At 36.5% G+C, this 288,358-nt stretch overlaps 1 protein-coding gene and 1 non-coding gene across 2 annotated transcripts; one reads left to right on the top strand and one right to left on the bottom strand.

Moving 5' to 3' along the window:
- Positions 1–52,685: 52,685 nt before the first annotated feature.
- On the bottom strand, positions 52,686–52,787 carry LOC133046315 (U6 spliceosomal RNA). The gene has a single exon (XR_009690456.1). It is a non-coding gene; the product is annotated as a U6 spliceosomal RNA (small nuclear RNA).
- Positions 52,788–57,768: 4,981 nt separating this feature from the next.
- On the top strand, positions 57,769–253,722 carry CNTN6 (contactin 6). Its single transcript, XM_061127769.1, is given in 24 exon segments — positions 57,769–57,780; positions 58,506–58,614; positions 83,970–84,096; positions 90,373–90,548; positions 128,830–128,925; positions 145,849–146,052; positions 147,667–147,769; positions 167,517–167,701; positions 173,046–173,182; positions 174,779–174,908; positions 177,082–177,232; positions 206,363–206,490; positions 227,238–227,413; positions 227,775–227,892; positions 228,501–228,659; positions 228,782–228,931; positions 231,849–231,919; positions 238,434–238,668; positions 238,779–238,894; positions 240,709–240,895; positions 251,714–251,826; positions 252,599–252,767; positions 253,615–253,682; positions 253,684–253,722. Coding segments are annotated over 24 exon segments (3,159 nt in total).
- Positions 253,723–288,358: the final 34,636 nt, after the last annotated feature.

Raw genomic sequence — 288,358 nt, 5'->3', positions numbered from 1 at the left:
GTGATGTATGATGTTTCAAATTCAACTTTACTTGGCTTTGATCTTCTTCTCGGTTAGCAGTAAGCTGCAGGCTCCTCTCTTAAGATACTGGGCAGTTACAGTTTCCAGTCGGTGACCCCATCACATAAATAAACAACTGATACAATTACAACCTTTCTGTTTTTCACTTTTAGCACAGTATTCAACATATTACAAGAGACAGTAAACCCTTTATTATTAAAGAGGCTTTGTGATAGATGATTTCACCCAACTGTAGGCTGTGTATGTATTCTGAGCATGTTTCAGGTAGCTTGGTAAAGCTGCGCTGCTCAATAGGCTAAGTGTATTGAATGCATTGTTGACATGATATTTTTCAACTTATGTTGGGGTTATTGGGACATAACCTCTTTGTAAGTCAAGAAAGATCTGTATATTTTTTCAGTTCTGAAATTCATTGAAAGTATGGTCTCTTATCAGTTAGAAAACTAATTTCTTCACACAAATCTCTTTCAGCAAGCCACCACTGCCTCAAGCACCAGGCATATGAAATAGACTGTATTGATGACTAAGTTAAGTTCTACAGCTTGGTTGCTCTAATCAGAAAACACATAGAAGTGTTTCCAACTATTTTCATAACAAACACATTTGCATATATTCCAAGCTGTTAACAACTTAACATGTAATTACGTCTCCTCTAAGAAAAGAAGGAATGTTTCTTCTCCCATTGCATTAATCACATTGTGCTATATCTTTCTACTAATCTATCATCTATTATGATTGCCTATTTTGAGAGTCGGCATAACAATTATCATAAGTGATAGCATTATATTCTGAAAACACAGACTCTGATGGCATGATTTATCTTGCTACTTTGCCTGACTTAATGGGAGTGGGGTTTCCCTAGTCTAAATCAGATTTTTCAGATCATAAATATTTCAATTTTTAATTTATTATTGATTAGTTTGATAGTAAATAACTCCATGAATGCTGAGGTTGGAAATCTGTTTTAAAATTATTAAGCATCTTCCCTTCTATCTGGCCATAGATTGTTATCAATAAAACAGTAGGGCTACCTGAAGAAAATGGATTTGGGATTTTTAATTTATCTAATGTAGTTAATTAACTGGTCAATTAAAAACAAAAGGGCAATTAGTGCTGAGCACATTTGTTTTGATGATGAACACGCCAACTGAAAATGGATCTTAATCTCTGCTACAAAATTCTGTAATGTCAAAGGAATGCTGTTGTAAGTAGAGAAAGAATAAAGTCCATTAAGAGTGATGCACTTGCAACAATGATTTCCTTTCATACTAAAGCAGCACAATTGAGACACACAGAGAAGTTGGCCAATATTTTAAGTAATAGTCCTCCACTGGTCACTCTATTACCCTGTATTTACAGTGATCGGCAAAGCCAATTAGTAGTAGCTTCTTTTTCTTACTACCAAAGTGAGAAAATAATTTCAGTTAGTGCAAAAGGGAGGAGGAGAAGGGGATGACAGAAGATGATATGGTTGAATGGCATCACTGACTCAGTGTGCATGAGTTTGAGTAAGCTCCAGGTGTTGGTGATGGACAGGGAAGCCTGGTGTGCTGCAGTCCATGGGGTCACAAAAGTCAGACAGGACTGAGCAACTGCACTGAACTGAATGCAAAAGGGGTAAGAATTGTACAGGTACAGTATGTAACAGACCTGAAGATTTCTATAAACTGTATGTACTAATGAACATAATTCTTAATCACTCAAACTGGTATCACATAGATATATCCACATATTAAAGAGTATCAACTTTTTTTAGACAAGAATGACTACCCATGTTTTCCTTTTGTCATTCAATGAGATGTATCTTGGGCATTCTCTATAGCTTGTAAGTTTACATCATTGAGTTCCAAGTATAATCCTTCAAAAGCCCCTTTCAAAGGCTTGTTTCAAACCATACATGCACATACACACACCATTTTACTTAACCATATGTCACTAGTTCCTAGTGCAAAGAGAAGTCTTTATCTTTTGTAAAAGATAAAGAGCAGAGATGCATTCCATCTCTCTTTTGGTTACACCCGTTGCTTCCCATGTCTGTTGGGCACACCACAGTTTAACATGGCAACAACCTCCCAGAATTACTCTGTTGCCTAAAGTCTAGCCAATGCCTAAATTCCTAATCAATCCTGGTTAACTAGCATTTGTATCACACTCATAGACAGTTGAATGGTTTCATGGCAAGAAATAGATTGAGGGATCGCTTTTTACTTTTTTTTAAATTGACTTATTCTGAGTGAAACTAAAGAACTGTTTCTGTTGTATGGGTTAAAAACAGTCTTAGGGGAACTTCCCTGGTTGCCCAGTAGTTAAAAATCTGCCTACAAATGCAGGGGATGTGAATTCAATCCCTGATAAGGGAACTAAGATCCCACATGCCAGGGAGCAATTAAGTCCGCAAGCCACAACTACAGAGCCCGTGTGCTCTGAAGCCTGTGCCCCACAACTAGAGAGAAGTCTGAGTGCCACAATGAAAGAAGCTGCATGCCACAACTAAGAACTGATACTACCAAAAACAAATAAGTAAATAAATATTTTTAAAAACAAACAAAAAAAGAACCATCTTTAGGTACAACCTCACAGTCACAACAATCAAAGAAGACATATAGATGGCTAACAAACACATGAAAAGATGCTCATCATCTCTTAATTCTTCTCTCATCTACTTTCTAAGGTCAGATGATGATTGAAACACATGGTAAGAAGAGATCCTACTACGGATCTACTAAGGCAAGATACAGTTCAGAGTTACTTCAAAATCAAGACCTATTTTTTTTTTTCCTGCTCAGTCAGCTTAGTTCAGTTGCTCAGTCATGTCCAACTCTTTGCGACCCCATAAATTGCAGCATGCCAGACCTCCCTGTCCATCACCAACTCCCGGTGTTTACCCAAACTCATGTCCATTGAGTTGGTGACACCATCCAACCATCTCATCCTCTGTCGTCCCCTCCTCCTCCTGCCCTCAATCCCTCCCAGCATCAGGGTCTTTTCCAATGAGTCAATTCTTCACATGAGGTGGCCAAAGTATTGGAGTTTCAGTTTCAGCATCAGTCCTTCCAACGAACACCCAGGACTGATCTCCCTTAGGATGGACTGGTTGGATCTCCTTGCAGTTCAAGGGACTCTCAAGAGTCTTCTCCAACACCACAGTTCAAAGTCATCAATTCTCTGGTGCTTAGCTTTCTTCGCAGTCCAACTCTCACATCCATACATGACCACTGGAAAAACCATAGCCTAAACATGTGTAATTTTTGCTGACCATATACACATGGAGTTAGAGAAATAGAGTTCTACATTTCTGTACCTGAAATCCTTCCAAGCAAATGTTTTTAGAGTTTAGAATGTATTAGATAAGAGATCAGCAACAGAACTTTCAGAAATTTTAAAGTTATAAAAGGTTGGACAGTAAAAATTTTCAGATTTGGAGACCATATGGTTTCTGGCATATTCAATTTGCCTTTGTAGCACAAAAGCAATCATAGACAGTGCATGAATAAATAGGTATATTGTATTCCAGCGAAACTTTATTTACAAAAGCAGACAGAAGGCTGAATTTGGTCAGCTGACTTCAGTTTTCTGACCTCTACTTTAGTCTTTAGAAAGGCAATGTGACGCAAATTTACATGGATTTAGAATACCTACAGTGGGCAACAACTCTATCAATCACCAACATTATGTTTAGCAGCAAAACCTAAGTATTCATACTAATTTGGGAATAGACTAAACAATGTCACATTAATTCAGTACAGGTTTTAACACAAAATTTAGTGTTGCCACTCAACTTACAAGGATATTTTAACTTTCAGAGATAAACTTTTTTTTTTTTTTTTAAATTTTGAGAAACTGATTGTGGACTGATACATACTCTTGTGTTGAAGTGTTTGAAATGATTACTTTTGCCCTAAGGAATTTCAAGAGAGGAAAAAAAGAAACACATATGGTCTGGAGGAGATGAGTCTGTCCAGTAATAATAGAACAACAACCTTAGCAGGTGTGTTATGAACCAAGACACCCACTTCTCCAGGCCAAAATGATATTTAGAAGATTCCATGGTTTATAAACCTCATCTAAAACAAAGTGCTTGTAATGCATTTTTGAAACTTTTTTTTAGAACTTTGGGAAGTTCTTTTAAGTTAAGTTTAAACACTGGCCTCTTTTATTCTGCCTCGAGCAATCTTTAGGATTCTACGAACCTAAAAATAATTCCTGTGGCTATTCTGTGTATCAGTGCCCAGCATAACTTTTCTCTACTGAATATATCTACCCCCATTTTACTGTGAGTAAATAACCAGACCCTTCTTATCTGGATTGTTCTGATTGAGCCAGTGTATTCTCCTTCCTCAGGCAATTTAAACTTTTACAAATGGAACTTTTACAAATGGCAAGTGATGCATAAATATTAGCTATTTAGGCTATCTCTATAAAGCATTGCCAAATAAACTATTTCCTGGGCTTTGCCCTCATTACAGGATGTTGATGAGCAATCAGATGGTAAAGGGCAATATTTGCTACAAAATTATACACCAGGTTAAATCAAACAATCTTAGATTATTAGAGCTAGAAGACATTTAAGGGTGATCTCTAGGTTGAAACCTTCAATTTTCATAAGAGGAAGCTGACAGTCATCATTACTGTACATGAAACACCCAAAATTACTAAGCTAGTTAAGAGAAAGACAACACCATAAGCACTGTTTTTAGATTCCCAGTTTAGTCTTTTTCTTTATAATACTAGACTGTTTAGATGTCAAATACAAACCAAACAAATACTGACTGAATACTCATGAGCTCTATATTACATACCAAACCACATATTATGAGCTAGTATTGTGTCTGGTTTTATCTTCAAGATAAGGTATGAAAATTCTGGTGATATAATGGAGTTTTTGATAAATACAATGCTCAAAGGGTATGTATCACGTCAGTTTGCTCTGGATTCTTTAAGAAAAACATTATATTAATTCAGGATGAAGAATGAATATACTAGTCAGGTTTTTTGTTTGCAAGAGACAAAAATACAGTACAAATGATTAGACAAAACTTTGTCTTATTCATTCACACTGGAGAATTCCAGGTTTTAAACTTGGTGAGACACTTCATCATTTCATGATATCAGGTGTGACTATAGGTTCTTTAGAACACATTAACACTCAGATATATGAAGCAAAACTCTTGTTTCCTACATATTCAGATGAGAGAAGGAATATGCAGGGAAATGTCCCTAGGGACAGCATTAAAGTAAGCTGGGACTTAGGTGTGGACAAGGTAAGAACAGCAAATGAGATAGGGTTAGCTATATTTCAAGGGCTTCCATGGGATTATTTTGAATAACTCCATCAGCCTTAGGAAGAAGGGCCATTCCTGATTGCTAAGTAGCTAGAGACCTCTGGAAATTGGGCTTGTATGCATTATAATCCAGAAGTGTCAGAGCTTGAGAAGGGAAGAAAGTGGGGTGGGGACTCGGTAAATTGTCTGCTAAGGGAAATTGAAAGCTTTTAGCCATGCCTTCAAAACTGGGTGAAGATAAGACTTGCAAAATGTTATTTTACACTGGATCAACAGACTTAAATCTTAGCATCTTAGTCGTTGTAATATCACTGACAAATCATTGGCTTTGTTGTCATTAGTTTGGCTTAAGGAGTATATCAAGGCTGTATATTGTCACCCTGCTTATTTAACTTATATGCAGAGTACATCATGAGAAAAGCTGGGCTGGAAGAAGCATGATCTGGAATCAACATTGCCGGGAGAAATATCAATAACCTCAGATACGCAGATGACACCACCCTTAAGGCAGAAAGTGAAGAGGAACTAAAAAGCCTCTTCATGAAAGTGAAAGAGGACAGTGAAAAAGTTGGCTTAAAGCTCAACATTCAGAAAACTAGGATCATGGCATCTGGTCCCATCACTTCATGGGAAATAGATGGGAAACAGTGTCAGACTTTATTTTTTGGGGCTCCAAAATCATTGCAGATGGTGATTGCAGTCATGAAATAAAAGATGCTTACTCCTTGGAAGGAAAGTTATGACCAACCTAGATAGCATATTAAAAAGCAGAGATGTCCCTTTGCCAACAAAGGTCTGTCTAGTCAAGGCTATGGTTTTTCCAGTGGTCATGTATGGATGTGAGAGTTGGACTGCGAAGAAAGATGAGTGCCGAAGAATTGATGCTTTTGAACTGTGGTGTTGGAGAAGACTCTTGAGAGTCCCTTGGACTGCAAGGAAATCCAACCAGTTCATCCTAAGGGAGATCAGTCCTGGGTGTTCACTGGAAGGACTGATGCTGAAACTGAAACTCCAGTACTTGGACCACCTCATGCGAAGAGTTGACTCATTGGAAAAGACCCTGATGCTGGGAGGGGTTGGGGGCAAGAGGAGGAGGGGACAACAGAGGATGAGATGGCTGGATGGCATCACTGACTCGATGGACATGAGTTTGGGTAAACACCGGGAGTTGGTGATGGACAGAGAGGCCTGGCGTGCTGCAATTCACAGGGTCGCAAAGAGTCGGACACGACTGAGTGACTGAACTGAACTGAACTGATGTGCCCCTTCTTTTACAAAACACTGTAGCCAGGGGAATGGATTCCTCATTGACACAGCTCTGGTCACATCTTCATCCCTGTAGCTAGGAGATGAAGGAAATCTCACTTTCATTATATGGACTAACGATGTATAGGAAGGTGGTTCCTCCAAGAAAAGGAAATAAATAAATAACATACATAAAGACAGAGTTTTTATCAGAAGGGGAAAATGAATTGTTTGATTGGAAAAACTAATGATGTCCATCAAATAAGTTGGTAATTATAAGTTTTTACATTCTACTCCACCCTTTCTATTCTCCATATCAGCCAGAATGATGTTTGTATCATGTAAATGTCCTGCTTCAAATCCTCAATTATGATTTGAAAGTGCAACATCCATATTTGTCAACATGGTCCATAGGCCTTGAATAGTGTAACCTCTCTGTCCTTCTCCAATCTTGTCTCATGCCACTGTTCTTCTGAATAGCACCTGTATCTTTTTTTTTTTTTTTAGTAGGAGGCTAACTACTTTACAATGTTGTAGTGGTTTTTGCCATACATTGACATGAATTAGCCATGGATTTACATGTGTTCCCCATCTCAGTCCTCCCTCCCGCCTCCCTCTCCATCCCATCCCTCTGGGTCTTCCTAGTGCACCAGCCCTGAGCACTTGTCTCATGCATCCAACCTGGGCTGGTGATCTGTTTCACCCTTGATAGTATACTTGTTTCAATGCTATTCTCTCAGAACATTCCACCCTCGCCTTCTCCCACAGAGTCCAAAAGTCTCTTCTGTACATCTGTGTCTCTTTTACTGTTTTGCATATAGGGTTATCGTTACCATCTTTTTAAATTCCATATATATGTGTTAGTATACTGTATTGGTCTATATTGGTCTTTCTGGCTTACTTCACTCTGTATAATGGGCTCCAGTTTCATCCATCTCATTAGAACTGATTCAAATGAATTCTTTTTAATGGCTGAGTAATATTCCATAGTGTGTATGTACCATAGCTTCCTTATCCATTCATCCACTGATGGGCATCTAGGTTGCTTCCATGTCCTACCTATTATAAATAGTGCTGCGATGAACATTGGGGTGCACGTGTCTCTTTCAGATCTGGTTTCCTCAGTGTGTATGCCCAGGAGTGGGATTGCTGGGTCATACAGCAATTCTATTTCCAGTTTTTTAAGGAATCTCCACACTGTTCTCCATAGTGGCTGTACTAGTTTGCATTCCCACCAACAGTGTAAGAGGGTTCCCTTTTCTCCACACCCTCTCCAGCATTTATTGCTTGTAGACTTTTGGATAGCAGCCATCCTAACTGGCATGTAATGGTACCTCATTGTGGTTTTGATTTGCATTTCTCTGATAATGAGTGATGTTGAGCATCTTTCAATGTGTTTGTTAGCCATCTGTATGTCTTCTTTGGAGAAATGTCTGTTTAGTTCTTTGGCCCCTTTTTTGACTGGCTCATTTATTTTTTCTGGAATTGAGCTGCAGGAGCTGCTTGTATATTTTTGAGATTAATCCTTTGTCTGTTTCTTCATTTGCTATTATTTTCTCCCATTCTGAAGGCTATCTTTTAACCTTACATATAGTTTCCTTTGTTGTGCAAAAGCTTTTAAGTTTCATTAGGTCCCATTTGTTTATTTTTGCTTTTATTTCCAATATTCTGGGAGGTGGGTCATAGAGGATCCTGCTGTGATTTATGTCGGAGAGTGTTTTACCTATGTTCTCCTCTAGGAGTTTTATAGTTTCTGGTCTTACATTTAGATCTTTAATCCATTTTGAGTTTATTTTTGTGTATGTTGTTAGAAAGTGTTCTAGTTTCATTCTTTTACAAGTGGTTGAGCAGTTTTTCCAGCACCACTTGTTAAAGAGATTGTCTTTTTTCCATTGTATAGTCTTGCCTCCTTTGTCAAAGATAAGGTGTCCGTAGGTACGTGGATTTATCTCTGGGCTTTCTATGTTGTTCCATTGATCTAAACTTCTGTCTTTGTGCCAGTACCATACTGTCTTGATGACTGTGGCTTTGTAGTAGAGCCTGAAGTCAGGCAAGTTGATTCCTCCAGTTCCATTCTTCTTTCTCAAGATTGCTTTGGCTATTCGAGGTTTTTTGTATTTCCATATAAATTGTGAAATTATTTGTTCTAGTTCTGTGAAAAATACCGTTGGTAGCTTGATAGGGATTGCATTGAATCTATAGATTGCTTTGGGTAGTATAGTCATTTTCACAATGTTGATTCTTCCAATCCATGAACATGGTACATTGCTCCATCTATTTGTGTCCTCTTTGATTTCTTTCATCAGTGTTTTATAGTTTTCTATATATATGTCTTTTGTTTCTTTAGGTAGATATACTCCTAAGTATTTTATTCTTTTTGTTGCAATGGTGAATGGTATTGTTTCCTTAATTTCTCTTTCTGTTTTCTCATTGTTAGGGTATAGGAATGCAAGGGATTTCTGTGTGTTAATTTTATATCCTGCAACATTACTGTATTCATTGATTAGCTCTAGTAATTTTCTGGTAGAGTCTTTAGGGTTTTCTATGTAGAGGAAAATGTCGTCTGCAAACAGTGCGAGTTTTACTTGTTTTCCTATCTGGATTCCTTTTATTTCTTTTTCTGCTCTGATTGCTGTGGCCAACACTTCCAAAACTATGTTGAATAGTAGTGCACCTGAATCTTTTTAAGGTTTTTGAAAATGCACACTCAGTCCTGCTTCAGGAGTTTTCACACTCCTTCCCTTTTGCTTAGACAGCCAGTAGTCTCCTTCCTCATTTTATCTACCTTAATCCCTGCTCTCCTACATGCCCTCCTCATGTGCATGCATGCACTTGCCTGGCTAAGAGCTACTCATTTTTCTAGCATCAGTTCAAACGAACTACTTGAGCATCACCTCATAGATCTCATAGATAGCACTTATTTTCTTCCAAATATTACCATATTTACCACATCTATCAGTGTGTGTGTGTGTGTGTGTGTGTGTGTGTTTGATTTTGCTGTTTTTCTTATAAAATGTAAGATCTCAAGGGTGAAATGAAGAGTTTTAGATTCATTACTAACACCAAGATATCTGATGTCTGGCAGAGAGTAAATATAAATGAATAAATGTTTCTTGAAAAAATAGAAATGAATAAATAGATATGGAGTATAATTTCACTTGAATGTGAGATGTTAAGAGTTTGGAACTTCTGGTGTCAAAGAGAATGGAAAGATGAAGGAAGATATGAGAAAATTTCTGGAAGGTCAACTCAACATACCACATTGACCTGAATACTATTTTTTTTTTTTTTTTTGGCTTTTATTCCTTGATTAAATTTGAAAGCATTTAATTTAGATTTTATAAAGACTTAGAATATAGTCAATGGTTTGTGTTTATGTCAAAGTAACTAGTAGCAGAAAGAAATTAAAGATTTTTAAAATTTAAAAATATTTCAGAAAATGATCAAAACTTTATTATTTACATTTAAAATCCCCATACTTCCAAGAGATATTTGAAGTTTCAAGAAAATATATTTCCACTAGGTTAAAAGTTTCCAAAGGGTCCTATCATTTGATATATAATGATTTTATCAAAATGTGACTTAGATGAGTTCATTCTACACTTTTTTGAGATTATGAGCTTTGTGAGTTGCTTACTAAATGTTGCTTTTTGAATAAAGGCCAACCAAACTATTATTTTGATTTCATTTATCACTGGAAAGCTTAAATGTCAAAATAAATTAAAGAAAATTTTGATGTTATTAAGAAAAGTATATCTCACACTCTATACATAGTATTTCCGGAAATTGAAGCCTACAGAAGTTTTTTAGCAAAACATTAATTTTAATTCTAGTAAAGATAATGCTTCTCAATGAATATATTCTCAATAATACTGATTAAAAAACACTTAATCCATGAAATGTGTAAAGTCACTGTTATATAAAAGATAAAGCAAAATTTTACCTTATTCCTAATGGTATAAAATAAAAAAGACACAAACAGAATTGTGGGACTTGATTTAACATGTTTTTAAAACTCTCTAACATTTTAAAAAGTCAAATTTAAAATTATACTCATGAAGTTTTCATCCATAAGAATACAGTCAATTGAATTGCACTCCAGCCTATTAACTGCTATAGAAAATTTTATAGCAAGTGTAATGTATATCTAAGGTATCAATTTAAATTATGGGACTATTAGCTGAAATTATAAAAACTTTGCAAACTATACATGCATGTAAAAAGTAGACTTTTAGGTTAGCTTATTTATTTATTTAGATTAATAATATTTAAATATGAGCTTGAACCAGTATGCAACAATTTATATATATTTAAGAGTATGTATATTTTTGCATTTGTCATTTCATGACAATTTTCTTTTTCTTTCAGACTCTTGAAATACTGACTGGAAGATAGACATTTTCTTTCCGGCTGATTGTATGGGAGAAATTTTGACCTTAGAAAGTGGAAATGAGGTTGCTATGGAAACTGGTAATTCTGATGTCACTCATAAACATTTCCGCAGGTAAAGTGTTCTATTATTACGAGTTCTGATTGATAATCTATTGGCATTTTATTTTTTCTATAGGTGAAGCAATTTTCAAATACATAATATAGGGTTGGCAAAAAAGTTTTTTCATGTTTTCCCATAACATCTTACAGAAAAACCCAAAAGAACTTTTTGTCCAATCTAATACTTACATTATTTAAATGACTAAATGATAGAATTTTGAAGGTAACCTCTATGGCTAATATAAAGCTTAATCCTTAAAAAAATAAATCAAGTGCCATTTTTAAACAGAACAAAGATGATTTCAGTTATAAATTGTCAACTATGAAATTTTTATAGTAAAAGGATGTGATTAAGTAAATTTTGTCATCAATAAACAATGAAGAATATTTTTGTTTGTTTGTTTCCTTTAGAGTGGTCTTTAAAAATGAATAAGAAATATATATATTTTCCTCAAATGTCAAATTTGGTATGGATTAAAAGCTATATCAGTATAGAAGAAAAGGTACTATAGAATGTCACATCAGAAGCAGAATAAGTTTAGAGTTTTTTTTCTATCCATTTCAATGATACATTCTTTCATTCACCCTAACTATGAAGTCTGTGTATCAGTTAGCTTTTGTCATGCAACAAACCATCACAAATCTGAATGGATGAAAATAACAAATAACCATGTATTTAGTTGAAAAATCTATAGATGGGCAATTTTAAGTGGGCTCAACTGGGCTATTCTTTTGATTTTGCCTGAGTGCTTTACATCTGTGGTTAACCTACTGTGTCATCTGGGGCCTGGCTAGTCTGGTAATAGAGACCACTGGGCTGTCTCTGCCCCAGGCCAAGTGTTCACTTATCCTCTCTAAGTCTGAGGTCCTTCATACATTGTCTGCTCAAAACTCCAAGAGAAACCAGAAGTATGCTAGCTTTTTTCAATGTTAAGACTTGCAACTGACACAATGCCATTACTGCTGCATTCTTTTAACCATTCCCAGTCACACTATCAGTCCAGATTCAAGAAATATAAAAATATACTCCATCTCTTGATAGAAAAACCACAAAATTACACTGCAAAGGGGCATGGAAACAGATAATAGTGACTAACTTTGGATGTAATCAACCATAGTTTTATTAAGAACACAGAATTCTATTCTGAATTTTCAAGCTTACCTATGTCAGTCGCCACACAGCATGGACATTGTCTCAGTCATCTAATTGTCAGAGCAACTCTTCTATAAAAATATACTGTTTCCCAGCAACTGTGGCAGTGGGTACTACTGAAGTTTCCCATATTCATAACAAAGCCCTAATATTTTAGGAGAAACATAGGAACAAAAATAGTAACACACAAGTCAGAAACACGGTAATTGTAAGAGGTGAATATTCAAAAACAATTCTAAGAAGTGGAAACATTTCTGATTTTAAAAAGTATGAAAAGGTTAAAATATGCAAAACACAACCATTAGAATCAGAAAAACATGCAAATAAAGATATTTTTACTACTAGAGAATCCAGTGGCTAGAAGTGCTATCATTGTATTTATTCCAAGTTATTACATTATTTTGATTCATATCACTTCTAATTCTCTGTAACAAAGAATCAGAGTTAAATAATATTTTTTGTAATAGATGAAAACAATACCAGAGTCATCAAGGTGCCCCCAAATTATACATGTGTGAATAAAAATTATATTCTTATCCTCCAGTTTCAGTTTCCTGTCAAAATTTAGCATTAACATTTTACCCTTTAAATATCTATACTGAATCAGCACAGTATATCTAGAAGACCTTTTATGTTAAATTAAAATAAATTATAATTCTCAGAGCATGCATCATCTGAGAGATCTTCCAGTTCTTCTGTTACATTTTATTTTTCCAAGTTGGATGTGATTCAACATGTCCTTTTGCTTTATCCTAAAGGGAAAAATAATCATGTGTTCTTGGTGTACAATTTTCTTGTGAAAGAACAGATTGTATCTTTTTTTAAACCACAGCTATTTAAATAAGATAATCTGAGCCAAACATTGCCACAGAGGTAAGAATGCTGACAATCATATACACAAGAGAGCTTTGCTTTAAATCTGTTTGTTTTGTTTTAACATTTCATGGTGTATCTCCCTACTTGCAGATACTATATACTATGTTAGTTTAGAAAATTCAGTTCTCTAATGATGCAGTGTTATTTTTACAAACACACACACACACACACACACACAATCACACACATATAATAACTTTTTTGTTTTCCAAAAATTGATTTTGATTCATTCTGAAAGACCAGCAAATCTTTCACAATTATGTGCTTTATCCATCCTATTTTTTACTGTTACAATCTTTTCAAAATACTGACTTTTTAATTCTCTCCAAACTCTTAATTAAAATTTAAAATTTTACCCTTATCTCTTCTCCTATTTGTTGTTGTTGTTGTTAATTAACTGTATCTAACCCCATTACTATGGACATTGGCTATGGACATTTAAATTTATATGATGAACCATAATCTACCCAGGCGTACACTATGGTTCTGGAATATTTTTGAAAATATGGGTATTTAAAAGTTCTAGTATTCTATTTTAGTATTCTTTTTAATATTATGAGACAACCATTTAATTCAGAAACATGATTGCTAATTACATGTGAAAGTCACTCAGTCATATCTGACTCATTGTAACTGCGTGGACTATACGGTCCATGGAAGTCTCCAGGCCAGAATATCGGAGTGGGTAGCCGTTCACTTCAGGGAATCTTCTCAACTCAGGGATTGAATTCATGTCCCCCACATTGCAGATGGATTCTTTACCAGCTGAGATATCAGGGTTTTTAATCACTTCATTAATGTGTGTGGCCGACTAAATAATTGTCCTCATGGATATCTAGTACCTGGTATTTGGAACTTGTGACTTTCACATTAAGTAACAAAATGGATTATGCAGATGGGATTAAGTTAAAGATCTTGAGATGGATAGACTATCCTTGAATAACTATGTAGGAAATCACAAATGCTCCTGTAAGATGGTGACAAAGGGAATTTGGCACAGAGCAGAAGTCAATAAGATGAAAGAGGAGAAAGAGACACGAGATCTTTGCTACCAACCTTAAGTATATATAGGAAGGTACCATGAGCCAAGAAATGAAGCTCGAGAAGCTAGAAAGGCAAGGAAACAGGTGATTTCTCTTTGAAGAAAAAATACATTGGTCTCCATCCTATGAAATCCATTTTGGACTTGGGACTTCCAGAAATGTGAGAAAATAAATGTGTGTTGTTCTAAGTTACCAAGTTGTAATTTTAAGAGAACCGATATGAAACTAATGTAATATGTTTCTTCCTCACTAAACTTTAAGCTCCAGAAGAGCTGGGACTGTATGTTCCTGGCATGTGGTAGGGATTCAGTAAATAGTGTTAGATGAACAAATGAATGAATTAGATTCAATGTTACCGGTCCTATTTGGATTATCATCAAGTAGAAAAAATTAAGTCATGAATTTTCCCATGTTTTGATGTCTTGTCATAGAATTTTAGAGATGGAACTCTAGCAACATTTGAAAGTTTCAAACTATGCCCTATTTGAATGTAAACTTCATGAGAGGAAAGATTTCCATAAGTTTCATACTCTGCTGTTTCTCCACCACCTAACAGATGGTTTGCAAATATTTATCAAATTAATTAAATAAAGCAGTTCTACTCCACTCAATTCAACAGATAGTTTTAGTACCTTAGATATGCCAGGCACTGAACTAGATGTTGACTTTCACCGGTAAAAGAGGGCCATGGTCTCTGTCTTCTTCAGCATTTAGCCTAAAAATGGAACTCAGCAAGTCAGTCAATAATTTCAATAGAGAAAGTATAGCTTGCTATTTGAATATCATAGTAGAGAGCATATAACATGGAAATGTTCTAAGAGGACATCTGCTGTTTTTGTCAACCTCCAATCCATTTCTGCTTCCTCTGAAAAAAATATATTAGATTTTCCTTAGCAATCCACTTTTTTCTTTCAGTCTTTGTAGTTGGAATGAGAGGACATAACTTTGTAGTCAGCCAATGGGTATATCCCATCCTTATTCACCATAGTATTTGGTTCAGGAAATATTATATCTGAACAAATTCCTGGGCATTTGCTAAAATGAAATGACATAAAGTCATCACGTTTGTGCTGTTCTAGTTAACTCATTAGAAAAGACCCTGATGCTGGGAAAGGTTGAAGGCAAAAGGAGAAGGGGGTGGTGGAGGCTGAGACAGATAGCATCACGGGCACAAGGAATATGAATTTGAGCAAACTCGGGGCTACAGTAGAAGACAGAGAATAATGGCATGCTACAGTCCATGGGGTCACAGAGTTGGACACAACTTAGCGACTGCACAGCAAAGACAATTAATACAGAGATGTACCAGGGACTGCTCTGACAGAAAAATTGGCATAGAAATGAAATTCACACAGATGCAGAACAAACCAAGGGAATAAAGGAACCATTTCTTAATTTTACCTTTGAAACTTTAAGTACCAGGTGTCTTTTTTCCTATTTTATGCTAAGTTCCATTGAAATTCTGTCCCTTAATGAAAAGAATCTTCTCTGATAAGGTCAAAATTATTTTTAATGTAAATTAGTGATGATAAGTGAAGTTCTATTAGCAATAGAAATTCTTTGGGGATTAATGCCTACTCCCTGCTGGGAATGAGGAGCAAAGCAAATATAAAGATGAAGAAAAGGCACAATTTTTTTCCTGGAGGATAAAAAGAATCAAGAGGCTTTATATGGACTCAAGGCAAATCATTCAATATCATAGTAATCCAAGTATATGCCCCAACCACTAATGTCAAAGAATCTGAAGTTGAACAGTTCTATGAAGACATACAAGATCATCTAGAACTAACACCCCCAACAGATATGATTTTCATCATAGGGGACTGGAATGCAAAAGTAGGAAGTCAACAGATACCTGGAGTTACAGGCAAATTTGGGCTTGGAGTACTGAATGAAGCAGGGCAAAGGTTAACAGAGTTTTGCCAAGAGAGCGCACTAGTCATAACAAAAACCCTCTTCCAAAAACACAAGAAACGACTCTACACAAGCACATCACCAGATGGTCGATACTGAAATCAGATTGATTATATTCTTTGCAGCCAAAGATAGAGAAGCTCTATACAGTCAGCAAAAACAAAACTGGGAGCTAACTGTGGCTCAGATCATGAACTCATGGCCAAATTCAGACTCAAATTGAAGAAAGTAGGGAAAACCACTAGATCATTCAAGTATGACCTAAATCAAATCCCTTAGGATTATACAGTGAAAGTGACAAATAGATTCCAGGGATTAGATCTGATAGACAGAGTGCCTGAAAAACTATGGATGGATGGAAGTTCGTGAAATTGTACAACAGGCAATGGTCAGACCACTCCCAAGAAAAAGAAAGGCAAAAAGGCAAAGTGGTTGTCTGAGGAGGTCTTACAAATAGCTGAGAAAAGGAGAGAAGTTAAAGGCAAAGAAGAAAAGAAAAGCTATACCCATCTAAATGCAGAGTTCCAAAGAACAGCAAGGAGAGATAAGCAAGCCTTCCTCAGTGATCAATGCAAAGAAACAGAGGAAAACAATACAATGGGAAAGACTAGAGATCTCTTCAGTGTTCTTACCTGGAGAATCCCACGGACGGGGGAGCCTGGTGGGCTGCCGTCTATGGGGTTGCACGGAGTCGGACACGACTGAAGCGACTTAGCAGCAGCAGCAGCAGCAGCAGCAGCAGCAGAGATCGCTTCAAGAAAATTAGAGATACCAAGGGAACATTTCATGCAAAGATGGTCTCAATAAAGGACAGAAATGATATGGACCTAACCGAAGCAGAAGATATTAAGAAGAGGTGGCGGGAATACACAGAAGAACTATACAAAAAAAGATCTTCATGACCCAGATATCCACGAGGTGTGATCACTCATCTAGAGCCAGACATCCTGGAATGAGAAGTCAGGCGGGCGTTAGGAAACATCATTATGAACAAAGCTAGTGGAGGTGATGGAATTCCAGTTGAGCTATTTGAAATGATGTTGTGAAAGTGCTACACTCAATACGCCAGCAAATTTGGAAAACTCAGCAGTGGCCACAGGACTGGAAAAGGTCAGTTTTCATCCCAACCCCAAAGAAAGGCAATGCCAAAGAATGTTCAAACTACTGCACAATGGCACTCATCTCACACGCTAGTAAAGTAATGCTTAAAATTTTCCAAGCCAGGCTTCAACAGTATGTGAACCATGAACTTCAAGATATTCAAGCTGGATTTAGACAAGGCAGAGGAGCCAGGGATCAAATTGCCAACATGTGTTGGATCATCAAAATAGCAAGAGGGTTCCAGAAGAACATCTACTTCTTCTTTATTGACTACACCAAATCCTTTGACTGTGTGGATCACCACAAATTGTGGAAAATTCTCAAGGAAATAGGAATACCAGACCACCTGACCTGCCTCCTGAGAAACCTGTATGCAGGTCAAGAAGCAACAGTTAGAACTGGACATGGAACAACAGACTGTTTCCAAATCAGGAAAGGAGTACATCAAGGCTGTATATGGTCACCCTGCTTATTTAACTTATATGCAGAGTACATCATGCAAAATGCTGGGCTGGATGAAGCACAAGCTGGAATCAAGATTGCAGGGAGAAGAATCAATAACCTCATATATGCAATTGACACAGTCCTTATGGCAGAAAGTGAAGAACTAAAGAGCCTCTTGATGAAAGTGAAAGAGGAGAGTGAAAAAGTTGGCTTAAAATTCAACATTCAGAAAGTTAAGATCATGGCATCTGGTCCCATCACTTCATGGCAAATAGATTGGGAAACAATGGAAACAGTGAGAGGCTTTATTTTCTTGAGCTCCAAAATCACTGCAGATTGTGACTGCAGTCATGAAATTAAAACTGTTTATAATAGCCAGGACATGGAAGCAACCTAGATGCCCATCAGCAGATGAATGGATAAGGAAGCTGTGCTACATATACACCATGGAATATTACTCAGCCGTTAAAAAGAATTCATTTGAATCAATTCTAATGAGATGGGTGAAACTGGAGCCCATTATACAGAGTGAAGTAAGCCAGAAAGATAAAGAACATTACAGAATACTAACACATATATATGGAATTTAGAAAGATGGTAACGATAACCCTATATGCAAAACAGAAAAAGAGACACAGAAGTACAGAACAGACTTTTGAACTCTGTGGGAGAAGGTGAGGGTGGGATGTTTCGAAAGAACAGCATTTATATTATCTATGGTGAAACAGATCACCAGCCCAGGTGGGATGCATGAGACAAGTGCTCGGGCCTGGTGACTGGGAAGACCCAGAGGAATCGGGTGGAGAGGGAGGTGGGAGGGGGGATCGGGATGGGGAATACGTGTAACTCTGTGGCTGATTCATATCAATGTATGACAAAAATGTTGTGAAGTAATTAGCCTCCAACTAATAGAAAAAAGAAAAAGAAAAAAAAAAAGAAAAGAAAAAAAATAAAAAAATAAAAGATGCTTGCTCCTTGTCAGGAAATTTATGACCAACCTAGACAGCATATTTAAAAGCAGAGACATTACTTTGTCAACAAAGGTCCATCTAGTCAAGGCTATGGTTTTTTCAGTAGTCATGTATGGATGTGAGAGTTGGACTATAAAGAAAACTGAGCATCGAATTGATGCTTTTGAACTGTGATGTTGAAGACTCTTGAGAGCCCCTTGGACTGCAGAGAGATACAACCAGTCCATCCTAAAGGAAATGAGTTCTGAATTTCATTGGAAGAACTGATGCTGAAGCTGAAACTCCAATACTTTGGCCACCTGATGTGAAGACCTGACTCATTGGAAAAGACCCTGATGCTGGGAAAGATTGAAGGTGGGAGGGGAAGGGAACGACAGAGGATGAGATGGTTAGATGGCATCGCTGGCTTGGTGGACATGAGTTTGAGTAAACTCCAGGAGTTGGTGATGGACAGGGAAGCCTGGCGTGCTGCAGTCCATGGGGTTGCAAACATTGGACCCGACTGAGCGACTAAACTGAACTGAGCTGAACTGAAAGGTTTAAAAGAGGTTAGGGTAGTTAAGTAGGGGCTGCTACCTGAGAATTAACTGGCACGGAAAATAATAGGCTTCTATATATAGAAGCTGAGCTAAGAATATCAACATTCTAAGTATTATGCTTTGATACTATTTGCAAAGGATTTATTCACTATACCAGTCACATTGTACACAGAAAATCCAGGTTCCCTGAGAACCTCAACTTCCATCAAGAGTCACAGGGAAAACCTCATTCCGTGGTTCTGTGATGTGGATATTGTTCTCCCATCAGTTATGATAAATCTGAACTGAACTAGTCAGGATTCAGTCAGGAAAGCAGGCTCACTGTGCATACTACAGTATAGGGGATTTATTTCAGAATGAAGATCTTGTACAGTTGTGAGGGAAACTGGAGTACTAAGGGCCCAAAAGTAATGTCATCAACAAGCCCTCGAGGCACTGGGGCAGGTGGTAAGTCAAACGTTGCAAGTGGATCTGGAAAGGTAGCAGATCCAGCTGCCAGAGAGGACATGAGGAGAACTTCATGTAGACTATCATCTCTGAAACAGAGTGGACTTGGGATCACTATCGGTCAGCAGTGCTAGCAGTTGAGTCAAAAGCTGGATATGTGAAAGGAGACAGGGACCCTCTCTGTTTCTCAAAATTTCTCTCTCACCAGTTACTTCCATGTGGCTTTCAGAGAACCTTGTCATTTCCTCTTTCCAAATATCAGCCAATTTTGAAAAATCAACCCCAATCCAGGACTCTATAGGGAAGGGAAATATGGGAAATTAGTTTTAGCTAAACTAATTTTGTTGTTCTCTCTTATCTCTGGATTACGATTTCTTCTAATTATCATCCATTTTTCTAATGAAAATAATCAGTGGTGTAATCAAGAAGAATCCAACAACTATAGATTGGCTAAGTGTTTACCTTCTTAACACATCAGCTGCTAAATATGTGTTTCAGACTGTCTCTTCACATTAGTAGTTTGTTTGGAATGTCTGAGTGTCTCACTGAGTTAACCAATTGACCACATTGATGGACAGGCAGACTAATCAATGAGCTTTGAAAGCTGGAATTTGGGTATAACAGAACCTTAGCCACAGAATCGTAGCATTCAACAACTTGATGACAGTAGAGCTTAAAAACCATTACCCATCTGTGACTAAACTCCATCAGTGACGGTCTTGAAAAAATTTCAAAATAACAATCAGAAAATGTTTGATAAAAGAACAGCACAGAGAAATTCACTCATAATTACCCAAGGGGATAGCATGAGATGGATAAATCAATTCAAATATGAGTCCCAAGGTGCCTTTTAGCTAAAAGAAGCAGTAATGTCCTCATATGTTATGTGAAAAAAATAGTAAAATTGTGTAACAATTTTCATCTTAAAATCATTGAATATCAGGACTGTAAAGGGTTATGGCTGTCTACTGTTATAGAGATGATAAATACTAATGTTATCAAGGGCCAAAGTGGAAATAGATTGAGACTCTAATCCCCAGGCATAGATTATTGTTCCTGGTCTCATTTTTCTTCAGTATTCCTTTTCTTTTCTTTTTCTACACTTACATTTGGAGTGATTTCAATGTTGTAAAAATATAGGCAATGTACAGGTGCAAGGGGACAGAGAATCCTGGCAGTTAAATAGAAGATGTTTTTTCTGGAACCAGTTCCCTGAACAGCCCATCTGCATCATTAGTTCTCACATGCTTTGGACTCTGGAAATGTGTTCTCAAACACAAAGCATGATCCAGCTTCCACAAATATTTTATCACACAACAGCAAATCATCTGACAATTCTATTTAAGAGACTCTGAGACTGAGTAGGTAAAATAAGTGTGTGGCCATGAACTTAGATATATTAAATTAAATTATACCTTTGGCCTTGGATTCAGTTTGGTGTGCACGCTCAGTCCTTTAGTCAGTCCAACTCTTGGCGACCCCACAGACTGTAGCCTGCCAGGCTTATCTGTCCACGGCAATTCTCCAGGCAAGAATATTGGAAGTGGTTTGCCATTTCCTCCTCTGGGGGATCTTCTCCACCCAGGGAATGAACCTGCCTGTCTAGCATCTCCTGCATTGGCAGGCGGGTTTTTTTTTGTTTGTTTGTTTGTTTTACCATTGAGTCACCTGGGAAGCCATTCAGTTTAGCCATGCTACATAAGGAGTACAAAGTAAAAGGACATTGGCAATTATTAAAAGATGCTGTGATCACCCAGTAGATTTTGATAATTTGTTCCCAGAAAGCACTCTTCCCTCAATTATTGGTGATTCTGTGTGAAAATGAGGGGTTGCACCTCCATCTCCACCTGTATATTGAGGCTGTGTAACTCTCTTATCAAAAATGGAACATTTTTGTGTTCTTTGATATAAGTGCTTTCTATTAATTCCCATGCATATACGCAGAGGTAAAACACAAAAACTAAAATGAACAAATCTTTCTGCTCTTTGTTGAAATACACTGACATTGTTTCCAGGCTCAGGGTTGAAAACTGGTTGTAGAGCTGGTCAGAGCATTTGGGTAGAGTTTGTTGTTTATTCAAATGTTGGTTTAATTCTGTATATACCAGATTTCTTCATTGTGAGTCTGGAAAAGTGAGTAGACAACCTCTGTAAGTTTTGAAAATGCAAGCTTGATTTTTTTTTTTTTTTAATAGCAAAGAGGGAAAGAAACCCTATTCATCTGTTTTTCTGATAACCTATTAGGTACATTTTCAGACTGAATTTTTTTTTTGATGTGGTCAAAATCTGTTATCTTTGTTCCTGAAATTAGCACTAATTCTGTAAACAAAATAAGATCCAAATTAATGCTAAAAGGAACGAAAGCAATTACAATGCCATTTTTGTCTCTGTGTAGAAAGTTGATATTTAATATATTGATACATATGATATATATTTTTCAGGATATATTATGTGTGTGTGTGTGTGTGTGTGTGTGTGTGTGTGTGTGTATACGTAGGCTTCCCTTGTGGCTCAGATGGTAAAGAATCTGCCTGCAATGTGGGAGACCCAGGTTCGATCCCTGAGCCAGGAAGATCCCCTGGAGAAGGGAATGGCAACCCATTCCAGTATTATTGCCTAGAGAATTCCTTGGACAGAGGAACCCTGGTGGGCTACAGCCCATGGGTCACAGAGTTGGACACGACTGATCAACTGCACCTTCACTTTCATGTATATATGTGTGTGTGTGTGTGTGTGTGTGTGTATAAGGTCACCATCATTTGAAGGTCACCATCATTTGGAGGTCACCATCCTGAGGTCACCATCATCTGGATCTCTATTAAATCTATAAACATGATATATTTCCACTAAAAAAAAATGGCTAAGGATTCCTTGGTGGCTCAGTGGTAAAGAATTCACTGGCCAATGCAGGTAACTTGGGTTCAAAACCTGGTCCAGGAAGATCCCACATGCTGCGGAGCAACTAAGCTGATGTGTCACAATTATAGAGACTGTGCTCTAGAGCTTGGAACCAAAACTATGAAGTCTGAGCACCCAGGAACCTCTGCTCCACAGCAAGCCACTGCAATGAGAAGCCCACACAATGCAACGAGAGAACAGCCCCTATTCCTCACAACTAGAGAAAAGCCCACACAGCAACGACGACCCAGCACAGCCAAAAATAAATAAATGAATAAATAATTTGTTGATTTTAAAAATGGCTGATTTTCTTCATGGTTAAATGAAGCAGTGTTCTAGCAGATGTTTAACAACCCCCTCTCTGAAAAAAAGTTTGTGTACACATATATAAACATATCTGTATGCAGGGCCTTCCCTGGTGGCTCAGAGGGTAAAGAGTCTGCCTGCAATGTGGGGGTCCCAGGTTTAATCCCTGGGTCAGGAAGATCCGCTAGAGAAGGAAATGGCAACCCACTCCAGTATTCTTGCCTGGACTATCCCCACAGACAGAGGAGCCTGGTAGGCTACTGTCCATAGGGTCACAGGCCAGGAAGCAAGAGTTAGAACTGGATATGGAACAACAGACTGGTTTCAAATCAGGAAAGGACTACATCAAGGCTGTATATTGTCAGCTTGCTGATTTAACTTATATGCAGAGTACATCATGGGAGATACTGGGCTGATGAAGCACAAGAAGGAATCAAGACTTCCAGGAGAAACATAACATCAATAACAGATGACACCACCATTACGGCACAAAGCGAAGAACTAAAGAGCCTCTTGATGAAAGTGCAAGAGGAGAGTGAAAATGTTGGCTTAAAACTCAGCATTCAGAAAACTAAGATCATGGAATCTGGTCCTATCACTTCATGGCAAATAGATGGGGAAGTAATGGAAAGAGTGACAGGCTTTATTTCCTTGGGCTCCAAAATCACTGCAGGTGGTGACTGCAGTCATGAAATTAAAACACACTTTCTCTTTGGAAGAAAAGTTATGACCAACCTAGACAGCATATTAAAAAGCAGAGACATTACTTTGCCAACAAAGGGCCATCTAGTGAAAGGTATGGTTTTTCCAATAGTCATGTATGGATGTGAGAGTTAGACTATAAAGAAAGCTGATCACAGAAGAATTGATGCTTTTGAACTGTGGTGCTGAAGAAGACTCTTAAGAATCCCTTGAACTGCAAGGAGATCCAACCAGTCCATCCTAAAGGAAATGAGTCCTGAATATTCACTGAAACTATTGATGCTGAAGCTGAAATTCCAATACTTTGGCCACCTGATGTGGGGACCTGACTCATTGGAAAAGACCCTGATGCTGGGAAAGATTGAAGGTGGGAGGAGAAGGGGATGACAGAGGATGAGATGGTTGGATGGCATCACCGACTCAATGGACATGAGTTTGAGTAAACTCCAGGAGTTGGTGATGGACAGGGAGGCCTGGCGTGCTGCAGTCCGTGTGGTCGCAAAGAGTTGGACACGACTGCTTGACTGAATTGACTGATACATATATATGTATTTGTATACATGTATATGTGTTTGTATATCTATATACATGCATCCATGTATGTGTACATATATATGTTTATTATCAATTTTATTAATACAATGTATGTTATCAGAGAATTGAAATACAATTGTAAAATTTATGTATTAAAAAGCGAAGACATTACTTCACCTACAAAGGTCCATATAGTCAAAGCTATGGTTTTTCCAGTACTCATGTACAAATGTGAAAGCTAGACAATAAAAAAGGCTGAGTGTCAAATAATTGATGCTTTGAAAATGTGTTGGTGGAGAAGACTATTGAGAGTCCCTTGCACAGCAAGGAGATCAAACCAGTCAATCCTAAAGGAAATCAAGGCTGAATATTCATTTGAAGAACTGATGCTGAAGTTGAAACTCTAATACTTTGGCTACCAGATTCGAAGACTGACTCATTGGAAAAGACCCCTGATGCTCCGAAAAACTGAAGGCAAGAGAAGGGGATGATGGAGGATGAGATGGTTGGATGGCATCACTGACTCAGTGGACATGAGTTGCAGCAAACTCCAGGAGACGGTATAGGACAGGGAAGCCTGGCACGCTGCAGTCCATTGGGTTGCAAAGAGTTGGATACGACTGAGTGACTGAACAAAAAAAAATTAAAATGTACAGTACTCTTAAATGTAAATTCCATAAAGTCATTTTATTCTCACGGAAGTCTTTTGGGAAACTGTACTGAATGCATATAACTTGAGCCAATCCTTCATTGCAGTTCAACATAACTTGACAGAGTTGGATTCCAATCCACCAACTCTGTTCCAGGTAAATGTACTGTTATTAAGTCTGAAATGTTATATAATCTTAGTTTCTCACCCTCATACAAATTATTTATTTACTGAAAGCTCTTTCAGCATCAGCACTAAATCAAGATCTGATTTGTGATGTTTGCCTGTTTCTGTGTATAAATATTCTTATGGCTGATTTCAAGCTAACATGACATCACCATGAATGTTGATTTGGATAGATACAGTAGTTCTTCATGATACAGGATTAGCATCATAACAGGTACTATATATTTTATGTGTCTTATATATATTAACCATTTCAACACCATAAATAATAGTAAAATGCACTAATCAGAAGTAATGAGTTTTGAACATTTATTAATATAATTATTTTACTTTTAAGATGACATAATTTAACTTTGAATAATATCTGTTCTTAATAACTTGCTTACAAAATTCCTAAGAATATCACTCAGCTCCCAAGAGCTGCCACAAGTTGGTTGCACATACCCCTGGCTAAATACATTATTAATAAATATATATGATATATATTTTTTGTATTGCATATAATTTGCATATAAAATGTAAAATTAATCTATGTAATTAGAAGTCAGATAGAGGTTATTCTTGTCTGTCTCAACTGTGATTGGCAGGTCTTCTTGAAAGACAGCCAGGGTCTGTATCCTGACTTGAGTTCTGGATAGCTTAGGTGGGTTCAATTTGTACAAATTCATTGAACTTATATTCATATTCAATTCCAATAATCTAACTGAGCATGATTAAATCTGAACTGCTGAGGACAGGAATTTGGCACAATATTTTGAAAGGTCCTCATGTGATTACAATGTGACGTTTGAGAACCAGAATTTTCCCATATTGTTTAATTAATCTGTCAAATTATACTAGTTTAAAATATGTTAATGTACTATTTACTAATATAAGCAAAAGGAAATGAAACAAATTATAATATAGTCCAAAAAGATCATATTATTAGGAGGTATTTTGAGCAAAGTCTAGCTCCCTATCATGACTTAGGAAGCCCTGGGTAGTTTAGCCTCTCCCTCGCTGCCCATGCTTCTAGTTTTCTCTAATTCAGTGAAACCAGCAGAGAAAATATGCAGGCAAACTGTAGAATCACAAAAAAACAGTGAGTTGTTTTAAAGCACTAGTTTGGAGGGGTGCGGTTGTTACACAGCTATAGGCAATTGATACATACATAACTACAATTTTGAACAATATCTGTAGGATCACAAAGGTGCTCTTAAGGCTTGCATATATTTTAATGAAACAAGATATGTTAATCTATGTTTTCACAAGTTCACCAACTTTTGCATTATTCATGGTTTTACAAATGTGACTGCATTTCTCTCTCAAATTCCTCTGTTATTTTGGTGAATTGAAAATTTCTGTAAATACAGATGGTTTTCTGTTTCCCTGACAACTCTTCCACTTTGGACAATTTTTTTCTCTTATCTTTAAAGTACATAGTCTTTGAAATGAGGTAGTTTGTACCTAGAGAGTATACAGGATTAACTATTGATATTGAGGGAAGAAAATGTTAGAAATTCTGTACTCTTCTATTTTGTCTAATGCTTTTGTTAATTTTAATTTTATGTGCATTTTATATATTGGTTTATATGTTTATAACTACTATTTTTTTATTTGTCATAAAATTTGGGAAACTCTCTCTCTGTCATAATACACTCTGAGCAGAAGCTAGCCTTTGTACATAATGGACAGCAACTTGAAAAAACCAAGTGCTATGTAAATTTAACTTTATGTCAAGAACGAAAGTCTTGAATAAATACTAAGCAAACATTTCATCTGAGTATTGGATTCTCATCATAAACTCTGACACTGTCTAGTCACATGGTCCTTGACAGGTCCTATACTTCTGATTTCTCCACTGAGAGAATAAAGGTAATAATCTCATTTGCCTAGTTTCAAACTCAGATGAAACACTGCACGTGTTTCATATAAACTAGAAAGCACTAAATATAATGTATAATTAATCAAATATTAAAGGTTAGTCTTTCTTTTCCATTTACAACTAGGCATTCCATGATTATTATCTTATTTTCAGCAAAGGCAAATGTATATTTCTCAGAATAACTATATATTTGAGAAAATGATCTCTTTTAAGTGAAGTGTGTGGAAATGATAAAAGTCCTCTTAAGAGTTAAGGAGAAAGGGGAATTTTGGCTGTTTGGAGGTTTATTCAGAGTGGAGGTCACATTGGAGAAACAGCTGAGAAACATTGGATTTACTTTCATTTAGGAGGAAATCAATCTCAAGAAAGACAATGCAGATGAAAACAATCGGATGAGGAGAGACTTAGGAATTAAAAAAAAAAAATGCAGAGGTCTCACTAGTAGTACAGTCTGACTTAAATGAAGGAGACATGAAGGAGAGTAAAGGAAGACATGGCTCATGACACAGGTGAGATGGAATTAATTGGAGAACTTTCAATATTTGTTAAAGGAAATTGAATTTGAATGCTTGATTAGACAGTTTGAACTTCATAGGAAATGGGATCTGTGAAGGTCTTGACACAGAGTAATGACAAAATCAGCTGTGCCATATGAAGGTTTGTCTGCACAGGAGTTGGTGTCAATAAGCTATGCCTTAGAAAGGATGTAGCGGATGACTTTAAATAGAGAGAAGTCTTAGGAGGCCACTAAAAAAATCGAGCAGAGTTATCGAGGATTTACTTGAACGATGACCCTCAAACTGGAAAAGGAATGAGCAAATATATCCTGAGGTAAAATACAGCATAAAAGATTTTAAATGTTTAGATTATTTATAACACAATGTCACTGGGTATCTGCTACCCAATAATATTAAAATAACACTGGCTGTGTGTTTAATATGCTACTTCTGCAACTTTGCAACCCCATGGACTGCAGCCTCCCAGGCTCCTCTGTCCAAGGGATTTTCCAGGCAAGAGTACTGGACTGGGTTGCCATTACCTTCTCCAACTTCTGCAACTAACAGTACTAAAATTATGCCTGTGTAGATTGTGCGTCTAAGCAAACTGTATTAGTTAGCTTTGCAAATTAGGATTAGATTCATGTGTTCATTTTATATCATGATTTATTTATTTTTTAAATTAAAAAAAATATTTTGGCCATGCTGCATGGCATGTGGGGTCCTAGTTCCCTGACCAGGGAGCACACCCATGCTCCCTTCAGTAAAAATGTCCCCTCTTAACTACTGGATCACCAGGGAAGTTCCATGATTTGTTTTAAAAGTAAAAAGGACCTATCTGAGACCAAATTACATGTTGTAATTAAACCACTTATCCCTAAAAGTAGATTCTAATAATATCCAATAAGATTCTAAAAGTGTTTTTGAATATTGGATTACATTTAAGTGATCTTAGGGGCTTACTTTGAGAGGTCAGCCAACTATTCATTTATTTTCAAATTTTTTTGAGTGCTTACTGTTCATTAGGCAGTGTTCTAGGTAGGAAAGATGCAGTCATACATACAACTGGAAATAGCTTAGTCTACATAGAGGCTCTATTCTACTAAATGTGGAAAGAAAATGGACAAGTAATAAATGTTAATTCAGACAGTAAAAGTGCATTTAAGATAGTTGAAAAAAATAAAAAAGGTTGATGAGAGTAGGGCCACTGATAGGACTAGGTGCTGACACCCTGCATAGGATCCTAAGGAATGGTCTTTACATGGAGGTGAATGATTTGAGGTGGGAGTAATGGAAAAAGCCAGCCATAGAAAGATTTGGAGAAGTGTTCTAGGCACTTGAACAACAAGTGCAGAGGCTCTGAGTGAGGGATAATTTTGGTATTTGTGGGAGTCTAAGAACAAATCATGGCTCTCATGTAATGGACAAATTGAGATGAAAGGGACTGACAAAAGTCAGATTGTATAGTGTTCTGCTGGTCATGGTAATGAGTTTGATTTTAAATCTCAGGAGAGTTTTAGGTAGAAAAAATGATATATTAATCCCATGATCTTTTCAATTTGTGGCATAACTATTGTGGATGTGTACTGAGTTGCTTCAGTTGTGTTCGACTCTTTCCGACCCCATGGAATATAGCCCTTCAGGCTCCTCTGTCCACAGGATTCTCCAGGCAAGAATACTGCAGTGGGTTACCATGCTCTCCACCAGGGGATCTTCCTGGCTCAGGGATTGAAACTGTGTCTCTTGTGTCTCCTGCATTGGCAGTCGGGTTCTTTACCACTAGCACCGCCTAGAAAGTCACTATTAAGGTACCCCCTAAAATGGTGGCTCAGACGGTAAAGAATCCACCTCCAATGCGGAGACCTGGATTCCATCCCTGGGTGGAGAAGATCCCCCTGAAGGAGGGCATGGCAACCCACGTCAGTATTCTTGCCTGAAGAACGGGGTCGCAAAAAGTTGGACACAACTGAGCCACTAATCACACAAAATGAAAATAAAAATACATCATACCCTCATCTTCATAGAAAACTTGAGCCTCTTCTTCAAAGACTTCAAGTTAAAAACACAAATTTCCCACATTCCTTTCTAGTATGGGCCTACATTGCCCAAAGAATATTTTGTCTGCATAAAATCATTTCCTTCCAATGCTGACAAAACAGTGTTTTTCTACACTGCTATCAGTCTTAGAAAACAATTTCACTTAGGGTTTGAAGGTGAGTTACTTTTGAAAAAGATTTGATAATCATACAGCTACCTTTATCAGTAAGCATTGCATAAAAATATGGTTTTCAGCATTTCTAAATTGGACCATCTCTATTAGAATTTGCAAAGATGTCACTTGACTTAAATATATAGACTGGTGTTCCATTCCTAAAGGCGCTTTTATGCTAACTATAAATCTGAACAGGACTGTAGGCAGAGTGTGGGTTGTGATATGCTCAATAATCATCACACTCCGACCCAAAGGAATATCCATTATGTGCTTCTGGGATCCTTGAGCAAAGCAGGTATATTACACCTGCCAATTTTCATGGATTTGCTGTGTGATACATCATCCTCTTTGAGGAAATCTTGGTCAAAGTGCATATTCCATTCTTGTAGTTTTCTTCCTCAGGTAGTTCAATTACTCTGGTTCTCAATTCAACAGAAATTATGTTTTTGAAATAGAGTAAAATTCAAACAATCATACATACTTTTCAATGTCCCCCTTATCACAGACTCCTGACTATTTAGAGGACAGTACATTTTCTCCAGTTCCAGTTTAAGGCTATTCCATTTGTAAAATGGCATGTTATGCCAAAACACTGACAAAACAGTTTTGTTTTGTTTTTTCCTTGATTGAAATAATCTGTAGAAATAGCTTGATTCAAGTTTTAAGAATCAATTACTTTGAAAGAAATTTTGAGAACAATATAACTACATTTGTCAGTAGACATTATGTGAAAATAGTGACAGGAAAAGTTACAGGATAATTTTAGTCTCAGTTTATTTCTCAAGAGTAATTAATACAGTGGGAGAAAGTGGCTCATTAGATCCCAATAATACAATAGTTAAATGCCTACAGGAGGCCTTTAATTTGGCTGTCTGCAAATAAATGTGACTACCTTCATGTTCACTTCCTTAAATTATTCAGTTTCTCTCTGGAAAAGCTGAATCTAATACTGCATGAGCAATACTTCTTTAGGACTAAGCAAATAGACATTCAGTCCATAATTTTATAAGACAAGAAGAGAAGTGTCTGGCCACAGGAAGACAAATACCAATGACACACAGAAAAGCCACATACATTAATGAACCAGATGGACTGTTTAAAAAACTACCATTTAAATGATAACATTTTCTTAAGGTAACAAAGTTAAAATAGAATTTAATAGGCAGGAATTCTTAGGATGATATAAGTAATAAAATCCCTTATAACTAGTGATGTTTGCTATTTCTTATTAGATTTGTGTCTAAAATACCAGCCATTTGACTTTCATTGACACTATTCTTAAGAACTGCAGAGTTGTTTTTTTTTTTTTAATTGGAGGATCATTGCTTTACAATGTTGTGTTGATTTCTGCTGTAGAGCAAAACGAATCAGCCATATGTACACATATATCCCCGCCCTCCTGAGCCTTCCTGCTACCCGCCCCCACTGTCCCAGCCCTCAAGGTCCTCACAGAACACCAGGATGAGCTCCTTGCTTTATATAGCAACTTCCCACGAGCTATATGTGTTACCCATGGTAATATATGTATTTCGATGCTACTCTCTCAATTCATTCCACCCTCTTCTCCCCACAATGTGCCCACAAGTCTATTCTCTGTGTCTGCAACTCTATTCCTGCCCTGCAAATAGGTTCATCAGTACCATTTTTCTAGACTTTGTATGTAAGCATTAACACATAATTTTTGTTTTTCTCTGACTTCACTCCATATAACAGGTTCTAGGCTCATCTACCTCAGTTCAATTGCTTAAATGTACTTATTTTTATGCATGAATAATATTCCACTGTATATATGTGCCAAACTTTTTTATCCATTCATCTGTTGATGGACACCTAGGCTTCTTCCATATCCTGGCTGACTGCAGAATTTTTATGAAAGCTTGAGTTTAAAATTATGCTATTTTTATGCCTGGATAACTCATCATATATATATTATATATATACACACATGCACACACACACACACACACACACACACACATATATATAAAGATTTAGATGATCACTTTCACCTTGCTAATCAGGTACTTAGTAATTTTTTTAATATAAGATTTTTAAAGATTTGACCTTAAATTTTGAAATCTGTCTATAATTTATCAAATTTATAAGAAAATAATAGTGAGATGAAAGATTTAAAATGAATAATAACATCTAGTACATTCTGAGCCTTTCTATTTTCACTGTTGGAAAGATTAACCCTTAACCACATCAGTAAACCTTGGGTTTCTCACACATGTGACATTTTAGCATCAACAAAATCTGATCCAACATGATTTTTCAGTGTTTGCTATACCCTACACATTTCTTCCAGTCACTTCATTGACTATTTACTTAATAATAAAATATTTCTTCATGGAAACTTCTCATACGTTACAAAAAAAAGTTGTAACTTCTTTCTTCATTCATCAATGTGGTTGCCCATTATTTCATTAGTATTTATGTTTCCTCCAACTCTCAGATGTATAGATGGTTCAGTAATTTAAGAGCTAAAAATCAGCCTTCTGAGTCATATTTAGTTCAGTTAAGTCATTCAGTCATGTCTGACTCTGTGAACCCATGGACTGCAGCATACCAGGCTTCTTGTCTATCACCAACTCCTAGAGCTTGCTCAAACTCATGTCCATCAAGTTGGTGATGCCATCCAACCATCTCATTCTGTGTTATCCCCTTCTCCTCCCACCTTCTACCTTGCCCAGCATAAGGGTCTTTTCCAATGAGTCAGTACTTTGCATCAGGTGGCCAACGTATTGGAGTTTCAGCTTTAGCATCAGTCCTTCGAATGAACATTCAGGACTGATTTCCTTTAGGATGGACTGGTTGGATCCCCTTGCAGTCCAGGGGACACTCAAGAGTCTTCTCCAACACCACAGTTCAAAAACATCAATTTCAGAGCTCAGCTTTCTTTATAGTCCAACTCTCACATCCATACAGGACTACTTGAAAAACCATAGCTTTGACTAGACGGATCTTTGTTGGCAAAGTAATTTCTCTCCTTTTTAATATGTTGTTTTGGTTGGTCATAGCTATTTTTCCAAGGAGCAAGCGTCTTTTAATTTCATGGCTGCAGTTACCATCTACAGTGATTTTGGAGCCCAAGGAAATAAAGTCTGTCACTGTTTCCATTGTTTACCCATCTATTTGCCATGAAGTGATGGGACCAGATGCCATGATCTTAGTTTCTTGAATGTTGAGTTTTAAGCCAACTTTTTCACTCTCCTCTTTCACTTTCATCAAGAGGCTCTTTAGTTCTTCACTTTGTGCTGTAAGGGTGGTGTCATCTGGATATCTGAGGTTATTGATGTTTCTCCAGTACTCTTGCCTGGAAAATCCCATGGCTGGAGGAGTCTGGTAGGCTGCGGTCCATGAGGTCGCTACGAGTCGGGCACGATTAAATGACTTCACTTTCACTTTTCACTCTCCTGCACTGGAGAAGGAAATGGCAACCCACTCCAGTGTTCTTGCTTGGAGAATCCCAGGGAAGGGGGAGCCTGGTGGGCTGCTGTCTATGGGGTCGCACAGAGTCGAAGCAACTTAGCAGCAGCAGCAGCCGGCAATCTTGGTTCCAGTTTGTGCCTCATCCATCCTGGCATGTTACATGATGTACTCTGCATATAAGTTAAAAATAAGCAGTGGAGGGAGTGGAGGGAGTCTTGGCTGTCATTCTTACAGTGCCCGTGAAAGAGCACTGATCCTCTCTCCTAGTGGTTTTCGTCTCCAGCCCTTCTTAACTACCCTAACTTCTTTTAAACCTTTCACTATCCCCCAAAGCCAACTTTGGCCCTATTTCCTCAAGTTCCATGCTTTAAAACGAGGGCATGTGGTATTTCACATTTAGGACCTAAGGACTGAGAGTGCTTTAAATCACTGTGCCTCCGAGTTGACTTCTTATTGATTTGACCATGATTTTTAGTGCTTTTACCCAAAGAAAGAAAAGTGCAAATAGGTGTGGAAGGGCATCAATCTATAATAAGGCTACAGAGACGTCAATTTCTAATAGAAACATGTTCAGTGCTATGAAGAAGGTAGGGCATTTTCACACATCTTCTTTGCATGCATGTTCAGTTGCTCTGTCATGTCGAACTCTTTGCGATCCCATAGACTGTAGATGCTAGGCTCCTCTGTCCATGGAATTCTCTAGGTAAGGATGCTGGAGTGGGGTGCCATTCTCATCTTCAGGGGATCTTCCCGGCCCAGGGATCAAACCCAAATCTCCTGCACTGCAGGCCGATTCTTTACCATCTAAGCCACCAGAGAAGCCCCATGCATTGTTACTATTCCCATTTTGTAGATAAGGAAATCAACATTGTAGATCTTAAATGACTTGCTCAAGGAAGCATGGCAGATAAGTAACAAGTTGCATTTTAGCATAGATTGAATTTAGAATTAACACTCTCAGCTTACTGTATTCTGTCCACATCCAACTTTAATCCTAAGTGCTTATGTGATGATCCAGATTTTGACTGGATATTTAGCTCTTCAGGGATGCTGCAGATAATCATGAGAATTATTCATATTTCTTTAGCATAGACCATATTTAAAAGAAGCTAAAAATAATATAAAGGAGTTGTATGGTCAAGTTTCAGAGTTGAGTTTGAAAAGTCATTCTGAGGAGTAGAATTTCAGTGAATTTCATTTCTTCATTGTATTTTCTAAATGTTTAAGTGGGTTTATATTATTTTTTAAATAAATAGATTTTTAGGAGTTTTAAAATAGATTTTAAGAGTTTTACTAAATAGATGACTTGACAAGCTGAGGCATTTTCCCCCTCAAACTAGTCAGAAAATTGACCCCAAACTTTCCACTTTATTTGAAAAACCTTGACCATTCTTAATTTCCAAACATCACCAAAGATTTTGATTTGATAAATTATCAAATGCTTAACTCTTTTGTGTATTTTCTTAGACCTCTCAAGTTATATATATATGGCATAGGTTATAGTCATCTTAAGCTCTATTAGAAAAGGGTAGTTATAATGTTCTTATTCACATATACTATTCAAAGTTCTTTAATTTTACTATCACAATTAATCATTAAAGAATTGTGAAGTAGAAAGGGAAAATGTTATTCATTCCATTATGTAGATAAAAAAGGATAAAGTAGTCTTAACAATAGAAATATCAAAAGTAGTAGAACTGCCTCTAAAACCCAGGATATCTGTTTATATTGCAAACTTAGAGAGTGAGAGTGAAAACTTAGAGAGTGAAAACACTTGATCTCTAGAGTCTTTTGATTTCAAGAATTTGATATATCAGGAAGATACAGATTGAGATCTTAGTGAATATCAAAATAATCAAAATGAAACTTAAAATATTTATATAAAACTAAGAATATTTCCTTTCCATATCACTTGTATTATCCAAGCACAAGGAACACAGAGAATCAAATAGTGTGAAAACTTCCTAGGAATTTTGCAATGCTTTTCTCCTTTCCTTTGTCCTTCCTCAATATACGGCTGTGTTACTAACACCTAAAACATGGGCTTTGGAGAAGGACGTACCTGGATACCAACCCTATCCCTGCCCTTTAGGTAGACAAATTGCTCCTGGTAATTTTCATACCTTTCCAAGCTCCGTCTCTTCACTTTACAATAGGTTTAACATTTAGTTCATCAAATGAGCTTTACATTTCACTATTCATTTTTATAGATATGCAGAAATGCAAAGTGATTAGCACAGTGCTCAATAAATGATAACTAGTGGGATCATAGTAAGAATAGTACTGAGAGTTGGTTTGTTAATTGTTTCTTCATTTAAATTTAGGGTTAACAGTGCTAACAATTGAAGTAGCAGCAATAGTCAACACCACTCACTGCTAGACAGTATCTTTAGGTGTAACTCTAAGGACCAGATCTTAAAACTCAGTTACCTGGGATGTGTACTTTGTCTTTCTTTTATCCTTGAGCTTTGGATGGCTTTTTCCTACTGCTCTGAATCAAATACTCAAAGTGAGAATGAACATGGGGTCTTGCTCTATTTCAATTACAGTAAGTGAATAACTGGGTTATTTTGACCACAGATCAAACTCTAAATTTAAATGAAGGAGCAATTATAGGTGCCAGAAAGACATAGGAGGAACCATACACCAAAATTTTTCTTCAAAATTTTGACTACAAATAACTTAATCTCCCCTGACTTAAAAACCAAAGTTTCTCACCGTAACCTATTGATCCACTAATTAATCAGATTTGGGGCCAGATAATCCCTTGCTGTATGGAACTGTCCTCTGTCTTACAGAATATTTAGTGGTATTCTTGCCCTCTATCCACTAGATGTCAGTTACAACACCCATCCAAGTCAAGACAATCAAAAAATGTCTCCAGATTCAAAGAGCCCACTGGGGAGCAAGTATCTCCAAATGGGAGTAACTTCTGTATACTCCTGAGAACATTCCTAAAGTTAAACAACCATTAGCTATACTCTGCTTTCCAGCAAAGCCTCAGCCTTGATTTCACACCAAACCTACTACAGCTGTTGTGTTTTCTGACCTGGGGACCACCCATCTCCTGCTGGACCATCTCTCCATAGAGACTGACATCTACTTCAGGATTTCTCTCATCAAACTCACTCCCCTCATGCCTTCTGGGAAGAGTAACTATACAACCTTTATACTTCTTTCTCTTTGAACTATGTACCTTCTTTCTCAGGGGTGCCTAAAATAGTATTTTCCACTTTTTTGAACCCAAATTCACTCTTCCATTAATTTCTGAGAGTCTCCCAAAACAGCAGGACTATACTGGCTTCTGCAAATAATACTGGTAACAACAACTAAAAATTGAAAGAGGTTTTTAACTTGAAAACTGTGTTAGGAAGGAGGAAGATAAGAAGGGAACTAACAATAATTAAGCTACTATGTGTCAGCTTCTAGATTACTTAGTATCTCATTTAATCCTTACAGTAAAAGTTTTAGATGAAGCAAATGAAACTTAGGTAAGTTGCTTTCAACACTGCAAACAAATGGCTATTATTGCTGGTTCTGCATAACTCAGTGCTCCGTGCCCACTTCAATGTACCAACAGTGTTCGGGAATTCTTGTGAAGAGAGGAGACAGACTGCAGTACTCATATTTATGTGTGTATGTGTGTGATTTGTATTTCACACCTTAACCCATACTTTTGAAATATTAAGCATCACACTAAAATCTGGAATGAACTATGTCCCAAAGGATCAAAAAGAACAGTCACATTTCTCCATAAGCAACTCTTATACACTTTGGAGAGAAGGCAAGTTTCTATCTACAGACCTGTCAAGAGGCAAGCTGTCTCTTTTTAAAAATGATTTAGAGGCATCTGCCCTCCAGTCTGCTAGTCCGTTAGTGTCTCACTTGGCTATTCATCATCAGAGAAAGGAATCTCTGCCCATTTCACATAAGGTTCATGTCTTCCTACTGGAAGATCTTTCTCCAGAAGCAGATGGGTTCAGGCTAAGGGCTCTGCTTGCAAAATAGAGACAGAATTCAGCACTATTTATATCACACTTGAACTGACTCAGTACCACTGCTCATTTAACCTACTTGTCTTCCTATCTAGAGATGTTGTTTTCCTTCTGGCCTTTCTGCCAGCTGTGACATCTTCCAGGAAAACCTTAAAGAAAGGACATTTTTAAGAAATACTCTTTCATTCTGGAAGAGTTTAGCATCCTCACTATATTTAAAGGCTGTGGTTATGTGTGTGTGTGTGTGTGTGTGCATGTGTGCACACGTGTATGTCTGTATGTACTCAGTCACATCCGACTCTTTGCAACCACATCTATAGCCTGCCAGGATCATCTGTCTCTGGAATTTTCCAGGCAAGAATACTAGAGTGGGTTGCCATTTATATCTATATTATCATCTTACTTCTTCGCAGTAGGATTTAATCAGTCCAGTTCTGTTTATTACTGTCTCATCTCTGGCTTCTTCATTTGGAAATCCATCCCTTATGCTAAATGCTCTTATATTATCTGGCAGTTCATATAGTCTTGAGTGTGAATTCTCCAGTAAAAAATAACTCCTTTTATTGAGCTTTCAAACATATGCCCAATATTGTGCTAAATGCTTTACATAAGTGATTTCGTTTAATTATCAGAAAACTCTAAAAGGAAATAGGTATTATTATTCCCATTGTTAGAGGAAACTAATGAAGAGAAGGTAAACAGCTGTCCAATTTCACACAGCTAGTATGTGACAGAACTGGGATTTGAATCCAGATCTATCCCAAACCCAAAGTTGTTCCATTTTATCACACCATCTTCATGTGAGTTTCTGCTGGGATTATCTTTTTCTGCTCAATTTATAATATTATTTTCACTTTCATTTTAATTTCTTGTTGACAAAATGAATGCATTGGTAGGGTCTGCAAAGACATGGAAATTGGATTACAAGCAAAACCATCTCTGGAAGTGCCAATTTCCTAATATTTCCCTTGTGGAAGGAACCTAGAATAATGGATTAAACCAATATTCTAATCTTAGATATGCCACTATTGGCTCCCTGACACCAGAAAAATTGTGTTATTTCTCTAGACTTCAGTTTCTTTATTTGTAAATTGATGGAATTGACTTATGAATTCTTAATCCCTTTCTAAGATATTCTGTGATTTTCTGATGCATATAATATTTCTGTCTCACAAAAGGCTTCCAAAAATCCACTGGAGAAAACACTAGTAATAGGAAATTCTACATTCACTGCTACTTAACTTTGTGTTCATTCAAATATCTCCATAGTGCCTTTCCCCAGAGATTCCAAACACTTACTTAATTTAATATAGCCCTTTATAAAATGGGTCTTCTCTGAAAAATCTCAGCTTGAGGCATTTCTCTGGTACCCAAACAATACATCCAGCTTTGCAAAGGCTTCATTTTTTTTCCCCTAAGAATTTCCTGTTCATTTAGCTACAGCTAGAGGTAAAGCTAACAAATTTGTACATCTCTTCAGAGGCACCCACTTTACTAAATGTCTTCTAATTGGCATGGGAGCCTGAAGAATGCCCTCTGAGAAGCAATGAGAAGAATTGTTTCTTTAAATACAAAAGTATAGAGGACACATTTTCAGATTGAATCCCATATGCACTAGAATGGACTCTCAGTTCAGTTCAGTCACTCAGTCGTGTCCGACTCCTTGCAACCCTATGTACTGTACCCCAAACTAAATTATTTAGCTGTATCCCATAACTTTCCAGGTTTCCTATCATAGATATAGATATTCTCCTGTCAGGTTTTCTGTCGTAAGTGTGACTCTGTATTTTGAGCAATGGTAATGACAGCCACTAACTCCTTCTCTCACTTTTTTTCTTTCCAGATTATAATTGTGGTAGGAAGTATAATTAGTAACTATTTGTGTGGACTTTGGAGTTTATAAAATTGCAGCCAACCATTTAACAACTATGTTGAATGTTTTCTACCATTCACACCTTCTGTTGCTTATTTCAATATCCCCAAAGCCTAAATCAGTGAGGAACAAGTAAGAGGAAGACAATGAATAAAACTGAGTTAAGACACCAAGCTCTGTGCTATAAGTAAAATACTGAGCAAAACTAACACAGCCCAATCCTTACAAAGCTTGAAGTGCAGTGATGGCTTATTCTTACACACGTGCACACACACACACACACACACACACTCACACACTTGTGATTAGTGCTCTAAAAGACATATGACTTTAAGAAACTATGACAGGAAACCTCACTTGGTTTGGGGAATTCAAAGAAGACTGCCTTCAGGGTTCCCCAAAAACCCTGTGGTGCTGTGGTAGCTCAAATACTTCCAAAGAAGACTACCTTGAGGAACTGACTTTCTAAAATCTGAATAGTAACTGACCATCAGTTAGATAGAGTAGAGAAGAGGCATTTGTGACATGAGCAAAAATATACAACAAAGGAAAGTAGGAGGGAGGAAACATGATAGTTTAAGGTCAACAGCAGAGTAATGCAGACGATAACAAGAGGAAGAGCAGATGAGGCAACAAGGAGAGGCAATCCTAACAGGACTTTGTGGTTCTTTTATAACTCATTAAAGGATTTTCCTTTGTTCCTCAAGAATGTAGTCATTTACATTTTGTAGCTGGAAGGAGGAAGTAGAGTAGGAAAGTGGATCAACCAAGATACGAACAAATTTGTACCCTGATATGATTACATTGACTCCTTCATGGTGAATAGATGGAAAGATTAAAAAAAATGAGAACTAACAGGCGATCATAGTAATCAAGGCTAAAAAAGCACAATAATTTGGTGTAAGGATCTGATTCTCTGTTTTAACACATAAGAAGTGCTCAACTATTTTATGTGCAATTAAGATGTAATCTGTAATACTGTGTAACAGTATTTTGGTAATCTTATTAGTCCCATCCAAATTAGATGAATCAATTTTTTTTCAATCCTATTGATAGTTTGACTTTGTCACCCTAAGATACCACTCCTGTTTATCCTGTTTTTAAAATGGACTCCTACTATATGTTTTATTTACTTTTCTCTTAGCAATGTTTCAAATAAAATAGAAACGGTATTGCATAGATTCATCACTTGTTAAGGGATGAGACAACTGATTGGAAAGGATATTAGATTTGGAATTAGGAAAAATAGACAAGTGCAGGCTGATTAATTTAACAATATTTATGGACATTTTACAGTGTTCTGTTAGTTGTTTTAGAGACTTAGAAGAAAGCAGTAGTCTGCTGCCTACTAGTTCTTTGAACTTGCAGAAATTTATTACTATCTTAAACTTTGCCTCCATATTCTTGAAGTATGGGGAACAATACCTATCTCACTTGTGACGATTAAATTGCCTGGTACATGCTAAAGCATTTTGTGAATCACAAGTAAATTTTGAAAAGCATATAATCATAATTCTCATCTTGTTTATTTTTTCCACTTGTTAGAAGTATTCTTTTGACACTTTCTTCTATGTTTCTGTAACGTCCTTGGCCTTTGTTTCCTACTTTATTTTATTACAACTGCTTACAATGTTATAGCCATTTACAACTTCATGTTAATCAAAATCATGAATTTCAGCAAAGGCAACAATCCTTGACTAGTCTGTGACCTTTTTCCCTTTGATCCTGGCATCTGAAAGCTTTTTAATACATTTTAATTCTCTTCCATTTTAATAGCACTGTGAAGCAGTCCTATTTTCTTTGACTGATAAGATCATTGAAGGTGACCTGATTTTCTCCAGAGATGCTCAATGAATAAAACACATTCCCCACACACTCACTTACCCATATTCAAAGAAGGGGAGAAAAACTTGAAGTTGCAACTCCTATACGGAAGTCATATTAGGAGGAACTAACTTCTCTTATATTGTGATTATAAATGAATCATCAAATCATGTAAGCTGTTTTATTGGTCATTGCAAATCTTTGCTTCTTTGAGGCTTCATCTTGTTTTACAAAAAAAAAAAAGTAATCAATATAAATACAGATTTTTACAGCAAGAAATATCGTTTATTTTTCTTTTGTGTTTTTTTAAGTGCTCTGTTCATATAAACATCTAAACTTTGGGCTACATTTTTTTGAGACAGAAGTTTTGTGTGTGTGCGCGCTCAGTTGCTTCAGTTGTGTCCGACTCTTTGCGACCGTATGGACCCTAGCCCGCCAGGCTCCTCTGTCTGTGGGATTCTCCAGGCAAGGATACTGGAGTGGGTTGCCATCTCCTCCTTCAGGGCATCTTCCCAAACCAGTGATCGAACCCATGTCTCTTGTGTCTCCTGCATTGCAGGCAGGCAGATTTTTACCCATTCAGCAACCTGGGAAGCTTTATATATGTGTGTGTGTGTGTGTGTGTGTGTGTGTGTGTGTGTGTTTATATACACATATACGTGTATATATGTGTGTGTATATATAAATATATATATAGCTTTGAGGTTTGGATATATGTGTGTCTCTGGGCATTATACTTATATACACTTTTGCATTTACAAGGTGATTGACTTTTTGCTAGGTGTGTGCCTTGCACATTGGGTGCTCTATCTTTGTGATCTGTTTGTGTCATGTTAATGGCTCATGACTTAAACAGCTAGGCTACTCATGGGTGTGGAAAATTGATATTTGAGAGCATTTTATTCTGCTCAGTCAGGCTTATTTTTTATAAAGAATCCAAATAGTAATAATGTTTACAAAAGACTACTGAATAGAATGTTTAATGTGTACTTATTCCATGAGTTTGTGTCCTTCTGCACGTTTCAGAGCAATATACCCTTTCTGCCCACTGTGAGCCACAACCCTGACAACCCCACCTACCTCTCACTCCTATCTTTATGGCAATCACTCACAAAGGTTGTTTTCTTCTGCTTTTCAGAACTTTATACTTTTGAGGCACTCAGTATATAATGAATGGTTTCAAGACATTTTGATACTCATCCATTCTACTAATGCCTCATCTACCATTTCTAGCTATTCTTCTAAGACCTTTGTTTAGGAAAGGTAAAAGAATCAATTCATTGTTTTATCCCAATATTCCAGAGAGGCAAAACTAATTTAACATTTCTATGTATCAACTTTTAGTAATTATATTTCTCCTATCACAGTTAGTCTGGCAATGACCATCTTCCTTTTCCAATTCTCAAGGAGGTGCTTCAGTTAATGGACTTTCCCACAGAGTTTGTTTCTAGAGTTCTAGAGAAGTGAATCATGAAAGACAGGTTGTTCTATTTTCCGAAGTCACTATACAACTATAGTTACTAGATAGTTCATTTTGGGCAAGTCTTGTTGAACTTTTTCTAATTTAAAATAGCATATTCAGCCTGTGCAGAATGACAAATATGTGGTTACAGTGAAAGTATTCACTCTTAGTTTAAAACACAGCATTCAGATAAAGGCAAGCCTTTGCTCATCTTCTCTTGCCATTTTCTCTGGCTTTTTTTGTTTTAGACTTCAAAAATGTAACTCATATACAAAGTGTGTGTATATTTATATCATATATCACACATTTCATATGGGTAAAAGAACAGAAAATTGATAAAATATGCCTGGATGCTTGTGGCATAAAATTATATTTCAGTTCTAGCTATAAAAGTGTAATCCAATTGAAAGGTTTATCATGCATCTATGAATATTTTTTGTTGCATATGTAATGGTGTTGCATGGACAATTTAATTTCTTCCTTTAAAAGTAATCTTGGATAAATTCATTCTATAGCTTTTCATAAGATGCAACTAAAGATCAGCTTTGTAGGAGTCCACATCCAATGCATAAGATATATTGTCTCAAATAATTATTTTAATTTTATTTTAATTGTACTGTTGACTTAATGTGCTGAAAAGTATTGGTATAATTTTCACAGGTATGGTGTCTTTTTTTTCCTTCATGTATGAGCTAAAGTTGTGATTTTTTTTTTAAAAGACCAAGACAAAATATTCCTAAAATATGCCTAATACAAATAGGCATAGAATTTAAAAGTCAACATATAATGCTAAATTTATATTGAAACTTATAGTTCTCAGAAAAACATAATCATTGTAATATCAAGATTATCATCAGAAAAAACAATATAGTGAAATAAAAATCAATGTAGAGAAGGTAAAGGTAGCTGTGAGTCTGAAGATAAAAAGTGACAAATTCTTCTACTAGAAGACAATTTCTCTTATCCAAAGATAAATCATAACTTAATACTTATTATTGGTCAATTGGAAGCTTTAAATGTATGAAAAATATATAAGCAAAAATTTAAATGAAAAAAGAAGTGGGTTCCTAAAAAGCTGGTATAACCAGGCTCTTGGTCATGATTATATTTTTTCCTTTAGCAGTAGCTAAGTATGAAATAATTACTGGCCCCATCCCACAGGGCCAGTATTCTTATTATACTGTATACAACTGAATGACATATTTTGTAATCCTCAGTGTCACTTATTTTCTAGGCATTCTAGACTCACTCCCCTATTTTCATAATATTTATTTATTTTTAAATTTGTAATAAGATCAGTACCTCTTAAAATCAAAGCCCTAACTATGTTTCTGGGTTCAAAGAAAACAGTTGTTTGAGTCACTACATTAATTTTCTGATGCTGCATTATAACACTGGTATAATAATACTATGGTATAATAATACCATAAACTTACAGGCTTAAAACAGCAACATCAGTTATGCCACAAATCTATGGTTCAGTAGTCTTGCTACAGCTCATCTGGGTTCTTTGCTTCCAGAACTCATTTGAAAGTGGCAAATAAGGTATCACCCATCACTGAGTTTTTATCTGAAAACCCAACTGGGAAGGAATATGCTTCCAAAGTCATATGACTATTGACAGAACTCAGTTTATTGAACATTGTTAGCTTCAGCCACAGAGGATGCCTTTAGTTCCTTACCACATGGGCATCTCCAAACAGTCACTTCCTTTGTTAGAAATGTGCAAAATGACTATGCAATTGACACACTTTTCTAGAAAAATTGGAGCCTAATCATGGAAATGACATTTCATTCCCTCTGCTGGTTAGAAGCAAGTCATAGGTCAAACCTACACTCAAGAGCAGGGGGAGATACAGTAGTGCCTCCCAGGAGACAGGGTCACTGGGGGTCATGTTTAGTCTTTCCACCACCCTTTTCCTATTCTGTAAATGCAAATAATTTTGCTGAAGGTATATTGGAGAAGTGTGGTAGAAGAGATAGTGTATATCACTGAATGTAGGTCTAACCCAGAAATTTCAAGGAAGATGATGTTTATACAATAGACTAAGAAGTTCTATTATTAATTATTTGCTTTGACTATTACCAAAAAAATTAATGTTTACTTTAGAAGAATATGCTTTGAGATTAGTGTATATCATAAAGGTGCCACCCTTTAACTTAATGGTAGATATCTGTCTACCAACTCTGATGTTTATGTGTAGGACAGTTACATATAGTTTATGTAAAAGAAATACCATATTTGAAGGACACAAAAAGATTCACGTTAAAATAAAAAAACAGAGCTCATATTTGGAACTAGTTGTAATATACCTAGTATACCATAATGTACTGATTTCACTAGAGTATAATGATGCCTCTCTATGTGAACTTCTTAAAGTCATGGCTTTCACAGAGCTCCTAGGAAATGGTTAAACAGCTCACTGCAGCCTGAATGAAACTTACATAGCTTAGGAAGTGTGAACAGCAAGTCTTATGAAATTATATATTTTTTATTAGAATATTTTCATTCCTGGTATTTTTCACTAGACATTCAAATTAGGGAATTACATGGGAATGTAAAAATTAAAACCACTATATAAGAATTTGTTTGTTGTGTTTATAGCATTAGGAACAACTAGTACTTATTTTAGCATTACCTTAATATAACTTTGAAACAGATTAGAGCAAACAGCAGCTTTACTGGGGATGGTAAAAAAAAAAAATGTATATTCACTTAAAGTATCAGCATTCCATTAAGAGAAGTTAGAGAGTAACAAATCATTCTTGAAATTTACGGAATAATCAATCCTTGTTAAATCTTTATCTAATAAGGAATTTCAGATGGTTCAGTAGTTACTAGATCCAGTTCACTGGGATATGGGTACAGCAAAACCCATTCTCCTTAAAATTGTCAGATTTAAGAAGCAGCTTTATGATTTCTTTTTTTTTAAATTTTGTATTTATTTGCTGTAGTTGTTACACTCAGGGATTCTTATATCTTCCATAATGAATATCCTGTGTTTAAAAAAATTTTTATAAAGTAGGTGAAGAGAAAAAGAACAGAAAACCACAGAACATTTTCTTGATATCTCAAGGAGCTCTAACTATGTAAGTGCTCTAAAAAGGAAGTTGGGAACTCCGTGGTTTTCCAATCCACATTTCGATAACCACTGCATAAGAATAAAACCACAGAAGTATGAAATTCTCAACCTCTGTTTACTAAAGTCTAGTGAAAGTGCTAATATATCCCATCCTGGCATACAGCCAGTTTCTATAAATAGAACTCATGATACAAATAAATTAGTACATGTAAAGCACTTACAACTACACAATAAATATTGTCTGTTAGGAAAGCTATATATAGCATAGTAATTAAGAGCCCAGCCTGAAGGCTGCATTGTTTCAAATTCTTGCTCTGCCACTATCAGCTTGAATACATTACTTAATCTATCTCACTGTTCTTAACTGTAATACTGAGATATTAATAATGATATATCATGAAGTTTTATGGCTATATAAATTAATAAAAACAGTGCCTTGCACAGATTATGAACTATGTAATGTTTTCTCTTAATCATTGTTATTTTTTTAGTTCCTAGAGACAGATGTAATCTTATCAATAAATTTTAGGGCTTGCTTACTTTCATTTAATAAATTTTTATTGATTCATGTACCAAGTTCAAGGCACTGAACTAAATAATGAGGACTATAAAAGAGAATAGGATGGACTGTTTTGATGGAAATGTCAATTGTTCAACACAGAAGGTAAGATTTTGCATATATGTAAGAGGTATATTGAAGAAAATGAAAGATAGTACAAGATGGTAAAATCTCAAAACAAAGAAAAGCTACTTCCATGAATTTGTAAAAAAATGTAATTTTGAATTATACCCAGAGAGGTGTCAGCACTGAACCACAGTGATGGTTGATGTTACTAAAGGGTTACCTATCCTTTGAAAAGAGAGTTGTAGAGCCATGTTTATATATGAAGACATCACATACCTGCAGATATTAATGTGAATATAAACCTGATTTCCACGCATGTTTCACAAATTTCAACCACTCTCCAAAAATTACCTAGGAGAAAAAATGACCTGTTTCATGTTGATTGTTTGGGGACATTTTCACAAAAATATCTTTAATTTAGAATGAATTTAGAATGACCAAAATATCAAGTCCTGTGGATTGATAAGCAAAATAAAATCCAAACACAAGTCATTTAGCTACTCTGCTTTTCGCTTAGGTGTTTTTTTCTTTAACATTTCCTGCGAGTTAGGGTTCTTTCATCTTTGATTTACATCATGAAAAGCTACGCGGGCATCTCTTAACTCCTAATTTAGCTGTCTGCTTGGAAAAGACAACCTGCACATGGCTGTGGTGAGGAGTGCCACTCAATTTAGTTGGCTGGAGACCTTTTACAGCCAGAGCCCCTTTTGCAGTGGTAAAGTGCTTGTTACACTCAGCAGAAGTCCCTCAGTTGCACTCATTCTTTTTAATAAACAGGGGGGAAAAAGAGGTATGATAAGCTGCCCTTTTCGATGTGATATCTCCCCATTCTCCCTGCCCAGATACAGATATGAAAGGAATCTTGTCATCTATAAAGGTCCATTTCATGTTGCCTAAGAGGAAACGAGAAGTTGAGGAGTGAAGCCAATTATGGGAAATAGGAGGTAAAGAGGCAAGGCCAGAGTGTCCTGGTAAATGCCCCCAAGGTGAGGGTTTTTACCTATTTTATCCACATAGAATGATTTGTAAAAGCCTTTGTTGTTGTTTTTACAGTTCATAGGCTTCCCACTGACCAACTCCTATGGCCGATTGCCCCCTACAGTGAGAGCCTTCCATTGGGAATGAAGAAAGCTTTAAAAAAAAAAACCAAAAAACTACCTGATGTGTAATAAAGCACTTTTTGTTAACCAACATCGGTTGTATCTATACATAACACTTCCTTTTTTTCTTTCCTACACCTTCACCCCCGCTTTGCATTCCTTTCAGCTGTATAGAAGCCAATAAGGATGAAATAATTAGAATGCCTGTCTGCTGCACAGAAGTCCTTCTCCATGGGCACACTTTTCATTTGATCTTTTATAGAAAGCATAATGTGTTTACATACACACCTATATGCCAGTTCGAGGTACACAGAATTCCCAATCCATTTTCCATTTGGTTTTTCTATAGTGTCTGAGACCTAGATATTTTGTTATTTCAAAAAACCCCCAAAATAAAAATATGACAAATGTCTGCACATTATAATCTGAAAAATGAATTCTGTCAATGATCAAGATAAATAATTTCCCAAAATACAGTGAAAAAAATTCTCAATTTAAATATAGAAAAAGGGAACATTCAATTATCTCTTAAAGAACAATGGACTTCCAAGCCTCCACTGAGAAATCTGAGGGGAAATTGTTGCCACTGTTTCTCTATTTAAAATCTTCAAATTCAGTTTTCCTTTAATGACCTAATTCCCTGGTGCTTAGGCAAGGCTGCTTTTTGTTTGTTTGCTTGTTTGTTTTCTGTACATGTGATTGCTGACCTATCTAGAATAGTCTTAAGTTAAATCATCTATTGTATCATAGATCTGGCAGGACCATCACCTTTCACATGTAGATGTCCACAGGTGAGGAGAAAGAGGCTGAAGACACATTTGCTGAAAAAGACAAGACTCGGCATGGGCTGAATGCCATAGAAACAGGTGTAGCTAGAGTTGATATATTACACCAGAATCTATTACGACCACCAATGATTTCAGAGCAGCCTTGTGCCTCACCTATATGATCTTTGTCATAAGAAACAAACTGTATCTGAATCACAGTTTCCTATGAACTTTTTTGTCCCTCTCCCCTAAGATACACACACACACACACACACACAATCTTGTCTCAACATCCTTCACTAAGGTTATCACTGTCTACCTTGTTTAGTATAAATATATGTATAAGCACCATCTAGCAGCATCATATCTGTTAACCTCTAGGTTCTTTGAAGTCAGGACTTGTCCAGTTAATTTCTGCATCCTTGGAAGTGCCTGCCACGCTTATTTGTACATCCTGGCACTTAGTATTTGCTTGAGGATTGGATATATGATTTCATGTTTCGAGAGCCAGGAAATTCAGATTATCTAAACCTGAAATGTTGGTACATTGCTCTCCTCTATGTTAACTCCAATCATTTAGCTGCAGGTACCTGCTATTAGCAACGACTGCAATAAGTCTTTTGAGTCTATGTCTGAACTCATTGGGAAAGAATTCTGTGATTCAATGATAATGTCTGCAAGCCAACAGAAAACAAAGAAGGCCACTTTGCTATAAATTGACCCTCAGGATATGCTCTATCCATCAATTTCCACGCATGTGCTCAGTCATATCTGCCTCTTTGCAACCCCATGGACTGTAGCCCACCAGGCTCCTCTGTTCATATGACTCTCCTCTCAAGAATACTGGACAGGGTTGCCATTTCCTCCTCCAGGGGATCTTCCAAACTCAGGGATTGAATCACATTTCTTGCATCCCCTGCATTGCAGGTGGGTTGCTTACCACTGCACCACCTGGGAAACACACCCATTACTTTACAGGTAAACAAACAGAGCTTCAGAGTGTTAAAACATTTTATTACATGTCACACAACCAGTGGCAAAAATTATGATACAAACTCAGACTCATCTTTATCACAGTGTCTCTTCTCACACTATCACAGTATCTCTTCTCTTCCTTTGAGACTACCTTGCTTTTCCTATCCTTGTGAAAAGTGGAAGTTGCTAAGTCATGCCTGACTCTTTCTGACCCCATAGACTATACAGTCAATAGAACTCTCTAGGCCAGAATACTGGAGTGGGGGTAGTCTTTCCCTTCTCCAGGGGATCTTCCCAGCCCAGGGATAGAACCCAGGTCTCCCACATTTCAGGCAAATTCTTTAACAGCTGAGCCACAAGGGAAGCCCTATCCTTGGAGGATTGCAAACAGGCTCTAAGGAACATGCACTGGTGAGTTTGTTTGACAGGTGATGAACTAGATCACAACGTGAAAAAAGGCAGAGTGGCTATTTACAAAATAGAAGCATTCCAGAGAAACATTTAAACAAACTTTAGGGACTCAGGACTTCCTGATTATAGCTCTAGTAGAGCAAAATCTAAGCTATAGGAGATAGAAGAATGGCATAGGAAACATTCCTCAGAGGGTACTGCTTGAGGGAGAGATGGCATAAACTGTATATAAAATGGGGAAAATGTGGAAACAGTGTCAGATTTCATTCTCTTTGATTCCAAAATCAAAGGGGACAGTGACTGTAGCCACAAAATTAAAAAATGCTTGTTCCTTGGAAGAAAAGCTATGACAAACCTAGACAGTGTATTAAAAAGCAGAGACATTGATTTGCCTACAAAGGTCCATATAGTAAAAACTATGGTTTTTCCGGTAGTCACGTATAGATGTGAGATTTGGATCATAAGAACGCTGGGCCCCCAAAATGGATGCTTTTGAACTGTGGCACTGGAGAAGACCCTTGAGAGTCTTCTCAAGGAGATCAAACCAGTCAATCCTAAAGGAAATCAGCCCTGAATATTCATTGGATGGACTGATGCTGAAACCGAAGCTCCAATATTTTGGCCACATGATGCAAAGAGCTGACTCATTGGAAAAGATCCTGATGCTGAGAAAAATTGAGGGCAAGAGGAGAAGGGGCCTACAGAGAATGAGATGGTTGGATGGCATCACTCACTCAGGGGGCATGAGTTTCAGCAAGCTCAGAGAGATTGTGAAGGACAGAGAAGCCTGACATGCTGCAGTTCACGGGGTCGCAGATAGTTGGAACTGGCTTAGTGACTGAACAACAACAACCACCACCATATATAATATATGCTCTAGACCAGCCATGTGCCATCTCCAGCCATAAGTTGCCTGTTACCTTTTGTGCTAGATTCAATAGGGACTCCCATTTCCTGCCCAACCACTCAGACTCTGGGGTCAGTCTGCCCAATGCAACTCATGACACATTATACAAGTCCAAAAGTCATTACTCATCACTTTTCTTATCTTCCTTTTATTATTTTTAAAAATATGTATTACCTTCACTTCATCGTTTTCAACCATCTCAGGGCATGGTTTTTCATATTATACACTGTGAGGAAAGGAAGCTAACACTAAATCATGATTTTTGGAAAACCACTGTCTTTCAGAATTCATATTTTAATCACAACAGCAGATAAACAGGGCACCACTTTGACTTCCAGTTTGTTGGAGTTTTCTGTAGTAGTATAAAGTCTGTGTCCCAAATAATTCTTCAATCTACCACCTCTCTTTGATACTTTCAGATCAGGCCTCCTCTACCTTTTTTCAGAAGTCTCATATTTCCATGATGGGCAAACTCATCTGAAAGTTCCTTACAGGATAATAACATCCAAATTCCTCGTATGACCAAAAGACTTTCTCTGATTCTTTCTTTAAAGGTATTACAAATTCTCACTTTGCCGAAGTGTTTATACTTCACAAAGACGCTGTGTTTTTTCACTTTTCTACACCTGTTTTAGTTGCTAGTGCCCCTTCCTAAAATATTCATATTTACCTTGTCTTCCCGGAAAACTACTACTGTCTTTCAAAACCTTAAATAAATATCTTGGTCCAGGAAGCTTTGCTTTGTCCAGCGTGCTGGTTGCAGGAAATTGGATCGTAAAATACAGCATTTGCAATGGTGTAGTCAAATGTTCCTTGTTTGTTGCATACTAGTTTCAGAATATGCTTTACTCTTCCAGAGGTAGAAAGATTTGGCTTAAATCAAAAAACATTCCTTTTTGTCACCGACTCACACATGTTGTTGGGTTTCATGAGCAACACTAACAACATGACCGCAATGACATATGTACATGTGCATATGTACATATATATGCAAATAAACAAATGCACACACCAAAAACACAACTGTAAAGGAAGCTTCAAAGATTCCCTCAAATAATATTTATTTTTCTTTCTCTCTCCTCATTTAGATAGCTTAGAACCACCGTCTCTTCAGTGTGTTCATCATTGCTTCTTCTGCTTACCTTATGCATAATGCAATTAAACGAGCCTAGGTATGCAAACAGCTCAAAAACTGTATCCTTGATAGGTCAAGTACATAAATATCTAGGGTCGAGATCACAGAAAGCTGCTCCTCTCCTTTTTTCTGCAGCTTTGTATTTTTTTTATACATTGTTGTCGCTCAGTCACTAAGTCATGTTTGACTCTTTATGACCCCCACGAACTGCAGCACACCAGGCTTTCCCGTCATTCACTATCTTCCTGAGTTTGTTCAAACTTAGGATGTCCACTGAGTTGGTGATACCATCAAACTATCTCATCCTCTGTTGCCCTCTTCTCCTCTTGCCCTCAATCTTTCCCAACATTGAGGTCATTTCCAATGAGTCGACTCTTCACATCTAGTGGCCAAAGTATTGGAGCTTCAGCGTCAGCCTTTCCAATGAATTTTCAGGGTTGATTTCCTTTAGGATTGACTGGTTTGATCTTGCTGTCCAAGAGACTCTCAAGAGTCTCCAGCACCACAGTTCAAAACCATCAATTCTTCAACACTCAGCCTTCTTTATGGTCCAACTCTCACATCCATACATGACTACTGGAAAAGCCATAACTGACTTCATTCGGACCTCTGTCAACAAAGTGATGTCTCTGCTTTTTAATATGCTGTCTAGGTTGATTATATAGTTTTTCTTCCAAGGAGCAAGTGTCTTTTAATTTTCTGGCTCCAGTTACCATCTGCAATGATTTTGAAGCCTAAGAAGATAAAATTAGTCACTGTTTCCATATTTCCCCCATCTATTTGCCATGAAGTAATATGCACATTAATTTCCCTGAAGTTGCTGTATTGATTTAATGGAATACCATTGCCACCTGCTGGCCATATTGAACCATTAAAACTTTGTCCTTTAACCAAATTAAAAAGATTATTCTGGTTTGGCCATGTTGTTGTTACAACTAATTTTTATATATTAAAAGTAGAGTGGTCAATATGACTCAACTTGCCATTTAATGACTTATCATGCATAATTAAACTAGCCTAACTTAATCAAAACAACAACTGAATGGAAGTAATAAGCCTTGGTTGTCAAGAATACAGACTTTGACATCAGAAATAGAGCCTCAAGATTTAACCATTTTTAGCCTTGTAACCTTGGGTAGGTCGCATAATCTATCAAGATTTATGTTTCTCAACAGGGTAAAAATAGATTTTTAGCAGTGAGTTCCTCATAGGGTTGGTATAACCAATCAATGAAATAACAAATTTGAAATGGCAATATGGTATCTGGTACATGGTAAGCAATCCATGCATGTTCTTGGATACTTTTTCCTTTAGTGCTGCTCTTCTTCCAGTTGCAATATTTGTAAAGTCAGTTTTGTCTCTGGGCCTTCATTTTCTCCTGAATTTTTCAATTAATAAATACGTGATTTTCCAACAGAGTTTCATCTGTTATATAAAGTACAATAAGCTTGAGGTTAGTGCTCTATTTGTTCAACCTTAGTTATATATGAAGCAGTCAACCCTGCAAACCCCAGGTTTAAATCATTATTTGCATTTCTCACAGCACTCATTTTAAAGATTAAAATATATTTAATGTTCAATAAAATACAATGATCTAGTGTTCAGCAGCAGTGAGTTTTAATATTTGTAGTCACCATGAAAACCACAACTCAAAACACGATATAAAACATTTCCATTATCCCAAGTATTTTCTCATATCTTTTTTAAATTAAAAAAGGAAGAAAAAAATGGAATGTCTCAAAAACATCGGTGTTACCCTTATACAGGCTCTATGGTAATCTTCTCTGTATCAGGACCATTTTACTTCATTTTGCCAAAGTGAGTCTGACCCACTGCATTTCTGATTTCCTCCCTTATTCTCTCAGATCCAGGGGAAATTATAAAAAGGAGAAAGAACAATTAATCCAGAAATGCTCTTGAGTCAATTTAAGATCAACAAACTCTCAGTGAATATAGAACCTCCAGGCCACTTCAACATTTAAATCTCTGTAAGATGTCTTTATATCATTACCAATATTTTACAGGGATAGGATATGCAATCTTTTAGAAAAATGGTGGTCCTAAAACACCGTGGCTGCACTAGTTTACATTCCCACCAATAGTGTAGAGGGTTCTTTTTCCTTCACACACTCTCCAGCACTTACAGTTTGTAGATTTTTTGATGATGGCAATTCTGACCAGTGTGAGGTGGTATCTCATTTAATTTTATTTTGCATTCTCTAATAAGTAGCAATGTTGATCATCTTTCATGTGCCTGTTAACCATCTGTGTGCCTTCTTTGGAGAAATGTCTGTTTAGGTCTTCTGCCTATGTTCAGTTGTTTGTTTTTTTTTTTAAATTGCATTATGTGATGAGCTATTTGCACTTTTAGAAATTAAGCCCTTCTTGGTAACATCATTTGCTAATACAGTCTCCCAGTTCATAGGCTGTCTGCTTTGTTTACCATTTTCTTCGCTGTTCAAAAGTTTTTAAGTTTGACTTAGTCCCAGTTGTTTATTTTGCTTGTATCTCTTTTGCCTTGGGAAACAGATCTAAGAAACTATTGTAATCATGTATGTCAGAGAATACTTTGCTTATGTTCTATTCTCAGCTATGTGATCTTATACCTCACGAGTTTGCTTTGAGAAATAAATAACATGTTTGCAAAATTCCCTGGTGGTCAGACAGCAAAGTGTCTGCCTACAATGCAGGAGACCCAGGTTCAGTGCCTGGGTCAGGAAGATCTCCTGTACAAGGAAATGGCAACCCACTCCAGTATTCTTGCCTGGGAAATCCCATGGACAGAGCAACCTGGTAGACTACAGTCCACGGGGTCGCGAAGAGTCGGACACGATTGAGCGACTTCACTTTTTTTCTTTCTCTTTGCGAAATTCAGGAGTTGCCGAGAACACCCTCACTTCTGATACTAACTGCAAATTCAGACTGTCCCAAGATCACCCTCAGGGGAAATCCTCAGCAGTCCAGTGGTTAGAAATCTAACAAAATTTTGCCAAGAGAAGGCACTGCTCTTACAAACACCCCCTTCCAACAACACAAGAGACAACTCTACACATGGACACCACCAGATGGTCAATATTGAAATAAGATTAATTATATTCTTTGCAGCCAAAGATGGAGAAGCTCTATACAGTCAGATGAAACAAGACCGGGAGCTGACCGTGGCTCAGATCACGAACACCTTATTGCAAAATTCAGACTTACATTGAAGAAAGTAGGGAAAATCGGGAGGAGCTAAGATGGCAAAGGAATAGGACGGGGAGACCACTTTCTCCCCTACAAATTCATTGAAAGAACATTTGAACGCTGAGCGAACTCCACAAAACAACTTCTGATCACTAGCAGAGGACATCAGGTACCCAGAAAAGCAGCCCATTGTCTTCGAAAGGAGGTAGGACAAAATATAAAAGATAGAAAGTAGGGAAAACCACTAGGCCCTTCAAGAATGACCTATATCAAATCCCTTATGAATATACAGAGAAGGGAATGGCAAACCACTTCAGTACTCTTGCCTTGAGAATCCCATGACCAGTATGAAAAGACAAAAGGATAGGACACTGAAAGATGAAATCCCCAGGTTGGTAGGTGCCCAATATGCTACTAGAGGTCAGTGGAAAAATAACTCCAGAAAGAATGAAGAGATGGAGCCAAAGCAAAAACAACACCCAGTTGTGGATGTGACTGGTGATGGAAGTAAAGTCCAAGGCTGTAAAGAATAATATTGCACAGGAACCTGGAATGTTAGGTCCATGAATCAAGGCATTTGGAATTGGTCAAACAGGAGATGGCAAGAGTAAACATCAAAATTTTAGGAATCAATGAACTAAAATGGACTGGAATGGGTGAATTTAATTCAGATGACCATTATATCTACTACTGTGGGCAAGAATACCTTAGAAGAAATGGAGTAGCCATCATAGTCAACAAAAGATTCCAAAATACAGTACTTGGATGCAACCTCAAAAATGACAGAATGATCTTTATTCATTTCCAAGGCAAACCATTCAATATCACGGTAATCCAAGTTTATACCCTACCCAGTAATGCTGAAGAAACTGAAGTTGAATGGTTCTATGAAGACTACAAGACCTTCTACAACTAACACCCCCAAAAGATGTCCTTTTCATTATAGGGGACTGGAATGCAAAAGTAGGAAGTCAAGAGATACTTGGAGTAACAGGCAAATTTGGCCTTAGAGTACAAAATGAAGCAGGTCAAAGGCTAACAGAGCTTTGCCAAGAGAACACACAGGTCATAGCAAACACCCTCTTCCAACAACACAAGAGAAGACTCTATACATGGACATCACCAGATGGTCAATACCAAAATCAGATTGATTATATTCTTTGCAGCCGAAGGTGGAGAAACTCTAAACAGTCAGCAAAAACAAGACTGGGAGTCGACTATGGCTCAGATCATGAACTCCTTATTGCCAAATTCAGACTTAAATTGAAGAAAGTAGGGAAAACCACTAGACCATTCAGGTATGACCTAAATTAAATCCCTTATGATTATACAATGAAAGTGACAAATAGATTCAAGAGATTACATCTGATAGACAGAGTGCCTGAAGAACTATGGATGGAGGTTCATGACATTGTACAGGAGACAGGGATCAAGACCATCCCCAAGAACAAGAAATGCAAAAAGGCAAAATGGTTGTCTGAGGAGGCCTTACAAATAGCTGAGAAAAGAAAAGCTGTGAAAGGCAAAGGAGAAAAGAAAAAATATACCCGTTTGAATGTAGAGTTCCAAAGAATAGCAAGGAGAGATAAGAAAGCCTTCCTCAGTGATCAGTGCAAAGAAATAGAAGAAAAAAATAGAATGGGGGAAGACTAGAGATCTCTTCAAGAAAATTAGAGATACCAAGGGAACATTTCATGCAAAGATGGGCACAATAAATGACAGAAATGGTATGGACCTAACAGAAGCAGAAGATATTAAGAAGAGGTGGCAAGAATACACAGAAGAACTGTACAAAAAAGATCTTCACAACTCAGATAATCACGATGGTATGATCACTCACCTAGAGCCAGACATCCTGGAATGAGAAGTCAAGTGGGCCTTAGGAAGCATCACTACAAACAAAGCTAGCGGATGTGATGGCATTTCAGTTGAGCTATTTCAAATCCTGAAAGACGATGCTGTTAAAGTGCTGCACTCAATATGCCAGAAAATTTGGAAAAACTCAGCAGTGGCCATGGGACTGGCCAATCCCAAAGAATGGCAATGCCAAAGAGTGTTCAACTTACCATACAATTGTGCTTATTTCGTATGCTAGCAAGGTTATGCTCAAAATCCTTCAAGCTAGACTTTAGCAGTATGTAAATGAAGAAATTTCAGGTGTACAAGCTGGATTTAGAAAAGGCAAAGGAACCAGAGTTCAAATTGCCAACATCCATTGGATCATAGAAAATGCAAGAGAATTCCAGAAAAATAGCTACTTATGCTTCATTGACTTTGACTGTGTGGATCACAACAAACTGGAAAATTGTTAAAGAGATGAGAATACCAGACCACCTTACCTGCCTCCTGAGAAATCTGTATGCAAGTTGAGAAGCAACAGTTAAACATGGACATGGAACAATGCACCGGTTTAAAATTGGGAAAGGAGTATATCAAGGCTGTATATTGTTAGCCTGCTTATTTAACTTACATGTAGAGTACATCATAAGAAATGCCAGGCTGGATGAAGCACAAGCTGGAATCAAGACTGCTGGGAGAAATATCAATAACCTCAGATATGCAGATGGCACAGCCCTATGACAGAAAGCAAAGCGGAACTAAAGAGCCTCTTGAAGGTGAAAGAGGAGAGTGTAAAAGCTGGCTTAAAACTAAACATTCAAACAGCAAAGATGAAGGCATCCAGTCCCATCATTCCATGGCAAATAAAAGTGGAAACCCCCTGGAGAAGTATTCTTGCCTGGAAACCCCCACTCCAGTATTGCCTGGAAAATTTCATGGACAGAGGAACGTGGCAGGCTACAGTCACTGGGGTGGCAAAGAGTCAGCCACGACTGAGCACATCAGCACAAATGGGGAAATAATGGAAACAGTGACAGGCTTTATTTTCTTGGGCTCCAAAATCACTGTAGATGGTGACTGCAGCCATGAAATTAAATGACTCTTGCTCCTTGGCAGAAAAGCTATGACAATCACAGACTGCATATAAAAAGCTGAGATCACTTTGCTGACAATACTTTGGCCACCTAATGCAAAGAGCTGACTCATTGGAAAAGACCCTAATGCTGGGAAAGTTTGAGGGCAAGAGAAGGGGATGACACAGGATGAGATGGTTGGATAGCATCACAGACTCAATGGACATGAATTTGAGCAAACTATGGGGCTAGTGAAGGACAGGGGAGCCTGGTTTGCTGCAGTCCAGGAGGGTCACGAAGAGTTGGATATGGCTTAGCGACTAAACAACAACACTACACTAGTTGGTATATCCATTAAATGCACGTAACCGTTAATATTTTATTATTTTAGTGTACATACTAGAATCTCTCCTGCCTGGAGTATTCTAAAAACACTTTCAGACTGGAGGGGCAGTCTGAGCATGTGCAGTGCGGCTAGATGGCTGCTGGACGCTGGCCCAGGTGCTGATGCCAACTGCCCGCTAGGCCTCCTCCTAGCATGGTTGGCCCAGGGCAGTAGAGAAAGAGTGGTACCTTCTCCCTGCCGCGCAAGGAGCCAGGTACTTCAGCACGCTCACCCCCACCCCTCCACACCCCCACCACGTCCCCGCCACGTCCCTACCACCCCTGCCGCCCCCGGGCTTCTGAGGCATCCTCCAGGCCCACGATGATGGCGGAGGGGGTGAAATTTAAAAACAAACAAAATAAAACCCTTCCAAATTCTTGGGTTTTTTTGTTTGTTTGTTTTTCTTTTCTCGGTCTTGTATGTTGTTAGGAGGATTTTTACTTATTCATAGTAACATTTACCAGATTAAAACCATAGCTTTGGTTAGACTCAACCTACATTCCTCTTGTTGCTTTACCCCTTGAGTAACCTGGATATTCCCCAATCTTTTCAGGTACATATTTATAGGAAACCCCTGGAGCTATATTGTAAGCTGGCTGATCTCAGTCACTGTATATTGGATCTTACTAATCTCATCTTTAGTGTAATCATAGTTCCATGTTGCTTGGGGATTTATCATTTTAACGTCCTATATTCCGCCCAAGAACCTATACCCACTATTTCAGCAGCCAAAGTTTTTTTTTTTTTTTTTCATGAGCAGCACTAAAAACTCATACAAAACTCAGCAGAAAGTAATTCATTTTTCCTCCCAGGTTGAAAAAGTCCTCTCTTTGTCATAAAACAAAAATATAGAATGAAAGGTTGGGTTCATTCTTATTGCCCCTTCTCATTATTGTTGAAAAATTCCAAATTAATGTGCTTGTGCTTATGGAATTATCACCCTTAACCTTGGTAATTCAATGAGAAAGAATTTTTTTAGAGATAGGCATTGCTTAACAGCATTTGACATTTGCTCAGCCTGAAAATCATCCAGAGAACTTGTATCTTCTTTCTTTGTTTAGTGTAGTGATCACCACAGGAATTTGGTGCTGAAAAGCCTTAGTATAGAGGTTGGTGTAGAGGCTCTTATGAGAAACAGGGGCACTGCAATTAAGTACCTGAGTTTACCCTGTAAGTAGACTACTTCTGACTCCAAGCAAATAGTAATATTGCTTTCTTCTTTTCAAACCCCAGAGAAGAAAGGGTTTTGTTTATTTGTTTTGTTTTCTGCTAGATGCTATGCTTCCAAAAGGGACTGGCCAGAGGATGCACGCAATAAATACTTGTTCTTGAATGAACAAAGGTATTGTTGCAGGAAGGGGACCCCTTCCAAGGCCTGAAAGCGGGCTCTCGTCTAACACTCAGAAATGAACTATCCAAGGAGACACATATGCTGACAAAGCAAGAGAGTCTATTGGGAAGGGGAGCCCGAGTGGAGAACAGGAGGGTAAGGGAACCCAGGAGAACTGCTCTGTCACATGGCTTGAAGTCGGGTTTTATGGTGATGGGATTAGTTTCCAGATTGTCTTTAACCAATCATTCTGACTCAGAGTCCTTCCTGGTGAACAAGTCCATGCCTCATTCAGCCAAGATGGATGCATCAAGAAAGATTCTGGGAGGTGGTTGGACACGTGGTGTCACTTTTTGACCTTTCCTGAACTCACCCTGTTGATAGTGGCTTATTAGTTCCGAGGTGTTTCTTATCAAGACTTCCTGTTGTAAAACAGTTCATGCAAATGGTTACTATGGTGCCTGGCCAGGGTGGGCGGTTTCAGTCAGTGTGCGTCCCCTAACAGTATGATGAGGATAACTCTCATCCTGTATGCAAAGGCCTCGGGCTTCCCGGGTGGCTCAGTGGTAAAGAATCTGCCTGCCTACACAGTGTTCAATTCCTGGATTGGAAAGACCTCCTGGAGAAGGAAATGGCAATCCAGTCCAGTATTCTTGCCTGGGAAATCCCACAGACAAAGGAGATTGGCAGGCTACAGTCCTCGGATGGCAAAAGAGTCAGACATAGATCAGTAACTAAACAGCAACAACATGCAAAGGCCTTAGTCCAGGACCAAGCTCTCAGCACACATTCATTTAAAAAACATGCAGTTAAAACAAAAACAGATTAAATCCTTTATAACTTAATAAAGGGTTCAGCAATGGGTTTATAGGAAATTAATTAATTACAATATTCAATTCCTATTTGTGTTATCCATTTACTTATTTATTCACCAAATAAGTATCTAGCAATAATCATATGTGCTGCTGGAAATTCTGAGGATTCAAAGGTAAATAAAAATAACCAAAATAAAGGACATGCATGAAACATTCTGTCCAACCCAGGACAGTTTCTGTATGTCTATCAGTAACCTATCCCTGATGGAGAAAAAACTCATAGGACAGTGATGAGAAAACAAGAGTATTCAAATTATAAACTTTATTATGAATTTTGTTGGCATTTCTGTATCTGTCAGATTCTCTAAAACTCTTGAGATACAAGAGCATTTTCTCTGAGACAAGAATTTATTCAGACAATCCCCTCTTTACTGCCAATGTTTGCCTGGGAGAATCTCTCAACTAGTTCTTTCAATTTATAGACATAATTGGCTATTTAGGTATTTGGTGCCATTGTTCTTGATATACATCTAAGCATCATCTCTGGACCATCCAAAAGGCAAGGATTCTGTTTCTGATTACTCTGTGGCTGCTCACTGAGGATACTGAAGCAGGTCCTGGTTAATTAGACCACTTTATCTCTCACCTCATCTATTTTCTGGATGTAATAGTAATAGAGGTGCCAGCAGTTCCAAGCACAGCCCTGAAACCTTGCTAATCAGCATCTGTGATTTGCAAGGGGTGCTGTTATTTGAATTGTTAAAGCCAAATTGTTGCAAGAGGTTATGCCTAAGTGGACATTTTTATCTCCAAATCAATCACGTGTATTTAATGTAACTTAAAAGGAGCTTATAAAGTTAAATAAGTAAATAAATAAAAAATAGGACCTACAGCACTTAGTGATGCAAGTCAAATGTATACTGTACTTCCTCCAGCACATACACACAACATAATAACTTGGAGAAATGTGTGCTTATATGGAAAGGAAGAACACAGAGTGACAAAGATTGTGTGCTCCTTATTTTATCAACTGTGTGATCATAGGCAAGTCACAGTCCTCTGAACACCATCCTTCTTATCTGTCAAATGGATGTAATATCAATATCCACAGGATTGTTAAAAGGATTAAAATGCATTAAAAATATTACATGCAGTGCCCTACTCTGCAATGCGTGCTGATTATATGTTTGTTGTTGTTTAGCCGCTAAGTTTTGTCCAACCGTTTGTGACTGCATGGACTGTAGCCTGCCAGGCTCCTCTGTCCATGGGATTTCCCAGGCAAGAATATTGGGGTGGGTTGCCATTTCCTTTTCCAGGTGATCTTCCTGACTCAGGGATCGAATCCACATCTCCTGTATTGGCAGGCAGATTCTTTATCCTTGTCCACCAAGGAAGCCCTGCTGATGATATATTAGTTATCATTATTCTAGGAAATCATCCCATCCTCCCCACTCATGCAAAGAAACAATTAACTCATATTGAAAAGCAATTATTTCACTTCTACAGGGATTGCAGAAAATCAGAGAAAAGGTGAAAACAGGCAACTTTTGCTATTTCCACTAGGCTTATTGAGATATGTAGTCTATATATACTAAAATTTACACCAGAATACAGGAGAAACTGGAAGGTAGAAAAAGGAATGAGCTTTTTTCTATGAAGTATTTGAGTCTTGTCTTCCCCAACATTTCCAAAAAAACTGTCCATGAAAACATTCTTATTTCATGAGATGCTCTTAAAAAAATTGCCTTCAACTAAGCTTGGAAAACATTGAGTATTAGATTGCCTCTTGCTTCTTAAGGAACCATTCTTATTTTAGTGAAGAAGTGTCTGAGAAATTTGGAACAGCTCTAATAAAAGAAACATTGCAAAAATATGCTGAGCAAAGTGCTGTGGGTTGAAGTGTCCTTCACAAAATTTATGTCCACCTACTAAGAATGGGATTATATTTGGCAATAGAGTCTTTGAAAATGTAATTAAGGATATTGAGATAAACTCATAACAGATTTTGATTGGCCCCTAAATCCAATGACTGAAGTCTTCTTAGAAGGTGGTGAGGTGAAGATGGACACAGAAACTGAAGTGATGCCAAGGAATACCAACGATAGCTAACAAACACTTGAAGCTAAGATGTAGCCATAGGATAATTTCTGGAGACCTCAGACTCCCCAGAATGAATGAATCCTAATGACACCTTCATTTTATATTATAAGGCTTTTGGAACTCTGAGAGAATAAATTTGTTGGCTGAACCTCTCAGTTATTGGTAATTTGTTATGAAGGCCCTATGAAACATGTAGATGGTATTCCAAAATGGCCATTTACAAAATGTGGAAAATGCTATTAAATATAGTTTAAAAAAAAACTTTTTATCTCTTCTGCTCATTTGTTTTGGTTCCATTTTTTAGTGATGAGGGGGTGATAAATTGTACAAATGGAATACAGAAAAACACTGCTAAGCATTGCGTGCATGTTCAGTCACTCAGTCATGTCTGACTCTTTGTAACCCCATGGACTGTTACCTGCCAGGCTCCTTTTTCCATTGGATTTCCTAGGCAAGAAAACTGGAGTGGGTTGCCATTTCCTATTCTAGGGGATCTTCTCAACCCAGGGATGGAACCCATGTCACCTGCATCTCCTGCACCAGTAGGTGGATTCTTTACCACTGAGCCACACAGAGCAGCCCCAAGCTTTGTGATTAAGATCTAAATTATGACTCAAAAGTGAGTTCTCTAGTGTGATTGAGTAACTGAATGTTTAATTGTAGTGAATTTAAATAGCCACATTTGGTTAGTGCATATGATATTGAACAGAGGACATCTAGAAGATTGGGGTGTATCTTTGCTTACCAAATTTTCAAAATCCAGATTCTGAGCGTGTGGTCAGACGACAGGAAAATAAATATTTGTTAAATTAAAAAAAAAATGAGTTTTCCATTAGTTTTTTGTTGTCACTTGTGCTCTTGTCAACAAAAGTCCTTCACATTTGTAAATTATCAGTGTTTGTGAAAAGTTTATAGGACAGTCAGCTTCTCCCATGCTACCTCTAGAAGAAACAAATAAAAGAAATGATAAAATAGGTAATAACCATTATGCAATAGCAGCAATAGCAATGTTTGCTAAAAGTCAGTCAATCTCTCTGCTTAGCTTTAGAATCAGCATGGAAAGTTAAGATTTCTATGTTTTATGGATAAACATCTAGAATAGGATTTTGTTTTCGTTTCTTTGTCTAGAAAAAAATAAAACACATCTTTTTAATCCAGCCCTTTGTGGAAGAGCATTCTGCCATTACTATGTGAACTGAGTCTAACAGTATATGCGACCCTTGTTTGGTCACTGGTCAGACAAAATACCACAAAAGCAGCAAGAGAGACGGCTAAAATCATGGCATCAGAAGAAGCCAGACATCTGGACTGATTGAGGTCTGATAGGCAAATAACGAACAATTTGCCCTAAGTCTAGTTCCTTCTTGTAACTGAAATAAATACCTTGCCTACCACATCAGTAAACAAAGGATGCTGTAGCCATCAAGCCACTACAGCCACCCCCATGGTGCACCCTGAGGGAACACTTGTTGGAGGCAAATGGTTGCCCATTGCCAAGCCCTCAGTCACTGCGGCCACCCACAACGGTGCACAGAGGGGACTCAGGATGGGAAAGAACAGGATACTAGCCCTAGATAATCAGGGTGCATATCAAAGGAGTGATTTCAATGAGCCCAGACTCCTGCATGTCCCCATACAGGAAAAACAATGCTAAATTCATTAACTTGAGATTTCTGGTTTTCTTCAATTAACAGTAATGTGTTGATGTTTCGACCACCTGGTCTTTGTTGCAAAAACCCCTGTATATCCTGGCTCTTCCCTTACTTTTTCAGAGTAGTCCTCAGACAATCTGCCAAATAAAACATAACTCAGCTTTTAGGTTGTGCATTTTTTTCCAGTTGACATTTTTATCAGGAGAGCTATTCAAATCTGGACTCTCTGTTAAGCTTCTTAAATACAAGCAAGGCAGCTACTGCTTCCTGGCACATTTGCATGGGGAATTTGGACATGTTTTTCAAACTGAAAATGCGATCACAAACTTAAATTATGTTTATGGCTCCCCAAAGCCCTCAGGATTAATTTCTCATTCTTAAAGTGGCTAAAGGGGCCCTCTTGATGTCACTTTGGATATCTATCTCTCTAGCCTCATTTCTTGTCAACTCTTTCCTTAACAAGAATTATGTGAGTTCTCCAATTCTTGATTTCTCACAACTCAGGTCATTTGCATTTACTCACTCTTTCTTTTTTTTAAATAATCTACCCATCCCTAACTCTCATACTCATGGCTTCTGATGTTAGACTGATTAGTGTCAAAATTCTACCCTGTGTAAAATGGGAGAGAATTTGCATTTTCTTCACAGAGTTGTGTTAAGAAGTAAATAAGATAATAAATGTCAAAGTTAATACATGTAACAGTAAATAAATTTTCAAAAATATCATCATTGTCATCATCCTTCAAATCCTACTTGGGATAAAATTTGTACTGGAAAGCATTCTCTGACTTTGTAAGACTAAATTAGATGAAAACTAACAATAATTATAAGAACAATTCAAACACTAATTCTCTTATATTCATTCATTCAAATTCTAGAAAATTAGGCTAATAATCATAATATGAATAATCATAAATATAGGAAAGGCATTTCTTATTTCAGTTTTTATAGTGGAAGATCAAAATATAGAACAATGTAAGTATTTTCAATTAGATATACCAGTCACATGATGGATTATTATGAAACTTTCAAAAAGTATATTTCCATTAAAAAATTAAATTTACAAGTGCTAATTAACAGCAGGGGAAATGCTTGTGTCACATTTTTAACTGAATAATAGCAGATATTAAAAATTAACAGCATAGTATAGCAAAACGTCCTGGAATTATAGCTACCACTATCCTAATAATAGTTTCCAAAAGCACAATCGGGCATTTGTTCTTTTCATATTTGAGTCTTGCAAATATTCTAAAATGAGCATGCGTGTTCAGTCACTCAGTTGTGTCCGATTCTTTGGGGCCCGATGGACTCTAGCCTGCCACGCTTCTCTGTCCATGAGAGCTCCCAGGCAAGAACACTGGTGCTGTGCTGTCCTGTACTTAGTCACTCAGTCGTGTCTGACTCTTGGTGACCCCACGGACTGTAGCCCTCCAGGCTCCTCTGTCCATGGGATTCTCCAGGCAAGAATACTGGAGTGGGTTGCCATGCCCTCCTCCAGAAGATCTTCCCAACCCAGGGATCAACCTTCCCAATCCAGGTCTCCCTCCTTTACCATCTGAATACTGGAGCAGGTTGCTATTCCCTCCACCAGGGGATCTTCTTGACCCAGGGAGCAACCCGCATCTCTCATGTCTCCTGCACGGGCAGGCAGACTTTTACCACTGAGTCACCTGGGAAGCTCCACTATAATGATCATCTATTATTTACATAATGGCATAAAATTAAAACTTTAAACAATACAGGTTGAGTAAATCAAATTTTTTCCTACATATCCATACCAGTCCCTGTCAATGAGATATCTGATGTATTTCTCTTGGCTCACTTTTCACCTATGTTGAAGAATATGGAAACAAGTTGGTAAATAACATGAAGAAAGGGGAAAACATGAATATAAAAGAGGAGAAGAAAATGCCTGATGCATTCTCATCATTGTGAAATGTTTTCAAAGTCAATATAGCATCATAGGATAAACTGTTTATGTTCAAACACTGGAGGGAAAAAAGAAAAAAAAGAGGTAAAATTCAGAACTTCAGAACTGGTTGCACGCTGAAAGAATAAACAGAAAATGTCAAATGCTTCTCTCACATAGGGAATCAGCCAGTTTCCCCACTCATAAAAGAAAAAAAAAAAATCTTTTGTTGATTATGAGTTTGAAAAAATAAATTGAACTCATGTTTGTCATTTCTATAAACTATCTCTGTCATTTAATCTTTATATTGGGAGGAAGACAATATAGCTTAATGGATCAGGGGATGCTATTTCATTTTCTTATTTCATATTCAAGTTTGCTCTAGTGTAATTATGGTGTTTATGAAGCTTAAACCGATAGAGAATAAGTATTCATCTGCTCTAAGGGGCACTTCATGATAAGAAAGACCACATTGGAAAGTATAGGAAATGCATGAGAGGTTTTTATCAACCAATAATTTTAAATTTATAAGAAACATTCATTGTGATAAATTGGAAAAAATATAGATCTATTTCTAAGTAAATAAATTTTCAACCAAAATGAGAAAAGCTTAACAAAAATGTTTCAGTTACAGGAGAGAGAAGTAAAATGAAAACACAAACACCTCACCCCAATCTGTGAGAAAAGAGCAGAAAAAGAATCAGGAAATTATAAATGAGCAGATCTGCCCTTGGCTGTAGGCAAGGTCTCTAAGACAGTAATAAGGAATGAGGTTACCAAACATCCAGAGAGAGATGAGCTGATAAAACTTAATCAGGCTAGTTTCACAAAGGGCAAATCTTTTCTGACAAATTTGGTGGCATTTTTGCGTGGCACAGAGGCCAGAAAAAGTACGTGACTAGAATTAGAGATAGAATTCGAAGGGAAACAGCAGAAAGGCACAGATGACACATATGGGGATGAGGTACTGTTTTAACTTCCCAAAGGAGGCCACTAGGGTAACACTTAACCCCAAACCCACTGATTTCATTACGATATTCATGCTAAGTACAAGCAGGACTGATAGATTGGCATGCCTTGGTTTGACACTGTTACCACAATTATGTGTTATCAGCAAATTGTATACATGTAGAGTACTATGTCTGCTATCCACAGATTTTTAAAGTGCTTCTCTCAGCTATTTATTTTTCTTTTTTCCAAATATTCTTTTTTTGGTTTGTTATAGTTATATAAATGGAATCAGTGCCATTTAGGCAGACACAATCTTATCTAAGAGAACAACCAAGGAGGCCACTGTAATATCTCCATGATAATAATGGGTTTCAGGGGGTTTTCTAACATCTTCACTCTGGGACATTTTAGGAATGTGCTTTTTGGTTCTTTGTGTACTTGACAGCATGCTGTTAGTTTTCAAAGGTTAATGTTGAAATGCTCTAAATTGGGCAAGTAACAGGGTCAAAGACCCAGAAGTTCAAAAGATAGAATCTAAGTTTGCCTCTCAGTTGGCCCCTCAGCCTACAAATAAACTTGTCCCTTTCATCCTAAAAATATAAATAATCAAAACTGAGGCACACATGTACCAAGAGTTCTAGGCCCTGCTGTTATCTCTGCTCAGCTCTCCCTTTCTCCTTTTGCCATCTGATATCTTTGTAGTATGGTATATACAATGCCACAGTTTTCTCTCAGTTCTGAATTTATTTTAAACTTGTCTTTTAACGTCTCAATCCATCTTGACTTTGAAAATGAAATTTCTCCTAAAGAAGAAACAAGAGACATTCTGATGATCAACACTTTCTTGTCACTCTTATTTTTCATTATGACTCTCTAACATATGACAATCTTAACTATGTTCTCTATTAAAAACTCTCCTTTCTTAGCCTCCTATATGATTGGTGTGATGGATAGATAATGGCTCCAAAAATGTCCATGACCTATTTCCTGGATTGGGTAAATATGTTGGAATACATGGTAAAGGGGAATTAATGTAGAAAATAGAATTAAGATTGCTAATCATCTGATCTTAATAGGGAGATTATCTTGGATTATCTGGACCCACCCAGTGTGATCACAAGCATCCTTAAAAGTAGGAGACAGACATGAGTCAGGAAAATGTGACTAGGGAAGAATAGCTGGAGTGACTTGATAGGAGAAGGATTCAGTGTACTGTTGTTGGCTTTGAAGATGAAGAGAGGGGTCCACAGACCAAGGAATGGACAGTAGCTTGCCAAGCTCCTCTGTCCACCGAATTTTCCAGGCAAGAATACTGGTATTGGTTCCATGCCCTCCTTCAGGGGGATCTTCCCGACCCAGGGACTGAACCCACACCTCTTTTGTCTCCAGCATTAGCAGGCAGGTTTTTTTTACCATTAGTGCCAACTGGAAAGCCCCAAAAATTAACTCATAAATATATGCAAATATGTTTTACATGGCTAAATCTTATGGTGTGTGAATTATAATTCAAGAAAGTTATTCCAAAAAAGGCCAAAACAAAAACCTGTTTTATCCATAAGGAAAAAAAAATATCATTTCACTGGACATGAGTCATTTGCATTTCAATGGTTAGAATCATTTGCATTCTTAATAGTTTTCACTTCCTTACATTGTCATCAAATAGATAAAAGACACCAAAAGGCAACATTAACCCAAAAAAGTTCAGTGAAGAGGACACCCAGTAGTCTTTTCATGTCCATTTTGAAATCTTTCACAAATATTCCTGGTTTGTCCTGTCAAAACACATACCTCTTGCCTATTCACTTGTTCAATTCTCCTGATGATCATTTTACATATTATCATCTCTTCTCGAACCCTCCTATACTTCCTCTCCCATCATCTGTCTTAGCTAATGATTTTCCCTTCTCCTCCCCAAGAAAGTAAGAAAAAACTTCAACAGACTATTTTAACAGATTAAACCCCACTTGCATCGGTACATTTTCTTTCTCTATTTACTCTGTCTTCCTTCCTCTCATTGTGGGAAAAAACCTTTCTAAGATCAATGACCTAGATCCCTCCTCTGTCACCTGCTCAAGGGCGTCACTCAACTGTCAAGGAAGAATGCCTTAAAATTCCAAAACATGAGTCTAAATACATGCAAAATTTCTTGTACAATTTTATTCTCTAAAGCCACTTTGACTGCCTTGTAAAATGATTCTCTGCAGTGAATGGACGCTTCATTTATTTAATCATTCAAACTTCATTCACATCTGCATGATTACAGAAAACATGGAGTATGTAGCTAGTAACTCATAAAAAAAATTGTGTCTAAATGAATGTTTATTCAATAAATGAAAAAAAATGAATTAAACTTGTATCTACATTCTCATCTCCTTTCATCATCACTGCCCTTAGTCTTTCTTCTCCATATCTCTTTAACGGTTGACTCCAACTAACGTATTTTTGCATTCATCCACAATAGCTAGCTCAGAGTAATCTTCAATGTTCTCTTCATCTCTTATATCCAATCAGTTATACCATTCTGCTGGTACTGCCTCTAAACACTTCAAAATAGCTCATTTTATTCTCCTTCTCTTCATTAGTACTGACAAGGCCCAATTTTTCAAGTATTTGATAAATAAACTTCCTGATCTCTGGTTTATCTTTCCCTGTCCTTCCCCCAGTTAGCTATACATCTAAGCATGTCATGCTTCTGCTTATAACTGAAAACACTCCTATGTTTTCTGACTTTTACACATCAGGTTCAAACCTCTGTCATGTTACTGAAGATCTTTCAAAACTCTTCTAAATCTACAATTCCATCCTTATATTTCATTATGCTCCTCCTTTCCAGACCAGTTACATATTTTGAATGACAAATATTTTCATATCTTTATTCAAGTTATACTTACAGAGTTTCCTTACTGTTTATTTCCTTATATTTCAAAGACATTCTCATTCTTCTATATTCAGTTTAAATATTGCATCTTTTGTCACTTGTCCATAATGTCTAGGTAGAAGGAATTCCTTCTCTAGACTTCCTTAAAATTATATTTATACTTTTGGTAAAACACTTATGCTGTACTATTGCAATTAGTTAATTGCTTTTATGTCTCTTCCTGGAGTATATGTCATAGTGACTTAGAGTATGTGTTCTGGAGCCAGATTACATAAATTCAAAATTGAATTCCAACATGCTTTAGCTGCTTGCTATTAAGAAAGTTAATTAAGTTCCTCAAGCCTCTATTTCTATGTTATTATAATGGGAATATTAGAATCTAAGTGACAGAGTTTATATAAGTGAGAAAGGGAATAGTTTCTGCCATATCAGTAAACAAAATTGTCACGGTCATCAGTGATTCCAGCCCTCCAGTGTGAGCCCAAGGGGACTCAAGAAGGAGAAAGATACTCACAATCTAACAACAGTTAGGTTGCAGCCACTCCCTACAGTGAACAGTTCTCTCGGGTTTCCTTGATGCTGTCTCCCAGGCTTGAAGTCCTAAAACATAACTCTCAACTTTTAGGTTGCAACTAGTACTTAAGTCAGCATAAGGATAGAATAATTCCAATAATAGTTCAACTTTGCCTCTGGCTCTTACATATGACAAAACTGCTCTTATTGGATTGTAAACTTTTGGAGTGCAGTGCATTTATTTATGTTTGCACTGTCAGCGTGTAACAAAGATTTAACACATAATCAGAGCTAATGAGTGTGGCTGACTTTACCTATGTTGGATCTTTATCACTGTGTGCTAGTAGTATCAAAACAAAAGATGATATAGAACTTATTTTGGTTTGGATTTAAAATGAAGAGATCAACAGAATGTGAAATATATGGTAAGGCACTCTTATTATGATTTACTTTATTATCTGTGTGCCATTTCCAATATGTCATATACTTTGCAGTCAGGTTTAATGCTTAACTTTCAAATCAGTAGGTCACCACAGATGTCTGAGTGGACTGAAATACTGCAGGTCTCCAATGTTAAGCCATGTATATACCATTAGAGTAATTTAAAAAAGAATAACCAGAATGATTCCATTATGTTCAGAGTAGACTGTCAAGCAAGGGTTGTTTTGTCAAATGTCCGTTGCATGAAACATTAAGCATGGCTACGCTTCAGTCTTCTTAGTCACTCAGTCATGTCTGACTGTGTGACTTCATAGAATGAAGCCCGCCAGCCTCCTCTGTCCATGGAATTCTCCAGGCAAGAATACTGGAGTGGGCTGCCATGCCCTTCTCCAGTTATCTTCCCCATCCAGGGATCAGACACAAGTCTCCTGCACAGCAGGCAGATTCTTTACCTCCTCGTCAGACTCCTCCTCTTCAGAACTTTAATGTTTACTTGAATAAGGAGTCTCTGATTAACCAGGTGTAAAATAAACGCCAAAGTCAAAGTATGGCTTGAATTTAATTACTGTTTGAAGTTAATGTTAATTTGACCATATACTATTTCCCCCCAACTTTACTGAGATATAATTGACATTGCATAAATCAAGATGTAAGTGTTGTGTAAGTTTAAGGTATACAATGTACTGATTTGTTGTATGTATTTATCATGAAATGATCACTCCAAAAAGTTAGTTAATACATTCATTACCTCACATAGTAAAACTCTTTTGTGTACTACTCTTAAGAGCTTGCTTAGTCTCATTCAGTCATGCCCAACTCTGTGTAACCCTACGGACTATAGCCTCTGTCCATGAAATTCTCCAGGCAAGAATACTGGAGTGTGTTGCCATTTTCTCCTCCAGAGGATCTTCCCAACCCTGTGTGTCCTGCATTGCAGGCAGATTCTTTACCTGCAAAGTCACTGGGGAAGTGTCCCCAAAAACACTAGAGTGGGTTGCCATTCCCTTCTTCAGGGGATCTTTGCAACCCAGGGATTGAAACTGGGTCTCCTGCATTGCAGGCAGACTCTTTACAATCAAGGTTCATACATGTTGTTACAAACATCAGCATTTCCTTCTCCTTTATGATTGAAAAATATTTCATATATGTGTATGTGCTCAGTTGCTCAGGTGTGTCCTGTTCTTGCAACCCCATGGGCTATAGCCCACTAGGCTCCTCTGTTCATGGGATTTCTGAGACAAAAATATTAAAGTGGGTAGCCATTCCCTTCTCCAGGGGATCTTCCCAACCTGGAGATTGAACCTGTGCATCCTGCATTGCAGGCAGATTTTTTTACCATATGAGTCACTTGGGAAGCATTCCATATATACATATCCACACACACACAAATATTTTTACCTATTTTTTAATCTATTCATCCACTGATGGATATTTAGGTTGTTTTGATGTCTTGTCTATCATAAACAATGCTGCAATAAACAACCTACATTTTTGAAACAATCTTCAAATATATCTGTAGAATGTATTGAATATTGCCATTCTAAAACCATTACTAGAATAAAATTTCCTTTATACTAGAATTTAAAGATTGGAGAGTCAAAAAAAAAAAAAAAAAAGAAATCAGTTTCTGCACCCCAGCCCTCATTACCGAGCCACATCAGTATGTTAGTTAGTGTTAGTCACTCAGTCGTGGCTGACTCTTTGTGACTGTAGCCCTCCAGGCTCCTCTGTCCATGGGATTTTACAGGCAATAACTGGAGTGGATTGCCATTTCCTTCTCCAAGGGATCTTCCTGACACAAGAATTGAACCCAGGTCTCCTGCATTGAGCAACCAGGGAAGCTTCAACTATTTATTAGACTATATCCAAATATTTATTAGACATCCAAACCTATGACCCCAAGGAGCCATGAAAATCAACATATGCAAATCTGAACTATTTTTTTTTCTTTTTCCCTCTATTTTGAAAAATAATATGTCTCTGAGAAATTTTTAATGATTTCTTTCTTTTTTACCATTCTCCCAAATTCAGTAAGTTGACAAATCACATTTTTTAAAAAATTTTGCTTTCCATTCTTACTCTCACCACCTTAGTTTAAGATGTATCTCTCTTATTGGACTATTGCAATAATCTCATAAGTATATTTTAAACTCTAGCTTTATCCTCTTTATTCTCCAATATAATTGATGATTTTTTTTTCTGTTTGTTTTTTTTTCTACTAAAAATTAACCCTGATATATCTACCTTATATAAGACCTACCACAAGCTAAGCATCAAGAGATAGAGGGGAAGACTTCCCTGGCAGCCCAATGGTTAAGACTTTGCTTTCCAATGCACAGGGTGCAGGTTTGATCTCCGGTCAGGGAGCCAAGATCCCACATGCCTTGAGGCCAAAAAACCAAGACATGAAACAGAAGCAATATTCAATAACAAATTCAATAAGACTTTAAAAATGGTTCAGATGAAAAAAATCTTTTATAAAAAGAGATAATGAAAATTCCAGGGCAGAGATCTATAGTCAGATTTAAGACTCATGTTTGCCTCTGATTCTTAAGGAAAGCACTTGACCTCCCTGGAATTACTTTTCATACCCTGTAAATTAGGTGGAAACTTCTCTGATATACATTTTTTTCTATTATAAAATTTTGTGAATTGCTTAGAAGAAGAAGGAAAATTGGTGAGAGAGAGAAAGAAAAAAAATGTGTGTGTGTGTGTGTGTGTAATAAAGAGAGATTTCCTCTTTACAGACTTTAATTCCAGGGAGGACATAGCCAACCTTTGTCTAGTGTAGTTTCTGCAGGTTAAAGAAATTGGTTTGGAAACTAAGGCAGAGGTTTAGTAAAAGAAAATAAATAAAGCAGAGAGAGTAGAGCTGTTTTACTCCTGGAAATACACAGAACTCCAGTGGATAGACCACAGGGTGTACAACTTTGGATTCGGTGTCAAACCTCAGTTTGAGTACCATCCTGGAATATCACTAGCTGTGTGATCTTGATCAAATCATTTAACTTCTGTAAGCTTTAATCATGGCGTCTCTTTTGATCTGGTATGATGTTTTTTATTTGCTATTTAATGTCACTCTCCCTGGGATATTTATTGGGTAAGGTAGACCCTTAGAGACCCTGAGGGCCTCTCCCCACTATTTGGTGCAAACACGGCCCAGCTGCTGCTACTGGCCACTGATTCTGTTCCTTATCAGTTACTTTACCAACATGTGCCCCCAGATCATTCCCACAACTTGCTGCTCAAGTCTCTGTGCCAGGACACATCAGGTAACCAGAGCAGAAATGGACAAGAGGCTCACCCCATCAAGAAGCCGACCACTGAAAGAATAGTGCTGCCACGTAGGGGCAGGAACAACCACCTCCATGCCTTGCCCCGAGACACAAAAGCATGCTCACAGCAGATCCTGACACTATATGACATGTAGTTGGGCTCCATTCTGGAGCTGGAGGTGTTGCTAGGCAGAGGGGATGAGGGGAGGTCAACAGAGGCCTGAGGCATCAGGAGGTGAGGAGCAAACCGACAAGAATCTGTCCAGAGAGGATAGGCTTTGGAGGTGGTTGGAGGAAGTACCTCTCTTTAGCCAAGGCTCTGAGCATTAGGGACTTATCACAGTCACTGCACTTGTTTTACAAACACAAATTTAGGGGGTGACAGTATTAAGAATATTAAGATGGTAACTGAAGAGCGTTAAACTAGAATCACTAGACCCTTCTAAGAGCCTAACCTCATGTGGGCGTACTGATTATACACATCTGGTTTTCGTTTCTTAATTGGTTTTTAAAAAAGAAAACACAGGCATCTTCTTTTCTTTTACTTTTTTTAAAATTTATTTTTGGCTGTTCTGGGCCTTTGTTGCTGTGTGGGCCTTTGTCTGGTTGTAGAGAGAAGGTGTTATTGTCCAGTTTTGGTACAAGGTCTTCTTATTGGGGTGGCTTCTTTTGTTGTGGGTCCTGGGCTGTAGAGCACAAGCTCAACATTCATGGCACACAGGGTTAGTTGCTCCATAGCAGGTAGGATCTTCCTGGACCAGGGATTGAACCCCTTCCTCCTGCACTGACAGACCTATTCTTGACCACTGAGCCATCAGGAAAGCTCCTTTTTCGCTTTGTTTTGTTCTGTTTCTAATGAATTGGAACATTATTTCAAAAACTGAGCTTTTGTAGTAGAAGACATTTTGGGGGTGTCAGGAGCCTGGGTGGGGAAATCTATTTGTAGGGTTGGGGTTATAGCACAAAGCAAGATCCTAGAAACTTTCTATCTGGACACGACTTTAGAGTGTTCAGGTCTTAATCCTCTGTGAATCCTAAAATTTTCCCAAGTCCTCAAAATGGAATTCAAGCAAATTCAAGGAAAATACACCTTTTAGTTGTGTGATCTTTAAAGACAGGTCTTCTCATATGCTTAAAGTTGCCCCTAATGACTACTCCTGTAAACAAATGGTTGCCTGCCCAGGTTATCTGCACTTTGGAAGTTCTGGAGAGAAGGAAAGCAATAGAACACTGGTTACTATACTGTTTATTTGAATCTGTCTTTCCCAACATTTGTCCATTGCAAAAAACAGAAGCTGTACAGTTTGCTCATAGAACACAGAGGCAGATCCCTCAACAAAGGATCAATAAGCTTGGGGAGTAAAGTAATTCTGTACTCATTTATTTATTTTCTCCATCATTCTACCATCTGCCTGCCCATTTGCCTGCCTGTATCAATCTTTGTCTCTGTATAGACTAGTATTCTTTTAACTCTTAATGAGTTTTATGGAAGATGGAAACTGTAATAATCCTGAACAACCTCCTCTCCATTCATGTAACAATCAGAAACTATGAGTCTCTTCATTTTATTTCCCAATTCCTAAAAGAGAGAAGTACCACGGCCCAGCAGGACATATTCACCTTTGGTCTAGTCATTCATAGCTAGGAGAATGGGGTGAATTAAATGAAGGGCCTATTCCTATCAGTTAAAAGCTGCTTCTCCATGAAGATGGTCATGGACTATTCAGAAATGACAAGATGTGACTGTCCTAGATATAATCAAAAGTTTCTAAATTCAAGGAGGATGACAATGAACTTTAGACTCCAGTAGTTTGATTCAGTTTTGGACTCAGATCATAGGATTAACTTTTTTCTTTTTTTTTTAAACTCCATGGAAGAAAAAAGAAGAATAAAAATGGGGCAGAATCCTACAAGGATTTTCAGTAACATTTTATAATTTACTTTTAGTTGACACTTAAAAGTATTTATTTTTCAGTGTTCATCTATTGCAAAGTTCTTGCTTTATTAACAAGTAGTAAAACATGTGTTATAGTATTATAGGTAATTGTGCAGCAGTAGGTTATTTCATCACTTATCTTTCAAAATACTAACTTTTCCTAACCTCCAGCGTGTTTTTAAGAAAAAGGAGTTTGATACCATATTGTCACGTTTTCATCTCTTCTTGTATAGAAAGCTCACAGTGTCCTTCCTTTCTGAGCATGTAAGCAAAACAACAAAAGTCTGCTATTATTGTATTATTTCAACACAATGTGAAAAAAAATCTAGTGATTTACCAAAAACAACCAACTAGTTAACAAAAGCTAAACTTTTTACTGGTATCAATTCAAGTTCTCAAAAATTCAAATTCTTAAAGAAAAAAAAATAAATAAAAGACTGATGATAATTCACCAAGACCAGGCTTTTGTGTCTTTCAAAATGAACTAAAGTTTGTTAGAAAATGTCAAATAAGATTGTAAATGAATGCCTCATAAAAGGTATCACAGAAATGTAATTTCTTACTTGGAATATGTAAAAGTCCTTGGAAAACTACAAATTACTCTCCAAAATACAAAGTATTATTAAGTCAAGATATCCCCCTAATATAGATTATGTGAAGATTGAACAGAGCTTTTCTCTGAGTGAAGGTAAAGGAAGATAAGTTAACACTTGTTGTCTGCCTGTTTTGTGCATGGCAAAATATGTTTTGTGGGGAAAGGAGAGTGGTTGAAAAATTCTAAATTCTAAAGATCTAGAATAAAACAGGGTTTCCCTGGTAGCTCAGCTGTTAAAAGAATCTGCATGCAATGCAGGAGACCCCAGTTTGATTCCGGGGCCTGGAAGATCCCCTGGAGAAGGGATGGGCTGCCCACTCCAGTATTCTTGGGCTTCCCTGGTGGCTCAGTTGGTAAAGAATCTGCTTACAATGTGGGATACCTCGGTTTGATCCCTGGGTTGGGAAGATCCCATGGAGGAGGGCATGGCAGCCCACTCTAGTATTCTTGTCTGGAGAATCCCTGTGGACAGAGGAACCTGGCAGGCTACCATCCATGGGGTCGCAAAGAGTCGGACAGGACTGAGCGGCTAAGCACACACAGAATAAAACAAAAAGAGTCATACTGTACCATCAAAAATCAGATTACCAATCTCAATATATTCACTTCTAGTATCCTTCTTTCATTAAAAATTTTTTTTTCTTTAAACATAAATACATTCTTATTTTAAACATTCAAATTATAAAATATTAAGGAAAATAAAATCTTTACCCTTAAAAAAAACTTTCCCCAAAATAAAGTATGAAAATTTGTTGAAATTGCAGCTGTTTTTCTAGGCATGTAAATACAGAGAATGTAGATTACTGTGTAGAGAGAGAAATGTGTGGAAACAAAAACCATTTTTATAAAAGGGGACCATGCCATAGGCATTACTTTTGACATAAGGATAGTGGGCTTCCCTTGTGACTCAGATGGTAAGAATATACCCTGAGCAGGAAATGGCTGCCCACTCCAGTATTCTTTCCTGGAAAATTCCATGGACAGAGGAGCCTGGTAGGCTACAGTCCATGGGGTCACAAAGAATGAGACACAACCTGAGCACACAAGTACCCTACCCAATTTTTGTTTAGTTCAATAAAGGTAAAAATAAAGAAAAAATGAGAATTCTGAAAATCCAATAAATGGTTTGAAACAACAAAGATACACTTTTTTCCCCTAAAACTTTCCTGCAAAGATAAAAGGCACACTGAATAATACTGAGATCAAAATGCTTATGTATTTAAAAATTGCGAATATACATATATATATACACATACACACATATGTTCTCTAATTTTGAAATTATGAAAGAAGATAATATTATCACTCACACACTTCAGACCATGTTCCTTTACCCATTCCTCTTTTTCTATTTATACTGTTATTTTTATATTATCCAAGTTTATGGCATTCATATTCTGTTCTATAACTAAAACCAACATGTTTCTTAAGTAGTTTTATATTTGAATGTACTCATGTGCCTACTATTCTGCCTTTATTCTTGATATCTGTATATTGATTTTTTTTAGTTGGATGCAATTCATTATTAAGTAATTTCTTTAAAAATAGTCATTTATGTTATATTCCCTGGGTGTTAGTTTATTTGTTTCTTTTTTGATGGTAAAGTGTGTTGAATGCCATTAGATTTGAAAGATATGTCAGTGGATGATAATAGTCATGTCACTCTTTTATTCAGAATACTGTAGCTTTTCCTTACTGTTTTCTGGCATAGAATGCTAATGCTACTATTATAAAATCTGAGATTAATATGATTTTCTCTTTCACTCTTTTAAGTAATTTTCTTTTTCAAAATGGTGTTCTTGAAAATTTGAAAGTAAGTCACTTAACTAACACAGGCAACTAACACATGCTTTGGTGTAAAGTGTTTTCTCCATAATGTCTCTGGAATGTGGTGTATTTTTTCAATTTGACATTTTCTTGATATCTTTCAAAAGATTTGCTTGATTGTCTCTCTCAGTGACATCAAGATTCTTTATGTTAGATCATCTTTTATCTTTTTTTATACATTACCTTCTCTTCAATTGTTTTATCTGTGTTTTTCATTACAGTTATTTCTAATCTTCTCTTTGTCAGTAATTTGACTTTTAGGAGGTATCTGTTTGTTTGTTTTTTTTCTTTCCTGGCCCATTTAGTTGGTTTATTAGTTCTTTAATAATGCTGTTTGGGTTGGAATTCTTATGTATAAGTTACATTCTGATTTACTTGATTCTATAGTTTCTTTTTTTCATCTTGACATTGAGTTATGTTTTTTTGAATTCATGTTCTTACTCTACAGCATGAAACAATTTTGAGAAATTTCCTAAGGTTACTTGAGTTGTATTTTCTGCTACATTGGATATATTGTCTATCTTTGGCATGTTGTATTTTTGACTTTTATTGTTGCAATGTATTTTCCTACTTACTATTCCATTTATTTTCATATGCCCATACTTGAGGAACTATGTACTGACAATTCATTTATTCCTTACAGAGAGGGATTTTTTAAACCTTTCTTCTCAAAATATTAGGGACCTGTTTGTTTTCTTTCTCTTAGTTCCATTTTGGAGGCCAGATACTCACATATTATGAGTACTCACACTTTGTACCCTGAGGGAATATTGGGGTTGTGGGAAGTTCAGCCTTTATTAAACCGTGTGGGTGCTTCTCTCTATTTTACGATTATCTTTAATGGTTTCTAGCAAGATTATTGGTGGAAGAGTCATAGGTGCACTTTATTGGAGAAATGCATCATTTTTCAGTTGGGCCTCAGAGATTTTACAAAGTGAGTATATAGGCGTGAAGCTATTGGCTTGTGAGATAGAGTCAGCTTTACTATACATGCTTCTCTGCTTCACTTTTTGTCTCTAGGATCCTGGAGTAAAGGGCTGGAGAAAGGAGCCCTTCAAACATAAGAGAAAAAAATTAAATTACCCTATGCATGTACATGGGTTTCCCTGGTAGCTCAGTGGTAGAAAAAAAAATCTACCTCCCAATGCAGTAGATATGAATTCAATCTCAGGATGTAAAAGATCCCTTGGAGAAGGAAATGGCAACCCACTCCAGTATTCTTGCCTGGGAAATCCCATGGACAGAGGAGCCTGGCAGGCTACAGTACATGGGGTCCTACAGAGTCAGACATGACCTAGCGACTAAATAATAACAATGCATGTATGTACAAATCTACTTATCTCCAGAATTTGAGGTTGTCAAGAGAATTTTCAGAATTTTGTTGCTTCACCAGTAAATCTCACAACAGGTGGGGAAAAGATTAAGGAGTCGAAAATCCTTTTGCCTCTCTGAGCCTGGACAAGCCCTTCTTATTCCACAAATTTTTTTTCTATCATTTCTTTATTTTGCTTATTTATAAGTCAATGGCACTGGGATTTGTCCCTTTTCTTGTTCATACTTTAAACAAAACCAAAAAAAAGAAAATTTTATTTGAGTCTAATTTGAGGATTATAATCTGGGAAGACCATCTCAGAAAGCTGTGAAGTCTGCCCCTAGAAGTCAAGGTAGAGTTGTACAAGCTTTTTGAGACTGAAAGCTGCTCATCAAATGCTGCATTATTGACAGCTTAAATAATCCACATCTAAGCATCATTTTGGTGGGTCATGTGGCCCCTTACAAGATCAAGAACAAATGCTACCTTTTAAGCAGTTGTCTTGTTGGTGCTGGGAGAACATTGCTCTTTATAGTTGAGCAGGTATTTCTGCTGATGGAGTAAGTTTGCTCGATGCTAATGCAGATACACGGTGCACAAGCAGAAAAGAGAGGAGGCCAAAGGGTAGAGAGAGAAAAATCATTCTTAATTTGCTTTGTCTTGCCATGAAATGTGAATTTTATTTCACAGTTTCTCCTGTTGATCATCAGTCTTTCGATAGAAAGCATTATGTGATCAAATATTTGGCCCATTGAAGCTAGGGTGGCTGCTTGCCTTTCCCAGTGTGCATCATATCCCTCAATGCTGGGTGCCAATAGCCTGGTTCTCTCTGGTGGCTTACACTAGCAGAATATTAAGCAAGGGTTTATGGCCAATTCTAGGTAATCCAATAAGGGACTTAAGTCAGTTTCCTTGCATGTGCATTGTACATTGCCCATTATTTTATAGGCCACATTAGAGGCGATCTACAGCTTCAAGTTGTTTAGACATCATTATCCTAGTACAAGCAGATGACACCCAGTGTGAAAGGCAACTACCACCTTATAATTCCACAAACTTTAACTTAAATTGGTAGTAGGAACAACAATATCATTAGTAAAGATCTAATCCCCAAATCCTCCTGAATCAAACTGTTTTCCTAGTATTTCCCCTACTGCGGAAAGAGGATGGCTCAGAGCAGAAATCTCACTTTAAGGGTCATAAGATGAGTTAACAAGTATTGTGGCCCAGACCTTGCTAATTTCTGTTTGATATTTACTCATTTTTATAACTCCTTGCTCATTTCATTAAGCACTGGAATAAGAAAAGTCTGTTTTAACTCACTCTTTCCCAATCAACTTTTATAGCAACACAACAATGTAAGACTTAGTATTGCTACTTTATAGTTCAGAGTTAAGTAACTTATCCAGTACTATATAGCTAGTAACTAACTAGCATTTCCCTGGTGGCTCAGTCAGTAAAGAATCCACCTGCAATGTGGGAGACCTGGGTTCAGTCCCTGGGTTGGGAAGATTCCCTGGAGAAGGGAATGGCTACGCACTCCAGTATTCTGGCCTGGAGAATTCCATAAACAGAGGAGCCTGGAAGGCTACAATCCATGGGATTGCAAAGAGTCAGGCACAACTGAGTGACTTTCACAGGACAGGAACTAACTAGGCTGGAATTAAAACCCCCATCTGTCTGCTCTTTTAAGGAAATAATGGAATATAATAAAATTACAAATTTAAGATAAAGTTACAGATTTAATTTATTATACCTTGGTGCAAATATTTTGGAAAAAAGATATGGATCTAAGTGGATGGTGAAAAAAGTGAGGAGAGAATCAAGATGCCTAAGTTTGATTTCTTTCTATCTCTCAAAGCTGATGATGAATTTGGAAAAGATGATTCAACTTCCTGGGTTTTAGTTTTCTTGTGTGCAATAATAATATGGATGATGATGACAATAATGATGGTAATTTTCTTAGTCTGATGACTATTATTCACTTGTACCAGGCACAATGTGATAAGCTTTATAAGTAGCATGTCATCACATCTCAAAATAACTATCTGATATACATATTCTATTTTATCAATGAAGATACTGCAAATTTCGCAAATCCACTAAAGCCCATTTGATTTAAGGGCACATGATATAAACCATTAGTTCTATTATCTTTCCAAACCAAGAAGTCTGACCTGAATGGTCTTTAAAATATCTACCAAATTAGAGATTATCGTGAGCTGCGGTAGGTATCAGAGGAAATGAGTATGCTCCTACATGACTCTCAAGTACAACTAGTAGAGTTCTGGACTGGATGGCCTTAAAGTAAATCTTAATATGATGATATTTTTGCTTTATGTGTTCATTTGCACAGTTAAAAAAACACAGAATTTCTCTTAACCCATGAGTACTGAACTCTTCCTCTCCCTTTCCCACAATACTTTTCTTTCTTAACAATTCAGTGCAAATGTCCTGGAGACAGGTAATGTGAGCATCCACATGAATGTGGAAGATGAGCACAGTAGCAGCCCATATGTTAGATACTGAGAGGAGTGAGGTAGGCAGGCATGCAGGGCAAAGGGGTAGTGTGGGAGTGGCCCTGTGGAGTGGCAGAGCCCAAGTAAGGTGACAAGGGCACACCCTTAGTGGGCTGGTCTAACAATAAATATCAGAGTCTGAGAAGCCTGAAGAGAGTCCCATTGCCAAGAGGGAGTGGTAAAAGTAGAAACCTGCGATCTGGTACTAGAGTCAAGCAAAGGACAGACTGAATCCCCACAACGAAAGGACAGTCCAGTGCGAGGTGTTAGATCCTACACAAGGATGTGAAAGTTATCCACTTTGGAATATGACCACGCGCACAGTATCAGAGGTCAAGTGTAATGAAAGAGAGCATCTACACAGGAAAGAGACCCTGCACAGGGTCAGAACCTGAGTGAGGTAAGGAGGCAAGAGACAGCTCAACAAGGGGTGTCAGAGCAGGGATGGGAGTAAAACTTGTAGCAGGTATCACAATCTGTACAGAGTGAGGAGGAGCTCCATAAAGGGGAGAAGCTGATGACAGTAATGGGCGGTTGTTACATATAGAGAGATTGAACAAATGCATAAATACATTGAGAATAGTGGAAACCAGGGTTCTCACGGCTGGAATAGGAAGTTAAAAATATAGACAAGAAAGAAACAAACAAACCTAGAGCAAACCCACTATGAATCACCACAGACTCTCAATACATACACAGGTGCATCTATCTATCTATCTATCTATATGTATATATGTGCATGTGTATGGGCTTCCCTGGTGGCTCAGTGGTAAAGCATCTACCTGTCAATGCAAGAAATATAGAGTTGATCCCTGGGTCGGGAAGATCCCCTGGTGAAGGACATGGCAAGCCAAACCCACACCATTACTCTTGCCTGGGAAATCCCATGGACAGAGGAGCCTGGCAAGGCTACAGTCCATGAGGCTGCAAAAGAGTCTGACATGACTTAGCAACTAAACAACAATTCATGTATGTAAAAGTACACATATACATACTTACATGCATTCATATACATATAACATATAAAACCTACACACACACACATACACACACCCACACATGCACATAATGAAAGGTCCTTAGAGCAAAAACACCTCAATGAGTACACTTAGTATCCAGATTATGGTTTCCATATACCATTCTCTAATAAAAAGAATGAAATTTTCTTAGGAAAGAAAGGCAACTTTGATGACTGGAACAGGAAAATTATAAGATGATTCTGAAACACTTTCTTGTACCAGAAAGTAAGGAAGAGAACAAAGAATGACAGGCACATGTCAAAGAGATGAAGAAACCAGTTTGAATAGGCTCCTGCTGGCCAAATCAGTGAAACTTTGGGTATGAAAATAGTCATGAATTATAAGTTCCTTTATGCAATAATAAATAACTTTATTTAATACAAAAATTCCTTATTTAATAAAATAAGAACCTGTGGATTCGCAGTGCAAGAGTAGATCACACTGATAGAAATATATAAATAAAAATTAAATTCTCAATAAGGAACAGTACATTTACATTGTCTCAAAGTCCGTAACCACAAAATGCTTACTAATTATAAGGGGAGGGGGAGGTAATTTCATAGTGGGGAGGTCTCACAGGCAGTACCTTAACCAGTGATCAAAGTTAACTTCAGCAGAAATGAGACAAACAGAAGTCCTGCACCATCTGATAGGATTCGATCTGAAGCACTTAACATTCCTGAATCTAATTATAATTAAACAGCAGACACAGTGGAACACCCTTTGCGGGAGGGGAATGGAGGGACAGGAGGACAAGACAATGTGATCAGTATACTCTGGATGGTGGGGAGTGTTTTCTTTTCATGGTGATAATTTTTAAAAATAAGAGCCAGTTTTTACACTGCTTTAATTATCTTTAAGCAAACAAAAAAATCTTTATAGGCCCTTTTTATTACCCATATTTTCAGCATACAGCTTCTATGAGGACCCCTATCCTGTTGTCCCTTAGACAAGCCTAAACTGAGTGAAGCCTAACCAAATCAGTGCCTTGTAATTTTAGAAGTTACCAGGTGAGGAAAATCAAGTGAAAACAGAAGGTGTTCAATTAATACCTTCAAGGAGACTAAAGAGAGAAAACAATAAATGAAATCTATGATTCTCTGCTGGATCTTTTTGCTATAAAGAATTTTATCAAGAAAAACAGAAAGGGGACTGATAGTTAGATAGTAGCATTGAAACAATGTCAATTCCATGATTTTGATCATTTTATTGTGTCCTTTATAAAAAATAGAAACTAATTCATTTAGGATAATGTGGCATGTTTGCAAAGCTACTCTTAAATGGTATAGGAAGAAAATTCTTTGAACCATTCTTGAAACTTTCCATATGTTTGAGATTGTTTCAAGATGAAATATTTTTAAAATTATCTATTTACTTGATGTCTAATACTGTTTGGATTCAAAACAAGGTCAAGCATTTTCCACGTGGTGCAATTTTTCTTTTCTTTTTCCAGGTGATGGTGGCTTGAGCCCTCCTATTTTTACCCAGGAACCAGAAGATGCTATTTTTCCTTTGGATTTGTCAAAATCGGAAATAATTCTGAATTGTGCTGCTAATGGTTACCCGTCACCCCATTATAGGTAAATTTCTACTTCTGAGCACCATGCTGTTTTTTGTTTTTTTCTTTGTCTTTGGGGTAAAGTATACACACAATTTATTGTTGTTGTTGCTTAGTGGCTAAGTTGTGTCCAACTCTTGCGAATCCATGGACTCCTCTATAGTAGTCCACCAGGCTCCCCTGTCCATAGGATTTACCAGGCAAGGATACTGGAGTGGGTTGCCATTTCCTAATCCAGGGGATCTTCCCGACCCAGGGGTTAAACCCATGTCTCTTGCATTGGTAGGTGGATTCTTTACCACTGAGCTGCCAGGGAAGCCCATACACACCATGCTGCTGCCAAGTCGCTTTAGTCGTGTCCGACTCTGTGCGACCCCATAGATGGCAGCCCACCAGGCTGCCCCGTCCCTGGGATTCTCCAGGCAAGAACACTGGAATGGGTTGCCATTTCCTTCTTCAATGCGTGAGAGTGAAAAGTGAAAGTGAAGTCGCTCAGTTGTGTCTGACTTTTAGCGACACTTGGACTGCAGCCTACCAGGCTTCTCCATCCATGGGATTTTCCAGGCAAGAGTACTGGAGTGGGGTGCTGTTGCCTTCTCCATAAACTGACCTAATTTGAAGTGTACAGCTCAATGAATTTTTACATAGGTATACAGCTGTGTTGGAGAAGGGCATGGCAACCCACTCCAGTATTCTTGCCAAGAGAATCTCCATGGACAGAGGAGCCTAGTGGGCTGCAGTCCATGGGGTTGCAAAGAGTCGGACAGGACTGAGCGACTCAGCACAGCACATACAGCTGTGTGCCCGCCACTCAAATGAAGACAGACATTTTTGGTACCCTAAAGTATCACCTCATGCCACCTGCCAAGTGATAATCATCCCATCCTCATCCTCCAGCAACCGCTCTTATAACTTACTGGTTAGATTTGCTTAGAGCAGTCATTCTTGAGATTGGTTCTATGCAGTGCCATGTTACACTGAGAACTGAAAAGGAATGAAAGATAAAGGAAAGCAGGGAAGGGAGGAAAAAAGAATGAAGGAAGGAGGGAGGGAAGGAAGGAATACAGGAAGAGAAAAAAAAATAAGAGAAAGGACAGGAAAAGATTTGTTTCCCCAATTTGAAAGAGATTGTAAAGCACAAGTTCATTTTGTACTCCCTTCCCCACAATATGTGGCTACTGCCTCAGTTGCCCCATATACCACGACTATGAACATGTTTCTCTAAAATGAATTAATCCAGATTGAAACTTTTTTTATCAGACCAATTTCTGTGACTCCACTGACACATCCCATCAGCCAAAAAGAACTGGTTTTAGAAAAATATGTTGAAGACAGCTATGGACCATCTAAGGCAGAAAAGCAATTTTTCTTCTGGGCAACTAGAAAAATATATATTGTTCCTCACATATTACCTCTGAAATAATAAGGAAGAAAGGTCTGCAGTGTTTCTGTTCTTAGAATATTACAGTACAGGCAGAATCTGATTCACATTGTGGGTGGATTTCACAAATACAAAAATATATGCATATATGCATTATACTTGTGTTAATCTTAAAGATATTGTGTTGGTAAGAATTGCATATGCAGTGTGAATATAGAAAAAGTAGAATAATATTAAAATGACTATTGTGGCTTTGGGATTTAAAAGCATTTTTTTAAAGTCTTAATTTTTAGTGCGTACATGCGTGCTAAGTCATTTCAATTGTGTCCAGCTCTTTGTGACCCCATGGACTGTGTAGCCCACCAGGTTCCTCTGTCCATGGGATTCTCCAGGCAAGAATACAGGAGTGGATTGCCATGTCCTCCTCCAGGGGATCTTCCCGATCCAGGGATTGAACCTACAACTCTTACGTCTCCTGTATTGCAAATCATCACACACAAAAAACAACAAATTCAGTCCATTTTGGTAAAAAACAAACAAACAAACAAAAAAACACTGGCTTTTCCTGATTTATATGTTCCATTAAAAATATATTTATATACATAATTATTTTGATCTTGCAATTATCTAGATTAACTAGCTAAATGACTTAAATATACAAGGTTAAAGACAACTTTCTATCTTGTGTCTCTTATCTCTGTCAAAACAACTTCAATATTATTTTTTACAACAAAAGAACTGAAAACTATGTCTTATTATTTAGGTTTTGTTAAGGCTTTTCTATCTTTAGAACACCTCAACCAATGAAGTCCATCTGGCAGATGAAGATTACTTAGTTTATAAATCGGTCCATCTAGTTCATGGTTGTTGGTTTGTTTTCCTTAAGTAAAAAGCTGTGTTCTTTACCTTAAAACTCGGTTAAATATACAAAAATGTGACTAACATATTCTTGGGATCACCTAACACTTCAAGTTGCAACTTTATTTTTGAGAACTAATTTGATTGTTGCTAAAGATTGATAGAGGTTATTAGAGAAGGGTAAAAACATAAGTCCCTATACAATAAGAAACTGTTGTTAAGTAGAGGTAAGACAGATCATCGATTAGCCATGTACTTATACAAAAATTTCTATTGACTTATAACACATGGAAAGATATAATACAGTGGTTCTCACAACAATTTGCTAATATTACCTGTGAAGAAATATACTGAATGAAGAGATTGCAAATTCAAATGTTGTGAAATGGCTTCTGTTGTAACACTTATAAATAAGGAGGCTAAAGACAGGCAATTAACTTCTTATTTCCATTCCCCTTAACCAGGTTTAGCTTATTTCTCCTATCATGGTATAAAATACTCAAGATGCTTTTAAAAGACAATGAGGAAAGAAAAAAAGTTTTTAATGCTTAAATGTCAGACTGAGTCCCAGTTTTCTTGACAATAAAGCAAAGGGCAGAGGTATTTCAGACAATGCACATTAGCAACAAAATGTGAATTTTAGTTTTAATATGGCCCTTTCGAACTTAAAATTAATTTTAAAAAAATCCTCATGACTGTATTCATTTTAGATTGTGTGTCTGAGTGTGTGTGTGTGTGTGTGTGTGTGTGAAATAGATGGACACTCTGACTCAGAGTTTAACATTGATGTTACTTTGGGTATAGTGTGAAGCCATACTAAAAACCCCTTGGCTTAGAACCAAGAGTTATCATTTCTAGTCACAGCTCTATCTTTACATATATAACCCTGGAATAATCATGTCTTTCTCCTATCGTTGTATCCTTCATCCAGAAAGTGAGGATGTGGTTGATTTTAAGGCGTGTTTTATTCCTTTTAGTAAATTCCCTTTAGAAAATGAAGTCTCATAAGAGAAAATAAGCAATATTGAAAGCAGAACTTTGGAAAGAGTTTAAAAGTAACTTGTCTAAAGTCACTTTCAGTTGGAGTCAATACATTGATGGACAGAATATCAGTGAAGACAAGATAAAGATGTTAGGCAAAGTTTTCCAGTGGAAGAGATCACTTTCTATTCTTTTAAAGACTAGGAAACACATGAAAATTAACGTCTAACCATGCAGCTTTGTTATAGGAAGGAAAATGGGTTACCCAAAAATAGTACTTGGGTAGGATTGCTTATACTTAATAAGTTAAGGATATAGTGATGAGCTTAGTTCCAGAGCTCAGAATATATATTTTATTTGGGGAAATGAAGCAACACACACATAAATTATTTTTACATAGGATACACTCTGTCAGAAAAAGTTCTTTGAATGTTATAGAGAATTTCCACCACGTGTCCTCTGAATCTGGTCACTGGAGAAGCTTCCTTTCTGTGATTTAATCTACTCCAGTCACAAAGACATTCTTAAGTTTGGAGAAGCTCTAGGCCTGTGCATAAAAATCACAAAGGGTGTTACTCTTCCCTACTATTCTTTTTATTCATTTCCTCCCTTGATCTACTAACAACTTCCTGTGACAAAGCAGGATATTTTTATTGTGCAAACGTTATAATTGATGGATATGACTTTTGGAGAAATGACCTGGCTAAGCATACACTACAAAGGAATATCAAATCTAGGTCTAGGACTCTTTCTATGAGGTCAATGGAACTAAATTTAGTGCACATTACAATCACCCAGAGAGATGTTAAAAGTTTCGATTTTGGACTTCTTTATAAGTCTAGGAATGGGTCCAGAAACAGCACTCCATGTAGCTCTAAAGCAAGCCTCAGTTTTGAAAAAACACTCTCTCACACACACATACATTATCACAGACTAGCAAACAACTGTAGCCCCAGCCATTATATTCTTGACACAGGGCTTAACTATTTAATAGTAAAGGATGTTCCCCAGAAAAAAGGTCAAGATTTTAGTTCAAATCCATTATGTTTCATGGAATTAATATGGTATTAAGGCAGATGCTTAAAATAATCTTCTATAGCATATTTCCTAGTTTGCATCGTGAGATAATTCTCCTGGGCATGGAATTCTATCAGTAACACTTGTATGACAATCACTTGAATTCATTAATACTATTTCTCAATTTATTTGAACATATTAATTAGAACAAAGCCCACACCATGAGTTGAACCCCTGATCTATATGCACAGTTTAATAATCATTGTACCATAGTGATTAGAATGATTATGGGGAGAGTGTGAAAAATTCATTTGCTGCAGCTAAGCCAACAACTTTGAATTTGTGTTGAAAAACAATTACTGAGCTTAATTAGGAGCATGTAATGATGACAGCAGTTATTTTAGTGATTGATTTCAAAATTAAAGAGAGCTGGCAAACTAAGTGTGGTATATCCTTTGCATTGAAAAAGCAAGGGAACACAAAGGTTCAAAGACCATGCCCTGTAAACAAATTATGAAAGACAGTATTATAGCACTGGCAAGGAGAATATTCTAGGCTTCAGATAGGCATAAAAAAAATAATAGTTTTCTCCATTTTCTTCTTCTAATATTGAGAACTAGAAACCGAATAAATTTCTCATGGAAAAAAAATTGGCAGATAGTTCAGGCAAATGAAATGTACTGTTTTTGACTGTTGTCTTTCAGCTTCCTTTTATTAAAAAGAAGTTGAGGGGCACAAGAATTGGCTAAGTAATTTAAAAGTGACAAGAGTTGGTTCAAGTCCTCTGGATGATTTGATATCCATCATTTCTCATCTTTAACAGGGTGGAAATTTCTCTTCTACTGTTGTAGATATTTGCCAGACTTTTTCTATGGGATGTTTCAGAATTCTAAAAAAAGTCAATGACATTTCAAATAATTCTATAAAATGTCATTCCTTTCTTACAATTAGCTACCCGCACAAAACTATTTTTAATATGACCTTAGCATGAAGGGAAGAACCTGCAGAGCTCGCATAAACCCTAAAAAAACAATATTTACAAACTGTATTTATTTCACAGGAAGAGGCCAGTCACTTGTTTTTCTGACTGATTATCTTAACTCAATATTTTAAAATATATCTCTTTTCTTAAATGGTTTATATTACTATTCAACGCTAGTGCCCTAAAAATGTATATGTTTGAATATGTAATATTCTTATTTCAAAACGTCTATTTTGTTGGAAGTAAGGGATTGCAAGGTGGGGGAAGTGGGTCCATTAAAGATGACAAATGGGTATTCATTCATCTTAAAATGATAAAACGTAATTTCTAAATCATCTAATACTTCTTTGAAAATAAATATAACTGTTAGGATTTTCTGATACTTAATTAATGTTCTAAAAGGTTGTTGACTACTAGGTAAGCCAAGCAATTTTTTACAGCCTAAAATGAAAACTTCTCAATCTGCATTTGTTTTGTTAAAGTATAATTTTAGTTTGGCATTTCTAAGTACTGTTGAAATATTTTCAGCATGATTAATTTTCCAAGTAAGAAACTATCAGAGACAATCATGTTCTAAAGTAGGTTATTTTTGTTTTGTTATCAACCTCAAATTGGCATTGTAAAATCTTTGCTGGCTTTATTTGTGCCATTCTAATATATTCTTCTTGGACTTCATGTCTAAATCATTTTTGACATTCAATTTTGCAGTATCAGTTGTGGGTGTTCAGGTATGGTATATATTATTTCAAAAGTTGTTAAAGGAATAGGATGGCCAGGGTTATTGACTGAATGTCTACTTTTTATTTCTTATGTCAAGAGTTCTGTTGCCTTCTTGTACAGGTTTTGGTGAAAGTTTGTAATTTGTCAAGAGTATTAGTTCTTTCAAATAATCTAGTTATTGATATTATGGAGCTCACGAAGACAATTATCTTCAGTGAAACTGGTAGGATGTGTCCACATGTAACCATGTTTTGTTTTATTTTAACAGTCTCAGAAATTGCAAATGTATGTTGTTTAAACCAATAGTGGTCAACTCTGCTTACTGGAGGCATAATTTGATTTTTTTTTTTCCTTTGAAGGTGGAAGCAAAATGGCGCAGATATTGATTTTACCATGAGCTATCACTACAGGTTGGATGGAGGCAGTTTGGCAATCAGCAGCCCTCGCACAGATCAAGATATTGGCACGTACCAGTGCCTGGCCACCAATTCTCTGGGAACAATTCTGAGTCAGAAGGCAAAGCTCCAATTTGCATGTAAGTTTGTGGGAAAAATCTATAATCTTTGTGTTTCTGAAAATATATTCTTATTATAACCATGGTAGAAAAAAGCCAACTTTGCCAATCACATGCTCTTTGAGAGCAAATATGAATTTATAGAGGTAAAAAGTTTTAACAGTGTGCATTTTGTGAATTCAGACTCCTGGGAATAGTTGAATGTTTCAAAAAAAAAAAAAAGCAGGAAATATCAGTATTATTGTAGTTTGTGAATTATATTTAGAAACGTCTCTGAAAGTTCTAGATATACATATTCAGATAAAGATTTATATCTGATAAATCTTTATATCAGATAAAGATTCAGATATATATATATATAATCTTTTCCTTCTTCTTTTGCATTGAGCATTAATGTGAAGGGCACAAGAAAAAAGCAAGCAAAGATGTTTTTTGGGGGAGGCAAGCATTCCCCCAGGAAAAGTGATCATGCATCTACAGTTTGATGCAGGTGGAAATAAAGTGGTTGCCAAAGGCAGACTTTATATTAACTGTAACAATGTCCAACTGCGTCACATAAATGTCATCCAAATAATTACCTTGGTGACATTTGGGGACATTAGCAGATGAACAATAGACATACTGCTCCTTATAGTGTTTCCAGGGACTGAAATGTTTCATATTGGATCCAGGGAAAGCCTTGTTTGAAAGTAATTACATTTGTTGATGTGGATGAAGCAGAAGCCTTACATCTTTCCCTTTTTACCCCCTCTGCCATGCGACTCCCACTCACGCCCTCCTCAGAGGATGTATCAGGGGCCAAAGAGTGAGAAGCTACTCTTTGGGACCCTGATGAATAGGTCTATGCTTCTGCTATTTTGAAAAAGTAACTATTTTGAAATTTACAGAATAAAATATACATCCAAAGCCCACCTTGTAGAGCTGTTCTATGAAGGAGGACCCCTTCTAGGGCCCGAAACTGGGCTCTTGTCTAACACTCGGAAATGAATTGTCTGAGGAGACACATGTGCTGACAAAGCAAGAGGTTTTATCGGGAAAGGGCACCCGGGTGGAGAGCAGGAGGGTAAGGGAACCCGGGAGAACAGCTCTGCCACATGGCTTGTAGTCTCGGGTTTTATGGTGATGGGATTAGTTTCCAGGTTGTCTTTAGCCAGTCATTCTAACTCAAGAGTCCTTCCTGGTGGTGCACGCCTTGTTCAGCCAAGATGAATGCCAGAGAGAAGGATTCTGGGAGGTGGTCGGACATGTGGTGTCTCATTTTGACCTTTCCCGAACTCTTCCAGTTGGTGGAGGCTTATTAGTTCCGTGTTCCTTACCAGGACCTCTTGTCATAAAACAACTTATGCAAATGGTTACTATGGTGTCTGGCCAGGGTGGGTGGGTTCAATCAGTGAGCTTCCCCTAACAGAACTACTTTAATCATCAGTAGATATATAAATTTGGAGTAGGAAATGGCAACCCATTCCAGTATTCTTTCCTAGGAGAGCCCAGGGACAGAGGAGACTAACAGCCCACACTCCATGGTGTCACAAGAGTCGGACACAACTTAGCAACCAAACTACCACCACTGCCACCAGATATATAAATTAATAGTTAGGTCTGTTTCTCATTGCAAGTCTTGTGTTCCAAGGATACCTTGCTCCACACAAAGCTCCCCTATGTTAACCATTCTGCGAATGGCCTTGTTTCTGAATATGTATATAAATACACTCAGAAATAAACACATATGTATATAAGTATGTGTGTATATATGTGCGTGTGATTATAAATATACACACATGTACATAAATGTATGTGGTCCTCTATATACACACATACACACATGTATACATATACAGAAGCATTGCTAAGTGTATCTGAATGTATTTATATCTTCAGAAAACAAAGGATAATGCAAATTTTTACAGGTCTAAGTGGAATATAAACAAATGCTGGTGGCTGTTCCCAACCTAGGGATCGAACTCAGGTCTCCTGCATTGCAGGTGGATTCTTTACTGTCTGAACCAGTAGGGAAGCCCCATTTGAAACTTAGGGTAAAGATAATCACAATACTTGATTTCTACATTTCAGCTAAGACCATCACTTGGAAAAACAATAGCGAGCAAAATATTAATGAAGACTTATTTTACAGAAGTAAACAATTGCTCCACAGACTTTGAATGACTCTGCCAAAATAATATTTATTTTTCACTTGAATAGAAGATGATCCTCGGAGATATACATGGTCAGATTGCATAAAAATAAATTTAACAAATTTGATTTTCTGTAAAGGAAATCCCATAGAGCACATTTATTTGCTAAACCTGGTGTTTCTCCAGAGTTATGGATTCTATCCTTTCTTGAAAATAACTGAATACCTATGAAGAAAGTTAACACACTGTGCTTTATATGGCCATGTATTTCCTTCTGTTTGTTCCCCTTTTTAAATGAAAAATTTTTATTTTTAATTTCCAAATTATTTTTTTACTTTTTTTCTGCTTTAAAAATGTGTAACTAAAAGTTTTTGTAAGTTAAAACATAAACTCTATTTGCTAAAAAAAGAAAAAGAAAAATATTTAAAATTAAGGGAAAAAATTTATGCTTTCATTTGGATGAATCAGAAAAGTCAGTTCTTCTATCCTTGCTGACTTTCCTGTCTCTTCATAAAGTTTTCTTTTTTGGGAGTTGAAAGTATATGACTGTTGTTCCCTAAAAGCATTTCTATTACTATTTATGCAGAAAGAAGGTCTATATCCATTAGCTGATATTTCTCCTGCAGACTTAAAGAGTCTTAGGTTCCAAGTCTTAAACTTGAAAAAACAAAAAACAAACAAACAAGAATCAGATCATTATGCTTTTTCTGTCCAGTAACTATAACAGTGTCTTGCCTGAAATGTTTCCTGTTGTTTCCATGGAGAGATTTGGTTGAGTTTATCTCTGCTGACTTGAATCAACCTTAAAAATAACCAACACTTTTTAATCACCTATAAAGTATTTCCTTTCCTTTCCTAGATCTTATAAGTACTCTTGCCAGCTTACTTAAGTCAGTTGTTCATTTCAAGTAGTAAAGAATTTATTTTAAAAATGTGAAAAATACCACTTCTAGCTTTGTCACTGCTATTACGCAACTCTGAATGGTCTATTTTGAACAAATGTGCATAAAGATCTTAAAAATGAATCAAAAGGTGTTAATAACTTATAGCCCAGAAGACTCCATTTACAAATTCTTTCTTCTAATCTCATTTGAGGTACACAGGATATTAGTTTTGCAAAATAGATTTTCTGAAATTTCATCCAAAGAGATTACATTTGTATCCACATTGAAATCTGCACATAACCTTAGAAATAAGGTTACTTTTCCAAAAAGAGAGTAGGGGAGAGAGAGAGAGACAGAGAAAATGAAGATACAGAGAAAGGAGTGGCAGAAAGCAGAAGAGAGAACAAAATAGAAGGGAACTATCCAATCAAGAATTTGTTTTTCTATGAAAACATCTTAAACATCACTAATCAGTATGTAAATATAAATCAAAACCAGAAAATACTGCTTCATACTCATTAAGGTGGCTATTACCAAAAAAAAAAAAAAAAGCAAAACAAATAAACAACAACAACAAAAATATCCACAGAGAATAACAAGTGTTGGCAAAGGTGTTAAAAAATTGAAACCCTTCTGCATTACTGATGGGTATGTAAAATCGTATAGCTACTATGGAAGACAGCATGACGGTTCCTTAAAAAATTAAACATAGACTTATCACAACACAGTAATTCCACCTCTAGCCATACCTTCAACTTAATCTGAGTTGTCATGACCATCTTCATAAATTTTCAACATTGCCTATTTTACTAGAAAGGCTTTTGTACCTTTCTTAACATCCTAACAATGGTGGTCACATGCTAAAATTTTTGATACAAACAGACCTGAGTTCAAATTCTATCTCTGTAAAATATCCTGCAGCAGAAAATTAGGCCATCTTTTAACAGTATCAGTGGAAACAGTGTCACACTTTATTTTTTTGGGCTCCAAAATCACTGCAAATGGTGATTGCAGCCATGAAATTAAAAGACGCTTACTCCTTGGAAGGAAAGTTATGACCAACCTAGATAACATATTAAAAAGCAGAGACATTACTTTGCCAACAAAGGTCTGTCTAGTCAAGTCTATGGTTTTTCCAGTGGTCATTTATGGATGTGAGAGTTGAACTGTGAAGAAAGCTGAGCACCGAAAAACTGATGCTTTTGAACTGTGGTGTTGGAGAAGACTCTTGAGAGTCCCTTGGACTGCAAGGAGATCCAACCAGTCCATCCTAAAGGAGATCAGTCCTGGGTGTTCACTGGAAGGACTGATGCTAAAGCTGAAACTCCAGTACTTTGGCCACCTCATGCGAAGAGTTGACTCATTGGAAAAGACCCTGATGCTGGGAGGGATTGGGGGCAGGAGGAGAAGGAAACGACAGAGGATGAGATGGCTGGATGGCATCACCAACTCGATGGACATGAGTTTGAGTAAACTCTGGGAGTTGGTGATGGACAGGGAGGCCTAGTGTGCTGCAACTCATGGGGTCTCAAAGAGTCAGACATGACTGAGCGACTGAAATGAACTGAACTGAACTGAAGCCTATTTGTGAAATGTATACAGTGAGAATTGCAGCAGTATCCAAAGGACAGTGACAGGGATTAACTGAGTAATGATGTGAAACCCCTGGTCCCTTATAGGCACTCAGGAAATGGTAACTCTAATTCTTCTTTTGATATTTTCATTTCCTCTCCCAAATAGGCCAGACATCCATATATTTCAGACTGCTACAGTTACTCATAGAAAAATCTAGTTTACATTTCAAAACTTCCTCCAGACCAGTTGTTCTCTTGTTTTCAAAGCTTTTAAGTGTTTGACATATATTACTTTTCTTGAACTGTGGAATAACCATAAGAGGATGATTCTATCATTCCCATTTTATAGATTAGAAGCCTGAGGCTCACTGAGATTGGGACTTTTTAGGAAGTATATTGTTAGAGAATCAGTTGTAACTTTAGTAAAAAAAGTTCAGATTCTACAGCAGAAACCAATACAACATTGTAAAACAATTATATTCCATTAAAAAAATAAACAAAAATTCAAATTCTAAAACTCATGTCTTTTGTATTAAGGTATTCAGTCCTATTCAAACAGTGCTCACACAGATCAAGTGGGTTTTCTTTCTTTACTTAATAGACCTCTGACATAATCACTGTCGAAATAATAAGCCATTTCTGAAGGACAGTAACCTTCACATAGGCTGGTGGTAGATCCCATTGGTGCTGGTTCAAATCCCCTTTACTGGACAAAGAACCCAGCTGTTAATGCCCACAGCTACCCCTTTTCTTCAACCCATCCCCTAGAGCTCCCTATGGGATCAGGCTGGAGCTAAACAACAGCTGAGACCCCTTTTGGCTTAGCCCCTTCCTATGCCCTATCCAGTTCCCATCCCTCCATTTCTCCTTCAAGTGTTTCCTCAATAAATCAATGTAGTTGAACCTCTGTGTTAGGCTTTGCTTCTAAGGAAACCACAGTAAGACAGACACTAAACATATAAGATATTTGATCTTATTGACAGCCAAATTGGGTCCAGAATCTCTAATCATAAGAATTTCCATAGGTAAGAGCAAAACTATACATCAGAATAAAATTGTGTCAACAACTCTGCTGGCAGTCAATTGTATAGCGCCACTTTGACCTTCAGAACAAATGAACTATAAACCACCTTTCAGAACCTAACTCATCCATGGGAGAGGCTCTGTAGGTAAATGTGTCTAGATAATTGATGGCTTGTGTTTGCAACTTCCCTCCTGATGTTCAGCAATTCAAAAATCTCCCTTGGAGTTTATTTTAGACTCCGGCCTATTAGAGTTGCCTTAACTTGAATCATCCCACCACAAAACCATCCAGGAATACAGCCCAAATATTTAAAAACAAAAAATTCTGTTATAAAATATCCTCCTAAATCTAATCTGCCTTTAAACTGTTGTTACTCAGGCAACTGTTGTTACTCATCTCTGTAGACTTATTAAAGGTGTGTTTTGAATTATTTAATCACAAAAGTTTCCTTCAATTCTTCCACATAAGATTCTGTCATTCCAAATTATCAGGTAGATTCCTATTTAAGCTCTTTTCTTTTTTCCTCCAAGCAACCTCAAACTTAAAGCAAATGCAGTGAGTATCTAGTCACCAAAAGCTTCTGTTATCACCCTGGCATTCTTGAATGATAAAACCAGTTTGACTTTATACAAGCTACACATGCAGCTACTTTTAATTTCTTTTATTTCTCAAGGACTTTGGTGGTAAAGGTTGAATGTAGACTTCTTCCTTTCATATGTATGTTAATGAATTACTCTGTATTTGTGTGAAAGAACATTGCATCTGTCATTGCTGTTTAAAATGTCATCCTTGAGTAAAGAAAAGGCAGAGGATTTTGAAAGAAACCTCTGATTTCACTGAACTGTATTATTATTATTACTTGTAGACTCATAGTATATACCTCTACCAATGCATAGAGATACACTAGGATAAAAGTTACTTATGAATAGACTTTTTGGTCCTCCTCTATTTAATATTTAATCACAGATATCGTTTCAAATAAGTTTGTTTTATTATTGCTGAAATCTCCTAGTTTTGTAAGACTGACGCTAGACTGGTTGAATAAATGAATGGTCATTTGTTTATTCATTAGCCAAGCAACCAGAAAACACCTTATTCATATGCATCAAGTACTGTGCTAGGGACTAAAGATCAAACAGTAGATAAGAAATAGCTATTCCCTGTCTTCACAGAGCGGACAGGTGAAAACTTGAGAGCAAGAAAAAAAGGAAAGAAAGAAATTGCTAGCATTTGCATAATACATATTATATAGCAGGCATTGTTCCAAACTCTTTATGTAAATTAACTTCAATGAGCCTCACAATAACACTATGAAGTTACTATAATCCCTTTTTCGGATGACCAGATGGAGGCTGCAGAAGAATTAACCAACTTGCCTCAAATCACACACATAATAAGCGACAGAGTCAGTATTCAAACCCGGGCAGTTGGAACCTGGAGTCCACGTTCTTAATGCCCACATGTGCGTGCGTGCATACTAAGTTGTTTCAGTCGTGTCTGATTCTTTGCGACCCTATAGATTGTAGCCCGCCAGACTCCTCTGTACATGGAAATCTCCAGGCAAGAATACTGGAGTGGGTTGCCAAGTCCTCTTCCAGGGAATCTTTCCAATGCAGGGATGAAACCCATGTGTCCTGCGGCCCCACTGCAGGCAGATTCTTTACCACACAGCACCTCCTCAAAAAAACCATCAGGTGATGTGAGGGGGTTAGATGTAATCTCCAAGAGAGACCAGAAGAGAAAGTAGTCAAGTTTGTCTGGATTGGACAAAGGGCAAGGGAAGCCTTCCAAAGACAATGGGGCTTGAAATGGGCCTTGAAATATTAGATTGTGTTCCAGATACAGAAAATAGGGGAGGAGAATGTTCAGGTTCACAGGAGAACAAGAGGAATGCAAATGCAAACAAGCCTAAAGTACTAGAGGAAATGAGGGGGAATGGGAAAAACCAGGCAGGAACAAGACAAGCCATGATTCAGAAATAATTGGTTTTCTAGGACAAGGCTGAACCATAAACTGGAGCCAGGTATATCCAAATTTCAGAGACCCTTTATTTCCAAACTTAATCTATGAATAATGGAATGATTGGGTGATATTGTGAGATGCCAGAAAAACCAGCAAAATTCTATCATATCATAAAGCTTTTAGGCAGAGGCACCAGGGATGAACTGTCTATGTTTCAAAAATATTCTCACTCAGTGTGACGATGTGCACAGGTGTGAATTCCTGTGTAAAACAGGGTGCCAACAGTACCCACTTCCTGCGCATGTGTGTGCTGACTCGCTTCAGTTTTGTCCAATTCTTTGTGACTCTATGGACTGTAGCCCACCAGGCTCCAGTCTATGGGGTCCTCCAGGCAAAAATACTGAAGTGGGGTGCTGTTCCCTTCTCCAGGGGATCTTGGTGACCCAGGGATGGAACCCATGTCTCTTATGTCTCCTGCAATGGCAGGCGGGTTCGGTACCACTAGTGTCGCCTGGGAAGCCCACTCTCTTTACATAGGTTTATTATAAGGACCAGATATGCACTGTTATATGTAAAGCACTGGTAAGGGCGCCTGGGATTTTGTTGCGAGTCGTTGATGGAGAGCCTGGGAGAGGTCTGGCCATGTAACTATGAAGAGACCAAGTTTGGTACTTCAGTACTTATCCTAAGAACAACGGAAATGCTTTGAATGATGTTGCAGATTTTGAAGTTGTTTATAAACTGCTGTTTGAAAATACTAATACTTTTTCCTTAAAAATATATATCTGATATATTTATATTTAAATATATTTAAAAATATATATCTGATATATTTATATATCAGATATATATATCTGATCTTAATTTTATTATTAAAACCACCATATACATATTTAGGGCTTCTGGGGTAAAGAACCCGCCTGTCAATGCATGAGACTTGAAACATGGGTTCATTCCCTGGCTTGGGAATATCCCCAGGAGGAGGGCATGGCAACCCACTCCAGCATTCTTGCCTGGAGAATCCCATGGGCAGAGGAACCTGGTGAGCTACAGTCCATGGGGTCACAGAGCCGGACACAACTGAAGCAACTTCTCACGCAGGCACATATTTAGGGATGCTCCAAACCTCTTTTCTCACACTTGTAGGATGAAGTTAAAGAATTCTTGCTTCATGTCACAGGGTTTAATTTTAGATGGCTCAAGGTTAAAATGTGATAATATTTCATTTTAAAGGGCTATAAAGATGTGAGCATTTACAATCATTGTAAATTATTTCTTTCCCAGAGAAATGCCAAGGGTTTTATATCTGCAATGCTGTTCATCTTTATTCTCTACCTGTAACCTGTCCCAAATCATGTTTTGCAGGTTGAGAAATTAAAGAAATTCAAAATGGGGCAAACACATCACCTGGTCATTAACCTGCCACAGACCTAGACTTTTTCACATCTCAATCTCAAAATAACTTCTAAATATATATATATTTGTAGGCAGAGGAAGTAAAACAGAATCCACATGAATCCAAAAACCGTAATCAGAACAACAGAAAAGATCTCCAGGTAAAAGTAACAATATAAAGGTCTTTGACTCTTTAGAGAAGGAACTCCAAAGGTACCTGCATATTATTTGAAAAAGTGAAAATGAGAGTCACTCAGTCGTGTCTGATTCTTCGCGACCCCATGAACTATACAGTCAATGGAATTCTCCAAGCCAGAAGGCTGGAGTGGGTTGCCATGCTCTTCTCCAGGGGATCTTCCCAACCCAGGGTTCGAACTTAAGTCTCACACATTGCAGGCGGATTCTTTATCAACTGAACCACAAGGGAAGAGGATGTGTATTTTTATTTCTGTCTCTTGCCCAGTATCTGTACAAGCACAAAAAACAAACAAAAGAAACCCCTCACATTTAGAAATAAATTTTAAAAGCTTCCTTGGGTACTGATGAATTCAAAATGTCTTTAAATTTTTTTCACATGTAAGAAATATAAAAACAGTTATACATGATCCTGATGATATGGTGGCAAAGTGCATTTATATCTGAAAAATAAATTAAGACCCGGGAGAAGGAGTTTTAAAGATAACACTTGAAAATGCATTTGGAAATTGTAAAGGCTCTGATAATTTTGAAGTATGTGTCAAGTGGGTAATGCATATCTAATTATAAATGAAAATGCTAGATGGCTTTTAACCTTTTTTTTTTTACATCAGGAAAATAACTAAACAAAGTAAGTTGACATATTTTTCTTTAACTTATTAAATAAAATAAATCAGATAAATTAGTATTGGTTTTTCATGATCATTTTGGAAATATCACTAAAAAATGTTCCAATTAAGTTAATATTCTCAATTTATCTTAATGGAAAACCATCAATAGGTATTGTAAAAAGGAGAAGAGTTTGTGTTTGCTTTTAAAAATAACTTAAGCCTTAAACAATTGGACTCGGAGTAGTTGCATAACTGAATTACAGCAAGCTACTATTATTTTTATTTTCTTTACTAAATCAATAGCAAAATGGATTATTCAATGTGTTAGCCTCATTTTTTTCTTCTTCATCACTGTTGGACATCTATGTATGTATCTTATCAGAAATGGTGCCTTTTCAAAAGGCAGGATTTCTCTTACCTCCCATATTCGGCAAGACCTAGTCTTTTTAGGTCCACTTGAATAAAAGTGCACATTCAAGCTGCACAGGTGAAGAGCTGGGGTTTGAGAAGAAAATGTTACAAAGTAAGGTATTCATCTAACAAAACTGAGAGTTCCTGGTTTGTAAAATAGAGAAAGAAACTCAAAGCCAAAGGGCTTATTTATTACTCTTATGCTACTTGACAAACGATTTTGAGGAACTTTTGAACATAACCCATAGAGATTTTGCTTTTGAAAGGTATAGATTTCGTCACGACTCACAGCCACATTCTTATTTGTACTAAAGAATCAAATGAATTATCTTCTAGGAGTTTTAATATGTAACTGAAATAGCAGACTCAAATCAAGTGTTTAAAAAGTAAATTCTAATGATAAAGAGGATTTAGTGTCAACCTCTGGAAACATTCATCTTGTTTTAACATTAATTTACATGCAATCCTTTCCAAGAAGCAAACACATACAGAAAATTACAAAACATATAAGAACAGTGAAACGTTACTAAGCCAGATCCAGAGACAGAAAATTGGCAACCTCTTTCCCTACAAGACCTTTCCAGTTTCTACTTCCTCTCCTCTTCACTATCTTGACTTGTAAATATATAGTTAAATATTGTCTTTTTCAATTTGATTTGAATAAAATCACACTATATATATTCCTTTGAGTCTGGCTTTGCAGTTGACAGTATTTATGAGACTTATTCATGTTGTTGTGGACAATTGTAGATCATTCATTTCCCCTGCTATATAATATTTTATTATACAAGTACACTATGATTACTGAATGACTTCTCATCTTAATGGAAATGTGGATTGTTTCTAGAGGGAAAGATGAATAATTCTTTATGAATAATCATGTTTATATCTTTGGTACATTTGTGTACACTTTTCTCTGTGTATATACCATAGTGTAGAATTATAGGGCATTTGGGTATGTGTATTTACAACTTTAAAAGATAATGTCAACTGTTGTCTCTAGTGGTTTTATTAATTTATCCTCTTACCAGGAATGCTTTTTGACCACAGTTGACACTATCTTTTGTCAACTATCTTGTCAGTCTTTTTTAAATTTTAGCATTTGAAGAGGCTCTAAGTTATCTCATTTGGGTTTGATTTACACTTCCTGGTAACTAATGAACTTGAGCACCTTTCATATGCTTATTGGCTTTATGCAAATCCTCTCCCCTTTAGAAGAAAACATTTAACTCATTTTTCTATTAAGCCCTCTTTCTTTTTCCTAGTGATTGGTTCTAGCTATGAGCCCATTGTTCCTTTTATGTGGAGAAATAGCTTTTCCTACTCTGTGGCTTGCCTTTAACTCACTGAAACATATCTTGATAAATAGAAATTTTCAAATTTAATACAGTCCAATTTATCAATTGTGCCCTATATGTAATGATGCTTTTTGTAAAAAGTTTAAGAAATGCTTTCCTACCTTGATTAAATGAAGATACTCACCTATATTGTTATTTTATTGGCTTGACCTTCATATTTAAAATTGCAGTGCATCTGGAAGTTATTTATTTATTTGTTGGTATGGGGTAAGGTAGGTTCAATACATATGTATATTTTACACAGATCCTATTGAGCCAATCAGTATATGAAAAATGCAGCCCTTGCATCAGTATTCTATACTGCCATTGCTGAAGATAATCAAGTATGCCTGGGACTCCTTTAGGCTTTCTGTCTTCTCTTCCATTGGTGTATTTTCTATCCTTGTGCAAATGCCAAACTCTTAATTATGGTAGTCTTACAATAAGTTCTAATATCTGGGAGTGACTAAGTTGATGATACATATTAAATATGAGCTAACCTCAAGGAGAATAAAATCCTAAATAAAATAAAAAAGAAATAAAAACTCATATCATAAAGTTCTATCCAGTCACTAAACTTGAGCTTTCCAGTGGTGAAGGCAAAAAAAGTGTTCATATCTTTCAGGGGATAAAAACATGTCAATTGTTTCTGTAAGCATAATTCCTTTGATTCTAGAACCTGAGAGAAGTTTCTCTTGTGAATCCTCGAGAGCAAAGTGGTTGACTCTGTGAACAACATTCCCCTCACAAACCTGTTCAAATGCTTACAACATTGGTTTTCTTATGGTGGTTTCTTACATCATATCTCAAAAATAATAGCTCATATTTGGTAGATGCTCAAGTCTCTTTCATAACATTAGTTAAGAGGCTTCTGAAACTGTATGCCTAGTTTACTACTACTGGAGCCGAGTCACTGTCTGTTTGCAATTCTCACCAACCTCTGGCTATAGCTGTTACAATACCATCAACAGGTCCTCTGCACAGGCAATAGATTGTGTGGCCTTTCTTGGTGGAAGGGTCACAAAGCATAACTCATTCCAGAGGTCCTGCCTACCTCTATCAGAAAACTAGGTTAGAATATTTTCCCTAGACGTTCCTCTGTTTGCTTTCATTTTCTCAGACTTCCTAGATCGATGGTATAGGAAGAAAATTGTTCTGGTTTCAGAACTGGTGGTGTTACATTTATGTCACCCCCTTCTCTGTTCTTGTAGAAATGAGGGGATAGTGGAGATTTATAATAATAAGGCATGTAAGCATTTCTAGTTTTGTGATGTTGAATACATCTGCTATGACGGATGCTAACATATATGCTCCTAAAAGGACTCACCAAGCTTTTCAACAGTTCTTTCTAGCTAAAGAGTATAATTTAGTTTAATCCTTCAAACTACCATGTAACATAGAAGCTACTATTACAATCCCTATTTTAGATGAGAAATGCAGCTTAGGGTAATTAGAAAATAGTGTAGATGAGATGTAATACAAGAGATTCTGATGTTTAAACCCACTTCCCTAATCATTCAACCTGTGCTTTGGTTCAGTTCAGTTCAGTTACTCAGTCGTGTCTGACTCTTCGTAACCCCATGAACCGCAGCACACCAGGCCTCCCTGTCCATCACCAACTCCTGGAGTCCACCCAAACCCATGTCCTTTGAGTCGGTGATGCCATCTAACCACCTCATCCTCTGTCGTCCCCTTCTCCTCCTGTCCTCAACCTTTCCCAGCATCAGGGTCTTTTCAACTAGTGCTTATAAAATGCTAATATGCATAAAAATCATTTGGGAATCTTACTAAATGTAAATTCCGATTCAAGAAATCTAAATAGAGGCCCAGTAGTTTAAGTTCTAGCTAACTTGTAGGTGACACATTTGTTGTTGGCCTCAAAACCATACTGAGTAGGAAACACACTCTCAGAATAAGACTTATGTTAGTGTCTAAAACAATCTAATAGCAGCATATAGAGGTCTACCCAAGGAGATGCAAGAAGGCAGCTCTGTTATGGTTTACATAGATTCAGAGGAAAAGCAGCTGTTCATCTGCATTTCCAGACTCTAAGATGGCCATTCAACATATTTATTTATACATTCAAGTAATGCATATTTATTGAGCACCTACAATGTGCCAAACACAGGTAGAAGCAGTGAGCAAAGTGAACTCTTTTATCTGTGTTTGGGCATCTGCTCCAATATAACTATAAATTTACTTTAAAAAAAAACAATATATCAATGTCATTGGAATAATAGAACAAGAAAAATAACTGTGTTTGACCATTAACCGAAGCAATAAGTTTTTGAACTATAATCTCCTATCAGAAATTTCTACTCATTACATCAGAAGATTCAAATGAGGAACAGTATAGATTTACAGGCATGACTTAACAAGTCAACTGCAGAGTGATTACCCTCCCCTTCCTTTTTGAGAATCCTTAAGTTGAGAGATCTACTTCCACATAGATATTATTAATGAGTTGTTTTGCATAAGTCAATTTTATTTTATGAATGGAGATCACATAACCCTCATTTAATTCTTCCAGAAATCCCATCTATAAGAGCTACTAGAATTTATCTTACTATCCTTTAAGTACAAAGGATTTATTTTAATTATTTCATCAGTTTTAAGCAAGAGCAATCAAACGTAAACAATGGTGCTAGGGGCTGTGCCCCATGCCAGTTGCCTCTCAGCTTTCTGGTTTTTTTTTTTTTTTTGTCTTTGTACTGGTCTCAGTATTTATTTAAAATGTATTAATAAACCTAGTGTTTTCATTTTAAAAGGTATGAAATCTGGCTGAGTCAAACATCAAATTTTATGATATTTCTTCTTGACAAGTCTAGCAGGTTGAGGGTCCTATTGTTATTAATATAAACATTAATACTAATAAGAGTTAATATGTATCCAATAAGCCAAGCACTGAGAAAAGCAGTTCCTGGGCTTGCTTAAATTCCCGTCATGGGTGTGTGGGAGGGCCGAGAACTTAAGCCTGGCTCTGATTGACAACAGAACTCGGGCTCTGAGCACAAACATCCTCGCTGGCAGGTGTCCTAAAGAAGCATCTTACTGTTTATGGTCCAAGTTATCTCATCTCTACCTTCCACCTCTCTCCTCTACCCTCCATCTCTCTGTCTGCAGACACTCTGGATAAAACTATCCCTTCCCTTTAACTTTACATTCTCACAGCAGACGCAGAGAGGGTGTTTTGACAAGACCCTTCACAAACACATACCCAAACACACATCCTTACCCCCACTTTGCCTTGACATTACCATCCCTGATGTGTTGGACCTTCACTATTGTGGATACAGGACACTGTAATAAGCCTTGAGTTCTAAGGTCACCAGTCACTGCCCAGACCCTTATCTACACACGACTCTGTTCTCATATCTGACCCCATTTCCCAACCTCCTCAGCTGCTAAAATTAATCCCTGGACCATGTGAAACCAAGTCAGTAGTCAGTTGAATCCTTATACTTTGCTCTAACTTATTCCTCCCTACATTGCGTCAGTTGAAACTGGCTTTCATCTAAGGATGCTGCTTCTCTGTATTCCTCCAAACTGGTGACTGTTTTTGCCCATGCTCTCTTTAAAAAAAAAAATTAATTTTACACTGGAGTATAGTTGATTAACAATGTTGTTAGTTTCAGGTGGACAGCAGGATGTACATGGACCTGTATCTATTCTTTTACAAATTCTCTCCCATTTAGGTTATTATGAGTATTGAGCAGAGTTCCCTGTGCTATGCAGTAGGTCATTGTTAGTTGTCTATTTTTAATACAGCAGTGTGTCCCATGCCCTCTTACTACCCATTTTGTGAATGAAGAGAGTTCCACTTTTCCCTCAATGCTACTTCTAGACAATTTCCTCTCACATATACAATGCCTCAGTTGCTTTAATCATGGTGATTAGATTATGCTACCTATGTCATCTTCATGTTATCATTCCAGTTCATCCCATCATTCCTTTAAGACTTTACCTCCTGGCTGTTAATCTCACCAAAATATTTCTGTCATCTTTCCCTATATTCAACATTCAGTATTCAATAATCTGATGTATCAGTTCCTTGATTTCTTATCTTCTACTAATTTTGTTCATCACTCTACCTTAGCCAGATGCCATCTTGTCAAGCTGACTCCAAAGCCTTGTTTACCTGTCTAAAATGTAAAGCTTCACTCATATCTAATTTTCAACCTCCCCAACTCTGGAACACCATTTTTTAACTATCTAGCTCACTGCCCCTATGTCCAGGGACTCCAACAATACTTTGGTGCACTGGAACCTATAATATATTAATCCTAACAAATACCTTCTGTCCCTATCTGACCTCATGCCATTTCCTTTTTAATCAGACTAAATCCCCTGATTTAACATTCGAACTATTTTTTTCCAGTCACCTTGACTCAACTGCTCATTTCTTCCTTCATTTTATTCATCTGCTGAAAACCTAACCATACTGAATCCCAACTAAAAATTTCACTTAAAGAAAAGTCCAACCATGATAGCTGGTCTCACTTTTAATTTGTAACCACTAACATCAAATGGGACCTTACTGCTGCTTGACATAAAGATGGGGGGGAGTAATCATGACATTCAAAGATACTGCTGCGTTGGGTTTCTCGTGCCTCTCAAAGTCTTGACTCTCAAAGTCTTGACTCTGTTTTTATCTCATAACCTAGTCCTACTTTTTAGACATCACCCAGCTTGCCTTTCTTTTTAAATACCTGTCACCATCCACTTTCTGTACTGAAATTCACTTTTCCTGAGTCTAACTATAGTGTTGTCCTCTAAGGACAAGCATACAGGTGTGTGTTTTCCTTTTTGTGTACCTTTTCCCTCCTTAGTAGTAATCAATAATAGACTTGCCAAAATGCTTTCTTTATCTAAAAATGACTGGATTTCAGAATTCTCAAAGTTAGACAGTCATAATCTTTCTTTTAAAAGTCAAGTCTCCTGACTAAGACGTCATTTTACTTCTGGAGAAGAATATTTTGGAACTGCCAAACTACAGGTGAAAAGTGCACGCAAAGAGGGTTCCTTCTTGTCAGCATGACTTGAGGAGACTCACAGTAGTAAACTATGTCTCTGAGAAGCTCCAAGTAGGGTCATTCTAAATCTGGTTGGTGTTTGGCATAAACTGGGCCTAAGGAATCTTTTCAGGGCAATTCATCAACAGAGACTCCCGGTTGGAAGTAGGTATTGCATGGATAAATTTGAAAAGTCAGAATGCTTAACTTCTGCATTTCCCCCCACTGAACCACTGAGATTTTATTTAGAGACACATATAGAAATGGATTTAAAAAAAAAAAAGAAATGGATTCAATGCAGATGTTCTACTCTAACAAATCTGTTTCAAGCATTCTCTTTTGTCAGCTGGAAAAACCTCTTCAGCATCAGTCCTCATATCACCTCTCCCTAATCCAGCCCAACATTGTGCCACCATATCATTTACTCTTATATTTTTGAAAGCAAGAAAAGGAATATTTATATTTTTATTATTATTTATTCTCTTAACTCAGGAGTACTGGCCTGTGCAAAATTGAGACCTTAAGAAACTGTTTTGGATTTTGAATAGTATTCCAAGAAGAATAGGACCTCAATTTTAAGAAATAGATTTCATTATCTAATTTCATCTATTATATGATTTAGTAGATTATAAAATTTAATTTTTAATTAAATTTCTTTGGCTAATATGTGTGATAATGTATTAAAGACTGTAATTGTGCAAGTGGTGAAACAGTCTGGGAGGCTATTCAGTCCTTCAGATGTTAAATGATAAAAACATGAGTGAGAGGGTAGCAATGGAAAATGAGAAAAGGGGAGATACTATTGAGGAATGTGGGTTGTTAATAACATTTGCTGCTAGATGGGATACAGATTTTGAGGGAGAAGATGATATCAAAGATGAAAAAAGGACAGCTGTGTTTTTATGAGGAAGACTTGAAGAAACACTTTGAGGAAGGAATTAAAAGTTTCATTTAGGAGATGTCATATATTTAGATACAAAGGTCTGTGTTGCATATAAGTATTGTGTGTGTATGTGCACGCGTGCATGTTCAGTTGCTTAGCTGTGTCTGACTCTGTGACCCCATGGACTGAAGCCTGCCAGACTCCTCTATCCATGGAATTCTCCAGCTGAGAATACTGGAGAGGGCTGTCATTTCCTATCCAGGGGATTTTCCCAATCCAGGGATTGAAGCCACATCTCCTGCATCTTCTGCATTGGCAGGAAGATTCTTTACTACTGCACCACCTGGCAAATTCAATATAAATATTACTTGAAGCCGTAAAAGTGGTCAAAGTCACCAAGAATGAAATTTTCAAATGAAAGAAGGTGGCCCCAAAATAAATTCAAAATAATTCCAATTATTAGGCATCAAAGAATACAAACAGATATATGCACACTTGAAATAGCTACATAGTAGCTGATTATATGAACTTTATCATATTATTTTAAATAATTAACTGTTAATGGGCTTAGTTAAACTTCATTAGACAGAGATATAATGACTATTATATATTCCTTTATTCATTTGACCAATTATATCCTTACAGTAGATATTAGAAAGTGGAATTGCTGAGGAAAATAAGTTTTACATTTTAGATGTGAATACATCTTGATTAACAACCCTTGAAAAACAGTTATACAAGATTATACTTGCAGCATCACTGAGTATGCAGTTTCCTCTTTCTCTGTCAATATTCTATATTGCTAAACTTTGCATTTAGCATCTGATAAGTGACAATTTTTGTTGTTTTAATTTGGATGTCATGGTTTATTAATACATTGAACTTTTTATACACTTAGAAATTCAGAATTCTTTTGCATGATCTTTGCTTAGTTTTGTACAAGGGGGTTCAGATTTTTCTTACTAATTTCCAGAAATTGTTTATTCTAAGCATGTTAATATTTTTTCTATAACAAACTTTTTAAAATTTTCAACTTTTATTTTAACTTTGTCATATTTTTATATAACAGAAATTGTAGCAGTAAAATTGATTTTCTTTGTAATTTAATGTATTGCTGATTTCCTTTAAATTTGGTTTGTTTTGTGACACCTGCAAAAACATTTTCTCAAGCCTAGAATTATAAAACTATTCCCCTTAAATACCCTTATAGTTTCATTTATTATATCTAGATCTATGATTCATCTAGAATTTATTTTTGTAAAGAGGTTAACACCTAGCTTTGCTTTCTCACCTCTATCCTGCCACGTTTTCTCATTTTCATTTATTAAATAATCCACAGTTGACAGACCTCATCTTCCATTTACAGTGCAAGTGGTTATTTGCTTTGGAGGCAGTACAATGCAGTAATTAAGAGTAGAGACTCCAATTACCCTACATAATTCTCCTCTACCCTCATCCTGGTAGGATGTATCAGTGGCTGGTGACACAGTTAAACTATTATACAAAGCCCAAAGCTGTACCACAGGGTGAAATTTCTCCACTAGAGAAAGCTTGTTTATCACCTAAAGGCAAACTTAAAATGGCAGCACTGCCTAGGTGTTAGTAGTTTTTGGTGCTTTATTCTACCTATGAATAGGTCAGATACAAAGGTTTCAAAGGCAGCTATTAACACCAAATACTGCATCAAAACTGGAGAAAGTGAGTGAGGCGTTGCCTTTGAGTCCATTCCATCAATTTCATTTTAACCTGATTTATTTGGCTGTATGTCTGTCCCCCTCTGCATTTCCTATATCAGCTTTATCACAAATCAGTCCCCTGCAAGTTGTATTGGAAAAGCAATATGTGTGATTGAGATACTGTTAACAACAAAGTGTGTTCTGGTCCCAGAGCTGTTAGATTCTGATTGATAAAATTTAATATTTCGAAGGGAGCAAAAAAAAAAAGAAAAACAGAAAAGACTATTATTCCAAATCCTTTATTTGTAGTGTGGGTGAAGTCCTTTTTATCTCCCCTACTTTCATTGTAGCAGTGTGACTGAGATTCCAATAAATTATTGAATGCAATATCCAGATGTCCAGATGATTTTTTGGTACTGCTGCTGCTTCTTATGGGCGAGAGAAAAGATAGTTGAGGTTCTGGAAAACGTGTCAAACCCTAGTAATAAAATAAGGATTTCACTGAACAGAAAGTAATGAAATCACCCAATTTATTTCTCTTTCACTGTTGTAAAGCAGGTAAATCTTGCTTCATACGCGTCACAAAGCTTGAACGCACAGTGGCCTGGTACGGGTGCTGCATGGTTTATGTGTGAAGGACTGGAAGAGTACTCATAAATACTTTTAATAAAAAACTGTGGGTTGAAGCAGCTTAGTTTTTCAAATAAAAGAAGTTTCATTTATGTTTGGGGATCATGGCTTTTAAAAGTCAACCCTCTCAACTTTTCCCCCTAGTGCTGCTGCTGCTAAGTCGCGTCAGTCGTGTCCGACTCTGTGCGACCCCATAGGTGGCAGCCCAGCAGGCTCCTCCATCCCTGGGATTCTCCAGGCAAGAACACTGGAGTGGGTTGCCATTTCCTTCTCCATCTCCCCCTAGTACCAGTCTTCTAATACTGCTGGATGCCGGAGGATTGATATCTCCAGTTCATCTTGAAACTCTTAGGTTTGGCTTTTTTTTTTTTTTTTAGGTTTGGCTTTTTTCTGTTCCATGGAGCAGTTACCTTTGTTTGAGGGTACTTTCAATTTCCTTTCTCAGATCCTGTTGTTAGCTGTGGCAATGCAGATCAGCCAGGCTTGATCAAGATACTAGTCTGAATGAGTGTTGGTGAAGAATTAAGACCAAGGGTTAGCACAACTTTTCCATGTGTAAAGAACCATGCAGTAAATACCTTTGGTTTATAAGCCAAGGTCTTTGCTGTTTCAGGGTGAAAGCAGCCATACGTAAACAAACGAATGTTGCCATGTTTCAATAACACTTTATAAAAACAGGCAGAAGGCTGGATTTAGCTCATGGGTCATCACAGTTTCCTGAGTCCTTGAAGAGACTTAGAATCTTTTTTTTTTAGATGCATTCTGCCAACTCAGAGATAAAAGGACTTTATTCTGCTAACTACTCAAAATCTCAGATCATTTAGCAAAACTAAGGGGCAGGGACAATTATAAACCCATTTTACAGATAAGTAAGCAGAAGCTGACAAAGATCATGTAATTTTCTAAGACATGGTATGGGAACACTTGAAGTCAGGCTCATCCTGGGACCCAAACTTTCTAAATGCTTATTCATAATGCTTTTCTTATTAATCAATAGGAATGAAAATGCTACAAAAATATATTTCTGTGAGATGTTTCCATGTATGAAAGAGGTTTATTTTTTTAATTTAATAAAATGAAATATGGCATAGTATCATTCACAGGACCCTGGATTGTTATTATTATTTAAATTTAAGTGTTTACATTTTTATCTGGAGAAAATTTAGTTATGAACTTACTGGTGGGGAAAAAGTATAGAAGACTAAATGCAAGATATGTAAAGTCAGCATGAAATGTTGGAAAGAGGCAGAAATTTAGAGATAAATGAACTGGTTCTATGACAAGATGTATGAGTTTGAACAAGTTCCATTTTGAGCCCTCATTATCTCATTTTTTAAATTACAGCAGCATTAGCTCTGTATCTCAGAGAAGGCAATGGCATCCCACTCCAGTACTCTTGCCTGGAGAATCCCATGGACGGAGAAGTCTGGTAGGCTACAGTCCATGGGGTTGCTAAGAGTCAGACACGACTGAGCGACTTCACTTTCACTTTTCACTTTTATGCACTGGAGAAGGAAATGGCAACCCACTCCAGTGTTCTTGCCTGGAGAATCCCAGGGATGGAGGAGCCTGGTGGGCTGCCGTCTATGGGGTCGCACAGAGTCAGACACGACAGAAGTGACTTAGCAGCAGCAGCAGCAGCAGCTCTATATCTATATTAAAAAATATTTTGAGGATCTATTGAATTACTAGAGACATGCATATACAGATGTAATAATACATAAAATCATAAATAGCATAATACATAAAATGCATAGTATATAGTTAAATATATATATATGTAAACACACATATGAAAGTATATGATGTATGTGAAAGTTTAAGTCACTCAGTTGTGTCCAACTCATTGTGACCCCATGGACTGTAGCCCGCTAGGCTCCTCTGTCCATGGAATTCTCCAGGCAAGAATACTGGAGTGGGCTGTCATTCCCTTCTCCAGGGGATCTACCTTTGACCCAGGGGTCGAACCCCGGTCTCCCATATTGCAGGCAGATTCTTTGTATGTGAAAGTATATGTTAAAAAGTTATGCTTTCTTTAGATGAATAAAGAAAGTCTGTCTTTCAGCGATCTCAACAAAAACTGCTTTGAATGTGAAGCAAAAAATGTGAAGAAATTTTCACAGATTTTGAGGCATAATGAGTTCTTAGTGGGTTATCTAGGCCATTCCTTTGTCTTTAGGCAGGGATATCCTTAAGCCAATGCAGATGATATCCTGACTATTTCTTTTAGAGAAGCAATTTAGTGAAAGTGCCTATAAACCATTTGCTGATAGAAAGAGAACCTCTTGAATACAAAATTGACTCCCTGATTTTAAGTGACTTTGTGATGACAAGCAAGAGAACTTTTAAAAAACAGAGTATCAAAAACATTTTTTGCTTTGGCGAGCCAATTGCCTTGCCTGCCTGTGGCCTCCACATGGGGGTTCAGACTCAGAGCATCAGAGGCTCCATCTGTGTTTATTATGCAGCGCAGCACCACTTATGGTCCAGAGGTGAGTCTTAATATTTTATACCATTAACTGTGTAGTCCCAAAGATGGATTCAGGGCAGATGTTTGATGTTGCAGCATGTTTGGGCTGCTGAATACCATTGTGAATTTCTCTGCTTCTCTTCAACATTTTAATAGTGGTAACAACAATAAATTTCCCTTATTTGATGTTTTAGGTAATAATTCACTGAAAGAAAAACAAAAATCGATTTGTTTCTGTAAGACATCATATTCTCTGCTTTATGAAGAAATAAAAATATTGGCTGTTCAAACTTAATGTGAAGGTCCATGTGTGCCATTAAAAAAAGAGAGAGAGACAGAGAGAAACATGGATTTCCCACAGGAGGTGAATCTCTTGCCTGTTTAGTTCATTGCTGCACTTTCAGCTTCTGGAGCAGAGCTTGGCAAAGAGTAGTTGCTTAATAAATTAGTGGATAAGGCTTGTTTTAAATGTCCATAGTATATTCTGTCTGTTTCCTTGACTTTCTTTAAAATTAGAATTCATGATGAGGATTTGGATGAAGGTAATTTCAGGCATCACGGTGAAGGAGAAGGAAACTATATAGGAAAGAGAGAAAACCCACAAAAAGGAAACTAGAGAGTAGGTTATCAGTACAGTGGACCCCTCTGAGAAGCTGTATAGAACACACCACACTATTGCCCCATCACAGGGCAAGGAAGCTGGAGTACTTACCTACCAATTCTCTCACCTCCTAGGCTGAGGGTCACTCCTGAGGATATTAAATCCCCAGCTGGCATACTTGGGATGCAAGTCATACTATGCTCATGGAATAAATAAGTCCATAGAGCAGTTTCAGGCAGAGAGACACAGGTGCTGAAGGGAGCAAGTCATCGCCTGTAATTACCTCCCAAAGTGGCAGGTGGCTTCCTGCTGAGGGAATATGGGGCATCTACAGTGACTTACAATCATGCCTGAAAAGAATTACATCACTTTCGGCTTTATAAGTGACAGTCATAATGTGAGAAAATTCAAGAAATTTGGTTTGGTATTTACATCTATGACAGTTTTAATTAAAAAGGTCATAGAGACTTATCTAATAAGGTAAGAGGATACATAAAAGTTCAAAGATAGCAATTCAGAAATTTTATGTTTTCCATATACCTGGCCCTAGTATTTCTAAGTAAATAGGTTATTTTTCAGTTGCTTCTGATTACTGAATAAGTGATTGGACTGTACTTAACTCTACTCTTAAAATAAATACCTAATTGAGACAATTGGACAGTGATCTCCTTGATTAATCATTATGCTGAAGATGATAATTACAGTTTCTACCTGTCTTATAAAAGAGTAAGCCTAGGATGCTGGATGGGTAACTTATTTTCTATAGTCACAGACATCTGACATTCAATATCTCAAAAATTTCAAGTAAGAGACACAAGCCAACTTCATGGTAGATTCAGGAGCTGAGAAGTATATACAGTAGCTATGTTAAGGCAAAGCAATATATAGTCTTGATATTTTATGACTGTGTGAACTATAAGTAAATACAAGGAGACTGATCTGCAGAGATGAGAATGGAACAGAAGCTCAAAGAAAGCAGAGATGACCAAGACACTGATGATTTACCAGGAATAAAGAAATGGAGAGATGGAAGGGAACAACTGTTTGAGGGCCTTCCTGTTCTCAGACATGTTTCCTATGTTTGTTTGCATGAGATTTCTCCTCATAGCTTTGTATCTGTCCCTACTTTTCATTTAGAATGCTTTAAGTAAACTGGCCCTGCCATGCAAACACATCTAGATCAGACAATGAACAGACTATGATTGCAGCAGAAATTAGAATGTACTAGATCAACTAGATCATCATAAAAACTATAGCTCCTTAGGATTTGAAACTTAACTCCAGCAATTAATTACTAGTTCAATGACCTTTTGGCAAGTTTTCTTAAACTTTCACATTTAGCATTTCACATGTGGCTTCCCTGGTGGTTCAGTGGTAAAGAATCTTCCTGCCAATGAAGGAGATGTAGGCTGAGTCAGGAAGACCCCTCTGGAGAATGAAATAGCAACCTACTCCAGGATTCTTGCCAGGAGAATTCCATGAACAGAGGAACCTCGCAGGCTACAGTCCATGGGTTTGCAAAGAGTCAGACATGACTGAGTGACTAAACCACAACAACGCAAAATATGCATAATAATAGTACATACTTATTAGGTAAACATATAACTTATTGAGGGCTATTTGACATAGTATTTAAGCCAGTTACTTACAGCATTTCATTTATTTTCACAATAATCAAATAACATAATTATTTTAAAAACCATTTTACAGATTTGACTTACCTATCCATTCTTTCCAACAAATGATTGCTGCATATCCTTTAGGTATAAGATACTAAGCATATTAAGGGACACTATAAAAATAGCTGAAAAGTAAACTTTTTAGTGTCTCACACTTTATAAATCTAAGAACTAAATTAAAACACAGGCTTATCTAGATTCAAAGCCCAAACACTATCTTTCAACTATGTGACCACTCTTTCCTTTTATATAAAACAAATAAACTTCCCCTCTGCTCACAGGTTTGACTTTCTCTCTCCTGGGCCATGATCTTTTATAACCAAACTTCAGAGGCAATGAGCCATCATTTCTGCCATAACACTGGGCACATAGACCAATCCTAGTATAGTGTGGTGGGAAGGTACCAGAGGAAGCAGTAGATACCATGAATAAGTTCACTGGGGGCTGTTTTAGAATCTGGCTACCATGTCATTTTTCAGAATAAATCCTAGCCTTTTCTCTCTGAAATCTTCGATGGTCCAACAAAAACTGGTCTTATCCTATCTTCAATTCTGGAAGAAAATATGGTTGACTCTATAGGTAGCTATCTTGCATTCACAATTCACTTTAGAGTTATAATTCTTTATTAATGCATTAAACATGTACTTGTTTAATACCTGCTTTTTGTAAGTACTGACCTAGTTACTGCAGGAAGACAAGGTCCCTATTCTCCTTATAGTCTAATTTGGAAAAATTGAAATAAATTAAACCAATCACCATTTCTGACAGTGATCAGACCTTTAGGGAGAAAAGTAGAGAGTGACAGGGAGCTGCTATTTTAGATTGTTTGTCCAAGAGAGGTTTCCCTAAGAAGGAAGCACGTAGTCAGAAATTTGAATGTCAGAAAGAATCCAGCAATGTGGGGATCTGGAGGAATTTTTCAAGCAGAGGAAACAAAAGGGCAAAGGACTCTAAAGGGGAGAAAGCTTGTGTTCTGAGAAACATGAAAGAAAAGTATTCACTGAGTTTTCCTGAACAACAGATGAAGTCGAAAGAAGGAGCATAACATAACCTAACCCTGGTATGTGTGTTAGTAGCTCAGTTATGTCTGACTCTTTGGGATCCCATGGACTACAGCCCGCCAGGCTCCTATGTCCATGGAACTCTCCAGGCAAGAATACTCGAGTGGGTGGCCATTCCCTTCTCTGGGGGATGTTCCCAACCTGGGAATTGAATTCTGGTCTCCTGCATTGCAGGCAGATTCTTTAACTGTCTGAGCCACCAGGGAAAATATAACCCTAACTCCAACTTTAATCCTCAGGAGGCTTAAATAATTTAGTAAGTGATTTAAAGTCACTTTTATTTCTCTAAGTTCATTCTGTGTGCCAGCACTGTACTATGTACTGGGAACCCCAAAACAAGCCCATTTACTCATTTTTCACAAGGAAGTCATACACACAATTGCAGTTGGGTAGGGTTTATAAGTATTTTCATGACACACGAACTAATGAGTAAACTCTACGTTTAAGAGATTCTTATGATAAGTTATAATGAAATGCAAGCAATTCACTTATTTTTTATGTATTAAATCAACCATTACTTCTTGAGTACTTGTCTATGAGATGCATACTTAAAGGGAACCTAAGACATTCAGCAGAATGAGTCTGAGACTGAAAGTAACAACTTCAACTTTGTCAGAAAGAAGTACTATAACCCAGACCAATTTCATTTATATGAAACTACTACCAGTAGGTGCTTTGTGACTCTTAAAATCTGGATAAAATCTACTCACTGTTCTACAGGAGAATCAGTGTTCAGATTCATGTGTATCCCAGTGGACAGTCATTCATTCCAACCATCACTTCCAGCTCCACCTCTATCTCTGCACAGCCTCATATAGTTTTCCTTCTTTTCTTCACCCTGGTTTTGATCCAAGAGTGGACGGAGCTTTTAGTTCTATCTGCCACATAATGCACTTGCTAAACACACTCACGTTGTCTTTGGTTTGTAACAAAACACTTATAAAAGTCTAGGGGAGGAAAGATGTATTGACACAAGAACACAAACTACTTTAGGTTGAGTAGACGTTTTCTGAAAGACCTTTAGAATTCTGTAAGTTGACTTCCATTTTGCTTCTGTTTCTCTCTCCCCTCTACCTGTCAATTCCATCCCTGTTCACTCCTAATACAAACCACCTCTGGTTCTCTCAAAAGTGTCCTCTCTCCTAATCCACCATTTCTCTGGAGCTCAAACGGCCCATTTTCTTAAATCATCCCCAAACTTCAGGACAGGAGTTTGAGTAAACTCTGAGAGTTGGTGATCGACAGGAAGGCCTGGCGTGCTGCCGCAAAGAGTTGGACATGACTGAGCCATTGAACTGAGCTGAAACTTCAGGCATCTATACATTAACTGTGGGTTTGAAAAATATTCAGGCACCATATATACTATTATTTATTTTTCCCAAATTGATTTTATATTTTTAGTAAATATATGTATTTAAAAGTACATATTTATGACCATTGTATGCAGAAAATTAGTGTCATTTATGATAAGAAGAAAATTTTTAAAAAGCAATGCGCAACTTTTAAAATTAAAAAATATATATATTTGTTTGTATAACACTTACGTGCATCACCCATACAACCAAGTATTTCTATCCCATATATTACTAATATCTTCCCTGTTCCCCTGTCAAGGTTACTATAAATAGTTACAAAGATGAAAGAAGTAAGTGCTTGGGAAAACAATGGTAGTTTATTTAAATTAGGTGCACACTCTGGCTCTGGCTTCTGCTCTCTCTCTGGTCTCTCTTTTTCTGTCTCTAAATGACAATGCATGCAAAAGTCCTTATCAGTGAACCTCAATTCCCCTGAGGGCTGAGCTGGTGAAAGCTGCAAAGAAAATGCAGATTGCATCTGTGACTCCAAAGACCTTGCTCAGAGTAAAACAATTTAATAGGAAAAAAAAAAAAAAGTGTTTAGCAACAACCATAAAGTCAATCTCCCTAATTTTAGTTGTGGAAGTTCTTGCAAATTGAAATCCGTAGAATAAAAACTCTGGTAAACTCACAGCTTAAGTGTGTGGGAGGTCTTTGAAAAGATTTCATTTCATACTCTATGTATAAGCAGGAGTAGTAACACATTTTTGCCAGGAGTTCTGCTCCATTTCCTTGAAAACTCTACCTTTCATATTCTACATAGGTTGCAAATTTTGAAATCGAACTTTCTGATTAAACCATCATGATGAATAAAAGGGCATATTATGTACTCTGTAGGAGAGGGCTCTGGTTGATGTAGCTGTTCATATTTACTCCTCTTAGCAAGGAGCCTGGAGCCATACTTCAAGGAAATCACTCCCTTTCACTGTAATGAGCATCACAAAAATGGATCAAAAGGGAGAGCAGAGTGAGATTGCCCCTGAAAGGACATAGGTTCACCATATTTTCCACCAAAACTAATACCTCCAGCCCCCTTTGCTGATGACACAGTACAGGAGCTAATTAGAATGGAAGCTCTGCCTGAACTCCCTCAGACCTCTGGGAGGCCAGTGATCAGTTTGGCATTTTTGCCACCATGTGTGAAGACTTTTGTACCAGGCTACGACTTTCTTTCCAAAAAGGCAGGAGGACTTTTGGATAAAAATAAATTCTGCTTCGCCTTCCTCTTTGCCCCTTCTCTCCTTCCTCTGATTTCCCCCTCTCCCTCCGTGGTATGACCAGAGTGGCATCCTGAAGAGCTGAAAATGCTTCTGGAGTCAGAATTAGGTAGGAGTCCCTTTCTGGACCTCTTCTAGCTGTTCAGCCTTGGGTAAGTTACTTAACCTTTCTGAACTTTGGTATGTTTATTTATAAAATAGTGTCATAGTAGCTATATCTCAAGGACACTGTGAAGATTAAATGTTATGGTGTTTATAAAGTTCCAGAAACTGTGAACTATGTCAATAAATAAGAATTTCCTTCCATTGTGCTGGAAAGCCCCTTTCACTGTGCCCCTCCAAGTTTAGTGGATGCATTCAAATTTTTAACTGAAATCCAATTAACCCCCAGCATTCTTCGGATTAGCTACTTTTGATGGTCAAAATGGAATACTTTCTCGCTGCCATTCATGGCTCCTTAGCAAAATCTTCAAATGTTCATTCTGGAAAAAAGATAACCTTGATCGATCTCTCTCTCTCTCTCTCTCTCTCTCTCTCTCTCTCTCACACACACACCTGAGTCCATTTCTTCCCACATGCTGTCAGTTCAGTTCAGTTGCTCAATCGTGTCCACCTCTTTGCGACCACAAGGAACCACAGCACACCAGGCTTCCCTGTCCATCACCAACTCCTGGAGCCTACTCAAACTCATGTCCATTGAGTCAGTGATGCCATCCAACTATCTCATCCTCTGTTGTCCCCTTCTCCTCCCACCTTCAATCTTTCCCAGCATCAGGGTCTTTTCCAATGAGTCAGTTCTTCACATCAGGTCGCCAAAGTATTGGAGTTTCAGCTTCAGCATCAGTCCTTCCAATGAATATTCAGGACCGATTTCCTTTAGGATGCACTGGTTGGATCTCTTTGCAGTCCAAGGAACTCTCAAGAGTCTTCTCCAACACCATATAGTGCATCCTTTATTCACCTGAGGATTGACCTCTTCCAGATACTCCTTTTTTTTCACTTGAGCAGTACGTGTATCACTTATTAATCAAGGAATACAAATAGCCTTAGTAAATCTCTTTAGAGATTACTGAGTAAAAATGTACTGGCATTGTCCTTCTTGTGCAATAAAAGGCAGGAAAGTGAGCATTTGCCAAAAGGCACAATTCAAGACCAAGAAAAAGCAGAACAGCCTAGGATTTTTCTGGATACTCACTCACCAGCCCGAGAGGTTTCCTTCCGCCTCCAGCTGGGCCGTGTAGCTTTCTGAGCAGAGAGGTGCGATGACCCTCCGTCTAACGCTCCTATCAAGTTGGCGAAACAGTCTCTACAGTAAAACACAACGTGATGTGGTGGTGCTCGGAATAAAATGCGTGTGCTTTGACTTTCAGCCATTTTTTCTTTCATTGCTTCACTGAGCATTTGAGCTGGCCACTGGCTGAGCAGAAAAGGGAATTCCATACTCAGTCTTTAAGAAAATACATTTTGTTACATCATCAGACACTGAAATGAGAACAGAAAATGAAACCCGTTTAAAATTTCTAAACAATCCTTCTTTTGTTGATTGTTAACAATACACAGTTCCCAATAACATTTATTTAGTACCTGCTGCTGCTGCTAAGTCACTTCAGTCGTGTCCGACTCTGTGCGACCCCGTAGATGGCAGCCCACCAGGCTCCCCCATCCCTGGGATTCCTAGCATCTTCTAAAAGTTTTAGAGGTATCACATCTCTATTTCTCTGACACAGGTGCTCCTGGGAGCTCCATTTCATTCATTTATTTATTTATTTTTGGCCTTGCAGCTTGTGGGATCTTAATTCCCTTACCAAGGACTGAACCCGAACCATGGTAATGAAAGTGCCATCTCCTAACCACCGAACCTCCAGTGAATTACCAGCAGCTCTATTTAAAGCAGTGAGAACTGAGATAGAAATAAACTATAGAATCTGGCCTGTGTTAACAGCTAACACATAGTGGATACCATTATTCACTTGAACCTGTACTGTCTGATCCTCAACCTGTGTTCTTGATCATTTTGTCCCATCACCAATCATCTGGTGCAGAATTCCTTAGTGGGATGTTTAATCTTTGCATGCCTACTTAAACTTCTTCTTTTCTTTTCAGAAACACTGAAGATCTGCACTTTTCAGTAACCTGACATCTCAGTCTATCCTATGCTATCAAACTTATACTGGTCCATCCTTCAGTTCTGCTTCTCTTTCATTCACCTAGTTTTCACTATACGGAGTGTGCAAATTTAGAAAGCAACATGGACAGGTCATGTTTAGAAATTTTTTTTTTCAGTCATAGCTTATACTGCTTTTACCACCATTAGTCACAAAAAATGAGTCCATTTAAAGAAATTCAAATCCAGTCTTGCATGTATATTATAACAGGTCGATTATTTCATATTTCTTCCTTGTTCTGTTTATTAAACATTTTTCTCTCTGAAAATCTTGATGCAAAGCCAATAGGAAAAAATCTATCAACCCCCTCCTCACTATTATTCTATATATTTTTCTTAAAAAATCATAAGGAAATGGTTCTCAGTAGATTCATTATTCTCAGAAAACCAAATAACAGCTCATTTGCTCTCCACTTATTTCTGAATTTTTATAAAAATGCCTTTACACCAAAAAAGAGAAATTTTAACATGGGTTGTAAATGGATTTGACACTAGAATCTCTTAAAGTATCTCTTTACTTCCTGCTTGCATATAACCATTCCAAATTTATGCCCAATATCAAGACTTAGCTATTGCAACCCTTTTACAGAATTTGACAGTAGTATTGTGCTTTATTAGGTTATGTCATGTTACTGAGTTGTACTAGGAAACACAATAATATTGCAAACTCTGTAACTGAAAATGTGGTGGAAATCATCTTGAAAATGATGGTGGAAAATGAAACTGGTCTAAGCAGACATATTTTTGTATGCCACTTAATAAAGACCTGGGAAAATTAATTACACTACCAAGAATTTCAGCTTATTCAAAACCACCCAAGAAACAGGAAATAGTAACAATTTTGGTGTTCTCCATGAGCAGCCCTCTTCCAAGGGGCAAGTTAATAGAGGTATGAATTCAGAATTACCTTACTGCAATGTCTTGAGATTCATAGAGTTTTTTTATTACAAAAGCTACACATGTTATATCTGGGAATTCAGCAGGACTAATGCAGAACTGGAGAATTATTCTTGGTAATTTTCACCAGTTCCCTTTCACTGGGCAAAGTACCAGCTTCTGGCACAGGAAGATGTTTTGCCATGGGCAAAAACAAGAACATGTACCTCCAATGTGGGAGCTGTATCATGAAGGTGAACATGTGCTCCTTGGTCCTGTTTACTTCAGCACCAGCTCTTAATGCTGAGACTTCTTTAGAGGATTTGCAAAGGGGCAAAACAATGTTTGATTGGTGGAAACCCAGGAGCAGAGTAAAGGAAATCTTAGAGCTGAAAATCAGATTTTACGTCCTCAAAGTAATCAAAATTGCTTTTGAGGTGTCGAAAGAGAGAAAATGAGCACTGGTCTGGGGGCAGATCATATGGTCTGTGTCTTGGATTAGATGTTAGTTAGAGAGGCAGTTAAGCGGTTAAGCAAATGTCCTCTAGAGCAACAATATTTGGAATTAAATTTTATTTCCTTTACTTACAAGCACTGTGAAGTAGGATAGATACATCAATTTCTGAGTTTCGTAGGGGGAGCTGGAGGGAGGTGGACTTCTTTGCAGAGGAAAATGGGAAGATTTAGATTTCCCTTGCTCTTCAAAGAGAGGACTGTAGTGGGAACATTATAGAAAAGAGAGAAAGAATAGACATAAGTAACAGAAGGAAGGAACTAAAGGACTTTTAAGAAGTAAATATCTTATATTGGATCTTAAGGTGTTTGGGTCACATATTACTAAATCAATAAACTTGAAAATAGAGGCACAATGTATTGATAATGGTGGTGCTTCAAATTTGTGTGTGTGTGTGTGTGTGTGTTAGCAGGTATGTATCTGTGTATGTAGGCCAAGATAAGGGGCTGAGAACCTGCTTTGCAGGGACAGGTGAATGGAGACAAATCAAGAACACATGTGAAGGAGGAAAGGGGAAAAATAAAGAAAAGATGCATAGGAGTAAGGATATCAGAAAGGGAAAGTGAAAAAGTGAAAGTGTTAGTCACTCAGACATGTTCAACTCTTTGCAACCCCATGGACTGCAGCCCAAGCAGGCTTCTCTGTCCATGAAATTCTCCAGGCAAGAATACTGAAGTGGGTTGCCATTTCCTTCTCCTGAGGTTAGGGTTAGGGTTAGGGTTCGGATCTTCCCAACTCAGGGATTGAACCCAGGTCTCCTGGATTGGCAGGCAGATTCTTTACCATCTGAGCCACCAGGGAGCTATTTCTAAAGCCTGACAACACAGCATTCCCCCATACCAATCCAAGAATTTGCAGAACTCTTTGGAAAGGCACTGAGCTTTTGGGTTGGTTTGTTTGAGCTTGGAGTGGCAGTTTATGCCAGTTTATATGTTTGAAGTGGTAGGGACATCCCAGCTAACATCTGGAAAGAATAACAGAATAACATGATGCTTGCAAGATTGAGTCCTGGAACCAGACTTTCTCCTTTTCAGTTCTGCCTTGACAAGTAGAAGCTGTGGGGTCTTCAGTCAGTTGCTAATCCACTATGAACCTCAATACTCTCCTTTGTTAAATGAATGTGATATTGGTATCTACATTCCAGGGTCATCATGAAGATTCAATGAAGCTGCTTCACTGAGTGTTTGGTACATAGTAGTTATTCTTGATATATGAAAGAATAAAGGAAAAATAAAGATTTAAAACACTGTAACAAAGTAATTCATGCACTGCAAATCAAGAAGGATTCAATAAATAGTATTATTTTTACTTTGGATAACTCAACTACTCTATGCCCTGCTTGAAGCATGAATCTTTTCCTGGTGAAGATTTTTCCTATCTCTGTCTTTTCAGGTGCTGTTCTCTTGGTCAGGGTCAACAAACCCTGGGTACCCACAGACTTCCTCTCAGTTATCAGAGTTGGCAAACCACTGGCCTCCTTCTGTGATGGGGGCTGGCACCGCCAAACATATCCTCTGACTGTGATCCTCAGGTCTTGGCAGCCAATACACAGTTTTCTTACTTTAATTGGGCTGAGATTCATTCCTACATGTGGCAGCTGCAAAGATGTATTCTCCTTACAATTAGGCATTGCAACGCTTAGCATTGCTTGGACTTAATTTTAAGTACATTTTGGTGGCCCTTTTCCCTCCACTGCACCTTGGTTGCTCCAGGAGAGAGCATATGGCCCAGTAATTCTTTAAAGCTCATTTTATGGGCCATTCTCAGGCACTTCCTGCTGGCCTTTGGAACAGAGCCTTGTTTGTGACTGCATTTTTGCTTATGCTCCTGCCAAATGCTTCCTCCAAAACCAGCAATAAAACCGCAGGATCCGATAAGCCCTGGTCATCAGAATGGCTTAATGAGAGCAACCTCGACACTTGGGGTCTTTAATAGCAACCAGCACGGCAGGACTTGTGCCTTGAGTACCAGGACAGCCTGGGCAGGTCACCTTTGTGGTTTATGGGAATTTCTCCAAATATTATAAAATTTGAGACCATCTCAGGGAACAATCTCATACTAAGCTATTTTTCTCTTAAGCAAAAAATGGATAGGACAAAAACAGAAAAGGGTGGTTCTCTCTGGCTTCTCCTTATAGAAGAATAAATCTGGAGTTTATAAAGGTCTTACAGAGAAAAGAAAATTTCACTGGGTTTGTATGGCTACCTTCACTGTACATTGCTTCAAAATAATGTGAATTATATTATGTTGCTGGCTGGCAGAAATGTACTTGAAATACAGGTTGGATACTTAAAACAGATTTTGTTCAAAGTATATTCACATGAAATGGCACTTAAGGTAAAATTAGATCTTGTCTATGATCTCTGTGCTATTAAACAGTTTTAAAATCTGAATTATTAATTAAAACCTGTGAACTAGTACTATTTTAAAATGACTGCATTTTGATTGCTAACAGAACTTGGGTGACTTTCAAAAGAAGTTGATTTCCTTTTATGTTAGCTAATAGAAACCCCATTGTAATCAAAAAAGGCATGAAGAAATTATGTTACAAGTGGATGATATTTAAGTGGAAGTTAACACAGAATATATTAAAGTACCCATGGTCTTATCAACAGCATGTTATAATGGCTCTGATTAACACTGAAAACATGATTGATGTTAGTGTGAGCATGGAACACTGACAATGGGACACTGAGAGAATGTAATTGAAAGCTTGTTAATTTCATAGAATCATTCAATTTCTCTCTACTCCTTTGTGACAGCTTTCATTTTTGTGACCATTAAAAAGTCATGACAATTTAATGAGACCTTTCAATGATAATAGTAATGAGAAAAAAACCTTAAAATCCTCACTTGTTATTACTGGTAAAAATAGAAACAATCAATATATTGTTTTTTGGGTTTAAATACAGTTAGCCTGATTCTTAATGAGTCATATGTAAAATGATGCAAACATGTCTAGTCAGTAATTCACATTAAGTGTACCAACATGTTATAGGCTGACTTAGTTATTCTACAGCCAAAGAAGAAAGGGGGGGGGGGCATATTTGTTTAAAAATCCTCTAGAAGAAACATGCAAGGCACTCTAGTTCCCTGATAGCTCAGTTGGTAAAGAATCCACCTGCAGTGCAGGAGATCCTGTTTCGATTCCTCGGTCGGGAAGATCCACTGGAGAAGTGATGGGCTACCCACTTCAGTATTCTTGGGCTTCCCTTGTGGCTCAGCTGGTAAAGAATCTGCCTGTAATGTGGGAGACCTGGGTTTTATCCCTGGGTTGGGAAGATCCCCTGGAAAAGGGAAAGGCTACCCACTCCAGTATTCTGGCCTAGAGAATTCCATGGACTCTATAGTCCATGGGGTCACAAGAGTCAGACATGCCTGAGCAACTTTCACTTTCTAGATCCTAAGCAGGTGTAAGGCTAATGACTGCTGAAGATGAAGAGAAAGGGATTTAGCTGGGAAGAAGCAGACTCTATCTTGGAAAAATATTTTCCTTATTAAAAGAAGAGCATATATGTATATATAAATATATATGAAATTTACATATACACATCAGTTCAGTTCAGTCGCTCAGTCGTGTCTGACTCTCTGCGACTGCATTGACCGCAGCATGCCAGACTTCTCTGTCCATTGCCGACTCCCCATCCAACCATCTCATCCTCTGTCGTCCACTTCTCCCACCTTCAATCTTTCCCAGCATCAGGGTCTTTTCCAAGGAGTCAGTTCTTCGCATCAGGTGGCCAAAGTATTGGAGTTTCAGCTTCAGCATCAGTCCTTCCAATGAGTATTCAGGACTGATTTCCTTTAGGATTGACTGGTGTGATCCCCTTGCAGTCTAAGGGACTCTCAAGAGTCTTCTCCAACACCACAGTTCAAAAGGATCAATCCTTTGGTGCTCAGCTTTCTTTATAGTCCAACTCTCACATCCATACACGACTACTGCAAAAAACACAGCTTTGACTAGATGAACCTTTGTTGGCAAAGTAATGTCTCTGCTTTTTAATATGCTGTCTAGGTTGGTCATAGCTTTTCTTCCAAGGAGCAAGCATCTTTTAATTTCATGCCTGCAGTCACCATGTGCAGTGATTTTGGAGCCCCCCAAAATAAAATCTGTCACTGTTCTCATTGTTTCCCCATCTATTTGCCATGAAGTGATGGGACCAGATGCCATGATCTTAGTTTTGAGAACATTGAGTTTTAAGCCAACTTTTTTACTCTCCTCTTTCACTTTCATCAAGAGGTTCTTTAATTCTTTTTCACCTTCTGCCATAAGGGTGGTGTCATCTGCATATCTGAGGTTACTGATATTTCTCCCAGCAATCTTGATTCCAGGTTGTGTTTCATCCAGCCCAGCATTTCACATGATGTGCTCTGCATATAAGTTAAATAAGCAGGGTGACAATATGCAGCCTTGATGTACTCCTTTCCATATTCAGAACCAGACTGTTGCTCCATGTCCAGTTCTAACTGTTGCTTCTTGACCTGCATACAGATTTCTCAGGAGGCTGGTCAGGTGGTCTGGTATTCCCATCTCTTTCAGAATTTTCCACAGTTTGTTGTGATCCACACAGTCAAAGGCTTTGGCATAGTCAATAAAGCAGAGGTAGATGTTTTCCTGGAACTCTCTTGCTTTTTTGATGATCCAGCGGATGTTGGCAATTTGATCTCTGGTTCCTCTGCCTTTTCTAAACCCAGCTTGAATATCTGGAAGTTCACAGTTCACATACTGTTGAAGCCTGGCTTGGAGAATTTTGTGCATTACTTTACTAGCATATGAGATGATTATAATTGTGTGGTAGTCTGAACATTCTTTGGCATTGCCTTTCTTTGGGACTAGAATGAAAACTGGCCTTTCCCAGTCCTGTGGCCACTGCTGAGTTTTTCAAATTTGCTGGCATATTGAGTGCAGCACTTTCACAGCATCATCTTTTAGAATTTGAAATAGCTCAACTGGAATTCCATCACTTCCACTTGTTTTGCCACAGTTCTGGCTCAGTCTCTATGGGGGTCTCTGGGTCCTGGTGCCCACAAGGTTAGTTTGAGCCCTCTGAGCATCTCTGGCAGGAAAGGTGTTTGATTCTAAATGTGATTTCATCCCTCCTACCATCTTGCTGAGGCTTCTCCTTTGCCCTTGGACATGGGTTATCTTTTTTTGGTGGGATCCAACCTTTTCCAGTCGATGGTTGTTCAATAGTGAGTTGTAGTTTTGGAGTTCTCACAGCAGATGAGTACACATCCTTCTACTCTGCCATCTTACACATGTCCTTCACTACATATATATATATATATGGAATTTACCTATCAGATCTAGTGATTTACTTTTTTAAATTGTCATTCATTAGCAGGAGCAAAGTGTACAAAAAGAACACTCATTTGGGAAATAATACTTAGAGAGATAAAGAGTGTGAGAACTACAATTATATTTCTCATGCCACTGGCCATCTAGATGGTGTTAACACTTGGTGTGTAGCTGGAGAACAACAAATTTTTTTGATATTTCCTCTCAAACATAATAGGTGAAAGCTCACAAAATGTGAGTTTCTACTTTTTCTATTCAGCTGCAAAAGATGTCTGGGAAAAGTATCTTTGGTTAGAAAAGTGTAGCACTTATTCTATAAACCTATAAACCTATTACTGCGAAAGAAACGGCAGTAGATTTTGGTAGACAATTAGCAGTCTCTACAACAATTATTACAACATGTAAATCATATTTATATGTATGTGTATATATATCTATATAAATGTTTTGTAATTGGTCTTCTACTTTTACCATTAGTGAATATAGTAAGGGCAAAGTCTATATCTGCTTTATTTACTAATACATCCTTTACCCTTAATACTCTTCCTATCTTTTAGTGGGTATTCAATACAAATTCGTTAAATCACTGACTGACTGAGTGACTAAATGAATACAAGTGATTTTCCAGGCAAAGAAACTAAGGTTCAGACAAGTTACACAGTTTAGTCTTTTCCAGAGGCTGGGTGACCATTTTCTAGGAATGCTGAATGATTTATAACTCAGATGGATAGCTTAACAAGACAGTTAGTAAGCTCTCTTCCAACACTGAATGTCTATGATTCTTCAGTGTTGTAGGAAATTACAACACTCCAAATAGGACCATGAAGCTGCTTTGTGAAGGAGTAGATCAAGAGAAATAAGAAGATTTACCTTTTTTTCTTGTTGGTTCAGTCACATATAATTCTTTCCCTCACAACATTCCAAGCTAAGCTCTCACAGGCTTCATCCCCATATCAAAATGGTTACCATTAATCTAAAATGCTAGAAGACGGCAGCAAACTTGCCACATACCTCTTTTAAATCATGCCTTCCTTGGGCAGGAAAAGGAAATATGTGCTATGTTTAAAAGATTTCCTGTTGAGCTTCAGGCTGCCTGGGAGATTAAAACAAATAGTGAGTTATGTTAACAAATGTCTTTATCATATATTCTGCATAGTTATATTAAAATAAAAAAAGGAAAGACAAAATTTTGAGAGGTATAAGCAGTGTACATCAATTGATTATCAACTAAATCCTCTGGTCAGACAAGTGTAAGTATTCATTGCTGTTGCCAGTCTTTTCTTCTTAAAATTTTGTTCTGCAAAACAATTAGTTCTAAACCTGCTTTTCTGTTTTTCAAGATATCGAAGACTTTGAAACCAAAACAAGAAGCACAGTGTCCGTCCGAGAAGGTCAGGGTGTGGTGCTTCTCTGCGGTCCACCCCCACACTTTGGAGGTATGGTTACTTTGGGTCACACCATTAATTCAGCCACTCGGGGAATAAAGTAGGCTAGCGGTCCTTAGTGCCAGTGGTAGCCCTCCATCAAATCTAAGGGACTATGAAAGTTCTTCTGGCTCATCCTGCTACATCAAGTCCTAATCCAAATCTTTTCTTTTAAAAACATGTATTCAATCACTCACTCAACAGATACGTCCTTAAAGAGAGGCAGTATGGCCCTGCACACATGTGTGAGTGTTGGGGCTTTGCAGTGAAATGATCACAGCTGTAATCTGTTCACCCTACATGACAAAGAACGATTTGTTTAACCTTTTTAGGCTCAGTTTCCTCAGCTGTAAAGTAGAGATACTAACTCATGCCTATACTATAGTTCAGTCATGAGTGTTAAATGAGCTAATGAAAGTGTGAAAAGTGAAGTTGCTCAGTCAAGTCCGACTCTTTGTGACCCCATGGACTATAGCCCACCAGGCTCCTCCATCCATGAAATTTTCCAGGCAAGAGTACTGGAGTGGGTTGCCATTTCCTTCTCTAGGGATTCTTCCTGACCCAGGGATCGAACCCAGGTCTCCCGCATTGCAGGCAGACGCTTTGACCATCTGAGCCACCAGGGAAGCCCGAGCTAATGAATGCAAACCAATTAATTTAATGGCCAGTATTTTATTTTAAAAAGAAAGCCAGGAATGTCATTTTATTTTTATTATTGGGTTCCATGGAGAAGCAAATTCCAACAGTTGTTCTGGAAACCTCATGTTAACTATTGGAAGAGGAAAGTTGCCCCTTTAATTGGAAGAGAATGTTATAGGACACCAAATCAGATTATCTCCTAGCAATGGTGAAAAGCAAGCAGTAAATGCCATTCTCTACTTTGGAAGAATCTGGATTAACCGGTGAACTACCCAGTTGCCAGGGATCTAAAACACCCACTGATTCTCACCCCACTGGGGCTGCAATTTCTTAAAATCTGGATGGTTTGGTACAATTTGGTAGATTCTCAGCCAACTATGATCCTGGAGGAAGTCAGTGTAAAAATATCCATAAAGTCATTTCAGTTAGTACAATCTGATTTCACACTATGTTATGAAAGGGAAAGTGAAAGTTTCTTAGTCATGTCCTACTCTTTGCGACCCCATGGACAATACAGCCCTTGGAATTCTCCAGGCCAGAATACTGGAGGCCTTTCCTGTCTCCAGGGGATCTTCCCAACCCAGACATCCAACCCAGGTCTCCTGCATTGCAGGCGGATTCTTTACCAGCTGAGTCACAAGGGAAACCCAAGAATACTGGAGTGGGTAGCCTATCTAATCTCCAGGCGATCTTCCCAACCTAGGAGTTGAACTGGGATCTCCTGCATTGCAGGCGGATTCTTTACCAACTGAGCTATGAGAGGAAAGCCACACTATGTTATAATTCAGTTCAGTTCAGTCTCTCAGTTGTGTCTGACTCTTTGCGACCCCATGGACTGCAGCACACCAGGCTTCCCTGTCCATCACCAATTCCCGAGGCCTGCTCAAACTCATGTCCATCAGGTCAGTGATACCATCCAACCATTTCATTCTCTGTCCTCCCCTTCTCCTCCTGCCTTCAATTTTTCCCAGCATCAGGGGCTTTGCCAAGGAGTCAGTTCTTCGCATTAGGTGGCCAAAATATTAGAGTTTCGCTTTACCATCAGTCCTTCCAATGAATATTTAGGACTGATTTCCTTTAGGATGGACGGGTTGGATTTCCTTGCAGTCAAGGGACTCTCAAGAGTCTTCTCCAGCACCACAGTTCAAAAGCATCAATTCTTCAGTGCTCAGCTTTCTAGTCCAACTCTCACATCCATACATGACTACCGGAAAAATCATCGCTTTGACTAGACAGACCTTTGTTGGAAAAGTAATGTCTCTGCTTTTTAATATGCTGTCTAGGTTGGTCATAGCTTTTCTTCCAAGGAACAAGCGTCTTTTAATTTCATGGCTGCAGTCACAATCAGCAGTGATTTTGGAGCCCAAAATTACCATATGAAAATAAAGTATGTCACTGTTTCCATTGTTTCCCTATCTATTTGCCATGAAGTGATGGGTCCAGATTACATGATCTTAGTTTTTTGAAGTAATGTTATAGTTAGTTTAATAATAATAGCAAGTACTTACACAGTACAGATATAAATACTCTATATGTATTAGCTTTTTAAATCTGTAGAACTACTAGTCGAGGGAGATACTATGATGTTTCTTTTTTTATGGATGAGAACAGTAAGATACAGGGAGGGTAAGTAAATGGTCCAATGTCATGAATCTTGTAAGCATGAAGCCATACTCAAATCCATGTAGTCTGGGTCCCAGACCCTGGACAGATCCTAACCATCAATGTCTCTTATAATTGATTTCCACTTTAGAATAGGAGGACTTTTGGAAACAGATGTACAAATTTTAAGAAATAAGTGAAAAGAACTTTTCTTCTAATATTAAAACAAATATTATTTATGATCCTTTAAAAACTTGAAGTTATTTTTGCCATTACTTTCAGTTTCATACAATCTTGTGAAATGTTAACACAAAAAGAAAGAAAAAAACCCTAATTGGAAGTTAGCAATATTTTTACTCAATATTATTACAGAGTGGTATGTCACTTTGCTCACTAACATTAGGGAAGAGTTACAATACTTTCACTGTTACCTGATAAAATGATATTATTCCAGAGCATGCAAAAATTTGATAATGCTTATTTTTTAACAATAAAAAAAAAAAGTGGATGTGAAGTTGCTGGGTTGTGTCCAACTCTTTGCGACCCAATGGACTGTAGCCTGCCAGGCTCCTCCATCCATTGGATTCTCCAGGCAAGAATACTGGAGTGGGTTGCCATTTCCTTCTCCAGCGGATCTTCCCGACACAGAGATAGAACCTGGGTCTCCCGCGCTGCAGGCAGACTCTTTACCATCTGAGCCACCAGGGGCTCCATTTTTTAACAATAGGAAGGTTATTTTCCAGTACCATAATCTAAGACAAAACATGCAAATTGTGTTTGTTTGTACTGTCAGTCTATGCCATTTTATACTCCGACATTGGTCAAAGAGACTTGACAGAATCATAGACTAGTTTCAACTTTGTTTACTCTAAATAGGAACAGCAGACATGTAAAATATTTCTAAATGAATGTCATATATTTTAAAAAGGCAGTAAAGTAGGAGAAGCTTTCCCTGGTCACCTTGTCACCTACCAATGAAGAAGTATATGTTGATATTTTTTTCTTTTTTAAAAATTTTAATTGGAGGCTAATTACTTTACAATATTGTGGTGGTTTTTGTCATACATTCACATGAATCAGCCATGGATGTACATGTGTTCCCCATCCTGACCCTCCCTCCCACCTCCCTCCCCATCCCACCCCTCAGGGTCATCTCAGTGCACCAGCCCTGAGCGCCCTGCCTCATGCATCAAACTTTTAAAGCATGTAAAGCTTTCATTATAACAGTACCTGTTTAATGTCATGAAATTAACTCACAGATACACAAAACCTACCTGAAATTAAGTCTAACTGAATAATGAGTACCTGTTGCATCCAAATTATGACAAATTTGACTGATACCAAATTCTGTTATGCAATATATAATGCTCTAGCAGGATTCCAAAGGCATTTATCAATATTGACTTCATCCAGGTATTATAAGGATTTTCTTCTAAGAGCCATGGCTTTCTCATATGTACAGTGACAGGAATGTTGGAACACTATTCTTTTTTCCTTCATATCTCTCTCAGACCAAAACTGAGGGGAATATTGACACCATTTGCTCAAATCATACAAAGAATTATTAATTCATTAAAGCATTTATAGAGTAATTGATTCATTAAATATTAATAATGGCAATAATAACTACCAGTTGTTGAATTGTTACCCTCAGCAAGCACTATAAGATTTTCCATTTATTTTCTCATTCCCACTATTTCAATAATTAAGAATAATAACTTTAAAATAAGAAAGTTGAGACTCAGACTAAGTAAATCAGTTTTCAGTTCGTAAATAAAGACAAGATTCCAACCCAGAACTTTCTGACTTCAAGAATTGCCAGTGGATAGACTCTGTGGTTAATTCTTCAACCTGAAGTTACTTATTAGTTTCAAGAATCTTATACCTCTAAGTTTGCTCAAAGCCCTGAGAGTGTCTTTAACTACGTCATTAAAACAATTCATTCTTCTTCTTCTTTATTCCTCAGCTTTTGGTGAGGGTGAATTGTGCAAAGAAAAACCTCAATAAAGAAAAGAAATGTATTTGTCAGATAAGCTTTAAATTGCATCAGTGGACAGCTAGTTGAAAGTGGGCCAACTCTACAGACAGACATTGTCTAACTTTGTCTGTAATTTTCCTTGGATTATATGTATATGTAATTCTAAGCTCATTCCGGTGGTTGGGTGAGTTCATTTCCTTGTTGTAGGCCTAAGGTCCCCATGTCTTTTCTGGCCAGCTGTCAAGGGCCACTCTCATCTTGTAGAAGCTGCCCACGCTTCTTGCCACATGTCTCCACATTTTCAAAACCAGCAACAGAGAATCTCCTTTGCATCAGTTCCCTATAATACTTCAAATCTCTCTAGCCCTATCCAGTCCCAGGAAGGGCTCATCTGAATAGGTCAGCACCATCAAAGATAAAGCCACTTTTCCAAGTCAACTGTGCCATCTATTCTAGCATAAACACGAAAGTGAGTTCTCACCACATTCAAAAATCCCATCATACTCAGATGGTGGGCAAGGGTCAATGGGGGTTATTTTAGAATTCTGTCAGCCATAATTCACTTTCCTTCCTTTATTTCCGTCTCTCTAAAGGCTCCATATTTGCCTGCACCCCTGGCGGTCATAAAGACACACCCTAGAAGTATCCCAACTGGGACAGACAGAGTCAGCAGGGCCAGATGGGGCAAATGTTGGCAAGGCCAAATTTATTTTTATATCCAGTATGTGAATAGCAAAGACTTGCTGTAAATATTAATAAAGCTTCTCATAAAGAAAGGTGCTAAAACTCCATAGTTATAGATGGCCATAGGAGCTGAAATTCTCATATCATTTTTTGAAAAATTTGGTTCTGTTGCTTTTGTGTGTGTATCTGGTATGTATGGTCTATGTACCTAGTCCACAGCAGTGAATCCCTCAAGGTGTTCAGTAACAAGTGAAAAATCATATTAAATGTGATATCAGAACATCCTGAATTCTTCATGCTTTCTCTCTAGTGTGTTCACAAAAGACTTGCAATTTTTTTTCTTTATAAGGCCTGTCAAATATATTACAGTCTGTTTTACATATTGTTTCTTAAAAAAAAAAATAACTTTGGGAGAGTAAGAGAAGTATCAACTAGGCTGAACACTAGAAATTTACCCAACAAAGAATAGCTCCAGGACCCAAACAAACAAACAAAAAAAAGTGTGTAAATGGATTTCCCATGAAAATAATTGGTCACGACTCAGTGAAATAGTAGAATAATCAGCATAAACCAAACTGAAGCAGTCCTGTTACATGGATGTCCTTTCTTTCAAATAAACCACAGGAGATCTGAGTAGACATTCTTATGGATGTTTCCTACACAATTTTTAAGGCAACAACAAATGCAGATCTAGGAAGGGAGGATTTACAGACAAAGTTTATTTTAGGAGAAAGGTACCCACAGTGGAAAAGAGGAGAAACCTAGGCAATAATACCAGAACACAAAATTGGCACGACTGCTGTATTTCTTAGAAATGTGATTTTTGGAAACACAACAGGAACCATTTGCTCTGTTCTGTGAAAAGAAGTGTATTTTCTTCCATAATTCTACTTCCTTAGCAGAGATAAGCTCCTTGAATGTGACTGAATATATGCCAGTAGAGACGGACTCATTCCTCCTTTCCACCCTCCTAAAATGACTTCAAAATACTTCAGAGAAATGTAAGTTATAATGAAGGTGTAGTGGAAAGAACACACTGAATTGAAACATTTCTTTCCCCATTAGACCTCATTTTCCTTTCTCCTAAACTCTCTCGCTGGTAGTCTATGACTTCATTTATCTTCACACAATATTTAACAATCCCTTCCATTATCTGTTATATGTTTTATCCTTAATTTGGATATACACCTCAGAAAAATACAGTTCTCCTACTTAGCTTCTTGGTTCTTGGCAGAACTAAAATTTGGATAGTCAACTAAATAAAACCCTTTTCTTTCCTCCACGATGTCTTTAGAGAATTCTAAGGTCATTCCCAGAAACACAGGTTCATGTGACAAAAAATGGCAATATAACGTTTATTTTACTTATTCATATGGGGGAAGGGGTCACAGCTTTGGAATGGCCTTTGAACTGCTATGCAGAAAGGTCTTTGCACCTTGAGATCTCACTCAGCTCAAGGGTGAGCTTTTGTTAACATCCTTCATCACCTATAACAAAGATTCTGCACAAGTCAATTTGCAACAGGACTGAAAATGGAGTTTCCTCTGAATTTTTAAAAGGAACATAAAACTCTTGAAGTAAAAGCTATTGGATGAATCTGAAAATAAGCAGTCAATAGATCTTCATGAGTGCAGTAAATGAGCCTGGCCTCACATGAAATTTTGTTTAAAAATGACAGGGTATAGAAATGATGCATGTTGTCTAAAATAATTAAAATCACCTTCACTGTGAAATAACAGTTTTATCATATTGAAAGTAAAGCAACATTCTTTCTCTTTATTTTCTGGATATAAAACTCTCAATCATGGGCTCATAAAAATCGTAGGTTTAAATTTTGTTTTAGAGGAAATGTTCCATTCTCTCCTCAGATACAACTTTTAGGTTTGTTGAACAATTGGATTTATGCCAGTAGTTAGGAGCATCTATGTCTGTAGTAGAAAGATAACACTATTATTTGAGCCCAGCATTTGTATTTGTGTCAACAAAAATATTGACGATTCAAACTAAATTGAAAATCATTCTCAGCAAAGTCTCAAAATTGTGTTAGAGAATAAAAAGGACAATCATATTGAGAAAACATGCTAAATTTTCATATCCTCTTCCTACTAATTAGGTTTTTTTTGTTTGTTTGTTTTTGTTTTTGCTATTTCTGAATATATCATAATGGTATATAGGTAGATCAAATTGGCAGTGGCAATATTCTTTGTGAATGTTGCTCGAATAGATAAAATTTTTAGGTAAACAGGCCCAACAGTTTCCTATTGGCATAATAATAATAGTGATAATAACCATTATTATTGAACTTCTATCATATATTCACTCAACGAATATTTATTATGTACTTACTAAGGGCCACTCATTTTACTGAGCTTTAGGGATATGGTGGAGAACAAAGCAACAAAGTCCTTCACTCCATGAATCTTACGGTAAAAATTATTAAAAAAAAAAAATGTAAGTATGGCCAATGATGATAGAAGCTTGGAAGAAAAATAAAGAGCATAGAGAGTGAATGGGTGTTGCTGATGTCAACTAAGAGGTCAAAGAAGCCTTCATTGACATTTGAGAGAAGAACTAGAGGACTGAGTGAGACACGGAGAAAAGAGTTTGGGAAGTAGGAACATCACGCACAAAGGTCCTGGGGCAGGACTGCGTCTGACATGATGGAAGAACAGCAATGAGGCTTGTGTGGATGAAGAAAGGTGAGCAAACAGGAGAGTAGATGAAGATGTAAGCACTACTTCCAAGATGTTTTGCAGCCTTTGGATTTTCCTTTGAGTGAAATTAAAATACACTACATGATAGTAAGCATATAACCACTTAAAAAGTGATCACAATGATTCAGGTTAGAGTTAATAGTGATGCAAGCCAGGAGGAGAGCAGTGGACAGGTGGATAAGTAGCCATATTCAGGATAAATTTAGAGGGTACAGCTGCAATAACTTCCTGAAAGATTAAATGTAGATTTTAAGATAAAGAGATGTGTAAAAGATAACTCCAAACTGAGCAGTTGGAAGAATGAAGTTCCGTATAAGGGATAAGGTTAATAAAGGGGGAGCAGGTTTTGGGGTGAGGGAAATCAGGGATTTGTTTTAAGACATGTTAACTTTCAAATGTCTTCCAGTAGGCAAAAACTTACAGTAGGCAGCTGAACTGATAAGTGTAGGGAGAAAGGTCTGGTCTGAAGAACTACATTTAGAAGCTATCTTATGTAAATAGTATTTAACACCACATAGTTGGAAATGTATGACTGCCTACTATACACTGGGAGTTAGGGTTTCCCTGGTGGTTCAGACAGTAAAGAATTTGCCTGCAATGCAAGTGACCCAGGTTTGATCCCAGGGTCATGAAGATTCCCTGGAGAAGGAATAGCTACCCCCTCCAGTATTCTTGCCTTGAGAATTACATGGAGAGAGAAGCCTGGCAGGCTTACAGTCCCTGAGGTCACATAAAGTTGGATAAGACTGAGTGACTAATAATTTCACTTTCATACACTGAGAGCTCAGCTCAGCCTTTGGTATACCCCAACTCATGTAATACTTTCAAGAAAAATTTCTCCAATTTAAAATAGAGTAACTGTGTTAAACAGGTTAGTGCTAACTTGTCCAAGATCATGTGTCTGGAATTCAAAGGATTGTATCTAAATACTACTGCAGTTTTTCTCCTGCCTAATTTTGTCTGGCATAACTGACCACAACAGACACTTAATAATTGCTAAATAAAGTACATAAGGATATAGGAAGTATTCTAATCTCTACTAGAGAATATGTGAATATCATCCACAGAGGTATACAGTATCAGAACTGGCAAGACTATGGCCCTTCCACTCCATGTAGGACCAACATCTTAGAGTATATTTCTCTAGATTTCATGCTCCATATCCATATTCAGAATCTCATTCACTCCCAGGAAAAACATTTTCCTTACTTTTCAGCACATTGAACAGAATTCCGATGTTACAGCCTATTTAGTTCAGTTCAGTTCAGTTGCTCAGTTGTGTCTGACTCTTCGTGACCCCATCCATGGACCACAGCACACCAGGCCTCCCTGTCCATCACCAACTCCCAGAGTTTACTCAAACGCATCTCCACTGAGTAGGTGATGCCGTCCAACCATCTCATCCTCTGTCGTCCCCTTCTCTTCCTGCCTTCAATCTTTCCCAGCATCAGGGTCTTTTCAAATGAGTCAGCTCTTCACATCAGGTAACCAAATACAGTCTATTGCCACTTGTTTAACCCAGAGTTTCTCAATATCAGCACTATTGGCAGCTTAGGACAAGATATTTCTTTTCGCAAGGCTTGTCCTGTGCGTCGTTAAGATATTAATGGTGTCCTTGGCCTGTACACACTTGGTGCCAGTAACACTCCCTCTCCACTTGTGAGAATGAGAAAATGGCTCTAGACATTGACAAATATCCCTAGTGATCAAGCTCACCTCTGGTGGAGATCCACTGGTGTTGCCCATGTCTTATGTTCACTATTTTAAGCTCACCCATGGAGGATGGAAACTGAGGAGGAAAGAAGTCTAGTCCTTCTGTATTTTGCCCTATGACTGACCCTGGCTTCCTTAGAATTGGATCACACCTTGAAGTTTACTCAGAGTTGCCTGGGTTTTCATTCCTTCTTCAGGAAGGATTTACCAGTACTGAAGCTGTCCTAGAATTCGTTGGGAGCTAGTAACCATAGGAACTCAGAGGGCATTTACTTAGTGGTTGTCTGTCCTGGAGAAGAGAATGGCAACCCTCTCCAATATTCTTGCCTGGAAAATCTCATGGACAGAGGAGCCTGGCAGGCTACAGTCCATGGAATCACTGTAAAAAACAAAGAGTTGAAAAAGAGAGTTGGACATGACTGAGCAACTAAACAACAACAAATCATAGAAACTCAGAGGGCCTTTACTTAGTGGTTGTTTGTAGGGCACAAAGGCAATCATCTCCATGATTCCAAACAGGAGGTCTTGTAAATCTAAAGGCATCTAATAAAGTCTAGGTGGTCAAGCAGTAATTGTGGAACAAATGGGAACTCAAATAGGAGTGATTATGAGGGTGTCAGGGCAGTTTTCTGGCTTGCATCATAAACTTGCTCAGCACCAATATCAATGACTTCAACCCAGAAAAGAAATTATTCTTCTTGGATTAGGTCTTTACCACTGAGCTAGCATAACCATGATTTACCACCTAAGAGCCAGTCACATTTAACCCTGGAGCACTACACAACGTTTGCAGTAAAGTACACTCATACTGGAATATTCCAAAGGGCGGATTTATCCACTAAATCTGAGCACTGTGCTTCAGATTCTTTATTCTGCTCATTTATTTTCTACCTCAAGAAACATGCTACCAATTTTGAGGCCCTTTTACAGTGCCAGTAGAAGTTCTCAGTGTCAGTGTTTATTTTTGCAAGTTTCTTTCCCATGAGATGCTTCTCCTCTAATAAAAATTACATCCCGTATAATGGGTATACTTGCATATATCTTTGTGTTTGTATTTTCAATATCAGAGTACAAGATATAGGGCTATAAAAGATGTCAAAACATAACCAGGCTCTGGGGAAAATAGGATTTTTTGTATGCTTGGCAGAGCAGCAGATAGTCTTCAATTGCTTACTGCAGATCTTCCATTTCTAATAATAATAAAATTATAGAGGATGGTGTCAGTGTGAAACTACAAACAATGGCTCAGGGAAGACCAATTATCATTCAGTTCTAATGTTCCTGCTGAATCATCACAGGGAAAATACATCACAATCATTAATAACAGATAAATGTCATAGATGGTGGAGAAAATATTTAAAAATTCAGCGATTTCAACTTAAGTGGCTCATGAATTATACATTTAATTAAGAAAAGCCAAATGGGAAGGATTTTAAACTTCCAATTTGCAAGGTATTTTTCTTCTTTTCCCATTAAAAAATATACAAATTAAGCACAGCAGTGGCTGATGACGGAAAAAAAAAAAAAAAGATAAAAGCCCTCATTGCAGGCTGGCTGTTTGGATGAATGGGAAAAGGCAGCCAGTGGGGAGAAGGGAGCAGGGCAGGATGAAAAACAATAGTGACAGGAAGAGCTTGCAACTTTGCGTCTTCACCAGTTCACAGAAGGGTACAAAAGGACACCTGGATTCTAGTCTCAGAGCTACTGTCATCTTCCTTTCTGCTTATTTGCCTGTAAAATGAGGGGGTTGGGCTGGAAGAAATTTCAGGTCCCTACCATTCCAGACATGCCATGAATCTGTGAGTTGAGGAACACACTCTTCTCCAAATTCCTACACACCACCTGAAGGCAAATATACAACGTGACCACCATTCTATCAAACGTTCCCTAGTAAGATCTCCCAGAGAAGACTGAGTTTTACCATTAACAGCAATGATTTTCAAAGAAAATTCCCTCACTATCAACACCCCCTGGGAATCTGTTAACAATGCCAATTTTCTGGCCCCTCCTCAGACCTAATGAATGAGAAACTCATTAGTTCATGGTTTACCAAGTCCTCCAGGTGATTGCGATGCACATTGAAGTTTTAAAATCTCTGCTCCAGAGAGACCTTCATAGAGAGGAGAATTACTTACTACAGGTTTTGCAAGTGTGTTCTCTTCCCTGCTAATAGTAGCTATAAGCTTGTTGGAGTAATTTAGAATAGCAGGTTAATCATTTATTCTGTAAGATTCTGAGGAAATTGAACCCAGGATAGGGAGTATGATAGGGGAGGGAATGTGAGGAATAACTGGCCTAGATGTGAGTAGGCTCAGATATGCTGAGGTTTTTGGAAGTCTGATGGCAAGAAAGAAGAATTAGACATTAGAAGGACCAAGATTCAAGTTCTGCCTCTTTTTACATGTTAACAGCATAATTTTGGAAGATTACATTTATACCCCTAGCTCCAGTATCCTTCCCTATATAGCAGGCATATTTGCAATAGCCAATTAACCTCACAAAACAAATTGTAGGAATGATGAAACAAGTATGAAACAAAAGTGCTTCTATTTTTTCAAAATTATTCCTTATGTCATCTTCCTTATTTCTGAGCACATTCTTCAAGTAGCTTCTAAATATCCCACTATTGAAGAAGGATACACTACATGTAGGAACAAATCAGAAAGCTTTAGTAGTAAGCTAAAAATGAATTCACCTAGGGAGAGATGAAAATTATAGTCTCTGGCCCCAAGATTATAGGGTAAAAGTATACAAAGATTTCCTGAGCACCAGTGGCAATGTGTAATTTCTGTTAAGCGAAAGGAGTTGCTTTGGATTTCAGAGGGCTAGAACTTATTCCTCTTCCCACAGAGGCATCGATTAAAGATACCTAAGCTGAACACAGCCCTGGGAATTTGCTCAAGATTTGTCTTTATTTCACAGAAGGTTCGAAAGATGAAGGAAGAGTCACTGACAACAGGGAAACCTGAACTACATTTTCTCCTCCTCTTTATACTGAAAAAAATTTACTATCTAGGTGGCTCTCCAGTTTCAAACAAAACCCTTTGAGCATCTCTCTGGTGAAGACAGAGCAACAGGCTTAGAAGTGAAGTAGCAAAGGACATCAGTAAAGAAACTCAGACACAAGAGCCCATATGAAATGATAAAAGACCCTAGTAGGGACTTGCCAAGGGGGGGAAAAAAAAAAAAACAAACCACAAAGATTCAATACCTGGGAACAGGACAAGAATGTCAAAACATATTTTTTTTTTAAGTGACTTATTTATGCACAGTTGACCTAAAAGCATAGACTCAGAAAACTCAAAGGAATGTTGAGAGTGGAGTAGACCATTCAGAGAGACATGGGTTTAGCTTCCCATTCACTGCAAAAATAAACTTCTTTTGCAACACCTCAAGCAATTCTCATCCATTCTCTGTTTGGTCTTCTTTAATAATAGAAAACTTACTATCTCTGAGGTCTTCTGCTGGAATAGCTCTAAAGTTTAGACTGATCTTCACTGTATCTTAATGTAGTCAAACAGCAAACTGTAAGGTCTAGTAGCCACAAGTCCTACTTTGGCCTTCTGGACATCAGTGGAGAGAGCTTTTTTTTTTTTTTTAAACGCTTTGTGAATGTCATAGCCATTTGACCTATGAAAACAACTCAGTTATTTTTCTCCACTTCTGCCCTCCAGGGTCAAAATCTAAGTTCTTACCACTTTCTTTGGTGTATTAACTTCTGGGCTTGGCTACATTTTGGCTACCTATCTCAATATACTTGAGATTTTTTAGGTCCCTCTCAATAATGGGTACTCTGAACATAACATTACAATTCAACCTCAAGTCATTTATAGGCTGTTGAAAATACAGATTTCATGGTACTTCACTCAGATGTTAATAAACCAAATTGCTAGGGTAAGATTAGCTATTTGCACCTTAACATGTTTCCTAATGTGCTCTGAATAAAACATAATACTCCAGTCTAAATAGTCCAGAGTAAGAATAAAGGACATTAAAAGAATAATACTATCCATCTTTTTTTTTTATAAATGATAACCCATTCTTGTGTTTAGCTTTCCTGGTACATTATGAATCCCGTTGTTTATTTTTCCCATTTACACAAATATCACATAATAATTAAATATTCAAATATGGGAGGCACAAATTATATAGAGAGTGAAAGTCTTCTATGTCCCTTTCCCTTCCCTTGAGAAAGCCACTGTATACATTCCTAGATTTTTAAATTTAAAAATTTGCAGAAATACACACACACATAAGTTCTCATGCATGTAAATGCATGATTTTTTATGAGATCATACCAAACATTTTTATTTACAATATACTTTTCATGTAATAACATGTCTTAGATCGCTTTTCTGCCTGAGCAGTAATTTTACAGGCTTAACGACACTTTGTGAATTTTTATGTTTCATGCTTAAGTGGCATTTTTGTTGCTGTTCATCCTCTTTGTTGTATATTTCTCTCATATCTTCTTCATTCCTGAGAATGATACCAGAGTTCTGGCTATTCAGATGAATTTATTCTTACTGAAATCATTTATGAATTGTTGTCAGAATTCAATACATTGCATATATAATTTAATATATAATGTGATTTAATTTAGTCTGTTTTTTGTAAACTCATTATTTTCTTGTCTCCTTTCTATCTTCTTTTCTTTCATTCTTTAAAAAAAAAATCTGGTTCCCTAAGTATATTGTTAATACTTTATCTTTTTTTTTTTCTTGGTTTGAAAGGGATGATAAAGATGCCAAAATTCACACATTCCCACTTTTTCAAGGGACTTCCCAGGTGGCCCAGTGAGTAAAGAATCCACCTGCAGTGCAGGAAATACAGGAGACTTCAGAGATATGGGTTCAATTCCTGGGTCAGGAAGAACCCTGGGAGGAGGTCATGGCGACCCACTCCAGTATTCTTGCCTGGAGAATCCCACAGACAGAGGAGCCTGGCAGGTTATAGTCTATAGGGTCACAAAGAGCCAGACACGACTAAAACAACAGAGCACGCATGCATTTTCTCAAGAGTTTTTGTATATGGATCAGATTTAAGGTCAAAATAGCTTTCAATTCATATTGCTTCATCATGCCTCTAGAGAATTTTGAATCAGTTCATTAGTGAAGAATGTTTCAGGTAGTCTGCTTCTATCTGGAGAGGACTGATAGAACATTATAGAAATAATTAGCTTTTTTTTTTTTTGTCTCTGCCATGTCTTGCCTCTCCACTAGTTTTAACATAAGTACGGATGACAAACATGAACTGTAACCTCTGTCTGGATAAGGGGTTCCCAGTTGCCTTAACTGTTCTCCTGCGAGCTGTGATTTCCATTCGGAAATGTCCAAGTTCATCTACAGTTGAAGCCATTTTAACCATCACTCGTATATTTCCCCTTTTCACCCTCAACACCTATATCTTCCACATATTTGGGGAGGGGGTCATTTTTGAACCAGTTATGTTCTTCCACTTTCCTTGATATAAGTTCATTTGTATCTAGTTTTCACAATACATACAATTTCTTAACCTTTTTATTAGCACCACACTTATGAAACCTTAATACATGAGACTATTTTCCTTTGTTTAGTGATGCATGCTAGCTAAGTCACTCCAGTCATTTCTGATTCTTTGTGACCCCATGGACTGTGGCCTGCCAGCCTCCTCTGCCCGTGGAATTCTCCAGGCAAGAATACTGGAGTGGCTTGCCATGTCCTCCTCCAGGGTATCTTCCTGACTCAGGGATCGAACCCGCATCTCTGGCATCTCCTGCATTGGCAGGCAGATTCTCTACCACTAGTGCCACCTGCAACCCCCTTGCTCAACAATATCTAGATAGAATTTAAAAAATGACAACACATAATTTTTGCAGAGATGTAGACCAATTCTAACTCTTATATATTGCAGATAGAGATATCAACTAGTGTAACTGGAAAATTCTTTTGTAGTTTTATTTTTAAGTAAAACATGCATCTACCCTGTAGTTCACATCCAGTGACTTAACAAAGAAAGGTGAAAATGTCCACAGACAGTCTTAGAAAATAATGCTTATTTGAACCTAATGCATTGGATTGGCCAAAAATGTCATTGAGGTCTTTCCATAACATCGTATGGAAAAACCCAAATGAACTTTTTGGCCAATCCAATATAATGGTCTCCAAATGGAAACAATTCTAATTGGAACAATTCAATCTTCAACAAGAAAGCAGCCAAACAGATTGTGGTATATTCACAAAAATGGAATTCCATTCAGTAATAGAAAGAAAAAAAGTACTGACAGTCACAACTACATAGGGGACACTAAGATACATTAAACAAACCAGACACAAAATAGTATGGGAGTTGGAGACTGATATGTACACACTGCTATATTTAAAATAGATAATCAACAAAGACCTACTACATAGCACAGGTAACTCTGTTCAATACTCTGAAATAACCTACATGGGGGGAAAATTGATAACTGAATCACTCTACTGTACATTTGCAATTAACACAACATTGTTAAGCAACTATATTCCAATATAAAAGTTCAAAAAGAAGTGTATTCTGTTTGATTCTATTTTTATGAAATTCAATAACCTATGATGATAGAAATCTGGTAGTTGTTACAACAGTAGAGGTTGACAGATAAGGACATAATAAAGTTTCTAAAGATGGGAATGTTCCATAATTTATTTTAGGCTGGTGATTTCATAGTGCTTAGACTGTTACAATTAACTGAACTGAACACTTAGGATTTGTGCATTTTATAGCATGATAATTATACCAGTTATATATGCTTCTATATATTTATATTCATATTTATATATAAGATTTCCAGAGGTTGATTGATGTTCAGCAAAAATGATATGCTCTCTTTCATCTTCAAGCTTTTGTTCTCTGAGCAATGTTTGCTCATCTGTTGCCTGGATAGCTCCCATTCATCCTGCTAGTTTGAGCACAGAATTCTTCTCAGAAGACTTTTCTGACCACAGATCATCCTAGGCTCCTCATCTGGGTTCTAGCAATGCTTCTGCCAAAGCACATGTCAGCCCACATTGAGATTATCCTCACTAGTTGTGATCAGTTTACTAGGTTGAGTTTTATAAGGCACAGGTTTTGCTTTAATGTGTTCTAAGTCCAAAAATGGTCACAAAAGAGATGTTCAGAAATTGTGTAATAATTGAATGAATGACTCCAAGTGGTAGGGTCCCTGAACTTATATCTTGAAGTAAAATTTTTAGCAAGCACCCCAAAAATGATTAATATGGGCATCCTTCTAATTGCATATTGAGCAGCACAGCTTTAACAAGAGCAATGATGCAGAAATTCAGTGTACACTTTGAGCCCATAATATTTTATATCATATAACTTTTCTTAATAAATTCATCCACTTGTTCCCTTGACAACTCACCATCACATCTCTAATTACACAAAGCCAGTGACGGACAGGAAAACCATATCATCCAAATTGGGAAATACTTAACTATGAAGAAATAAAATAATTACATCAGAACGACAGGCACAAACTGGACAAACAGGGGCATAGTCGTATTCTATTTATGGAGAAGTAGGGTGCAAAACTTTCAGATAAAAATGAATACAGTAAGGATAATACTTATTTTGTTCTGTTTCCAGATTTATCTTATGCATGGACTTTCAATGATAACCCCTTATATGTTCAAGAGGACAACAGACGGTTTGTATCACAAGAGACAGGGAACTTGTACATTGCCAAAGTGGAGCCATCAGATGTTGGCAACTACACCTGCTTCATAACAAACAAAGAAGCCCAGAAAAGTGTTCAAGGACCACCCACTCCATTGGTACAGCGCACTGATGGTAAGATGATGAGTTTTCTTAGGGATAAATTTTGTCTGTGAATTTTGAAACTTGGAGAGATCTGTAGAGCTTTCTGCTTTCATCTGTTTCAGCGGAGCCATAATATCTAGGATTTGAGGTTTTATTCACAAATATGATGAAAATTACATATTGTCAAAAATAATAGAAAACTATATAATTAATCCACAAGATATAGTATAGATGATTCTGAAAATGCTATGCCACTTCCTCTCTGAATCTGAAACAGATCCTTTCTTTGCTTAAGAAATATTTATTAAAAAAGGAAAAATGTTTGGGAGAGTAATCATGTGTGTGTGAATGTGTGAGTGCTGACCAAATTATTCATTAATCTAATATATTTTCAATGAATATATGATACAGCTTTTCTTTAACGCCACTTTCTTTTCCATATTTGTCTCTTTTGTTCACCCTTTTTTTTTTTCCTAGTTGGCAAAGCAGGAAAACAATTCACATCCAAGGAAAGTAAATCAGGTCAACATTAATAATGAGCATTCCAAAGAAAAATGAAACACAAAATTCATACTAATTATATTTCTCCAAGGAACATAATTTAGATTGGTCTCTGATGATTTTGGAGTTTAGTCAAGCCATAGCTGCTACAAGATTTAGAGCTAGAAAACCTAAGAAAGTCATCAAAGTAGAAAAATCCTCTAGTTGATTCTTTAATTAAATATTCACAGTGGTAAATGTAAAGATGGAAATATCTGTTGAAACATTTTATGATCAGATTCTGAACTTAAAGTGTAACATGTCCATAGAGTTTTTCTCCTACGTTCAAGAAAAACAGGAATATAATTTAAGGATGGCTAACAGAATCATGGAATTAGCTCCATACAGGGAGTTCTTGTGACAGAGCTTTTATAATTACTAACTATTCAAATATATTTGCATGGTCTTAATTTAGAATTCATCAACCACTGTAAGTCCAATTTCTCTCCTTCAGTGAGTGCTCTGTTCATGATCACAAGAGCTCCTAAGCCAGTGATGTGCATAGAAACTATCATATTGGCCTTTTTTCTCCCCATCTACTTACTTTCTTAACTTCTCTTCTTAATTCCTTCATTATTCCATCTCCTCTATTCTTTTCAATATATTTATGGTAAAAATATACAAAAGCATCACACACAATAGTAAAAAAAAAAGTCTCTTCTAAAAGTAGTCACTCAAGAAATATCACATCAAAGAAATAGAAAAAATAAAATTTAACAATTTATTTGAATGAAATAGAACTCTGTCTTTTCAACCACAGCCTCTTCGAATGTTTAGAATGATTAAGTTCTAAAAAAGGAAGTATTTTTATTTTGTAAAATAATTTATTTTATTTTTAATATGTTCTTGTGGAATACAGGGAAATTTGGCATGCATTTATTCTGATATTTTGGTATATCTTAGGTATTTCTTTTTTAGGGGAGAGAGGAATGAACTAATTTTTTAAACAGCATCATGAAGTGATGCTCTCCATCATTCACCATCAGTATAAAAAAAGACTGTTAACTAAAGGACAGAATAATCAAATTTTGATAACTAAAGTATTTGCTTCATGGAAAATCTCTGTTCTTTAGAAATGCTGCTAGCTCTTTTGGTATTTAACAGGTGTGATGGGGGAATATGAACCAAAGATTGAAGTGCGTTTTCCTGAAACTATGCAAGCTGCAAAGGATTCATCTGTAAAACTGGAATGTTTTGCCCTTGGAAAGTAAGGTTGTTTTGTTTTTTCTAATTGTTTTAATGAATACAAACAAATATTTTGGTATTCAAATGTTGCTCTGTAGGTAAATTAACAAACATTTTAAAAGCTGGGCAAAAGTGGAACTTTCTGATTGGACTTTAAATAAACATGTCTAATATCAATACTCTAAAAGTGACTGGAGAGATGATTCTGCCAACTGGGCCAATATTTACTCTAGCTTGACCACAGTGTCAGCCACTGAGGCAGCACATTGCAAAGCGGTAAGTGAGCTTGCATAAGATGGCAAGCAGGTCACTAAATTTTTGACGTACCCTTCACTCTATTTTCTTGTACTTCCAGAAATATATTACCTGGAGTGTCTCCTTGCTTAATTAATCAACAACTCTTGTAAATGAAAAACCTGCACAGCTAGTTTCCAAAATAAGGCAAATTAAAGGCCATTGTTCACAGTGGATAATTTGAATTGAGCCAAACATGTCCTGGTAGGGGAAGCATTTTGTTTTACTACTCAGATAAGTGTTTATAAGCAATAAGTTTGGAAAGCTTTGAATCCAGCCACTTATCTGCTTTTTTTTTTCATGGAATTTTCAGAACACTGCATTTTGGCAATTTAAAAATTTCATTTTGACACCCATAAACACCAGTAACCAAGTAACAAAGTGATAAAATTCCACTTTAAAATATTAATGTACATATGAATTATCTGGGGGATAGCTAAATTGAGATTCAATATATTTGGTGTATTATCTGATTTCTTCATTTCCAACAAACTCCTAAGTAATAGTGATTCTTCTTACCTATAGAACATACTTTGAATGGTAAGAGACATCACTCTCAGCACCACTTTTAAGTACTTACCTATAAATCCAGAATCGATTCCTAATGTGGACCTCATATTCAGAAATAATGATTCACATTCAAAACTACCGGAAATATCCTTAAAAGTCTTCATCCTATTATTAAGCAAATATGCCAAGCAATCCAAATAATGTTTGTTCGTTTGTGTATGCATGCTCAGTGGTGTTCGACTCTTTCCAGCACTAAGGAGTGTAGACTGCCAGGCTTCTCTGTCCATGGAATTTGCCAGGCAAGAATACTGTAATGAGTTGCCATTTCCTCCTCCAGGGGATCTTCCAGACACAGGGATGGAACCAATATCTTCTATATTTCCTGCATTGCAGGTGGGATTCTTTACCACTGAGCCACAGGGGAAGCCCAATCCAAATAATGCTGGTACTAAATATTTTGTAATTTCCTAGTGGCTAAGTGGTAAAGAATCTGCCTGCAATGCAAGAGCAGCAGGAGATATGGGTTCAATCCCTGGATTGGGAAGATCCACTGGAAGAGGAAATTGCAACCCACTCCATTATTCTTGCCTAGAGAATCCTGTGGGGAGAGGAGCCTGGCAGGCTACAGTCCACAGGGTCGCAAAGCATCAGAATTGATTGTCAGTTCAGTTGCTCAGTTGTGCCTGACTCTTTGCGAAACCACTGACAAGCATGCCAGGTTTCCCTGTCCCATCACCAACTTCGGGAGCTTGCTCAAACTCATGTCCATTGAGTCGGTGATGCCATCCAACCGTCTCATCCTCTGTTGTCCCCTTCTCCTGCCTTCAATCTTTCCCAGCATAAAAGTCTTTTCCGATGAGTCAGTTCTTTGCATCAGGTGGCCAAAGTATTGGAGCTTTAGCTTCAGCATCAGTCCTTCCCATGAATATTCAGGATATCCTCTAGGATAACTGGTATGAGCTCCTTGCAGTTCAAGAGATTCTCAAGAGTCTTCTCCAAAAACACAGAGCGCAAAATCATCAGTTCTTCAGTGTTCACCTTTCTTCATGGTTGAACTCACATCCATGACTACTGGAAAAACCATAGCTTTGACTAGATGGACCTTTGTTGGCAAAGTAACGTCTCTGCTTCTTAATGTGCTGTCTAGGTTGGTCATAGCTTTTCTTCCAAGGAGCAAGCATCTTTTAATTTCGAGGCTGCAGTCACCATCTGCAGTGATTTTGGAGCCCCCCCAAATAAAGTTTTCCTCTGTTTCCATTATTTCCCCATCTATTTACCATGAAATGATGGGACCAGTTGCCATAATCTTCATTTTTGAGTGTTGAATTTTAAGCCAAATTTTTCACTCTCCTCTTTAACTTTTATCAAGAGGCTCTTTAGTTCTTCACTTTTTGCCATAAGGATGGTGTCATCTGCATATCTGAGGTTATTGATATCTCTCCTGGCGATCTTGATTTTAGCTTGAGCTTCATTCAACCCAGTATTTTGCATCATGTTCTCTGCATATAAATTAAATAAGTAGGGTGACAATATACAGTCTTAACGTACTCCTTTCCAAATTTGAAACCAGTCCATTGTTCCATGTCCAGTTCTGTTTCTTTTTGACCTCCATACAGATTTCTCAGGAGCAAGGAAGGTGGTTTGGTATTCCCATCTCTTTAAGAATTATCCACAGTTTGTTGTGATCCACACAATCAAAAGCATAGTGTGGTCAATAAAGCAGAAGTAGATGTTTTTCTGGAATTCTCTTGCTTTTTCGATGATCCAACGGATGTTGGCAATTTGATATCTGGTTCCTCTGCCTTTTCTAGATCTCGCTTGAATACCTGGAAATTCTCAGCTCATGGGCTGTTGAATTTTACATATTTGGCCCCATAGTATTTGTTCAATAAATAATTATAGGTTGTTTAAATTATTTTAAGAGATTGACAAATGGGAATTTTGTCAGTTTTTGTTTACTTGTCTTGAAAGATATGATGAACTTTCACCATTTTCAAGCTTTCTCAGAAATTAAAGTATATAAAACACCATAAAATATCAGCAAAATATTTTGAAAATTTGTTGATTTATTTATAAAGAAAACTAATGAAAGGTAGTATCTGAAAAGAATATTAATAGTTTATCATGTTGGGCACCAGGAAATATAGATTCCTGTAATTTAAAAAATATTCACATAATAAATAAGTGAAAAGGATTGATGCTAGTTTTCAAGAATCTCATGTAAATAAATTTCATGTGCTAATCATTTATAGCTAAGAATTTATATGATATGCCTAATCCTCTTAGTTGTGCAGGGTACCTCATATTTTTATTATATTTGAGGAAGATGATGAGGCTCAAAGTATATAAGTAACTGGTTAAATTTCATGCTTCTGTTAAGAAAGAAAGGGCACTTTAAATTTAGTCTCAAATCCATGGCTGATTCATATCAATGTATGACAAAACCCACTGGGGAAAAAAAAATAATAATAATAATAATAAAAATTAAAAAAGAAAAAAAGAAAAAAAAATAAATAAATTTAGTCTCACCTGATTTTAAGTTCTGAACTTAGAAACTTTTGAGTAAATGGTTAAGATAACTACTCTCCAAGTTAGAGGAAGCAGATTGAATTCTCAATTTTCTCAAGAGTTGTCTGACTATCAGCAAACATCCTTCTTAACTGTTATGAATTTCCATATCCTCATGCAAAAAAGATTAAAATGACATCTATCTCCTGTATTGTTTTGAAGATTACAGTGTATAATACAAGTGAAAATATGGGAAATATGATGTGTATGTACAAAATAAAAATTCCTCAACGATAAAGTGTATGTTCATTGTTAAGTTTATATATAAAAGAGTTGATGCACGTGAAATAAAATTAAGGAAGAATGGGAAAATGATATGAATTGCTTCACTGTACCTCTTAGAAAATTGCCAAGGAAATAACTGATTTAGTGGAGTATGTCCCATAACATTTTATCTGACAAAGTTAATCATTGTTGAGATTATATTTATTACAGCTATTATTAATATGGAACTGAAATGCTTCATTGTTAAAATGGAAAGTCTGAAGCTTCCACAAGGACATAATGATACTGTTAAAATGTTCTACATAAGAAACATATATTCTGTGTAACTGAAGCGCAGATATAGTTCTCAGTTCTTCAGATGAACAGAATGTAGATGAAAATTCTTTGTATATTTGGAAAATATTATGCAAATGTTAGTACTAAAAAAGATTTTTTACTGCCTGTGCCCTCTGCAGTGGACATTTGCCAAATACTCTACTGACTTTTCTGAATTTGCAACATTAACCTACACACAAACAATGCACCCCCTGGAAAGTTAATTAATTGAAAAACATAATTAACAATCTGAAAAGAACAAAATCAACCCCCTTTTTAAATGATAAATATCTATTTGCAGGTCTATTGCCAAGTGTTTTACAAACTATTGAATGATAATTATAAATCATGTTCTCTGACAACTCTTTATAAAAATATTGCGTGCAATACTTGATTTTGTTATATTTTTTGTTTCAAACAAATATGTTCCAGACAATGCTGGGACTGCTTTGTACAAATCCTTTTAAATCTCCTCATTCACTTTCTGAGGTACTACACTTCTCTGTAGTAAGTTGGATACACCCCAAATTGAAAAAGCTAATCGGTTCAGTGAGGAATAAAATCAAAAGTTCTTTCTCTTATCAACAATGTTTCTAAACACTTTTGCTAACTAATTACGGACCACTATTTATGCTATAAATTATACATTCATTAAACTAAGGTTTATGTATTTTAGTTAATGAGAAAGGAGGGGAAGTAGAGGGGGGAGTAAGGAAATTAGTAGGTGAATAGGAAAGAGGAACACACGCACACAAAATAATACAAGTCATTGCCACATCAAATTCACCATTTTTTTAAAGGACTTTAGACAGTTTCTGAAATACAGGCTGGTTTTCATGAAATATTTGTGGAAATATTTCCTAAGTGCTAGGAAATAATTCCCTTTATCCTGGGAATATTCCTTCTCTTGAATGGGTAGATCATTTTGGAATTTATTGCTTATTGGCCTCTGAGCTTCCTGGGCCTGTGGTTTGGTAACTGTCACTAATTTTGGAAAATTTCCTGTCATTCTTACTTCAAATATTTACTCTGTTCATTTCTCTCTTTCCTTTCCTTCTGGTGTTCCCATTAGACAACTGTTTCACCATTTGTAGTTGCCCCCAGTTGCCGGACATTCCCTTCTTTCTTTCTTTCTCTTCACATTAATTTGGGATGTTTCCATTGACATTTCTTCTCATTCACTTACTCTTTCCTTCGTCATGCTCAGTCCACTGGTAAACCTATCAAAGACATTCTCATTTACATTACAGTGTTTTTATATCTATCTCTTCCTTTTGATCCTTTCTTAGAATTACTTTTTTTTTTCTGCTACATTAATCCTCTGTTCCTTCACGCTGTCTGCTTTTTCCATTAGAGCCCTTACCGTATTAATTTTAGTAGTTTAAAATTCCCAATGTGATAGTTTAAAAATATTTGCCGTATTTGAGTTTGGTCCCACTGTTTGCTTTTCTCTGTAGAATGAACATTTTAATTGTCCTTTTATATATTTTTGTTGTTAAAACCTAGTACGATGTAACAGGTAAAAGTAAGTGATTTTACACTAGATTTTAGTGTAAACTTTTATGTTTATCTGGCAAGGGGTTAGGCTGTGTTTACTGTTTGCCATAGCTGTGGTTTCAGAGGCTAAAACTCCCTCTATTGTTTTTCTTTCTGTTTTCCATGTTATCTTCAGGTTTCCCTAGAGACTCTCTTACTTAGAGACTGAGGTCTGCAGTTTCTTTACATATAACCCCTAGCTATTTATTAAGAAGACCTATTGATGATACGAATGTCCTTGTTAGCTAAGTTTAGCATCTCAATAATTTATGGATCTGTTTCTGTTGACTGTTTTTGCTTCTAATCATGATTCCTATTTTTTATGCTTTTCAGGTTATCTAATAATTTAATTTAATTAGAGATATAATAAATATTCTGTTGTTAAAAGCTGGATTGTTGTGTATTTCTTTCAAGTATTGGATTTTATTGATAGGAATTAAGTTGCAGTGAATCAGCTTGACCTTTCTGTAGCCTATTTTTCAACTTCCTTGGGTATGGAGTAGATGTTAGTCTAAGGCTAGTTTATTTCTAAGATGTTTCTTCCTATCAAATGCTCTAAATGTTTACCATCTCTCTTCTTTAGCATGTTGGAATCCTAACATCTTTCAGCCCTGTTTGTGCTCTGAAAATTGTTCTTTGCTCAGCCTCATTTATGATTCTTATGTAGATTTCTGGAGCACTTTCTTTCTCTAGGCCCATTGTCTCTGATACTCTGCTGTGCAATCCCAGCCACTTCAGCCACCTTGCGTCTCCTAACTCAGTGATGCAGTCTTGTCCTATTTATGTTTGCTTCTTCATTCAGTGTTCTGGAAAGTGCCTGGAGGTAAAAAATCTGGGATATCAATGGCTTACTTCGTACATTTCCCATCCTTTAGGGATCACAGTTTTATGCTGCCCATTGTTACTTCCCTGAAATCAGGTTTGTTTCCCATTATATTTGTACAGTTTTCTAATTGTTTTTGGCAGGAGAGTAAATGCAGGTCCAGTTAATCCAACAGTGCTAAATTCCAGATTTTTTTTTTTTAAGGCTAATTTTGAAGGTAAAAAGGTGAAGTTTAGAGAAATGAAATAATTGATATACATAAGTTGTAAATTTGCAATTCAAATTAAAAATCGATTCTGACTCCAAAACTCATGCTTATAGGCATTTGATATTTACATCAAATTATCTTTTAATATACAAATTAACTCCCCATGTGCAGATGCAGCTAGCCCTCAATTCTGTAAATGTTTTCCTTTAAAAGGCTTGAAAATTTTCAGCAAAACGGTAAAAAAGATGTTATCTGAGAATGAAATTATGGGTATTTCATTATGGATAGTAATTATGGATGGTAAAATTATGGATAGTAATCTGCAATTATAGTATTCCAGCAAATAGCAAGTTTAATTTTATATATTAAAGTTTTTGATAATTCAAAAGATAACCTTTTCAAAATTCATTATTTTTGAATGAGAATAAAAAACTCTCTAAAAAATCAATCAGGGCCATTGCGGAGGATACACCCCACTGGTTTATGTATGGCAATGGTAATAGCTACTATTTATAAAAATCTAGGATAGATGATTAGGAAGAGTATAGAAAATATACCAACCAACCTAGGGGGCTGCTGTAGTCACGCACGCAGAGAGTGTGGAGAGTGAGATCTATGGAAGGCTGGCTAGAGTGTTTACTCAAAGACCCTAACCGTCTTAAACCACCATGGGCTAATGTGAATATAGAATAATTAAGACAAAACTTCAGATACCTGCTTGAACTTTAATTACTATGACTTTGGGGACATGTATCTCACTTTCTATGTTGGAGTTTCAGAGCTGACATGTTCACAGCTTTCAATTCTCAGCTTTGTCTCATTTGTTTAACATGGCAGACTCTTAATTATCTAAGTTGCAAGTTAATTGTATTGTGAAATACCCTGAGAAACTCCTTGAATAGGTGCTATTCAAATATACTGTGATTGACTGATAGATCTCTGTGTCTCCTTTCAAGAAAATATATGCCTTTATTCTTAATAAAGAAGTTAAACTGATGTAATCATAATTCTTCTACCACTCTCATAAACAACCAAACATATTTACTTTTCTTTTTTTTTCTTAACTTAATAACTTTGCTGTCAATGCTCTGGAATGCAAATAAAATTAGTCACTTTACTCAACATTCCTATGTGTCATGAAGCCTTCACACAGAGGACTATATTTATGTATAGACAATGATATTTATGTATACAGGTATATCTTATTCATTTTTTTTCTAATTTATGAAGGAAAAGATACCCTAGCTTAGCTATTAATGCTAAGCAGTAAATATGAAGTCTCACCAAGATGTTGTTATCTATTCCAGAACTTTCAGATGAAAGAGCAGCTATTTGACTTTGCTTTCTTTTACACATATGGACATCATTGAAGAGCATACCACAGAAAGATTGCTCAGGAAGCTCAGAATGACAGTAGCATTTTAACACATTATTAGTTTTTTGCAGAAACTAATGCCTGTGGTACTAGTACATCTCTGGCCAAAAATATGTTAATAGTAAACTAGGTGCATTCAGGGTTTTCAGGATTTTAACACTTGCTTTAAAAAAATTCAGAGAGACATTTTAAAAATTTCCCATTTGAATGGCTAATAGTTCATTTTTAAAGAAAAAATTTCCTCATTAAGTTAAATGGATAGAGAGTAAATTATTTTCCTATGAATAGCTTGTCCTGTTTGTCCCACAATGTAGTATACTGAAGCTACTCTTTAGATTCTTTCTAACTGCTTTGCATTTTATCATGATTTTCTATTGGTTTGCATAAGATGATATGGTAAATTTCATGCAAATATGAGAACTGACAAGCATTCAAGCCAATCTTTGAAAAACTGAAAGACAGTGATCCTCAACAAAGGAACACATAAACACACACTCACCATAGGGCTGAACGTCTTATCAGTGGATTCACTAACATTTCAAGGAAACATTGTGTTCTAGACAGTGTATGGGTTTTGAAGAGATCAGGGTTTAAATACTCAGTCCCCCTGTCAAGTTCCCCTGAAGAAGGAAATGGCAACCCACTCCAGTGTTCTTGCCTGGAGAATCCCATGGAGAGAGAAACCTGGTAGGCTACAGTTTATGGGATCGCAAGAGTCGAACATGACCTAGTGCTATCTTCCTTTTCTTTCCCCGTCAATAGTTGGGCCACTATGATCAGTCTTCCTATCAGTAAAACAAAGCCAAAACTGGATGGATAAATAGAGACAGGCAGGTGGACTATAAAGAGTAAAGGATTGATGTAAGGACTGGAAAGAATTTTAAACTTCACCACTCCCTTATCATAATCCTTAGCTTATAATAGGCAATCAATACATAATAACAATTAATAAACTGTGGTACTGTAATTGTCAGTGGTGCTTTGACTGAGAAAGTAAAAAAGGAATACACAGGAAGGAAAGAAGGGATTTCTACATTATATTTCTTTGCTAACACAATCTTCAAGGACTTGCTCAGAACAATAGATTTACCATTTTAAAGTAACGTATTTATTCTTGAGGATTATTGACATCCCCTCATTCACTCACTTGGCAAATTAAGCTCCGGTATCTATTAACTTAGTAAATATGCATTGAATATCTTATTCAATAGTTAATTCCTTTATGCTTTCACTTAGTCAGGAGGAATTCTGACAGCAGATGCTGGCTAGGCCCTGGGGATATAAAGATAATAGAAAGACCCCAGGGAGTTCACAGGCTACTGAAAATAGGATTGATGTAACAACATGGATCACACATTTTTTTTTTTCTTGGAATCTGTTCTTTCCTTACAAACTTTCAATGAAGGAAGATTCAGGAATACTCACTCTGGGAACTTGCCTGATTATCTTTACTCCTTTTTAAACTGAGACTGGAAAGAGTCGCTCTCAATTTCTTTGGTAGAACTAATAAGAGACTGTTATTGAAGGAATTTTTTTGTGTCTCTGAGAAATAGAAGATTCTTGCCTCTTTTTCTCCCACTTCATTAATACCCTTTTCCCCCCAAAAATTTTAAAACAACAGTTTTAGGACAGAAAAGTCAGCTGATAGTATAGTAAAATCCCATATAATACCACACAGTTTCCCTATTATTAATATTTTAAATTAAGATGGTACTTATGCTATAAATAATGAACAAACATGAATACACCTTTATTAACTAAAGCCATACTTCATTCAAATTTCCTTGGTTTTTACTTGATATCCTTTTTAATTCTAACATTCTATCCCAGGTACCGTATTGAGTTTTCTTGTCTCCCTAGGCTCTTCTTGGCTGTAATTAACAGTGTCTCAGACATTTCTTGTTTTTGATAACCCTGAGAGTTTTGAGGGGCAGTGGTCAGTTTTACTGTGGGATGACCCTCTACTGGAATTTGTCTGCTGTTTTCCTTAACTTTAACCTGAGGTTATAGGTTTTCAGCAAAAAGGCTGCAAAAGTATAGTGCCATTTTCACCACATCATCCCAAGGTTATTACTCTATCAATATGATCTATGGCTGCTAATGCTGGCCTCCATCACTTGGCAGAAGCAGTTTTTGTCAGGGTTCTCCACTGTAAACCTACTCATTTTTCTCTTTTCCTATATTGAGTCTTTGGAAGGGTCAAAGTATGCGGTTCATATCTAATGAGTAAGGGGTCATGATTCACTTGTTCTAAGGTATGAACCTATGTAGTTTATTTAGAATTCTTCGTCATGGGAGATTTTTCACTTCTCTATCCTCGTTCATCAATTTATTCAATCTTTTATTTATATCAGTATCACATAGTGGATATTTATTTCATTTTTGGGTTATAATCCAATACTGCTTTGTTTGGATGCTCAAATTGTTTCAGCATATTCTTTGTAAAACACTTCTAAAAATCTTTAAAAGTATATATCATGAATATATTTCCCATTAAACAGTTTTCTGTACCTGCATATGGAAAGACAATGGGGCATTCAAAGGTGTATTTTCAGCCAGTCTCTTACTGGTGGACATTTAATTTCCTTCTATTTTGTTTACATTTTTTGTTGTCATAAATAATGATGAAATGAATATTCTTGGGGCTATATTTTGTCCATCTGCATGCAAACCTCTTCAGTATAATTTTAGAAAATTAAATTATTGAATAACAGGAATGTAAAAGCTAAAGTTTATGATATGCGTTGGCAAATTCTCCTCAAGAACAACTGCAGAGGGTCCATTTTCAAATGGATCAAATTACAAGTTGGGTCTCTTTTGATCTTACATACTGAATCCAAAAAGTCAAACATTTCTTTCACCTTTTTTTTTTCCTATTTCAAAGCCAAAATTGAATTTTTACATTGCTGTTTCAAAAATCAAATTAATCTAAAGGCCCTAAAAATCATCCAAGGAGAATATATATATACTTTTGCAAGTAACTCTATTCTTTCCATCTCAGTCTACCATCACCTTTCTCAGGAGACTTACAAATCTTACTTTTTAAGTAACTGGCAATTGCAGGAGAGAAAGATTTCAAATCCAAGTTGGAACTGAACTGAAGTAAAAGAAGTTACTTCCATTTTTCCTGTTAACCTTGGAACCCATCTTTAGAAATTTTATTGGAATTTGGAGGCATCTCAATATGTTGAAACAAAAACAACTCTGATTTCATCTTCTGGGCCCTGGACAAAAGAAGCTCTACCCCCTGATTATAAAACACATTAGTTAATTAGGTAAGGAATATATTTCTAAGCACACATTATACTGACCAAAAAGAAGATTCTCACGCTGTAGCTGTTTAGTTCATGTAGGGGCAGCAAAGCATGGTGCTTTAGAGCTCAGTCACCGTGGAAAGAGACTTCATAGTTCAAATCATTTTTTTGTAATTCACTGTGTGATATTGGGCCTGTTACCAACCTATTCTATTCCCAATCTCCTTATCTACAAAATGTTAATAGCAACAGTCTTGTGTCTTAAGATATCATCATATAGTTTCAATGAAGCACACTTAGCACAGTGCCTGGCATAGAATGTGATCAATAAATGTTAGATATATTAATAATATAATGATTAAATATAACAACCATATATAATGTCTCCTTAATTTCTTTATGTGAACATTTATGATTATAAGCTGAGCTAAAGTCAAGCCCTATAATTTCTAAGGAATTCTAACTCTCAACATAATTCTGAAGGAACATGAGCCTCCAGAACCTACCTTGACCAAAGTATAATTTCCTTTCCTGTAGGGCAACATAGCACTCATATACTTGGTGGAGTATTTATTTAGGATTAATATTATGTATTCATAAAACATTATGGAGATGCTATCGACCAAGGGATAGTTTTTTTTTTTTTTTTTTTCTGCTATGTACAGTGTTATTTTCAGCATTACTATACCTTGAAATTATGGGCTCCTGTTTTATGTTTCATGTACCAATTAGGGCTTACACTGTGGAGTAGAAAGTGGCCATAGATGTCTTAGGGACTTTGGACAATAGAACCTCACTGTCCCTGTGTGGACGATCATGGTACTGAGACAATTTAGCAAACTTTATTATTGGTTCAAACTTTATGTTTCAGAATGTATTCTCATAATATATATCCCCATTTCATCCTTTCAAGCAGCCTTTCATGTACCCATTGTTACCTCTAGTTATAAGGAGAAAGCTGAGGCTCAGAGATGTGAGGTAATTTGCACTCAATTACACAAAACTTGCCCGTGTCCTACATGCAAGTACTGTTTCGCTACCACTGCTATTAAGACCAGACTATTTGTGGGCTGTTCAATTGGCTGCAACAAGTGTAATGTCAAATACCAGAAAAATGCATGCACACCATAATGTTTTTTCCCCCAAGGGAAACCTGGCATAGACACTGACCAGGAGAACAGGATCATGACTACATTTAGATCACACAGAGAAAAAAAAGAAAAAAAATTCCTTTTTCCATAACAGTGAGATTGCTTTTCTACAGAACTCATGAATTTATCCATATTGTATCCCCTTGGGACAATCTTATATCCCAAGCTCTTTGTATGAATATTTCAAGTTGAGGAAATGAAAGCAGCTGGTTGAACAGTCTGAAAATTGAACAGAGGCACTCTGTGCTGGTTTTGTTATTCTGCTTCCCACTCTTCGATTTAAAATGGCCATAGACAGGATTTTCTGAAATGAGGTTCAAGTTAAGAATAATCCCAAATATAAGCATCTTAGGAAACTGGTTCTCTGTACCAGTTTCTACTTAAAAACTTGGTATAGCCTGGATTTAAGCTGTGGATAATGAGGTTTAAGAAATCCAAGGGAAAAATATAAGCTTTCTCAAATAGCACTAGTAATCAAAATTCTATTTATGGGCTAAAAGTATAGAAGTGAAGCAGAGTTTCTACAAGTGTGTGGAGAGCTTTAATTTAACTTCCAATTCAGGTTGAATTAGGCCAGATGGTTAACAAATATATTCTCTGTCTCCAGATAAAATTAATAGGATGCTCACTCTGTAAAAGCACAATGACAAGAAAAGTTAGAAGTAGAAGTCCTCATGGCAATGCTTATTTAAGAAGCACAAAACCAGAGGAAGAGGGAAGAAAGATAAATAAAAGGGAGAGGCAAGAAAGAAAAAGAGAGAGGGAAAGGAAGGAAGTAAGGAAGAAAGAGAGACAGAGAGAAAGGAGGAGAGAGAGAAGGAGAGAGAAGGAGAAAGAAAGGAGAGAGAGATAGAAAGGAAGGAAGGAGAAAGAAAATTTGCTTTTATGACCTAGTAGTCTTTTAAAAGGCAATGGCATCCCACTCCAGTACTCTTGCCTGGAAAATCCCATGGATGAGGAGCCTGGTAGGCTGTGGTTCATGGGATCGCTAAGAGTCAGACAAGACTGAGCGACTTCACTTTCACTTTTCACTCTCACGCATTGGAGAAGAAAATGGCAACCCATTCCAGTGTTCTTGTCTGGAGAATCCCAGGTGGGGGGCTGCCGTCTATGGGGTCGCACAGAGTCGGACATGACTGAAGTGACTTAGCAGCAGTAGAAATCTTTTAGAACTGTGCAGACTCGTGTTGCAGGAAAATATAGATACAAAATAAGAAAAGGCTTCTGTAAAGTTTTCTGAAATACACAGTTCATGAATGTCTCATTTGTGCTGTGAGGAAACTGTCAATGAGAGAGTTGCTTCAAACTGGTTTTCTTTTCTGAGATTTGTATTCAAGATGGATTTTGACACCGCATTTGTAAAGATTAAAAAAAAAAAAAAAAAAGTGTGAGGGGGGGTGGATTTGGAGCTGAAAAGGAAATTTTGCCAGAAATGGCTGATACCTGAAGTTACAGGATGATGGTGTCACCATGCATTTTGACTTAACCCTTTAATGGCAGAGCTTCAAGTGATTTAATAAGAATCCTCATTCTGAAGACCCTTCAAAGATCTCCTTGTTCCGTTGAATTCTTCATACATTAATATACTAACTTGGGATTTTAAATAGACCACTTATTTTAAATTAAAATGAACTGCCACGGAATACTGCATCACTGATATCATCAACATAGATAAGCTAGATAGGTCTTAAAAAGAATGTTGAAGCCACAGAAGTTAAAGGAGTCTACTAGTGCTAATAACTGAATGGGTGGTGACTCAGAATTGGAAGGTGGATCACAATAAATTAGCCTGTACTGGAACACTAAGTGGAAGAGAATTGGCAGGTAATAATTTAGCAGAAATTACCTGTCTAAACGTGAGTACCATTTCAAAAAGGTAATTAGGATTGTTAGCAGCTTCCTGCTGAATATTAAACTGAGATGACATATGGACACCATCTGTCACAAGCCTGGTACATAGTAAGCACTCAATTAATGGTTATTACTATTCATAAATAAATGCTTAGCTTTCTCACAAAGCATTTTTTTTCCTCTTTGGTGAAAGTTGTCTAATTACTTTCCTCACTACCACAATAATCCTAGATGATTCGTCAAGTTGAAAAAAAAATTATTTTACAACAAAGCATGCTATAGCTCACTTGAGAGATCCCTGCTCTCATGATAAGGAAATTAAACACGATGGCTATGATCAGAGGTGTTATCTCCTTAGCAGTCAGTCTATCAAACAGGCAGAAGCAGGACATTTACTTCTAGAGACATATATGCGTGCTTGTGCACCCATTTCATGTACAGTATGGAGATCTGATTTTAGTTTATGCATGATTCATAAATCAATTTATGTTAAATGCCTAGTCATACAGAGTTCTTAAAGGAGAATAGAAAATAAATAAACGTAAGCTAGGATTCTTATTTTGAAATGGTAACAATAATATAATAATTTTAAATTATTTTTAGAGTCATTAACACAAAAAATACTCTTTCATGTGTTTTAGATGGTGTTGAATGTGTGAAATGTATTATATTAATACCATTTAATCTTCACTATAATCCTGTGAAGTATATACTAGTATTAAGCCCTATTCTCGGCTTCCTGGGTAGCTCAGCAGGTAAAGATTCTACCTGCAAAGCAGGAGACGCTGGTTAAATTCCTGGGTTGGGAAGATCCCCTGGAGAAGGGATAGGCTACCCACCCTGTATTCTTGGGCTTCCCTGGTGGATCAGACGGTAAAGAATCTGCCTGCAGTGAGGGAGATCTGGGTTTGATCTCTGGGTTGGGAAGATCCCCTGGAGGAGGGCATGGCAACCCACTCCGGTATTCTGGCCTAGAGAATCCCCATGGGCATAGGAGTCTGGGGGGCTACAGTCCATGGGGTCGCAAAGAGTCGGACATGACTGAGTGACTAAACAGCACAGCAAGCCCTATTCTATAAATGAGAAAACTTATGTTATAAATGTACAATAAAACATAGCTGGTAAATTTAAGAATTGCACTCTGCTCTGTACTCTATATATAGTATCCTAATAGCTTTGTTATTAAAATTAGTACCAGTATTAGTATTTCATTGCTTACATAGAATGGTATATCTTGGAAAATTTAGCTTACATTTGAAATTGAACTCACTACTAATATAATTTCATCTTTTGCTGACTTTAGTTCTTCCCACACACTGTCCACTTGGGATGGCTTCAGAAAAGAGACAGAGGTGAAATCTAAAGCAATTAATTGTCAACTACTAATCGGCACTTGCCTTTGGCACTTGCCATCTACCTTTACAAGGATTAAATAATGTGTTGTTGTAGCTACTGACTTTCAACATCCCCTGAAAGGAGTTCAGGGTAGAGAGCAGAAATGAGGTAACCTGTGCTCTGGGAAAAACTGGCACAACAGGTCTTCAGATAGTTAGATATTTTCAGGAGCTGGTTTTATGAGCCCAGTTCTTATATCCTCTGATATCTAGAAAAGCCCTAAAATTCATCATGATGATGACTGCTCCTCATGACTAGCAGAAGTCTTTTGCAAAAAATATGTGCTTTACTGAACATGCTCTCCCTTCACCAAAATCACATATATACTGATTTTTTCCCCCTACTTCTTTGGAACAGTTTCTCAGAGACATGCTGTCTCCCTGGCTATAATCCTTATTTTGTACCAATAAAACATAAGTCACAACTGTCACGTGGTTCATTCTTTTAAAATCTACATCATTTACATCATTTACTATCTTCATAAGACGTGCCCAGACTAAATGAGAACTTTTCATTAAAATGAATGTGCATTTTTATGTAATCTATGCTTTACAGTTATTCTCCCTGACTCTATAGCTCACATGACCAGTAGTAATCAAGAGGCTCCTGATGTTCATATTTTGTAGTGACATAACAAATCTGAAAAAAAACCTTAACATTGAATTAGTATCTGCAAAATCATATAAAATTTGATTTTTCTCCCATTAGAAATTTTAACATGAAATGCAGCCATAAAATGCACTTGATAAGACTCAATTAAAAAAAATAAATGTTTGAGTGACTATTTTTGATAGTTTAGTTGCTTTGAGAATTCTAAAATATCCAGAGCATAAAATATAATATCCTAAATAAATCTACTAATATCATGTCATACAATTCAATCACACAGATAGAAAATATCTTAACAGCTTTTTAACCCAGGCATTCAGCCTATTTCTCAAGTCTTTTTTAAAATGAAAGTAGCAGGAAAACTATGCAAACAGGCATAAGGCAAAAAATGACTACTGACTAACAGATATATTTGAGGTTTTTATTTATTTATTTATTTTGGGGGGCATTGACACGATTTAATATAGGCGTGTGAAGAATACCAAGTTACCTTTCTTTGTGTTAGCTTTGGTTTTCAAACACACTGTCTCCATTTCATTGGAAATTGTTGCCTAGAAGTGCCAAGTATATATCTTAACATCTGAGAAAACCTAGTAACAAAAGATCCTGTCTTTAATAGCTCTTTCAAAGGCAGTCCCAGAATTGATCTAATTGTTTTTGATTGTGTTGTCTTAGTTACCATAGTTGACCCACCACGGTGGCCACAACACACCAATTTCTAATGGTAAAACCTGAGTCTTGTGCTCACTCCTGCATCCAGATGTGCATGCATGCATGCTTAGCTGTGTCTCACTCTTTGCAATCCCATACTGTACAGCCTGTTAGGCTCCTCTGTTGATAGAATTTTCTAGCCAAGAATACTGGGGTGGGTTGCCATTTCCTGTTCCAGGGGATCTTCCCAATCCAGGAATAGAATCCATGTCTCCTGCATTGACAGGCAGACTCATTACTACTGAGCCACCTGGGAAGTCCGCAGAGGTGCAGTCCATCCAATTCAAATCAGATGGACTAAAGATAGGAAGCACTGGGTTTTCCAAAGAAAATAAAATGAACACACAAAAGCAAACACATGTCCAATGCAGACTGAGAATACAGGAGTCTAATTCTTAAATCCTACTTCAAAATTGGAAGCTCTCACGCTAAAAAACAGTACACTGAAACCTACAACTTTCTCCATAGTTGAGTGGTTTATTAGACAAGTTGTATCATTCTAAACATGACTGAGGTAAGAAAAATAAGCATCTATCTAGAGGATGTTCTTTAAGTGAGAAGCTTAAATATCTCTTCAGTGTCATGTCTCTTTTACATTTTTTGCCTTCTAGTATAATTTTGACCCTATAGAGCATTGTGCTTAAAATATCTTTCAGTCATGATTTTTCACAAGGATTATACTGCTCAGTGTTTGGTCTTACAGGCCATTAATGTTCACTTTCACAGAATATCATTTTTATGTGTGTCTAATGGCTATATAGAAGTATCATACTGAGATGTATTTAAAGGTCCCTTACAGTTGATATTGTAATTAAAGTATACTGTTCAATTATTGGTTCAGAGATTTAGATAAATAGTTAGGTTAAATATTGACTCCTGTCTTCACAGTTAAAATAAAGAACATGATATAGCAATGAGAAAATATTCAGCCTTTACTGATTTTTTTTTCTGAATGTTTTAGGTTAAAACCTTTTCTAGTTGAATGTTTTACATGCATTTCCCATAAACCTCAGAGATACACTATCATAAAAAGAGAAAGAATCATGGATTCAGATAAATACCAGAGCCTTTATTTATTTTTCTCTTTGTAAATAAATTTTCTTAGAATTTTTCTATTACAAGGGTAATACATGCTTACTGTAGAAAAATAATGGAAAAATTGAGATAAGTAGAAAAAGGAAAATATATATCCTCACCACCTGTAGATACTAAATTTTCATGTTCACATACACACTGTATGTATTTTTAAAAATTGGATAACACTGCCTCAGACTTGGTAAAGATCTTTATCAGTGAATAAACTTTCTTTTAGAACTTTGTTTTAGAATAATTATTTAGAGCTTGTAGTTTTGTATTTAATAAAATGAATGAATAAGAAAACTAGCTACCTGAGGTTACTTGTTGGCAGGAAAATGCTGTTTTACTAAAATATCAACCTAAAGTTATAGTGTCAAGGCTTTTTCAAAGGACAAAAACAAAACTTATTAAAATTATGATTTTTGTATTTAATTAAAATTCAAGTTGTATTTGTCACTGTATGCTAATTCTGAGAAATATAGACAAATCAAACACTGATTGGTGAGTACACTTTCTGTGAAATATGTGTGAGCACATTTATGACTTTCGACACAGTGTTCATCTTTGATTCGCACATCAGTTTCCTCATTGCTGGCCAATGAAAAATTCTTGAGGCTTCCACAGTTTTGTTGCTTTATTTGAAGCCTCTACTGAATCATCACCAATTATCTACAGTTGTTACAGCTCAGATTCTATAGATCTTTATTTGTCAACCACTTCGTATATGATTGGGTGGTTCTCCTACATTATTTTTGTGGACTTGGAAAAAGTCCTGCATCTTCTACAAAGTTTATAATTTGATTTTGCAAAATAATCTACTATTATTAAGCTGAAAACATTTAGAATAGAAATTATTTAAGCACCTGAAAATCTATAAGGGAATGAAAAATTACTTGAAAATAAGAAAGGAAAGATGTTAGTGCTAAATGATTGGGGTTGATTTTTCAAATGATTAGTTTATTAGGGAATATTTTCTGGTTAGAACTTTATTTATAGCCTACATTTTCATTACATTCTATTATATCTGTACAAGTAAGGCCTTCTTCACCATGAATTTCTAAATTCATCTCTATTGTTTGACACTTAGATTCATATATTATAAAATGTATTTTTTTTCTGCTTAACAAGGTAATCATTTTAGATGAAATATATTACATATAAGATATTAAGCTAAATTCCTATAATAAAGGAATTGTTTACACATTCTTTCTGAAAAGAGACAAAGTACAATGCAAAGATTTTTTTTTATGTCATTAAAAATAAATGTGGATAAATAATACATCCTTTTGAGGATAGCAGATCCTCTACTCCCAGTTCATTTGGGTTTGTTATAGAGTACTGATTTCCTTTTATAATCTAGCTCACCAGTCATGTATGTCTTCAGGGACCTATTAGTACCAATTTAGCTATAGAGGAATCTGAATTTTTGCCTTAGAATCTGTAAATATAGAAAGAAATTGCCTCCTCTTAAATATCACATCCTCACAGAATTTCCTGACCTTCATATTTAAACTGATACAATCCTGTTACTATCTCTGCACCCTCTTTCCTTTTCAAATCTGATTTTTATACTGTGTTTATTGTCTGTTTTCCTCCCTAGTCTGTGAGCAACATGAGGACAGAAAACATGTTTAGTTATCAGTTTACTCCCTGATTTTACTACTGTGACTTGCTCATGGCAGGCACTTAATAGACTCTTAAAACTGCTGGATGAGTGAATGGTGAATGACTGCATAATCTGAAAACTAGTCACAATGTAGTAGACTGACTAATATTTTCCCTTGAGTTAAGCTTAAGGAATTCTTATTTTATCCTGCTGTTGTAAAGACTAAACCATTTTCTATTCTAATGAGGTGTAACTGTTTAGTCCCGTCCCTGATATTAGTTGGAGGAGGTTGGATGGAAGCCCATTGCCGGGGAAAGTCAAATACAGCAAATCCCAAGCTATCCTTGAAATCCCGAACTTTCAACAGGAAGATGAAGGCTTCTATGAGTGTATTGCAAGTAACCTTCGAGGAAGAAACCTTGCAAAGGGTCAACTCATTTTCTATGGTGAGCTAACAGAATTTCAAAAAGTCTATGAAATATTTGGTGATATCCTTCATAGTAAATAGTCAAAGTGTTTAGCATGTTGTAGGCAAGTGTCACAGGAGAAATAGAGAAGACACATTTCCAGGTAAGGATGCTTAATTCAATAATTAGACGATGGGAATGACCATTCTTAAAATATGGCTTTAATTTCAGCATAGTCTATGCATGTTATTGCTTATTATAATTTCCTTTGAAATATGAGCAGTGTCATGTTAAAATCCATAGAAGTTTATAACACAAAGTAAAATGGAATTCAATATATTTTCCTTGATATGTTCAGTAACAGCCTGTGGCAATCTTAATGATAATCCCAAGCAGAAATTACAAAAGAAGGAGAAAGTAACAGGAGAAGCATAATACTTATGGTAGTTTTCAGTCCTTGTTTATATTTCCCAGGATTGTCTACATATATGTTTATAAGAGAAAAATGAACTCATTATTTCATTCAAAAATACATTTGTCTCAGCTATGAGAATCTCTCATGGACTTAAGAGAGATGATAAAAACATATATTTTCTAATGTTTGTCCTTGTGTCTTCTTTCATTCAGGCCAAAATACACACTTGCATGAAGTTCACTTTTTGTTTGACATCAAATAAACCATAAAATATACCTCAGGATTGTCAAAATGTTTGGTGCTTTTAAAATACTCTTAACTTAGATATATTTAATACCGCTGTACTAGAGGACTTTTAAAAACTGCATTTATACATGGCCAAAAGTCATTTTCTGTTTGACATGTTTCTATGTGACACATTTATAATTGATAATAAAGTAATTGGAAGAAAACTATGTATTTCAATAACTAAAAGTTCTAAGGTATTGTAATTACCTAGAAGGTATGCTAATTGAGTTTATACATGTGTTCTCAGTAACCCAGTCATGTCCAACTCTTTGTAATCCCATGAACAGTAGCCTGCCTGGCTCCTCTGTCCATGGCATTCTCCAGGAATAATACTGGAGTGGGTTGCCATTTCCTCCTCATGAGGTCTTCCTGATCCAGGGATTGAACCCTTCTCTCTTGCATTTCCTCCACTGGCTGGCAGATTCTTTACCACTGAGCCACTTAAGAAGCTGTCAATTGAGTTTATACACATATTCTTATGATAGCTCCTATTTTTTAATCCAAAGTCTCTGGAGTCTGGCATTCTTTTGTAAATAAATTATGAGGATGTAACTGGGAGTTTTTTTTAGGAACAGCACAATATCACACAGGCTTTGACTATTAGGTATGTTATTTTTCTACTAAACAGACAAATATATAGATAAGAAAAAAATTAACCATAAAATTGAGGTCTCTATAAATTGGAAATCAATAATAAAGTACTTTCTCCCACATTGATAAAGCAACTGCTCGCTTACATAGAAGATTTTACAAATATTAATTCACATAATTTTTATAGCAATAAAATGTAGAAATAATTTTCAGTGATATTATAGGTAATTAACCTTTGATGAATTGAACAAGATCTCAAATAATGTTTGCTAGATCTGAGACTAGAACCTTGAACAATCTTCTGAAATGAGATTCTGCCCAGCCTACCACAGCTCTTCAACCTGGTCATCTAAGTCTATTCACAAGACCTATGGAAGTGAAAGTGAAAGTCGTTCAGTTGTGTCCAACTCTTTGCAACCCCATGAACTATACAATCCATGGAATTCTCCAGGCCAGAATACTGGAGTGGGTAGCCATTCCCTTCTCCAGGGCATCTTGCCAAAGCAGGAATCAAACCCAGGTCTCCCACATTGCAGGTGGATTCTTTACCAGCTGAGCCATGAGGGAAGCCCAAGAATACTGGAGAGGTTCTTTCTCCAGCGGATCTTCCCAATTCAGGAATCAAACCAGGGTCTCCTGCAGTGCAGGCAGATTCTTTCCAACTGAGTTACCAGGGGAGCCCCACATGACCTATTATCACAACCAAATTAGCTATTTAAGAAGTACAAATGGTCTTTGTGAGAGAATAATGGGTAATTGGTTACTAAGACAAAATAATGCTTCTTGTTCACCTATTTAGCTGTCAATATGCTCCCAAAGGGCTTTCTAGGTGGTGCTAGCAGAAAAGAATCTGCCTGCCAATGCAGGAGATATAAGAGATCCAGGTTCAATTTCTGAGTAGGGAAGATCCCCTGGAGGAGGGGAGGGCAACCCACTCCAATATTCTGACCTGGAGAATCCCATCAACAGAGAAGCCTGGTGGGCTACAGTCCATTAGGGTTGCAAAGAATCAGACATAATTGAAGCAACACAGCAGACACACATGCACACATATTTCCAAAGAAGAAGAGAATTGATTCAATTACCTGAAAATCGAAAAATACCTGAAAATTTCAAGTTAAGAGTCCATTATGTTGGTATGCTTAAGTTATAATTCAGAATTCTATCCATTTATATTGGGTCCTCATCTGGCAACCCACTCCAGTATTCTTGCCTGGAAAATTCCATGGACGGAGTAGACTGGTAGGCTACAGTCCATGGGGTCACAAAGTGTTGTACATGATTGAGTGACTGAGCACAAATACACAACCTCCAAAATAGGTTTATAAAGTATTATTATCATTATAAATAATGGAGCATATTCAGAGGAGTTAAGTGAATTACACAACCACTGAGAGTGTGAAATAAATAACAATACCCAAGCCTATATGGTAGACTTGAAATATTAAGCTTGTTTTTTTTTTTTTTTTTTCAGGTAGTTCCTACTTAGTTGGAACTACATGTAACTGAAGATTTAAAAGTTTATTCTTTGGAATTCTAAGCATCCAAAGAATGCACATGTTAAAAAAAATAAATAAAGCTTAAAGTTACAGCTATTGCACTAAGCAACAAACTATATATATATATATATTCAGATATATATATCTGAAACTCCGTAAGCTATGTGGATTTTATGTGTGTGTGCATTTTTTCTCCCAGATCAAATGTATAATAGGGCAATTTCTAAACAAGTATCTACAAATTATAAATTTTTAAAATATTCAATGAAACACGATTCAATTTAATCAATACACTCAGTTCTTCTAAGTGTTGCCACCCATTATCCCTCAAGGTTGTGAAAAGCGTGTTCTGTAACTGGAGGTTGCCCTGATTTCCACAGGAGTTCATCTTGGCTTACTTTTCACCACAATGAGACATCATGATTCCTCCTCATTGACTAGCTCCCTGAAGGAACTTCTCTTTTAGTGCAAGCAGATGTTGCAGTGGAAAAACCTTGAAAGTCAGATATACTTGTACATCATTTCAAAGACTCTCAGTACCACTTACTCCAAGCACTGCTGCGGTGACCTCCTCTGCTGCCGTATTTTGCAGATGTAGCCTGACAGAGTCTTATCTCAGGTGGCACAACAGGCCATCTTGTTTCCTGCTCCAGTTTTCTTTGGACCCTTCTAGAACTTACTCATGGAGAAGGCAATGGCACCCCACTCCAGTACTCTTGCCTGGAAAATCCCGTGGATGGAGGAGCCTGGTAGGCTGCAGTCCATGGGGTCTCGAAGAGTCGAACACGGCTGAGTGACTTCACTTTCACTTTTCACTTTCATGCACTGGAGAAGGAAATGGCAACCCACTCCAGTGTTCTTGCCTGGAGAACCCCAGGGACAGGGGAGCCTGGTGGGCTGCCGTCTATGGGGTCGCACAGAGTCAGACATGACTGAAGTGACTTAGCAGTAGCAGCAGCAGCAGCAGCAGAACCTACTCAAAATTTAAGCACACACAACCTGAATGTGCTAATAGTTAATACCTGCACTGCCCTTGAATGACTGTGGACAAGAGCCAATGAATAAATGTTTCCTCTTTCTCTCCTGGGCAAGCAGTTATAGAGATTTCTTATACATTCACAGAAGGTGGATAACAATCATCTCTGCGTGCTCAGTTGTGTCTGACTCTTTGTGAACCTATGGATCCTAGCCCACCAGGCTGCTCTGTCCATGGGATTCTCCAGGCAAGAATACTGGAGTGGGTTGCCATGCCCTCCTCCAGGGAATCTTCCGAACCCAGGAATTGAGCCGACTTCTCAGGTCTCCTGCCTTGGTAGGCGGGTTCTTTAGCACTAGCGCCACTTGGTGGTCAACTCAGTAACTCATTCTTGCATTGACTCCCCTGTGGATTCTCCCTTTTCCTGACAACCTACCCTTGGCCACCACTAAAACACACACAAACGTGTGACTACTTCCTGTGCACAAAATCAGGCTTCTCTGTTTTCTAACTGTGTCTCACTGTCAGCTGGGAAAGACTGAAGGCAAAGGAGAAGAAGGCATCAGAGGATGAGATAAGTAGATAGCATCACCAACTCAATGGACATGAATTTGAGTAAACCCTGGGAGCTAGTGAAGGACAGGGAAGTGTGGAGTGCTGCAGTCCATGGAGACTCATGAGACAGACAAAACCTAGCAACTGAACAGCAACTTCTTGATAAGGTTACCTAACACCTATACAAAAATTCCTCTACAGAAGTTTGGAGGGAGAATTAAGTGCAATCATACAGGGAGCTCATCCACTCCAACATATCTAGAACAGACCTAAACAAAGGAGAGGGATTAAATGGCAAATCCAGAGAGTTTTCTATCACCATTATAGAAGAAATAATAATTTCAAATACACACCTGTTTCCATGAATGTTAGTAAGGATAATACTACCTTATATTTAAATAGCATTTCAACATCAATTATATCAGTTGCTTTTTGCTTCAGAACTATGCTGAACTTCCTCAGATTAGAAAATAAGGTTTGGAAAACTCATGCCTAGAATTAAAGTTATATGTTTAACCTACATACAATTCTAAAAGTTATCATTCCCTGGTAAGACTTATACATAGGGAAAAACAACTTGATTAAAACCTACTAAAATGTGATGAGGCTGATATCTGATTTAAGCTTCAAACTATTGAGTTGTAATTATATTGGATATAGATACAATTATTTTAGTTAGTTCAATCTAAATATACTTAATGGCCTTTTGCCCACAGAAGGTGCAGATTTGATATACATTTTCTAACTTGATCTATATACTAATATCTAATATGGAATTATCCTTTAGCCTTGTTCCCACAGCTCTAAAATTGTTATACAGATGCAGCAAAGTGATAGATGGCAAATATCAATCTTAAGCAAATGGTCCACTGATATTTACAACAGAGTTCCTATTGTCCCACTTTGGGGGTCCTGCATTTCCCCTCCCTCAAATCAGGAGTACAGTATTACTAGACCCAGCTAACTTTGTCCTTCTGATTTCTACAGTCCTTGGAATGCAGCATGATGTTTTGGCTAACTGATTTGCTAAATAGTTGCTCTTGCCTCTTTTTGAAACAGCCCCTCCAGAATGGGAACAAAAAATCCAAAATACATACTTGTCTATCTATGACAGCTTATTTTGGGAATGCAAAGCCAGTGGAAAGCCAGACCCTTGGTACACCTGGTTAAAGAATGGTGAACGCCTCAATCCGGAGGTAAGTAGCTATGGTGATATTAAACTTTCACCTACTCTGCTAGGGAAATTTTATTACTAACATCAACAATTAATGTTTCTGGAATGTTTAGTAGGTGCCAGAAAATGTAGTATAACCTTTACATATCCTAATTTATTTAATACTTAAACTCAAAGGGGCTATTACAATCATTCCCATTATTCAAATGAGAAATCTATGGGTAGAGAATATAACTTGTACAAAGTTGCACTTAGTTAGTGATTGATCCATATTCAGATGATATCATTATCATCAACAACATCCATTGAACTCTCATATAAGCCAGGCCCTATGTTAAATATTTCCACACAATATCTAATGGCATCCTCATGACAATTTTACAAGAAAGATATGATTATTATTTATTATAGTGAAAAAAAGTTGTTTCAGAGGGCTTCAGTCTATCTGTCCAAGGTCACAAAGCAGCTAGTAAAGGTTAGCATTGATATTCTAAGCATACTCTGTCTGATTTCAGAACCCAAGCTCTCAGTCATAACCCAGAAACTTGGTTTTTAAGAAAGCTAATAGCTGTCTCTAAATCTAGAAAAGTGGAAAACTGAGGCAGTTATCCGCATTTTTCAAATGAAAGCATGCTTTACAATATATAGAAAATAAGACAAGCTTATTTTTCCCATCAAATTATCCTAATAATTACGTCAGCTCACCACTCTACTCTGCACTTTCAGGCTCAGTTAGAGGCACGAAGAACATCTGTTGTTTAGAACCTGAATAGAATGCTATTCTTTGTTTCAGCTTTATTAGAATTTAATTCCTTCATCCCTTTTGTAAACAACATTTCCTGTGTCCTACAGCCTACTTTTACTATCTTTAGAGGATGGTGATAGGTAACATAAAATATTTAAAGTTATATTTACCCTATTAAACTATTTTATTCTATACACTCAAAATTGTACCCAAAATGGGACTCTGTAACAGACTTTGCATGTTTAACTATGTTTAAGCACACTTCATAGTACACTGCAGAAAAGAATTTAGCTCCTTCAACTTACATACTCAATTAGAAAAGTATTGAGTCATCATATTTTAATTTTTTAAGACTTTATGATAGAAAACCATGGAAATTTGCTAGTCACTCTATCCATGTCTAACATTATTGTCGACTATGTTTTCTGAAAAAACTGAAATGGTAGAGTATTCCAAATTATTCTCTATACCGCATAACAGAAAGGTAGTTCAGTCGCTCAGTTGTTTCTGACTCTGAGACTCCATGGACTGCAGCACGCCAGGCCTCCCTGTCCCTCACCAACTCCCAGTGTTTACTCAAACTCATGTCCATTGAGTCTGTGATCCCATCCAACCATCTCATACCTTCTCTGCAGAAAAATGCCAATTTTCAAAGAAACGAGGTAACATAAAATAAACTAACCACTAAAATTATGTTAAGAACATTTCCATTGTTTTTTAAAGTCCAGAAAGCTGCCAGGGATATTGAAGTATATTAATTTCATTTTCATAAGCAACTGGTCTCATAATGCACCAGCTCATAGATATGCACAAATGTTAACAGCATGCTTACATTAATGCACTAGCATCTTTATATGACTTTTCTTTTATTAGGAAAGAATTCAAATAGAAAATGGGACACTCATCATAACTATGCTGAATGTGTCAGATTCTGGTATCTACCAATGTGCTGCAGAAAACAAATATCAGATAATTTATGCAAATGCAGAATTGAGAGTATTAGGTAAGTCATTCATTTATAGCCAAAAAATTCAAACTGACATTTTAGCAAGCTATGATTATATGTAATATGGATCCAATTTTTCTGTAAATTAGAAATTGCTTTTCCTTGAAATAATGAGAAATGTCTAAATTAGCTTCTAAAATATGCAAAATGGGAATTATTACTCTGCTTTGGGTGATGTGGTAACACATCAGGGCTTGGAGGAACCCACTATTGGGTGAAACCAAACCAGAGGTGGCTCCCCCAAAGTTGATCCAGCATGAGATTTTGAATACAACTCAAAAAGCACCTATTGGTGCTTTTTATTAGGAAAGTTTTCAGCTACAAATAAGAAAAGAAAATCTTAATTTACAGACTTAAACAGGGATGTATTTATTTCCACAAGAACTTCAGGCTTTCTAGATGGCTCAGTGTTAAAGAATCTCTCTGTCAATGCGGGTTCAATCCAAGGGTCAGGAGGAGCCCCTAGAGGAGGGCATGGCAACCCACTCCAGGATTCTTGCCTGGAGAACCCCACAGACAAGAGAAGCCTGGCAGGTTACAGTCCATGGGGTCCCAAAGGGTCGGACATGACTATAGCAACTTAGCATGCACACACGCACAAGAAGTTTGTGGGGGGTGGCGGGGGTAGCTGAGCAAGAGCACTGTGACTTGATGATCTGTAAACTTTTTCCTCATGGTTGTGGCCTCCTGCATCCAGGATGAGTGCTGTAGCTACAGAAATCAAGTCCATACTGAAAGCTGAAGAAGAGAGAGGGGACAACCCCTATCATTAGACCAGCAAAATTTCCCTGCGTCCTTACATCAAGCTCCTTATATGCAATTAGCTAGAACCTTGTCACATGACCACTCAGACCTCAAGGGAAGCTGGGAAATAAGACCCTATAGTGGAAAATATTGAGACAGAAGCAGTTTGAGGATGATATTCTGGGACACTCAGTGGAGTTGTCACCATAAATGACTCAGTGATGTCTTTCATCCTGAGACTTCCTTAACAGTATAAACACAGGAGATGAAAGGAAAAATCAAGTAAAACAGCAAAGTTTCATAAGTCTATGGGTGATGGACACTGATTCATTTGTTTCTTCATTCAATCATCATTTGTTGAATATTTATTACATATTAAACCCTGAAAACAGAACTATCAATACAAAAGTGATCTTTATAGAACCTATAGTTCTACAGAGGGAGAAAAAAAGCTAAATTTTAAAATATCATGATTATTACAGTCAAGAATTGAGTAGGTGCTATCAGCTGAATATAACCTAAATTGAAGACCTTCTCTTTAAAGAGATATCAGAAGAAAAAGCATGTTAGGTCAGTGGAAGGGCAGAGAAGCCATACAAGACAACATGGCATATCTGAAAGAAATTCATATAGACTTTACGCTAGGAAGGAGAACTGGACACATAGGTTCCCACAGGCAAGCAGCTGGGAAGACTTGGATGTATCCCCAGGCTGTCTAATTGTTTATTACCCTTATGAACTGGTATTTGTTCAAGATTTATTTAGTGAGGACAGAGTTGAAACTGACAAAGACTGTTTTTTTGTTTTTTTCTCTGTTGTTGTTGTTAAAGTTTCTACTCAGCCTGCCTGCTTCAGCTGAAGGCAGACTATTTCCATTTTTCCAGTTAATGGTATGCCTAAAGAAATCTGAAATAATAATATACTTCTTTTGATTTATTTAAGAGATATTTCATTGTGTGTGCTCTCTCCCTCTCTCTCTCTCTCTCGTGAAACCATCTTCACCTTCTTTATTATAAATACTATAAAAAATGTGACCTTTTGTAATTTGCTTCATCCCTCACTCTAGCTTGCTTTTGTTATCTCAATGACCATTACCAAAACAAAAATAATTTACATTTACTGAGCAAATAATTTGTGCCACTTGGTACTTAACCTTCTTTACTGAATGTTACCTCAGTCAAGACCCAGACTAACTGACTGAGGTAATATCTATTGCCATATTCATTTTACAAATGGAAACAGTGACTCCAAAATGCCAAGTCCACAATTAGCTCCAAAACAACTTGAGCAAAGTAGCTTCAAAAAGAGGTTTTTTTTTGTTTTATTTTTACAGATATTAGATTCTATCTAGGATACTGCATCAGTTCTTCGGTTACAACATGTTGATTAGATGAGTAATTGAATAATTCTGTGATTTTGTTTTTAGCCTCAGCTCCTGATTTCTCCAAAACTCCTCTTAAAAAATATTCAGTTGTTCAAGTTGGTGGGGATATTGTGATTGAATGCAAACCGAATGCTTTCCCCAGGGCCACTATTTCTTGGAAAAGAGGAATAGAGAGCCTGAGACAAAGCAAAAGGTAAACAAATCTCCTTTGTTTTAATATTTTAAATATTTTGTAATATAATATCTTCCAGATTTTAGGGTTTACTAGGTTTTCTAAAATTCTCTCTCTTACAGTAAGCTTGCAACTGTGTATCTGGAGATCTGAACACTTTCACATGATGGTATAAACAAAAGGAATTTACAAGGCTATGAACTGTTTGTATAATTTGACTGCAATATTTTCAGTGCATGTGCTTGTAATAGATATATTTTAAGAAATCCTTTAAGACCTTTTTCTATATTCAGTTTGAAGCTTTTTTCCTGGCCCAGCCTGCTGAGAAATCAGTGAGAAGAGCATTGCACAAAGGAGAGAGACACTCATACTCACACACCTGGTGTTGTGGTTTTTAAATAGTCACACAGGTGTTCACTCCATGACAAAATGAATTCACCACATGAAAAAAAAATGTAGAGAGGTTCCCGTAGAGAAAGAAGAGAGGTTTCCTCCTATTATGAATGTGACTGAGAAATCCCAGATCAGCACTGGCAAGTTCTCTGGGAGAGTTTTGACAGCACAAAACAGGTGTTTTCTCTACTTATAACACATTTCATTCCATTGTGCTGTAGAATCTTATATATTCAGAGTTGATTTGACTACAGTTCCAACTCTAATTTAAGGACCCACGTGTGTTTCTATGTGGTCAGATACACAATAGGGTGCTACTATGAATTAGCCATGGTGCTGACGGTATGAAAATGGTTTCATGGGCGCTTCTTCAGCATCATATGTGCCACAAACTCATCTACATACCGGGCAGGTAACATAAATAACAAGATATGCCAGGTAAAAGAAAAGACAGCTCAATTGTTGTGGAAAAAAAAAGTGGCAATCTGTCAATCTCAAAAGCCTGTGAAGGAGTGGAGAGTGAGTTCTACACCTAAAATGTATAGTCACAAATCTGAATTCAGTCAAATGTTGTTTTATGGGAAGAATTTTTAACATTGCAGGAAAAGCTAGAAATTTAAATTTTGACATTGAAACTTCTGGGCCAGAAAAAACATCCATGGGTTGGTTAGAGGGACACCGTTTTGTCAATTCTGATCTCAGATTGCCTTTGTGGTCAGGAAGAGAGAAAAGTAGGTTAAAACAAGCAAATAAGCAGTGTTGATTGTGTAGAATGCTCTCACTGTTATATCTCTCACTGAGGCCTTGCACACTCTCTCCTGACAAGAAAGAGAAAGCTCTTTCGAAGGCACTCTTTCTTTTTCTCTTCTGTGTCCCAAGGACTCTGTAGCCTAGAACTGAAGCTTTTCCCAGGATAGGGATCCTGTCAAATTTATTCTTGTATTCCCTGTGCCTTGGCAGAGAACCTAAACTCAGTAAATATCTGCAGAATGAATGAATGTTTCCAAAAGGATGAATATGTGAGGCATTACCAGCTGCACAGAATGGCTATTCTGGGAAGAAATGCCTCAACACATAAGAACAGATGCTTTGAAAACAAAGGTGAAAAAGATGAAAGGAAAGCTGGTGCCCGCCCAGTTGGTCTCCTTCCCTTCTAGACTACCTAGGAGACTGCTACAAGCACTCCCAACAGATCTGGATGTGCATCCTCTTTAAATGTTTTCTCTTTCACTCCTCAATCCTAATCGAGGTTTAAATGCACTGCTATAAACCGGGAAAACTCAAGAGTATCCCATAGCCTCAAACACAGGCTCTGTACTGAGCACTGGGATAAATTGATTAGCTCTGCTTCATTTACTAAAGTGACTCCAAGTTTTCACCTAAAGCACAAGAATGACTACTGTTTACCCTCCATAACCTTTAAAGATCTGAATGCAAGTAAGTATGTTGGGAAGAGATAAAAAAAAGGAGAAGATTTGGATGAAGGTAAGAAAATGAGAGAGAGAGAAAGCTTTGTAGAGTACAAGGGAAACTGCTTTTTAAAACAGCCTTTCATATTTACATTTTATTTGTAGAGAGGATGAATTTGGGAGCTTTTTGGTCCCAGAACAGTTACTAATAGTTACGTCAGATTCATTCTTATCTCACTGGGATTAAAAGAATGGTCCATGTGAATTTTATGTACAGACCCATCTTTCATGATTCTATTCACTCTCTGCTTTAGAATTTCATTACATGTTTCAACAAAAGAAAACCAAATTATCTTCTGAATATGCATCCTAATAAGTTAAAAAAAATCAAGCCCCAGTAGAGTACAACATTTACAGATGTGTATCTCTGCCAGATATAGATGACCTTAAGCAGTATTTTGCAAAGGTCACACACAGCCAGCTCTGTGAGACTTTGTGTCTCTGCAGGCTTCCTATCCTGTCCTTGCTTCTACTGTCTTCTGAGAGGACTGGTTTCATTAAGACCAAGACTTAATATAGCTTATTGAGAAACGCAGCACCTATGCTTCTATTTGTGTTGACTTGATGGCCTTTCTGTAGTCTTATCATGGGGATTTTCAAACAGGCTGCAGATAAAAATTAGAATGAAGTCAGAAAAAGAAAAACGAACATCGTATATTAATGCATACATGCGGAATCTATAAAAAATTGGTACAGATGGTACAGATGAGCCTACTTACATGGAAAAAGTGGAGATGCAGACATAGAGAATGGACTTGTGGACACTGCAGGGGAAGAAGAGGGGAAAGAATTCAGAGAGTAGCAGTGACATGGATACACTACCGTGTGTAAAATAGGTAAGCAGTGGAAAGCTGCTGCATCACACTGGGAGCCTAGCTCGGGTGGAATGTTCGGGTGAGAGCGAGGTTCAGGAGGAAGGGGATATATGTTTACTTATGACTGATTCACATGCATATTGTGTGAAACTAACACAACACAGGAAAGCAATTATATTCCAATAGAAAAATACTAAAAAAAAAAAAAAAAAGGAAAGGAAAGAAAGAAGGGAGGAAGGAGAGGAGGAAGGAAAAAAGGGCATAACTATTTACTACTGTAGAGGTGGTATGGTACAATGAAGACATAGCTCAGGCTCTATTCAGTCCTAATTGTACCATAATTTGGAGTAAGTCACATGTCCTTGTTAGGCCTCTATATGTAAAATGGATTAGAAGCATCACATCTTCCTAAAAGACAACAGAGAGCAAAGTGGTCTCTTCAAGCCCATTCAGGTCTAGGCTTGACTTTTTTCTTCTATAGGTTTGATCTGAGTTAGAGGGTAACTGAATCTTTTCCCCATGATCTTTTCTCCTTCTCAAATCAGTGATGCCAGGACAAATCCCAGGTCTTAGCAAAGTAACTGCATTCAGCTTGTAAATAGCAAACACAGTGCAAGAATAATTTGGTGAGGAGAATATTAAAAGAGTATCTAATGCCACACACTATTTCTTGTAACATTTGCAATATATGAATAAAAGTTATTTGACTTATAGTCTGTGTATACATTTGAACATTAAGTGTGCTCATACATGTGTGTATATATTAATATGTGTGTACCAAAGGGTTAGCCAAAATTTCCAAAACTAATGAAATTAATTATCCTAGGAGACAGAGACCTAGTCCATTTCCCAAATTTTATAGGACCAGATCACAAACTCAAACACAGAATAATGAATCTTAGTACATACTTTTTAATGCCACATCAGCTTGAATATTATATTTAAATAATATACATAATTCCTATCCTTTCATACTTTTGTTAAAGCATGATATAACTGTATACACAGGAAGATTAAAAGAGTTAGATATAGAAAACAGCTTAAATGACTTCAAGTAGGAACAGTTTTTAGTTCTTGACCTTGGAAATACCTATATAGGGAAACACATGTTTTTAGTCTCTTTTAAAACTTCTATTCCATCCTGTCTACTTTGAAATTTCATTGTCACTATATTGCTTCCAATAAAGCGTAGCTATCTATCTAGAGACGATTGAAAGGATTCTAAAAAAATCTATCCAAAGTAACCTTACTCTATGGCTTACTTCTAAAAAAAATGGTGGCAATATATATTTTTTGAAAATTTCTTCCAGTTTTACATGAATCAAGACAGCATAGAGCTTATAGCTAATGTAAAGCTTAGACCTAATGCCCAATCTGCCTTCTCTGTTTCCAGAACTTTTCCTTTCTACAAATAATGGAGAACATACTCAAACTCTTTATTTTTTGAAGCCTACTGTCACATGATTTTTACTGAATTCATGTGTTGATAATTCAGATCAAGCAACATTTCTGAATATGGTTTGCATTTCTTATTGGCCTATGTGTCACAACTGAAGTCTTGACTATTTTAAGAGTTCCATCTTTACCAGTGTCTCTATTTATGGCTAGCTGTCAGAGAAGAAAAGTTTCCTTCCAACTAAAAATAGGCAGAGCCCTAAGGCTGCCTGATTTCCTGCTAGAAATGTATAGTCATACTCTATCTACCTCATTCTTTCTGGAGTTACCAATCATTTAGAAACAGCATTGAAATGGAAGAGAAGCAATGGTATATTCCTCAGGAAGAAACTGGAGTGTATTATTAAGAGCCCCTTGCTGGGAATCAGAAAACAGGGTTCCAGTTCTATCATTGATAAGGGGCCTGACCTTGGGTAAATTCACTAGCCTACTCTTTTTTTCTTTAATTAAGGTCACTGTTCCTGTATTTATTTAAAATGAAATAATTAAAAAAAAAAAAAAAACTAACAGAAACACTTAACATGCTACCCACATAGTGACTGCCAGAATAGAGATTATATTTTAGAAATCAATGCAAAACATTAGCCTGGAAGGTTGAAATTGGAGATTCTATCATACTCAAAATTTTATACATGCTTTACTGATTTGTTCAGGTGATCAAATGATTGTGCCAAATATGGTGATTGCTGTGAGTTGTCAAAGTGAGTTGTCACTTTATTTTGTGTCTATCTGAATTAAGAGATTTTTACAGTTAAACCAAAAATGTATTTAACAATTAATAGGCCCAAAATGTGTTCATTCATTCATTCTTTAAGTATTTAATGAGCAACAATTATACCTCAAATTCTATGCTAGGTGCTGTGGGTAAGTTTTAAGTAGCTGACTACATGATGCATAATATCCCTCCATAAGAAAGTGCTTTCCTTTTCAGTTATTTGGAGTCAGAAGATCTATTTCTGTTCTGAACTCTACTTCCCACTTAGCTGATAATTCTAGTAAGTCCTTTAATTTAATTGGTCCTCAGTTAATTCATTAAAAATAACTGGAGAAAATAATAGTTGTCCCACTCTTGAGGCTGTGTGACTCAAATGACACAGAATGAGTGAAAAGGATGGACGATCTGTCTATACTGTTACCATTGGCTGCATGTATTGCTGTTATCCCAACCTTTATGCAAATCCAAGTTACACATTCTTACCTCCACCAGCCAAGGGAAAAACCAGAGACTTCACCACAGGAAGTCAAGATGAATACAGATGAAGCTTATCTCTGCAAGGCATTCTGAGGCAACTGAGGGAATCAATTCCACATCTGCTAAATTTGATTAATCACTTCTTTTTTTGCCTTGTGGATCCACTTAGCAAGTGAACTGACAGAAATCAAAGGCCTAGATTTATCTCCTTATCCCCAGTGACTGCTGGCTACCTGTGCAGGGATCACTTCTTGAATTTAATAGAAGATGTAGGAAATGTGAACTTTCTGGAACAACAGCTCAAAGTTGTCCTCTGACAGGCAGCATACAAAAAGAAGCCTAAATCACCTGAGATTTTGTCAGAGTGGATATACACTCTCTGAACAACAAAAACAAAGAGATGGACCGATTTTTTTCCCTATTATCAAAAGAATAATAATTGAATTAATAAGTAACACACCATACTGCTTCATTTTCCTAAAAACATCTACCATATTTCTCTCTCATTTCATAGGATGAAGTAAAGTAAAATCCAGCTATATGTTAAATTGCCATTAATAATGAAGATAACTATTTTAAGCATGTCCATAAGCCAGTCAGTATACACGCTTTTCATATTTTTCAAAAATCAAAGAACAGTTTTGTTTTGTTTTTTTTTTCATATTCAGATACATTTCTAAGGTGTATCTGAATACACTTTCAGCCACAGAGTATACAGTTACGTTTGTACTAGTTTTACCCTGGTAATCTCAAAAAGCTGAATACAAAGGATACTTTGAAATTCATAGGGAATCAAACTCACTCAGACATAGAGATTCTGCCCCTACCCCTGAACAACCGGTTTCAGGATGTGGTCACAGTCCATAGACTTAAAACAAGAGGACTGTTGGACCTTTTGGAACCAATTTCATGACCTCTTTCCACTCAGATATATATGTGTGTGTGTGTACATATATACACATATACATATATGCACACACACACACATACTTCAAAAAGATCTTATGAAATCACGGATTTTGTGATTTCTTCTACAGTAATGACACCATTAAAACCTTCATGTCTCTGAGCATTTCACAAAATGCCTGCATCCCCTGGCAAGGTATGAACCCATAAGTTGGTATGGAATCTAGTAGTGATGCTTATTCAATAGTTTTGCTGCAATCTGGTAGGCCCACTCCATTTCCATCTGCATGACACTTCAACTCCTAAGACCTCTTTCCTAGATCCAGTAGAGATTTTTGGAAGTATGAGGAGAGCAAGGAAGGTGTAGAGAGGGGAAGCAGAAATGAGAGAAAGGAGATGAGGAGAAAGAAGGATGAGATGACATTCTCTGTGCCAAGAGAGAATTGATCATTATTGAGCAAGTCACTTGATCTTTCTTCTCTTCACGGATAAAAAGGTGCCCTTGGGAGAACCTATTTGAAAGTCCTTAGCATAGTGACATAGAAAAGGAAGAGAATTAAAAATGGGCCTGCTTTCATTCTTTTTCTTGCTAAGCCACCAGGACAAAGTAGTTCCAGAGTTGCAAACAGTGACAGAACCTGTTGCCTAACGCTGTTATCACTCCACTTTCTGCTTGGAGCCTTGTCACAAGCATCTTACCTTGTAAATCAGCCTATGGGAGTCTGCCGGCCTGATTGTAAGGAAGCCACTTAGATGATGCTCCCTCCCTTTTGACCCTTTTCTATATATCTTCTCCAGAGGCACATTATTAAAAAATGTGTCTGCCTATGCAGGAGATGCAAGAGACATGGGTTTGACCCCTGGGTGAGGAATATTCCCTGGAAAAAGGAATGGCTACCCACTCCAGTATTCATGTCTGGGAAATTCCATGGATAGAGAAGCCTGGCAGGCTACAGTCCATGGGATGGCAGAGTTGGAGATGGCTGAGTGACTGAGCACATCGTCTGCATGTATCTTTCAGTAACTGCTTTCTAAATCACCATTATTCCTCCTTTATTTTTAAACTTTTATTCCCAATCCTTCAGTCTTAAAATATCCCCTCCACACACACTTTTTTTGAACACAACTTTAGCCAAAATGTAGCAACTGGTAAGGAGGCTTTCCTATCCCTTACTCCTTGCAGAGCTTCCTAATGAACAAGCAAACAAATCTAATTTTAGTTTGTATCATCAACTACTTAATGTAATACTGCTTAGTACATCAGGTAGCATGAGTATCAAATAGGCAAATGAACCATATGTTCCCATGTTTAAGGAAGAATGACAGTCTGCATAATGCCAGGCTTATTACAATCTCCCTTCTGTGCTGCTTCTTTGTAATAAAATTTTAAATTGTTCATACTCAACTCCTGAGAGCCTTGTTAAGGTGAGCCTTTCCAAGGGAATACATGCTGAAGATGTCAAGAGTCATCTGATACTCTTGCCCATGTCACGCAAAGATGTAACAAGCTAAAATCCTATGTGTGCCCGTGTCACTCTTGCCCTATTTTTTCCCTCTTGCCATCCAGTCTTCTTTCCTTTATCCCCACTGGTCTCCACTGGCCTGGAGCACTGACCCTTTAGCACAATGCTTATAGAACCACCTGCCTGCCATGGTCTGAAAAAGCTCCAGTTCATTAAAGATGTAAAGCCTGCCTTTAAACCCAACCTGTCCAACTGGGTATGCACTGTTTTACACTACTGTCTTGCTTAGGCTACTGTTGCTTTAGTTCCCTACTTAAAATCTTTTAATGAGGGGTAATAACATCATGTGGATTTAAGCCAAGGGTAAATATGGCAAAGAAGTTCCACAAATAAACAGCATCCTACAAATTCCTGTACTAGAAGCTATCACTGAAAATGCATATAAGCTTCGTTGTAGAGTTGCTACGAATTCATAGGCTAGATCAGTAGCTTTCACTATCATGCACAAGATTATTGTGCCTAAGATTTCAAGATCATGCATGATTATGCACCTAAGAACGTTGTGGAAAAATGCAGAATCCCAGGGTTGCATTCAAGATTTTGAGTCCATAGGCATGAAGCAGGGTTGAGCAATCTGCATTTTTGCAAATTCACTCTGTTCCCAAATAAAGCTGAGACTGTTCAATAGCAGCAAGAGAAACACTGCTTTGGTGGGAACAAATCATTTAAAACATAGAAATTTTGTTTCATTTTCTTTCCTCCAAGAACTCTGCTCTCTATATCAACATGCTCAGCTCCTCATCTTATCTCATTGCTCAGCTCAGTTAGTTTTGAAAATATGAATACAATTAGCCTTCAAATGGTGTCAACTTACTTATGTGCTTGCTTCTAATTTCTGAGTGACATTTATATCTTCCAAAGTTTTCATAAATATTCAGCAGCAATAATTTTAAAGACAGAATAGGTCAGTTAGTACAATGTATACAAATCACCTTTTGTTCTTGGTTTGACTTTGGAAGAAAGAAGTGCTGACTTGATAGGCTTAAGGTATAATGCTCCTTAGGTAAAGAAAATGGTTGCTTCACAGGTTTGTTAAGCTGTTTGTTACAGTTACACCTTCTTAGAGATACCAGTGGGCACAAGGAAAGTAAATAAACAGAAACATAAACAGAATTTTTGTCTTGGTAGCAATTATGATCCAGTTGAAGAAAGCAAAAACAAACTAATTAAATGTCAGTTAGTCTCATTAATATTTTCAAAATGAAGAGTGAGGCTGTCAGAGCATTTTTTAAAAGTCACTCTTTCCCTATTTCCTTTATTTTTTTAAAAAATTGCCACTATAGAATTTAAAAAAGTTTCCAGATGAAATTTACACACAAGCTCCTTTAATAAAACAGGTAAAATTGAACAAATCCAGCTAATGTCTTGGAGAGAGAATCAGAGCCCCCCTCAACACCCTCCCCACTTTCTAGCCACAAGCAACCCAAGGAGTGCCCTAAGAATCTCCTGGATCTCTTGAGAGCAGAGTTGGAGAATTCCTGATTTAGACTGACAAATCTGATTCTCAAGTGTGACTTGTCAAGCTACTCATTTATTTATAAGCACAGTTGCAAACCAATTTGACAGGCCATGTGGAAGTTTCTAGGTTTATAAATTTGAATGAGCTCAGAGTCTCGTGAGGGAAGCAGGCAGGGAAGCAACAGCTCCAGTGCAGTGGGGTGTGTCGCCACAGACAGGATGGGTTGGAGACTCACAAATGCAGCTCACAGGAGTAGAGAAGGGCCTCAGCAGGTTGGAGGTAACTGACCCAGCACCTGAACGGTAGGTGGAAAATGTCCTAGATGAGGAATGTGGGAGGAGCAGATTTTCTGTGTGGCTGTCGCAACCCATAGTTAGCTTCATACTTGATGCCATTTTGAAGATATAGATATAGATTTTCCTTCCTCAATACAGGATGTATTTCATCCATGATTTCTCTAAGTAGAGAATCAAATTATTTTATGAGTCATCCAACAGTCGGTTCTTTGAGTATTCAAGGGATTCTTCGGTATACTTAATAACATACAGTTTCATTCCTTCTCAGATTAAATTAACCAATTCAGTCAGCAATATACCCTTGCAACAGTTGAACCTGAGCCTTATCATACCTAATTATAATAATAATATCCAGTAATATCCTACCTACAATTGACAGACAATGTGTTGAGATGTTAGATACAATACCACTTAAATTTCACATGATACCTATGGGGGGTATCATTTATTCATATTTTTTAGATGGTTAAAGCTAAGGTTTACAGAAGTGAGGCATCATGTCAGCAGTCACAGAGCAGTAAATGATAGAAGAGCATTCCAGGAAGCTCTGATTGCAAAGCCACGTGTAATCTTAAACACCACGCTGTAGGTTTTTAATTAGCTTTCTGAAGTAATATAGTGTCCACCTGTGGCTCTAAAGGCAGACTGTCATACTGCACACGTTATTTGTTCCTCATTTTTTTCCAGTTAGACAAAAGCTCTTCTGAAAACAGTGACGTATACAAATTCCATCTTTATATCTATAAAAGGTATTAGAATAAATCCATTTGTTGTCAACATACTGAAAGATAGGAGTCTTAATTCACATCAATATAATAAAAATAAATCAGTTCACTTAATGGCTTAGCATCCTGCATCCACAATGTTCAAATGACTGATTATATGTTCTTTTCTTTTCTAAAAAATTATTAATTTATTTCTTTAGGGCTGAGCCAGGTATTCGTTGCTGTATGCGGGTTTTCTCTAGTTGCAGGAAGCAGGAGCTCCTCTCTAGTCATGGTGCGTGGGCTTCTCATTTCAGTAGCTTCTCTTGTTGCCTGTCCTAGGGAACACAGGCTTCAGTAGTTATGGTGTGCAGGCTTTAGGACGTAGGCTCACTAGTTGTGATGCATGGGCTTAGTTATCCCATGGACTGTGGGATCTTCCCAGTCTGGGGATCAGACCCATGTTCCCTGCATTGGCAGGTGGATTCCTAACCACTAAACCACCAGGAACCCCTTGGATTTTCAATGTAACATGAACTATAATTTTTGTTGACACATAGACAGGGATATGAAACTTCAACACACAAGGATAAACTTCCTAAGCTCCATAAAGGACTTGATCTAGGTATGAAATTATGTTACAATGAAGAAGGAATTGGAGTCAGCAGACAAGGAGGCACGTCCCCCTGCCCAGTCAGTTTGTAAACTTAGTTTTGTAAAGTTTCTGAGGAAGTCAATAATTCAGTAGCCAAAGGGGATCTAAAATTGGAAATCCCACTAGCATCCACCACTTTCAAAACTACCCATGTTCAAGATAGCGAGGGGAAGACTTTCCCAGATACACATATTCTGTAATCCCTGAATTACAAAGCTGGAGTGAAAAAGGTAATAATCATGAATGTTTCAGCCCAATTCCCTCACTTTTTATATCTGAGGGAAACCAAGGACCTCAGGGATAAACTTACTAGTTTAAGTTCATCTGGCTGTGTTTGAATCTCATCTATCTATCTCAAAGTGGGCTGCAGATATAACTTTACATTTGCAAAATTTTAAAACCCCGAGGAAAATCACACAATAGGCTCATCATCATAAATGTAATGAAAGTGTAGCCAAAATGTCCTCACAATGTTCAAACTTCTCCATTCTGTTATGCACAACTCTTTCTCCCATTGTCCTTTCAATCCATTCTCCTCTAGTTATGTTGGGAGCATCCTTTTTAAAACATTTCTTCTAAGTCCTATTTTCACAACTTTTTGTCCTTTGCCAACTTTATAATTTCCTGTCTTTTCTTTTGATTTGCTTGGGCTGTAAGGCATGTTAGCATATGAATCTGTATTAATTCCCTTCTGTGTTTTCTCAGGCATCCTAAACTACTGCAGCAAATGGAGACACTTTTCTTTATCTTTCCCTGCTTCTACTGAACAGCTAAATATTCCTCTTAGGCCTCTTTCATTGGATTAATTTAGCTAAGCTTTCCATCTGATGCTATTTTGTTAATTTTAAATCACATTTCCTTCACATTTTATGAGAATCAGCCTAGCAGCACACTCTTTGGCATGCCATCGAAATAAAGACACATCATGACTCCAAATAATTACATTATTCAGCAAAGACTCTTATCTGCCATCTCCTAATTTATATTACAATTTTCAGTCACCCTAAATCTGTATTTGTGTTGTCTGTGAGCCACTACAAAGTTGTTGCTTACATTATTTCTGTATATTAGACACAGAGTCACATTTTGTTGAATTCTAAGGTCTGAATATATGATGCCTGATTTCTTCTTTGGAGTTTAGAACAATTGAACTAAACATTTAACTTTGAAACATTTGGCTCTTCACACCAGTAATTATGCATTTGGTATAAAATGCAACTACAGAAATCAGGATTTTTTAAAAAAAATTAGGCCCTGGTGGCAGTGATGTTTTTATTTCTATGCAAATTAAAATGTGTTTGATTTCATTTTTAATCTCCCCAGGTAACACCTCTAAACAATCTTTTGGCTAGCTAAATGATTTCAGTTAACTGTATAATGACACTTAAATCATCTTTGATTAATCAGTTCATGAGAAACATATCTTTAGCTATTTAATCTGTTTAAAACATATATTCCTCTTATCCAGTAAGAGTGGTTAAAAAAAAAAATGGCATGCATGACCTGTTTTCCCCCTGAGAAAAGTGTATTTTCTGAAAAAAATATATTTAATTAATTTATGCTACCAATTCTGATGCCATGCCATGTAGGTTTTTATTTTTGTTTACTTGTCCTGCTCCACTCATGTCCCATTACATATATATTTAAACACACTGTGCATGATGTTAATCAATACAAGAGACCAAAGAAACACTAATACTTGTCTGGAGATAGGAAAGAGGCTAATAAAATGCAAAGAATATTATCACAGTATTTTCTGTAAATAAACTAAAGAATTAGAAACCTTTTAATAGGTTCTATATTAACATAATAATTAATTTTTGTATGAAGTATTTTGTTAAAAGTTTAGTTTCATGATTAGAACTGTATTAAATATGGACTTTCCTGGTGGCTCAGATGGTAAAGTGTCTGCCTACAATGCGGGAGACCTGGGTTTGATCCATGGGTCGGGAAGATCCCCTGGAGAAGGAAATGGCAACCCACTTCAGTACTCCTGCCTGGAAAATCCCTTGGACAGAGGAGCCTGGTAGGCTATAGTCCATGAGGTCGCAAAGAGTAGGACACGACTGAGCAACTTCACTTTCACTTTTCTTTCTATGAATTACAGGACTTCTTGAAAAATACAAAAAAATAATATGAGCTACCATTCAGTGGTAGTCATTATCTTCTAGGCTTAATGCAGAATTTTTAATGCACTTAAAAATTTTAATTCACAAAACAAATGATGTTATAACTAGTTATTCCCATTTTCATATAAATTTTCATAGAAAACAAGTGCTTCCAAAGTAACAAAGCCAACAGGAGCGAGTCAGAACACAAAGGAAAATCAAGCTTATTTTAGAGGTCACGGTCTTAAAGCCCCTATGTCACTTGACGCAAAAAACTTAGCTTTAACTAACACAACATTGTAAAGCAATTATACTTCGATTGAAAAAAAAAGCAAAAGCTTACTTTTACAATCTATTTAGAGTGAAAGCTTGTCTAGAAAGAAAATTATGACAAAGGAGCAGAAGCAGTAAAATAAAGTAAGGATATTATTTACAACAAACGGTGCTAAAGCAATTGGACAACCACATGCAAAAAAATTTAGACACAGACCTTATACCCGTCACAAAGGAAAAAAAAAAAACTCAGAATAAATCACAGACTTAAATGTAGAAAACAAAACTGTAAAATTCTTAGAAGATATCATAGAGGAAAATCTAGATGACTTTGGGAAAGGCCATGACATTTTAGATACAATATCAAAGGCAGATCCATGAAGAAAAGACATAATAACTTGGACTTGATTAAAATAAAAAAAGGAAAGAAAGCTCTTCTGTGAAAGACAATGTCAACATAATGGGAAGTCAAGCCACAGTCTGGGAAAAAAATATTTTCAGAATATACATCTAATAAAAGATTTTTATCTAAAATGTGCAAAGAACTCTTTAAACTCAAGGATAGGAAAGCGACTCTATTATAAAATGGGCAAAAGACCTTAACATACTCCTGAGCATAAAAGATACACAGATGGTAGATACACATTTGAAAAGATGTTCCACAGCATATGTCATCAGGAAAATGTAAATTAAAACAAAATACGACGACTCACCTATTAGAATGACCAAAGTCTGGAACACTAGCACCAAATGCTGGCAAGCATGTGGAGAAATGGGAACTGTCATTCATTGTTGATGGGAATGCAACACGGTGCAGCCACTTTGAAAGATACTTTGGCAGTTTCTTACGAGATTAAAATTACTCGTATCATACAACTCAGATATTGTACTCCTTAATGTTTACTCAAAGGATTTGAAAATATGTCCACACAAAATCCTGCACACTATATAATTTATAGCATCTTTATTCATAATTGCCAAAATTGGAAGCAACCAAGATATTCTTAAGTAAGCAAATGACTAATAAACTGTGGCATATCCAGGCAATGGAATATTATTCACTGTTAAAAAGAAATGAGCTAACAAGTCATGGAAACACATGGAAGGATCTTAAATACATATTACCTACAGAGAAAGTCAACCTGAAAATTTATATACTGTAGGATTACAACTATATGACATTCTGGAAAAGGCAAAACTTTGGAGACAGTACAAAAATCAGTGGTTGCCAAGGAAGGACGAATAAATAGGTGCAGGAGAGAAAAACAAATAGGTAGAATACAGAGAATTTTTAGTTCAGTGGAAATATTCTGTATGATATTATAATAATGCGTGTGCATGGGTGCTCAGTCATGTCTAATTCTTTTGTGACCCCATAGACGTAGCCCTCTAGGCTCCTCTGTTCATGGAATTATCCTGGCAAGAATACTGGAGTGCATTGCCATTGCCTTCTCCAGGGGATCTTCCTGACCCAGGAATTAAACCTGCGTCTACCCGTATCTCCTACATTTCAGACAGATTCTTTAATGCTGAGCAATCAGGAAAGCTCATTATAATAATGGATACATGTTATTACATATGCCTCTAAACAAACAGAATGTACAACACCAAGGGTGAACTCTAAGGTAAACTATGGTCTTTGGGTGACTATATCAGTTTTAACAAGTGTACTCCTCAGGTGGAGAATGTTGATAATGAGGGAGACTAGGCATGTGTTGGCAGGATGAAGGATGTAGATTCCTACGTAGGAAGTCTACCTTTTTCTCAATTTTAAATAAAGGAAAATTCAAAATACAAAGTAATGTAATGATTCAGTAGAAATCAGGATGCAAAGACCTGCATCCTGGCTATGGCTAGTTAAGTTCTTTATTTTTTAGTTTTTAAACAAGATGTCTTAGTTCCTGTCTGACCAAAGATCAAACTGAACCTGTGCCCCTTAAGTGGAAGTGCAGAATCCTAACCACTGGACTACCATGGAATTCCCCATATCATTTTATTTATTTGGGACAAAACTGCTAATCTTTAATATTTGGCGAGACAGAAAGAGTACTGTGAAATGTAGTGAATAAGAGAAGCGGTATGATAAAGAAACTTACATATTTAACTCCAGATTCCCTAGGAAGCAAAAGTAAGAGTGAAGCAAGTAAATATAGGCAGCAATGCAGGCCAGTGGCTCACTTTAACACACATAAATACACAACAGGCAGGCTGGCATCAGCTGGCTTACATAGACTGTCTCCATACAGAAATTACTTGGGGATAAAAAGTTTTTGAAAGGAAAGAAAATGGGATTTTTGTGCTGGCTGCCCCTTTGCCAGTGGGGCTGCATTATCTGGACTTTTGGCAGCCAATGGCACTAAGCGACCCTGGGAAGAGGCACAAGCTGTGTCTGAAACAGCGAAAATCAAAGTTGGCTTGGGAGGATAAATGGGATTCAGACAAGGGGTTGTGGTTGTTGCTCAGGCCTTCAGTCATGTCTGATTCTTTGAGACCCCTTGTACTGTAATGCGACAGGTTCCTCTGTCCATGGGGATTTTTCAGGCAAGAATACTGGAGTGGGTTGCCATGTCCTTCTCCAGGGCATCTTCCTGGATCAGGGATTGAATCCATGTTTCCTGCATGGCAGGCAGATTCTTTCCACTGGGCCACCAGGAAGGGAAGCAATGGAGTACAAATCTTCTACTAGATACTTGGGGAAGAGACCTCTAAGCTTTCATCTGGCAAGTCTCTAAAGACGGACTCTTAAGAGAATTGTGGGAACTCTGTGATCTCACTGCTGAGGGCCCAGGTTCAGTCCATGTGGGCTGACCAAAAATAGGTAAAGCAATTAATTTTTAAAAAACAGAAATATCTGCAAATTGAGAACATTTGTTTTCTCTTTTGAACTTAACTCTTTACTGAAAAGAATATTTGTGCTCTTTCCTAAAAGGCAGAAAAAATAAAAAGATATGATAACATATTTAAGAATTCCTTCCACAAATTTTGCTGAATTTTCTGGTATGTATTTTTCCTTGTTTAGAATTGATTAATGATAATAAGTGATTGTGCTTCACAAAATATGATCTATGCCATTTAGTAGAGAGACTAGATTTTATTTTCTGTGCCTATTCGATCATCTCCGTCTGGAGACAGCACTGCATTTTTATTCTGTCTCTATCCTTTTATCTCTTTTTTCAGGTTACCTGTTGGGTTTTTTACTACTCTGAAGATTTTATAAGAATCATAAAATACATTTTAATAATCCATTGATTAAACCTTTAAATTTATCCTGCACAGAGGTGTGAGATATTTTCTGTGTATAAATACCATTAGAGATGTTTAAAGTTACCGACATAAAAAAGATGAAAAAGAAAACCTTTATTTTGATTTAAATGAGGGAGCATTGGTATTTACTTGTTTGTATATTACTTTCTGTAGCTTGTTAAAATAAGTACTTTTTAAAAGATAACTTATTAAATGACAGTAAGATTAGCATAGATATTGCACCTTAACTATGCTAATCAGGTGCTAAAATTATTAAAATGTAATCTCAATATTTGATCTTAGATGGATTCCAGTGGGACATTTTACCTAAAACCTAAATTGTGCAGAGTCAAAATTTATACATACTTTTCTACTTCTTATCTCATTTTAATCCAATCTATTTTACATTTTCTAGATATCAGTAAAATTAGACAGTCAATTAAAATTTCATGGTCTACAGTATTATCTTTAGACAGAACTGGAAGCAATACTCCAGCTAATAATCTAACTATAAAAATAGCAGTATTGCTCTAGTTTCAGCAATATGAAATTGTAATTGGCCAATGTCCTAATTTCTCTGAGTTTAAGAAATTTAGCTATTACTAGTCTTCTGTGTCCTAAAATTTTGTGATAGGCTATGGTTAATACTAAACAAAAAAAGCAGAGACTTCTTCATTTTCTGTGTACCTGGTGTCTATATAATATAGATCTGTTTTTTCTCTATGTAGGTAAATCAAAGATTGGGCATGCTTTAGCTTCTTTGTAGTGATAAACTGGACGTGAATAACAATATCTATTGCATTTACAAAGTTTATAATGAACAAGTATCTCACACAAATTGGGAAAGCAAGGGGAAAAACATTCAACACTAGTCTGTAGACTAATTCCTTAGAATAACATAACATTTGACACATGCTCCAGGTAAAAGACTCCTACATGTTCATGTGACATCATAGTCTATGTTTCTGATGTTTTATTCACAATAGTTCAAAAGTAGAAGGCAAAGGATATAAAAGTAGAAGGCAACTAGTTAAGACATCTATTACTTTTGTTTTCCCTTTGTGCTACTAACATCCCATGATGTGAGAAGATTGAAATGTTGGACGTTCGATCACACTATATACTCTGCCTTCAATTTATCAGTTAACCTTAAAGTGTTTGCAAATGTTGGTGGCTCAGTTTTTCTAAATTTCTATTTTTCTATGCCAACATAAAATCCCCCAATGTCATTTGACTGTCAGACACAGCTTGTAGTTCTGAATTTCCACCTTTGTATTAATGCCCTAATGCAATTAGATGAATAATGTGATGTATTACACATTATAACTATTAATTATTCTATTGTTGAATGATCATAATACATCTATACATGCAAATGTCTTTAAATTCTAATTATTACAGAACATTTAAAATGTAAATGCCTTAATTTGTGATTTAATCATCTAAATAAATTACTAAGCTTTGGTACTTTGGGAAATTTTTCAATTTGATTGCGTGAACAGGTGAAATATTCTAATTAAGTGGATATTTGAGAATAGACACTGGAGAGGAACAGTGTTATCACTGAACTGTGAAATGATCACAGAGAAAGAGTTAAGGAAGAAACATACATACACCATCAGTTAAGTATTAGAACTTGGTGATGTCAAAACCAAGATAGTCCAGGGACTGATAACTATCTCTTAGTTAAAGTCACAAACCATACCACTGAGTCAGTCAGAGGAAAGGGTTTTTTTAAGAGGTCAGGCAGGAGTAAGAACCAAAGTGAGATTCAAAAACATTGGTCTAAGTCATGTAGGAAAGCAAAGACCAAAACTGGTATCAGCCGAAAATAAGATTAATAGGTATCACTTAATTAATCCAGTTCTTACAAAAAGCCTATTTCTGTACCCAAAATAAAAACGAGAACGCTGCAGATCAGAAAAAACGATTCCACAAGTACAGACAGGATGTGGTATGAATTCAGTGTAGAGTCTTAGTCAGTGAAATGCTGGGGACAATCTGTCACTAGGATCCTTTTAAAAAGTCTAACCTATACCTCTCAGGTCTCTTTGTTGAACTGTGACAAAACACTTTGTCCTTTCACTGCTGTTCCTATTCATGGAATTTCAAAAGTGCTTACATTGTTTAGAAGAATGAAAAATTAGTTCATTAAAGACCTACTAATGGCTAACTAGGAGTAGGGCATATTGCTAAGCATGCTAAACAGTTTACCTGATTTTCACCTCAAGACTCAGTGACACAGATAATATTAATATTCCCATGTTACAGATGAGAAAGCTGACAACTTGCACAGTTGAATAACTTGGACCCAGTAATACAAATATTAAATATGAGGGCTCAGATTCAGTCACTTCCACTGTATAATCATAAGGGATTTGATTTAGGTCATACCTGAATGGTCTAGTTGTTTTCCCTACTTTCTACAATTTAAGTTGAATTTGGCAATAAGGAGTTCATGATCTGAGCCGCAGTCAGCTCCTGGTCTTGTTTTTTTTGACTGTATAGAGCTTCTCTATCTTTGGCTGCAAAGGATATAACCAATCTGATTTCGATGTTGACCATCTGTATGTCCATGTGTAGAGTTTTCTCTTGTATTGTTGGAAGAGGGTGTTTTCTATGACCAGTGTATTCTCTTGGCAAAACTCTACTAGCCTTTTCCCTGCTTCATTCTGTACTCCAAGGCCAAATCTGACTATTACTCCAGGTGTTTCTTGACTTCTACTTTAGCATTCCAGGACCCTATAATGAAAAGGACATCTTTTGGGGGTGTTATTCCTAGAAGGTCTTGTAGGTCTTCATAGAACCACTCAACTTCAGCTTCTTCAGCATTACTGGTCAGGGCATAGATCTGAATTACCGTGATATTAAATTGTTTGCCTTGGAAATGAAGAGAGATGGTTCTGTCATTTCTGAGATTGCATCCAAGTACTATATTTCAGACTCTTCTGTTGACTATCATAACTACTCCATTTATTCTAAAGGATTCTTGCCCACAGTAGTAGATATAATGGTCATCTGAGTTAAATTCATTGGAAGTAAGAAATAGATTTAAGGGACTAGATCTGTTAGAGTGCCAGATGAACTATGGACAGAGGTTCGTGACATTGTACAGGAGACAGGGATCAAGACCATTCCCAAGAAAAAGAAATGCAAAAAATTAAAATGGCTGTCTGAGGAGGCCTTACAAATAGCTGAGAAAAGAAGAGAAGTGAAAGCAAAGGAGAAAAGGAAAGATATTCCCATTTGAATGCAGAGTTCCAAAGGATAGCAAGGAGAGATAAGAAAGCCTTTCTCAGTGATTAGTGCAAAGAAATAGAGAAAAACAATAGAATGGGAAAGACTAGAGATCTCTTCAACAAAATTAGAGATACCAAGGGAACATTTCATGCAAAGATGGGCTCAATAAAGGTCAGAAATGGTATGGACCTAACAGAAGCAGAAGATATTAAGAAGAGGTGGCAAGAATACACAGAACTATACAAAAAAGACTTTCATGACCCAGATAATCACGATGGTGTGATTACTCACCTAGAGCCAGACATCCTAGTGTGAGAAGTCAAGTGGGCCTTATGAAGCATCACTATGAACAAAGCTAGTGGAGCTGATGGAATTGCAGTTGAGCTATTTCATATCCTCAAAGATGATGCTGTGAAAGTGCTGCACTCAATAAGCCAGCAAGTTTGGAAAACTCAGCAGTGGCCACAGGACTGGAAAAGGTCTGTTTTCATTCCAGTCCCAAAGAAAGGCAATGCTCAAACTACCACACAATTGGATTCATCTCACAAACTAGTAAAGTAATGCTCAAAATTCTCCAAGCCAGGCTTCAACAGTATGTGAACCGTGAACTTCCAGCCATTCAAGCTGGTTTTAGAAAAGGCAGAGGAACCAGAGATCAAATTGCCAACATCTGCTGGATCATTGAAAAAGCAAGAGAGTTCCAGAACAACATCTATTTCTGCTTTATTGACTATGCCAAAGCCTTTGACCATGTGCATCACAACAAACTGGAAAATTCTGAAAGAGATGGAAATACCACACCACCTGACCTGCCTCCTGAGAAATCTGTGTGCAGGTCAAGAAGCAACAGTTAGAATGGTCATGGAACAACAAACTGGTTCCAAATAGGGAAAGGAGTACATCAAGGCTACATATTGTCACCCTGCTTATTTAACTTATATGCAGAGTACATCATGAGAAACACTGGCTGGATGAAACACAAGCTGGAATCAAGTTTGCCAGGAGGAATATCAGTAACGTCAGATATGCAGATGACACCACCCTTATAGCAGAAAGTGAAGAAGAACTAAAGAGCCCCTTGATGAAAGTGAAATAGGAGACTGAAAAAGTTGGCTTAAGACTCAAAATTCAGAAAACTAAGATCATGGCACCCAGTCTTCTCACTTAGTGACAAATAGATGGGGAAACAGTGGAACCAGTGACAGATTTGGGGGGGAGGTGCTCCAAAATCACTGTAGATGGTGATCACAGCCATAAAATTAAAAGAAGCTTACACCTTGGAAGAAAAGTTATGACCAATCTAGACAGCATATTAAAAAGCAGAGACTACTTTGCCAACAAAGGTTTGTCTAGTCAAAGCTATGTTTTTTTGCAGTAGTCCTGTATAGATGTGAGAGTTGGACTATAAAGAAAGCTGAGTGTCAAAGAATTGATCCTTTTAAACTGTGGTGTTGGACAAACTCTTGAGAGTTTCTTGAACTGCAAGAAGATCCTACTAGTCCAACCTAAAGGAAATCAGTCCTGAATATTCATTGGAAGGACTGATGTTGAAGCTGAAACTCCAATACTGTGGCCACCTGATGTGAAGAGCTGACTCATTTGAAAAGAGTCTTATGCTAGAAAGATTGAAAGAAGGAGAAGAAGGGGAAGACAGAGGATGAGATGGTTGGATGGCATCACCAACTCAAGGGACATGAGTTTGAGTAAACTCTGAGAATTGGTGATGGACATGGAGGCCTGGCGTGCTGCAGTCCATGGATATGGAAAGAGTGGGTATGACTGAGTGACTGAACTAAATTGAGATTCAATCATAAGCAGTTGAGCCCCATTCCATGTTTGCTAAATAATACTACTACTGACAACACCATTATTGCATAGGACAGTGTGAGAGAAGAAAACTAATCCTTAGTATCAGTATTGCTATCATCATCACCCTATGTTTTTGGTTAAAACTCTCCCATGGTAAGGGATATCAAACTTGCTTTTACTATTGCAAAAAAGCTTAGAGTCCTGAGAAAATGTGCATATGTGCACACAAATAAATGTTCCATTACATTTGGTGAGTCAAATTAAAAACCTCCAATATTAAAGAGAATGTTATGCAAATACTGTATATATCCTCATGGACTGTGGCTCACCAGGCTACTCTCCACTTGGAATTTTCCATGCAAGAATATTGGATGGGGTGCCATTTCCTACTCCTGAGGATCCTCCCAACCCAGACCCAGAGATCAAACCTGCATTCTTGCATCTCCTGCACTGGCAGGCAGGTTCTTTACCATCAGCACCACCTGGGAAGCCTATGTATATGTACATGTATTTACCTGCTTCACTCTTACTTTTGTTTCCTAGAGAATCTGGAGTAAACTATGTAACTTTCTCTATTTTACCCCTCCTCTTATTCACTGCATTTCATAATATTCTCTCTGTCTCTCCAAATATTAAAGATTATCATATGCATGTGTGTGTGTGTGTGTGTGTGTGTGTGTGTGTGTGTGTGTGTGTGTATACATTCAAATTTGTACTCTGAGAAACTATTAGGTTGGCCAGGGTTCATTTGGATTTTCCATAAGATGTTACAGAAAAACCTAAATAAACATTTGGCCTCATTAGTAACTATACTTTGTAAACTTAAAGTGAAAGAGCACTTGCTAAAATAAGTGCTTCTTATCTTCGACAAAGGAGGCAAGGCCATACAATGGAAAAAAGACAACCTCTTTAACAAGTGGTGCTGGGAAAACTGGTCAACCACTTGTAAAAGAATGAAACTAGAACACCTTCTAACACCATACACGAAAATAAACTCAAAATGGATTAAAGATCTAAATGTAAGACCAGAAACTATAAAACTCCTAGAGGAGAACATAGGCAAAACACTCTCCAACACAAACCACAGCAGGATCCTCTATGACCCACCTCCCAGAATATTGGAAATAAAAGCAAAAAGAAACAAATGGGACCTAATTAAACTTAAAAGCTTTTGCACAACAAAAGAAACTATAAGCAAGGTGAAAAGACAGCCTTCAGAATGGGAGAAAATAATAGCAAACGAAACAACAGACAAAGGATTAATCTCAAAAATATACAAGCAGCTCCTACAGCTCAATACCAGAAAAATAAATGACCCAGTCAAAAAATGGGCCAAAGAACTAAACAGACATTTCTCCAAAGAAGACATACAGATGGCTAACAAATGCATGAAAAGATGCTCAACATCACTCATTATCAGAGAAATGCAAATCAAAACCACAATGAGGTACCATTAAATGCCAGTCAGGATGGCTGCTATCCAAAAGTCTACAAGCAATAAATGCTGGAGAGGGTGTGGAGAAAAGGGAACCCTCTTACACTGTTGGTGGGAATGCAAACTAGTACAGCCGCTATGGAGAACAGTGTGGAGATTCCTTAAAAAACTGGAAATAGAACTGCCATACGACCCAGCAATCCCACTCCTGGGCATACACACCGAGGAAACCAGATCTGAAAGAGACACGTGCACCCCAATGTTCATCGCAGCACTGTTTATAATTGCCAGGACATGGAAGCAACCTAGAAGCCCATCAGCAGACGAATGGATAAGGAAGCTATGGTACTTATACACAATGGAATATTACTCAGCCATTAAAAAGAATTCATTTGAATCAGTTCTAATGAGATGGATGAAACTGGAGCCCATTATACAGAGTGAAGTAAGCCAGAAAGATAAAGACCAATACAGTATATTAATGCATATATATGGAATTTAAAAAGATGGTAACGATAACCCTATATGCAAAACAGAAAAAGAGACACAGATGTACAGAAGAGACTTTGGGACTCTGTGGGAGAAGGCGAAGGTGGGATGTTCTGAGAGAATAGCATTGAGACAAGTATACTATCAAGGGTGAAACAGACCACCAGCCCAGGTTGGATGCATGAGACAAGTGCTCAGGGCTGGTGCACTGGGAAGACCCAGAGGGATGGGATGGGGAGGGAGGCGGGAGGGGGGATTGGGATGGGGAACACATGTAAATCCATGGCTGATTCATTTCAATGTATGGCAAAAACCACTACAATATTGTAAAGTAATTAGCCTCCAACTAATAAAAATAAATGAAAAAAATAAAACAAAATAAGTGCTTCCTCATCTAGAGAGACAGACATGGTTGGAATCTATACTACCTAGCAGGTACATTGAGGTACCCCCTTCTTTCCATGCCTCGCTTTCCTGACTTGTAAAATGGGGATGATACAAATAGTGAGCACAGAGGTTTACTTAATGAATCAATAAATTGACATTTTTAGGGCTTCCCAAGTGGCACTAGTGGTTAAAAAATCTGCCTGCCAGTGCAGGAGACTTAAGAGACATGTGTCTGACCCTTTGGTTGGGAAGAACCCCTGGAGGAGGAAATGGAAACCCGCTCCCGTATTCTTGCCTAAGAAATCCCATGGACAGAGGACCCTAGTGGGCTACAGTCCATGGGGTCGCAGAGTTGGACACGACTGAGCACGGAATGCATACATATGCTTAGTAGAGGACTTGTGCAGACAGCATGCAATAATACTTCACAACCTGCTTGAGTTTTGACCAGTGAGTTTAGTTCTGCAAAATAATAACCTTGATATTGACATTATCTATTTTTCACATACCTATTGTAATATTTAACACAGTATCTGGAACACAATAGACGTTTAATGAATATTTGCTGAATAAATTTAGAAGCATGATGATCTCTATAAATGCTCTATAAACTGCTTCTAAATTTTTAGAATCCTTACCATATTCCATGGTACTTTAATATTTTCATACATGCTTTTATAATCTATTGTCTGTTAGCAATGTAATCTCAGCCTTAAGTTCTAATTTAAATATATACCTGTATTATATGTAATCAATCACTTCAATGTCTTTTGCTTTCTTCTCTGTGGCTTATATTCTCTTTGATAATTATTTATGCAAATTTCCATTTTTATCACCAGAATGTTTTCCCAGTTTTTAGATAACCAAGCATATCTACACTTGTGGCTCTGTTTTGTTTTTAAATGCCAGAGAGGCTTATGTAAATAAAGATAGAATATTTTAATGTGCTTTATTAATATGTCCTTTACAACCCTCCAGATAGCATTTTGAAGTATCTTTTAGAATAATCCAAAAGAAGGATAGAAAAATTCAGCCTTTATTGTTCTTTATCAATGTTACCAAAACCATCAATTAAAATGTTCCAGTTAATTTTGACATGTGCATCCTTCCTTATCTGAAAATGTCAATTGCTCAGTTTGCTTAATACAGTTTGAAGTCAACTGGGTGTTCTTTCTTTTTTTAAATCATTTATACTAAGCCATGTTTTGATATGTGACAGATTGGAAAGTCTCACTTTTCTTTAATAGTTTTTGTTTAATTATTCTGCATAAATTTACAGATATGATTAGGTAGTTTGACTCTATCTACCTTACTAAAGACTGAATTTTCTTACTGTATTTTAAATCTCTTATTAATGAAAAAATAATCTGAAATATTCATACCACTTACTTATCACATTAAAATGTCAAATTATGGTAAATGTCTGGCTTTCTATATCCTAGTTAACTTGGGAGAATTACACTCTCAATTATCTATTTTTTATAAATGAAAAATTGGTTTGTTTACTAGTTTGGTTTCATAAAATGTTTTTATAAAACATTTAAATCTAAGATTTCTTATTCTTCTGTACATTTTTGCATATTGTGAGTGTGTGTTAGTCCCTCAGTCTTGTCCAACTCTTTGTGATCCCATGAACTATAGCCCGCCAGGCTCCTCTGTACATGGAATTCTCCAGGCAAGAATACCGGAGTGGGTAGCAATCTCCTTCTCCAGGGGATCTATCCTTCCCAGGGATTGAACCTGTGTCTCCTGCATTGCAGTCAGATTCTTTAAGATTTCAGCCACCAGGGAAGTCCTTTTTGCATACTGACCTTATGAAAACAAAATGGATTCTTCAGTTTAGCTCAGTCGCTCCGTCGTGTCCAACTCTTTGTGACCCCATGAACTGCGGCATGCCAGGCCTCCCAGTCCATCACCAACTCTTGGAGTTTACTCAAACTCATGTCCATTGAGTTGATGATGCCATCAAACCATCACATCCTCTGTCGTCCCCTTCTCCTCCTGCCTTCAATCTTTCCCAACATCTGGGTCTTTTCCAATGAGTCAACTCTTCACATCAAGTGGTCAAAATATTGGAGTTTAGCTTCAGCATCAGTCCTTCCAATGAACACCCAGTACTGATTTCCTTTAGGATGGACTGGTTGGATCTCCTTGCAGTCCAAGGGACTCTCAAGCGTCTTCTCCAATACCGCAGTTCAAAAGCATCAATTGTTCTGTGCTCAGCTTTCTTTATAGTCCAACTCTCACATCCATACATGACTACTGAAAAACCATAGCCTTGACCAGATGGACCTTTGTTGGCAAAGTAATGTCTCTGCTTTTTAGTATGCTATCTAGGTTGGTCATAACTTTCCTTCCAAGGAGTAAGCATCTTTTAATTTCATGGCAGCATCACTATCTGCAGTGATTTTGGAGCTCCCCAAAATAAAGTCAGTCACTGTTTCCACTGTTCCCCCTCTATTTGCCATGAAGTGATGGGACCGGATGCCATGATCTTAGTTTTCTGAATGTTGAGCTTTAAGCCAACTTTTTCACTCTCCTCTTTCACTTTCATCAAGAGGCTCGTTAGTTCTTCTTCACTCTCTGCCATAAGGGTGGTGTCATCTGCATATGTGAGGTTATTGATATTTTTCCTGGCAATCTTGATTCCAGCTTGTGCTTCATCCAGCCCAGCATTTCTCATGATATACTCTGAATATAAGTTAAATAAGCAGGGTGACAATATACAGCCTTGACATACTCCTTTTCCTATTTGGAACCAGTCTATTGTTCCATGTCCAGTTCTAACAGTTGCTTCCTGACCTGCATACAGGTTTCTCAAGAGGCAGGTCAGGTGGTCTGGTATTCCCATCTCTTTCAGAATTTTCCTCAGTTTATTGTGATCCACACAGTCAAAGGCTTTGGCATAGTCAATAATACAGACTAAAATCTTACTTATAAAGAATTGAACAATGTTCTCAAACATTATTGTGCATACAAATTACTGAAAATCATGTTAATATGCAAAGTTTGATTCAGTAGGTCTGGGATGAGACCACATTTTGAGGCATAAACACCTAAGATTATCTTAAGGCCATCTAATGATGACTCAATGGATATTTCTTGAATGTTATAGTCAACATGCACAATTATTTATTGCAAGTGAGGCAAAGCAATGATTTTTGAAAGAGCATGAGAACTCAGTTGCAATGTTCAATTCATTCTTTGATGCTTATTAGCTGCTTTGATTTGGACAGATTTTATCTTTTCCTAGTGTTAGTATGCCTTCTTATTATCCCAAGCTTGAGAAATGTCTATTGATTGACTAAGATTTCAAAAGAAATAATCTGTTTTAATGATGACAATTTCAGTTCAATTTAACAAACTACTGGACATATACAATGAGTTAAAAGAGTGGTATACTCAGGTAATAATAAACCACAGTTTATATGAATTATCCTTTTCTGCAAGTTAAGTGAAACATTATATGACATACAAGCATTGGCATTACTAGTTGGGAAGTTTGATGGTCTTTAGCTATCAGCAGGTATATATTTTTAACATTTAAAATTATTTTGGCAAAAATTTAATGTTTCTATGTTGCTTAAAATTCTTAGTTTTTCTAAATTCTAGAGGTAAATTATGTACCCAAATGTATCTCACATCGATTTCTTCTAATTGAATCAGATAAGGAATTGTTTGGGGCCAGACCCTTGCTACATACTGGAATATCTTTGTAACTGTTCATTAACAATATGATTCAACTGCTAGCATAAATTGGGATCAAGAAATCTAGACATTTCAGAAATTAAATAAGATATCAATTATTTGCTAATGGGACATACTCCAAGATAATGACTTAAAAACTTCTGATTATGTGTCATGGAATATTCTAAACCCAGAAGTGGCTCCTTTCACTCAGTTGGCAATAGAATATAGGACTCATCACTAATAATAAATCAACATCGGAAGCTGGTTTGGTACAAATTGTAGTTGGCTAATATTCTCTGTGTTTCAAATTGGGTAATTAATTATATTAGCTACATTTCCTGTAATAAACATATTAGAAACAATGATATGTTTGCAATGAAACAAATATGGTTTTGCTATTTTTAATAGATGTGATATGCATGCCACTTCCCTTTCTTTCCTTTAAAACCATTGTCATTACAAATGAATTTTCACTACTTATTTTTATGCAATACTGACTACCTACCTAGTGCTTTTACAGTTTTGTTTTTTTTTTTTCAAACTTTCAACTTTTTATTTTGTATTGGGGCATAGCCAATTAACAATGTTGTAATTTCAGGTGACACAAACTCCCCTCCCATTCAGGCTGTCATAGAACAATGGGTAGAGTTCCATGTACTATACAATAGGTCCTTCCTTGTTGGTTATCCATTTTGAATATAGCAGTCTGTGTTTTTAAAAGATCATAAATCAAATTTATAAGACAAAATTGGGTACATGTTCTTTTGTTTCATTTTGTCTTCTTATTAAAACACTGATGATGATTTTGCCAAGAAACCAATATTAGGGTTTCCCTTGATTACAACAGTGTTCTGATGTTTACTTTTGACTATTTCTGAGTTTCAGAGAAAATTTCATAAGAACCATTTTATGAAAGACTGAAAATTCTTAAATAGCAATCCCTCCATTGTATACTATGTGATTACATGTATTTTAGGAATATTTAATTCAGTCTGATTTTTGAAGTCTTCATTCATTTTACTCCTATCTTTCTCCTTTTGATGGAATAGCCCATCATAAGATGGGCCTGAGCCCTTTAGCTATGGGACCATGTGGATGGTTCCTTTAGCTCACTAGCACAGGCAACTATCACCATGGTTGAGAACCTATTGTTTGGTAGCTGAAAGTCTTAAGTAAAATCAGGTTTATAAAGCCAGAGTTAACAGTGTGAATATCAGCTTGCATGTCTCTAACACCAACTTCAATTTTCAGCAGAGAGTTGACTTTTCAAAATGCACAGTGAATAGTTGCATTTGTTTTTAATCAAGCAAATGGGCACTGCAGCATCAAGCACTCATTTGATTTTTAATGTGCATTGGTATCACCAATTATAATTCAAGTGACAGCATAAATAATGGTCAATACTGTGTCAGAATAAAAGCAGTTGCCATTTTTTCTAACATGCAGATTCAGAGATTACTCACAATTAAAAGCAGAATAATAGGAAAGGGATATATTCATATTATCAAATACAGCCATGGTTTTAGAAATGCTTTAAAATGAAAGTAAGAGGTTGAAACTTACCAGTTTTACAGAACCTTACTTATATTAATTATAAATTTTTTTTTTAGAGTGTTTCTCTTGGAGGACGGTAGCCTCAAAATATATAATGTTACCAGGTCGGATGCCGGATTATATACTTGCATAGCTACAAATCAGTTTGGTGTTGCAAAGAACACTGGCAGCCTCATCATAAAAGGTATTTTACTATCTTTGTTTGTGTTTGATGAACACTGGAGACACGTATGGATACCCGACCTCTATCACAGTCAACCCTGCATCATATTGCATATGTGAAATATTTGATTTCACAACTTATTTGAGTAGTGCCCTTATATTTATTAATAGCATGCTCACTTTGCCAGTGGAACAGCATGGTAGATGTGAATAGCTTGACAGTTCAAAAACTGTCCAGTGAATAATAAGACAAAACTAAAACCTGCACTTAAAATACGCGGATTTCCACAAATGCCTCAGTGAGAGGAATTTATGAATATTTTGATGATGTTTCTTTCAGAAACTCTCAATTGTGTGAAAAATTTACCTGGATGTAAGGTTGCCAAGTACATAGTCAATTCATTTGTTTCTATAACTCTGGGTACTTAACTATAACTAGCGAAATGCAGACTTTCTTGCATTCTCCTTAATAAGCAGTTCTTTACAAAGAGAAAAAAATTAAAATATTGGTGACATGTAAATCATTATTAGATTCCCATCACAGTAAATGGATATGTTCACCCGATTTCAGATGGTAAAACTGCACACTCTCTTCTTGAAACTTTTAAACTAGCATCAGTCCAAATGTAACTACATATATCACCAAGGGACATAATTAGGATTAGACGCTCCTATTCTCCATCTCTGCTACTTTATTGAATCTCAGCTCATAAAACTAGTATGTATAGGGGAAGCCAGGTCACTTTTTCATTTCATTGCCTCCTGGATGATCAAAATGACTGTCTTCAGAGAGGAGTCCGAGCAGGTTATTAAGCCTAAATGATTAAATTCAGCAATTGGTGTTTTATCATCATTTCTATTAGAAATAAATAAGTTCAATAAAAAGTACTTAGCTGCTACCCACCAATTATCCTTTAAAATGTCTAAAGGAAAATAAACACCCACTTTTATCCCTAGAAGATATTTCTGCCAACTTTATCTTAAGCCTATTATATTATACCAACAATTGTCTGAAACACTCAAGGGAAATGTAAATGATAGAACTTGTGTAAAAATCTAACCAGTGTGGCATATTTTGAAAAATTTCACTTCTTTAATACTGTGTTGTCATCAGGTTTTTAAGACTGATATGGACTTAATGTTTTAAGGAATGTGCTATAATTATATTTAATGATAGAGAATTACCCCAGCAACTTTTTGGTAATACTCATGTACTGAAAAGTGTGAATGCTTTATGTTTGAAGAAATAACATGTCCATCAAGGGAAGAAAAAGAAATTACCTTATTTCCAATTTAGACACTATGGGTGGTATTCATTCATTATATTACAATAGAAGATCAATATATGCTGGAAAGACATGCAGTTAATTTTTCTAGGTATGGAGAAACCCAGAAGGAATTAAAACATGAAATATTAAAAATAGAACATATCAGTAGTGAAAATGTAGTTTCTCAAAAGTTTTGGTGGACTACTGGTGATGGGTAAGCGGGACCAACAGTTTGCTGCTAAAATACAATGACGAGATCCTTTCACCCCAAAGACTAACGAAAAAAAAAAAATTATAAATAAATTAAGCAATACAGATAGTTTCTCTTCCTCAATATTTTCTTTTGCCTTTGGCATCATAATGATTGTACATCACTAATCAATGGAAGAAAAACCATGTGAGAAGATTCACATAAATATGAGAAACTCAGAAACATCTGCTCAGTTCTAAAGATAGCATGTGGATACTTCAGAAGTGAAACATAGCCATGTAGGTTCCTGATTCTTAGGACAGAAACAAGTTGATGGGTATTTGGGGATTTTCCATAAAACACACCATAATCCTCAGGTACTCTAATTTCTCTGTGAGTAAGAAAATAATTAAATAAGATTGCTCAGTTAAAAAGTTGACATAGTTTTGCTTATTTCTAATGTCCTTTGCTGGAAATACTAAAACAAAATTATCTCAACCTGTATTCTGGTCATCTTCATCTTCTCCACTTTTCCTTCTTTTGTAGCATATTTCATCTTCCTACAAATGATAATATTCACTTATTCACACGTATTTTGTCCCTATCTTTCCCTGCTTCTAGAAAAGAAATGAAAAAGGTAACGTTGTCACAAATTTTAGTACAGTCCTGGGAACTGTATATGTTTACTAAATATTTATTGATTGAGTGAAAGAATCTCACCTTATCCCCCTTGGTTCTCAGAGATAATTTCTATCCTGACTTCTCTGCTCTAAAATCTGAGTTTTCAATTTTTCAGGATTTATACTTGTTAGACTACTTCATAGTAGAGCACTTCAAAGGCAAATAATAAACTTCTAAATGCTTTCACTTTTCCAATTTTAGTGTTTGTAGTTACATGATTTTAATGCACAGAGAACTCCACACTCTGCAAGGAGGGACAAATAGGAAGCTACATGAAAATCTAAACTACTTCATGGACAGAACTCACTGTTCTTGTATTTTCAGTACAATACCAGATGATTTACATATGCAAAAGGATTTAAATCAATATGCATGAATATCATTATTTTCAGTCATTTATATCCCATGATGGGAAGGAAAGTGTGTTTGTTATTTTTAGCCTTCATGAAATATCCACATCCCATTTCAAGGGGATTTGGAGATTTTTTGTTTCTTTGCCATTGACAGTAGCCATTAATGTAATAAAAATAAACACACATACATATCATATACATTTAAGAAAAACTACATAAACACAAAATATAAAAGCATATTTAGAAACTTTGCTTTATTACTCATCTGTAATGCATACACTGTGGGATTCTTATACAAAATAGTTCTCAGATAAGTCTATCATTAGCATATCCTCTTAATGAGACTGCTGTCTCTAGTTCCTTTTCATGTAGGAATGTTGAAGGTATCACTGCCAAAAATTATTATTTTACAACCTATAGAAGTGAAGCTGTTATCTGAGAAGGAAACATAATATGCATTGATTCAGTCATTTTCTTGACTATTAAGAGCAGCCATCTGGCTGTTTGTGAAGACGATTTAATATTTCTCTGTGTGCTTGCAAATGTGTGTGTGTGTATGTGTGCCTGTATATGTGTACGTGTTTGTATTTTCCTATCTATAGTGTTCGTTTATTGTCATTACAGCATCAAATATAATTTTGTCTCTCAAATCAAGATCAGCTTACAGTGACCTTTCTGGTAATATGGTGGTAAAGAGCAAATGAGAAATTTCAGTAAAACTGATAAAACAATCATCTTTCTTTGAATTTACTTATCAGCCTCAGTCATGCAAGAAACTCTGTTGCTAGATAACGTGTAAAAAGATAATAGTTACAAGAGTAAGATATTTTAGCTTAGTTTTTAGCTGATATGGCTTATCTGTGTTAAGAGGATTCTGAAGTTATCTACACTGTATGTTGGAAATTTCTATTTCACTAATGCAGCAGGATAAAGCAATTTGCCATTCAAACATTGGAAATGCAATTAGCACCAGCCTTGCCAGAGCCTCAGAAGATGCCCAGGGTAATTTTAGGACATGTTCCATGGGCACAAACAGAAAATTGAAAGGAAAGAGAGTTTAAATGTCTTCGTTTCGAGGACTTGTAAAATTACAAAGTGTGCATACACTAAGAGGTATATGAAAGTCACATAAAAGGGAAAAATATTTGATCTGGCATTTGGAAAATTATTAAAAAGCACAGAAACAGCAGGCTCGAGAAATTATCTTGTTTGCAGGCAACATTTGTTTTTGTTTCCCCACTGGAGAAGTTTTGGATGTTCAATTATAGGCCTCATTGCTTCAGCATTATTTTCAACTGAAATGTCGGAACTTGGAAAAGCATATCTAATGTGCAAATTAAGTTTATTGCTGCTCATTTAGTTGTTTATTCTTTGTGATAGAAGTCTTTATTATACCAGCATGGAGAGTGGCCTATCCATTTTCTCCAGCAGAAGAGGGTGTTCACTAATGCGATTCTACATTTACTAAGAGAAATACCAAGATAGGCAGATAATTGGAGGCCTTGTGGCTTTCCATGGCAGTTTAAAAGATTTGAGGTGTTTAACTCAGCTGTATCTAGAAGCCCAGCTTTCCTGAGTAAACAAAAATACAATTTCACAGAGGTGACAAGACACAATGGAATATATCCATTATTTTGTAGTGGCTGAATTTTCCGAGTACTGCTAATGTCTTTCCCCAAATGTTTAATTCTACATCCCAATTTTATACAAAGAATGAATTAAAAGATTTAATATAAAAAAGACTTTGACTTAAAATTTTTTAATGGAAGTATTTGTAAGGTGAAAAAATATATACTGAATTTTTACACTGTCTAGATATGAAATTTTCATTCCCCCTTGAACATTGAAAATAATGCCAAGAGAGTTCTTGAGACCTGAATTTCATAATTTCTTCAAGAATAAAGGAGAAAAAAAAACAAAAAGCATTCATGTATGGAAACCCAATAATGTCAATAATACTTTGGCCTTCATAACAATTTAGATCATAGTCTTTTAAAAATCTAGCACATATCACTCAAATAAAATTTCCAGGTATGTTAAGCAGCTTTTTTTCTTTTAAATATATATTACACAATATATAATAGGATAGGCATTGTATATTAATTATAATTAATGAATTATAAATTTGCACATTTTTTGATTATTCAAGAAAATTGTCACCAAACCTACTATTGGTGAAAATTTTGCACTGTTTTATTTACTCTGAATAAAAATAGGGGATGTAGAGCTTGTGGTTTGTGCCAATTAAAGCAGTCAAATAGATGAGCATATACCACTTCTTAAAGTGGTGAAAAGCAGAGACTTTGAAATTAGATTTATTAGTTCAATTATGAACTAGCATGAGATTCTAAAGAGTTTGTTTTTGCTGTTATTAATGTTGCATTATTTATTATCATCATTAATATTTTTTATCAAGTACATACTCTGCTCCAGGCATTGTGACAGGTCCCTTATGTATGTCATCTCACTGAACCCTCAGAACAACACTTTGATGCAAGTGATCATTAGAGATTGAGGTATAGAGGGCTAAAATTACTTGACAAGGTCCTTGTGTTATTGATATTAAGTGGCAGAACTCTTTTTATCCTTCTTTTTTACATTCCAGTAAAGTTATGTAATAATAATTACATGAGATAATTTCACATGGCATTGTTTAAAGTTCAGAAAAAGACATAGTAATTTGCAGATATTAGTACTTCCCTCTAAATACTTCATTTTAATTTATTATAGTTCAATATTTGATTACACTCATTATCATTTAAGTAAACTTTACATATGTAAAGAAACATATAAGTCTTAAGTGTACATTTGCTGAATTTTGGCTAATGCATACACCCCTGTAACCCCAAAGTCTACCAAAATACATTTTCAGCTTGCCTGGTAGCTCAGACAGTAGAGAATCTACCTGCAATACTGGAGACCTGGATTCAATCTCTGGGTTGGGAAGATCCCCTGGAGAAAGGAATGGCAACCCACCTCAGTATTTTGCCTGGAGAATTCCATGGACAGAGGAGCCTGACAGGCTACAGCCCATGGGGTCGCAAAGAGTAGAACACAGCTGAATTACTAACACTTTCACTTTCACATAGATTGTTCCCTCATGCCCCTCCCTGGCCCCACCCTATTCCTAGAAGCAACAAGGGTCATGATGTTTTTTCTGCCATATATGTCATACAAATACCATCATACTGTACATACTCACTCTTTGGTATCTGACTTCCCTCACTTGACTTAAACCACTGGCCACCAACCTTCTCTCTATTAAAAATGAGCAAAACTCATGTAAATCCATGGCTGATTCATGTCAATGTATGGCAAAAACCACTACAATATTGTAAATAAAAATAAATGGGAAAAAATAAAAATTTTTAAAAAAATGAGCAAAACTAAGCAAAACTTTACCAACAGTGGGTTTAGTCTGTGCAGTACAAAAAAAAAAAAAAAAAAAATCTTGAATTTTAAATACCTTTGCCTTCATTTTCCCTCTCAAATTTATTCACACTGTACCCTAAGTATTTGGTTAACAATTGGAAGTTCAGTCTTGTTTTTTTGCCATGATTCCATTCTGAGGCTAAAGTAGTGAACAGACTTCTCTGTTCCTTGGATTTTCTATTTCTAAACTAGCACAGTGGTCACTCAAGCTCTAGTGCTTTTTGTTTTTTTAAGGAAAAATGTGTGTCATTACAACATTAAAAAAAAAAAAAACACGCATATGCAAGCTTTTCAGTCTATGGATCCTGAATACTCAAAGAAAGAGTTTTTAGCAAATTCATTCAAGTCAAGAAAATGAATAGGGTAGGAAAAGGGGTGAGGGAGTGCAGAGGGGAAAAATAATCAACAGAATTAATTGACTCTAATTTTCCTCTTCTGAATTTTATTTTCTTACTTCATCTTCCCTAAGTCTAACATAGGGCTTCTCAGGTGGCACTAGAGGTAAACGAACCTGCCTGCCAGTGTAAGAGACAGAGATTCAATCCCTGGGTGGGGAAGATCCCCTGGAGGAGGGCATGGCAACCCGCTCCAGTACTCTTGCCTGGAGAATACCACAGACAGAGGAGCCTGGTGGGCTATGGTCTATAGGGTCACAAAGAGTTGGATACAACTGAAGCAACTTAGCATGGACGCATGCAAACCTAACATAAACATTCAGAAGGAAACATTTTCTATTAGGTCCTGTAGCCAGGCAAAATTAAAATTTTCTAATTTCATCGCTTATAAAGCTATGGAACACTTTAACCTGGTGTTTTACTACAACCCAGATAAAGTTACAGTTGGAGGACTGAGTGAACATTATCTATTTATAGGAAATATAAATATGATCCATAAATAGTCATTGCCTATTATGTATTAATCTCTTTGAAAGTGAGTTGTTGGCATATTTAATTCATTAAGCAGAATCTACAGTGCATGCTCTTTTTAAACATATGTAAGGCCCTGTTTTGATTACTTGCTAATACAGAAGATCTGTGTTTACATTCTATATTACTTTCTAGGGAATTTTTCAGTGTTACCTTGCATGATACTTAGACCTGTTTTTTCATTTAGACAACTTAAATTTAAGACAATTACCTTCTCCAGACGGTTCTTCGTTTGTTTCTTTTACTCAGGGGTTCAGAGTAGTCTTTTAATATTTGCTTCAAATCATTTAAATATTGAAGTGGAAGATAAATGGGTAATGGTAACTGCAGGGAAACTATAATATATTGACCATGGTTACTTTGTGCATTGGAATTAAATTATACTCTGCCTGTGGTAGAATACAATATGAATGTGAAATGCTGCACATAGATTTTAATCTGAAAAACATGTGTCTGAGCAGATCATTTTGCACTGGCTAAGAGGATATAAAGCAACCAAGCCTACTGAAAGTATAGGTACAGAGAGGAAAAGTATATTAAATAAAGATTAAAAACTCCTCCATTTCTGTCTTGCTAGAGGTGGGGAATTAGACTCCATCACACCAATTTCCTTGTTTGTTTGTCTTCTCTGTAGGGTTTATTTCAGAGTATTAGCCTTGATTTCCCTGTGCTTGCTTTCCCTAAAGTTAGTAATTTTCTTGTTTGTTTGCTTAGTTTTCTATGCACCTGACAACAATTCGTTCCTCAATTCTATCTCTACTTTCTTCCTTTGATATTGATCTGCCTTTCTGTCAGGGAGCCTGGTTGCCTAAGCACCATTCCTTTCTCTCGACACACTTCCTCGTTTGAATAGACTGCATCTTCCACTGGATTTTTGAGAAAGAAATCAATAAAAATGTATTTTTTTGAGATCTTTCATGTTTGAAAAGGTCTTTACACTAAGCTTACATTTGACTGATGCTTTAATTGGAAACAGAATCCTGGATTGGAAATCATGATTTTTCATAAATTTGGTAATCTTACCCTGCTCTAAAAGCTGAAACCATTTTGATTTCTGACCTGCTGTTTGTGACATCTTTTCTCTCTCTCTCTCTGTCTAGGAGTCTTTTTTTCCCCAAGTGTCCCACAATTACATGATGATTGGTGTGAATCTATTTTCAGCCTTTTTTACAGGGCATTTGGTGCACTTTGTCATCCTGGAAGCTCATAGCTCTTTGGGCCTGGGATATCTTTCTAAGTAATAATTTACTCTATTTCTTTTTTAAAATGCCCATTTATAATAGATTTCCTAGACTGGTATTGAAGTTTATGAGTGTATGTATGCATGTGTGTATGTATCTACTCATCTATGTGTAGAATTTATTGTATTTTATATATATATATATATATATATATATATTTAGATAGGTATAGTCTATCTACATGTTTATATGTTTTATATATGTATATATGTTATATATAATGTTTCTATATCCTCACATCCATTTTATAGCTGTTTTTGCTCTACGTTCTAGGATATTTTCTCAACTTTACCTTCCAGATTTTCATTTGTATTTTTGCTTTAAAAATTTTTTTTCTAAGTGTCTTTTTATTTTCTGGCTATTCTTTTAAATAATATCTTGCTCTTTTCTTCCTTTCCTCTGAAGTATTGCTTGTAGTTTTTTCTTTTTTCTAGTTTTTTTTTTTTTTTTCTGCAAGGTCTCTCTTTTCCCAAACTACTTTCTTTTCTCTTTGTTTTAAGTCCTATCCTTTATTAAGAGGTGTTTGAAGATACATCGTGGAACTGTTGTCTGCTCATATTTAGATCACTAAAAATCTTACAGAAAGCTCTAATCAAGAGTGGGAATTTTGAATGATTTAACTTCGTATTTAGATGATCTGGTCAGGATATTTCTTTGGAGAACCCTAAGAAAAATACTGGAGTATTTTCTCTTTAGGCTCATCAGATTCCTAGGACAACTGTCCCTCACTTCCCTCTCAGGTTTCCTGTCTGGAGAGCAAAGGCCAAGCAGACAGCACTCTCAGAGCTGAATTGGGTTACAACACACAAATCTCAGCACTCACTGTGTACATATTTCCTTAATTCCCTTATTTTCAGTAGGATTTCCCTGACCCTCAACTGTGCTTGGTGATAGGCAGCTCAAAGACCCTCTGTTTTATATTCTCTCAGCAAAGTAATTTGCTGGTCTTCTTCTTAGATGGGAAAATACTCTAGAAACCAAATAACATCCTATTCATAAATTCCAAAATGAATGAATACATAAAGACATGCTAAATAAGTTTTCTCCTCTGTCTTCCCACTGCCAACCTGTGACTGACCTTTATAGTAAGTCAATTAGAAATCATTCAAATTCATTACAGTTTCTCAAATTTTGTCTCCACTCTTGATCTCTGTTTTGGTGGATTTATATCTTAGAAAATAAATTTCTTTGGCATCATTTATTAGATGTTTATGAAGAACTTGAAATAAATACTATATACTCAATTATCATTTCCAGTATATTGTACATCATATTTTTACTGTGATACTATTTTTCTCATCTAATATTTAGAAAAAGTCAAGTTTTAGCTATGTTTTGCTTAAACAAAATTTATCAAGTAAACCGGAAAGCACAATTTGGGAGATATGGGTCATGAACTCACCTCTTCCACTCGTACAGTAGATTAATTCTTTCTCACATTCACGGATATTCTCTCTCTCTCTTTCTCCCTTTCTGTCTCTTTCAGCCTCTCTCTTTCAAACTTCCCTCCCTCTCTCTCCCTCTTTTTCTCTCTCCCACCCCTTTTTTGTCCTTCTCCCTCACTTTGTCTTTTCATCTCTATTATCCCCTCTGAGGTGTCATTCCCACCACTATACTCACATAATTTAAAAAACAGTCATTTTATGACCATGATTCACCCTATGGCTACTGCCATATTGGACTCTTCCCCTTTATACCAAAGCTCTTTTAAAAATTTGTCTGTATGAGCTTGCGTTTTTCAATCCTTCTTGTCCATTCTGTTTTGAATCCATGCAACCAGGCATCAAAATTGCTCTTAACATGGTGACTAGTAGCCTCCACAGTGTTTAGTCCAGTGGTCAGTTCTCAGTCTTCATCTTTCTTATTCTGTCAGACTACTGATCACATCTTCTTGATATACATTTCCCACTTCATTGCCAAGACACAGTATTTGTCAGATTTTCCTTTAACATCTTGAGTCCCTCATTTTCAATTTCCTTTGCTAGTTCTTCGTAATCTTATCAATTTTCTTAATTTGGAATATGCTAGGGAACCATCCTTGAATTTATTCTCTGCCATAGCTACTACCATTCACTTGGTAGCTCATCTACTCTCATTGTCTAAAATAACATCTATAAGCTAATTCCAAAAATGATAAACCAATTTAAGCATTTTTCTTAATTCCAAAATCCAACGAGCAATTAATCATATTCACTTATCAATTTGCTACATCCTAACACTGACCTCCTAATTCTCACTTCCCAAACTTGCTCCTCCATCACTGTATGAATGACAACTTATAATGACAGTTGCTCAAGCCAAATTCTTGTAGTCATTCTAACTCATTTTCCAAAAATGGCCTCAACAGTCAAGATATGCAAAGAATTGAACCACTTTCCACCACTTCAATGATCAAATATTAGTTAAACTATTATTGTCACTTTCCCAAAGTATGTCTATAGAACAGAGACAACCAACTTAGTTCATTTTGCCTCCTGAGGACACAGGACAGTGTGAAGAGACACTTCTGATAGTCACAACTGAAGGATCCACTAACATCTAGTACATAGAGGCCAAAGATGCTGCTAGATATTCTATAATGCACAGAACAGCCTCCCCACTTCCCTCTGAATCCATTGACACATACATGCAACAAAAAATTATCTAGGCCAAAATGATGACAATATTGAAGTTAAGGGACTCACCATAGTCTCAAAAACATGAGTCTCAATTCCATCTTTGTCTCCCTTCTAGAAGCTTGAATATTCCTATTAAATTGTAGATGAGATTTTTGCTTCTTTTATGGAGATCCTAGGACATCCCTGGTGGCTCAGATGACAAAGCATCTGCTTACAATGTGAGAGACCCGTGTTCAGTCCCTGAGTCAGGAAGATCCTCTGGAGAAAGAAATGGCAACCCACTCCAGTACTCTTGCTTGGAAAATCTCATGGATGGAGGAGCGTGGTAGGTTACAGTCCATGGGATCACAAAGAGTCAGACATGACTGAGCAACTTCACACTTCTAAAGGCTCTTCAGTTCAGTGTTGTTTTATTTGCTCAATCCCATTCTGATGTACACCTGGAAGACTGTATGGGTTCTGTACTAATTTAATGGTTTTGAATTAAATGTTGAATAAACAATTAGTATAGTTTTATACTCATTAAGAGTTTCTACATCTGTCCTAAGGAGCACTCACTTCTTTCTCCAAACGACATGAATCATCATACTGCTCAAGCTGTTAAATGGCCTAAATATTCTCAACACTACACACTATCCCAACACTAATCTAATATAAAACATTAATAACATGGATAAACTTCTGTCCTGACTAGTTGAAGTAGCTTTGTCACACCAATATCAATCACAAATATTGTTAAAAATATTTTTTTAAATAAAAATCTCAAACAGAAATTTTGGTAGTCTCACAGTGCCAGAAGGATAAAAAGCTGAGCTCAGAATCAACCAAACAGAATGAGGTCAGCTAAGCAATTCAGTCTTAAATCAAGATACCTAAGGGACCATGCCCTGGTAATAAAAACAGAACAAAATTGTCCAGGACTTAAAGTCACTGACTGCAGACTCAATTTGGTCAATTCCTGACTAGATTCTGCTCTTTTTCCAAATGCCTGCTTAAAAACTAAGTCTTCTTGGGAAAATGTAACAAAATGAAAGTATTTACATTTTGAGCCACAGTGCCTGATATTGCATAAAATGTTATTATCAATAGCTGGAGCCAGGACCAAATGACCGAAACCCAGAGAAATATCAGAAAATAACAAGACATCACAACTGATAGAAAGGTAGAAGTTGTTACACAAGGATTTTAAAATAATTATGGATTATCTGTCATTTTAGTCATTAAATCTTGTCCAACACTTTGTGACCCATGGACTGTAGCCCGCCAGGCTCCTCTGTCCATGGGATTTCTCATGTAAGAACACTGGAGTGGGTTGCCATTTCCTTCTCAAAGGGGATCTTCCACACCCAGGGACCAAACCTGTGTCTCCTGCATTGGCAGACAGATTCTTTATTGCTGAGCCACCACGGAAGCCCCAATTGTGATTAGTATGTTTTGCAAAAAGAGAACCAGATGGAGAATTTCAGAAGAGAAATGGTATGTATTCAAAATTAATTGGAAGTTATAGAAGTGAAAAGTACAAAGGCTAAAATTAAGAACAAAATAGATCGATTTAACAGCCAATAGATATTGCAAAGAAGATTAGTAAAGAGGAGGATATATGAATCGAAAATATCCAGAATGGAAAAAAAATGCAATAGGAAAGACAAAAAAGAACATAAGAAAGATACTGTTTATGGTGAATAGTTCTAACATATGTGAAATCTTGGTTCCAAAAGGAGCAGAGAGGGGAGAAATAAAATGAGGAATGGAGAATTTGAAGAAATATTTGCCAGAAATTTAAAAAAACTTTAAGTGACAGCAATCATCTATTCAGGAAATCATATGAGCCTTACTAGGATAAACACAAAGGAAAAGCTAAATAAGCACATAGTAGTGAAACCAAAGGCGAGGAAAAATCACTCCAATTAAAAAAAAAAAAATAGCAAAGACATTTACAGTTAACATAACAAGAGAATTAAAAGACTCAAGAAGATAGTAGAAAGACCTTTTTAACTGTCTTTTAAATGATACAATAAAATTCTATTCCAAGAAAAGATATCCTCTTTAATGAAGACAAACAGAGATGCCTTCACACAAACAAAACCTCAGAAAATTCATCACTAAAATCTTCAGAAAAGAACATAAATAGAAGAAGAAATTAAAAGCAATAAGAAGAGTTAATATGTTTATATGAGACTAACTGAGATTCTGAGGATCCAAATTTAAAGTTTTAATTTCTAGTCTTCACAAGTTAACTAATAAGAGAAAATACCAGAGAATTTCATCACCTGTTTTAAGTGCTATTTATATGCTAGTTTCCTTTATATTGGTATCTTAGCAACATTTTCAATAATGTCATAGCCAAGTAAAGGCAGAATCACATGTTTACAGAGGGAGAAAGATTTGGTAATTTTCTTAAGATATGTCAGTTTTTTGAGAGCAGTTGATAATTTCAGAACCACCTGAGCCATTATCATTCTGAACAACGTCACTGAAAGACTACGCTCACAAATGGAGATTTTCACTGAGTTAAAACTACAAAAGAAACAAACAGTGACCCAAAGTAATATTTCCTAGATGCTCAGGCAAGATCAATACATGATGGATTGCCATCCCTGGCTTGTAAAATTATACCAGAGGATCTTGACATGTAATAGTATGTTTGCCATTCATATAGGAACAAGCCACACTTATATTAAAAGAAATAATGCTAAACAATTCTGAGATACTTTGATGATAGTTTTCATGTCATCACCTGAGGTTCTCTTAACTAAAGATGTGTTCTGGAAACATCATTGTCTTTTTGACAATTTGAATTTAAGTAAAGCTCATCAAAAGCATTATGGATTTCATTAAGTCTTTTTTTTATACTTCTTAGGGGTAGGGTTGTTATATCAAGCTGCTTTCATATGATACAAATCTCACTGAAATAGATTGAAAAGGGTAAATATTAAAATTCTGTTATTTTATGAATTCATTAACTCACGCCATTCATACTTAAAATAACCTTCAAAAAGTGGTCATTACTCTAAAAGCTGAATGGAAAAGGTGCCTCCCTATTCAGTATGTAAATATTCATTATCCCCATCATTTTCTTTGTCTTTCTTTTATTGTTACTGAAAATTAGAAACATGCAAAAAAGTAAAGAAGGTAGTATAAGGAACACCATGTACTCATCAATCAGGGCTGATCATTAGCAACTCATATCTGACTTTATTTCAACTATACCCTCACCTACTTTCCCCAAATCCACCCAAATATCTCAAGGCAAATCGTAAACATTATAATTCCATTTATAAATATTGCAGAATGTATTTTAAATGATAAGAGGATCTTTTAAACATAACAATAAACCAATTTTCTCATCTTAAATACTAAAAATTACTCCAAAATTTTTAAGAGTTAAAATTTACATGATTTTCTCATAAATATATATTTATATATGCATTATGCAAGCTAAATACACATACATATACATGTATGTGTGTGTGTAGTTTAACTCTCTTTAACCATGAAAGAGTTTCTCATATTTCCAAATTTTATTTCTTAGAATTCTTTATATCTCAAGATATATTAAGAGGTGTTGCATGAATTAAAAATGTTCCATATCTAGTAAGTGCAGGAAATCTAGAATTAAATAAATTTTTAAAAGACTTTTTAATGCAGGAATATTCAGAGCTTTTAATATGCTAAAATGTACTACGAAACTCTAAAAGCAAAGTATACAGAATTAATTATAGTTGAATAGCCTGAGAAGTTCATCTTGGTTTATTTTTGAAGCATCACTAATCAGTAACATTTTACTGGATATGACTTTTTTTCCTGAAACCCAAGCATTGGTGGCTTTATGACAATATAGTTTACATAGCTTGGACTGTCCTAAAATAGAAAATTCAGGTTCAATTTTCAAAACTTAAGGCAATATTTCTCAAAGCATGGACCTGGACTGACCACATCAAAATCAACTGAAGAAGCAACCTGTTAAAAATCAATTTCTAGATTCTCCCTGCAACCCTGCTGAATCAGTAATTCTTGTGGAAGCAGAGAAATTTACATTTTGAACACAGTCTTCAGGAAATTCATGCTAAATTTTTAAACTACTACTGCAGAATTTCTATAAATACTTAAGGAATAGGCAAGAAAAATATAATTATGTGAAGTGAAAAGGAATAACTATCCCCCTATTTTGTTTCAGAGAAAGAGCCTTAAAGAATTTCAAAGTTTTACAAATGACAGAGTCTAGCACAGTTGACATCCTTCCTTTTTAATTCATTATAATTCAGGCCCTAATTATCTCACTTTTCTACAAATACCAAGAAGTATTTCAGTGTTAATAATGAACTTCAGCTTACTGCACCTACTCTACCAGAATGTATGCGTTCCCAAGAAAAGAGTATACTAGAAGTGTGTATGTAAATCCCTCCACTCCACCAGAGTGCTTTGAATAGCTTAAATTTTTTTTTTCTCCAATGTTAGTTTCTTAAGAAGCTAAAATGTATGCAAAGGAGGAGTCTGAACTTGTTAATGAACTAAAGCTACTCCTTGTTCTTTCCCTAAAATAGCATGAAAATTGTGTATGTTTCTTCTGCTCAAGAACCATTCTTCCATTCTCTGCAAGTGTGACTTTGTCTCTGTGGGATATTCACTTCTAGTTGAGACAGAACTGTGGCAGTTGCCGAAGGGAGCTCTTTAGATAGCAATTAGCAGCCTTGTGGGTGTTGGAGAGCCACCTACACAGGATTAGGGCAGGTCCACATGTGGTGTGAGGACAGAATACAGTAGTTACAAAGTTCTTGTCCTTGCTCCCCCTCACACCCACAGGAGGGTACTCACAAGGAAACTGTACTCAGATAATCATGCATTCCCTGTTTTGGATAACAAGTCTGCCTACATAGAAGCTTCTTCTTTTAAATATAATTCATTTTTTTTCACCCTACAAAAACTGGTATGTCTCTATGCCATTTATTCCCTCTGCTTCGTACTTCCAAGGCTTCTCATTTTATCAGCAGTTTTTTAACAGGGCATCCAGGGCTGACTTCAGCATTGTGCAGCCCAGTCACACAGGATCTCGTGCTGAGTCTTGCCTCATGTTTGATCTAATGCTCTACTGTAGCTATCTTGAAATCCTTGATCACTTTGTTTCTGAATTTGCACTTTGTAAGTGAAAAATCTACAGGGACAATGGAGCATGCACATAAGCAGAGGAGATGTGCTGGGTAGAAGCAGCAGCTGCTTGTGCACAAACGGTCTCAGGTCTGTGCACCATGCAGGCAACGTTCATGCACAACAGGTGGTATCATGTACACCCGTGTGCCTCATGGGAGTGAGTCCTGAGAGCTGAGGCCCAGAGGAGGGTGGCGCATCAGTGATAAAGGTGATAATGGCAGCAGCTGTAGAAACATCAGAGGATGACAGCAAGGGCTTCAGGGGAGGAAGAGAATGAGAAAGTAGTCAATGTCAAGATCCATGGTGAGAGGTCAGCTACCCACCTGTCCTCAGAGGATGTCAAATGTCATTTGTGCAAATATTAACTCTTCAGCCCGAGCACCGGGACAGGATCCACCAGGGCCAAGCCAGTAAATACTGTCAGTAAAGTATTACGAAACAAAAGCCTACATATGGACAATGCAATGAAGCATATCATAGATACATGAATTTTTCAAAGATCAGCATACATGATTTTGAAAATGTGTGCAACACTAGAAAACTAATATCCAGAGGCTTAGAAATAGATATTCAGATTTAAATATTAATTTACCCAATGGGAAAAATACTACTTTTATACGAAGCTTCAGGTAAACCAATTATTAATGAGTGTTTCTTCATAACTGAAAATACAGCAGTAGAATGAATGCCTAAACATTTTGGATTCTACAAAAACCACTAAGCCACTTTCAGTTTCTTGTGAAATCTTCACAAGTTACAGGATGTGTCCAAAGAATATAAGTTTCACTGATTAGATTAACATCTAAAATTAAATCCAGACTTAAGCAGAATGAATTTGTATGAAGAGTTAAATCTTTTTAGATTTCCTTGAGAATCATTATCTTTAGACATTCTAAGATTCAACATTTAAAAATAATTCATCGTAAGTTTATTCCAATATTGTCACACCTATAAAATACTCTCAAGAGTTCTATAACAAGTGCATCAAGAGAAACATGGCTGCAAATTTTAAAAGAAAAATTTCAGAAAGCATTTGTTATTTTATATTTGCCATGAGTAACTGATGTCAATCACTTGAAAATAAAATTACTAAAAATGTGAATTCTGATGACCTAATAAATAGACTTACAGACAAGTGAGAAAACTCTCATGATCAATCAGGATTTAACTTTATTAATAAAGTATTATTATCTAATGAATTATATAAAATTGAACCAAAATATATTTTTTGCAATTTGTATGCTTATGTTGTTGCTCATGTATCACTGTTACTCTGTTACATTTTATAGGTAATACATATATTATTTTTAAAGCAAGGTTCTCCATATTTAGCAGAGTGCTTTTACCCTATTTTTCCAAAAAAGAAAAAAAATCCACATATTATGTAGCTGTCCCTAAGAACATCTAAAGCTTACATTTTGAGTCTCGTAATTTCCAATTTCACTCCTTGTTCACTCTCCAACACTGCTTTCTAGCAAAATGACTGCCTTGTATTTACAAGCTGTATTTCTTCTTTACACAGATTTTGTGTAAATGCTCCTGCATGCATAGTGAATAAAGTTACTTCTTCCTGTCAATTATGTTTACTTAGATAACTCTTATTTACCTTTTTTGTGTGTGTGCTCAGTCATGTCCAATCCTTTGTTATCCCAAGAATACTGCAGTGTGTTGCCATTTCCTACTTTAGGAGATCTTTCTCACACTAAGATTGAACCTTGAGCCTCCTGCATTGGGAGGCAGATTTTTTCCCACTGCACTACCTGGAAATCCATTTACCTTTTACTGTCAACTAAAACAACTCTCTTAATAAAATGATCCTTCAGCATTCACTATTTTAATAGAATTATTTACTTCTAATATATGGCACTTATCACAGTTACAGGGCTTTCCTGGTGGTTCAGATAGTAAAGAATCTGTGCAATGCAAGAGACCCCAGTTCAATCCCTGGGTTAGGAAAGTCCCCTCGAAAAGGGAATGGTTACCCACACCAGTATTCTTGCCTGGAGAATCCCATGGAGAGAGGAACCTGGTAGACTATATATAGTCCATAGGGTCACAGGAGTTGGACTCAACTCTGAGTAACTAACATTCTCACTTTTCATCATAGTTATAGCTATGCATTTCTGAGTATGATTTGTTTAATATCAGCTTGTTGCTTTAGATATAAACCTCTGTGAAGGCACGCATTGCATCATTTTTATTTGGTGCTTTTATTCCTTCTCCTTTCATTGTTGTTCAGTCACTCAGTCATGTCCAGCTCTTTGCAACCCCATGGACTGCAGCACACCAGGCTTCCCTGTCCTTCACCATCTCCTGGAGGTTGCTCAGACTCCTGTCCATTTAGTTGGTGATGCCATCCAACCATCTTATCCTCTGTCGTCCCCTTTTCCTGCCTTCAATCTTTCCCAGCATCAGGGTCTTTTCTAATGAGTCATGTCTTCACATCAGGTGGCCAAAGTATTGGAGTTTCAGCTTCAGCATCAGTCCTTCCAGTGAATATTCAGGGCTGATTTTCTTTAGGATTGACTGGTTTGATCTTCTTGCAGACCAAGGGACTCTCAAGAGTCTTCTCCAAAATCACAGCTCAAAAGCAGCAATTCTTCAGTGCTCAGCCTTTTCTATGGTCCAACTCTCACATACAGACATGACTACTGGAAAAAAGTATTTGACTCTATGGATCATTGTTGGCAAAGTAATTTCTCTGCTTTTTATTATGCTATCTAGGTTTGTCATAACTTTTCTCCCAAGGAGCAAGTGTCTTTAATTTCATGGCTTTGGTCACCATCCACAGTGATTTTGGTGCCCAAGAAAATAGAGTTCATCACTGTTTCCATTGTTTCCCCATCTATTTGCCATGAAGTGATGAGAACAGATGCCATGATCTTAGTTTTTTTTAATGTTTCATTGTATTTCCTTTACTTAGCAGACAGCTGGAATTTGGTGGTTGCTCAATAAATATTACTTAATAAGTGAATTAATTAGTGAAAACATGTGAACATTGTAATAAATTATTTCTTATTCATGAAGTTTTAGTAATCATTACTATACTTCTGGTGAGTTATGTATATAGGGAATGATTTGTCTAATTTTGTCATTTTGTAGTGCCATAATTAGAAAGAGAGGCTTTCATTTTAATGTTTGAAAATTATTTTTAATTGCATGATCTAAAACTTTAAATCAGAGCAGTTTTATTCTACTAGCACATTGAATGATCCACTTCATCTTCTTATGATTGTAAATAAGATGTTAGTGAAATATTTTTTTAAAGATATTATAAGAAGGAAAATATTCCCTAGTTTTAAAAAGTATTATTGAAACTGTGATATTGTTTATCTTTTCTTCCTGGGAGACCCATGAAGAAGGCTTGGGATTAAGAATGGATTTAGCCCTAAAAATCATTCTAGAAATGTTTCCCCAAAAATAATTAGAATAAAAAGTGCATGCATCTAACATAATAAGGGAAAGAGTATCTTTAAAATATAAAAATAGGAAGATGCATCTGATGTAGATTGGTTTAGATTTTCTTCCATCATATTCAGAAATATAATATGTGTTTTTATTTTTCCATGATTCTTTTATTTATATGTACCTTAAAGCCTATGATTATTTCTTCCTACTTTTTTTTATTATTAAGATAACAATCACAACTTTTATTTTTTTTACAACTTTTAAAATATTAGAACAGTACTTAAACATTCTACTGATAAATTACAGTGACAAACTCATCGTATGAACATACACATTCAACTTCAGTGCTACTTTGATTTCTTGAGAAATACAGAGAAGCAAGAAGGAAAGGAAAGATTTTAGCCTACCTCCTACAAGGTTAAATTTTACCTTATGAGTGATCTTTAGAGAAAGAGATTTTCCAGGGTCCTAATTTCACTTTGCTTTAAAACTGTTTTGAAACTTCATGTACAATATTTTTAAAATATAATTTGCCAAAATTCCTAATTCTTAAATATTAATCCCTTAGAATATATTTTACTTTGGTAAAATAGTGCATATCTACATGCAAATGTGTGTCCAAGTTGGTTTTTTTTTTTTTTTCTTTATGGTTATTGAGTTGCCATCTTGGTAAATTCTTAGTGCGCTAAAATCAAAACTATGTAGTTTGGTATAAAATGTGTAAAAAATGATATCACTATGAGTCTATTTTAACCACAGAAATATAGGATTCCTGAGTCCAACTGGAAATCTGTTTGTGTCCTTTCAAATCGCCCTTTGAAACTGGTCAATGACATGATAGAACTTGTAGAGCAAGGATTGATATTGTGATGCATATTTCTAGAAGCAAATTTTTTATGATAGACGTGTAACTCTTAAATTTAAAAATCTGGATGAAAAATAAAAAAGTTACCCCTTTCCTATTCATGTTGTACTTTTATCTAAAGTAAAATTCTTTTTATCACAACTATGTCAGAAATAGAATAAATATGTAGTATTCACATTGGCAAGATTATGATTATAAATCTTAATATAATATGAACTATTGTAATTATGAACTAGGGAGCACAATTTGTTTCTAGTACATGAAATTAACCAAATAATTACAGTTGTAACCATTTGGTGTGTTAAAAGGTTTTGCCTGGAATTTCAGAATAAAATAATAATAAAAATGGTGTGGTGCACTCTCTAGGTAGTGAATGTCGTCTTTTGAGGTCCCAGGTTTCTACTTATTTTAATATTAAGTGTAAATGAGAATATGTCTTGAATTTTCTTACAATAGGCTATATTGGATAATGCAGAAATATTTGAAAAGTGGGAACATAATTTTTCTTATTGAGTATAGTAGAGCTTCATGTTGTACTTATATAATTTCAAACAACAGCACAACCATTCAAAATATGTATTTTATAGCCATATGCTAGCATTTTATAAGCTTTAAAAACAATAATTTTTTTCTCAACAGAGCGGACTGTTATTACCGTTCCACCTTCCAAAATGGATGTTACAGTTGGCGAGAGTATAGTCCTACCCTGCCAGGTGTCCCATGACCCCTCCATTGAGGTTGCATTTGTATGGTCTTTCAATGGAGATGTCATAGACTTTAAAAAAGGAGTGGCTCATTTTGAGAGGATTGGAGGAGTAAGTTGCTGAAATTTTTAAGTGCTTAATAAAGTCAATCAAGTCTTTTACATGAATCAACACTGTTCAAATTATTTTCCCCATATTTATTTGCATGGATAATCACTCACTGTTTACAAAGCTGCATGTGTTTTTGTTTTATTTTGTTTTATGTCTTTCATAGGGATGCTTGTGTTCTAGATACAGTTATAATAAAGGGGGTAATAAAAGGGATCAAGTATGAAAAACTATAATGATAATGGTATATCTCCTAATTTCTGAAGGGCCTCATATTTCATATTTATCCAGCTTTAAAATTAAAAAAAATGAGACCTGCTGGGTGTCATTGTGTTTTTATCTCTTTTTCCCTTTCTATCTACAGGAATCTGTTGGGGATTTGATGATAAGGAATATTCAGCTAAATCATTCAGGAAAATATCTATGCACAGTAAAAACAACTCTCGAAAGTCTATCTGCTGATGGTGATATCATTGTGAGAGGTGAGCATACATGGTGAAAACAGATGAGAGCACTGTTTATTCACAATCAGAGACAGTAATATGTGCATGGTAGATCTTTGAGTAACCACATTATGATAAAGCAGTAAAATAAACAGCACGATTTTTTTCCTAAACTCCAAGACCCCAGGGTGTGACTATAGATATGAACATTAAATTGAGTAGGTTTTGTTTCTTTATAAGGAATGATCAGACTTAGCTAGCAGTATTGGTCCCTAAAACTTAGATATGCTTTCTATTCATAATAAACCACTCTTGTTTTTGAAGTTCTCCATATCAGTTGCATTTATTTGAGTTAGCTTTAGACAGAGGAATGGGTAAAAATGATTCTCAGTTTTTGAGATTAGCTCTCTATCAGATGATATTCAACCATTCCATGACTGGCATTTTCTAATCTTCAAAGGAAGCATTTCTAAATCAATCTCTCACCATGTAAGCTGAATTAATAGGGTTTTTTTATCACAAGTAATGTGCTAAAATACATTATGTTCAATATTTTATTTTCTAAGCATGACAGATCAAATATCCTTGACCCAAATCCACAAATTTAATAATTTCTAATATAGTCATCATAAAACATATTTTTCAAGGTCCCCCAGGGCCCCCAGAGGATGTAAGAGTGAAACATATTTCCAGTGCTACTTGTCAACTAAGCTGGAGAGCAGGCTCCGATAATAACAGCCCCATCCAAATATTTAGTGTTCAGGCTCGGACGCCATTTTCTGTGGGTTGGCAGGCTGTTTCTACAGGTAAGTGATGCATGATTTTGGATGACTTTCTAAAACAGATATTTTGTTTTGTTTTAATTAAATAGTTGATTTTTTTTTAATTAGTGCCAATTTAGTTACCTAAAGCATAACCTGCTTTTCAGTTCCAGAAATTCTCAATGGCAAGACATTCAATGCAACAGTGGTTGGTTTGAATCCTTGGGTTGAATATGAATTCCGTGTAGTTGCTGGGAACAGCATTGGGATTGGAGAACCAAGCAAGCCATCAGAATTGTTAAGAACGAAAGCATCAGGTAAGATACCAATGTCTTCTAAAGATGAAGAAGATTGTTTATGATATATAGTTCCTAAAGATAATAAGTGAGAAGTCATGTAGCATTTTTGATCCACAATCAGAAGCAGTAAACCAGCGGCTCTTATTTTCCATTTTTATGTGCACAGAGCAATGTGTATTTTCTCCCAAAAAGCGAATTCAAAACAAGATGATTAAGAAGGCATACCAAAAATTAGAATTTTTCAAAAGTTATCCTCTTGTCTTATCTATTTTCTAGCCAAAATCCAATAGAGAATCTGTAGATTTGTAAATGTAAATAGGTTACCACTTGTTTCATTAAATATTGTAGCCAAGAATTAACTAAGCCTGTTGGTGCAGTCAGCCACACATTTCCATCTATTTTTCAACTCTGACCTAGCTTTGCAGCTTCAATGAGTGATACCATAAATTTTTCCACATGCAAATGAGGTGAATGTTACACTCATTTAACAGAAGTGCTAACTGAGCATCAAGTGGTTCGCTGAACAGCAGAATACAAGTAGAACCTGCCTCAGAAATCATACCTTCTCAAACTCTTTTCAATGGATCCTTTTTGTTCCACTTAAACTTTCACATCCAAGGTAACATTTGATCATCTCAATGAATGTAACCAAAGTGTTCATATTCTTATCCAGTCACCTATGAAGGATCATGCTGCTGCTGGCTTGGTTTAACACACACAAACTACTTAAAAAAAAAAGTGTGCACAACTGTCAGATGTCAATAAATCATTTTTTAAACTAAAGGTAATGTTAGTCATTTTATTATAGACTGGGCCTGGAAAATAATATATTTGATAGTGATATCATAAATTAAATCATTCTAGAAAATTTAGAGCTAAAAGGTGAGTCTTTAATAGAAGAAAAGGAAGGCCAGGATACAGCTGATGATCTTGGACTAAGTCAGTATTAGAAACCAGACAGCCACACTTAAGCTCCAGCATTCACCATAACAGTAGTCCATAACCTAAATGAGAAAGGGCCTGACATAGTGAAATGTCTAAACATAGAAATTCCCAAGCCCTATCACAGAACAACCTTTTATGAATCTACACATGTGCCTCATGACTCTGGATACTAGCTTCAGTTTAGATGGTTTAAAGCTGATTTGTATTATGGTAGCTCTGGGCAGTGTTGATGCTGACTCTAAAGGTTTACAATGAAGTTTTTAATGTCACTTTCTGTTAATCACTGATACTCTCATTTCAGTAGCATAATGAAACTTGGTATTTATAATGATTTTCCTGAATCTCCAAATCATACTGAAGTGTGACTTTTTATTTTGAGGGATAGTATCATCCAAATTAATTCCTCTCAATATGGTTTTAGTATTAGTATGGTTCATTTGAAAACTGAATAAAAGAAGGAACTGCTATTACCCAGAATACTGAAAACTTTGAAAGAGTTAAAGCATAATATAAAATAATTTTCTTATACATCTGAACTATTTGATTGTCCTGAAGTATGTCACTGTAAAGCTATCATGTACTACAAATCCTTGCAACTATAGAATCTATTCTGATTCACACTGCACTTGGCCAAAGGCATTGGAAGACTTAGAAAATAGAGTATGGGTACAGGGCAATCATTTGAATAAATTCTGAAGATCAAAATAGACAAAGTTAGAGTTAATGTGATTATGAAAGTTAGGTAATGTTTGGTGTTACTATTAAAAAAAACAAGGAGATTATTATATCCTTATATCATTTGTGGAGTTAAATATGTATGAAATGGGAATAAGTAAAATAAGTAGCTTAGATTTATCTGAATGTTACCCATGGTAGGAGAAAAATTTTAAATGAGCGATTAAACATTGCATATTTTAAATTAAAATGATTGAATAAAAATAACTGCATATAATTCAACCTTTAAAAAGTATCCATTATCACAGATTTAGCATACATTTGTTATTATTTCAGGAAAAGTGCTTTTTAACACTTCAACATGTATAAAGTAAAACTTCGTTCTGAGTACACACTACACTACTCCACTCATGCTCACTGCTGCTGCTGCTAAGTCGCTCAGTCGTGTCCGACTCTGTGCGACCCCAGAGACGGCGCCCACCAGGCTCCGCCGTCCCTGGGATTCTCCAGGCCAGAGTACCGGAGTGGGCTGCCATTGCCTTCTCCGATTCATGCTCACAGTTGTCATCAGTTCTACAACTTACCTTGAAATGTTTACGTTTCATTATACTAGTCCTTACAAAGATATAGTTAGTTGAAGGACATATATTTTCCTAATTTGTAAACATGATCAGTCTCTGGAATGTTCTACCACTGAGTCTTAGGGTGCTGAAGTTAAACCCAGGTAATTCTCTTAATCACATCCTTGATCAGAGAACATCTTCTTACATTGATTGTGAAAAATTAGAGGAAAGGTCCTGTTCTGTAGTGAGAAATTTGAGATTCAAATATGAAATTATAAACCAAGAGTATTTTAATTGATATATTTTAAGGATTCATTTTTAAACATTAAAATATCCTGATGACTAACAAAAAGAAAATAATTTTAGTTTGTTTATTGGAAAAAAATTAATTAATAGACTTCCTCAGTAACTTGTTTACAGCACAACTGTATAATTAGGCACTAAATCAGCAGTGTTGCTGTTACCATCTGAATGGAACATCATTTTGCCAATTAGTAGATGATGCATAATAATGTCAAACACATGATGTTACTCGATTTTGAAGCCAGGGTGCTCATGTATCAAACACAACTGTGTCCTCTCTCTTAGAAATTTGGATATGTGTAAACATAATTTATGTTCATTAAAAATGCAAAACTCTCTCATAATGTGCCTGTGTGAGATTTTTTAAGGTGAAATCCAACAATAAAATTCTTCACTTTGAAAAAATACTTTAATAATTGCCATCCTATGTTTCTCTTGGTTGCTTTTAGTCCCTGCCGTGGCACCAACAAACATCAATGGAGGAGGAGGAAGTCGGTCTGAACTCATCATTACTTGGGAGGTAATTTCCTATCCAACTCAGTTATTTTGAGGGAAGAAGATTTAGCTGGTCAAGAAGAATATTGAAAAACAAAGAAGATTTATTTGATCACTATTGAGTATATAAAAATACATGGTATGAGAGACTCCTGATGATGCATAATTTAGAGGAGGTATTGGAAATTTTTTGTATTTTTCCCCCAAGTAAGAGAGTGTGACTAACTCAACAAAATTCTTTCCCAAATAAGAAATATAGCCCAATGTCTGTTGATGGTGGGTCAGTAGCATTTCTGTTACTAGTTGATGAACTAGAAATTATTTTATTTATTACCTCTAAAATATTCATGAGTTAAGACTCAGTAGAATGCAGGTAAAAATAATTCTTTCCCTATCATTGCTCTTTAAATCCTTCCAATTTGTTCTTCCCTGCATGTAGATGAAAGCTTAGGTAGATGGCATGGCTTTTGTAATCATCACTATTAAGTATTAAAAGGTAGGTTGATTTTTGTACTTCAAATTTTTTCAATCTGTTTTATTATCATAAAATTTGGACTTTCAACCAATCTAAAGTTTCTATTTTCCAGATGCTCAGGTCTGCCTTAGGCAAGGAATTCTATAACTGTGAAAGAGAATGCATAGTCAGTTCTCCACCTTTCCTTCATTCTGCTATTCAATTTCTCCTTTCCCAAGCTAGTTCCTCCAGAGTTATAGTGAATTAGGATTGGGAGAAGAGGTAATGGACAGAAATGGTTCTGATTGATGGTCATTTGAAATTTGACTTTGGTATACTCTAATTGACATTTCAGAGAGCAGTTGTTGGTTTTGCCTTGTTTTTTGTTGGTGGTGGTGGTGGGGAAAGTCCAGGAGGTGCCCCAGTGGGAACTTTTAGTTGTCATCTCTTGGTGCAGGCTGTTGGAAGGTCTCCTCAGTTACTGGAGTCTGGTGGTCCATGGCCAGATTTTCAGTTATAGGTCATCTCTCTCCTCTAGATATTGTTTGTGGGTAGAGTCCCTTTTAATGGTGCTCACGGACAGCTTCCTACATGGGTTTCATGTCTGCCCTCAGCAAACATACAGCTTTGTTCCATGTTCTGTGGAGGTGCAATGGGTCCCCACCTGGTCTGTCTTTACTCTGCCACAGTACACTGTCCAGGTCTCTCTCCCCTTTGGAAGTTTCTCAGGCATCTGTCAGTTAAAAGAACCCACATCCCCCAAATTCCAGACAAATCCTCCAAATCCCCCATATTCCATGAGTCTTTTTTTTTTTTTCCTGAAGCTTTGTCACTTGGTTAGGCAAGGGGTTAAGAAGTATCCCCTTTACTTCTCCTGGGTGGGGGGTGGGAATATACAGCTTTTTCTACAGTTGTCTCAAAAGAAATATCTCCCTACTAGCCTCTCCCTTAAATCAGCACTCCCTTTGTGCATTTCTCTTGGGTCATTCCCTTGTGGCTCAGCTGGTAAAGAATCCACCTGCAATGCAGGAGACCTGGGTTTGATCCTTGGGTTTGGAAGATCCCCTGGAGAAGGGAATGGCTACTCACTCCAGTATCCTGGCCTGGAGAATTCCATGGACTGTATAGTCCATGGGGTCGCAAAGAGTCGGACACAACTGAGCGAATTTCACTTTCACTTTTCATAGGCTAAGTTGTGCCATGGAGTCCTATATATAAATAGTTTGTACTCTTCAGAATGCATGGCATTTCATACCTTTATTATCAGCTTTGAGCCTCAGGTATAATTGATAAAAAAGCCTTGCCATGTCATTGCCCCATGTACATGCTTTTGACACAGTGATGATGATTTTCATAGCCATAACATCTACTTCTTTGGACGTTTTAATATTACACCTAAGAACAAGATGGCCATGGGTGTTTTAGTTAAAAATTGTGATGTTTACTACATTAGAGGGGCTCATTGAGAGATCGGGCGTGATTGATCCCTCGGGAGATATTTTACAATATCTGAGGAGATGTATGGTTGTTTACAACTGAGGGGAGGGGTGTATCTGACGTGAGAATGCTGGTGAACATCCTACAGTCCACAGGATAGTACCCACCCCCCCCCCGACCCATGACAAGAACATACTTGCCCCCAGGTGTCAAGAGTGCTGAGGTTGAGAAATACCATTGTAGAACAGTAGTAATACACTGCATCTGTAAATGATTTTGCAGTATATAAAACATTCTATATACATAGTTCATTTTATTCCTCACAAAATTCCACTACAGAAAGAGTAGTATTATTAAGCTCTCTTCATATGATAGAATATGGAGACACATAGATGTTTTCTAAAAATTGTGACAGAGCCAGGAGCCAGGTGTGGCTGCTGGGAGAGAAATGGGCTCCTAAGAGGCCTGACACAGAGGTAACTCACTTGTCGAGAACTTACAGGATTTTAGATGTTTTGCTGGGCATTTCATGTCATTTACTCCATGACAATGCTAGGTGGTCATGATGCCACATCCAGAAAACAGACTTAGAAATGTGAGATTGATGGACAGAGAGCATCTGACCACAGGACTTTCATTCCATTCTCTTTTATTTTGTCCTGAATTAGAATTCCAATGGTCCCTATGCAAAGTCAGGGTTCAGGGAAGGTGGGAGTTCTGTATTTGCTTTGAGTATTAAGTTAAAATTATTCCTGTCTACCAAACAAGTTTCCCACAAAAACACCAACTCTCAAGTGGTCTAAAAGGATTGTTTTTTATGGAATGGTGAGTAGGTTATGTAGGTTCCAACATTCTTTGAAAGTCATCTGAGTATTTCATCACTTGCCTGACTTCACCTATTTTTTTCCTCCATGGTCAGAAATTACTAAAGGTAGGAAAATTGTGGTTTTTACTCAGTCTATACATGGGAGAATGGGAAATTCTATGTATACTATTCTTAAATAGAGATGATATAAGTTAACAACAATAAAAACTCTTTCCATGATTTATAGTGTTCTTTTTCTTAAGCCTGGTTCCACAGACCTTCACCTACAGGTCAAATCTGGCCTCCTGCCTGCTTTCCTACACACATTTCCTAAACCACCACCAGTCCTATTCTCTTATGTGTTCTATATTGCTGCTTTTGTGTTGCTGCAAGAGACCCTAGGTTCCCCAATATTTGAGAATCTATCACTACAAAAATTTTTTTCTGACCTAAATTTTTAAAAAATTCAATTAAAATCAATCCCTTTGTATATTTTTCTTGGGATACCAAATATGCAGATACTAACAGAAACTGTTATAAATGGATGCAAATTCACATTTATCATTCACATTTAGCATCATGCATATGCAGTTACTGAACCAAATTCTTCTGGTGCTTGAACTACTTTAAGGAATCAGGTATGTCTACTTAGGAGGAGATGAACACATTAGTTTGAGCCACCAGGAATGTAGTAATGTTTTTAATTCAATGAACGTGTAATTAATGAGTAATCACACTGTCCCAAGCAGTCAGGGTACAAAAATAAATTTTTAAGAAAAGGTCTGAATGCTCAGAACCCAACAGGACAGTCTTAACTCAGTCTAAGAGGAGGTCAGTAAAGGCACCATCATAGCACATCTGAACAATGTTTTGAAAAAGAACTTGGGAGTACAAAGAGACCACTGAAGGCCAAAGTCATTCATTGTGGATGAAGAAGTACCCCCTTGAACTTTTAGCACTAATCCAGGTCCAATCACTGTTCTAAATTCAGTTTGACTCCATCATCGTGGTTTATAATTACACTGTAGTATAATAGACCTACGTTTTCTTCTATGCCAAAATTAAGTGTATTTTGTGTATATTTCTATTTTGGGTTGTTTTGTTTACACTAACCTAGACATGATATCTAATCATGGAATAACTGCTAACTCCTTTTCTAAGGTATTTTTACTGATATCTTCATATCTTATCTTCATTTATACTCCAAAGTACTTCCAAGTTTGAGATGCTTATCGTAAATATCTCACATAAAATGTGACTATAAAACACTGTACAATTAAAGATAAACACCTAAACTGGCAGTTGGTATACTTTTTTCTAGAAGGTCAGTGAAACTATTCAGTCTTACAGGATGTATGGTCTTTTTTTACAACTGTTCAACCCTGCCATTGTCATTCAAAAGCCATATATCATTATAAACACACAGGTGTGACTGTGTTTCCAAAACACTTTATTTTAAAAACCAGGCTATAGGTCAGGTTTGGTTCAAAGGCCATAGCTTGTTGACTGTTGGTCTATACTAAAAACTTATTTCCTACAGTCACAGTGGTGAAAAATTATATTATTAGCCTTTATCAGCTTTAATAGATTTCATTACCAGTGGAATGCCTGAATTTCTGTATTCTGTTGAATACTTTCTTTGTTTAAAGGAGAAAATTCTCTTTCTGGCCACCTTAAATAACTCTGTATATTTCTCCATCATTGGATCAACCAATATGAAAAGGATGAAAGGAAGAACCTAAAGAAGTTTCTCTTCTGTTCTAAATTGAACACGTTGGATGCAGATCTTTCTTGAGGGAATGCCATGTGAAACGTTAATTGTACTTAACTAACAAAAGCAGAAGTCCTCCATTTCTCAGATGAACTAAACATGTTGATTAAATCTGAGATTAAAGAAGCATCCAAAACAAATCAAATGCTCTAGCAAGTGTCTTAAACGCTTATAAATCTCTTCCATACCACTCAAAGTTAACTGTTTTGATTTTGATCATCTCTGTGAAAGAGAAGTGTTAACACAAGGAAGCATTTTCTTTTCTAAGATTTCAGGACTGTGTATTTCTTCCACTTTTCACTGTCTGTATTTGTTGGATTGATCTACATGGTAAGAAGTAGAGACCAGCTCAGGTCATCTCAACTAATGGGGATTTATTTTAAAGATCAAATTGCCAACATCCGTTGCATCATTAAAAAAGCAAGAGAATTCCAGAAAAACATCTACTTCTGCTTTATTGACTACACCAAAGCCTTTGACTCTGTGAATCACAATAAACTGTGGAAAATTCTTAAAGAGATGTGAATACCATACCACCTTACCTGCCTCCTGAGAAATCTGTATGCAGGTCAAGAAGCAATAGTTAGAACTGGACATGGAACAACAGATTGGTTCCAAATTGGGAAAAGAATACGTCAAAGCTGTATATTGTCACCCTGCTTATTTAACTTATATAGGCAGAGTACATCATGCAAAATGCCAGGCTGGATGAAGCACAAGCTCAAATAAATATTGCTGGGAGAAATATCAACAACCTCAGATATGCAGATGATACCACTCTAAAGGCAGAAAGCAAGAGCCTCTTGATGAGCCCTGAATATTCACTGGAGGGAACTGATTCTGAAGCTGAAGCTCCAATACTCTGGCCACCTGATGGGAAGAACTGACTCATTGGAAAAGACTATGATGCTGGGAAAGATTGAAGGCAGGAGGAGAAGGGGATGACAGAGGATGAGATGGTTGGATGGCATCACCGACTCGATAGACATGAGTTTGAGCAAGCTCTGGGAGTTGGTGATGGATGCGGAAGCCTGATGTGCTGCAGTCCATGGGGTCACAGAGTTGGACACAACTGAGTGACTGAACTGAACTGATTTTAAAGGTACTTGAGAAATACTGAGAATAGAAAAAAGTCTCAGTAGCTAGGCAGACAGATTAAATAAAGAACTGGTACACTGTCCGTCACTGTTCTGAGAAGAGTAGCCCCATCCTGCTGTCAGCTACTCTGATAATCCAGCCCCAGCTCCAACAGTCCCTCCTGCTTGTCCTTCAGTTCTTCCCATTTACTTTACATTCAGGTTTCTACTTGACTAACAGCTAAATTCTGTCTCTTCTCTGTATAATTTACAGCTTCAATTTTCTCTTAGCTTCCACTGCCTCAGTGTCCCTGCTACTGTATGTTTTCTACTTATTGCTTGCTCTAAGTATATTTATTATTGCCCCAAAAAACCTATGTATCATATTCAAATTCCATAATGGAGAGGAATTAAAGCGTTCAGAGATTCTGATAGAAAAGGAAGATGTGGCGAGTATATGTGTTTATGTATATATATATATGTATATGTACATATATATATATAAAATGAAATAATACTCAACCATAAAAGGAAAAAAATAATGCCTATTGCAGCAACATGATGCAACTAAAGATTATCATACTAAGTGAAGTATTTCAAAAGGGGAAATGCAAATATCACGATATCACTTATATGTGGAATCTAAAATATGGCACAAATACACGTTATCTACAAAACAGAAACAGACTCACAGACATAGAGATCAGACTTGTGGTTGCCAAGAGGTAGTGGCCAGGAAGGAAGGCGATATAAGCATGTAAAACCTGTTTTCCATTTCCATTTAAAATTTTCATTTATTTATTTGAGTACCTTTAATTGGGCTCATTTTTCTAATTGGCATTCCCAGTAGAAATTTTATTTTTTTTAATAACTTCATTAAGCAGTGTAAATACCCATCTTGTCTCTGTAAAGGATATGCCAAATAATCAATCAGTATTATAATAGCTATACAAAATATTTTTGTAAATACTCAGTGACTGATCACTTCTGCCCAAGTCAATTCCAGAAGAACTACAGAATGGAGAGGACTTTGGATACATCGTCATGCTGCGGCCAGTAGGTTCAACAACCTGGACCAGGGAAAGAGTGCCATCTGTAGAGACATCAAGGTTTATTTACAGAAATGAAAACATCATCCCTCTCTCTCCCTTTGAAGTCAAAGTGGGTGTATATAATAAGGAAGGAGAAGGACCCCTGAGTACTGCGTCCATTATCTACTCTGGGGAAGATGGTAAGTTGTAATCAGTACTGGAATGGTCCTCCTTGAGACCGTATGTATATTTTGCATTTGTTTTCTATGAACCACTCTGCTTAATGGTTGTGTCTTTCTCTGGATGGCAGAACCTCAACTAGCCCCAAGGGGAACTTCTGTTCAAAGCTTTTCTGCTTCAGAAATGGAGGTTTCATGGAATGCTATTGCCTGGAATAGAAACACTGGAAGAGTTCTGGGCTATGAGGTAATCCACAGTAATTTCACTTTGCACTCTGAATATGCCAGCTAGCGATTGCTCTGTTCAACAGCCCTATACTACCAACCTAGTCCTGTAAGTTGCGCTATTCTGTGCTCAGCTGTGTCTGACTCTGTGTGACCCCATGGACTGTAGCCCACCAGGTTCATCTGTCCATGGGATTTCCCAGGCAAGAATACTGGAGTGAGTTGCTATTTATTCCTCCAAGGGATCTTCCTGACCCAGGGAAAGAACTTGTGTCTCCTGCGTCTCTTGCATTGCAGGTGGATTCTTTACCACTGAGCCAACCCAGGAAGCCCTTAACATAAGATAGTGCGTGTCTAAAGCTACAGAGGGGAATTAATGAAGAGGATCTTTCCAGGTGATCCTAAGCAAGTAAATTAACAAATGGTAGCATTTTAAAAGTCATCAGGTGATTATCTTATTTAATTATCCAAGCTGCAGTCATGTTTGTTTCTTGGGGAGAAGTAAGCATTTAATCTTTAGTGATGTTAAACCATAGACGAATCTTACGGGGAAACCTAATCTTAAACTTGAAAAAAGTTAGTCATCTTGGAAAAGGCAGTTATGTGACAAGATAAAGCTTACATTCTCCTAATCTGCCATTATAGTCTACATAGAGTGAAACAAATCATTTCAAACTTACAGTCTTTCATTCTCACGAAGTTAATTGACGGGACTTATTAATCAATTACTCTTCTTTGACTTGCAAATCTAATGATTCAAAAATGAGTAACAAGGTTTACTTTATTTTGGTGTTAGAATGAAAGTAGGATTTTGCCTTTATTCTTTTTTCTCCTTTTATCCGAGCCCTGTTGTCCAAACAGAAAGTTTTACTTTCTGTAGGTGCCTCTGCCACTCCAGTCCTAGAAGGCCATACCTCTTAAGTGAACCCTATTTATTTCTCAAAGATCACCTCTACTCTCTCCTGCTCTTTGAACTCTTCTCCAATTATTTTCTGGTTTTATGTGTCTTCAAATTCTTATAGCATTTATTTCCATATGATTTTCGGCAGATGCATCCTCTGCTTTCTTTTCACATATGTGCTCTAACGTCTTAACTAGAGTGGTGCAAAGGCATGCCTTATGCTTTATTCTTTCTTGTCTTTTCCAATTTGCTTAAAACAGTGCTAATGTATAGGAAGGGATCAGTATATGCTGAATTAATAATTCACCTGTGATTCAAAGAACTCCGGAAGAAATGTCAATAGCAAAACATCATAATGTGAGTCTTTCACTGAAAGTATGACTCTTATTTTGTTCTGACTTACTACTGTATACCTGAGGCTTCAGCTCTGACGGCTCAGTAAAGAATGATGACAGTAAAGAATCTGCCTGCAAAGCTGAAGACTCGGGTTCGATCCCTGAGTTGGGAAGATCCCCTGGAGAAGAGAATGGCTACTCATTCCAGTATTCTTGCCTGGAGAATCCCATGGACAGAGGAGCCTGGAGGGCTAAAGTCCATGGGGTTGCAAAGAGTCAGACATGACTGGGCGACTAACACTTCCACTTTTCACTTTTTTTTGGGGGGGGGGTAAAGCTGTTACCCTTTAGATATTTCATGAAATATTTTATTGTGATAATCTAAAAAAAACCCTAGGTTTTCTCATTTCCATTGTGATTTCATTTTTTTAAAATTTCTTCCATATAAATTTTGGACTTTGATTATTTTGTTGTCATTGTATAACCATTTTAATAAGAAAATATCCTCTCATTTGCGCTCCTGACTTCTTCCCATACACTATTGTGGTTGGCAGTTATTAGGAAACAATAAATTGCTTGTTCTTTGTTTTTAATGAGCAGGTTTTATACTGGACAGATGATTCCAAAGAATCCATGATAGGCAAAATCAGGGTCAGTGGAAACGTCACAACCAAAAACATCACAGGCCTGAAAGCTAACACTGTCTACTTTGCTTCTGTGAGAGCTTATAACACTGCTGGGACAGGGCCCTCAAGCCCTCCAGTCAACGTTACCACTAAGAAGTCCCGTAAGTATACATCACACTGTAGGGACCACAATTCACCTACAATAAGAAGTATTTTATTGCTCAATTTCCATTTCATTCATCTCCCCTCATCATTTTACTGATTGCTTTATTTGATCAGTGGATTTGGCCTATAAATCTGGATAGTTGTTGAAACTTTCTGATAACAACCAAAATGAACTGTTCTGATCTTTTCTGGAATTGCAAAAGAGAAAATATTTTGAGTATATAGATGAAAGACAGAGAATACAATGTCTCTGATGCCCTCTTCCAACTTGGGTTCAAAATCTGACCTCCCATTCTGGCGATATTAAGTGGTTAATTTAATCTTTTAGTTTCAATATCCTCATCTGTAAAATGAAGACAAAGTATTATTGATTTTCTCACTGGGCCTTGTTTGAGATTGGAAGAGATAATTAATAGAAAGTGTCCAGCCCATACTTTAGTAAATGCTTATTAAGTAGGTTTTTTTGTTTGTTTTTGTTTGTCTTATCATTTGAGTATTGATGTGATTCCTTCACTGTCAAGTTACCTAGATCTTTCCTTCTATGATATTTTTTCACTGCAAATTACTGGAAAGCCTCTGAAATCCCAGAATTAACTCTTCTGCTTCTTTTTATCTCCCTTAAAAATAAACTAAATATCTTTCACAAAGATAGGACCTACTGAATAAAGGATTAATAGTTGACTATTGCTGCATTTGTCCTATGAATGAGTCTGGTGCTGCACAAACATTCCATAATATGAGTCAAAGTAGTAAACAGGAAATTGTCTGATCAGATACAGCTTAGTAAGAACTGCAATTTATTCTTTTTATAAGTGAATAATACTTATGTATTTCTTATATATTGTAGACGAACATAAATTATTTGTGTAAACAGGCTTTTTGAAACACACTCTTTGGTCTCTAAATTCCAATGAAAAAGAGTAACAAATATAGTTGCTGAATTTGGAGAATGACTGAGACATGAATGCATTGCTACTAACAAACAGGAAAAAATAGAACAAGCCTTTAAATACTGTATTCTTTGTGTCCTGTGTATTGGGAATGAATAGGTGGTTTAAAAAGCCTGAAAATCAAAGTTCTTTTCCATATAAATACAACTGGTCATGTCCAAAATGAACTTGGGAATCATTTCAGTTAACAGGTCTTCAATTACAAGATGTATTATCCACTTGTGTCCATAACACCAGCCAATAGCTAGAGACTTGTGTTCTAATTCTAGGTACTTCACTGACTATAGACCTGGTACCAGATAAAACATTTCATTTTTCTGCTTTAATTTTCTAAACTGTTAAATGAAAACATCCTCTGCCCTCACTGTTTTCTCAAATTACCAGTAAGGAACAAATGAGGTTTTGATTATAGGAGCACACTGGAAAATCCAAAGCGCTGTGAAACTGCTAAGCAGGAAACAAACAGATGAACAAAACCCTCCACTATCAGTCCATTTTAATGGGAGAGTTTGTGCGGATCAACAACTCTTAAACCAGTTCTCCTTCAATCCCCTACTTTGATGTAGACTAAGTCATATGTAATTTTCTAGAAGAGACTAGCTAAAGATGTGGTTCAATTTTTCTTCCTGATTTACTCTATGTTGACTGGGTTGGTGAAATCATTGCCGTCTACCTGTATGAACTGTTTGCTTCTATGGTCCTTATGGAGTCTAGCCTCTTTCAGTCAATCTGAAAATCTGACGGAAATCTCCAATTAATCAGAGGTTTTAAATTTGCCCAGACATTTCTTATAGCTAACTGAGAGATCCCAAAATCACAAAAACTCTTGTGTATAATTCAGCTTCTATCTCAGGCAAGATCAAGGGTAATTAGAAATGTGGAAATGTAGTATCAAAAAAACCTCTCTTATCTGACAGAGCTGTGACTAACTGACAGACATTAGAATGTAGTTGGTGACACAATACTCAAGCCAGCCATCTCATATTACTTCAACTCCATTGACCAATTTAATATGGGCTGAGACCCAAGCAATAAACTAATTATCAAAAATATATAGATATACACATGGTATACACATAAGATCATGTACATACATCTATATACACATACATATACAATTGTCCTTTAGTATCCAAGGGGGATTGGTTCCAGGAGCATCTACAGATGCTCACATGCCTTGCATAAAATATCATAGAATTTGCATATTACCTACATATTAATACATCCTCTGTATGTTTAAAATCACCTCTAGATTACTTATATATACATAAAACAATGTAAATGTTACACAGATAGTTGCAAATATTAATACAATGTACATGCTATGTAAATTATTATTAATAACACACAGCAAATTAAAATTTTGCTTTTTAAAACTTTCTGGAATTTTTTTCAAATATTTTCAATCTTAAATTGAATATGCTAATATTGAACTCAGAGATACACAGATACAGAGAGCCACCTATATAAATACACACACACGCACACACATATCAGTCAGTTCAGTCACTCAGTCATGTCCAACTCTTTGCGACCCCATGGAATGCAGCACACCAGGCTTCCCTGTCCATCACCAACTGCCGAAGTTTACCCAAACTCATGTCCATTGAGTCAGTGATGCCATCCACCCATCTCATCCTCTGTCATTCCCTTCTTCTCCTGCCTTCAATCTTTTCCAGCATCAGGGGCTTTTCAAGTGAGTCAGTTCTTCGCATCAGGTGGCCAAAGTATTGGAGTTTCAGCTTCAGCATCAGTCATTCCAAAGAATATTCAGGACTGTTCTCCTTTAGGATGGACTGGTTAGATCTCCTTGCAGTCCAAGGGACTCTCAAGAGTCTTCTCCAACACCACAGTTCAAAAGCATCAATTCTTCGGCACTCAGCTCTCTTTATAGTCCAACTCCCACATCCACACATGACTACTGGAAAAACCATAGCCTTGACTAGATGGACCTTTGTTGGCAAAGTCATGTCTCTGCTTTTTAATATGCTGTCTAGGTTGGTCATAATTTTTCTTCCAAGGAGTAAGCATCTTTTAATTTTGTGGCTGCAGTCACCATCTGCAGTGATTTTGGAGCCCCCCCTCCCCCTCGAAATAAAGTCTGTCACTGTTTCCACTGTTTCCCCATCTATTTGCCATGAAGTGGTGGGACCAGATACCATGATCTTAGTTTTCTGAATGTTGAGCTTTAAGCCAACTTTTTCACTCTCCTCTTTCACTTTTATCAAGAGGCTCTTTAGTTCTTCTTTGCTTTCTGCCATAAGTGTGGTATCATCTGCATATCTGAGGTTTATTAATATTTCTCCCAGCAATCTTGACTCAACCTTGTGCTTCATCCAGCCCAGCGTTTCTCATGATGTACTCTTCATATAAGTCAAATAAGCAGGGTGACAATATACAGCCTTGACGTACTCTTTTCCCTATTTGGAACCAGTCTGTTGTTCCATGTCCAGTTTTAACCGTTACTTCCTGACCTGCGTACAGATTACACCCATATGTAACCCTAAAAATAAAAGGTTTTTCTTTACCTTTAATATGCTAGTTTGATTGCTCATGCATCCTAAATCAACCACGTGATAGTTTATGCTAACCTACTCTATGTGTTTAAGCAGAAAACTTGTTTTAGACACAGTAGCAAGAGATGCGTTCAGTTGACCCACTTGGTCCTACAAATGGGCTTGACTGAAATTTCGATTAAATGCCAAGAACTTTATCCGTGGTTTGCCTGAGTGTTCACATGAGATCAGCCTCATCAAAGAGTGGGAGACATATCCTTTGAAAACAATTTCATTAACAAGGAGTACTTTTATCCAAGTGCTATAGTGCTAGAATATATCTGGTGAGAGAAGAATGAGATGAGGGTCAGAAAGTATAAAGTGAGGTCTAGCATCCCTCTTCTTTTCCATTAAAAAAAGAAAATGAATAAACCCCCTTGTAATTCCCAATTTCTTTCATGAGTATCTTCTTTCAATATTTCTTAAATTTTGCTTACATCAGCCTGTTTGCATTAACTCTTTTATCAAAATATCCAACAAGGACTTGAGAATAAGGTTCTATAAAACTCCATTTTGTATTTGAATACCAATCAAATCTCTAATTTATTCTTTCAGCATTCTTTATCACTGTCATTGGAAAATCAAACAGCAACTACTTTAGTTTTCTATTGTTGCTATTCAAATTACCACAACCTAGTATTCTCCTTTTGGAAGCTCTAGAATAGCACTTGTTTCCTTGAATTTTCTGGCTTTTGGAGACAGCACATACCACTTGGCTTGTGGCCCTTTCCTCTATCTTCAATGCCAACAGTATGATATCTTCAAGTCTCCCTCTGACTCGGACCTTCTACTTCTGCCTTTCACATTTCCTCTGGCTCTTTCCTTCATAAGCATCATTTTGATCACACTGAACCCACCCAGAGAATCCAGGGTTATTGCTCCATGTCAAGATCCTCAATTAGAACCTGGATATGTTTGGGAGGCCCTGATTCTGCCAATCACAGTTACAAAATACTGAGCACGTTTAAGTCCTAAGCCTAGTATTAATATTCAGTATACTTAATTATTAAAGCACACTAAGAAGTATATTATTTTAATTCCTAGATACAAAAGAAAAAAAGATTCTTAGGAAGATTCTGTTGTGGCATTTGTTGGACTGGCATACAATGAATATAGACTCTTTGAATCTCTGGATCCCATGGATGTTGTGCTAATTTGTAGTGTTCATCTTTAGCCATCTAAATAGTGTCTCTCTCTCTGTCTCCAGACCCTCTAATCTTCAGTCCAAACCTCAAACTGCCTTGAGATTTTTTCCACCTGAAACAGCATCACATCCTCTTTTAATTTCAAAATTCCACCGTCTCCTCTATTTCAGAGAACAAAGACTAGAGAAAGGTGTACAAGATCTTTCACAGTCTGTTCAGTCTGTCCCCAAATTACTTTTCGTTCCCATTCCTCATCTAGCAGCACCAGACTTACTGATCTTCTAACATTTAACATTTGCTTATCTGATTTTATGCATTCTCTCAGTTTGTAGTGACCCCATCACGCCTATAAACAGACAAATATCTTTTCTACTGATCTATAAATGTCCTCTTTAACATGTTTGCACTTTTTTCTGAGTGATTTCATAACCTGTGCCCATTGTGAGATACTTTTGGAAAGAACTAGAAAAGGACTTCAGAGTGAAATAACTGAACGTGAGTCTCAGCTCAACCATGAACTGTGTGAGAAGTCTATTCACTTAATGACTCAGAATCGCTTTTCTCAACTGAAAAACAGAGATGATTGTGCTTTCCTCTAGAGTTTTCTTTAAGAACTAAAGGATATAAGGTACAGCGAGGTGACCCAGAGGCAGCCATACAGAGAGAGCTCAATGTGTGGTAACATATATTATTATATTTCTTCTTGAGAGGTGATTTTACTTCCTTTGCATTTTTTAAAGTAGGAAAGCTCATCTACTTTCTAGTTTCTTTCTTTTCATAAATTTGTTGCAGAAATTTTCTTCAAGAGTTATGGAAGTACATGCACAGCAAATATGAGAAATGGCTTTCATGAAACACCAAGGATAGCTCTGATTCTAAATGCTATCCCCGGGTCTGACTTTGATTTTCCATGCCCTACAGATGACACCAAAATTAACTCTGAATAGTAGTAATCTACATGCATCACACGTTCATACTGCCACTGCCTAGATTTTCCATCTAATATTTGGTCATCCACCATAAATTGTGAGAAAGCAGAGCTCACATTCACCAAAATCTTTGCCTATTCTGGTTGGATAAACAGAAAACAGCCTTTTTATTTTTGTTTTTGGAAATACGATGAATCAGTTTTTAACTCAAGAAAGTAGTGCCTCCCATGAGCCATGAACAGGGTTAGGTGACTAGTGGAGATTAAAACAGGAAGGATATATGCCTTCAGGCAATTTCTCTTTAGTGCGGAGGCAAATTAAAACAAGAAAAAGTGAAATAAAATAATCATAAATTATGAAAAATTACTATGAAGAAATTAAGAGGCTGAGATATACATAACATAAAAAATAAAGAGACCTAGTGGACAAAGAGACCTCCAAATACATATACAAGTATATACAAAGTTTCTGAAGTCTTTGTTATTATTGTTGCTGGTGATGATGATAGACTTTTAAATAAAAGTCTTTTTTATTTAAATATGGGATTTTAAAAATAAATATCAGTGGTTTGATATTAACTATTGTAGCTTACTGAAAATGATGTCTTTCCAAAAGACAGCTGAGGACCACTGCAAGTATATTGTGATTCACACAGACATCACTTAAATGAAATTTAGATTTACCACTAAAGGGAGAAAAATATTTACATCAATTCCAAGAGGAAAGGGGAGAGGAAAAGCACTGCTTATATAGACAGAAGTATTCAGACCCAGTAACAGAAAGTGTTTGCAAATTTTGCTTCAATTTGGCCCTTGACGTTGACTGACTAGCACTCTGTACAGAATTTTTCTTGTTGTAAATAATGCAATCAATCCATATTTAGACATAAAGGAAGCATTAAGCTTTTATTTCATCTTGCACTTATGTTCTTTCTCTCTCTCCCAAATGTCAACCCCATGCTGTTACTTAGAAGTGTAACATAAGAAGTTGTTTTTGAATTGAGTTCACAGTGTGAACTACAGTTGAATATAAATGCCATCTACAGAAAAATTGATCACAGGGAAGCCATTAGAGCTGCAGAGGGCTAGTTTATGTTGCTCTGTCATTTGATTAATAGAAAATAATTTAGTCTTTGGAAATTGCCTGCAAAATTCTTTCAAAAGACTGGAAAAATGCTTGCTGTTGAGTTTACCATTGACCAACTAGGTATAAACATACATGGCATGTGTTTTATATTATCCATGTGATAGTATTTTGTTTTTTCAAGGTGATAGAAATTTCGATTTTGTCATTTTAGGTAAATACAACAGTCCAGTTTAGGTAAATACAACAAACTCATGAAATCAAAATTGTTAAAGGCCTTCTGAAGCACCTTTTAGAAATAACAAACTTTTTTCCCAACTCAATACTAGACAAAAGGTAGAGACATTGAAGTCATACTCATGGACAAAATAAGAAAAGCTCTGGACTATGAGAATTTTCCAGATAATTAGCTAAGACCTCACCATTTTTTCTGCCTTTCAAAAAGTACATAAAAAACTGAAGGAAGAACAAAATTATGAAGGGAAAATCTTGAAAATACCCCTAATTATATTTAAGAAATGAATCATTTGCAAACTTTGTAATTGTGTTATCAGGAACAATCCACGTTGAACACCACTGAAAAACTATGTCATAATACCACAGTGAAGAATGGATACTTACAGGAAAGAGAGTTAACAATTACTGAGCAATTTATTATGTACTACTAAGCAAGGGAGGAACATTTCTCATTTTATTTCATGGAAGCTAAAACTCTTATAAACTAGAATATGTTAGTCTCATTCCAATATTGGAAAAACCAGGCCTCTCGGAAGAGACTGTATACAGCTTCAGGTTTCTCTACTTCCAAGTCCAATTCTTTACACCTTCCAGATAGGATGAAGGGTAAAGCATTCCCAATAACCTACACAATGAGCCATTCATTCCATGAATTCATTCCTGATATAATGTTTCTCATTTTATGTTCATGAAATGCCTTACTTCTATATGGTAGATGAGGAAACAAATGCAAATATCCCAATCTCAGAGACACAATCAGTCCTATATACTTAATAGAAGTAATTTCTTCTTTCTCTCAATCTGAAGCATCATCAATGGATTCATAGTATAAAAGGAGTACTTTTTTATCTAAACATGCAAACAAATAGAAAAGGCACAGCAATAGATAATACCTTCAGAATCTGTTACTGCCAGTGATATCAAAGACGTGCGTTTTCATTTTTGCTGTACTGATTATAAGAAGTTGTTATGTTAGTACTTTGTTTTAAAGACCAGAGATAAAAGAAATGTGCCAAAGAATATACTAGATATTAAAATTGCGATATCTGGTGAGAATTTTTATATTACCTCTTTCATAACTGAGAAAGATTAGAAAGGGCACTTTGAATTAAGTTGAGGGAAAACAGTTAAAAACTATAATCATTGTCATTAGTTCAGTTCAGTTCAGTTGCTCAGTCATGTCCGACTCTTTGCTACCCCAAGGACTGCAGCATGCCAGGCTTCCCTGTCCATTACCAACTCCCAGAGCTTACTCAAACTCATGTCCATTGAGCTGATGATGCCATCCAACCATCTCATCCTCTGTTGTCCCCTTCTCCTCCTGCCCTCAATCTTTTCCAGCATCAGGGTCTTTGCAAATGAGTCAGCTCTTGAACATCAGGTGGCCAAAATATTGGTTTCAGCTTCAACATCAGTCCTTCCAATGAATATTCAGGACTGATTTCCTTTAGGATGGACTGGTTGGATCTCCTTGCAGTACAAGAGACTCTCAAGAGTCTTCTCCAACACCACAGTTCAAAAGCATCAATTCTTCGGTGCTCAGCTTTCTTTATAGTCCAACTATCATATCCATACATGACTACTGGAAACACCATATCCTTGACTAGATGGATCTTTGTTGGCAAATTAATGTCTCTGCTTTTTAATATGCTATCTAGGTTGGTCATAACTTTTCTTCTAAGGAGTAAGCATCTTTTTATTTCATGGCTGCAGTCACCATCTACAATGATTTTGGAGCCCAGAAAAATAAAGTCTGCCACTGTTTTCACTGTTTCTCCATCTATTTGCCATGAAGTGATGGGACTGGATGCCATGATCTTTGTTTTCTGATTGTTGAGCTTTAAGCCAACTTTTTCACTCCCTTCTTTCACCTTCTCAAGAGTCTCTTTAGTTCCTCTTCACTGAATTCTTACTACATGCAAAACTCTCAGGCTTTTAAATATTATTTGGTTTATATTGTCAAGAAATGTACTAGGACATGGTTTATTCACCTAGCATGTTCATTTTATAAATTCATATGGGTTTCTGTAGGTTTGACCATGTCAATTAGCCTCAATTGTAGGATAGCAAAATGAATAGATTTGCCATACTGTGTCACCTATGGGTCTGCTCACAGTCCAGTGTGTAATCTACATGATATGAGAAAATCACATTGGACCCTAAGTGATTTTTCTTTAGCTATATATTACACAGCCAGTTAGTCAACATATATGATATATATGCCTCTGCCTACATGCCAAGCACTATGCTGGAGGCTGTAATGCATTCTCGGTAAATTTAAAGAAACACAAAGCATGAATAACTATAATTCAGTGGGATAAGTTCATAATAAAATATATGAACTAAGCCCCATGGGAGCATGGGTGAAACATTTATCTCTCTACTATGTGCCAGTTGAGGTATAAGTGATTAGGTGTATGACATCCCATGGGCTTAGAGAAGGCAAGTAGATATATCATAAAGCAATGTTGGGTGACACCCTGTAATTTTCTCCAGAAGCACATAAGACACTAAATAGCCATTGAGTTAAAACTCCAAAAGAAATAATTTCCATCAATGTTATAATGAGTTAAATATTATGCTCATTCAGCCTCACATATTCAAATAAGATGCCAAAAGCATCTTTCTGGGTTTTATCTTTGCCTCTGCTACCCAGCTGAATTATTTTTAATCTCTTCAGTTTCTTAAATCTCAAAAATAATCATGTGGACTCAAATCTTTGAGAAGCAGTATGTTGTCATGCAGGAGAAAAAAAAAAAAAAGCTAGATTAAAAGTCAAGAAACCAGGATGCTGACTTGGCTCAAGCACTCATTATCTATATGGTTTTGAAGAAGCAGACTTTCAACCTGGACTCTAGTTTTCTTGTATGTAAAATCTTCCAGTTGGATGAGATCCATTACTTTAGAAGGCTAATTCTAAATATGTCTTCTTGAACTTCACACCTTCCTTCTCCCAAAAAACATTAATCTCAGGGAACTAAAACCACAGTTCGGATTCAGGGTAGACACCTTTTGGGATGATCACCCGGTTTGTAATCGCTTTCCCTCTTCATGGTTCCTACTAGTTCTATCTGTGCTGAGAGTCATATGTCTTTCTTACTGTCTAGTCACAATGGATTAGGGTAAAATAGAATATGGCCAAATTAAGCCAATCATTAGCTTTTACCTGTAGATTCTAGCTTGAACTATCTCTCAACAAAGGAGATTTCAAATCTCAGATGAGGTAGGCAGTCGTGATTTCTGCTGCATATACTGAACAAAGAGGTGGTCCGTGGCAAGATGAGCATGCAGCAAATACTACTGTGAGAGGTAGACAGAGGAACTTCTGGGCTTTCAGACATTTTTTGTTCCCCTGAGGTTCTGTTGCATTCTGCCATGAATCCCAAGAGAGTCCCCTATATCCTTCACAATCTATTGCTAATATTTTGTTTAAAACAACTTGAGTTGGTTGTGTTATTTATAGTCAATGAGTCCTAATTAATACAAGATTAAAAGTAAAGGACCACTAGGAATGTACACCTCTCTATTGATATATGTAAAAAGTCTGCAAGCTGAGTTTGTCTGAGAGTCTCATTGATTGATGGGCAAATTAAACATTAGATAAAGGAGCCCTCCATCTATTTACATATAATAAAGTAAACAAATTCAACAGAAGTGATTACTAAATTAATACTGAAAATGCAGCATACCATTATTAATTCAAGTTTGTCACAAAAACATTTCCAAATGACCTGAATTTGAATGAATTTGCTTCCTCTGATTAGAATTAATATGATATTTGAAATGACACTGGAAACATTTTACCTCCTTTTATGCTAATTATCCAGGACTTATTTTTCCTTTTCATGTTGTTGGGTCATACAGTAACCATGAGCTAATAAATATTCATTTGGATCATTGATTATCTTTTTAAAGCTCCAAGCCAACCACCAGCTAACATTGCCTGGAAGTTGACAAACTCTAAGTTATGCCTAAACTGGGAGCATGTAAAAACTATGGAAAATGAGTCTGAAGTGTTAGGCTACAAGGTGAGTATTCTGTTTTTCCTTTAAACAGATCACTTAGCTTCCTAAGTAATAATAAATGTTAGAATCAAATAAGAAACAAATTTTATGCATGTGTGGAAATATAGGAATCTTTGTTTTAATGTTTTGAAAATATTTAGCATTACCACTTTTAAGTTCTTCATGGTAAATTTTATACTGTGAGGTCAGTAATGTGTCATGGAGCATTAACAAATAAATCTTTACAGTATGCAACAATTTCTTCTTCAAGTGACTAATCTGTATTAAAAAATATGATTGTGTATTTAAATATTAAAAATGTGAGATGAGAATGAGATCAAAAAGTATATTTAAATAGAATTTCTAGAACTTAGGCTACAGAAGGATATCATCTATCAGCAACATAAAAGAAATCCAACAAAGAAATCCAATCCAATCATCAAATATCAAGACAAACCATTTCCATCAGTGGTAAAGAACATCATCTGCTGACAAATGCATATAGTATCCAGACACTTGAAATGGGTCCAAACTAATCAGTAACTTTCCACAGCAAGCTCCAGAGATAATGGCCTCAAGCTATAATTAATAGAGATAAATCTATATTGATTTTAGAAGCATTGGCCAAAAGGAAATATTTTTTCTTAACAACCAAATTTAAAGAAAAAGTGTAGACCAGATATTTCCATCCAAGGACTACAGCATGTATAAGGCTCACAGTGCTAGTGTTCTGTAAGAGTTTCTGCACCTTCGAGAAGCTACATGTCCATTTAACATGATTCACCATTTTATTCAGATTCTGTACCGGCAAAACAGACAGAGTAAAACTCATATTTTGGAAACAAACAACACATCTGCTGAGCTTCTGGTTCCCTTTGAAGAGGACTACTTGATTGAAATAAGAACAGTTAGTGATGGTGGGGATGGAAGCAGCAGTGAGGAAATTAGGATTCCAAAAATGTCAAGTAAGTTGAATCACCATTGCTGTTGTGGATTTTGAATAAAGACAGCTGCCAGCATGAAATCTGGGCTCTATGAATCTTTCCAATTTTTGTTTAAATATTGGCTGAAAAAAAAGGTCTATTTTTTTTCCCATATTTCAATTGTGAGCAAGAAGTGATGAGTCAATTTTCTTTAATCCCTCAAATTTACAACATGCTTACATATGACAAGCAGTTTTATGTTTCCTCATTTAAAACTCAAAAAAAAAAAAAAAACCTTCACAACCGTCATGGTATGTATATGCTTTATCCTGTTGGCACAAAAACTGCAAAGTTTTTCCCAGGGTACCTGCAAGCTTCTCAGAGCAGGGAGAACAAGTGTGAAGTACACATAGGTACATCTCCATTGCCATTTTCATGGCAGACACCACTAATCGATTATGGCATTCATACTGAGCTGAGTCAGTGCTTTCAAATCCTCTCAACATGATGTCCTAAGCAGGTACAGTCAGATTTAGTATATAATAATAATTTATTAATTCTGCTTTAGAAGAATCACTCACTTATCTATCTGAAGCTGTGACTGAGTATAACTCATCAGCCACTACATGGTGGCCAATCCTATTCTGCCCTTTAGTCAGACTTGGCCAATTTTAGGCATTTTTCTTTTTTATTTTTATATTTAAAACAGATATCCTAAATCAGAGGGTTAAAAACACTTCCTAAAATTAAACACAATGTAAGTGAAACAAGTATAATAAATGTAGTATTAAAAGAGAAATAACAGTATGTGTTTGGTTCATGAAGAATTAATCTAACAAATGATTTTACTTTTTCTCAATATATTTTGTTTCATTTTTATGTTTTGCAGGTTTGAGTTCCAGAGGAATTTCAGTCTTAGAACCTAGCATCCATTTCCTGTCAGTTTTATTCACAATTTTTTGTTGTTTTGCTATTCAGCCACTTACATGATGAATAAAACCAGAAATCTTTCAGTTTTTTAAAAAGCAAATTATTCTGTAAAAAAGTTCTCCAGCCCCCGTGACAAGATAACATTCAAAAGCAGACTTGTTTGGAAAGAAAAAATGTATATTATTAAAATCTTGTAAATATCTATGGTACATTAAATAAAGAAATTTTAAACACTTTGGAATTTTAGTGTTAACATATGATTACACATATTCAGAAGGTGCCAAATTAATGCATGGAATTGTCACTGCTATGGCTTTTAAGTGACTTCTATGGAGAATATATATAAATCTTTTGAAGGTGATGGTCAATATGAAAGAAATTGCATTTTCCATAGCTAAGATGTCCATATTTTATATGCTCCAAGCAATTTAGTTCAGTAACTTAAAATCTGACCCTAGTTTTGGAAATAAAATATAATTGTTTGTTTATACTAGAGATTCTTTAAAAATGTCAACTATTGTAAAGCATGATGTGCTTTTTATCTCTGAATCAACTTGGGACAGAAATACTTGCACCCAGTAGCATAACTATATACTTGATGTTATTCTCAACTCACTTTTGTATCAGGTTCAGTAATAAAAATGGCAGAAAAAGTGCTTTCTAGCAAGAAAAATAAAAGTAGGGGAAAAGTAGCCAACAAAAATAATCTAATGGCTCCAGAAAGCAATTTCTCATAGCAAAGTTTAATTTTAGAATCAATTCTGAATTATCCCAAGGAAGAGGGTGCATGAACAGTTCTCAGGTAATTATTACAAATTGTTAGCAATGTGTGTGGCCTTATTTTTATATGATAAATAAATCCAGAAACAGAATTACTTAAAGTTGTTGACATTTTGGTCAATTTTTTTTTGCCAATGTTCTCTGAAACTATAAATATAATTTTATACTGTCCAAGCTTTAGAAAGATTCCTGTAGGTTGACTCTTCTCTTGGATGTACCTGGTTAAAGTCAGTGGTCTCAATTCCTGGGATCGTACAGTCTGGAGACAGCAGTATAGGAGGAGGAAAGGTTAATGAGAACACCTCTGCCTTTCTAAGCAGTCATCTATTTCCTTCACAAACAGCCTTGAGGGGTTTGTCCTGCTGTCAGCCTGATCTAGCTATCAGTCAATTAGGTTTGGTGTCCTGGGGAGCTGAGGAATGGACACACTATTTTTTGCCTTCTTAACATGGTACAACATCTCAATTACATTGAAAATATACAGATTCTCCTCACAACTTTCAAATCACACAATCCCCAAAGTTGGATTTTGTCATTTTCATTTCCAAAATATTTTAGAACTATTTAAAAATACCCGATCAACAGCAGATGGGCAGTGACTTTCCACAGTTCAGAACTTGCTCCTTGCTGGAGTATGTCAAGCATGCAGTAAAATCAATGAACCTTATTATCCCTGCACCTTAAGATCTGACTGTGCTTTGATGGAACAAAATAAACAAGCAACTGAAAATATCATTTGGCACAGTCACAGCTGCCTGAACAACACACATTTGTATTGATCACATACCAGTGATGGCACATGGTCTTAACGGTTTTCTCAACTTGGCTAGAGACAAGGTTTGTGTCCTGGTTCCCATAGTAGAGACTGAGATATAGTCATAATGAGCATGAAATATATTACGAGATTTTCATTTTTGCTGATTAAGAGAACTAGATGCATGGTCATTTGAGTATGAATCCAAAAGCTAAGTCAGTTCTTATCAACACATAGATTTTTGCAGGTGGATTTTAATTCATAATCATGGGAGTATTAAATGTATTATTCAATATGTAATATATCATTTATATTGTCATCCATCCAAACTACATTTTTCAGAATATAATTTGGCATTAACATTAAACAGTGCAAGTTTTGATTAGATTAATTTGAATCTCTACTCTTAGTGTGGCGTTGGATATATCTTTTATCCTTCCCATATCACTATTATGAGGGTTAAAGGACATCACGTACACAAGTGTTGAGTATGTTGCATGCAACACTGTAAGTTGTTAACAAACAGAGCTGCTGTCATCTGCTACTATGAACTAAACCCCCAGCAAAATAAGTTACTAATTTAAGTGTTCAATAGGCTATGAAAACAGATTCAATCTGTATGTATGTCAAAATCTAAAGCAGCTTCAAAGAAAAATGAGTAATTCACCTACTCAACACGAAATGGTGCTAAAGAATGAAACCAGCTGTGGTTCCATCAGTCCATTCAAGAAAAACATTCTTTGTGATATATATGCTCCTTTGACATTTAGGTGGATTTCCAATGGCTCCCTTTACTGACTGTGTGTACTGTTATACACTGTTGTGAACGTGTTAAGTCATTTCTATGCTTCTACTTTCCTACTTTTTGCTATACACTGTTATGAACATGGTAAGTTATTTCCAAACGTTCCTACTCTTTTCTATTTCTTTTCTGCTTTTAATGAATTGGATGAGACTTTTCCAAATTGAAAAAGGTTACCTGGTTCACTCAATCTACAGATTCAAATGTGGAAACACCCTCACAAATACACAAAGATTATTTGGGCACCTTCTGGCCCAGTCACACTGACACATAAAATTAACCATCATAGTACCCCTTTTAATTATTTTAAATAATTCAGTTCTAATCCCCAAAACTTTTAAAATGAATTTATGGAGACACCATACTCAGTTTATTCATCTGTAAAATGAGATATTGGGATTGCATGATCTCCAAGTTCCTTTAAAATCCTATAATTCTGTATCAAGCTGCAGAGCGGTATCATTTTTAGTACAAAACAGGTTTTAACAACCATAACCCATACAACATGCTGCAAAGCTTTTCACTCTTCCCCTCCCGCATATTTTCATTAGCCTAAACAATTGTGTGGAGCTTTCTTAATTGGACATTTCAAAAATAATGGGTAAATTGAATATTTTTCCAAAGAACAAAGAACCCTTAGAAGTTCTGGTCCATCTTGAATTAGGCAAACTTACAAGCTTTTGAATAGCAAAGGAAACCATAAAAAAGATGAAAAGACAACCTAGAGAATAAGAAAAACAAAATTTGCAAACTACATGACTGACAAGGACTCAATTTCCAGAATATACAAACAACTCATACAACTCATGAGTAGCAAATAACCCAATGGAAAAAATGGGCGGAAAACCTAGACATTTCTCCAAAGAAGAAATACAGATGGCCAATAGGAACATGAAAAGATGCTCAATATCACTTTTTATTAGGGAAATGCAAATCAAAACTATAATAAGGTACCACCTCACACTGAATGGCCATCACTAAAAAGTCTACCAAAACAAGTGCTGGAGAAGATGTGGGAAAAAGGGAATCTTACACTGCTGGTGGGAATGTATATTGATACAGATACTATGGAGAACAGTATGGAGGTTCCTCAGAAGACTAAAAATAGAATTACTATATTATCCAGCAATCTTACTCCTGGGCATATAACCTAACAAAACTTTAATACAAAAAAATACATATACCCCTATGTTCATAGCAGCACTATTTACAATGTCAAGATATGCAAACAACCCAAATGTCCACTGACAGGTGAATGGATAAATAAGCTGTGGTACAACAGAATATTACAACCATAAAAAATAATGAAAAAATGCAATTTGCAGCAACCTGGATGCAACTAGAGGTTATCATACTAAGTGAAGTTAAGACAGAAAGAGAAAGAAAAAATACCATTTGATATCATCACCGACTCAATGGATATGAATTTAAACAAATTTCAGAAGACATGGAGGATAGGAGAGCCTGGTGTGCTGCAGTCCATGGAGTCACATAGAGTCGGACACAACTTAGTGACTGAACAACAACTTATGTTGAATCTAAAATATGACACAAGTGAATCTTGTCTATGAAACAGAAAAAGAATCACAGACATAGAGAACACAATGGTGGATGCCAAGGGAGAGGGGGTTGGTGGAGAGATGGACTGAAAGTTTGGGGTTACTAGAAGTAAGCCTTTATATATAGAATGGATAAACAACAATGTCCTACTGAAAAGCACAAAACACTGTGGTCAATACCCTATGATAAATCATGATAGAAAAAGTATTTCAAGAAATAATGTATATATCAGTATAACTGAATCACTTCATAGCAGAAATTAACACTACATTGTAAATCAAATATACTTCAATTTTTTAACTAAAGGACAATAAGCTTTAAAATTTTTTTTTTAAAAAACAGAGAAGTTCTGGCTCAACTTCATACTCACCTGAGGATTTCTGGAGTATTTCATTGGTTCCCAAGTGCAAGACTATGATGTAGTTTTCACTATTCAGTGAAAAAAGAAAAAGAAAAATTCAGACAGTGTAGTGAGATTTAATGGCAAATAGACAGACAGACAATGGAAACAGTGAGAGACTTTATTTTTTGAGGCTCCAAAATCACTGCAGATGGTGACTGCAGCCATGAAATTAAAAGATGCTTCTTCCTTGGAATAAAAGCTATGACCAACCTAGCAGCATATTAAAAAGCAGAGACATTATTTTGCCAACAAAGGTCCATCTAGTTAAAGCTATGGTTTTTCCAGTAATCATGTACGGATGTGAGAGTTGGACCATAAAGAAAGTTGAGCACGGAAGAATTGACGCTTTTGAACTGTGATGTCGGAGAAGACTCTTGAGAGTACCTTGGACTGCAAGGAGATCCAACCAGTCCATCCTAAAGGAAATCAGTCCTGAATATTCATTGGAAGGACTTTGCCAACAAAGGTCCATCTAGTCAAAGCTATGGCTTTTCTACTAGTCATGTATGGATGTGAGAGTTGAACTATAAAGAAAGCTGAGCGCTGAAGAATTGATGCTTTTGAACTGTGGTATTGGAGAAGACTCTTGAGAGTACCTTAGACAGCAAGGAGTTCCAACCAGTCCATCCTAAAGGAAATCAGTCTTGAATATTCATTGGAAGGACTTATGCCAAGTCTGAAGCTCCAATACTTTGGCTGCCTGATGGGAAGAACTGACTTATTAGAAAAGACCCTGATGCTGGGCAAGATTGAAGGCAGGAGGAGAAGGGGATGACAGAGGATGAGATGGTTGGATGGCATCACCAACTGAAAGGACATGAGTTTGAGTAAGCTCTGTGAGTTGGTGATGGACAGGGAAGCCTGGTGCGCTGCAGTCCATGGGCTTGCAAAGAGTCAGACAAGACTGAGTGACTGAACTGAACTGAACTGAATCTATGAAATATTTGGGAGATTATTATGTTTTTGGCATTTTGTGACGAAATATTCACTCTTATGAAATGAACCTGAGTATGAATACTAGTTTGTTTTATGTGTTTCATTTCAAAATATCTTATTTTGCACAGGAATAGTTTACTTTATATGAATGAATTCATTATTATTGTTATTTAAGATGTGTTCTGAGAAAAACAAAATCTGAAAATTATGGGTGTTCATTATATCTTTTTAAAATATTTATATTTCTTTTATCTCACTACCATCAAATTAAGTTTAACTTGGTCCATTGGCCAAAGATTGTGTGCCAAGATCTTTATCTGTATTCCTTGAACATCAATGTTCTGAGTTCTATGGAATTATTGTTTATATATATATAAGTGCAATTACAGGTCTAGGAAATCTGGTCCGCCTTTAAAAACAAGTTATTGAAAGAATTAACAACAAAAAATATCAAAATCCTGTATTGTTTTTTTGTCTTAACACTTGTTGGCTATATGTTTCTAATTTTCCATACTAGAATTCATTTTCTTTATGAAATTATAAACAGTAGCTATTTCTCTAATGTCTTGACACAATAACATAATTTTTACAAACAGGCAAAGTTGTTTCCCTCATTATTTTTAATAGTTTTGTACTTCATAGTTCTTGGTATAGTCCTCGACAGAGAGAATGAATGATGCCTGAAACATGTAGTTTGCTTGCTGCACTGAATTAAACAGCCAACTGTCAGGGAGATTTGTTTTTTCTTAGTTTCCTCAGGAAAATAAGTATTTTTCTTGTATAAGTCTGACTAAAATAATATGCTAAACTGAAGTTCAGATTTTTATGGGTACATAGCATATTCTTGAAGGAAATAAAGTAAAATGTGGGGAATATAGTAGTTTTTGAGAACATATTAGAAATGTCAGATTGCTTTCCTATTTTTCAAAACATAGTTTTTAGTCTGGTAAGGCATATCTTGGGAGATATAAGGTAAATTCAGAAGAGAAGTAAATGTGATGACTCTAAATAAAAGTAGTAAGTTGCAGCTTAATGAGAGAGAAAATAAGTCTTGACGTAATAAGGTGTTTTGCTCCCCATCCCTGCCAAAGACTAGGCAGTACGCTAAGCTCAAATCTTTGCAAGTTTGTCATGTTATTCCTGGTACTAAATGCTATATTTGGTAGATATCTGTCCTGGACACCGATTAATTAATGTTCATAAATGACTTCGAAAATAACAGCACTTCATAAGTTCTAATAATTTGCTTAAGATTTTTTTTTTTCAAGAAATATAATGACTTTTTGCAATGACACTTCGAAAAAGCATGCACTAGTGACTGAGCCCAGATCCATCCCTGGGGGAAAACAGCAATTCAGAAATATGAAAGGTAATACCTAAAATTTAGGTGCATTCATAATAGCCGGTGAAAAGTGAAAGTGAAAATTGCTCAGTCATGGCCAACTCTTTGTGAATTCTCCAGGCCCAAATACTAGAGGGGGTATCCTTTCCCTTCTCCAGAGGATCTTCCCAACCCAGGGATCAAACCCAGGTCTCTCTCATTGCAGGCAGATTCCTTACCAGCTGAGCCACAATAGGAGCACAAGAATACTGGAGTGGGTAGCCCACCCCTTCTCCAGCCGACCTCCCTGACCCAGGGATCTAGCCGAGGTCTCCTGCATTGCAGACGGATTCTCTACCAACTGAGCGATAAGGGAAGCCCAATAGCCTGCATGGACAAGGTAATTTTATTTCAAACATAAAGTAATCTACATCTATTTGTAATTGAGTTGCCAGCTTGTGAAGTAAATGTCATAACAAGAGAATTTGTTCCTGATATTTACTCATAAACTTCAAGTATATTTTCCAGGGCTTCTGATAGTAACAATAATGGGTGTGGCCAATTTTTATTACCTTTAAGTGCAGTAGTTATAAAATCTCCCAAACCAACTCTGAGCAGATAAATTCCAGCCTATTTTTATTGACAGCAAAGAATAATTGAATATATTACTGGCTTTCTAAATCAGATCATTTTCCTTATCTATTTAAAAGTGAAAGTGCTGTCATCCTAAATTATTATCTTTATACTTGCAAACTCATACAAAGCTATTTTTACCCTTTTAAATTCTTAAGGGAGTACAGCCCTTAGAAGTTTCTTTAAAAAATTCTCTTAAATAAATGGACATCGCTCAAGCTATTTTCAGAAATGTTTGAACTCATTTATTATTTCAAGTTAGATGTGTGCAGAAGTATGAGTTGTAACTAGTTAAGAAAATTTGAAGGATCTACAAGCCATTGTCAACAGACAGGGGAGAAATTAATATTACTTCATATCTGTTGATAAGAATTGAGATACTAGATTTGTGTATCTGAAATTGATATCCTTCTCATAAAACTTGTAGTGGTTTTGATTACATCATGTTATGTTGGGTGATGTTATTAGGTGATGTTTTATGTTACATTATAGTAGAGTCATCTCTCAGTATTAATGATGGATTGTTTGGTTCTAGGATGCCCTTCGGATGTCAAAACCCACAAACACTCAAGTTCTTTAGAACTGGCCCTCCATGTCCATGGATATGGGCTTCCCAGGTGGTGCAGTGGAAAAGAATCCACCTGCCAATGCAGGAGACACAAGAGACATGGGTTCAATCCCTGGTCAGGAAGATCCCCTGGAGGAGGAAATGGCAACCCACTTCAGTATTCTTGCCTGGAAAATTCCATGGACAGAGGAGCCCAGTAGGCTACAGTCTGTGGTGTCGCAAAGAATTGGACATGACTGAGCAAATGAACACACATGGCAGACACACCCATGGATGTGGAACCTACAGATAGGGAAAGCCAACTATACTATATGGTAAGTATGTATTATATTACATTATATTATACCAAGTTATATTATTTCTTATTTCTCTGTCTTAGAAAATGAGTCTCAGAAGTGTTGGATGTTATCTTTTTATTCCTCCTACAACCAGCATGTCAAGGGGAATGTCTAAACTCCAGGAGTTACTTTAAAAAAAAAAGTTTCTGAATGAATAAACAATCAAAAGGAAGCATACATTTCTGTGTATAAATTATGGATAAATCGAACATAGATTGCTCAATAGACTCAGATCACTACTTCTAAAATAGTGGAAAAGTTTACCTTAAGAATGTCTTCTTCCAGTAAGCCCTCTGTGTTAAATTAGTATGATTTGGCAAGACATGTAACTGATGTAGCTCTGACTGTATAAAAATATTTTAATTTTTTAAAAATTTATTTATTTTTTATTTGGAGGATAACTGCTTTACAGAATTTTGTTGTTTTCTGTGAACATGAATCAACCAGAAGTATACATATGTCCCCTCCCTCTTGAACCTCCCTCCCATTCCCTCTCCATCCCACCCCTTTAGGTTTGATACACAGACCCTGTTTGAGTTCCATGAGACATACAGCAAATTCGTGTTGGCTATCTATTTTATATATGGTAGTGTAAGCTTCCATGTTACTCTCTTCATACATCACCCTATCCTCCTCTCTCCCCTTGTTCCTAATTCTGTTCTCTATATCTGTTTCTCCATTGCCGCCTTGCAAATAATTTTTTCAGTACCATCTTTCTAGATTCCGTATACATGCATTAATATACAACATTTATCTTTCCCTTTCTGACTCACTTCACTCTGTATAATATGCTCTAGGTTCATCCACCTCATTAGAACTGATTCATATGTGTCCCTTTTTATGGCTGAGTAATATTCCACTTCATATATGTACCACAACTTCTTTATCCATTCATCTGTCAAAGGACATATAGTTGGCTTCCATGTTCTAGCTATTGTAAATAGTGCTTCAATGAACATTGGGGTACATGTGTCTTCTTCAATTTTGGTTTCTTCAGGGTATATGCCTAGGAGTGGGATTGCTGGGTCATATGGTGGTTTTATTCTTAAGTTTTTTTAAGGAATCTTCATACCATCTTCTATAGTGGCTATATAAATTTACATTCTCACAGTGCAAGAGCATTCCCTTTTCTCCACACCCTCTCCAGCATTCATTGTTTGTAGACTTTTTGATGATAGCCATTCTGACTGGTGTGAGGTGATATCTCATTGTAGTTTTGATTTGCATTTCTCTCATAATGAACAATATTGAGCATCTTTTCATGTGTTAGCCATTTGTATGTCTTCTTTGGAGAAATGTCTGTTTAGGTCTTTTCCCCAGTTTTTGATTGGGTTGTTTGTTTTTCTGTATTATGTTGTATGAGCAGTTTGTATATTTTGGAAATTAATCCCTTGTCAGTTGTTTCATTTGCTATTATTTTCTCCCATTCTGAGGGTTATCTTTTCACCTTGCTTAGTGTTTCATTTGCTATGCAAAAGCTTTTTAAGTTTAATCAAGTCCCACTTGTTTACTTTTGTTTTTATTTCCATTACTCTAGGAGGTGGGTCATAGAAAATCTTGCTTTAATTTATGTCATCAAGTGTTCTGCTTATGTTTTTCTCTAAGAGTTTTATAGTTTCTGGTCTTACATTTAGGTCTTTAATACATTTTGAGTTTATCTCTTGTATGGTGTTAGGAAGTGTTCTAATATCATTCTTTTACATGTAGCTGTCCAGTTTTCCCAGCACCATTTACTGAAGAAGCTGTCTTTGCCCCATTGTATATTCTTGCCTCCTTTGTCAAAATAAGGCACTCATAGGTACCTTATCCATGCGTTTATTTCTGAGCTTTCTATCATGTTCCTTTGGTCTATATTTCTGTTTCTGTGCCAGTACCATGCTGTCTTGATGACTGTAGCTTTGTTATATAATCTGATGTCAGGAAGGTTGAGTCCTCCAGCTTCATTCTTCTTTCTCAAGGCTGCTTTGGCTATTTGGGGTCTTGTGTGTTTCCATATGAATTGTGAAATTTTTGATCTAGTTTTGTGAAAAATGCCATTGTTAATTTGATAGGTATCACACTGAATCTGTAGATTGCATTTGGTAGTATAGTTATTTTCACAGTTTTGATTCTTTCTACCCAGGAACATGGAATATCTCTCCATCTGTTTATGTTGTCTTTGGTTTTTTCCATCAGTGTCTTATAATTTTCTGTATACAATTCTTCTGTCTCCTTAGGTAGGTTTTTTCCTAGATAGGTTTATTCCTCTTACTGCATATAAAATATTTTAATTTTTTACAATTATTCTAAAATAAAAATACTAAGGGCAAACTTCATAGAAAATACCATTGAGTTAAACAAAAGCTTCTTCTCCTTCTACTAGAAGATTTTTAATAGAAAAAAAGAACCTAAGTTTGTCTATTTAAACGTAACTCTCAAAAGTGTAGAGTCAAGCTCAGGAGTAACACCACGTGTGAAGAAGCCTTATGCATCTTCCAAGATCTAAGTTATAACTATTTCCCTGAGGTCAAATTAACTAAAGTCCATACACTTAACCACACACTGTAATGAAATGTATTCATCTTGTCATGCTGCAATATTAATTCTATATATCTAGCCAGGCAAGTATTTTTAGTTGGCAGATAATAACACACACAAAATTATAGGTTCTAAGGTCCTGCCTCAGCAGCAATGTAAGTTTCAACCCATTTTGTTGCCAAAATCTCTGAATACTTGAAGTTTTTTAAAAATGTGTTTGGCAATTTGAAAGAGGTTGCTAACCTTCAGCCCAAGATCAAAGCCATCTACAGATAGATTAGATGTCATGAGTGTCCATTTGTTCAAAGTCTGAAACAGTTATCAGTGTTTAGAAGTCAGATGTCATGCCACTTTCTTATATGGTACCAACTTAGTGAGCTGCTGATTAGGGTCATCCCATTGAGAAGCACTGCTCTTTCCTTCACCATGTTCCCCTTCCCAGCTCCCAGCTCCAAACTGGTTAGTCCAACTTTTTAGGCATTTGAGTTTGACTTGGGTTATATGTGACAAAAAAGTACTTAGAAAATAAGATTTTATCATGGAAACACCATTGAACCAGCAACCCCTAGTTGGATACCCTCAAGCAAGATTCTTGTTTCTTCTGAACTTCAGTTTCTATATCTGTCAAATGAAAATTAAATAGCTTCTCTGTATACACAATGGCACATATAAGGAATTAGGTTTTCTAAGGAATACACAAAATAAAAGAGCTATAAATTTTGAAAAATTAAATAATTTTAAGGGGTACTGATTGGCCAAGACTCTCTCTGAAGTTATTGTTTTATATGAAGTTTAAATAGTACCATGGAGAAGGCAATGGCACCCTACTCCAGTACTCTTGCCTAGAAAATCCCATGGATGGAGGAGCCTGGTAGGCTGCAGTCCATGGGGTCAAAAGAGTCAGACATGACTGAGTGACTTCACTTTCACTTTTCACTTTCATGCATTGGAGAAGGAAATGGCAACTCACTCCAGTGTTCTTGCCTGGAGAATCCCAGGGGCGGGGGAGCCTGGTGAGCTAACATCTATGGGGTCGCAGAGTCAAACACAACTGAAGTGACTTAGCAGCAGCAGCAAATAGTACCAGAAATGAGAACAGCCTCTTTCTGTTTTATTTATGTTTGTGTTATTTTAATTATGTTAATTTCTAATTTTTCCTCTATATTTTTGAAACCTTAGTAATAAATATCATTTTTTATAGAATATTGCCTTATTCTTATTTAAATGAACTCTTTAACTCTCAAGTAAATAATGTATATAATGTAAGAAAAATGAACATTTATATGAAGTGAAAAGAAAATTTTATAATTATGTTATCAATTAAAAAAATAATCCTTGCTGTTCATATTGATGTCAGAAAACTTGCAGCTACTCATTGACTAGATCTATATTTATGATACATCAAATCATTCAAGAAACACTTACTGTTTATCATGTTCTATGCATTGTGCCTTTGCTCTGCAGAAAAATAGTGAAAAGAATAAATGTGCTACAGGTAGGCAGCAGGCATAAACCAACCAATTTCCCACCCACCCACTATACACCACTAAATAATAATAATTATAATAATAATATTTACAAGTTGAGATGAATGTTAAGAGGAAATAAGGAAGGGGCTGTGATAGAGAGCGACACAAGGTCCAACAACTTAGAAAACGTTCCATTTACACTGAAACCTGAAAAAGAAGCTTAAAAATGCTTTAAGCAGGGCAGAGCTCAGTGTGTTATAGTGAGCCCAAGGAAGGCCACTGAGGATGCAGCCAGAAGTGTGCAGTGGTATGAACGTGCAGAGGTAAGCTGGAATCCCATTATCCTGGACTTCTCAGGTCATGAGAAAGAATTTGGTTTTAAGTTTTAAATAGTATGTAGGTTTAAATTGATGCTTTTGAACTGTGGTGTTGAAGAAGACTCTTGAGAGTCCCTTGGACTGCAAGGAGATCCAACCAGTCCATCCTAAAGGAAATCATTCCTGAATATTCATTGGAAGGACTGATGCTGAAGCTGAAGCTCCAATACTTTGGCCACCTGATGCAAAGAACTGATCATTGCAAAAGACCCTGATGCTGGGAAAGACTGAAAGCAGGAAGAGAAGGGGATGACAGAGGATGAGATGGTTGGATGGTATCACCGACTGGATGGACATGAGTTTGAGCAAGTTCTGGGAGTTGGTGATGGACAGGGAAGTCCGGTGTGCTGCAATCCATGGGGTCACAAAGAGTCAGTCATGATGGAGCAGATGAACTGAATTGAACTGAAACTGGCTTGAAACTCAACGTTAAAAGAAAACAAACAAACAAAAAACACTAAGATTATGGCATCTGGTCTCATCACTTCATAGTAAATAAAAGGGGAAAAAGTAGAAACAGTAACAGATTTTATTTTCTTGGGCTCTAAAAGCATTGTGGATAGTAACTGCAAGCATGAAATTTAAAGAGGTTAGCTCCTTGAAAGAAAAGCTATGACAAACCTAGCAGCATAATAAAAAGCAGAGACATCATTTTGCCGATAAAGGTCTGTCTAGTCAAAGCTGTGGTTTCTCCATTAGTCACGTACAGATGTGAGAAGTGGAGCATAAAGAAGGCTGAGCACTGTTGAATTGATGCTTTTGAACTGTGGTGTTGGAAAAGACTCTTGAGAGTCCCTTGGATTGCAAGGAGATCAAACCAGTCAATCCTAAAGGAAATCAACCCTGAATATTCATTGAAAGGACTGATGCTAAACCTAAAGCGCCAATATTTTAGCCATTTGTTGTGAAGAGTTGACTCATTGGAAAAGACCCTGATGCTGGGAATGATGAAGGTAAAAGGAAAAGAGAATGGCAGAGGATGAGGTAGATAGCATCACCAACTCAATGGACATGAAGCTGAGCAAACTCCGGGAGGTAATGGAGGACAGGGAAGCCTGGTGTGCTCAGTCCATGGGGTCACAAAGAGTTGGACATGATTGAGTGACTGAACAACAAACAAGATGCTTTAAGAAGATTACTTTGTCTACTGTGTGATAAATGGATGGTCAGGAGTCAAGAGCAGAACCAGAGGTTCTAACAGTAATCCCTGTGATGGGTACTAGTGGCTTAGATTGAGTTGGCAGTTGGGGATGGACTTGTCAAGAACTACCAGGTGGCAGGCTATAATTGGGTAATTGATTTGGATTTTGTTGTTGTTGTTATTTTATCAGATGGAGAAGACTAGGGAAGGAGCATTCCTAAGAATACAGAAGTTAGGGAGAAATCAAGATTTCTACTTTGGACTTGGTAATTTAGAGATACTTATGACACATCTGGGTGGAAATGTCAACAGAACACATCCATTGAAATTGGGGTCAAGGAGATCTTGGTCAGCACTTTCATTAACAGGCTGTAGTAATTGTTGACCTCTGGGGTTACTTTTGAAGTGGGCTACTTCACTCCCCAAGTCTCACATTTTTCTTCTTTATAATGCACTGCTATGTCCAGAAATTCTTAAATAATTTAGTAGTTCTCACGTATTATGAATGATACATAATTTATGCTTTACAACAAGAACCCTAAACCCCAAAAGATCTTGAGTCAACCATTTAAACAGGTTTGTTTAGATTACCATCTTGACTTTACTAAGTTTAATTTTTTTTACCCCTAAAATACACAGAAGAAACATTAACTATGATTCAAAAATAACGAGAGAACTGCACTTGCAGAATACTTCTGTCAATTAAGATTGATTCCTTCAATTAAAAAATTAAAAATATGTATTGATTACGGATTGAAATCCAAAAGATTCTTTGGGTTTAAAGAAATTCCAAAATGAGAAATCAATAGACTTCTAATTTGTTTGTTTGGTTTTTTTTTTTCTTCCTTTGATTTAATTCCAAAAGAGTCTTTGAATCCTGAATTAATAAGTTTAGGGTAACAAAATGCTGTTTGGCAACATTTTTCTTTTGTTTTTTTAAACTTTTGCTTATGCTCCATTCTCTTCATGGAATACCTTGCTCTCTTTGTCTGGGGAACAGCATCTTCAGTAGGCAGCTCTAGTGACAGCCGTTGCCACCTTGGGTACCTCTGCACAATCCATCCTCCTCCTCCTCAGATTGTGTGTGCACTTCTGGAGAGGTGGATATACAGCCTCTTGCATACATCTCTACCTCAATATTTGGCACCTGATTTTACAACTATCTGCTTATTTGAGGATGAATTCTCCAGCACTTAGTATTATGCTGAGCACAAGGAAGACAAGAGTTAGGGAAGTTTTGCTTTTGTTTTTGCCAGATACATATTTTAGAACAAAAATAAATCTAAATACAAGAATATGGAATGATAATATTAAATACTCTAGTTTGCCTGTAAATTTTTTTCTAATATTTATAAGCAGAGCATTTTGAAATAAGAAGGAAAAAAAAGGTCTATTATCAACATGAATCTTTTATTAGTTCATCTCAGACAAGCTGATAAATAAGCATTTTAAAGATATCATGACAATTATGTTCTACATGAATTATTTTCTGGAATTTGCATTTTAAGACAATTTGGTTAGCTTTATGACAATTAAATAAGCAGGACTTTTCTGTAAACTTACAATTTAAGAAAAACAAAATTCCAGCACTGTTGCCTCTTTTGTCCAGAAGACAGGTTAATATCAAAAAGAAATGATTTGGACATCTTCATCACCAAGATCAATGTTTAATTTATTCTTTTAAATTGATTCCTCTTTACTTTTTTTAGCCCATCTCCATCTTAGCAGTCACCACCCCTAGAGTCATAGTTAGGTGAGTTCTTGTTTGTGTTTGTGTGCTCAGTTCGGTCAGACTCTTTGTGACCCCCCTAGACTGCAGCTTGCCAGGCTCCTCTGTCCATAGAATTTTCCAGGCATGAATACTGGAGTGGGTTACCATTTCCTCTCCAGGGGTTCTTCCCAACCCGGGGACCAAATCCATGTCTCCTTCATTGGCAGGGGGATTCTTTACTGCTGAGCCACTGAGAAAGCCTGCAGGTGAGTTTTTAGTGAGAGATAATTCTTGCCATTCCCAAACAGGATGAAATAATGGCACTTTTAAGGTCATACATCCACCAATTTATGAATAAAATGCATTGCTCTAGGAAATCTATCATCTGGTTGTTTAGACATAATGTTCACTTTTTTTTCTATATAAATATTGCTAAAGATGGTCCTTTCTAGAGTTCACAAAAACCTTTTGTTTCATGATGGGTCAACATATCTTCCTCCTTCCATGTTCTCCTTCATGGTAGAAATAGGGACTCCAGGACCACCACAAGACACGTGGTATTTCTCATGGTGTGGGACAGGAACCACAGTAAAAAAGAGGAACAGTAGAAACAAGAGATCCACTTACAGGAATTTAAAGGACTGTAGGGATACAGCTTTCTGTTAGTGAAGTCCCTTTTATCAGATAAACACTTCTCCATCATATACTGCTTTTCCACTCTTGTCAGATATTCCCTTCCTTATTTCCTTCTAATTATCTCCACTTCTAATAACTCCTTTAAACTCACATGTTGCTACTCTAGCCTTGGGTTCAGTGTTCTAGCACAATGGAACTTCATTTCCTCTTCATCCATGATCTGTACTCATCTCACCACAGGACCTTTGCACATGTCATTAACATTTCCTAGAGTTTCCTTTTGCCATTACTCATCTGCTTTTGCTCCTTTCATCTAGTTAGTTTCTATTAACTCTGATTAGGTTTAACCCTCCCTCTTAAATTTCTCCATTGTAACAATGGAACTCTTTCCTAACACTCATCCTAGCTAGAGCTTTTACTTTTTCTTAAATTTATTTGTGTCACTTTGAATTATTCCTATACTTTCCAATAAACCACAAGCTCCACGAAGACAGAAATCTTGTTTTTGGCTAATCATTACATCTGCAATACCTAACACGGTGCTGGCACTCAGGAGCACATTTATTGGCACTCACAATAAATGGGACTTCTTTAGTAACAAATAAGTAACAAATAATAAATTTTAATAAGTATCTAATAAAGTAAACAAACACTATTTAATTACAAAAGAAGGAATTAATCATGAATTAATGACTATTACTTATATATTTCCTGAAAGATTTTTCAGTTCCTAGAACATAACTTAGAGTTTTTGCTGTGCTACTTGTTCCTTAAAACAAGTAGACAGTTATCAAATTGCATCATCATTTTTTTATGGAAGAGAAAATAATGTGAAACTAGATAGCTTTCATTAAATTACATTTGTAATGTCTATTTTATCTCACATCTACCTACATTTAAAACATATCAACCTAGTGGAAAAAAGGTGACAATATGTGACATGCATAATTCTACCATCATAACCAAGACAATCCTTCATGCTCACCTTCAGAATTCTTCTAAATATAATGCCACACGCAACCATGACGTTTCTTTTGGCAACATGAAATGAAATTGACTTGCACACTCTCAAAAAAGTAAAGAAAAATGTCTCTTTTCTTCCATAACCAGCAAGATAAACTTTTCTCTGGAATTATGATAAGAAGAACACATTTTCTAATTACCCACACTGCTTTGGTTCTGACCATATATTAAGAATAGTTTAAAAAAAAAGAATAGCTTTATTTTTTTCCCTAAAACTTTGTCATAAAAGGTTTTTATATAATATACATTAAATTTAATCTCTTCCTTCTCACAATGCATATCAGACATTTTCTCTTGTTATCTCAGATCTCAAACATGAATCCTGAAATGTGGGCTCCATCGTTTAGGCCATAGGCTATCTTAGAATAGTCAGTATGGTAGAGAGAATAATGCTTCCTTCTTCCAAGGATGTCAGAGTCCCAACCTGGAAACCTGTGAAATGTACCATACACAGCAAAAGGGACTTTAAAGATGTGATTAACTTATGAACATTAGAGCAGGGCAGATTATCTTGGATTATCTAGATGGGCTCAATGTAATCAAGAAAATCCTTATAGATGAACCCTAGAGGCAGAAGGAGAATTAGGTTTGAAGTGATTTGATGTAAAAAAAACTTGATGGGCCATTTCTGATATTGACAATGAAAACAGCCACAATTGAATGTGTGTAGGCAGCCTCTAAAAGCAGTGAAGGCCAAAAGAAAAAAGAATTTCCTCCAGAGCCTTTAGAAGGAGCATAGCTCTGCCAAAACTTTGATTTTAGCCCATTGGACTCTATTTTGTGCTTTTGTAAGTCATCAAGTTTGTGGTAGAGCAGTAATCAGAAGCACTCATCCTTAGTTTAAGAAATTTGCCGAGCTCACACAGTGAATGGAGAGTCAGAAATAAACTCACACAACCTGACAACAAAATCCATTTTATGTAACTGGTAATGTAGAAACAACTCAAAACTGCACACACACATACACAAAGATGAATATATAGACATAGAACAAATATAAATGATTATAGAATTACATATATGCATACACAGGGCTTTCCCAGTGACTAAGTGATAAAGAATCTCCTACCTGCAATGCAGGAGATGTGGGTTCAATCCCTGGGTCAGAAAGATCCCCTGATGGAGGAAGTGGCAACCCACTCCAGTATTCTTGCCAGGAAAATCCTATGAACAACAGGAGCCTGGGGGGGATATAGTCCATGGGGTCACAAAAAGTCTGACATGACTGAGCGACTGAATATGCACATGCATACATATGTTTTATACACAAATACACACACACACACCAAACAGTACTGTCTCATTAATTTTGATTATTTTAAAATAGCAGTCTTTATGATAATGAAAGTATAGAGAAAAACTTGGCTTCAAAGTTCTGCTAAATACAGTTTATACAACCTGTTTCAAGGGATTCTGAAAATACACTGTACACAGTAACACTCAAAAGAAATTATAGTTCTACCAGCATTATTCTCAGGTTATAAATTGATTGTGGATTATGGATTTTACTCTGTGTGTGTATCTATTTCCTTTTAAAGCACTGGAAATGTTTATAACTGTAATTGTTGCTAATGACTGCTCATCAATTCTTCATGATTTAGATACAAGGAATCCTGAATGCAAAACTAGCCACAGCAAACAAGAAGTGATAACCAGGTACTTAGGAATGTGTAAACAAATAAGAGAAGTGGTTGCTAGTACAAGAATGAGCTTAGGCAATTGGAGAAATGGGGAATAACTCCTAAAAATCAGGATTTGAAATAATTTGCAAGAAACTTTAAAATTACTTTAGAGAGGATCAGATACACTTCCTAGAACCAGGAAGAATAGAAATCAATTTGCAACTCCATCATTTTCCAGCTGGCTGATATTGAACCATTCACTTAACCTCTTGAACCTGCTTCTCATCTCATAGAAAAGCACACTAATATCTACCACCAAGCCTGTCATGATGATGAAATCAGCCAATGCATGTATATCACTTAAGAGAGGGTAGTTGTTCAGCAAGTGTTATTTCCTTTCTTCCTCTCTGCAGTCTCCATTGATACTTTCCTGCATTCTTTAGAGAGACAAATTCTAAAATCTGTCAAATAAACTGTCTTTAAATGATATGCAACATAAGGTTCTAAGTCCAGTTTTAAATAAGCAGTCATGTAAGTTTAATTATGTTCCTTTATTGTCAGGCTTTGTAGAGCCTTAGTCATTGTATTGTATATTGTGATGTTTTTGAGGGACATGTGTTGTATAATATAGATCATTTCCAACTTTTAACAACAGAAACTTTTTTTCCATAGAGAATCATAGGAGACAAGTTCAATGAAACATACTGTAGAAACTGCACATTTAGAGGAAAAAATTGGAATAAATCATTAGGACAAAGGAACTTAGGATATGTCTTTGTTGTCGCATAGTTGTATTTAATTTAACATAAATATTTAACATTTAAAGAACTTTGTCCTAGTTGTACTTTCTTCTCTACAGAGAGTTGAAAGAATAAAATTGGAAACTGTACACAAAGAACTATGTAGAGTTAAAACTGCCATATAAGCTTGAGAATTAGTATTATACTGCTGCATCATTTGACCTGCCATTTGTTCCACCATGTGATAGGAATAGAGCTGATGGTTTCTAAAGAAAAAGTAAATGTAAAGAAAAAGTACACATCATTGGGCTCAGAGGCCACAAGGTGAGAGGTTGTGGATGAACAGACACAATTATCCCTGTGAGAAAATAATTCAATTTGAAACAAACGTCTTGTATTTGGAGAGCTGGCCAAGTTCAGCGCATAAAGGCCACAAGCTCTTTTAAAATTTTCTTTGAATTTTAATCTACTATGATAGTCCAAAATTAACTATAAGATTATCTGTCTCATAATGTACTCATATCTTGTTGACAGGTCCCTTCTATCTGGAACTCAATATTGAAGGAAGAGAGATAAAGAGAGAGAGAGAGAGATTAATTGATTTTTAATTTAAAAAAAATTCCTCCAAATTTGATCTGTGAAGTATTAAACCCAGGAGACTCTTCCCCAAAAGGAATCTTCTATGGTAAATCATAAAACTACCATTTCCCTTCTAGCTGTTCCACAAGGCACTTTATCAGTCTAAAGAATCCTTGAAGTCTTGCAATAAAGAAGCATACTACTTAGTCTAATTCAATGTTTCCAAAATGATTTATCACAATAAACATTATATGCAAGAAATCTACAAAAATGGTACTGAATAACATCACCCCAAACTCATGGGGGGAATTCTTGATGGGATAATATTCAAGTTCCCAAGAGCTCTATTATTCCTGGATTGTGTATGATTCCCTGGGAGGATGCAGAAATGGTTTATTGCCTCAGTATCCTCAGGGTTGAGACCTTCTTTTCTGGTAGCACTGTTCAGGCTCAGGCCCCATAGAGTAAATCTGTAGCTAGTACAGCCTAGACCCTTAGAGCATGGGACAGGAGTGTAGGATGAATAGACTGGAGGAGAGAGGCTGCTCCTGGGGGACCAATTTTCACAAGGAAGTCACTCCATTCTCTATCTCAGCACATGCCAATTCTTCTAGTCAGCTGTGGTATCTGCATTTGCCACTCCAGAGGGATTATGCATTTCCTTCATGTGGAGCAAAGGGCTGAGAAGAGAAATTGCTGGTAAATGAGACACCTGTGACATTTTGTATAAACATGATTATACAAGGCCCTGGCTTCCTAGCTTTCCTCACCATTGCAGAGGTATCATTTTCTCCCTCAGCACTCCAGTAGTGAGCAAACTAGAAGGGTTCTGTAGGTTGTTAGGCTTGAAATGGACGCTGGAATCTGGTAGTCAGGCTTTGCCTACTCAGGCAAAGTGCAAAAGAGAAATGAAACAATTAACCATAAGATTAAGACCCAACCTCTAAGCAACAAGAAATTGACTTTAGCAAAACCAATATACATTGGCTTTTTCTAATGACTATTGACACATAACTTTTCCATGGCTTACAATGCTTTGCCTGTTTACTATGCTAAGTAACACACACACACACTCACACACACATCTATCTGTCTATCTGCATAATATAATTCATCTCTCACAATAATCTTCCAGTGAAGGTATTTCCTATAATGGTTTTACAAATTGAAAACTAAAGCTGAGAGGGAAGAAATGCCTTCCCAAATGCCCTGTGGGAAAATATCAGACCAAGAATTCAAACAGATTTAGTCAACTACAAAACCTATATTCTATGTCCGTTATGGCATATCGCCTCCCTTCCCGTGTAGGTTATCTTCTGCTTGCTTCTCTAGATCCATTCTCCACAGTTTTCCATGTTTTCTTTGTTCCATGAGGATATGTATAAGGATTATGTTAATGAGTTCCTTTTTCTCTAGCTTCTGTTTCAATCTGGCAAACAGGGAACATTGGCAGAAAATTGGAGAAAGATCCTTTAAGCAGGTCTTTTTCTATCATTACTGTTTTTTTCTTAAGGGAGCTGATTCTATGTATTTTTCTCTCTCAGAATTTTGATAATCCCTTCCTTTCCTCTTCACTTCCAGCTAAGAGCTGGTGTGTCGGATTGCTTGCAGAGATGGCTGCAACTCTTCCTCTTGTCCCTGTATAAAATGTCCCTTTGCAACATGACCTTTTCTCCTCTCCAGTAGAGAACTGGAGTCTATTTTCCTGTCCTGTTAATGTGTGTTGATTTTCCCCTTGCTTTAACCAAGAGAATGCAGAATAAGAGATAGATTTTATTTAAGTTCTAGAGTAGTGGCTTTAAGAGGCTTTATAGAGTCTACCCTATCCCTCCTGGATCTGTAACATGCTCATGTAAGGAAGCCTGGTTTGGCTTCTTGACAATGACTGACCAAAGAGAGCCTGGCCCAGCCAGCAACCAGAATTGATCTTCAGAAACATGGATTAGGTCATCTGGAACCATTTAAAATCCATGCCATCTGTTGGATTACTGCACTTAAAAGTGAAATCTCAGGCACAAAAAGGACTTTCCAGCTTACCCTAAGTAGATAACCCACAGAGTTATAAGCAAATAGATGTTATAAACACTAAATTTGGGGGTATTTTTGTTATGCAGTAGCAATAGATACCTGATAGAGTAACTGAACTCTCCCATGCCTTTATGGATATCCTCTCATAAGCCCTCCTCAAATTACCTGATTTTGAGTATGCCATGGACATACTCATCCCATTCTGAGTACAGACCCTGGCTGATACTCCTACCATTACAGTTCAGTGAAAGACTGCTCTGGGAAAAAACTAACCTAGGTTCTATCTCCCCATGCTCCTGAATCAATAGAAGTATTTCTCTAGGAATTCCTAATTAAAATAGTTAATAGTTACATGCAATAGATACTTAGTGGTAATTATATTGCTTGTATTACTTATAATAACTGTCACTGCAAAACTAGAATTAGGTATTTTTTAGCCCCATGTTATAGGCAAGAAAGGAGAAAATCAAAAAAGGTAGAATAATTGCTTCAGTATATTGCTAGTAAATAGCAGAATTAAACTTAGGTGTTAACTTCCTCCAACATTCATGCTCTTTCCACTTCATCAAACTGTCTCAGAAATTGAAATTTTAGTTTAAAAGCTAGCCAACAATAGACCTCAAGCACAGACCCTGTCAACTTGGTAATCTCTGGATTTCCATTCTATAAAAGGTTTTCTGAAGATATAATTTCTTCTTCCAGAGAATAAAAGATGAAGGTTATAATAGTGGAAGCACATTTCAACATCATCAAATGGATGTAACTTATTTAGCCTTCAAGAGTGGAAATTTCGAGTCACTGGTATTGCTATATAATGAACCAGGGCCTAGAGTTTATGTGGCTTCCCAGAATACCTGCTTTAGAAATCCATCTTGTTGGACCCTCAGGGGTAAAAATAGATGCATACAAATAGAGAGGTAAGTAATTTGTGGTCCTTGTTTGCTTTGCTTTATATACTTAACATTAGATTTCTTGTAAGGGTCTCCAGAGATAGGGAATTTATGTTCACATAGGTCCCTGAGGGAATACACCATCTAAAATGACTCTAGCAGGCTCCTGAAGTATGACAGCAATGATGCCGACTGAAGGATTTGTGCTAAAGGAGCAGGCAGCCCATAGGAGATGAAATTGTATTTCTGTGTTAGAGAATGGACCACATTATTAAAGGCCAGTTAACAGAGGCTAGAATAACCACAGCAGCTCATGTTCTAGGAAAAGCAGTAAGAATACAGCACAGTACAAGAACACATGGGCCCTGGAGTGAGACCAGCTTAGGTTTGCGTATTAGTTGTCTTCTTATTGTGTGGAACTGTGGAAATTACTTATAATCTCTAAATCTCACTTTAATTCATCATGAACAAAAGGCTAACAATGACACCCATGCCATAAGGAACTATGAAGATTAAATGAGATAATATGTGTAAAGAACTTACTAAAATACCTGGTACATACTAATGCCTAAATAATACTGATTTTTTAAAATCACTGGTGTGTCTCTTCCAAGTGCTATACATATATTGTATCATCAGTACTTCCCCATCTCTGCTGCTACTGCTGCATATGTGAAAACTGGGACTTGATTTAACTCCTTTTGACTGCAAAGTTGAAATGTTTCCTCCTTGTTATTGTGGCTCTGCATTACCCTCCCTTTCCCAAAGAGAGGCGTATGTATGTATGTGCATGTGGGTGTGTTGTAAGTGCATTGTGTGTGTATATTTAAGAGAGAACATCTCTCTGTGTGTTCAATCTTGTCCAAAGAAAAGGCACAGCCAATGTGCCACATACTTGGTGGTGTCCTTCTAACAGTGGGGATGCATATGTTGTCACCCAAGAGTGTTCTCTTAGCTTCAATGACCTCCTTGCACATTATAGAAAAGCAGCTGCTGAAGGAATATGAGTCCATTCATAGTTGCAGAACAGAAAAGAGATAATTGGGCTATGGAGAGAGCAAGCCCATGACCTTGGCCTCATTAGCAACATGCTTTAATCATCAAAGCCAAGCAACCACAGGTGGCTGTGCCCCATGCAAATGTTCTGCATCTCATTTCCTGAAAATGTCAGTGTCTGAGAGTATAAATATTACTTATAATCCTGGGATGATTGTACAGGTACTAATGGAACAGTTTTATGGTATTGATTTTCAATAGCTCATTTGCTATAATCAGCTTAACTTCATCTGCTAGAAAACGAACTTCTAATTCCAGTCTGAGACATATTACAAGAAAATGATTTTAGCCCAGTCTGCCGCCACTTTGAATCCTTTATGGAAGTAGACTAGGTATAAATCTTAAATAAATAAATCAACTTTAGACTCTTCCAGATTTTCATGATCTCACAAGATTGATTTCCTTTGCCTTAATATGTTTCTAATAAAAGGGATATTTTCCTTAGAGACATGGTCCATAATCTTTTCCATATTTGTTATCATTGTCACAGACTTTCACTTTTCTATTTCAGGAGAAGCAAGGTTTCTCAGAGGAAGGTAGCTTTAATGGTCCATTAACTCAGTATAGAATTAGAGAAATTCTCGAGAGAAGGAATGGTCTTTTGGGTGGGCCGGAAAGAAAAAAAATGCATAAAAGTAGCACACCCTCTTATCCTTGAGAAATACGATATCACGTTTGTCTCTCTTACTCCAAGTTTTCTGTCTTATTTATTTAAATAATTGAAAAGTCTACTGAGAAGGAAAATGAACAAGAAATGTGGAAGGTGAACTAGTGCAGCAACAGACAGAACTGATAATAAAAGGCATTGTTCAGAACACAGTGTTAGTTCAGTTCAGTCACGCAGTTGTACGCTCTACAAATGGTTCATTCACACAAACACACACACACTTTTTTTCCCTCAACATACTGGTGTTCTTATCCTCATTTTCTATATACGGAAAACACCTGAAGTGGTTAAGTTGTTTAAGGTTTTTCCAAAAGCATTTGGCAGTCAAAAGTCAGATCTAAGTCCATCTGATCACCAAAGCTGTGCCCTTCTCAACCTCTGGAACCCACGTGAGCCTTGCTGGTGCCTAGTGATTAAGAGCATTGGGCGGTGAATCTGAAGGGTCGGGGAAGTACTGGGAGAAAGAACCCTGAGCAGGCACAGGGCTTGAGGTGAGGTGAGTGGGGCGGTGGGAGGATTGCTGGCTTCTTTCTTTTGATTGGTAGTGGACTCAGTTCAGGAGAGTATGAATCCCCCTTGCAAAATCTCTACTGAAACAGTGAGAGTGAAGTAAATAATTCAAATGTGTGTTCCTGAAGATTAATCAGTATAGTACAGAAGTAAGAGCTTATAATGACTCCTTAGAAGCTCTCATAATTTGGGAGCTCAAACGTAATTTGTTTGAGGGGAATGTACTTTGATCTGTGTAATGAACTCAGTCTAGTAAACAAAATACAAAAAGACAGATATTTAAGCCCATGAGTTGGACTCCAGCATGTCAACTGTTACATCAGGATGAGATCACAGATTGAGGAAGTGATGGTCTGGGACAGGTAAGGATCTTCAGAGAAGGCAACATTTGACTCAGGACTTGAGAATTGTGTACGAGTTTTGGAGAAAGAGAAGATGTTGAACAAAGGAAAGGGTAGAAAAAAGGGGGTATAGAGCTGATTAATCAATTTAATATGTACATTTAAAAGCTATAGAAAACTTGTAAATAAAAGACACAGTAAGAAAGTGCTTTGTATTTGTTGAAACTCCATATATGGTGGGGATAATGCCTTAATAGTCAAAGTTCTTTCATTTGTAACATCTCATCTAATTCACACAATGGAATGAATAGAAGGGATTGGTGTTTGACAAATGTTTGAGTCCACTGGACTGCTATCAAATACTTTCATTTGGATAGCTTATAAACAGTTGAAATTTATTTTTTACAGTTCTGAAAGCTGAGTTCAAAGTCCAGGCACCAGGAGACCTGATGTCTCATGAGAACCCTCTTCCTCATAGGCTTCTCATTGTGTCCTCACACAATGGAGGGGGCAAGGAAGCTCTCTAGGTTTCCTTTTAGGAGAACAGGAACCTCATTCACATATCCCGACCTTCATGATCTAAGCACTGCCCTAATGGCCTTATCTCCCAAAACCATCACATTTAGTGTTAGGTTTCAACATATGAATTTGGAGAACACAAACAGTCCATTGCACTAAGGGAACTGAAAACTATTTAAATGATTTGATTATAAAACAACCAATTAGTAAAACTGACCTAAAATACAGAACCCTTAAACTTTAATTCACTGCTCTGAGTAGTTTTAGCATAAACAAATGACATCTATTTTAACACTAAGAAAGCAAGCTTTGTTGTACATTTGAAAAAATAGAAAGAAATAATACCTTTTCAGGTCTTTAATGACAAGAATTTCTTATGGCATTAGACTGAGTACTTTAACAAGCAAGGGATTTAAATGTGAGAAGTCTTTAATTCAAAAGCATCACATAGCGATGTTCATAGTCAAGAGATGAATAAATTATTCACTCTTCTCTTCTCTGAGAGAAAATCAAAGAACTGATTTTGAAATATTAGACATTTCACAGCAGTAGACATTTGCATCTAAAGTCCACTATAATAATTTATCTAACTTATGTGCAGCACTACACTCAGACTTTTGGTTACTCTTAATATCAAAATTTCTCTAACTTCTGGAAAATCTCATATTGCATTGTTGACTTTTAGGTTTGTAAGTCAACCTGAAGTTTTTTCTAAGCAACATGAATTGCAGTGCAAGTATTTTTTTTGTAAAAAGGTTTTGTGGAGTTATTGAACTTAGATGTGATCACTTTCTATTGCTTTTAATGATTTCAACTCAGCTGTTTTATTCCTCTGTTGTGCATATAACGCTGATAATAGTAATAACAAAAACTAACATTAACTGAGCACTTACCCTAACCCTAAGGCTAACATGTTCTTTGTTAATCACTGATTGCAGTATTACCTAATATAATCATCATAACAATGTTTTATTTTATTGTATTTTATATCTTGCTACCAAAAAAATTAAAATGCCAAGGAAGAGGCAGTTATTTAGAAGGAGGAATATTTCTGCCCTTAATTGAGGAGACATGAGTTTAAATACAATCTCTGCTACTGACCAGCTACACGGCCATAGGAAAAAACATATACTATAAACATAATAAAATCAATTTTTCTAACTACAAATAGTCCCTGATGAGTATGTGAAATAGCTTGTGAAAACACCTAAAATAATATGGCAAAGTAGATAGCTGTGTGTAGCATGCATCAAGGGCCCAATATACTCAGTTTGGTTTATTTACTAGTATTTTATTCCACATGAACACTTAAGTTTACATAATCCTGAAAATATAAATGAGCATTTCATTCTCTGCCTAATTAACAGAGTTGATGTTGTAGATCTAATGAAATAAAGGACATGAAATGATTTGGATATTGCAAAGTACTGTGCAGTACTGTGCAAACATAGCTGTTATTCTTTTCCCTGGAGCTTAACATATGACAGGTAGAAGCTACTTCCTATTTCAAAAATTCATGATCAGGGAAAAAGTAATTCCAAAGGACCCAGGAATGTATCCTATGTGTTCAAAACAGGAGAGGACAGTTGTAATTTAGCCCAGAGGAGATACTATTAAGATGCAACAACTTGGGTATGTGAGCAATGTTTCTGAGAAGGGCACAGAACATTTTATGTTTTTCTGTTCACTGAAAATCTACCTAGAGAAAACAGGCTACAAGAGAGATTTCTATGGGATATAAAGAAGGACTTCTAGACTGTCAAGGTGATAAAATCCTGGCACGGATTATCAAATTAAGTTGTTGAGACTCCTTCCCTGGAGAACTTTGAGAAGGAACAGGCATCTATCTGTTCTAGAAGCCTGAGACATTTAGCTACTGGAGGGCAAATTAAAGACTTCCAGATGGACGAGATGATTTTTCTAGGTCCCTTCCAGCTCAGTCACGTTCTTAGTCATCAATTATATTCCATCTGCCAACTTCTCAGTTTTTAAAAGGGACTCACTATATTTCTTAAGGTATAACTCATTTCTAAACTTTAAAATTATTGCCCCAATTATAAGTCTCATTTACTTTAAACACAAAATAGGTATAGAACATGATGTTCTATAGCTGAATTTAACTTAGAGCTTACATTAAGCATGAACTGCTGTTCAATGAGTAGAGAGGACTCTGATAATTCACTACATGTTAGATTGTCATAATACAACACCTGAAATGAAGGAATCACCACAGTCTTATGATAATAGTTTATTTGGGGTATACCTAGTGGTTCAGATTCTAAGTTCTATACAGCTATGCTTTCGCAAGGATTTATGATTCCTTGGGATATTTTGTTTGTTATCTCGTTTTACTTGAAGAACTTAAGTCTGACTTGTTCCAAATTTTACTCTATAATGAATCTTGGGAGATTCTACTTTGTCTCTGAAAGTATTTCCTCTAAAAGACACTTCAAAATACGAATTAATGAACCAAAATGCCACAACCTTGAGAAAAAATTAAAGTTGAAGTTGATCATCTTCATATTCCATGTCTTTGGTGATTTCCATGGTGATTTTCTGGCTAGCAGCATCTTTGCTTAACAAATGTCTCAGTGTTCAAATGTTCATGTGTCTAAGGAGTTTAAAGTTTCAAAACTAAAGTCCAAGCATAATTTTTTTCTAAATATCACAGAGAAAGAAAAAAAAAGGACATTAAAATTTGTATAATTCTATATAATGGGAGAGAGATGGGACAGAGATATGTCTTGTCACAGTTCACATCACTGCATGAAGAATGATTCAGATTTGCATTGTGTCCTGAGATCACTGTGCTCTGATATATTAAAATAATGAAAGGGCTTTTAATTATACTGGAAACAGAACCCCTATCTACTTGGCAAATTATATCTCCCTGATGGCTCTAGGATGTATAATATGATAAGTTCACATGGTAAGCCACTTATTCCTATGAAGTGCTGATTATCACAAGTTCATCTAAAGGTGATATTTGAAAGAAGCTTCAATTCAGAGGAGATTTTACAGATTAAATGAGAGTACATGGCTGCTAAAGAAATGCTACTTAAATACTAGCTTTCACATCTAAAGTTCAAATAATATCCTGCAACATAATCACTTCTGTAAAATTTCAGCTCCATGCCAGTGACCACTGAACTTGCCTCAACTTTGTGTTTCAAGATGAAAAATAAAGAGCAGTGATGCTTAGCTAGTGGGGTTGGAAGCAGTGTAGGATCAGGTGTGAAGATACAGACAAAAATTTAAAAGCATAGCATGATCCCAGGACTGCCATTCAGCGTACCGTCTGGTTGGATTTGTGGAGGCAGGCAGTACAGAAAAAGCTATACTAGGCTGAACTCAATTGTTCTCATTTCTCATCTAAAAACAAACAAACAAAAAAAAATTCAGTGATATAAGTAAATTCTTCAAGGTGACTAACAATTGGTGGTAAGACAAAAACTAGACTTAAGAATCTGCTCTTTCCCAGTCCATGTAGGAGGAAATAGGTAATAGGGTTTAAGAGATTTGTACAACATAACCCAGATATCTAGAATTCTTTTTTAAATCATACCGTTACACTATATTTTACTTTTATTATTATCATTGATTATCACTAGGGAAGCCTCTTCCTCATCCCACACCACCTCAAGTTCCTCGAGTTGTCTGTTCCTTGTCCTTGGAAAGAATGCTGGGGAATAATGGGAGGTTGATCGGGAGATCAACCCCTCTCACATTAAACCAAATATGAAATATGTGAAAGGTATTAACTTGACTGGCTTTCTGATCAATGCTAACTTCTAAATGAAGTACACAAGAGACATTTGCAAATCACATCAGGGAGAGCACAAGAGGTATAATAACCTTCCTCAGGAAGCTGACACTCTGGCTGGTGGAAAGAGGAATCCTCCCATTAAAGGGCAGAATAGGATGCTATTCTCATATGACATCCTCAGACAGACAACAGTCTCTTGGAAGTCATCCACAGGCCAAAATAAAAAAAAGAGAGTTATGTCAGCTGGAATGAGAAAGAGAGACTTTGTGGTGGATTCAAGGCCCTGAGAGAAGAATTGCCTTTGGGTGGAAGTATGACTTCCACCTCCTAGAGTTAATAGGAAGACAAGCTTGGGGATTCACATAAACCATTCAGCACATTGCCTATCATGTTGAAAACATTCAATGGGTATTATTTAATTAACTATCCATACAGAGATAGAGTTGGAAAAATACTGAAGAGAGAATCTAAAATTCATGGTTCTCAACCCAGTAGCTAATGGAGTAAAATGGAAAAATCATTTAATATTATAGTACCTATCTTCTCATTGATGATATGAACGGTTTAACCTAGAATGATCACTAGGACCCACTTTCACTCATAAATTCTATGATCCTGGGACATTAACTGATGCTTTATTCATCAGTGTTTGCCCATAATAAGCGTTTTATCTCAGCTAGAGAGAATTTTCTCTGAATTCTGGACTAAGGGCTAGTTAAGTCTATGACTTCTGTAACATCTGAGCTTCAAACATTTACATTCCAACATCAGAACACTCCTTGCTGACATCACCAACTGCCTTTCTAATTATCATCAGTTTTTTTTTATTCATCATACAAGGACCATTAATTTGCATTTCATATAAAGCTGAACAACCCAAATTGCCTAAGAATATAAATGTCTCTGTTCTGTTTCTTGGTGGAAAAGTTAATTTACAGTCCCAGAGAGAAAGAACTAAGGAGAGTTAAAAATTCCATTTAGTGTGTAAGATTTTTTTAAAGATTAGCATCAATGCATATTTTGAAAATTAAGTATCTTAATATGTGAGGTTCATCTTTGCTATAAGGTATTAAACTATCAGGAGATTTTTTTTCTTTTTTCTCTACTGAGTAAACTATCTTGATGCTTTCCTTGTATTTCATACTGTGAATTAGAAGATTAGTGTTCCGTGTCATTGCATTAATGAAGATTATTATTTCCAACAATGGCCAGAAAGTGATTGGAGGATTAACTCCAGTAACTCAAGCAATTAAAACTCTTGTAGGTTCCTTTGAGGTTTAAAAAAAAATTACAGGTTGTTAAGAGGAGCTTATTTTTTCAAGATATACAGCTATTGCCAGTATACCTTCTTCAGGGACCCAAAACTATCCCTCATCAAAAGCTGCTTTTGGAAAAGACCATATCTCTCTCTTTCATCCACTTCTCCTTGTAAGAGTGTTTTAATTTATTTGGCTAATTGACTTTCCATCTTTTAATGTATTCCTTTTGGGGATACCAATTTGTCACTAGCTTCCTGATCCTAAAGTTTGGGCAAAAGAGTATCACATGACCCAAACATGGGTGATCATACTTGTTTTCCCTGAAAGGTAGATGTTGAGCAAAGTGACACATAATTTAAAAAAAATGAATGGAAAGTTATTTTGAGATTTGAGATTGCCCTGACTTTCTGCAACTAAGACCTTAATTCTGAACTCCTGAACTTCTTTGGTTATTATCCTTCCTGTCACTTCATTTGCTTACTTTTCGCTTCTTTTTTTCCTGTGAGTCCAGATGTCTCCACTGGTGAATTCATCAACTACTTACAGAAGACATAATACCAATTGTAACTTTATTCAGACAATAAGAGTAAAAGTAAAACTCCCCCACTCATTTGATAAAGGCATTATACCTAATAATAAAGGATTAAAGGAAATGTATATATAAAATAATTTATATTTACATATAATTATTATAATAATATATAGATAATATCTAACATTTATAAATATATGCAAATATTTTGCATACTATAATAACATATATAGATGTTAAAAGAAAAATCCAATACAACTCATGAACACAGACACAAAAATCTTTTAAAATATAAACATACCAAGTCTCGTGATACATACATTGGATAATACACTATAACTGAGGAATGCAAAACTGAATTAGTATGAAAAAGTCAGTCAATGGAAATCATCCCATTAACAGGGTAAAGGAGAAAAGATTCTCATTACAATAGATGCAGAAAAGCAACTGATGAAATTCAATACCTCTTCACACTAAATAAAAATATTCAGTAAACAAGAAATAGAACATCCTTAGGATATAGTGCATCTGCAAATGGACTTCCCCAGTTGTGCTCATGTTAAAGAACCTGCCTGCCAATGCAGGAGCCATAAGAGATGCAGGTTCAACCCCTGCATCGGGAAGATCCCTTGGAGGAGGGGATGACAATCCACTCCAGTATGCTTGCCTGTCCATTCCTGTCATGGACAGAGGAGACTGGCAGGCTACAGTCCACAGGATTCAAAGAATCTGAGGTGACTTAGCATGCACACATCTGCAAATATTCTAAATCTAACATCACAGACAATTTTAAAATCACTTTTTTTCCTAAAAAGATCAGGAATCAAATAAATAAATACATAAGTTTTCTCAGAAACATCTATTCAACACCATAATGGAGGTCCTGGTTAATATAACAAAGAGGATAAAGAAATAAAAACTATAAATATGGAAAGAAGATAACATGATTGTGTACATTTAAAAATCCAAAGGAATTTAGAAAGAAACTAACTGAAATAGTAAGTAATTTTGGCATGGGTACAGAATACAAAGTCAGTAAAATACACACACACACAGTCAACAAACAATCAGAAAATAAAATTTTCAAAATACCATTTACTTATAATAGCATCAAAAAAGAAAAAGAAATTCTGAGAATAAATATAATGAAACATGCAAGAAGGCAAGTATACAGAAAATATTATGTGAAAATATATAAAATATTACTGATAGACAAAACAAATACAGATTTTATGGGACTTGAGTTTGAAGATTCAATATTAAGATACTGATTCTCCTCAAGTTGATTTACAATATCAAGATAGCCCAATAAGTCCCCAGAAGGCTTTAGACATGAATGAGCTTATAATAACAATTACATGAAAATTCAAGGCTAGAATGTAGAAGCAATCTTGAAAAAATATTACAAGCTTGAAGGACTTATTATAGCTGATTTCATTATTCACTTTGAATCTACAATAATTAGAGAGTGTGGTGTTAATATAAGGATAAACAAAAAATCAATGATACATAATTAAGAGTACTGAAGTAAACACACAAAATGGAAAATTGATATTAATATGTTACTGAAATTCTACAGATTAATAAAGATTTTTTTCAGCAGTTGATGCAAAAGTTGAGTCTTACTTTACACCATGCAGAAAAAATTTTAGATTTATCATAGACCTAAATATAAAAGCTAAATCTATAAATCTTCTATAGGAAAATAGAGAATATCTTTATAATTGTCATACAGCAAAGATTATTTTAAAAATTGTTTAAACTATAATAATGAAAAAGAGTTGATAAATCAGACTTTTTCCAAATAAAAATCTTTGCTCATGTTTCAGATAACAAAACAAATGAGCTAACCCTGAACTGTGGAAAATGTCTGACAAAGGACTATTATCCAGGATACAGACCAGTCATAATAAGAAAATAATCCAGTTTAAAAAGTAGTAAAACCACTTGTGAATAAATATTTTATAGAAGATTATGTGCTCTCAATGAGTATTTCATATGATGCTTGGCAATACTAGCTATAATAGATAAAATAAAACTAAAAGGAGGTGCTGCTTCATATCCACTACAATGGTTAACAGTAAAAAGTTTGACATACAAGAACTGACAAGGATGTGGAGAACTGACCCTCTTAGGTAAGGAAGGAAGGTGGAATGTAAAATGATACAACCAAATTAGAAAACCATTTGGCAGTTTCTAAAATAGTTAAAAACAAAATACCTTATGATCCAATAATAACCAAGAAAATTGAAAGCATATGTACAAGAATGTTGATGAAGATTATTTATAAGAGCCCCTGTTTGAAACATCCCTAATTTCCATGAATATAATAGATTAATATTGCTCTGTATTCATAAAATGGGATGCTACCGAGGAATAAAAGGAACAGGTTCCTCAGCTACAATCATGAAATATGGATTAATTTTTTAAACACTATACTGAGAAAAAGTACCCAGACACAAATGAGTATATACACTATGATTCCACATATAAACATTTAAAGAATAAGCTAAATCAATCTACAGTAATAGAAGCTAGGTTATAGGTTAACTCAGCAGGTGGCAGGACTGACCAATAAGGATCATCAAAAAGCTGTGGAATAATGAAGATGCTGTGTATCTTGATTTCAGTGACGGTAAAGACACGTATATCTACTTATCAAAACTCAATGAAATAAACTATTAACACCTGCATGTCTTTCTGTATGACAAATGGCCACACTAGACAAAAAAAGAGCAGATACCACGGTATAGCACAGGGAACTCTGTTCACTGTCATATGGCAGACGATGGGAAGGGAGTTTGGGAGAGAATGGATACGTGTGTATGTCCGGCTGAGTCCCTTTGCTGTCCACTTGAAACTACCAGAACATTGTTAATTGGCTATACTCCAACACAAAATAAAAAGTGCAGGAATAAAAAGCAGATATAAAAAGAGAGAGACAGAAAATAATTTATATTTGTAGGTTATGAAATCATTTTTGTTAAAGCCATAAACAATATGAAAACACTCTCTTAATAAAGGTCTTTATTAAAGAGACATAATAAAACAAAGGATAGAATGTTTTAGTGAGAGGAATCTAACATAATAATAAACAGCTGGTATTTTTATATATGGCTTTTGAAAAATTGACTTCTCTGGACTATGACATGTATATAAATGTTCTCGGAGTAGATATTTTTTAAAAATTCTATTTTATAGAAACTAAGATTCAATACTTTGGGT

Source organism: Dama dama, chromosome 24, assembly GCF_033118175.1.
Source record: "Dama dama isolate Ldn47 chromosome 24, ASM3311817v1, whole genome shotgun sequence".
In the NCBI taxonomy this organism is placed as follows: Eukaryota; Metazoa; Chordata; class Mammalia; order Artiodactyla; family Cervidae; genus Dama; species Dama dama.
Note: the sequence above shows the minus strand (reverse complement) of the source record. Positions and strands in the feature narration are given on the sequence as shown.